Source organism: Ascidia mentula, chromosome 6 (genome assembly GCF_947561715.1).
Source record: "Ascidia mentula chromosome 6, kaAscMent1.1, whole genome shotgun sequence".
NCBI classification, from domain to species: domain Eukaryota; kingdom Metazoa; phylum Chordata; class Ascidiacea; order Phlebobranchia; family Ascidiidae; genus Ascidia; species Ascidia mentula.
The window spans coordinates 17,973,055-18,250,520 of record NC_138571.1 but is presented as its reverse complement, the minus strand read 5'-3'; the positions used below and the strand labels follow the sequence as shown (position 1 = coordinate 18,250,520).

At 39.7% G+C, this 277,466-nt stretch overlaps 31 protein-coding genes, 1 long non-coding RNA gene and 1 other non-coding gene across 35 annotated transcripts in view; 17 read left to right on the top strand and 16 right to left on the bottom strand.

Moving 5' to 3' along the window:
• LOC145906068 (uncharacterized) overlaps positions 1-902 on the bottom strand; it is a 4,086-nt gene extending 3,184 nt beyond the window's left edge. Inside the window, exon 1 of the mRNA XM_082993449.1 lies at positions 649-902. Coding sequence (XP_082849575.1) covers positions 649-894 — 246 coding nt within the window. The 5' untranslated portion in view covers positions 895-902. The remainder of the gene's footprint in view (positions 1-648) is intronic.
• Positions 903-2,880: 1,978 nt separating this feature from the next.
• Positions 2,881-10,255, bottom strand: LOC145906124 (uncharacterized). Its single transcript, XM_082993533.1, has 22 exons — positions 10,021-10,255; positions 9,603-9,735; positions 9,465-9,513; positions 9,136-9,388; positions 8,976-9,063; positions 8,770-8,910; positions 8,492-8,579; positions 8,214-8,362; positions 7,456-7,602; positions 7,255-7,282; positions 6,917-7,025; positions 6,485-6,546; positions 6,266-6,415; positions 6,147-6,204; positions 5,715-5,755; positions 5,479-5,531; positions 5,210-5,413; positions 4,493-4,707; positions 3,995-4,118; positions 3,704-3,793; positions 3,404-3,547; positions 2,881-3,014 (listed from the first exon to the last, which is right to left on the bottom strand). Exons 1-22 carry the CDS (start codon positions 10,218-10,220, stop codon positions 2,931-2,933), a joined length of 2,610 nt encoding a protein of 869 aa, XP_082849659.1. The 5' UTR covers positions 10,221-10,255; the 3' UTR covers positions 2,881-2,930.
• Positions 10,256-15,238: 4,983 nt separating this feature from the next.
• Positions 15,239-19,364, bottom strand: LOC145905693 (galactokinase-like). The gene is made up of 8 exons (XM_082992960.1): positions 18,918-19,364; positions 18,670-18,859; positions 18,335-18,454; positions 18,009-18,147; positions 17,455-17,636; positions 17,147-17,297; positions 16,239-16,401; positions 15,239-15,944 (listed from the first exon to the last, which is right to left on the bottom strand). Exons 1-8 carry the CDS (start codon positions 19,083-19,085, stop codon positions 15,879-15,881), a joined length of 1,179 nt encoding a protein of 392 aa, XP_082849086.1. The 5' UTR covers positions 19,086-19,364; the 3' UTR covers positions 15,239-15,878.
• A 568-nt stretch (positions 19,365-19,932) lies between these two features.
• LOC145905694 (uncharacterized) lies at positions 19,933-21,303 on the top strand. The gene is made up of 3 exons (XM_082992961.1): positions 19,933-20,091; positions 20,161-20,350; positions 20,581-21,303. The coding sequence occupies exons 1-3, from the start codon at positions 20,025-20,027 to the stop codon at positions 20,708-20,710; spliced, it is 387 nt and encodes a 128-aa protein (XP_082849087.1). The 5' UTR covers positions 19,933-20,024; the 3' UTR covers positions 20,711-21,303.
• Positions 21,304-26,477: 5,174 nt separating this feature from the next.
• LOC145905868 (growth/differentiation factor 8-like) lies at positions 26,478-30,175 on the top strand. Its single transcript, XM_082993178.1, has 3 exons — positions 26,478-27,203; positions 28,044-28,420; positions 28,657-30,175. Exons 1-3 carry the CDS (start codon positions 26,561-26,563, stop codon positions 29,038-29,040), a joined length of 1,404 nt encoding a protein of 467 aa, XP_082849304.1. The 5' UTR covers positions 26,478-26,560; the 3' UTR covers positions 29,041-30,175.
• Positions 30,176-30,484: 309 nt separating this feature from the next.
• On the top strand, positions 30,485-33,383 carry LOC145906651 (uncharacterized). Its single transcript, XR_014402846.1, has 2 exons — positions 30,485-31,009; positions 32,720-33,383. It is a non-coding gene; the product is annotated as an uncharacterized LOC145906651 (long non-coding RNA).
• Positions 33,384-36,028: 2,645 nt separating this feature from the next.
• LOC145907498 (autophagy-related protein 9A-like) lies at positions 36,029-62,627 on the top strand. Its single transcript, XM_082994911.1, has 19 exons — positions 36,029-36,171; positions 36,242-36,350; positions 36,450-36,608; positions 36,836-36,977; positions 37,040-37,155; positions 37,419-37,596; positions 38,286-38,497; positions 39,345-39,455; positions 40,608-40,758; positions 41,870-42,004; positions 43,661-43,840; positions 46,530-46,676; positions 49,512-49,610; positions 55,176-55,299; positions 58,435-58,557; positions 60,304-60,428; positions 60,787-61,188; positions 61,669-61,731; positions 61,830-62,627. Exons 1-19 carry the CDS (start codon positions 36,066-36,068, stop codon positions 61,833-61,835), a joined length of 2,688 nt encoding a protein of 895 aa, XP_082851037.1. The 5' UTR covers positions 36,029-36,065; the 3' UTR covers positions 61,836-62,627.
• Positions 62,628-63,338: 711 nt separating this feature from the next.
• LOC145907359 (uncharacterized) lies at positions 63,339-64,998 on the bottom strand. The gene is made up of 4 exons (XM_082994777.1): positions 64,940-64,998; positions 64,315-64,557; positions 63,863-64,081; positions 63,339-63,466 (listed from the first exon to the last, which is right to left on the bottom strand). Exons 3-4 carry the CDS (start codon positions 64,071-64,073, stop codon positions 63,339-63,341), a joined length of 339 nt encoding a protein of 112 aa, XP_082850903.1. The 5' UTR covers positions 64,074-64,081; positions 64,315-64,557; positions 64,940-64,998.
• Positions 64,999-67,441: 2,443 nt separating this feature from the next.
• On the top strand, positions 67,442-67,514 carry Trnav-aac (transfer RNA valine (anticodon AAC)). Its single transcript has one exon. It is a non-coding gene; the product is annotated as a tRNA-Val (tRNA).
• Positions 67,515-78,453: 10,939 nt separating this feature from the next.
• LOC145905559 (uncharacterized) lies at positions 78,454-83,967 on the top strand. Its single transcript, XM_082992795.1, has 12 exons — positions 78,454-78,917; positions 79,278-79,470; positions 79,677-79,825; positions 80,059-80,166; positions 80,306-80,477; positions 80,751-80,900; positions 81,117-81,178; positions 81,773-82,041; positions 82,364-82,524; positions 82,943-83,048; positions 83,117-83,221; positions 83,507-83,967. Exons 1-12 carry the CDS (start codon positions 78,454-78,456, stop codon positions 83,869-83,871), a joined length of 2,304 nt encoding a protein of 767 aa, XP_082848921.1. The 3' UTR covers positions 83,872-83,967.
• Positions 83,968-86,573: 2,606 nt separating this feature from the next.
• LOC145905560 (uncharacterized) lies at positions 86,574-95,352 on the top strand. The gene is made up of 10 exons (XM_082992796.1): positions 86,574-86,708; positions 88,320-88,811; positions 89,411-89,603; positions 90,043-90,319; positions 90,622-90,755; positions 91,150-91,300; positions 91,759-91,944; positions 92,297-92,532; positions 92,928-93,104; positions 93,414-95,352. The coding sequence occupies exons 1-10, from the start codon at positions 86,683-86,685 to the stop codon at positions 93,573-93,575; spliced, it is 2,034 nt and encodes a 677-aa protein (XP_082848922.1). The 5' UTR covers positions 86,574-86,682; the 3' UTR covers positions 93,576-95,352.
• Positions 95,353-99,011: 3,659 nt separating this feature from the next.
• LOC145906066 (E3 ubiquitin-protein ligase Midline-1-like) lies at positions 99,012-111,295 on the bottom strand. The gene is made up of 11 exons (XM_082993445.1): positions 110,823-111,295; positions 109,534-109,662; positions 108,858-108,956; positions 107,112-107,269; positions 104,607-104,728; positions 103,666-103,816; positions 103,033-103,169; positions 102,010-102,187; positions 101,188-101,326; positions 100,686-100,782; positions 99,012-100,022 (listed from the first exon to the last, which is right to left on the bottom strand). Exons 1-11 carry the CDS (start codon positions 111,153-111,155, stop codon positions 99,865-99,867), a joined length of 1,701 nt encoding a protein of 566 aa, XP_082849571.1. The 5' UTR covers positions 111,156-111,295; the 3' UTR covers positions 99,012-99,864.
• Positions 111,296-114,611: 3,316 nt separating this feature from the next.
• On the top strand, positions 114,612-131,144 carry LOC145905416 (ATP-dependent DNA helicase Q4-like). The gene is made up of 25 exons (XM_082992603.1): positions 114,612-114,765; positions 115,096-115,922; positions 116,059-116,177; positions 116,378-116,546; positions 116,890-116,937; positions 117,060-117,272; positions 117,609-117,745; positions 118,103-118,201; positions 118,563-118,733; positions 119,082-119,172; positions 119,631-119,722; positions 119,953-120,090; positions 120,771-120,846; positions 120,917-120,964; positions 121,637-121,775; positions 122,501-122,585; positions 122,971-123,077; positions 123,134-123,213; positions 128,518-128,676; positions 129,122-129,168; positions 129,402-129,483; positions 129,731-129,917; positions 130,307-130,433; positions 130,557-130,617; positions 130,963-131,144. Exons 1-25 carry the CDS (start codon positions 114,620-114,622, stop codon positions 131,142-131,144), a joined length of 3,630 nt encoding a protein of 1,209 aa, XP_082848729.1. The 5' UTR covers positions 114,612-114,619.
• On the bottom strand, positions 123,658-127,087 carry LOC145905417 (dynein light chain Tctex-type 5-like). Of its 2 annotated transcripts, none has more exons than XM_082992606.1 (7): positions 126,894-127,087; positions 126,721-126,782; positions 126,355-126,465; positions 125,771-125,905; positions 125,525-125,582; positions 124,828-124,948; positions 123,658-124,372 (listed from the first exon to the last, which is right to left on the bottom strand). In XM_082992606.1, exons 1-7 carry the CDS (start codon positions 126,943-126,945, stop codon positions 124,207-124,209), a joined length of 705 nt encoding a protein of 234 aa, XP_082848732.1. In that variant the 5' UTR covers positions 126,946-127,087; the 3' UTR covers positions 123,658-124,206. The 2 variants fall into 2 exon arrangements, with proteins under 2 accessions (XP_082848732.1, XP_082848733.1); XM_082992607.1 differs by having other exon boundaries at positions 126,355-126,462.
• Positions 131,145-131,417: 273 nt separating the features above from the next.
• LOC145905307 (hydroxyacylglutathione hydrolase, mitochondrial-like) lies at positions 131,418-132,731 on the top strand. Its single transcript, XM_082992468.1, has one exon. It carries the CDS (start codon positions 131,419-131,421, stop codon positions 132,265-132,267), a length of 849 nt encoding a protein of 282 aa, XP_082848594.1. The 5' UTR covers position 131,418; the 3' UTR covers positions 132,268-132,731.
• A 126-nt stretch (positions 132,732-132,857) lies between these two features.
• LOC145905306 (dipeptidase 1-like) lies at positions 132,858-137,844 on the bottom strand. Its single transcript, XM_082992467.1, has 10 exons — positions 137,729-137,844; positions 137,337-137,457; positions 136,815-136,956; positions 135,863-135,995; positions 135,517-135,667; positions 135,206-135,257; positions 134,748-134,924; positions 133,982-134,066; positions 133,541-133,616; positions 132,858-133,091 (listed from the first exon to the last, which is right to left on the bottom strand). Exons 1-10 carry the CDS (start codon positions 137,796-137,798, stop codon positions 132,860-132,862), a joined length of 1,239 nt encoding a protein of 412 aa, XP_082848593.1. The 5' UTR covers positions 137,799-137,844; the 3' UTR covers positions 132,858-132,859.
• Positions 137,845-139,026: 1,182 nt separating this feature from the next.
• LOC145907358 (rhodopsin, GQ-coupled-like) lies at positions 139,027-142,578 on the bottom strand. The gene is made up of 6 exons (XM_082994776.1): positions 142,349-142,578; positions 141,551-141,690; positions 140,599-140,761; positions 140,058-140,200; positions 139,496-139,725; positions 139,027-139,179 (listed from the first exon to the last, which is right to left on the bottom strand). The coding sequence occupies exons 1-6, from the start codon at positions 142,576-142,578 to the stop codon at positions 139,027-139,029; spliced, it is 1,059 nt and encodes a 352-aa protein (XP_082850902.1).
• Positions 142,579-143,620: 1,042 nt separating this feature from the next.
• Positions 143,621-146,170, bottom strand: LOC145906227 (large ribosomal subunit protein bL27m-like). The gene is made up of 4 exons (XM_082993652.1): positions 146,037-146,170; positions 145,475-145,603; positions 144,904-144,974; positions 143,621-144,002 (listed from the first exon to the last, which is right to left on the bottom strand). The coding sequence occupies exons 1-4, from the start codon at positions 146,101-146,103 to the stop codon at positions 143,799-143,801; spliced, it is 471 nt and encodes a 156-aa protein (XP_082849778.1). The 5' UTR covers positions 146,104-146,170; the 3' UTR covers positions 143,621-143,798.
• An 869-nt stretch (positions 146,171-147,039) lies between these two features.
• LOC145907357 (rhodopsin-like) lies at positions 147,040-151,671 on the top strand. Its single transcript, XM_082994775.1, has 7 exons — positions 147,040-147,254; positions 147,617-147,756; positions 148,230-148,386; positions 148,993-149,135; positions 150,043-150,266; positions 150,541-150,697; positions 151,586-151,671. Exons 1-7 carry the CDS (start codon positions 147,040-147,042, stop codon positions 151,669-151,671), a joined length of 1,122 nt encoding a protein of 373 aa, XP_082850901.1.
• A 1,595-nt stretch (positions 151,672-153,266) lies between these two features.
• On the top strand, positions 153,267-154,775 carry LOC145906515 (uncharacterized). The gene is made up of 2 exons (XM_082993947.1): positions 153,267-153,289; positions 153,586-154,775. The coding sequence occupies exon 2, from the start codon at positions 153,600-153,602 to the stop codon at positions 154,188-154,190; it is 591 nt and encodes a 196-aa protein (XP_082850073.1). The 5' UTR covers positions 153,267-153,289; positions 153,586-153,599; the 3' UTR covers positions 154,191-154,775.
• A 1,125-nt stretch (positions 154,776-155,900) lies between these two features.
• LOC145906137 (transport and Golgi organization protein 6 homolog) lies at positions 155,901-163,054 on the bottom strand. Its single transcript, XM_082993548.1, has 18 exons — positions 162,915-163,054; positions 162,184-162,562; positions 161,983-162,100; positions 161,243-161,465; positions 160,866-161,013; positions 160,559-160,719; positions 160,358-160,499; positions 159,781-159,996; positions 159,311-159,425; positions 158,921-159,121; positions 158,513-158,662; positions 158,188-158,313; positions 157,564-157,853; positions 157,191-157,382; positions 156,911-157,029; positions 156,555-156,706; positions 156,239-156,349; positions 155,901-156,152 (listed from the first exon to the last, which is right to left on the bottom strand). Exons 1-18 carry the CDS (start codon positions 162,988-162,990, stop codon positions 155,955-155,957), a joined length of 3,117 nt encoding a protein of 1,038 aa, XP_082849674.1. The 5' UTR covers positions 162,991-163,054; the 3' UTR covers positions 155,901-155,954.
• Positions 163,055-163,917: 863 nt separating this feature from the next.
• Positions 163,918-165,483, bottom strand: LOC145905827 (nuclear transport factor 2-like). The gene is made up of 4 exons (XM_082993123.1): positions 165,259-165,483; positions 165,072-165,143; positions 164,793-164,903; positions 163,918-164,554 (listed from the first exon to the last, which is right to left on the bottom strand). Exons 1-4 carry the CDS (start codon positions 165,352-165,354, stop codon positions 164,444-164,446), a joined length of 390 nt encoding a protein of 129 aa, XP_082849249.1. The 5' UTR covers positions 165,355-165,483; the 3' UTR covers positions 163,918-164,443.
• On the bottom strand, positions 165,399-166,424 carry LOC145905826 (CXXC motif containing zinc binding protein-like). The gene has a single exon (XM_082993122.1). The coding sequence runs from the start codon at positions 166,395-166,397 to the stop codon at positions 165,909-165,911; it is 489 nt and encodes a 162-aa protein (XP_082849248.1). The 5' UTR covers positions 166,398-166,424; the 3' UTR covers positions 165,399-165,908.
• Positions 166,425-169,537: 3,113 nt separating this feature from the next.
• Positions 169,538-176,133, bottom strand: LOC145906231 (uncharacterized). Its single transcript, XM_082993657.1, has 9 exons — positions 175,907-176,133; positions 175,362-175,463; positions 174,496-174,660; positions 173,684-173,827; positions 173,205-173,366; positions 172,497-172,652; positions 171,678-171,929; positions 170,793-171,001; positions 169,538-170,630 (listed from the first exon to the last, which is right to left on the bottom strand). Exons 1-9 carry the CDS (start codon positions 176,093-176,095, stop codon positions 170,357-170,359), a joined length of 1,653 nt encoding a protein of 550 aa, XP_082849783.1. The 5' UTR covers positions 176,096-176,133; the 3' UTR covers positions 169,538-170,356.
• Positions 176,134-180,956: 4,823 nt separating this feature from the next.
• Positions 180,957-190,784, top strand: LOC145905862 (uncharacterized). Its single transcript, XM_082993168.1, has 9 exons — positions 180,957-181,357; positions 181,861-181,962; positions 182,463-182,627; positions 182,843-182,986; positions 183,359-183,520; positions 183,771-183,932; positions 186,596-186,844; positions 187,723-187,931; positions 189,993-190,784. Exons 1-9 carry the CDS (start codon positions 181,169-181,171, stop codon positions 190,258-190,260), a joined length of 1,650 nt encoding a protein of 549 aa, XP_082849294.1. The 5' UTR covers positions 180,957-181,168; the 3' UTR covers positions 190,261-190,784.
• A 1,158-nt stretch (positions 190,785-191,942) lies between these two features.
• Positions 191,943-198,048, bottom strand: LOC145906700 (COP9 signalosome complex subunit 1-like). Its single transcript, XM_082994151.1, has 13 exons — positions 197,922-198,048; positions 197,744-197,839; positions 197,472-197,572; positions 197,301-197,381; positions 196,952-197,113; positions 196,325-196,460; positions 195,893-196,014; positions 195,686-195,782; positions 195,508-195,602; positions 194,654-194,840; positions 194,199-194,336; positions 193,683-193,817; positions 191,943-192,127 (listed from the first exon to the last, which is right to left on the bottom strand). Exons 1-13 carry the CDS (start codon positions 197,967-197,969, stop codon positions 192,083-192,085), a joined length of 1,443 nt encoding a protein of 480 aa, XP_082850277.1. The 5' UTR covers positions 197,970-198,048; the 3' UTR covers positions 191,943-192,082.
• Positions 198,049-199,061: 1,013 nt separating this feature from the next.
• LOC145906493 (E-selectin-like) lies at positions 199,062-205,601 on the top strand. The gene is made up of 15 exons (XM_082993921.1): positions 199,062-199,122; positions 199,232-199,317; positions 199,585-199,798; positions 200,073-200,157; positions 200,231-200,334; positions 200,651-200,836; positions 201,332-201,514; positions 201,743-201,922; positions 202,384-202,566; positions 202,795-202,995; positions 203,638-203,794; positions 204,218-204,321; positions 204,492-204,652; positions 205,055-205,221; positions 205,528-205,601. The coding sequence occupies exons 1-15, from the start codon at positions 199,062-199,064 to the stop codon at positions 205,562-205,564; spliced, it is 2,109 nt and encodes a 702-aa protein (XP_082850047.1). The 3' UTR covers positions 205,565-205,601.
• Positions 205,602-206,343: 742 nt separating this feature from the next.
• LOC145906762 (testis-expressed protein 2-like) lies at positions 206,344-220,167 on the top strand. Of its 2 annotated transcripts, XR_014402863.1 has the most exons (25): positions 206,344-206,733; positions 207,006-207,133; positions 210,612-210,766; positions 211,181-211,317; positions 211,670-211,828; positions 212,357-212,463; positions 212,666-212,803; positions 212,868-213,034; positions 213,387-213,538; positions 213,662-213,774; positions 214,278-214,368; positions 214,817-214,916; positions 215,127-215,235; positions 215,453-215,531; positions 215,591-215,657; positions 215,947-216,066; positions 216,472-216,506; positions 216,648-216,794; positions 217,025-217,123; positions 217,514-217,632; positions 217,811-217,921; positions 218,162-218,437; positions 218,896-219,016; positions 219,319-219,526; positions 219,692-219,711. XR_014402863.1 is itself a non-coding variant. In XM_082994212.1 (24 exons), the coding sequence occupies exons 1-24, from the start codon at positions 206,443-206,445 to the stop codon at positions 219,379-219,381; spliced, it is 3,084 nt and encodes a 1,027-aa protein (XP_082850338.1). In that variant the 5' UTR covers positions 206,344-206,442; the 3' UTR covers positions 219,382-220,167. The 2 variants fall into 2 exon arrangements, 1 of the variants encoding a protein (XP_082850338.1); XM_082994212.1 differs by having other exon boundaries at positions 219,319-220,167.
• A 128-nt stretch (positions 220,168-220,295) lies between these two features.
• On the bottom strand, positions 220,296-221,752 carry LOC145906763 (microtubule-associated protein 1 light chain 3 alpha-like). The gene is made up of 4 exons (XM_082994213.1): positions 221,606-221,752; positions 221,217-221,272; positions 221,026-221,132; positions 220,296-220,761 (listed from the first exon to the last, which is right to left on the bottom strand). The coding sequence occupies exons 1-4, from the start codon at positions 221,643-221,645 to the stop codon at positions 220,596-220,598; spliced, it is 369 nt and encodes a 122-aa protein (XP_082850339.1). The 5' UTR covers positions 221,646-221,752; the 3' UTR covers positions 220,296-220,595.
• A 3,869-nt stretch (positions 221,753-225,621) lies between these two features.
• Positions 225,622-227,142, top strand: LOC145906769 (putative gamma-glutamylcyclotransferase CG2811). Its single transcript, XM_082994220.1, has 3 exons — positions 225,622-225,810; positions 226,186-226,259; positions 226,326-227,142. Exons 1-3 carry the CDS (start codon positions 225,628-225,630, stop codon positions 226,528-226,530), a joined length of 462 nt encoding a protein of 153 aa, XP_082850346.1. The 5' UTR covers positions 225,622-225,627; the 3' UTR covers positions 226,531-227,142.
• LOC145906768 (prolyl endopeptidase-like) lies at positions 227,133-231,865 on the top strand. The gene is made up of 12 exons (XM_082994219.1): positions 227,133-227,273; positions 227,603-227,730; positions 227,948-228,043; positions 228,208-228,376; positions 228,437-228,538; positions 228,957-229,019; positions 229,076-229,155; positions 229,807-229,972; positions 230,375-230,470; positions 231,014-231,087; positions 231,660-231,733; positions 231,800-231,865. The coding sequence occupies exons 1-10, from the start codon at positions 227,208-227,210 to the stop codon at positions 231,071-231,073; spliced, it is 1,026 nt and encodes a 341-aa protein (XP_082850345.1). The 5' UTR covers positions 227,133-227,207; the 3' UTR covers positions 231,074-231,087; positions 231,660-231,733; positions 231,800-231,865.
• A 151-nt stretch (positions 231,866-232,016) lies between these two features.
• Positions 232,017-248,146, top strand: LOC145906767 (prolyl endopeptidase-like). Its single transcript, XM_082994218.1, has 18 exons — positions 232,017-232,747; positions 233,077-233,204; positions 233,422-233,517; positions 233,682-233,850; positions 233,911-234,012; positions 234,431-234,493; positions 234,551-234,630; positions 235,336-235,501; positions 235,900-235,995; positions 236,549-236,653; positions 236,976-237,161; positions 238,236-238,349; positions 238,621-238,769; positions 239,261-239,377; positions 241,370-241,465; positions 243,620-243,724; positions 247,033-247,261; positions 247,912-248,146. Exons 1-18 carry the CDS (start codon positions 232,682-232,684, stop codon positions 247,975-247,977), a joined length of 2,133 nt encoding a protein of 710 aa, XP_082850344.1. The 5' UTR covers positions 232,017-232,681; the 3' UTR covers positions 247,978-248,146.
• Positions 248,147-253,902: 5,756 nt separating this feature from the next.
• On the bottom strand, positions 253,903-258,550 carry LOC145905787 (uncharacterized). The gene is made up of 2 exons (XM_082993075.1): positions 258,458-258,550; positions 253,903-258,082 (listed from the first exon to the last, which is right to left on the bottom strand). The coding sequence occupies exon 2, from the start codon at positions 257,981-257,983 to the stop codon at positions 254,801-254,803; it is 3,183 nt and encodes a 1,060-aa protein (XP_082849201.1). The 5' UTR covers positions 257,984-258,082; positions 258,458-258,550; the 3' UTR covers positions 253,903-254,800.
• Positions 258,551-277,466: the final 18,916 nt, after the last annotated feature.

Below are 277,466 nucleotides of genomic sequence, written 5' to 3'. Positions count from 1 at the left end.
AAATATAGATTTTCGTACATCCTGCAAGTAAATTTTGTTCATGGGAAAGCAAATTGCAAACATCTCATGTAAGTTAACAGCCCATTTTCCTCAAGTACCAACATAAGCCTACGTCACAATATTCATAATTAGTTATACTCTGTAATTAGCAAAGCAATATTACATTAAACATAACCAATAAATAGATGTACTAATGTTTGTGGACAACCTCTCTCTGATGACACATTTTACAGCGATGCACAATTAAACAAGGTTTAACTTTACTAATATGGCAGACAGTGGTCATGGTTGAAGGCACAATGTGTTTGTATGTAATGCAGAGTTGGTAACTTATATAAGCATGGACAATTTTTTCGCACATCCCCACATACTTAATCGACGCTAGTTAAACAGAGATGTAAAACGTATGGCAACCATCACACCAATATTTAACATGGTGATATAACCTCTTGCAATAGGTTGGCTTTGGTCTGTGAGTTATATAGTCCGTTCTTTTCACAGAAGTTGTTTTCATGCAGACACCATCAAAAATTTTAGAACATATAAATTGACATGAAAACTAGGCAAAAATAATTTACAGATAACAATATCAGCTATTGTACTAAATATCAAGAGCTAAAGCCTTTACTGATGTCGAAACACACGAACCCGAAAGATTTCATGGTGTTCCTCCCAGTACGGATAAAACTTTTTGGTCCAAGGTATTTTAAACAGAGTCTGTTTCTCTCCATCCAGCCATTCCAAGTCAAGGTACTTTTCGCTGGATATCTGTTGTATTAACCAAGGACAGAACTGGAGGTGTAGAGGTTTAAAGTCAGGATGATCTTCTGGGTCACTTTCGTTAGGCTTTGCGCTTCCCACTTCAACTATGCAGGATATTTTTTCCATTGTCATGTTTAATGTTTTGCCTGGTTGTTACATAACAAATAATAGACATCAAAGGAGCAAAATCACTTGGAACATGACAAAGAAAACCATACATTATAAGATTAATTTAATCATTTTAAAAGTATATACTAACATGCAGTATATAATGCAAATGCTAACATGTAGTAATCTCTTTTGGCCTGTGAAATTTTATGAAAGCAAGAAGCTGTCGTTTCATCTACAATATGATGGTGGTTTTATGCTGAAGAAAGAACAAAGTTCGACTTGTGTGTTTTTGGGCATAGACATATCCTGTCTGTTTTCATTCCGTGTTTTTCTGTATATTGTATTTTGAGGCAACAAAAAGGACTTGAAAAGTAACATGAAAGATAAGCAAACACAACATCACTAAAATTTAATCAGGAACTGCTGTGGCAAATATTGAAAAAAATTATGATGTTGTGTGAGAAGAATTACGATATTGTTATCAATAGACCAATAGGTTAAGAAACGAAAAGACTTTAAATTGTAAATTTAGTTAAATCACTGTTGTTTATAGTTTATAAAGAATTATCATTACAACCCTAGTCCAACTGGCTCTAAACCCATGGTAGAGAGTGATGCCACAAGAAAAATATCACCTTTAAACGGGTGCCTGTCTCGATATCCTTATATATAATATGATCGTTAACCATGCCGTTTTAGTTCTTGTGTTTATTATTCATGTGCTTGGTAATTTGTCATTTCAAATACAAATGATTCAATTATATATTTACATTACCACATGGTGTATGTATTGTGCGAGGGCTTTCTTGCAAGAAATAGGTTTTACAAGAAAAATTAACAATCTTAATCTTGAAGATATAACAAGCCTATTATAAACTGGTTGGTGGACTTGTTTTAAATAACCGTTATCTATATGTAGCTAAATTGTACGTTACAGAGAAAGTTTTAGCAGTTGAAGTTGCCCTTTAATCGAACGGATTCAAGCCAAAACCTCAAACTATCTAAAACGCCATTGTTTAACGTTTTCGATTTCAAAAGAAAGAATTGCTTCAAAGCACTTGTAAGTTTTTTTAAAAAAAGAACTAAACGTCTCTGTGAAAATATTTAAGAACTTAATTACTAAAGCTAATTGCTAAACTTGCTCGCTCATGTTTAAAATTAAACAACCCAATTTTTCTTTTTTTTGACCGACACCGTTTCCAGATTGGGGCATTCCCTAATTGTAGTATCGGCTTCCTTCTCGCTGATTGGTTAAAAGGAACAACGTCGATGCGAAACAGAATTATTTGTGTGTTATTTTACAATTAATCTAAAGCAAATGATTTTTTGTTGGCATTGAGTTGAAATTTGATATAATTAATTGTACTACATTTGGGGGGACACTTAAATAAGAATAATAGAATATATCAGTTCAGATTTGTGTGCTTCGTTGATGAAATTATTTCATTTCAAAACAGCTAACAGCATTTCCGCGATGGTGAAATAAGCTGGGTTTTGAGAGATATTCATAGCTACAGTGTTTTCATGCCATTGCTAAGAATTGCCCTCATTTTTAAGGTCGCCATCTTTGAAAATACGAGCGGCCGTAATTTTCAACAAAAGCGTTGTTATTTTTAGATATAGATTTTGTTTTATTTGTGACCGGGCGTGCTTATTTCTGGGCATATTTTAAGCTGTTTAAGCCATGTGTGCTTTCAATGAGCGCCTATACCGTTTTTTTTTTCAAACAAATTTTGTGAAAAATTTTTATCCATGTTGTAACACGGAAAATGTGGCGCAATGAAAATCATTCCTCTTTCGTCGTACTTTCAGTTTTAGTTCGATTGCGGTCTTGGGTGCAAATAATCTCAGTAACACATGCTTTTCAGATGCCGTGGAAACATCGTTTGTGACAATTTCTGGGTGCACTATAGTTATAAAATTTAAATTTTCTGCTGCACCAACATATGTCCGATTTCTTAAAATCTGAGATTTGGAACTGAGATTTTTAAACAATTGTGTTTTCAACAATGATCAATTTTATTTGCACCAAAGCTGTTCAACGTCGCTTCTTTACTTCAGAAAAAATTCCAAGGTTCTTCCATAAGGTCGGGGGAATTCAAATGATGAGGTTCCACTTTGACGACCGTATTGCTGCTCTCCTGACAACAAGTTTTAATGCAATTTAAAAAATTTCTGCCAGTGTTACTATGAAATCTTAGTTACACGAAAGTACGGAATGATTTATTTACATACAAATTTCCTTGTTTGCTATTTCATTTATCACACAAAATAATCTAATTAATGTGACATTGGTGGTCGAGCTGCTTTAACAAAAGCGGTCGTGTCCACGGGAACTTTGGTTGTGGCCATGCGAAGACAGCCGTACAAAGTTGTGTTTTAAAGTCAGGTTAGTCGTGGGCCAATGTAAATCAGATTATACAAACTTGGTCACAATTCTACAACCCATGATTTCTTGCAGTATCTTTATGATAGGCGCACTTTGGCAAAGACTGCCTTGTTTAGTTTTGTACATCTTGAACATAATTACCTCCTGGCTTGCAGGCATGCATGTTTTAACGTGAATCATGTGCGCATCTTGGTCAAAAAATGCGGAGTTGCAGTTTTTGCAAAACAACCAGGTTTTGTCAGGGCTTTCAATGTCATTAGTTTCAGAATCTGACTCACTGCTGGTCTGCAAAAAAACGTTATAGCTGTACATAACTGCATTTGCCAACTGTTCATTGTTGGTAATACACAACGTTTGGAAAGTCACCTAAAAGGACTGGATTGTTACATAATAACAAGCCAGATTTTATGAAACAGAATTTCAATGTTTTGTAAGCTCAACCTTATCAATGCTATCTTCATGCTGATGACCTTCATAAAATCCTTGAAGAAAAACTCCATCCAGTGTTTGATGCAGATTTGCCATCACATCCTGAAACAAAGCAACACCTAAATATATGGAGCACACATTTTAAAAGAAAATTAAACTGTTATATATATCATTGTAGTTGTTTATTAATTTCTGTCACTCTTTCTTGAATCATATATAAATGAGTACAAAATTACATGTGTGTGAAAAAAAAGTGACCAATCAAGAACCGAAAAACACCTGCTCCAAAACTATTCACCAAACCTGCTTCTCAATCCTACTAAGAGGTTTTTCTCTCTGCATGAAGATGAAACGACTGTGGCCGCTGGAGTTTTGATGTTTGTACAATCGTGTCGGACACACAGATGCAAAGCCGCAGTCACAACACCTGTATGTAAAATTTCATCAGAGGTTACAAGCTAACCAGTAAATAAGACTGGACATAAAATAGAGGAAAGGCATTTGTTTTAGCAAACACAATACAATGTTCTGATAGTACATGGTGTAAAGTACATTGTGAAAGTGCATAGAGGCAATACCTGACATGTTGTTTAAGAGACCGGGTTACACACAGTGGTGGGATTCAGCTGGTTCGTGCAAAACAGTTTTGGGAATTTAAAGACCTACCCGAACTGGTTTTTAACAACCGTATGTGTAGGCCTATGTTTCACTTCGAGCACAGTATTTAGCGGTTACTATGGCAATGCTGGTAATAAGTGAACAGGATGCTAACATATTTAAAACCAACCACTGGTTACACACCTGTATGGAAAGTCACCAATGTGCTGCCTGGTGTGGTGAACCATGCTGTTAAAGCCTGAGACAAAGTTGCAGACCATACACCTGACCCGGTTGGACTTGCCATCGTTTTGTGTTGCAGTAAATGGTCGATAATGCTGTGGCACAATGCCTGTGTATTTGTCAGGGAGAATTTGCATTTCCCCCTCTTGGCGTTTTTCACCAGAGGTTTCCGTTACCTGTTGAAAAAGCAGTTACGCGACACTTCCAACTGTAATGAGTTAGTTATAACATTGTGACATTGGATTGATAGATTTTTATGTTTTTGACTCTTTTATGTTACTTTTTTGTCGTTTATGCCTAGATTTTAACTTTGTGAAGGCATGAATCTTTTCATCAGTTCCTCTAAAATCCATATTATTACCAATATTATATGTTACACTATTTATCATGTTATAAGCCTTATAACAACAATAATGCAAGAAACACAACTTACGGCTTTTGTAAAACTTCAAGACAATCAATATAGTCCAAATTACTACTCTGAAATTCATTGGCCAAGTTTCGTTTACTTTTTGCACTGACATGATTGATAATACAATCGAAACATTTGCTAATTAATTTCAGAGCGTTTATTTTGGCTGTAATGTTTGTCATAAAGCAATAGTGTTAGTATGTATTTCAAAGACAAAATGTTATGCAGTTTATTTTTAAGTAATAGCTGTTAAAAAAAACACCTACTGTTTCATTGACACACACTTCCATTATGACATGCTGGTACATATCAGAGGGTGTTTGGTATGGCAATTTGCAATTGGCACAAGTATAATCAAAATACTGGCAGTGGTTCCAACAGTGCTTCAACAGTTTTCTGTGTTGAACAAAGATCTTCATGCAAAAGTAGCATTTCCATGTGTGATTGCTCTCGTTTTGATTGATGTGTTTCTGTGACACATTTATATTGTTTTGCTGATTGTATATCAAGGGGACTTTTTACATGGAGTTCTTACTATTGTGAAGGATTTGTGCAGCAAGCTTACAAAGTCTGATGTTTTGCCGAGGACTAAACACAGAGGGAATGAGAGTTTAACTTAAATAACTTGCAATTAATTAAGTCTGAACTGATTATGGTATGCATGCTTACATAACTTTAACACTATATTTATGGTCATTTTTCCATTACTTATCCAGTGCAAAACCCAATATCTTAACAACAAGGAACAGAAGGAAATTTAAAACATCTTACAAACAAGATCGTCGTTGCGTTCTCCGGCATTAGGGGTTTCACTGAAAACAAATACAGGTCATTGTTATTCTAAATCACAAAATCCATCTGAATTATAAAAATTTGTGTATCACCAAAATATGAACCCATAAAATTTATTAGACAAACCAAAAATTTTTTATTTACATATATAACTCAGCGGAATTTACATCACACAACATAACATTATTGCTACATCCTTAATCATTATAGGAGTCTATTTTTTTAATTCCCAGGTTAGGTCAATCATTTGAATTATAAAAAGACAAAAAAAAAAAAGTTTGAAACCCTTTTTTGCGAAACATTGAAATATCAATAGAAACTTTTAAAACCAGAGTAGGCAGCCTAATCTGGATTTGTCGCATGCTAGGCAGGCCTTCTCTGGGATATAGAAATCAAAGCCTATTGCTATACCTTTGCATTCCCGTAGACCTTGTTTCTGGCTTGGCATTGTTCATCTCAGTAAGCAATGCTGGAAGTGCAAGTTACGCTCTTTGAGTCATATAGAACTTAAGACACTAATAACAACCAACCAGTGATATGTGATGAATTGTTTAACGAAGAAAACATTAGTTCCTCCAAAGCAGCTGCCCTAGAGGACAAATTTTGACTAGCCGCATATTCATCCAACTGTTTCAATTGATTTAATAGTTTGGTTTGTGTATCTTTGATCGTTGGAACTCCTGGAATATTTCATCAATAAAAACACTTGATGATTTTATAGCAAGGAGTTTGAGGTAATATTTGCTTACCCAGCAAAACACACTTTGTTTCAGTGTCAATGAATTTGTACTTGAAAAAAAGGGATGCGGATCTAAAAAAGTATTTTTTTGTAATATTTATGCCACAAGTATGCAAGACTTGTGTAAAATTATTACACTATTAAAAGACAATCAGTTGCATGAAGTTTACAGGGTACCCTTTTGCAAACAGTCCAGTATTACCTGGTATGCCATATGTTTGCAACATTAAACGCTTTTAAAACAAACTGAACAGTCAGTATGTGTTTGGCTTCATGAAAGAACTATTTTGGATGGTTAAGTAAAATTACAAATAAATTAACAAAAAAACGTTACACATGCTGCTTGATTGCAATGCAGGGATAAGGCATTAAAACAAGCAATTCCCGTCTAAAACAGGATGCATGGCAACTTCAGTTATTACAACTTTGCTATTTTACTTACAGGGCCAAAAGTTCAGAAATGCATTGAGACAGTGAACCCGAATTTGACACCATATCCAGAAATTTCTTGGCAACCTCCACAGGGGCGTAACCGAATTCAATGGGTTTTCCTACAAACATATGATAATTGTTACTTTCACTTATTAACACATAAACAATACACATAGCTGTGTCATCACATTTCACTGAAAAAATTATACCACATATATTTTTTTAAAGTAAAACACTTTTATCATCTAATGTGTTGCATGTTAACTCTGACAGAAGAGCTAGTGTTCTGTGTTTAATTTCTTCAAAATGCCTTAAAATGTAACATTTTTGCATGAAAATTTGCAATACCTTGTTTTTCTGCTTGTTTGTTGACAACCTGAAAATAAATTTATCATTTTGATTTCAATTTAAAAAAATATGGATTTTTTTCTGACAAGGAAATACTGTCTTCACAAATTTAACGATTTTATTTTTTAAAGTGGGTAGACAAGATAGGTTTGCAGGCCTTTGAACACTAACAGCTACATTCTGTATATGCTGAAAGTTAACCTCACTCCCCTTCTTCTGGGCAGGTAAAGTTTTCTGGTTACTTGTTGAAGGCACATATGCAACAATGTTCGCCGGTTGATTGTTCTGATAGAGCAGAATTTGTTTTGCTTGCATTCTTGGTTTCAGCATTCTGATATTTTCCAGGTACTGCAAAGTCAATACCAAAAAAAACAATAGTGGTTTTATTACCAAGGGCACAGAAGTTGACATCCAACGAAAAAACTTCATTGAATAGAAAAGTCGAAGCTGATATGCTAATCAATATAAGCAAACGTTTCCAACACTGCTGTGCTCATCATCAGCACTTTGTCCCAACTTAGTCAGTTGGTTCACAGCACTGATGATGAGCACAACAGTGTTCGAAACGTTTGCTTATAGTGATTACCGTATTAGATCTGGCGTTTTCTATTCAATGTTATTAAGTTTTTTTGCACCTGACAGTGAAACTTTAAATTCAAAACTGTGTAGCATTTAAGGCTATAGTAACTATAAAGACCTGTCTAATAATATAGACAGAAGTTTAAGTTGTAATTATGTGTCATATGCAGAGTTATTGAAACAAAGCGTATTTAAAAAACACTTCAACCTTTTCTCTCTAAACACTCAACTAAGCCAGTATGAGATATGTTGCATCTTTTTTAAACACCACTGTTACATTTTCTTTATTATGTACATCAATAAAACATTACGCTATACAACCTATAAATTATAACATGACAATGTCTATAACACATAGACCACATATAATGCTACATTACCTTTCGTTTCATGCCTTGCTTCAATGGTAGAGTTTCCACAACAGTTGGACTACAGTACTGAATTTTGTACAGACTAATTGTCTCAGCATTAAAGCTGTTCCCGCACAAATGACAAGGTTTCACACACAAACCACAGTTGGCTTGGTGATCTGCAACGAAACATTTTTTTCATTACAGGTAATCCTATTTGTCATGAAATTTCAAACTTTTCATTCGAATACTCTGCAAATTTACAGATGAGGTAACAAACAGCTCAAGAAGTAACAAACAGCTCTTACTTGGAAACTGCATCAACACATCCAGACATGCACATTTTCCTGATGGTGTAGTCGGTTTATGTTCATTCCGCTCACAAATATGACTCGACTAAATGCAAAAACATATAAAAATATCGTTCAAAAAACAATTATATAATTTTAGATTGTATTTTCTTCAACAAAAATTGATGCCAATTTAAACCAATTATTCCAATGTTGTTTCTCCAAGTAGTCTTAAAACAAGCTAATACTATTTTACTCATGACAATAACACCGGCTTTGATTTTAACAAGTCTTACAGATTTTAGCAAAGCTTTGTGCCTTTCACGGCTGGCGTCATTGTCTGTGAGTCCCCTTCTTATAGACCCTTGTTCCGTGATTGCTGTTGCTGGCACCAGAAGGCAGGCAGGGCATGGGTTCTTACAAACATCACAACTCTCCTACAAAATAACTCATTGTGTTTTTATTAAATTGTAATCTTCATCCAAACAGGGACACTACTTACAATGCATTCATGCGATTGAAATCTGTACAGTTGGCGGGTCAACACAAACTCTTCATCTTCTTCATAGAAATTTGCCTCTAATTGGCAACTGAATATCATGGAAAATTGATGTTGAAAGCTAACTAAAATCATGCCAAAGCAAATGTTCACATACTGATACCTTTTGCATACACACTTTGGGTGGACATTGGGTACATCATTTGTAGTGTCAATCCCAAAAGCTTGTGCAACTTTCGGCAGGTCGTCAAGTTCCGTTGCTAGTCTTCTACAACTAATGTCTTCATTAACAAAACCACAAATGCGACACATTTGGCTCAAAATGATTGCATGGTGATTGGTGTAAGCTGTTGCATTCTTTGTGTCACAATCAACAGATGCCTTTGCTCTGGCAGTAACTTGAACTTCATCCTTTTCTACATGCAGAAAAGCATTTTTAAATATTTAAAAACAAACGATGATGGTACATTTAACAATAGAAAACCTTCATACCTTGATCAGGAAAATCAGCCTTTTTCCTTTGCATTCTGTCCAAAATTACCTGCATCATATTCCAGACAAACATTTAGTATGTGGGGAATGCCCCACATTCCGTAATTGAACATAAATGAATGGTGCATGATTACCTACTTTAACATGTGGCTGATTGTGCATAATTTCATGCATTTTCTCAAAATACAACCAGTTGGATGTGTCAATGCCAGATGTAACTATTGTCATGTATTTTTGTTGCAAACTCTTGAACTTCCACTTTATTTGATCCCTGCGCACATGTGATCAAATCATGATTATTTTGCATGAAAAAAACAACTACTGAGATGAATAACATACAAAGAAATAAAATGGCATGGGCACTGATGAATCATAAAGGTTATCGAGTTAGGTGTCCATGTGAAGGTAATTTCTTTACATAAAATGCCGTGTTGGTGACATAAACAAAAAAAACTAAACAAGCCATAAGTTTCATAATGAAAGAAAAGGGTATGTTTTTTACATTTATGACAACAGAAAAAAATGCCGGCATAATTAAATTATTTTTGAAACTTACCAATCTTTGATCGAGCCTATCATGGTGAATTCATTTGCCAAGCTTCGGTAATATTGTTGATTGCGACTTCTTGGTTTGTCAAGTTTGGACGTAATGTCTCTGTCTTTAACCATTTCTATCAACTGGAAGGTTTCCGAGTTGCTCCACGCGGAATGGCGGCGCAGTCGAGGTCCTGGAATCTTCTCCGTATTGTTAAACATTGTGGTTTTCCTCAGTTCAGTTTGCAAAACTTCGCGTACTTTGCAAGCGTGCGTTTGTTTATAATGTGATCAATGAACCACATCCATGTTGGCAGGTGCATTGAACCATGACCTTTTCTCTAGCGCTGTTTCGCGCTAAAATTGTAGATCAGGAGTGCGCAAATTCCCTTTGACACGACCCACAAATATTCCTAATTGACATAAGAAGTGGAACATGTGCAAATGCAAGCAATTGTAGTGAGAAAGACACCCACTATACATTGAATCCTGTATAATTTTGAGCACAAAAAGACTTGTGTCGTTATTTTTACATATTTCACAACCCAAAATATATAGCCTGGCGACCCAAATTTGCTTCCCGACCCACTATTTGTTGACCGTGATGTAGATCACCAAACAACTTGTAATAGCAGCGCTTGTCACTGCGGTGGTTGAACGACCAAATCATTCTAAAACAACATTTGTGTTTGGCGTCAAACCTATTTGCGATTCTTACTCAGGATAACCTGGTCTCGAATCCCAGTATAGATAGCAAGAAAAAATATTAACGTTTGCCAGCAATACTATGTAGATTTTGCTGGTAATAATTGTATCTTGATCTCAATCTCGTGGTTGGTGAAATGTACATCAGTGAAGCAAAAAAGGCAGTATTGTGTATTTGGAGTGCTTCATATTTGCGGCAAATTCTTTGCATACAAAAACACACTAAGTCGAAAAAAAACATTATCCACACATCACAAGGTTGGCACTTTTTTAGGGGGTGGCGGAATTACAATGTCAAGTTCAGCGGACGAGACAGTCGCTAGACCTCCACCTGCCCCGGACACAGAGTTGTTGCTTGTGGATGGCGCTCCATAGGATGAACGGACACTGCCGTTAGTCCCCAGCGTCGCATTGACATTTGGATAGCTGATAGTGGATGATGCAGCAACCTTTTCAACCACGCTGCTGTCAAGTTTAGCCCGAGGTATCATGTGATGACGGGGAAGGAAACGGTCGTCGAACGAGTCGTTGAAATAGTCCTGACGAAGGTGACTGGGAGAGGGCAGAGCATAATGCCTGTGGTAATGCTTAGGGCAGTTGTTTTGCGAAGCCGAACGCCTAAGTTCCTTGCGCGTTCGTGGCTCACTGTTATAATACAGACTAGCGTTGCGCAGTAACTTTGATTTCTCCGAAGAATGCCTTTTCAGTGGCTTGCGGAGGTGCTTCTGACGTTTCGACTCCGCTTTTCTCAACGAGCGCAACCTCTTTTCGCACCTTCGACAACGCGTCGACGAATACACGAGATTGTAGTCGCTGTGACAAGGCTTGTAGTCTTTGCCAAGGGACGAGAAGTCGCCTGCGACTGGCGATGGGTTAGGCTTCAGGATCTGCGAGCTGTACAGTTTGTTACCAGTCAGTTGGCACTCGGAGTCGTTACCGAACGACGTCGTGGTGGCGGTAGAGAGGCAAGCCGTGCTGCCGTACGCGTGCTCGCAACTTCCGTTGGGCAAAGCCGAGCGATAAACTAGTCTCCTCTTCGGCCTTTTCTGCTCGCAACAAGCGCTCACAGCCCAGAGAACAAGCAATCCGATTAGAACGACACCCAGAGCGATGCAAACATACGTCACTGAAGCGGTTATAGGCGTCATTGCGGCGAATTGTTTTGGGTCGGTCAGGCCTCTCCAGAGGACGCCGCGCACCTCTGTAATCGCTTCTTGTTCTGTTCCCATTTGTTTGCTACAGTTGTCCTAAGTCTGTTCGCACGCTGGTAAAGTTTTCTTTCCTAGTGGAAGAAAAAACATGTTTTTTGCAATATTTCTATATTTGTAAACATGTACGTTGCTCTAACACTCATCCTACAAGGTAAACAATATACTTAATTACCGAAATATATATAAAATATTGCGATATAGTTGAAGGAAAGAGTAAAATGAATTGTACATTGTGGGCGTACATACAGCTGTAACTATTAACACAACCGAACCAACACTCGATAGGTTTTTAAACAGGTAAACAAAATAGATAAATTGAAATAAAAAGTCACGGGTTTACTTGCTTCTATTTTCCCCTAAAACTTGTTGTAGTCAAAGTCAAAATGCAAAAATATTAATTAACATTATGGATTTCCCTTTGTCGTTTCTAGCGCTAAACAAAGTGCTTGAGATTGGCATTTATGCGGTATTTTCTTACTTTCGCCTTTTTCCGGCACAAGAGAAAACGGATAGGGCCAAGAGCAATCCGCAGCTAATCCCACAAAATGCGATGACTGTTGTTTGCCAAATCTTCAAGGTTGCCCTGCAAAAGTTCAAACGTTTCACGAAACTATAGTTAGCTCGAAGGAATGAGCACTTGAGTTTTCAAACAGAACTTTTACACTATAGCTTTTTTTCATACACACGTCGCGTAGTTTTGCCGGGACTGTGTTCAAATAAGTTTATGTTTATGTCAAGATAAAAGTTGCAAACACTTTTTGAAAAAACGGAAGTATAAAATAAAAGAAATTCCAAACAGTCAATAATCTGTGTTTTTTACTATCCTCGGAGGTTAGATTTTGTGCTAAAAAGTCAAATTATACCGTCAAAATACACTAATACCGTCAAAATAAGCAGCACAATTTTACTGTAGCGTCATTATCAAGTTGAAATAGACAATATCACTTCTTGTGCCTTCTGTTCAACCATACACCATAACTCACCTATCGAGTGTTTGAATTTCCACGTTCTTGATGTTCCCAACGGCTTTTGCTTGCCTGGTTGTGGCAACGTATTTTCCAAGTAACTCCGTAACAGCAATCGTTACGATATTATCAGCTACACGACCTTCGCCTGTTCTCAGACCTCTGCTTTTGTTCTGTGCTCTCCCACTAATGTGACTGATCTTTTTGCCAGCTGAAACAGGCAACAATCAGTTCGGCAACGGTTAATTTAAGCAGGCGCAACTGTCGGTGTTGCACTAACCGGTTGTTGAGGTCAAAGTAGCCAGGTTCACCGCGGTCTCAGGCGTCTGCGTTGTCAATGACGGATGGGTAGGCACAGGTTTGCTTTTGAGCACAACTAAAACAAAGGATTTATTCTCCACTTTAGTCCGGGATTAGCGTTACGTCATATGTGGATAATCCCGGGCCAATGTCACCACCGACCACGATGCGACATCGTCGCGACTTTTAGGTAAACCACGGGTAACACAAATTCCTGTGCGGTTTCGTCCAAAATGCAAGAGACTTACTTCTGTAAGCCAGGCGAAATCCCGCGTCTTCGCCAGTACTATCGGTTGAAAGGCGAATTTGTACAGATCCTATTGTTGTCCAAACGATGTCGCTGTCTTCGCAAATCCGTTTTGCCGTTCCGTTGGTAAGAAACGTTATTTCAAGGTAGTCAAATCTGTACAAGAGCAAATTCGAGAACAAATCATTGCAAGTTAAAAGAAATATTTTGCAACTGCTCATTGAACCAATTTGTTTTTTGACAGATGTTCACTACCTCAAGCCAAAAACAAACTTGTTCCACGTACAGTTTTATTGTTTATAGTAAAAAAAATTTTGGGATTATGTGCATTTACAGTCTGCATGTAGGGCTATATCTTGAGATAGATACATTTTGTAATATCCACACGTTTACTTACACACAGCTGTTTGATTCCTCGAGTTGTATATCCACAAACGTCAACCTTATTTCATCATATGGCCTTCGTGCCTTTATGGTCCACACACAGTTCAAATTGCTGCGGTACCTCAACGGGTAGTTCGGTGACTCTATAATTCCTTCAAAACGAGGCAAACTGTGCGACTGGTCAGGTCTCAAACCACGCAAAAGTAAATATATTTATACGTAAAACACTTACCCCGCTCACGAGCTTCCACTACTCCCCCACACAAACTTGTACTTGAGCTTGTACTCGGCGCCGATTCGCGTTCAAGTGCTGGCTCTGTACAACAAATATCCCACTAATTGAAGCAGCCTCTTAATGCTTGGTGTAATTGCCACTGGCCCATCGCCTTAACGTTCGCCAATGTCAAGTGCTTGCAGTTCCGCCTGCCGTTTTAATTACAACTTACTGAGCAAGAAAACAACGTGCAAGGAAACGAGGCTCTGGCTGTATAATTTACCTGTCTTGCACACCGATAGGCAAGATATTGCCAAAAGGGCAAAGCACGTCGTTTTAGTCTCCATATTCCGCGTTGTGTTTTCGGCTTGTGTGAAATTAGAACGATTAAACTCTGTTCTATGAAAGCACACCTGGCCCAGCACTACACAATCGACGCATTCGAAAAAGTAAGACTTTCCTTATTGCGTCATAAAAGATATTAAGACGACATAAGCAACAGTAGCACTCACCCTTCAGGCGTGGGCTCACTCGAAGGAATCTTGTGAATCTTGAGTACCGTTTGGCAGATGACTTTTTACAAACTTTCCAAGCGCACAAAATAAACGTAGAAAGGCAGCTGGGCAACAAAGATAACAACGACTTTTGCCAACACTTTTGTGTACAGTATATAGGGTGCTTATGAACGCACGGCGAGCACAAGAGTCCATGGAATATGCTCGATTTCATAGGCTTATTATGGAGGACATAAGTGGTAATTATGCGCCTTCGCATCCGTGACGAAATGATGCCACTTACGAGAACTGCTTGATTACAACACACACAATACAGTTATCGGAAGTTTGGGTATGTGACTAACTGCCGTGTTTCGCTGTCAATGAATTTCCAAATAATTAGCTGTTATGGGACAACCATGAATTAGGCACGTGACTAAGTATGCTGTTAAATTTTCCCCCAATAATGAGGTTATAATTTATTTTTGGTAAAATTTGGCTACTAAAAATTTTGAACTAACGTTTCCTGTGTTCAAGTATTCATTAAACCCATAAACGGTTTTTCGTCGCTGCACTTTTTATGTTCAGCAAAAGAATTGGCTGAACTCAAACTTTTTTACCATAAAACGAATTGGAAACTCCTTTAGTGGAATATTCCCAGTCCCGTCACCTCGACACCCTGGCAACCAAAACAACGCACATAGTTTTGCTACTGGGTAATCGTTTTATTGCAGAGTACAAACTGATAATGAATAAAACCTCACCAAAATACTGCATAATTTCAAAGGATTGCAATTCGGAAATAATTCATGACATAACACGGTCAAACATAAATTGAAGTCTTTGTCTATTGAAGGAGGCAGATAGGTAGAAGGTAACTTTTTGGTACATATTTTTTTTTAAATGGGGATATTGAACTTCGGTGACTGTTACGTACATTTTTTACATGTGGAGTTATTGCAAAAAAGGAAAAAATCACACACAAAATTCTCACTAAGTTACTTGAAATAGTGCAATTACAATTCCTTTGTCCCATTAGACTTGTATATGTGCTTGTATATTGTCATGCATGCATGGTTAAAAGTAAAAAAAAACATTACCGGAAGGATTGAATTTACAGGAAAAAATTAAACCGTTGTGTTGTCGAATATTAGGTGAGATTCCTTGAATAAGTGAATAAATTTACTAAATTTGAGTTTCTCATGCGTTTAGGACACACCAGCAGCCGTTGGATTCTTACGACGACACAACAAATATTCTTCTACCGGAGGTAATCTAGCACCATTACAAGCGGAGGTATTGCAAAAAATTAAAAAATCGCATGCAAACAGGCACTATGGTGTCACTTGAAGTGGTTCAATTACAGTTCTTTTGCCCCAGCAGACGGCGAGGCGACATAGAACGTAGCAGTACCGGAGTACTTTTCCTGCAAACGAAAATTCCACAAATGAGTTCATTTTCGCCGAAACGGTGAAGTTTGAAAAAACGGAACAGAGTGTCATGTCAAATAGATCAGCTTAAGTCACTTTTACGAAAGAAAACATTGCAAAAGTGACCTTTCGGGACAAATTACTTTATGAGCAATATAAAGACAGGGCAACCGTTTCGCCAAAATAGGTATCACTAGTGCAGTAACGGTGAAACTTACAACGATCTTGTCGGCCAAAAACCCCGGCAAGAAGAAACTACTCCAATGTTATCCCAATAAACACAGGTTTACCTGCATATGGGCCACTACTCTATCCACTTCGCTTGCTTTGAGCATTGTCACCGTACAACCACCAAAACCGCCTCCAGTCATACGACTGCCGAACACCCCGTCACACTGCATCGCTAGCTCCACCAGGTGGTCGAGTTCCGGGCAACTAACTTCGTAATCGTCCCTTTTTGAAAATACACGTAATGTTAGCAACACTAAAATGAAATTGACCAATAAGTGGAACAAATGGATTTAAATTACAGCTGGATATTTAAAATTTTGCAATAAATCAAGTACACAAAAAAGTATAAAGTATAGACAGCAGTCCAAAAGACATAAAAATTTGGTAAATCATTCAATCGACCCATTTAATTTAACGTCAGTCGCACATAAACGGTCAGATGCAGTTGCACCAATTGCACAACCCTTTGTGCACGGGATCAACATTAGCAATGAAATTGCAATTGGTAAAACAATCTTTGCGCTGTAATTAATGACGATTTTACTGTAGCTCTCAAGATATTAATTGTTTGGTGGCAACTTCGGGTTTTTCAATATTTTGGATCGGTGTCAAATGTATCGCAGGAATTGCAATAGATTCGGTAACAATCCCTTGTGAATACTAAACTGTTCGTTCTTCCCGTGGAAAAAACAAATATAGCTTTATTTTAAAAAGATAGGCATTGGTTTCGCAATTGTGTTTGTTTTATTCTTAGAAGAAGCCTGGCCGTTCGTTTTGAACAAATGTTGCATATTTGTTGTTGTTGTTTTTTTCACCGCCAGAACGAAAAGTTTCGCATTCATCATGATAGCTGGTGGTAAAACCTATTTTCAACATTACCTGATAAAAAGTCTTACATGTTTCCCTTCCAACGATCTTTTGGTGATAGAATTGAGTGTTACGTCACAGTAAAAATCGTACGGCTCACCTGAGAGAGTTGTGACTCTCCACCATAAGTGTTCCGAAAGCTTTGTAGTCGCCTTTGTTCAACGCCTCGGCTGCTTTCACTGTACGATCGATTTCTGATATAACGTGTCTGGCTCGTTTGTAGACAACTTCATCAAGCTGGTCCTGGGATGCTGCATGTTAAGAATTCACAACAATTAAAATTACAAATATTATACAAAACACTTTCTTGGCTCAACACAACTCTACGAGCTAATAATTATTTGGAAACACAGGACAAACTCACATTTTCTGATTGGAAATGCTAAAATATCACATGCATAAACATACCCTTCAGGTTTTCTAAATTGGCTTCCCTAAGACTTTCAACATTCATCACAGATGCAGCCTCATAACATTGTTTTCTTCTTGTTGGATATTCTGTACCAGTAAGTTGATGCCTTATATTTGAGTTGGTTACAAGTACAGCAACATCTGGGTCGTCTGCAGCCACTAGAGTTGATTCCATTGATCTGTAATTATTCAAAAAAGGGCTTATCGTTGTCCAAGAAACAAGTTATCCTTTTGCAAGAAATTGAAAGTCATACTATTTTATTAAGCCATTACTTGTTTTAACAAGCAGTTCGCTAAATGTCTAATATTAATAAATTACTACTGATGCTGCCAGGCACGTTTTATTGCTGCAATACAGCTCTTCTGGCAATAATTTTATTGTATCATTGTTTTGTCCACCATGCAGCAGCATTTATCAGGATGCAAAATGCGAATAATAATACAACGTGGACAATGTTATGGGGCACAAACTGAGAAAAAAATGCTAGAGTTTAAAAAGAAGAAACTAATGGTATTTAGGTGTTCTTTAAAAAGTGTAGTTTTTTACAAACCTGCAGTCAATTAAAAGTGCATGACCTTCTTTTCCCATGACCGATATAAACTGGTCCATTATTCCACACGGCATTTCTGGAAACTTATGCTCAGCTTGTTGACACGCCAGAGCTTTAGTTTTGAGATCAGCTGCTTTTGCTGCAGTGCAATGTAAACCAATATGTCATTAACTGACAGGATGATAACTAGTTAGTGTTTGTGTAGTGTGACCATTGTTAATTTTACAATATATTGTTAAAAATCTTTTTTTTAAAGTTTTTTGTTGCACTTGCACCTAAGTTATTCTTAAAAACAAAGACAACAAAATTGGAATACATTTGCATACCACCAGTGATGGCTTCTAAAAACGTGTACATTGCTACTTCCATAGATGCTGAGCTGGACAAACCACCTCCAAGAGGTACACTGCTCACAACCACTGCTTTAAAACCTGGTATTGGTGAGTCTAAAGAGGTAGTTTGATTTGTGGCAGTATACATTACTGGTTAAAATGTGGTACATTTGTTTCATTTCACAATCATTTGCCCACATAAAACAGGCATATGGTTTTTCATCACATAAATCTAATTAACACCAAAGTGCTTAACCTTTGGATCACAATCATTTGTCACATAATTAATATAAACATATGCTTTTTGTCACAATTTACCCAGGACTTACCTTTAAACATTTGCACAACTCCTTTGGCATAGTTGGCCCATGCAGGTTTTCCTGGTAGAAGTGGATTGCTTGGAGTTGGGGCAGAAAATTTTACTGATTTGGGTTCATCAGCTGATTCTGCTGTAGTGACAATTTCAATTTTATTTGATTCCACTTTACATCCAACCACAACTGTTACCAATGGGAGTGCCTTCAACAGAGAAACAAATCAATAAAATACGGAAAAGTTTGTGTTTTTAAGTCATTACCATGGGCAACACAAAACCACTGTTGTAATCGGTATGCTCACCAATCAGGTTTACACGACCTGGGGCACAGACTCTTTTTGTTGGTTTCAAGTTGGGAAAATGGTTGGCAAACACAGCTTCAGCCTCTGCCAACAGCCCAGCACAGGAAGGAATATTGGTTACTGACATGGTAGAAGCCTAATTATATACTCTTGAAACACAAGAAATAAGTTATTTTATCAGATTGTGTGGGATTAGTTAAGTTGGTGCAGACGATAAGATTCTCTGATTGAGAAGTTGTATGTATTATTCCACAATCTTGCTCTTTGATTTAAGATTAATCATTAAATTTATTCCGTTTATACAGTAATTTGAAACTGTGTTAATTTCATTAAATTTCTAAACTGGGATAATTGTCGATGTCGTATAGATATAGATTTGCTGTGTGCATAATATTTGCCTCACAAATACGACATTGCTTCAGCGGTGTAATAACACAAAAGTATTATGACGTTCTAACTTAGGTAGCTACACCCTATACACGTGGTTTTTAGTTAAACCAAAACATAAACAAAAGCAAAACGTGTAATTTTACCTTTACCACCTCTTCATGCTTGAACGATCTCATATTTTATTAAAACAGTGTTTCCCAAAATATTTTGTTATACAGCAGTTAGTTACAAGTCCACACTTATGTTTTTTGTTGCAATGTTTGGGTCAGATCTTGGTAATGCTTATGTCAGATATATAAATAGTCCTGAGAGGCCCTATCTTTTTGATCACCGAATGTACAAAGGGTTCCGATATATTTTTTCGATCGCGACCGAAATATTTAGAGAAGCACTCTACTTTTGTCTGCGAAACTGGATCCAAATCGTTCGACTTGCAACTTTATTTGTGGTTTGTTGTTGGTTTGGTTGTCCCTGTTGCCTGAGTTCAAAAAGTCAGTATTCAGCAAGGGGTTTGCAAAAATACTTAACTATGGTATGAATCATTTCAGACCTCGTCTGTTTGCCGTTGTTCTGTTTATTGTTATAGCTGTAATTCATAACATATAAATTTCAAAATTTTTATTTCATATTAAGTTTCTGTGATCACATACACAGCAAATATGTTGCTTGAAACATAATGGCATTCACATTGTGGAAATTGTATTTCTTTGGAGCAGTGCTGCTTCATTTCTGTGCAACAAAAGGTAACAATTTTTTTTTAAAAATTTGAACCAGTTCAACTGTAACCTAGTGTTATTGAAATTTTTCATCAGAATGCATGGGAGAGATTTGTGAAAGCTACACTGTGGAAAATGAGTTACACAGAGCCTTTGCCTGTCCGCGTCTAACTGATACAGACAATGATGTTTTTTGTTGCAACAATTCCATACATTTTACTTGTTGTGACAATGAAACTCTTTCTGTTTACTCTCTAAACAAAGACGAACACCCAGCTTTACCAAGGTAACTAATAATAAACACATTATGATTATGTTCTAATATGCTTTTTGTCCTGTTATTTTAGTAATTAATTTAAAAACATTTTTTTGTCTCTTTGCTAGCCTAATAGTTTGTTGCCAAATTAGAAATGAAATTCAATCAACATTTTGGTGTTAAAAAAATATTTAAATACATAGCAAAATTGTTGTAGACAAAATATTTTCATAGAAAAACATTTCTTTTGTTTTTTGTAGGCAAGGTACAGTAGCACTGATTGTAGTATCAGCATATGGAGGATTATTGGTCATCTTATTTTTAGTAGACTTTGCATCGCACTATTTTGTTGTGAAAAATAATAAAAAAAAGCCTGAAAAATACACATAAACATCTCTTAGCACTAGCGGATCAATTTTAAATGTAGTCTGTTTATATTTGCACTAAATAGTGTGCAATTTCAAATTGTGTGATGGTGTCCTTGCCATTTGATGAATCACCAGCAGTATTGATTTTTGGAAACTCTGATGAGACACCTTTAATTTAGACCTATTTGAAACAATCCTAAAGATTTATTGATTTCTTTCATACTGAAATGAGACTGAAAGTTAGTTGTGTAATTTATGTGTTGGTTTGGTTCATGCAAAATTTCTTGATGTCTTCAAAAAACTGATGTTCTTTGATTTTCCGTTTTGCGGATGTACTTGGTCACCAAGAAAACATATTTTTTGTGCATTTCTGCTTTAAACTGCCCTATTTGCTCTTCATGTTAAACTTGGAATGTTTTATTGGCTGTGGCGTGTAATTTTGCACTATAAAATACTCTATTCTCGTTGTATATTTTGTCACGATCAAACAACTTGCACTGTACTCATTATAACCAATAACATACAAAATGACTTATGTGCCTTTAATTGTTGGTGCTTCAATTGGTAAAAGCGTCACTTATTTTATTTGCACATTAATAAATCTATTTGCCAGTGCTTTTAACAGTGCATTTCTAAGCTAGTTTTACTGTTATTTTTTCTAGTTTTGGGCCGCATTTATGTTTTGTACATTTGCTTGGCAAAGTCCATTAACCAAATGGCAAATTAGACACAGATATTGTTTATGTCACATAACTGCTTAATATTTTTGATTTTAGTTAACTCGCTTACGTTACAAACGCATGATAGCTACTGTTCTAGCTAGGTCATTTTGACTTCTGAAGTTAACTTTTACACATATTTTGGCGGATTCAAAACATTCATTTCGAAACAAATGTAAATGAGGCATTACTAATTTTACTCGGTATTGCCAAAACAATAGCAACGTGCAGTTACGAAGCTTGTTTGTGCCCCGCAAGTATCAAACAGGACAGTGTACACAGTACCGAACGATGTTCTTGAGCCATTCTCCTGGGGTTACTCCGTGTTCCCAAACGGGTTTAGCATGCCAGCTGAATGGCCACTGGGACTTGACTGTGAAGAAATATTAACCATACAAGTAACGTGTGCTGATCCATCGGTCCATCGTCACAGCTCAGCTCCCATGGTGTTAATTCATCGAAACAGTGAATACCTTAGACAAACAGCTGTCGGGAAGCATTTACAGTTAAATGTATTATTTCGTCTCTTTGGCTCTTAGTTGATTACAAAACCCTTTATTTATGTGCTAACATTAAATAAGTACGTACTAATCCCATGCTTACAAGTACACAATGAATACACACAATAATCTTCATATGTCTTGGAGTGAAAGGTGTTGATTTAATATTCACCCAAACAAAAAAAAACTACCTGTTTAAGCGAATTATTTATTCCTTGATTTTATTTTGCCATGCAATGGCGACTTAACAAACTGTTTTAACAAGTTATCTGCAAGAGTTAACAAAACGACAATTCCTAAAATTCAATCACGCGCTAGTCGGCGGTAAAGAGTTACTGGCAACAGTATTCGCTAACGGGGAAATTTTTGCATGTTTGTTCCAAGCACTTTATCGTAACCCCAAGGACAAGTTCCAGGAAATAGAAAAAATTGCCAATTTTGAAGTGCGGACGTTGTTGACGCAGATAGTACCTTATTTGTTAACGTTTATTACGTAATTTTCTATTGTGGATTTGTTTGATTCAAACGCCACACAAATTGTGTACATAAATCGTCCACTTAACCTTAATTTAATCGTTTTGCCCCTGGTTTCAGACGCATCGTCGCAAGATATGCAAAATTTGAATGGTTTTGCCCCTGATGGCCAAACTTAATGCTAAACCTTAGGAGAAAGCGATACCAGCTGTCCCTTTCAACTTTCGGATAAGTAAACTGTGGTGTGGATGCAAATGCTCACCAAAGCGCAGGTGTGGCGTTGGTGACTTCAATATATGTTATTATGCAAATCCAACACCTATATATTACAAAGGCCACGTGTAAAATTGCGAAGCAGTATCATATATATTTGATTTAGTGCAGATAGGGCGTTTAAATGAGTAAAGTCTGTTGTACTTATAAAGCAATTTCCGCGACAAATTTGCGTTTTATAAGCCAAAAGGATGGAACAGCCAGGTGGAATTTGCAAAACAGTTCAAAATATTGATCCTTCATAATCTGTCAATGATTGACAATGATTCTGTCCTCCAAGGCCTGCTATAAATGACGTCATACTGGAGTTGGTAAGGCATTTGTCCTTGTTTCATTGACTTTGTATTTGCACAATTGGTGGCTCGCACGTCAGTTGCGGGGGCAGTCGTGATCATTTTCTAGGCCTTGTATTTTATAGCGAATTCTTGGCAAGTTTGCACGCTGTTAAAAGATGCGCGATTTGGTGCATTTAGACATGAAGTTACATGCGGCGGTCATGACACGGAAAATTAGCTTATTGGGTGTTCTTCTTCACGGCACGCGCTCTTGTTGTCAATGTTGACACGGTTACAAAGTGTTACGACAGTCAGGCAGGCCACATTGCGATTTTGTACATAGCTGGCGTTATTACTCTACAAATTGGTCGCTGTAAGGCTCAGTCGCAGGGGAAGAGACCAATACAGGCCAACCTTATTAGGTCCAGGTGATTGAGAAGGCGCTTCGCATAGTTACATTGGAGAGCACTCACCTTGCGAAAATTTGTTTGCAAAACCTTAGCGGTTATTTACAGGCTTGAAGCTCGGTGAGGTCGACGTCGTTTCAGACGATAGACGAGTGAGGTATGCGCACTCTCCGCGGGCCCCCGGCACCCCCAGAGCAAGCCGGGGGCTTGGGTTGTTTGATTGGCGCGCGTGCCGCTTGTCAGGTGGGCTTTGACGCTGATGAACGCGAAAATTGAAGAGGGTCGACGCCGGGCAGGCGACATTACCGCGCGTGAAAGCTCGCTTGGATGGTCAGCGTCGCTTTTTGCTGCGGTTTCGAACAATTTGGGGTGAGAATGATTCAAACCAACGCACTTGAAACTGCGACTTTCTGACGGCAAAGCCTCGAAATTTGTGTGCAGTCCTCTTGTAGTTTGTTTGGAAATAAACGCTGCCCTAATAAAAGGTTTTGGGGGGACACGCAATCTCTGTGGCCCCAAACTAAAGGTTAAAAAAATATAAACGCATTTGTCGCGTTTTGATTTTGTCTTACTGCTTTTTAGAAGAACTAAGGTTAAACGGTAGTGTTCTACCCAATCTTACATTTATAGCATCTTGTTTCCACACTTACTTGCGTCAATAAATCTGAAGTAATTTTGATATATCTGGTTTTGCTACTGGTCCATTTAAGGATAACGGTTGCAGCAATCCCACAATTCCCTGCTCGGCAAATAAGATTTGCAACAGAGCTGTCAATCAACTTATTCCGGTGCCGTTACTCGGGTTGGGCCTGCACTAAATTTAGACTGAAGTGGAACAGTCACCAGCAAAATCCGACGGGACATGGCTCATTGATAAAAAACGACGAACGACGTTTTATTTAACAAAACCGCCGGCGTCAATAAACCGCCCCTAACAGCTTGGTCCAAAAAGGGTGGATGCCGTTGCGTAATATATTAAACATAGAAAACCTGTTTGTTGTCAGTGCCGACTTTTTAAAAGTAAGTACCATATTACGCCGCCTAATTATGAACGTGAGATTGTGTTCAAGGTTTGGCTTTCACTGTGAGTCAGGTTTATCAGGGAGTCCGGGACCTTCCTTGATTTTGTCATCCATAATCATAGCTGCAATGATAACGTCACCCAAGTCGTGGTTCCTAATACTTAAAATTCGGCAATGGAAAAGTTCGAATGACGTCGGGTCATCGTCGCAATAATCAGCTTCCAGAAGCGCGGGTGCCCTATGGGGGTCACACCTAATAAACGCTTGACATGCAATCTAAAACGTCAAACATGGCTGGGTGTGGTAGGACTCGATATCTGATATCTTGTCCCGAACGAACGCCAACTCACGACCGCACGCTCGCAAGTTTGCAAGCGTCAGTAAGACGCACTTCACGATTTTGTCTTACCATTGATGGCCGCATTGTTGCGAAGTGACGTAATGTTAGCTTTCTTTAGTAAGACAAGTTAGTTCGATCCCAGGAATTATTGACTCAGTTCCAACTTCGCAAACCCTCCGGTTTCGTCCGTCCGTTTATTCGCGTATAGGCATTGCCTAGATGCACCAACATGGTTACGGACAACGAATTCCGGCGCTTTCTTTGGGGAAATCATAGTCATTGGAAATTTCACCACGACTGTATATATGTTTAAGCACTGCTTCAATGGGCAAATGGTTGTGTATTGGCAAAGAGAAAAATGCAAACAAAGCTCGGCTCCAAAGGTGACAAGCAATTAAGCAACACGCGATTTGACGGGAGCAAACGATTCTGACTCCCCATTTAACAGAACGTATAGCCTGTAATACAGACTGACCGTGTGAATGTAATCGTTAGTATTGCAGCAAATGCGTTAAATCAGATTTAGCCCGCGAACGTGGATACGGCGGGTTTTTGGAAATGGATGTTGGACTTTGCTTGTTAACAGACATAGAGATGTTGAATTGGTTGAGCCACGACGTGGAAAAATTTCATTAGATAAAATTCCGAACCTGTGTCGATTGAGAAGAGGTTTGTGCATCACGAAAACGTGGTTTTGCGCTAAGGTGGATTGAGAATTGCGACACGCACAGTAAAATTCCCGAATAAGGAGTAAAACCGAACGGTGGCGACACCTCCGCGCAGCCCGGCCTATGTTGGCCGCGTATATATGGTGCATTAAGTCATATGAGGTGTGCTGTGTTGTGTTTATGCAAGTTTTGAGAAACAAAAAATCGCCGGTTTCACAGGCGCGAAGCAGCGAACCCACGTGTTAATACGATTTTTGTAGGCAAAAGGCGAAGTTCGCACATTCTCTGGTGCGTAAGACGCACCCGATTTTCGCGTCGCGTCGCGTCCTGTCGTAACGTCTTGTAGTGATCACAAGCCGTGAGCGAATAAGCCTTAATAGTAGGTTGCTGCGGTCCACATCCCACGGGCCGGGACCGGTTAGTTTAATGGCCACGCCTCGACCGCGAGAACGGTGTTCCATCGCCAACGGCTCCTAAACCCGCGCATAAAGGCAAGCACCGAAAAAAAACGGCAGTTACAAGCGGCCAGTCGTAGTTGGCAAGCGGTGTCAGAGAGCGGCGTACGCGCTTCAAGCGCCTCTATGCTTACAAGGTAATAACGTGCCTCTGAGTGGCAAAGTAATTGAAAATTGCGCTGCAAAACACTTACCAAGAGTGGTGGGTTATTGCAAATGCTCTATTACGTATGTGAATTGATAGTTACGTTTTTATTTCGCGGTTGATTTGATGATGCAGGTGAATTGAGACAAGGACGCAAATTCACGATAATGAAATCATAAAAGATGTTTTAACTAAAACGGAATTTCGAGTACAAGTGAAGCCTATTCACCAGCTTCTACGCGCCAATTGAACTGTGAGAGTTCTAAATTAATCGGATCGAATTCTGTTTGACCAACATAAGCGTGTACGTCAAACTGCTCGAATTTCAAAATAAAATCCACAGCGAAAAGCTCGTTTTGGGAGACAGATTTAAAACGAACGTGTCACATTTTTACACAATTTTTTACCGCACGCCTCTCGGCGAAGAGGAAAAAATGTCGTCGGCACAGAACGGGTTAGACTAAAAGTTTTCAGGACCAGAGGTTAAAACCGGTCGGTTGGCAAACCGAACCTAAAACGAGAATTGAGGATCATTTTTCACAGCATAAGATTTGATTTTACAGCGACGCTGACATTTAGGACACGTTGTTGAAAATGACTGGAATGTTGGAATTTACTTCGTTTTCGAAAATGAACTCCCGACGGTGGTGCGTGCTGTTGTTCCTGCTCATTACGATTATAACGAGGGTTAAAAGCAACAGAATCAGCATACTAGTAAGCACTCCGTCTAAAGTAGGAAGAGCGGAGAACAGTAACAATAACTCCAAGGGCGATTTAATTGATGATACTGTTCACACCATATCGGACGGCGAAGAAAGTATAGCCGGTCTGGACCGTGAATTCATCGACTCCGAGAGGCAAAAATCGCCGGCAAATGAGACCGATGAAGCCGCGCAAGGCGCACGAAGCGTCAACGACACGGTCGAAGTCACCATGACTATGCACAACGACATAGCGCCCGAGCAGAAATTGGACGCCGGTGATGCGTCACCTTGCGGACGCTACAAGGCCTGCACTATGGACGATTGGGCAGCAATACGCATAGAAAAGCTTAAGAGGACTATATTGAAGAAACTCAACCTGGACCACCCGCCGAATGTTACCGCAGTCCCACGAAACTCGCCTCCAGTTCTTGAGATGATGCGCCGGCATGGAATCCAGCGCCAACCCCCAGATACGGACGTATTTGACGACGAAGAGATAGTAACTAAAGATGTCGTCGCCGTCGCGAGGCCTCGTAAGTTATAGGTCAAATAACCCTTAGCATTTTCGTGCCAATTTGATTCATCTATGCGTCCGTGGGAATGACTGGCGGCGCGACCGCTTGTATATCTCCACGAGTATCTCCACCCTAGAGGCACTGTAGCCCTAGGGTACGAGTGTACAAATATTAGGCTATTTTTCGTTTGAAACCGCGGTGTCCCGACCTACATTCGAAAAGAGACCCCGACACGAGGAATTTTGCCGAGTGCCCAAATTGACTAATGAAGCAAAATTAGTTTCAAACCGCTGTGCTTGTAAAAAGAAAAGGTAAATTGGGAGAATTTCAGCTATTTGTCAATAATAAGGGAGCGCTTAACGTTTTTCAGACGAAGCCCCCCGAGGCATTTTGCGCATTCTTGTTTTCCGTGCGGTTTTTGGGAGGGCAGCAAGTTCACGTCACCAGCTAATTTCAAACTAACCAGGCCATGATGAACAACAACAGTTTTGATTTGCGCGGCTCGGTTTAGAGGCTTGGGATTTGACTGTAAAGGTTACTCCTGTCTGCATTTTCATGGGTGGACTTTGAGCCTCTGCTGGTTGTCCTGGAACGCGTAAACCTTCAACAAAGATGAGAATCAAAGAAATAAATGCGATATAAAGACGTGTTATGAAACTGCACTTACTCCACCAACGCCCAAACAGACTTCTTGTGCTTGTCTTATGGTTTAAATGCCCAATTTACAAGAAAGTGTACGATATTGCAGCGAAAACTCGTCAAAAAAGCGTGCCGTAAATGCAAAAACCCATTTTCGTTGTAACCCAAACAACCTGTCTAAATTTGCATTGAATTTAAACTATCTCATTCTCTTTATAGCGCCTATCAATCTCGACATCCAGGAGCCATGCTGCTATTTTCATATCGTTGATGACACAGCGGGTTTTGCTGTCCAGTCTGCGTTCTTGTGGATTTACGTTAACGGGTCTGTTGCCAGTGGTGACGAGGTGTTAGTGGAAATCAACCGATTCCACCCTTCTCCACATCCCGAAGTACCCGCGAGACTCACGATAGTGAAGATAGTGCAGTTGCGTTTCCTGTCTTCGAGCCTGAAAACCGGTTGGAAGAGGATTAACGTCACTGGCCTGGTCCAAGGTTGGGTGAAGCGACCGAATTCAAACTACGGCATAAAAGTGCACGCTTTGCGCTACCCAGGACTCGTCGTAATGCCCAATGGCCGCGACGGTAACGCCTATGTAAGTATTTAGCTTTCATGTTCATGTGTTGCAACTTTTTAAACAAAGTTAGTACATTTAAAAGGTAAAGGCCTTGAAGAAGTTAAACGACGGTATTTTTGTTTAAACTCGGCGCCACGATAATGTCGGTTTAGCTGGAACGTATACCATTATCGTGTTTCACATGTGGCAGCAGTTTTGCTTCAATTTAGCGTGGAAAGAACCAGTCCGGTAATGGCCAACCTTTGTGTTTGCAGCAACCGTTCGTTGACATGAAATTGACAATGTTACCTCATCGGCGAAAACGCAACTCAGTGCGGACGTGTGACTCGCGAGGCAACGCGGACCCTCGCTGCTGCTTATACAACCTGGAGGTAGACTTCGAGGCTATCGGGTGGGATTGGATTATTTACCCTTCAAAGTTCAACGCGCGGCTTTGCTCGGGGGAATGCACGATGATGCAGATGGAGAGCTTGCGCAGCAAAGTCCTTCACCACGCAGACCTGGCGCGAGGCAGAATTTCGAGCTGCTGCGTGCCAAAGAAAATGGCTTCTATAAGCATGTTGTACCACGACAATTCAGAGAATATCGTTTACAGCCGTGTTCCGGAAATGGCTATAACGAGTTGCGACTGTCTGTAGCAATGTGGCAAGTCGGGCGCGATCTATGTTAAGCAACGAATCAAGTACGACTTGTCTTTGACATACGTATGTTCCCGCTACCGCTAACCAGACACGACCAACGCGCGGCAGTAGCATTGCGGTGATGCGCAGCCGGTTCCCACGGGCTACATAAGAGCTGCTGCCCCGCTGCAACGACACACACTTGGACGCTGCAATGCACTCTAAAATATCGACCCAAGGTGTCGTTCCTTCCTTCAAATCGCCAGACGTATTTATTCTATTTTTTGTACCATTTGGATTTGTGTATATTTTTCGGAACTTTTTCATCATAAAATTCATGATGTAACACAAAAATGTGTCAAAAACTCATCGTAATTACGTTTGTTTTAACTGTGGGGCTCTTCTGGTTAAGTCCAAGTGCGTACCAGGTTCATAACATGCTATACTTGTCATTTCGACAATGTGCCAAACAGTGGCGCAATCTTCGTCGTAACTAAAAGGCATCTACGATAATAACAGTCCACCTTCACCATTGCAACAAGCAAAGCAATTCCTAACAAAAAGTTCTTTCAAATGCAACTCTTGCCTTTGCGACTGTTTTCAGTTAAAGTCTTTTCCCTTTATGTGATTCATTCATTTATTTCATCCATCTGGTTTGTACCAGATGCTATTATTCATGATCTATAACCTTTAACTTTATCATCAGCATAATTTCGAACAGAAGGCCCAAGCTCTTTGTAAGGGTGCTGTGAAAATCATTGCCAGAAATATGCTTTGCTGTATCTATGCAATTGATGTGGCAACAGAAAAATGAATTTCTAAATAACAAAACTCACAGAAATGAATGTGCTTCAAAACCACTCAGAATGGTTTTGCTTGCAGGGACGAAATTGTGCCAAAGTGTTGGTAATAGATTTAACTTATTTGTGCTGTTCATTGCAATAGATTCACCTTCAATGCTTCAAATTACTTGCAGTTTGTTAAGTTGCCTTGATTGTACGTTGAGCAGTGCGTGGTGTTGTGGCGTATACAATTTTCCCTTCGCATCATCTTGCTTATTGACCACTTTTATTGTCCTTTGCTTGTTCTTGCAAGTTTCGTCCTTAAAAGTTCATTTTGTTTGCAAATTTTAAACTTAATAAATGACATGCGAAACATACAATTTGTGTCTGTATCTACCACCCACACAGCTTTTCACCACATTTGGTTTAAAAACATCACCGCTCCCAGCCTCATAATTAAAATTTTTCCTTTATGCATTCGAGGAGAATTGCTGCTGGTTAACCGTAAATTTTTAATGTCACGGTGCTGTTAAAGCCACTCCCATTTCTTGGTTCAATAAAATCACACGAGCGGCTTTTCAGAATGTCCTTGAAGCAGAACAACTTACGCGACGATTTTGACATTTAAACAACTTTATAAGGTCACCTATGATGTAAGTATCTCCTGCGAAAGTGGCATATTTGAGCCTGCTTGTAATTCTACCAATATCTCGAAATGTAGAAAGTACCCTTTGTGACATCACACAACAGCCGGCTGTAACGTAGACAAAGGCAATGTTTAGCATTTGTGGAAAAATGGCGCTGCTGCCCCAGACAACCGCAAAGCTTACCGGTTCACAGCTCGCAGACGTTTTTGCAGTTTTCCGTGGATTGTAATATTTTGTAACAAATATCGGCTTGCCGCAGGCCGGTGTACAGCATCACAGACACCCAGGTAAGACCAAGAGCTACAAGTAAAGCAACGTTGGCAGTAGTTGGGAACACAACCCTGTGCTTTGTTGTGGTTGAGACGAAAAGAAATAGGTGTAAACATGCCGGACAGGAAAAGAAGGTCATACCGTCGGTCATGAGAAGGGTTATTTGATATGCATGATGCTTACAGTTGGACTTAATTCCATCCAGTGCATTACCAGCCGACTTTGCTATGAATGATGTCATGGGAGATCACGCAAATAAGCTGGAATTTGATCCGCTTCAATGTACAAGTAAGCATTTTTGTTTCCATTTTATCACAGTCATAAATTTCCTGACATTTATAGCCCATCCACAGACGTAGAGTACCCAGTAAAAGACTAGTTAAACTAGACTTATTTGCTTTGTGGGAGCAATATTTCGATCTAACTTCCGCCCGTTGAAAATTTTTATAAATCGGCGCCAATCCGCCTTTGTGAGTTTCACATAAAGGATTGGGTACTTTTACATCCAAATTTGTTTTAACATACATTCAAACCAAAGCCTGTAAAATAGGCCCATTCGAGCTGGTTTCGGCAGCAACTAATAACCTTTGACACATGCATACTGTTGGACTGGTATATATATGTTTTAAATTTGTCTATTTTGATTAAATGTTGAAGCAGCACGTTTTTAGGTACTGAGAATCAGGTTTACTTCGCTAAGAAGGCGGCCAGCAACTGTTGAAAAATCACCCCTAATATTTAACACTCACCAGTTGTATTAATGTGTTCATAAATTTTCTGGATTGTGTTTTTAACTAGGGTTGCCATTGTGTAAATGAAAATAAGGACGACTGAAAGAACGCGGTTCACCATGCTGATTTATACTAAATTCTCGGACAAGTTGATCTTATTTTTCAGTCGTGATCAGAACATACAACCTCAAATTTTGTTTGCAAAATAACGAAAAAGGGTTCCATGCACCTTTGTTTGTCATATTTTTTAAATGCACCGCTGTGGTTAAAACAGCTTCAAAATTCCTGAAAAAAAAGGACGCCTTGTCACAATTACAGACAAATCTCACAAATTAGAACGCTTATATATTTGCTAGGTCGTCAAACTTTAAAATTAAGTCTTAGAAATGAAGACGGTATGACAATGTTTTTATAACTGGAAAATGCAGAAAAAGTGCAGTTCAGTAAATGCTTTTGTTTTTACGGAACAGTTTTCTTGTACAGTTTTTGACAATTCGATGTTATGAAGGTTGCAATATTCCCGTGTATTCGTATAGTCGCTACAAGATTCCGCAAACCATATTAGGTGACAAAAACTGGCAAAAGCCGAAATAATAGCAAATTTTCCGCTTGAACGTTGACACATTATTTTTTATTCATTTTTTGTTACGACTGCAATGTGATAAAAACCGCATGTTTTCTTTTTTTTCAAACACATAGCAAGGAACACGAATTTATAATGCAGACAAGAAGCAATTTTAACAGGTTTGCAAATGAACTCACAAAATACTTTGCATCATCGGCAAAATTTGTGTTGCGACTGGAAATCAATTATTTCAAGCAACTGCAGAAACAATCATTGAAAACTATTAGATCAGATTATTATTTCTTACTTTTTGCCCACTGATTCACGATAATGTAGTCGTTCCTGATGCACAATATTCTATGCATCGAAACCCGATGCCGCCATTTTGATTTAGGAGACATAGAAAGTTTACTGAGACGCACACATTGGCTCCAAACTTAACTTTCGATATTCTGTCTGGATCATATGAAAAGCGCGGAGAAATGAAGATTTAACGTAGATGTTTTCAGAAACATAAAATATGTTTTTGATTTTTTCTATGATTTCGCAAATAGGCTCGGTCAAAGTTCACATGATCATTTGAAAATAAAGTTATTGCATGGAAAGTGTTCCTTAAAGCTTTACTAGAAATCGTAGCCACCTGTTATTTTCCGACTCTCAGGCTATTTTCCCACTTCAAACATGTATTTCTCGTATTTCCAGGTCAAAATTTGGTGTCAGGTGTGCATTTCCTGCAAGGAACCCTTTGTTCGCGGCCGAATGGTTACGATACTTTATACACCCGAGGTGTGGTGTCGCAATGCTTGCTTTCCTGTCGTGCCGAGATCTTCAGCGTTGGCCATCGAATCCAGGAGGGGGTGTTCCACGTCACCATGTGAAATTCGTAAAACCATCTGCTGTTTGGCCCCACTTGCCAGCGGGGTCGACAACTATGACCTATCAATGTTTACCTGACCCGTGGAGCACCTTCGCACACAATCCTGCACGAACATGGCAGTAACACTCAACAGGAGCAAGTCACCTGCCAAAAGCTTGCCGTGTCATCAATCGGTCAACTGGTTTCTGTTCCTTTCGTGACGCGACATTGCACGCTAACCGAATGCTTTGCGCGCAGAGAACGCTCGGAATGGAAAAGCGGATTAGCGTACTTTGCAACAATAACAATGTGAACGGCAAAAGAGCCGCGCATTCCTAAAGCACGGATATTGCCGAAATCGCCGAAGCGTTTAAGCGCGTTGTTGACGTTCAAGCGATGGGGGATTTTTCAGCTTATTTACTTCACACAACCGGGTGCTTAACTTTTCGTGGCCGCGTTAATCCAATTATCGCAATCGTGTGCGCGCAACAAGTTCGGGTTAATTTTTCAGTATTTAGGCCCCGATCGCCTCGTTACGTACACAGAAAACCTCAAGTCTTGAGCATTACGGTAATTAACCAGCAGGATTCGTCACGGATGACTGGGGTGCAGCGCTGTGCTCGAGGGTCAACAATCCTGGGGGCTGCAGAAGAACCTCCAGTCTTTTCCAGCTCGTTTTTGAATCTATTCGCTGAATCGGCGTTAATGAGCCGGTGGTTGGGTCAGGCCTTGTCCATCCGGGTTTGGGCGATGACCAGAGCTGTCAAACGGCGCGTGCACGCTTTGCCTCTGACCCGCAGGTAATTGGATGCTCTCTGTTGGCAAACAACCGGGCATTCCTTCTCCGCATACGTTACGGCTTGAGCCCCGAAAAAGGAGTGTTTGCCCAAAGGCAGGCTGAGGTTGCATGTTCAATTGTTTTAGGCCTGATGTTGCGCAATAAGGCCAAACTAGGCCATCTGATTGATTTAGGAGAAGTGCACGAAAATACCCATGATTTCGTACGGTAGGGACCCAGAAACGGGCTTAAATCGTGGGCCGGCTCAAACCAAGACTCCTCGGTAAATACAGGGAAAAGCACTGTGGGCCTACAGGCTACTTCGGTTCGAGTATGGACAGGATATTCAAAACACACCAGTGTGATACACAGAACAAGATTGTAGTCTCGTTTTTGTTTAGCAAGGGTAAACACTATTTTATAATTAAGTTTAGTTTTGCTGTGGTGACAAATTTAAGACATCTTACATACAAAGGTGCATTTGCACGCACGCCTTAAGAAAACACGGTTGAACGTGTCAAAAGCGGAATAGCACAAACGTAGCCTATATATTCAACGTGCGTATAGCGAAGTTTGGTTAAGTTCACGCGTCGGGCAAGTTACCGATCGCTTAACCAAGCCTGTCGCTCCCGCAAGAAACTTTCGTGTTGTCACGTGACATGTAAACGTGACTTTTTTGACCTCCAAAAATCGTGTCGACAGGTTGCCCTGATGGCCCAGATTATTTGCTGTGGCAAACTGTTTTTTTGCTGGTTTTTGGAATGACCGATAACTGACTGGCATTTCCTTTGAACAAATACAGTGATGGGCAATACAAGAAAACAAGTGTTCAACAAAAAAAATTAGCAAATGTTCAGAAATCTTTGGTTTGAAAAAGAAAAAAGATCGAATAGGTTAAAAAACAGTTAATTTGCTGATTTTCGCTGAGGAATATAGCAGTTAAATTTGTGTGTGGACATTTTCCCCTTTAAAGTGAATACAATTCAATCGAAAACCTTTGAAATACACAATTATTGCACACATGCCGACCTTGGTTTGACCACTAAAGAAGGTGATCAATTACAGCTTCGCTAATTGCTAATGTGGGAGGTCGGCGCGTGCCGCATTGGCAGACGAAATTATTTAAAAGATACACTTTTGTCGGGACTGACGCCATCTTAAAGTGTTTCTAAGAAAATTTTGCCACAATATTAAACATTGATTCCGCTCATACGTTAGCTGTCGTAATCACGTCTACAATCAAACAGGATTACCAGTAAACTGAAGTGTTCTTGAAACTCGTAATCCCACTGAAGAAGTCAACATCTGAAGCAGACGCGAAAAATGTTTATTAAGTTTGCTGAAACTTAACATATTTTACCAGATTAACAGGACCACATAGCAAGTTTGCCACACTTCATCAACCTGCCAAATAAGCACTCCTTGAGTTTTCAGCTTTTGGAATCCCTTCATAATATCTGGCCTAATTCAACACCACCATAAAATGTATTGATATATTTGACTGCGCAAAAATAGGGTTTGGCAGGATTAACTAGAAGGCAATTGTGGTTTCGACAATTCTGCAACTTGTTATAAAGCATGCATTTAACGTTGGGTTGGCACAAAGTAATCTAATCCAATAAACCTCTTATAACTGCTGATGACGCATGTTCGATATATATAAAGTTTGACAAAATAAATATAAACTAGTAATAGTCAGTGGACCAAAGGTTTTTTGTTAAGATTTAACGACTTTTTCAGCTTGAGCATTTTTCTTACTGTTCCCCAGTTGTTTTCAAAAAGTTACTGTTTATTTACGGTTGAGTACACAAATAATTTACAGCTGATCTTCACGGAACAATGAATGAATTGTTTTTGTTTTGTTTGTAAAACTGACGTTGTTAAAGTTAATAAAAAGTGGTTGAATGTGCTTGATGATTTCTAGACGAATCTCCAAACGTTTAATTTAAACGTAAACCTATTTCTCTGTATGCCTAGTTTACTGGTGTAAATACGTTTTCCTTGTGAGATGATTAGTTAAAATACAAAATTAGAATTAAATTTTCTGGTTGTAATTTTCCTGGCCTTACTTTACGATATTCTTTTATTATTGTAAATGTGAAACAGTTTTTAAGTATGTTGGCTTATGAACTATAGGACCATATGTTTACCTGTAGGCTGTATGTGTATATACTCCTCGACCCACCAAATGCCACTCCTGTCAAAAATTCGATTACAATTTAATGTTAGTTTTATATGAAATAGAAAAGCCAGATCTATTATGCCGATCATTCTGTAACTGTTTCACCTGAGTATGTTGGTTGTGCTATGGAGTCTTCACTTTGCATAAATCACGCAGTCTTGAGCAGTTGTACGTTAATTTTATACATTGTGTCAAAATCAGTTGATCATTAAGTTAGTATTAATGGAGAAGAATGACAGATTTCCATACAAGTTATTATAAGTTCGATTCACCGAGTGATGAAGACCAACCAGCAAATGAAGATGCTTACTTAATGCACGTTCCTGACCGCCGAAAAGGTTGGTACAGTATACACATTTAGTTATTGCTAAAACCCTTTTGTTTACAATATGCGCTTTCCATTTCTAGCACAATGGCATCACATAGAGGATTTAGATGGTTTCTTTGTTAGAGTGTACCAATACCACCAAAACCATGGATTCTATTGTATTTTGATTCAACAGTGTTTCGAACTGATGTAAGTAGATTTTTTCCTTACCCTTTTTTTTACATCGATGATTAACTTAGTTGTGTGTCCATGCCAAAATTGTTCCAACATATTAATTTTGAATTGCAGACAATTTGTGTTTGTTGTGGCATTTGCATCATTCTTGTTCGTTTGCGTTGATTATGACGTATTGTTTGCAAACAAAGCCCTTCCTGATTCAAACCACACCTTCACTGACAAAGTCACACTTGCAGATGCAGTCTATTCCTCTCAGCAGTGTTCTCTCAGGTGTGTCACAATTGTTACGTGACTCTAGCTAGTAAATTAAATTGCAAAACTTTTCCATGATAACTTGTGCCTTGTTCCAGCAAAGGCCAATAACTGATAACGAACTGGAAAGTAAATTTTTTTTTGACAATAAATGTTATGTGTGTAAAAACTGAATGTTTTGGGTTGCTCTTTAAACCTATGTTTTTTAACTTAAACTAAGTTTGTGTCTTCTAATTTTATTGCAGAATTTCCCAACATGGTGTTTTAATGTTTTTTATCGTGATTGCTGCACTATTTTGGACGTTAAGGGCAGTCAAAGTGTTTTACAGTTTCTTTCAGCTACTTGAAATCCGTAGCTTTTACAGGATCGCCCTGCATATCCAAGATGTAAGGAAATTTTTACTAAGTTCCCTGTGCAGACAGAAATATGTAATATATTTGCTTTGCAGAATGACATTGACAATGTAACTTGGCATGATGTGCAACAGCGATTGATGCTCGTGCAAGAAGATCAACAAATGTGCATTCATAAACAACAATTGACAGAGTTGGACATTTACAATAGGTAAGCAGTTTTTTGCCAAGACCATTTATAGGAGTTCTACTTGTTTAAAATATTTATTGAAAATCCTCTTTTCAATAAATAAATTATTTTAAATAAATGTGTACAAACAAATAAGCTTATACAAAAATGCAGCGAGCATATATTTTTACTTGTACCAACCACTTATGTAAGTTGGATAAACTTTGCAACCGAAACCTAATGTCAAGATTAGCTAAAAAATTACATAAATCTATTTCTACATGCTTGACTTCATACTTTGGCAGAATTCTTCGTTTCAAAAACTACATGGTTGCCATGGTAAACAAAGGCCTTCTACCCCCCAAATCCAATGTTCCCATATTGGGAAATGCACTCTTTATGACCCAGAGCTTGAAATACAACTTGGAATTAATCTTTTTCTGGGGCCCACGGGCCATTTTCGCCAACAGCTACCATATGAGGGTGGGTAAACGGGTTTGTTACTTTTGGCAAAAGCTTGCTGTTGTGGTTGGCTGATAAGCCCCACGTCCATAAACCCTTATTGTTGTTGGAGTCTGAGTCTCTGCCATAAATCATTTTGGCAGTGTTTGGGTTTTTTAGGCATATTGACTGCAGCAGTAAAATCGCAAGAATTTGTGGTCATCAAATTTGTAGGCACTGTTTCTGACTTAATACTAACGCAAATTAAAGTCAAAACAAGACAAACAGTCAATATTTAGGCTTCGATTTACTCAACCAGGTGTTCTTTTATGTATTAGTTAAGTATCTTTGCAACATTGCAAACACAAAATACAATGACAAAAATAACATGGGTTGTAAGGTATCATGCTCTGTAACAGATTATGAAAGAAAATTGGAAAGTGAATTTCTTTTTAAATCATCCAAGGTGAACAAAAGATCATAACATAATGATGTAAAATCACTACAAACAATTTCGAAACATTACAAAGTTAAAGCCATGCTACTTCAAAATATACAACGTAAAATAAAAATTTGAATATATCTCACTAAAATTAAACCCACCCTTCTATGGACATGATTACCCAAGTTATTGCAAAACGCAAACGATTGTGACACGGTAAAGGCCTTCTCTCCAGAGTTGTCCACCCGTGCAAAAACAACGTCGAATTCGTTAACTTTTTCTGTTGTAGGACGAATACAAGCAGAAGTCCCGGCGCGAAGAGCTCATCCAGCGCCTCTCGACCGACCTCATGTGGCTGGGAGTGCTCAACCTCGCGCTCTCTCCGATAATATTTCTATGGCAAATTCTGTATTCGTTTTTGAGCTACGCCGAGGTACTTAAACGCGAACCCGGCAGTTTCGGGGCGAGGAAGTGGTCGATCTATGCAAGACTTTACCTCAGGTAAATTAAGGATTTGTACTGTGACGTCACAAATCCATTTGTTGCCTATGTAAATATCTAAAACTTCACCTTGAACAAAACAGTTTAGCTGTAGTGCGTTTTAGAAACGGGCAGTATGAACGCCTCGATTGAAATATTCGAAAATTACTTCTTATCGGAAATGCTTATGTTTGGTAATATCACGGTTTGTCAGTCACGACTGACGTAAAATAACTGAACGTTTCGCGTGGAAAAATGTGTACACTGCAGCTATCATGCATCATGTTCAATCATGTTCCTTTAATCTCTTCAATTGTAGACTTGCACAAACGTGACGTTGTGGTGTACTTGTCCATTGCTTACAGATTAAGGCGCCTGGTTTTTCCTTGTTTAAATAAACAAAAGGAAGTCGGGTTTTAAGAAATGGTTTTTGTACGTTTATTCTCTCTCGCTAATGTACGTTATGGGCAATGTTTGGGTTTTATTGTCCGTCGAAGTAATAGCTGGAATATATTTTTGGTTTTTAAAGAATTATCGCGTTTCTTAAATTGACAGTGTGTTGCTCATTTCCCACTTTTAGACTTGACCCGGCATTGAACAATTCTCCCCACCTTCAACTTTCCGAATTTAATTTTGAAGAATTTTATTTTTGCACCAAGCACAAACAATTAACCACTGGAAAAAAACATCGTGGTATCAAAGGAATTTTCTTGTGCAAAGTTAAATCAAGATGTACCTACAGGGGATTGCCGATTTCAACCGATAATTAAAGCATTACATCCCGTTAACGTATTATGAGCATGGGGCGTTCCCAATATAGCAACGGCGGAAACTTTTTTTTAACAATTTGTCTCTTATTTCTATGCAGACATTTCAATGAGCTTCCTCACGAATTTCAAGCGAGGCTTAACAGAGGCTACAAGCCCGCATCCGGCTACATGGACACTTTTACGTCGCCGATACTGACCGTCTTTGCGAAGTAAGTCCGCCCGCAAAATTTTCAGCATGCTGAAAAAGGTTTTTCCTGTCTCGGTTGCGCAAGTTTTTTGCGTGCGTAACTTGTTGATGCTCTTGTTCATAATTGCAATTGTCGCTTCCCTGTAGGCCGTATAAAGAAACCACGAATTCGCGAATCTTTTTTGAAGTGCCGGGAACTGCGTGTGCGGCCAAAACAACGAGTTTAAATTTGGTCCCGATAATTTCCACCCGCCCACGCGCCACAGATTTGGTTTCAAACACTTTTAAAAGTTTAATTTGCTTTGCGGTATATATTGACAGTTGCGTTGAAAATTGCTTTTCCTTGAAACACCACTGGTATGCATTCGTCAACGACGACAAAACATTGCTCTTTTGCCTGACGTGCCCTTAACGAAAAAAGTATCAACATTTTCACAATTAAAATATGTTTTTGTATCGGTAAAGCTCTGGCAAAAGCGTTTTTGCTTGGCTAACCGGGTATGTGTCAGTTTATTAGCAGTCCTCCCTGTTCAAACCCAATGTGTGTAGCCGTATGTTAATTATTTCAGTCGCTGATTCACAATCAGATATGTGCTCACAAATCTGACAAATTAGATTTTAGTTGGTTTGCCACGACGCTTTTTGCATGCTCGTCTGTAGCAGTTTGTAACGATGAAACTATTTATTTTTTATTTTTTTTGCATAATCTGTCCTTCTGGCACAATTAAACCTAATTTTTATTGACCGAAGTTTCACCCGCTATTAATTAATGAGAAGCCTAGCTGAATAGCAGATGAAACGTCGGTCAATAAAAATTAGGTATAATTGTGACAGAAGTACAGATTATTAAAATACAATATGCCTGACAGCAACAGAAATATAATGTATATCTTTGTTTTTACTCTTGATCTTTTAGTCAGGAACTCGTGACAATCTTGTTTTTTTTGGGGCAAATTTTAATTCAGTAAGTTTTAGGCCGTTCTAAACACGTTGTTTCCGCTCGCGCGGTGTATAGTTAGAGAGGTAAAAATAATAGTCACGTTAAAACCCAATTGTTGTGGTGGTAATTTTCTGACGTATCGTTTCATGGACTTGTAGCCCTATATATAGACTCCGACACGTTCTCTTCCGTCCGACTGTCGGTTCATCAATAACTCTCGCGTGTTCAATTTAGGAACGTTGCCTTTTTCGTGGGATCTCTTCTAGCCGTCCTGTTATCCTTAACTGTATGGGATGAGGACGTATTGAAAGTGGAACATGTTCTCACCGCCATTACCCTGTTTACTATCGTGGTTACCATCTGCAAATCGTTTATACCTGATGAGGTACGTACGCATACACACTGTATGTATGAGATTCATTTGACGGAAATGCACCTGATATCTTGTACTATTTTCTCTGAGTATGACGTGTTTAAAATTAGAAATCGATTAATACCACATACTAATTGATGCACTGTTTTTTGGTTGACTTACGATACCATTCTATACACTTTAAAACTACATTTCAAAACAAATTTGTTATCTGTTACATAGCTTTAGATTCGAAAAACGATATGGTGTTTAAACAACAACATCAACAACTTGAAACAAATTGCAACGATCAATTTAAAACCATGCTCTCACGAATTTGGAGTTTGTCCTTTATGCAGAAAACACCGATTTGTGCGAAAATCATTAAGATTGCACGGAATGATAAGCCATATATGCCAATCATTATAAGAAAACGATTCAAACACTGATGTGTTCATCATCAGTGCTTTGTAGCAACTCAGTCAGTTAGTTCACAGCACTGATGATGAGCACAGCAGTGTTCGAAATGTTTTCTTATAATGATCTATATATTAGCTTTGGCTTTTCTATACATTAATAAACCCTTAGTTTTTTGCACCTAAACATTTAGTTTTCTTTGACCGTGAAACTCTACAGCGCCAAATGGCACAGCGGCATTGCAAGTTCTCGAGTTAGGTTGCAAAAACTTTTTCATGTTTTGACATCGGAGCCGAAAACACGCCGCTGGTCCAAAAATCTTCTGCATGCTTTCACCATTATGTATGTGACCCAATGCAAAGCCTCAACCACGTGGTTTTGGCTTGCCTTCCGCCCTGGGTTATTTTTACTTTGCCCTTTAAAAATGGGTTGGTTCCGGGTGATTTTGTTTCGCTCCTCCGATGTAACCTGGTTTATGGATCGGTGGACGGCGTTTTTTTTTTACTTATTTCGGACGATTTACGCTGTTGTTTAGGAAAGCGGTTTAACGCTGTACCTAAATAATTAAACGCACTGTACGCAGGTTACCTTTGACGACCTTTTGTAAACTTCTGGTGGTTTCAGGCTTTGCTACAAGCGCTTTTCAAATCCTTTTCACTGTTGCGAAAAACATATTACCTATTTACCGGCTCTGCCGGCTTTATTGACCTTGAATCTTTGTGTTAAGCACGCCGTATGCTGCCCTGAACAATTGATGAGACAGATCCTCGCACAAGTTCACTACGCACCTGATTCTTGGAGAGGACAAGCTCACACACAACAAGTCCGTGACGAGTTCGCACAACTGTTTCAATACAAATCGGTGAGCTGTAACGTCAGAATTTTGTTCATAAAATTTGCAACATATATATGCAAAAGAGCCATAATAATTATTGAGGCGGATCGACGTTGACCGAAAGGTACCACAAAGTGGATATTTATGTGCCTGCTAACTATAGTTAAAACGTAGTCCAGTGCCACAATCACAAGCTGCACTGATGAAACCTTACAGGTCGAAGCATGTGTACCACTGTACCAAAAAGTAAAAATGTCACCAAAATAAATCATTTACTCGAATAATTGTAATCAAAATTAACTGTAAAAACGAAACTCACGTCATGTAAATGTTCACGCCTAACAAGCTGTTACTTGGTCCAATTCTCTTGCGACGGAGATACGGGAGCTTAATGGTTAAATCGAGTATTTTGTAGTCGAGACACAACGGGTGCGCAATGCACAAATTTCATTAGCAGGAGGTTTTCACGAAGTTTCAGTCTCAATGAAAAAATGCTTGGTTTGTTGCAACACTAACATAAACCCTTGGATCCCGTTGGTGACCATTCAATGTTTCGCCTCAATCTTTCGCGACAAAGTACGCCATTGTTTTAGGCGGATTTGCATTTTAGCAAAACCAAAGGAACGCGCGGCAGTATCGAATTTTTGAAAACCGCGAAACCCTTTACCTTAAAAAGGTGCTGTTAATCGCTGTGGGTCGACCACAAGTTGACCTTTGACAAAACGATTGCCCCTTAACTGTGCACAAGCAGTCAACCCACTGGACTCGGATGCTTTTTGGTCTTTTTGCACACGACATGACGTTCCCATTGCTAGGCAACGTCTACGGATCGACAATTAAAAGCAGCTGTAGTGGTTTCAGCTTTAAAATATTCAACGCCTGCGTGTTTAAAACAGCCTTGCAAAAATGTTACGTGCAGCGGTGGTCGGTGTTTTGATGCCACCCGCAAATACCCGTCGAGTGCATTCGAGAGCTGTTGCACTCTTGGCTGTCATAAGCCAGGTGTTTGCGTTCATGCGTTGTGGAACGCAGCTTAACGTGGTTCGCGGCTTCTAATCCCCGTACTAAATTGAAGCTCTATGAAATTGCATCGGCCAAAACCTGTCGCGCAACTCTGCCCCCTTGTTTATAACCTGGGTTTGGTTTTATCGTTGGAACGATGAAGCTTGGCGTATAAGTGACGTATGTATAGATTTAGGTTCAAATGTTGTGTCAAGCGGCAATAATTTTTCGAAAAAGTTAGGATTTGAAAAATCTGGTTTCTTGGTAAAAGCGTCGTGGTAAAAGTTTTTTTTTTAATTTTTAAATCTAGAGGATTTATATTTAAAACTGAAAGGCAAATTTCCATGTAGACTTCGGTACAATTCAGTGTTCTACATCGTAATGCGGTTCATTCATGTAACCAACATATCGTGTATCCCCTATTGTCGTTTATAGACAGCATTGAATGTAAAAATAATTCTTACCGGAAAGTTTGAATTTACAGGAAAAAATTAAACCTTTGTGTTTTCGTATATTAGGGGAGATTTCTTAAAATAAGAAAAAAAATACTAAATTTAAATTCCTCTTAACTATTTGTGATACACCAGCCGTTAAATTCTTACCGAAACAGCGAACCAGACTGTTCCGACCTACTCCCAGCACTGTTTATACGACTTATTCATTGTCAATTTTTATCCTCAGTCGTTCGTGGTGGAGGAACTTCTCTCTCCCATCGTTACTCCCTTCATCCTCATCTTCTGGGTGCGGAGGAGGAGCGGGGAGATCGTCGACTTCTTCCGCAACTTCACGGTGGACATCGCAGGAGTCGGGGACGTTTGTTCGTTCGCCCAACTCGACATAACAAAGCATGGAGATCCCAAAGTAAAACATTTTTGCTAATGTCTGTGCTTGTATAATGCGTTTACAACTGACGGATTCGTCGCTTTTTTAATTTAAAAAAATTTAAGCCAATTACAATGGAAAGAACATAGAAATATTATCGTACTCATAATGATTGCGGACACTTCTTTCATCAACACAAGGCTTTGCAAACAATACTGTGCAAAAATATTAAAATGCGATTAAACATTATTTTAGTGGATTCAACTAAGTAACACGGGCTCCACGCAAAAAAATCAAACCTTTGAAGCTGCTTCTCATTGGTGCAAACATTAACCAATGACATGAGCGTAAACGCACTTTGCAAATGTCTAGCAAGCACGATTTTTTTTTCAAAAGCAGCACGTCAAAAGTGTATTTCTTCACGTTTTGGACCAATTTTATCCATTTTAGGAAGTTTGCGGGTGTTAAAGCCGTCGTTTTGTCAGTTTACCTGAAACCTGAAAAATTTTCCTGTACAACGTGCATATCTTCCTCTTCAAATAAACGCCTTACCGTAATCCGTCAGACGCTGGTCTTTCATCTATCGGCAATCTCTTGAAATCGTAAGAGCCCAATCCGCACGACTGGCACAGATTTTCCCGGAAGGCAATTACATCACGTTAAATTCCGATTTTTCCGACTTACCTGGCTCCTCAGAAAGAACTTGCCCACTTAACACATCACTGCCTGTATGTTTTATCAGTCTCCAATTAACCATGCCTCAAGTGGCACGACGCATGCCACCACCTTCTCTGTCACATGCCAAAGCCACACCAATCCCTCGTGCTCGCGTGTCAAGGTCTAATTAGTAGGTTGCCTGCACTTGGATTGCTGTGCGTTGCACGATTTTTAATAGGTTGGATTGCCGCAATCTCCTTTTCCCGTCTCTGAAGGTTTATTGGCTACGTGCACGGCGCGTTGATTTCAATGTCTGTCTTGCACGATCCGTCGTAAGGGTAAAGTTCGCTGATAAACTCCAGCTATGGAAAAGTAATTCTTACAACTTATCCTTTGGCCACCACGTGTCTTATCCTTTATGATAAAGATGTAATAATAAAGTTCTATGCGACCGACCCTAAAAATTCAGAATCCACGAAACCCTTTAGGAACAGATCCTGCACTCCTGGTTAAGATCTATGCTATCAAGCTGCTCATTGATGGCTAAGCAATTAGAGTTTGTTTCTATCCATGTACTGGTTATACTGCAAACTAATAATATAAAAAAAGTAAACTATTTTGATGTTAAATATTTCTCGGTAATTAAACATAGTTGTTCAGCATTGGTTGTTGTGTCACAATAAACGCATGGTTTATAAACCATAAAATTGGATCAAATTTCCGGAATAAAAATCGTACCAAAGTCTTCGTACTTTATATACAGTAGGATTTTTGTGTGGCCATCCAACTACAGCGCTTTTGTTTTTGTATTGTTTAATAATAACATTGTTGAGAAGGGCATTTTAATGCGTGATTAAAGAGTCGAATGCGGTCAATCAACGCCGTCGTGAACTTTCAATCCAGCTTTTATCGTTAAACGCGATCTCGGAGTCTTAAGCAACCACCAACAAGTCGAACCTATTATCTTTAATAATAACTCCATCGCAAAGCAAAACTTTTTGTTTTGGAAACACTTTTTCCTCCAGTCATTGTCACGCTAACTGCTAAATACGGTTTGTTTATTGCATGCTAAGCCTAAGCGATCGCAAGTAACTCGTAAGCGGGTATGGCTTTAGGTTCGATTACAGTACGAGCACAATGCCCGTTCACCGCAAATCCTGCATCAACGTCAAGGCTTATGCCGCTATTATTGTGCGAAGTTGTTTATTTTCCATGAAACGCGGCTGATGCTTCGAAAGCACGCTTGGACTTGCTGCAGAATAGCTGCAAAATCGTTTTAAGGTTAATGCGCTGTTCTTTAAAAGTGGGATTTCAGACGCATAAGCAGCACTGGAGAATTTCCCAATCCCGCAGATTTGTATACGCTGCCATTCGTTTGTCTTTTTCTATGTTGACGCGACCGTTCTTTTGTTTCCTGTCGTTGCTTGGAGCGAATTTGCGACTTAATCACACGTCTGATTTTTTATGAGCGGATTTTACCGGATTTTCGAGCGGCGAGAGAATGGACAGCGATTTAAACAGGTACAAAAATGCGTCGTTAAACTTGATTTCTCAAGATATTGAAACGTTTCTTAGTTCTTGCGTTATCCAAACTCCATCTAATTTCACTTTTTATCAGGTCGCCTACTCGAAACCATTCTGGGTTCGCAACTGGACGTTTGCGTCTATTTGTCGAATGTGTGTAATACGCTAATTTGCGCGATTGTGGCGGGGAAAAACACGAAGGAATGAGCACAGGTGGGGAATTGCGAGGGTTAAGGCCAAAGGTTTAAACGTAAATTTTCGCCGATCCCGATAATCCAAACAATCACGTGACCTATTACACACAATGAGGGGGGTTTCTGGTATGTTTAAACATGCAATTTGCGTGACTCCACTGGGTGGTTTCCTTAGCAGGCGAATGGCGGTTTTCTTTCAAGTCGCGTTCATCGGTTTAGCGCAATAACATTCGGAACGGCACTTGGTATTTGCGTGTTACGTACAGCGACGTCTCTGTAACAACATTCAGTGAATCACAGCTGTGTGCACTCGTATGACCTTTAACATTTCCGTTGTTTTCTATCCATCGCAGTGGCACGAGGAGGAAAAGCACCCGGAACCATCGTACTCACAACAGGCCGACGACGGCAAAACCGAACTCTCACTCATGCATTTCGCCATCACCAACCCCAAGTGGAGTGCGCCGCATAGTGGCGGACGGTTTCTGAATAGTTTGCGGGTAAGATTTCCTACTTCAGTTAGCACTGGTGATGCCTCGCACATGATTTTTGGCAGACTTATAGCCACGGTTTTTCTGTTAGGATATTTCCCACTTTGTTTTAGGCGTTTTTGTGATGTGTGGTAAACCGTATAATGTGGTTTTCCTTCTGTTTTGTGCATAAGTTTGTCTTGCGTTGCCCTTGGCAACTGCTTTGGCCTCCTGGAGCATTTTCGCTTCTGGTTTAACTGCGAAAAGTGCTTACTTTGATTGACAGCCTATGAGCGCTCGTGACCAAACTTTCCATTCCAACAAACGTCAATGATTTCCCGACCGCCAGGAGTTGACAGGTTGTGAAAAAATATTGCGCAATACCTTTTATTTTCACATCCTGGTATGTAGTTCGCAAATGACTTTGCCCCTCAAACAACTTGTCACATTAAACCTTTACGAGAGTGAGAGCGAAGGTCGGCGTAGGCGTTAACCCAGCGGTTAGTTTTACGTTCGGATGTTGGACGTTACAACCATTTTCGGAAGCCACAGGGCGTTTTAAGCGGACATTTACCCCCTGTGCGTACTGTTAAAATACCGCAGGCTCCAAGGTTTTCCAAGAGCGCGCATGAAAATATCATAAATTGAAGGTGAACAACCTTCGTGTTAACTGTTGGGCCACCCAGCTATTCAAATGTGTGTATCTTTCGTTTTCGCGTTTTAACGGCCGTTTATCAGAAAACGAGCACTGGCGTTTTTTGTCACAACAGCTTACCCAGTATTCAACTAACAGAACCGGGTTCAATTTCTTCGCAAGATCCTTTTGACCCGTACAACTGCATCGACGGAACTTTGCAATCACGCAATATTGTTGTGACGTCACTATGCAAAATAACACACGAGTGCGCGGGTTTTTGGAAAGGAGTTCGAACTTAAGTGACCTCACATTCCAAGACCAATTGCACTTGTTTGAACTTCCACATTTACATTTAATATCGAGCTCCAGAAATAACCGATTTATTCCTCGTCGTGTTGCAAATTAAACCCAAAGCGTGACCTGTTCGTTCTGACGCAACCTCATATACCACTGAATACGTGCGAAGGCTTCGACGCAAACGATGGAGGAGTGTTTTCAAGTCTTTGGCGTCCGCACCCGCGCCACCCCGTGACGCAATCGGCGGTCGACGTTCGTGATCTTCACATTTAGAAGCTTGTACTGTTCATAACTCATACCTTACGCGTCGCGTCGCACTGTTCGTTTACAGCTAATTTGCAAAAATATGCCGCATAATACGCAATGACACGTCGGGGGCTCCTTTGCGATTCTGTGCGCGATTGCTTTGACGTCACGGCCAAAATTAAATGGAAAAAAACACCCAGTTATCGCAGAAGTTACGAAAGGATGTGGGTCCTGTGTGACGTCACAACTACCACTATCAGTGGCGTTTATTTTAGTTTGGAAGGAGTTTTTGCCCAGGGGCTGCATGACTTTGTCGCAATAACAGGTGAATTTGTGTAACTTCAAAGTTTGCGCCTCGCGTTGTAACACATGTTCGTCAGACGTGACTCCTTTTTTATTTGTGTTAACCCTGTGTGCAAATAGCTCCACGGCGCCCTCTCTGGCGGTTATTTTGTCATGCCCCGAAATTTATCAAGTTAAATAAGGCACACGTTTGTTGAAAAAACAGTTAAGTGTATCAAAAAATACCCACCCATATCCAATCAAAACGTTTTGCTTACTTTACATACATTTTATTAACATGCGGCTTGTGATTGGTTAACGTGACTCACGTGATTCACAACTGCTATGGTCAGAAATTTTCAAATGTTTAAAGAAACTTCGGCGCCACTTGTGATTGGTCAAATGACATCACGTAATACGGGGCTGCTACAGGACGGAATTTTTTAATCGGGTTTGTTAAAGCACGAAAACCTGTAGGACATTCCATGTTTAAGTATTTTAGTTGTAATTTCCCCAAAAACGGGACCACAGATCCAACACCCACTCCCTAATGAACACGGTTGTGTCAATATTGAGGTTGGCTGATGGAAATTGGAAATTTTTGCGAACGTGCCGAATTCAGATTGTTGTTGCGCTTATCGCGGGTAAACGTGCAGTGATTTTCGGAATCTCGAAATCTGGTTGCGGCGCCTGGCTCTCTCGCTATCTAAACCCGGTCGTAACGTGTTTAAATTATGTCACCTTCGCAACCAGAAGCTCAAGTTCATTGGCAAACGGGTTTTAAATGTTGGAAAAGTGATCTTTCCAGGGTGTAAAAAGTATACGTATAAGGTATGTTGAGTAGATACTCTGTCATGTATGATTATAAATGTCAATTATTTGTCTACACGCCGTTATGGAGAACTGTGCGTTTGATTCAACCATACCAAGCCTCTTATGAGTTGAGTAAGCAAAGCGATTACTTGCGTAACAATTGCGCAATATTATAATTCCCTTTGTGACGTGATAATGCGGTGTTTGTTTACATTTTGTCTACAGTCCGCAGGGTATTCACGGGCCTGTTCGAATCGGCATTTAAACAAATCCTCTTTGCCTTGCCATATAAGGCGCACAGGTTCCACCTCGATTAAAACAGGTTTTTCCCTTTGAATTTTTGATTGCTGAGAACAAACGCAATTCTCGTTTCAGCTTGTAATAGTGTAATGACATGCTTTTACATAAAGTAGTAGTAGGTCGTCATGGCCGGCGACACCTTGCACCTACTTATGTCACAAGCAAAGCAGTTCAAACAAACTCCCATTCAAAAACGTTAATATTCCAGTTCAAACATTTTGTTAACAGTTCCTAAAGCGAAAGGTGTTATGATGGTCTTAGTTTATTCACCAATCGCCTTTGATTTGCAGACCAACGCCCAAAAGGACGTCGTTTTGATGCAGACTGGTCAGGTCGCCCAGAATCCACTTCTCGCCTCCCTGAATTCACTTGGATCTATGGACATGTTGGTAGGTACAAGAACGCGCCGTGACCAGAATAGTACGGGTTCGATCCCCGGCGAGAGAATCTAAGAACTACCTCGTGTCCCAATATTGCGCAACATCTCACTCGATGTCAATTGTTTGTGCTTCGAGTTAACTTATTGCGCAATGTTAGAATGGCTACCACGCATATGACGCCTTAAGTAAGGCATTTAATTGTCAGCTCCTTAACTCCTGTATTCGTGTGAATCTGATGTTAGATCATCACCTAAGTCTGCGCATTTATTGTTTGTGATCACATCACGTCTGTAGGTTGCAAGTCATAGGGCTCACTGTGGTGATAAGAAAAGCTTGACGAAAATTCCACCCGCTCTGCCTTATGTGTCGAACAACCGGCCACTTTGGCAAAGGTAAAATTCTGGAGGTGGTTTTGGGCGTCTCAGCCCACGCAGTTTCTGCTCGGTTAAAATGCCGCCCACCTTCGCCACAACGGATTAACTTCGGGGTTTTCTGACGAGAAAGCCGGGTGACCTTGGTATGCGCAATTTAAACTGCGATTGTGCAGTATTATATTTCTGTTGCTGTCAGGGATATTGTCTTTTCATAATCTGTTCTTCTGGAACAATTAAACCTAACTTTTATTCACCGACGTTTCGCCCGCTATTCAGCTGGGCTTCATCGGGGTGATTCCGCAATGCTTTTTATTTATAAAATTAACGACGACCGCTGGAGGCGGATAGGAGTGCAGGTCGTAATTACTGTAGATGCCACGATTAGGACAATAATCGGCTGAAATCTTTTTTCCGGTTGTTCACAAAACTGACTAATATAAACAAGTGGATGACACACGGCACACTGGCGGGACTTTTAACTGTCGGGGCGACTTTAGACAATCACAAACCACCCGGCACCCGCTTGTGGGAGTTCGCAGCCTTTCAAGAATCTCAAAATTCTATTCAGGCGATTATCTTTAGAATTCGCGCAATCATAATGATTCACTTCTCAATTCGAAGTCCGTTGACCGGTCGTCTCGTGACAAACTCTGAAGCCGCACAAGTGCGCTACTTATTGTACATTTGTGTATTATATAAACGCCCACAGCTGAGGCATGTGAGGCACTTCAACTTGATTGGCGAAGATTTTCGGATGGGAAAATTTCCCAAGCCTCAATTTCTAAATACCTTCATTAAGAGTTCATAAAGTTCCGTAAAAAATGTCGGGACTTTAACAATTAAGAACGGTTGGCCGTAAGCTAATGCTGTAATTAAAAAGCAATTTGTTTTCTTGATGAAAGCAGGTTCCCGTTTTGTAAACAGTTGCTCATACGGTTCTAAAATTCAAGCAAAGATAAGCTTTTCATTATAACTCGCTTGTGGTCGACGGGCAGTGATTAATCTTTCCAAGCAAAACAAATAACAACGTTTTCCGTCAGTTTTTCAGACCTAACCTTATCCAAAACCGAAAATGCCAAACCGAGACAACAGCATCAGTCAGAATTTTGCTGCAAAGTTTATCAGTAGCTATAAGTTTAAAGGTCGCTGGCAGTTAACCTATCCGCCGACGGATGAACTCTGCCTTATCGTTTAAAACGGTGATGTAATCTTTACGAAACCCCGCACCACCAGTTTCGACTCCAATTAGGGAAGTGAAAGCGTTTAATAGGACAACGGTTCCCATGTCTCGCTTCAGTTAATCACTTGTTGTAGCACCGATTATGAACCTCTCCCGTGTTAATGGCATGACATTGGCTTGTCGCCAGTTACAATGGAAACCCATGGGTCGTGAATAAGGTGTTTATGTTTGAGAAAGCGTGATTGTTGGGGTTGTAATTACTAAATTGTCCGCTACGGACGTCATGGAAGGCACCTGGTCGAAATAATTTGATTTGCTTTGAGGTCTCAATTATTGCGGCCAATAGCTGTTGTCTGTTAGCTATTCACCATTGTTAGCAATCTGAGATCCGCCTTTGTTCTGTTGAAGTGCAAACAAGTTATTTTGTTTTTTTCAATAACCGAATGTAGTGTAGTTGTGACACCGTTTCAATAACGGTATAATACCAAAGATGTTGCACCAGTCAATACATTTTTAACATCAATTAAGTTGGACTTACAGTGTCACGTACGCCCACACTATGACAAAGTGCAAAAAAACAACATTTTGTCCTTAAATAAACCAACAGTTCGTATATTAAAGGACAAACTGCGAAAATTGCCCGACTTTCATATAAGATTACAACACCGATAGGTAAAGATAAAGGTACAGAACGAATTTCAAAACACAACTTCAGGTAAATTGCGACCTTCACGCTAGACTAAACGCCCGCTTGCGGTTTGCGTTTTGTCTGTCTGTGTATTCGAAAGTGTCTGGCGGCCTTTTCGACACGAAACACGGTAGCTGTATGTGACAAAAGCTGTCCTTTTTGCACTTGAAAATAAAATCTTCGTGAGCAAACATATAAATTGGTTCATGCGTGCAATCCATAACGCTTTCTTTACCATATTGGCCACCTCAATGAATACATGCAATAGTCAAAAAAGTAGGCTACTGTGGCATTGCAGCCAATAAACCCGACGATCAAAGGCATTCCTGACAAATCGGAACAAGATACGAAAGATCACGCATTCGGTGTAACAAAATACACATAAAATAGCTGAGATCACCAAGGGAGCTCTTTGCAGTGGGGCGATACTGCCTAGGTGTTCTGCATTCAAAAGAATAATATACCTCTATACATTTATTGGTTATATATAAAGTTTGTGAAACACTGATGGCCACTATTTCGACTTGTAAGGTCTTAGAAACCACTAAGTCTTTGCCAGGTCGTATGGTCCGCAAGATCGTCCGTAGTCACACCAAGCTGCACTGATGAGACCTCACAGGTCGAAACTGTGGCAATCTTACAAAATTCGTATTATTGGCTTCACGCTTATTCATATATTTTGGAGGTTAACGCATCGAGCCTGATGTAGAGGTATAGTCCAGGAAATCTTGCGAAATGCAGGCGGCTCTTCGCGTTTAGCGCTTACCGGGATTACGAAATAATGGCCGCCTATCAATATGCTGTGAACCTTTACTTGGACATCCGCCGCATTTGAAGTGCAGAGCTCGGGAAGCCGCGGGAATCGGCCTTGAGCTGTTTTTCGCACGAATCGCGATATTTGGGTGATGGAAAATGTCGGATGTCACAGGTTTACGCGGTAGCTTACAGCTTTATCTACGCCTGTTTAACCGCGCGTTTTCAGCACGCAGATCGACAGACGAGATTCGCTCTCTTATCTTCACCTGTCAAATTGTGTGTTCCCGCCATGTTTTTGTCAAGACGCTTAAAATATATATTGCGTCTCTCCGGAATTAGGTTACAAGACAACCTGCCTGTTTTGATTGAAACAGGGAATCGCTCCGTTGGTATTCATGGCTTTCGTCGTGGTTGTGTACGTTACAATTATACAAATGCACCCTGCCGCAATCTCGAACAAGATAATGAGACGGCTACACAGCATTGTGAAGTGAATTACAGCCCATGCACAAACATTATAGCGTCTTCTTGCAACTCTGAATCGTTACGTAAATTTTACCGCCAGGCTGCGCCACACCAAACGATATGAACAGATAATGTCCAAGTAAGTCAGTTTCAACGCACCCGCGTTTTGAACACCATTTTATAAGGGCGTACTAAACACAATAGCGCGTCCACAAATATTACAACAGGGGGATAATTGGAGAGGGCAAATAGTGTACGAAAAAGGGGCGAGAGTAACGCAATATCGATACCAAAATACAATGGAATTGGGCGACTGTCATGGGCGCCAGGGCAGGTTAAAGTCGTGGCAGAACACAGGGGAGTGTTGAGAAACTCTGCACATCGCACGTTCCACCCCAGGTCTAGAAATAGCGACGCGATTCCGAGTCACCGTCGCCGCCCGTCATGTCGCGTGGGCTGTCGTCGCTTAATTTAGCAAAGGCGTTAACTCGCCGCGTATTTTGTGCTCATGCCACCGCCTTAAATTCGCCCTACTCCAAGACCAAGTTTGTAGTGATGTCATGCCCCGTAATGGTAGCTTAGTTTTCTTTAACATTTCTGTTGCCAAGACGCCCGAGGCCCTCGCAACAAACAGAAGTGCGCTACCGCCACCTTGTGATAGTTTACGTTACCGTTTGCGCGTTCACTCTGTAGATTTTATCTCTAACACGAAGTTTACAGTGCGAGGGTCACTTCTTGCCATTGGCGCACCCTCGTACAAATGTATGGTAACGTTATTCTCTATGGCGAGTGCGACAGGCACTTGTCACCCACCTACGCTACCAGGAACACTCGGCACCCACCCCGGTGTGTCAAGAGGCGACACATTCCACCAGCAGCGGGAAGCTAACGCGTTGTCGTAAGTGATAGGGATTCCTCTACAACCAGCAAGCGTGGGGACGAAACTACGGCAATTAAAATGCCGTTGAAATATCTGTGAAGAAAATATGAGAAGCACGCCTTTAGGTTAATTACGATGTCAACTCAGCACTTTACCAGTAATTACCACGGGTGGCCAACAACAACACTGTAAGTCGCGTGTGTGTAACCAGCAACCCGTCATTGCACAAAAACGACTTTATTCACGCTGTGACAGGATTCTGTGAATAAGGTCCGTGGACGTTTTTTTGTATAGCGGCGAAACAAAAAAAGATCTTCAAAATTTTCATAGAGTTTCCTAAATTGATCTGGTGTGGTTGAAAAACCCTTTACTATATATATAAGATATCTTGCCTTAAACAAACAAATGCTGTCTAAAGGTTATTATGAAAAAAGGGTTTGGATGCCCGTGCCGCGAATTCGACATCCTCTATTAATACCCAATAATCAAATAAGCCAGGATACCTGAAAGTGAAAAAAATGACAAATTATTGGTTTTGTGCAGTTTTAATGACACGCGATTTGCGAGTGTACGCGTGGCTGAAGAAGCGTGAGAATTTGCAAAACTTGCTCAATATGACACATCTATCTGCGGTCGGAGCAGCTACAACTCTGAACAAAACAGATTTCTTGGCATGTCGATTTGTAGCTTGTCGGCTGAAGTCGGCCTCGAACGTTTGCGGCGCCGTGTGTAACAATGTTTTGGCGCCAAACCTGAGAGGTTATTTTTAAATTCGCAAGCTTGGAAACTGCGCAAACTCATCGGGCTGTTGTTGTTTTTTGCTCGCGTGGTTACGTATTACGTTCCAAATGGCCTATTGTCCCGCTATGTTGAGCTCATGTGGCATTCGGGTGATTTCGACTGTGCAGAAAATATGCGCAATTATTTTGAAGTCCAAGTTTGAAGTAAGGTTACAATCAGCATGGCACAAACGTGGCAAAGGCATATTTTTCTTAAACCATGCACCCAAATGAAATTTTAACTGCGTAAATTTTCGTCCAAGAATGGTGCGTTTCATGTACCCAGAAACGTCGAAGAAAGCAAAAGGTGCTAATTTCAAGGACATTCCTGCGTCTTCTGGCCCAAACTAAACTCGTTTCTCCGAACGTCAAATTGCCACTGCCTCCTTGCGGTCAATCCTCGGCGAAATTTCAAGAAATTTAAAAAATCCGAAATATTTTTTCCTTTACAGCCGAGCATCCTGAATCGGCCGAACCCAAGCATTCTGATGAGCTGCTACGAAGGTGAGACCTCTATCGGCGGAAATGACGTGAATTTACAAAACCAATCATCGACACAGGAAAGGGAAAAGAAAGGTAAGTGAAAAGGCAGCTATAACCTTGTCGAAAATCTTTCAAAGAACTGTTGAATTGCTAAATCACTGAATAACCAACGTTAACGTATTTGAAACGGTATTGTGCAAATAGGTTTAACACGACAAACATTTCCAATAGCCACGATGTCCTGTATGCCTTAAAAAGCTAGCAACGAAAACGTTTCATTTACCATATGTCACAACAACAAAAAACATCAATTCTTCGCGGAATCTTCGCCTTTGACCTTGTCCTGTCCGCAGCAGGGCGGACGTCACAAACTTTGCGCCCGTCACGTCTGGCAAACCGGTACCTAGCGTCGTGTCGAACCGTCCTTGTTTATGTTTTGCGCCGTAATTCGCGTAATCTGTTTTGTGTCACCGATATTTAGTAAACGGTTGCACCCGCTGTTGCACGCTGCAGAATGCCGACAACCAAATAAGCGGACGACACGGCCGAATGTATATTGCACTGCCATTTAGCGAAATCCACTCAAAACAAACGGCAAGCATCATTTTTCGCTCACATACCATGCAATGAGATTTATTTTGCATATAAAATCAGGAAAATCTTTTTGAAGCAAATCTTCTGGTGATTTTGATTTTGCTTTGCTTCGAAAAAAGAAAATATTTTTCTAGTTTCATATGCAAAATGAATCTCATTACACGGTGCACGGGAACTGAAATTCCATATAGAACTATATATCAAGAGGATTTGCTTTGAAAATATTCTGATTATTTTAGTGTGATATGGAATTCAAACAACGGTTAAATGCTTTAATACACTAAAACAATTGACGCTAATCCCAAACATATAGCGTTCCTTTTAGGATCAAGTCATACGACTGGTGGAACCCCTTGTGTGAGTGTTGTTTTATTGACAGACGTGATCTGAAATGCACTCCGGTCAAACTGAGCGACACCTGAAATATGTAAAATGATTATTTTATCCAACAGCTGAGTGAATATGTCCTTAATTTTAAAACAAATTATGAAATGCAATGCCATATTAATCCTTTTGTGTACATAGAACCGCGTGCATTTAAAGTTAAAATGCAGTAAAAACGCTTGTCGTGGAACAATTTATTACCAATATACCACTTGCTCACGATAAATAGCACCATGGCAAAAATGCGTGATTCGCCGTATCGAAATTTAATTAACCATGGGTTTAGAGAAAATGCTTGCAACGGGTATTATCGATTGCCAGTGAAAAATGTTATCTAGGCACCCAATAACCAAATAAAAAATCGCTTAGGTGTTGTTGTCAGTAATAACCTTTCCAGCAAGCCGAAATGCCAGCACCCACCGCAAGTCAGAAGCTGTTTGCGTTGTTCGTCACGCAGGCCTACATGGCCTCCATTGTTTTCGTGCTGTCATGGAAATTTCGTAACGATCCAAAGCTGTAAATCATGTTCTGCTACTTATTGAGGTTTCTTTGTATATTTTTGGCCAAAACGCGGAAGGATCACTACGAACTTTAAAAAACAAGTCGAGGAAAACGTTTTGACAGCGGATAACGTAATTCAACACGAACCAGTTGCTTAAAAAGTGGACATGAACTGGCCCATAATACGATGTTTTGAACTTAAAGAGGTTTTGAAAGTAAAACATAGTGGTCATAAGTTGGCCTTGGTATCAGTAATTTTGGATCGGTAATGACACACACGTTTCATCCGCTATGTGCACTTTTCTTAGAATTTTTCAAAGTTTTTTAAACATGCTTACTGACATTTTATTATTTTATCTTGGATAAACATAAAAAATGGTTCATTCTTGTGACACCCTGTCAAAAATGGTACCCCGAACACTGGTGGCGCTATTAAGGGTAAGTAAAAGCCGCGTTATATAGCACGTGATACCTTTTATAATTTCCTACCAGTCCCTATACTTTATAGTCATCTATCTTGCCAATCAAACAGAGTACGGCGCTTTAAATTATTAGTGATTGCCGCCGTTTAGTCTGGTCGCAAGGGCGCTACCGTTTTAAAATAACCGCACAGTAGTAATCGCTCTAAACTCGACTACTTTAACCTTAATCTTCCTTAAGCGTCTTGGGTAGGGCCCAGTGTACACACAAAGGCTGCCAAGGTCACCGCGTCCTCTACGCCTGTTCGTAGCCAGTACTACAAGCACTGCCCGGCCTGTCATTAAAAGCGTAGGCGCTGATTCCACTTATTACGCCACTTTGGCGTGGGCACGCGACCCGGTAGCGATGTTTGATTGCAGCCCGGTAATAATCCTCCACACCCAAGCAGGAGTAATCAAAACATGCCGACACCGGGAGGAGGTTGGTGCGGGGCTCGAGAGATGCATGGTTAAGTTAGTGCTCCCACGCATGGTGGTGATGGTAGTTTTAGACGTGACAGAGGGAAGCTGCATTTAAACCTTTGTTCCGGGAATCAAACCGCAGGTGACGATGGCTCCAAATGCGGAAAAGGAAGAATATATTTTAAGAACAATGCTTTCCATACTTTTTTTAATTACCCGAAGACTGTTGTCATTTTGTAATGAGTAATTTGCGTCGGAAATGTCTTAAAATTCTATTGCGTGCAAACGGTCGAACGGCATCTTTATACAAGCATATACATAAGCAAGTGGAGCCAATATTATAATTTATGTGAGCTGCATTCAGATGGCCACTAACCTATAAGGCCTCATCAGTGCAGCTTGGTGGGACTCTTGTACGACTTTGCTGACCAAACGGCCAGGGATCTTCATACCCTTCAACTGCGTCCCTTCGAGACGACACCGATGTCATAATAATACAACTGCTTACAGCGTGATAAACGCCACGTAGTCCTGTTTGCGTGCCAATATGTCGTCGAACTCGTTGCACCCGCGCCTCTGTCAGCTTACGATCGTTTCCATTGTTTTCGACGCTGTTACCGCCTTCCTCCGGTGTTACGGCGGCTTTTCGGCGAAAAAAACATCCTCGGCGTTCATGTCGCGCTCGTTAGCGAATCACGCACTGCATAATCTGTCAAACCGCGGTGATGATGCCCGTTCTTAATCCGCTTTCAACGGCGCTGGCAAACTTTGTCCGTTCCAATTTGTGTCGCAGAATAGCTTTGTCCTCAGTCACTGTCCGAATGACCTCGAAGCTGTTGACGTCATAATTCGGTGATTTCCTTTTCAGGAATGTCGTCATCGACAACGGAGCGACGCCCCCCAGCGACTGTGCATCGAGGTGCGAAGTCCTGTGAAGGGCCGGCAGAGGGCGCTGAGGAGTACATGGTTTCGAGCGTCTTGTACCAAGCGGGTAAGTTCTGTTTGAAAATAAAAAAAGCGTCTGCTATGTGTTTAAACGCAGTTGCTATCCAGCAACTTTTTGTCGCGTGATTGTAAATTCCCCCGGTCATGACCTCCGCTGTTTCGTGACGTAACGCTTCCAAAGAATGAATCACACCATCGGTGCCAACTCCACTTTTCAGCGGGATCCGGTGACCCTTCAACCCGTCCCTTTTCTCCCTTTCTTCCGATCCGCATGCCGGGCATTATTATGAAACGAGCAATTTCGCTCACACATCCGTCCCCGAATTCACGAAATCGCGAAATCAATCACTTCTGGACTTGAGCGACATTGCATCACTCGCACGGAAATCTCGAGACCTTCCGGCGGTAAATTGAGGTTCGCGTCGTGCGGTTTTCCTTCGCTCAACACGATCTTCGGTCGGCCTAAGGACACGAACCCTGTTTCGTCGCCATGCAACCGGGCGCGCCCCACGTTCAGAGGCACGCGACCACTCGCGGTTACCCGCGCCTCAGCGTTAAGACGCCTGCTAATGATACCCCACCCCTTTAGCGCACTTCACAGCTAGGTTTTGGCACCGGGCACATCAAACGCTCGAGACCCTTTCCGTTGTCGCCACGCCGTCGATCACAAAGTCTGTATACAGGCGAGCATCAATTTGGGACCTGGCGTTTTGGCGGTGTCGCATATTTACCTCGGCAGCACTCGAGAATGGCGCGGATATGGCTGTGCCGGAAGATATAATTGCGCTGTTCAATTGTGCTCGCGATGTTTCATAAACGTTGCGGTTTTAGGAGAAACGTTTTGTGTGTTGAGCGGTAAGTGGCAGAGCGGTGCAGAAGGTGGCACCCCTGGTACTGTTGTAAATGATATGTTCAGTTTGTTGTACAAGCAAAACATATTCTGCGCAATTGGTTGCAATTTTTCCCTCAAATGTCATTACGGTATGCCAACATGTTTTCCGTCTGTGGCTAGAGGCGCCCGTATTACAAGCCACACATGCAAATACCCTTGGTTATTGGTTTCGTATCCAATCATTACAGACACCCGCCTTACGCGATGACCTCCGTTTCGACCGTTTATCCGCAATTACAGCCATCCACGACCCAATATTACGCCGTCCCACATTTTGCATGCTGTCTTTTAATTGGTTTTTGCTACTGACCAATCAGAGCTCCGCCTTCGGTCACGTGCCCGCCACGACAAAGCGATAGCTGCCAATGCAATAGGTAAAAATTTTCGCGTTGGTGGAATTATTCGGATGCGGCGCCGTATATTTTCCATCGCTGATTTAATCTGTACACACTTGCATCTGATAAAGAAGGGTACGGACTACCATGTATACGTCTTGTTTAAAAGCTCGATCAAATGTTGAAGATCATGTTTGGTGCAAGTTACGCGCCCCTGTTTTCGGTATTTAACGCCACAGCTGTCAAAGAAACGTCTTTGGGAAGATACAATCTTTTGGTTAACCATGGAGTTTAAATGTTTAGGCACGGCGCGATCATAACAGCATATGCCTGGTCTAATTCAGTCGCTGGGAATAAATTTGCCTCTAAATGAAACACAAATTTGGCAAGACGTGATACAGATATTACCTACTTCGTGTAGCATTTACGTGATGATGCAAAAACCGAAACGCGTTTCTTCCCGCGGTTTTGTTCGTAATTCGCGCTGCAAATGCATTGTTTGGGGCGCGTCGCGCACGCCAACAAGTGCGACTGTCGATAATGCAAAATCCATTTCTATTTTTAGGCCCGCAAATGCTGCAGGTTTCGTCTGACAAGTTCCCCAACCCATATGTCTATTCGTCCACATTCGAGAAGCAGCGAGATGCCTCGACCATGGAAATGAGCTTGAGCGCCCTCTATATGCACGAGGTTCTGTTTTAAATGATCTGTAACTGGGATTACAACGAGTCGGCATATTTTTCCCTTGGCAATTCTGTGAAACGGGCCCACGGAAGAATAGTCCGCTGTTTTTTTGTGTGTTTGCAAACAAAAATTGGTGAATTTACTTTGGTGCATCATGATAAGAACAGGCTAATGTTAAAAAAACAAGAACAACCTAAAATGCCAAGATTTACGAATACAACGAGGGTTCATTCACGAACTATGGTTACTGCTGTAACCTTAGACCGGCGCATTTGGTGCTAAAAGGTCCTATCTCGAACGAGATAATAAAACGCATCTGACGAAGTGCCAATTTGTTGACCCGACTACATTTTCCTTTGTAAAGTTGCATCATCAACGCATGAACCAACGCCATGCGCACATGCTGTGGGAGACTGTAGCCGACGATCCAGACGAAGGAGACATGGAAAAAAGCGCACGCGACGTGCTCTCTAGCGTCATCCAGCGACCAGACATGGCCCAGCAGCATCCGGGTTACGACGCCACTTCCACTCTAACGACCGCGGACCTTTTCGGCGGTGGCAGAGCCGGGTTTTCTCACCAGCAAAACGCCGAACTTCTTGTCCCCGAAACCAACCAGTATGAAGACGGCGGACGAGTGACTGTTGTTGCTGAGCCTTTTCTCACCACTCAACTTCCAACTGATAATGAGGGACCACCGAGGAGGTCTTCGTCAGATAGCGATGCCTCTCCACCCCAGTTCCATTTGATCGACCACCATGATGTGGTAAGCGACTAAAGGAATTCTATCCGTTCCTTGTGTCAATTCAAATTAAAAATGCCTCAAGACTTATCTAGAATTTTGTATTCGATCGCCGACAGTGGGATTTTTAATGAAAACAGACGAGCACGTGCAAATATTTAGTTTATGTTTTTTTTCGAGACTTAATAGAAATATTAAAAAATAGCTGAATTTCCGAACAGAAGATCTTCTAACTGACGTTGTTTCTCACGAAGCGAATAATTTACCGACGCTAGTGCAGTGTTTATCATAACTTTTTTTTTTGCGCGAAATGCGCGCGGTGTAGTTAAAGAGGACCACGTGGAGAAAAGTTTTTAGGAAACACGCATTTGTATTTTCTGAAACACTGCTCTTAAAAATACGCACAAATCAACCCTGCTTAATTGTGAGTGACCTTTGTCGCTGGCATATCTATAATAAAAAGCACAATACTGAATGATTTCCTAAAGCGCAAAGTATTTGCAGGAACCGGAGGACAATTTTGCATTACCTCATGACTCGACGCAAGATATGTACCGACCACCAGAGGTAAGCATACCGTATAGCAAACAGTAGCGAATCGCTGTGATGGGTTGAGCTTTGTCTGGTCCGTTATAACACGTCGCATGTTTTTTGTTGTATTGCAGGTATGACGTTCAGAAAACAGGAATAATTACTCGGAAATGTTTAGAATAATTTATGAATCGAATTGTATTTGTTGTCGTGGCAGCGGTAATATCCCCAAAAAAGTATTGTATTTTTTTTCAATAATAAAGTCAGAGCTAAGATGCTGGATATATTAAGCAGTTGTTGCAACACAACTGTGTTCATCATCAATGCTAATGTCGAAACAGTTGTGTTTGAAACGCCTTCTTCGCTTTGGCATTTTTATTCAAAGCAATCAGCCTCAAGTTTTTCTACCTAAAAGTACGTGATAAACTAGAAAACATATATAATTTGAGAAATGATATGACGTCAATCAAATGCACCCATACACTTGCCTTAACTTTTCGAAGCCATTGTCGTGCTTTCATCACTGCAATTCAATACAATTAAACACAACGTCGGACAATAGGCCTAAAGTGATGCAATGGTGTCGTTTTTTACACGTGTTTCACAGTACCCTGCTACCATAGCATGCAATACATTCATTTTGAGGCGGAAAAAGGCTTAACGCATGCTTGATGTTCAAACTTTACAAGTACTATCGTTTTTGTGGTGTGGCTTGTTATGGTTAAAATGTTAAAGTTCCGCTTTATGCGCAATAACTTGGTCGCTTGCCTTCTTCAATATCTCTATAACAGTCGACTGTGTCCATTATAACCGACATTATTGGCAGTTTCACAATATGAAAATATAACGTATGGTGTTAGTAACGACAGCGGCGGCCGCAACTCGTAAATCGTACTTGCGGAATGTTTTTGTCGTCAATAAACTTGATTCTTTACCTGTCTCGAAGTGTGGCCTTTATATCTGGCGGAATTTCGTTCTCTCGCTACCATGTTCGGTGTCAGATATAGGCAGGGCCTTTTGAGAAAAAACAATGCCGGTGCGAAGACCTTTCGTAATTTAGATCACATGACATTAGCGGTGGAACCCAGCCTTTTATACGATAGAAATCCTCCAATTCATGGGCCCTCTAAACCAGTGCGTCGCAGCCGGATGAAATGTTACAATGTTTTCTTACTTTTCAAAATATGTTGAGACATTTTGACGTTGGTGTAGAAGTGGCTGAGTTATGACTTTGTTTTTAGATTGGCAGTCGTAATTTTGTTGCTTGTGGCTGCGGAAATTTTGCAGCGACAAGCCTAAGTATTACACAGCAAACAAAGTGGATTTTGTTAAAGGCGACCGCAAAACATGAAAGCTATAATTCATCAAGCACATCTACTTAACACAAAGCCGGAAAACACCTTCGTTATTCGTATCAAACCAACATCTTCGAGAAGCAAGTTTCCAAAATACGGAGTAAGCCGTTGCTATAAGCACTCAGTACCAAGAAAAAATAGGTTACGGTGACCTTGACCTAGCTCCGTGACCTTTGTCGACTTAAACACACAAAATTGAACGTTTATTTTGTTCTAACCGCACGAACTGCACGCGCACAAAAAACGCTATATCGCAAATACAAACAGTTCATCTTATCACTGATGACGTCACCCTTCCTGATGGGTCACCAGCGGTGGAGCTGGCTGAAGACGCAAATTGCCGAACAAGGGTTGGTTGAAGTCGTAGTTATCCCAAGCAAGAGGTTCCTCTTCCGACTCTTCCGGCGAAACGACCTCTGAAAAATTATGAAACCGTTCAGAATTTGCAACTGGTTTTTGAAAAGACCCTTTTTTATATTTTACGGCCATTGGGTCGTTTTGTTTTAAACTGCAGAGGCAAACAAAGCAGTGTAGGGCGGTTGTCTGTGTAGCACTTTTGAATTAAGACCGCACTATTCCTGTTTGCATTGCAACGAAACCAACATTGAATTCAACAGCGCAGAAGTAATGCAATGCTTACGCATAGCAATGCAGGATGGCCCCACCGCGCAGGCCCTTTATATTTGGCGATCACAGCTCTAATATTCAACAGTATGGCATTATTTTCACATTTCTTATGACTAGCATTCACCTAAGGTAATCATGGCAAAATTGGGGTACAAAATACGTCCCATCACGACCATGCCAAGTACCTGTACTTTCCGTTGATGTGCTTTTCACATCTTCATGACAGGAAGTTGTGTCTGAAATTGATTCTTTTAACAAGACATCGGGTTGTTCTTCCAGCTGTGTGTCGCTCGTTTGTCGTTGGGCTTTCTCGATCACACGACCCAGGAGCTCGGTGACAAAGTGAGTTATAGCGACATCTTCCGTCAAGTCGGAGCCACACGATATCGTCGACATGCTTTCTTCTGAATTTTACAACAAAACGATTTAGCCAATGTATGCATTTTTTGGGAGCTTCGCGAAATTTCCACGGTCACTTTGTGACGGTTTTATTTTTTTTTGCAAATTTATGATAGTTTCGAAACCGCTGGTGCACAATAAGATAGATTAATTATACCACACTGAAACGTAATACTTGCTATGTCAACGGCAAAAGTGGATATCGTGCAAGTCCCAATAGAAGATTTTATACACACACCTGACAGAGTTCCGCTTGTAACGGAATCTTCCACATTAAATTCCACACCGAGGTTTTGAGAAAATATGACCAAAGCGTCACTAATAATTTCCTGGGCAAATTGCGCGGCAACAAGTTCTATGGCAGCTTCGAGTCTCGCCAAGTTGTGCGGAGAGATGTCTTTTGAGCAGTTGGTCGAGCAACTGGTGGACGTGAAGCTTGAATCGAGATCCGCACGACCATATATATCGTCAAATGTGAGAACTGCGTTTATAGCAAAGGTGTTACATGCTTTATCGCATGGCAAAGCTGGATCGCCCCACTGCCTTGGCTGGGATGCCAGTGAACCTTATTAACTGCATTAAACAACAAATTCAATACGTAATTTTCAACGTTTGTATAATCGGAATCTCCTGATATGACCAACATATAGACTTGTAACGGATTTTTCGGACAAATCCTGTATAAAATTCTAAGTCGTTTGTTATACAAGGTTTTTCCTCGATATGTTATTTCATCTATGCTTGTATCATCCGTATCACTTACAAAACAAGGAAAAATCTTGTCAAACAAACGACTTAGGATTTTATACAGGAGTAATTCTCCTGACAAACAGCATTGTTTGAAATAATTATTCACTTTCCACCTGTTTCTGCCGTTCCGTAGCGGTTTATTTCCAGTCCAGCGTTGGATTGCAGTGTTCCTCCATCCTAAAATGAACCAATGCATTTAATGTTGGCGTGTCCTAGTTAATGGCAATAAATCGCGTGACTCACCAATATATCGTAGCCCTCCTGGTTTACGAGACCTCTGTTTCTCTAAAAACAGTTAAAACTTCTATGACACATATACATGCAAAAATTGCTTAGGCAATTATTGAGAGCTGCTGACAGTTGTACACTGTTTCGACCTAAGGTCTCATGATTGCAGCTGGTGGTTGTGGCTTTGGGAATCGACATTGACCCAAAGCATGCTTTTAGTACTCAAGGGCGCGCTCTAGCGTTGGTTGTTGAAAATCGTCGTGGGACTAACTATAAACTTGTACAACAAAAATTGGGAATAAGTTTATAAGGTGACTAAAATTTGAGCACAAAAGCTTTTGGCAAATTAAAATTCCCAACAATTCGTCGAGTTAGACAATCAGAATTAGTTATGCAAATGCTCGTGAGTTCCTCATGTCGCAAAATCTTTGTTAGGATGCCGTATTTGTATGCAAAAAGATTGGGAACTAGTGGCTTATTACGCTTTAAGCAGTTATTTGTATATTTAGTAAATTGATAACAAACCTGAACATGTAAAGAAACATCAGTGGTCAACAAGAAACAATGTAAGGCTACTTTTAGCAGGAAAATGTCTATGATACTACAGGTAGCCTAAATGATTCTTCTTTGAAAGAGTTGGGTTTTATATCCGACTAACCTTTCTCCTTTTGCGAGATCGACACACGCACCACGGAAAGCACTTCGGCATCTTTCAAAACTAGGCAAATATAAAGCAACTCTGTCAACGGATAAAATGCTTTAACGTCCTAGGAAACAAAAATCTGTGGAAACAAAATCTGTTTCAAATAGTTATCTTTGCTACGTCATAAATTGCACATTGTGACGACACAGACCTGAGTAAACTTAAATTGTAAGAATGCTTCGAGATCAAGGGTGTGGAGTAACTTCGTTGGAATGTGTAAATGTGCCGCTACATTAAACTATATGGCCAGTCCAACGTATAACAGATATGGAGAGTTGCTCTCTGTCTTCAGTTTCGTCGTTTGGGCAAATCTTTAAAAGCACAGAAATCAACTGGAAAGGAAAAGATCGTCAATTTCACTGGTGAGCCAAGTGCATTGACTTTATTCTTTTGACAGTGTGGAATAGTATATCGTTTATGATATTTTCTTAGGCGATTGCCAAAAAATTCATTTTAAATGTTTTTTACTGAACACAACTGTTTTTAGTCGCAAAAACAGTGATGTACCTATGGAGTGTGGAAAATGTCATCACAGACTGACAAGAAACAAAGTTCAGGTGCAATTCTCCTATCTCAATTATTATATTTTTTTGAAACCTATATATGGTTCTTTTTGTAGAATTTGTTATCTTATGGTCAATATTCCTTGTTTAAAAGTTGGAGGGTTGCAGTTGAAGGCGATTTTATGCCCTTAAGTAAATTTGAAGGCACTAATGCTCAAAAGCTTGGAAGCAAAAGGTAACTAACAGGTACATTTCATTTCCTCTATACCATCCCTTTGAGAGCATTTTTCAGTGCATTTTTGCATTTTTTTTGATCAGGCAGAAGGTGTCAATTAAGGACATTCGCACTCTTGCCCTGACGAAAAACTGGTTGCTGATTTGCGAAATGAGTCGGCTTTATCGAGTTCGCAACGACGAAATTTTTCCGGTCGGCATTTGCTTGGAGCTTCGACGTTTGGTGCCGCTAAAGTTCATCAAGATTGACGTTTCAAATGCGACGCAATACGTTATAGGTAACTACGTGCATGTGAATTTTTTTATTTATTTAAATGAATTTTAGTTTATTTTTTTAGCTTAGTTTATTTAAATGAATGTGGTATAATTGGCGTATGCGCCAAATAATTTGTTTATCCCATCCGAAGGTAATAATAGCCAGGGTTTCCTAGCTGATTTGGCCACTTTATAAACTAGACCACAAGACCTTTTTGATTGGTAATGTACCATGACTCTTGACTCTTTTGACTAACAAAACAAAATATTGTAGCACTATCACCTGATATCGGTTTAAACAAAATGAATTTGATCGCTAGACAGATGGGCAGCGAAGGTATGTTGTTTACGGAAATATTGGGAAACCCTTCAGATAAAGCACCATGGACCTCCAGTTAAAAGCAGCTGCCATAGAAGCAGGGAATGGGTCTAATATTTTACTAACATTTTGTCTTAGTTAATTGTTGGATAATCTTTAAATGTGAACTGCTTTCAAAAGGACAGAAAACCAGAAAAATGACCGCATATTGCAGCTTGTCAAAATAAACAATTCAAATCGATCATTTGCAAGACTGTGGCCATCGAAACTAAATGTTCAGACTCTATTTACCAACGTTTCCAAACTGCATTTAAAACAACATGCCTAGTGGCTCCATGATATTAGAGGGCATTTGTTACGCTGAGAACTCGTGGTTTCCGTAGTGTAGTGGTTATCACGTTCGCCTAACACGCGAAAGGTCCCCGGTTCGAGCCCGGGCGGAAACATCTCTTTTATCAAACATTGGTCGTATTTTTCGTTTGTACCAATTTGTACTCTTTCTATCTTACTTTTTTTTGCAGAATTCAAAATAATTTACAGTTTTATGAAGCATGTTTTTCAGCGACGCAATTTAACACAAAGTATCCTTGCCATGCTATCTGTAACACCAGCGTGCCATTAACAAACACTTTTGTTCCGAATTTCAAAAATCTTTTCTTTTAAACTGTTGAAGATTTCCAAGGTCTTTAGCAACATGTGTTTTCCTCCATTCCTCACATATGCTTGGTTATGTCATTAAGCTTACGTCAAGGAAAATTCACGCTTACATTTCGTTTCGCAGCAATTCGAAATCAAAACGGTGACGTCAAGGAATACCAATTCATGGAGAGAATGGCGAACGAACAAGCCGTGCACCCGTTTGTGACGTGGCAGAAGGCCATTGGGTCGATAAGTCCGAGTCATGACGAAAACACGCTGTATCTGACCCTGCAAATGTTTGACACTTGGACAAAGAAGCATTCATGCAAGTGAGACATGATTTATGACCATAGAAGTTAAACGGAGTTCGCATGCAAGCTTACATGCGATAACCAGGACTGGTGCGTCTATTAGGCAAACAAGGAAACGGCCTAGGGCGCATAGCCTTTAGGGGCGCAACACCTCGCAAAAATGAGCCCGACCCATATACCGAAAATTACAAATCGAGATAACCTTTCCAATTTCTGGGACTCGTTATCAAGTACACCAGTTTCGATAATGTTCGATTCTTTGTATGGGATTTCAGCCCTTGATTTACCTAAATTCCAATTCAGACACACACGTATGGCTCAGCAAAAAAAGGCAAACGAAACTGATTTGATTTCATATTAAGGCAAATTTATATTCCCTCTAAATATTACGAAAACGTTGATTGTGAAGAACGGTACAAAAAGCAACACAAACAAATAAAAAGTTGTTTATGGATTGCTGTCAACCTTACGGCACAACTGCCCTCCTAGCGTGCACAAACAAATGGTGAATTGTCAATCTCGTGGTCGTCTTTGATCGCAGAACCGTTGCCCGGTTGGGAGACAACGGCAAACAACGTCCCTTGTTTGGAAACAGCATCTGTCCTATATACGCTATACAGTAGCCTGCCTTATTTATATTTCCTGAACGGAAAACAGTTACGAACCGGCAATCGTTCGACTGTGAACGCTTCAGTCGCCAAATTTCGAATTTATTGTGAATATGTAGTTATTTGAGGTCAAAAGAGAGCAGTTAAACTGCAAAAGCCCTGTGCTGAAAGCGCATTGTGCGTTTAGAGCGCTGCAGAAGATGATTGATGGCTAGATCACAGAGCTGGTATTTTGGTTTGGGGCAAGCGATCAGGTATTGAGGGTTATTTCAAGCACAAACGGTAATTTGCACTGCGCGCTTCGGACGAAGGTACTACGAGTCGAGACCTCGGCCTTGCTGTCGTTTGCATAATTGGTGAAATTATCTAAATAGCAATGACAGGGTATAGTTTAAACAATCTTGGCGTATAGGTATATATAAACGAAAAATGTCACTCATACTACAGGATTCAGCCTGTTTACTAGTTGGTGCTGACGGATCTGCCCTGTCTTGTTAAGTATAAAAAATAACTCAATGAGTGATGGACGATTAACGTTGGTGCGATCTTTTATATAAAATTAATATATATATTGTGTCATGTAGCCATTCAGCTCAGATGTGCGGGCCAGGCAGACTGACGCACAACTTGCAGATATTCTGTCATACGTGAAAGACTAGTGCGCAGGTAGTCGCCATGGCGACCATGACTCAGAGGCAGTCATTACCTAAAGTATAAATTTATCATGCTTCGTCGTGTTGAAGTCTTTCGCGGCGTTTTGGCAGGTGAGTTGTGGACGGCGAATGTGCCATGCATCAAGTAGTCTTTCGTGCGCGCGCGTCTTCCTCTTAAACGCCACGCTATTTGCCGGACGCTCGCGCAGGCCTCTATTCAAAGTTCATCTCCACATCCGCTAGGTATATAGAGTCGCTGTTACGTGCGCGCGCGTGTTTGTTTTGTTTTGTCGTTGGACGACAGGTAGTGCTTCCGTGAGTGGGTAGCAAGGGTTGTAAACAAGCAATCAAGCGCGGGTGACAAAAGTTTGATGTGAACGCTCGTCGCTTCAGCATGTAAGTGATCAAAAAAATATTATTTTTGTGGGACTGGAAGCTATTTCTGCAAGGTAGATATAATTCACATCAAACACTACAGTCTTGTTGTATTTTGCACACAACAAAAGATCAGACTTCAATAATATACAGCGGGCTTTTCGGTGAAAACACGATTTTTCGAGTCTCAACCATCTGAAACCTTTTAGGCTGCGAACACTTTGTTTGTAAGGCTGTTTGTAAATCCTGCCTATATAAATAGCGCTGCTGGTCGAACATAGGATGTCTTGCAATGACATGCAGTTTGATGTGCGTTCGTGCGTTGGCACCGAACCGATTAAAGCCCACTTTCCATCTGAAGACCTGGCACTCTTCCACCGAGCAATGAGTAGGCGCAAATCCCTTGCTGACGATGAAGAGGAAGTAGAACCCAAGGTCACGAAGGACGACGATATTCTTAAAAACAACAACAACTTGGCGCCAAAACTTTCGCGCCAACAGACCGACACTAGTGGGGGCTACATCACGCGTGTGACGTCAGCAAGGCGCCTTTCGTCGCGTTTGCGTCGAATTCGATCCGAGGAAAAAGCGATGGAACGGAAGAGTTTCTCGGAAACGGCGATTTTGGAGACGCACAACGAGGAAGAAAACGACGACACGGTTGAGTGCGTCGTGTCCATCAACCAACACGGAATAAGCAGGCCACAGTATCGGGTTGGTTCGCCATCGGCAAGTGAGTGGGCCGACAACGTGTTTGACGAGGAGCAGCGACACGACGGCAGGTTTGATTTGAAAAAAAAACTTTGCCACAGTTTCACGTCACGAAAGATGGTATTTTTTTGTTAAACCTCTAAGCGGTTGTTTCGTCGATCTGTCATGGTGATATTTAATTAAGCGCCTTGCAATATCACGCCTCCAAGAACCAACAGAATGCTGCTTGCAAGTGCTCGTTTTTGAATACTGGGTTTTCAAAGGCGATGTTTCAACGCTGCAAAGAAAAAAAAGGAATCAAGTTGTTATTAAACTTCACAACGCCCTTTTATACTTGAAATTCACATTACTAGTCATCCACTCTTGCTCTATCGTAAACGTTGATGCAAATTTGCACATAAACATCATAGAACGTATAACATGGGTGACTTATAGCACGCTACACACTAGCGGTTTTATATAATTACATTCAAGAAATGCAAAGGTCGATAAGTGCAATATAAGTGACCTACTTTTCGATGCTCATAACCGGTCGATCAAATCGCTGCCGAGTTCGTAATAGCTGTTCCTACGTCTGAGAGTTTCAATTTAATTCTCCATAGAATTTGCAATCAATCGCTATTAATGGGTCCACCGTTATATGAGAACTACGCGGCAGCGGTTCGGTATCAAAACTTGGTTTGCTACTGCTTGCAAAATACCAATTAACCTATTGGAACACATCTATGACAACACACTAAAAGGTGTTTTCGCTTGTCATGAAAAAAAATGGCCTGAAATACAACGCAGAAGTAATGCCATGCTTACGCATAGCAAGGCGGGATCGCCCTACTGCGCAGGCCCTTTATATTTGGCGAATACAATTTATTTGATTACAATTTTGATTTTTCTTGTGTCGTTAAAAATTATTACATTAGTTTATGAGTGTGAAAATTTTTCAAAATGTGCGATTTGTGCTTTGGTGAAAGATGATCTAGGTTAAAACTTACACCTGTAGGCCAGAAATTTCATAACGACCAATTAACTTGATCTGTAGCAACATTTACCGACCAGCAGTCACGACCACAGGACCCTCGTGGTAGATAAATTCAAAACAAAGTGACTAAACCTTGTCGCAATCACAAGGTATTATTATAATCCACCATGCACGGGCAGTGGAAAATTTTGGCCGAACTTATTACTTGGCCGACGCGATGGCAATCACATAAAATCCTCTGTAATCACATATTATATAAAAAACACATTGCCACAAAACCGAGGTTTCAAAACGTATTAGCGCCGGACAAAGAACATTTTTGGGTCACCGTTGATTGAGGCGACGGCGTGAACGGTTCAGCATATAGCTATATTCTTCTCAGATCAATATCGCACCCACTGATCGATAACGACTCTTCCAAATCAACAAGACGGACTCAACGCTCTAACGCAAAGATAAAGGCATCGATTCTTCAAACCCGCCATATTTAATGAATTTTTAGCCGCTAATAACATATTGTCCTGGCCACACGGAAGGGGGCACGTCAGTGTCGCAACCCCAAAACGTAATTTACTTGGTTAGTTTTGAGAAAACAACACCCCTTCCTTTTTTAATGCCTTTTTGTTGTAATTTGCAGGATAACTCTTGATCCCGTCGACGAGTCTCGAATCGGCCCAAGGTAAGTCTACTTTATTGTCCTATTGATTCTAGCGCTACTGTGTAATCGTCAGTTAGTTTCATATTTTTGTGTGTTCTGATTCATGTATAGGACTGCCATGGATATTGAACTTTGATCTTTATAAGTGAGAACGATTGAACAAAAACATGTGTTTTCCATAATGCTTGTGTTTTTTATGCTGCAGTGAACGAAGTTTGATAATTATTTATTTCGATATGGGCAATCCTTTTAAGGAGTGACTTACGAAACACGAATGTCACAAAAGTTAGAACGTTTGTTAGCAATAACCCAGCATTTAAGATAATAAGAGCTAAGGCAGCAAATAAACAAGGACATTTCTGAGAAGTAAGGATGCTCTTCATTACGCCGAAACCGCTGGCGTTGGAACAGAAGCCTCAGTTTTTGCAGCAGTAAATCATTGCCGCATCAAAACTGCTGCAACCAAATATGGTTTGCAACCAAATGTGGAACCCACCAGGTTCTGCAATCGTCTGTTATTTTTGGTTAAACGTAATTTTCGTCATTACAGCTAAGGTCTTGTGGCCTGCAGGTCAGAGGGCGGTCCCTACAAAAAACGCCGCACTGTTAATTTAATAAAATGCAACGCCCCACAGTAAGGGAATGAACGTTAGAATAAACGGGCACGTAATGTTTATTGTTTATGCGCTAGCAGTGCAGGACAGGCGTAAAGGGGCCTGTCGCCCCGCCAAATTCGATTCAACACAATGGGAAAAAGGCCGCTGGTGCACTGCGGCCAAGCACATCACTAAAGTCGATTTCGTTTCCCTCGCCAATGTGTTATATAGAGGGCAAGGTGCTGCGCCGCCGAGCTTGTGGTTTCTCTGTTCGCTGCGCTCATTGGTGTGCAGAGCGCCTCTTGGTCTATAGTACCCTGCGCTTAGACAAACACAGTCCAAAATAATTTATGCGGTTTTGTCAGCAACATCTGCCGCTCTTATTGCCTAGATAGAAGAACGTTATCCATTTATCTGCGTGGTTTATAAAGGTCTCAATGCTGTTTTAGTATGGCTAAAAACGCAAGAAAGCGACTGGTCGATGTCGTTTTGAGGTTTGTGATCTACGACTGATCTAAATATGGCTCATAATTGCTGTATTGGGCTTATTCGTTTCAAAAGAACAATTCTGCAGATAAAGCGCAGTTAAATGATTTGTACAGTAGTATTTACAACATTGTACAACAGTATATTACAACATAGCAGTTGGTAGACCACCCAACGTGTCTTTGTCTTTAGTCGTTTGACAGCAAAATTAATTACCTTTCGTCAACATGTCCAACTGTAACCTGTGATATAGAATGTGTTGCGCGGAAAGGCTTTTAGAGGAAAACATTTTTTCTTCCTGTTGACGTGGACTGCTGAAGAATGATGTTTGACGTTTTGGGTGCCACGAGCGCATTAAACTTTTATGGGACGACTTTCTTGCTTGTCATTTTCCAAAAATAGATGGAGGAGTCTATTGTTGTGGCACATCGGAAAAGGATGAAAATGGTCTAATACTGAACTGCCAGTTTGTAATCGTACATGTTGTTTAATAGTTTGTGCATTTGGTTCTTGGGAAAAAAGCAGTATTGGTATTGGTGGTGTAGAATGAAAAACTATTCCATTACGTTATTTTGAAAACATTTGTATTTTGTGCCATAAAAGGAAAAAAATGAAAGGTTGATGAATACAAGAAAAAAATTTGCCCGTTATGTTTACGTACGAAAGTTTGCTGACTTGTCAACTTGATAAACGCCTGTGTGACATCACAACAGTTAGCTTGCGCAACAACAGTAAGGATTGCGCAATTTTAGGTACAATGCAAATCTGAAAGTCAAGTGCATTTGTTTCAGTTTTTTTACTTTTATCGCTCTTATAAAGCATAGCATTTGTTTGGTAACAATAAGCATTGTGTGACAGCAAGGCGAATTATGACTATCGAAACGTTTAGATTGTTTTTCGATGGTCTTGTGCACAGATGGTAGCGTTTCCAATTTACCTCAATGGCATCAGTAGTATTTTAGCTTACTTTGCACGTTCGATTACATGTTAAGCCGTTGGCGTTCATCGATTGATGCCTAACAGACGCGAGACTATGCTTTCATCCTATATTTACATTTGGAATCTGGGCTGCACTGCGAGGCAATGTGTCGTACAGCAATCCGCCTTTAAGAGCCGGTGTATGTGATTTTAGGTTATTGTACACGGCCTATTGTGTGTCGATTAACGTAGAGGACGGCATTGATATAGAGAATCCTGTTTTGACTGTTTTATGCTAGGCAGAAGCCAGCCAAAAAAGAGAGCATCGTTGAAGAAGAAGTGATTGTACCATTGACCAAGAAATCCTTCTCAATAGCAGGTAAAACGCCAAGTAATACTTAAATCACTTTTTCATGCGAGCCGACTGACAAACAGTACAAGGTTATATCCGACTACTGAATAGCAAAGTTTGGAAACGTAAAAATTTTAACTAAAAAATGAGTTACCCTGCCTAAAAAATGTGCCTGCATATATAAGTGAATTTATTCTGCAGAAAGTGATTTCGACAATTACGTTCCTCTTCGACAAGCAAGCTTTGGTTCCAGCAGCCCAATGACACTGTCTCATAAATCAGGTACTTGCTCATTTGTCATTCATTACCTATTTAAATTAAACGTGTCATTTCACATTGAGCTATTAATGTTGTTCAGTGGCACCAGTTGGGTATTAATTTAATAACAACGGACTTGAATTGTATTCTTTTATTTCTGTTTCAGGGCAATTTTGTTAGTCAAGAAATAATCGATTTAATCCTTTTTGTCTGAAAAAAAAAGGGTATTTGCTCTTCTTAAATAGCCCGTACAGTTAAGCCCCAGCAATTTTTAGTCGGCATTTTTTTCCAATCGGAAAGATTCTATCATAATTTCCTTTAATTAAACATAAGCCCGCCTTTGTTTGCAATCCTTCCGTTTATCCGTCTGTTCATTAGCTCAGATGCATCTTCTCCGTTTAAAGCGGATATTAAAAAACGGTTGTGGACATCTTGACCATCGATTGGTTTTTCGTGATTTTCAGAAAGCGTTGAGGGTATCGACGCCGCGTTCGGCCCAAGCCGGCCCATGTCCCTGGACGATGAACGTCAGGACCAACACCAGGCCTTTGACAGCGGCCCAGGCACCTCTCTGACATTTGGTAAACGTCCTTTACCGACAGCTTTTCGAATGACTACGCTCTGAAACTCATTATTTGCTGCTCGTCCCTGAAGACGTTATTAAGATTAAGTCGTCGTAGGCATGTATTGCTTGGTGGTTTGGCCAGCTCTTCGCAATATATGGGAAATAATGTGTCGATGCCGCACGGTTAAAATTAGGTCATTGAGGAACACTAGTAACGGATCTAAATGATAGTGCCAAAGCTATCATGCTTCCGAATTAGCGCTAAAGATGAACGCAGTTGTGTTAGAGGCGTCTGCTCAATGATAAGCATAAGACCTTGGCATTTGTAGTCACACTAATTAGCTCCACGTTTTTTCGTACCTAACTATTAACGGATCCACGCATAATTCTGAGAATAAAGAGACAACTGTCACATATGGTTGAAATCATATTGAGACGATTTTTTATAACTGATAATGGCATAAGTTCGTGCCGAAACGCTTTGAGTAAATAAAACGTGTCAATGTTTTTAACAGTATATGTAACAGCAGTCCCTATGCTCTCAGAAATGGGTTATTGAGTTGATATGTTTACTGTTTTTCTTGGGCGATGCTGTCGGGTTAATTTAATTGGCGTGTTTTTGAAACTGGCTTTACTGCAGAATAAGCTGTTGACAGTCTGCTCACTTTTTTAACAATGATTCCGTTACCACTGTGCAGTAATTTACACATCACAATCATACTATGACGTCACAATATAACGTAACTTGGCGTGTAACCACGTAATTTGTGACAAACCATGTTGATTTCATTAGGTTGTAAAGCCAAACTGAATATTCCCACATACATTTAACCACAAGGACCAGCTTACACATAATATACTGCTTAAATTATTCGCAGAAAAGGCCGTTGCTTAGCTGGTAGCGCAGGATGTTATTGCGCCCGCATTCAAAAATGAGTTGTAAACAACAATTCACAATATGCAGAAACATGGATATCATATTTGAATAAGACAGAAACTGAAGATGCCAATAGAAGAAGTTGATATTTCTGTTAAAAAATAGAGATCATACACTAGCGCTGACCTTTACTGCTTATGGAGTCTCAGGAACATAATATACCGAAGCATTCGCATGCAGAAAACTGCGTATCCGGTGTGCTGTAGAGCGTTTTCCCCGTAAGGTCTGTCAACCGCGGGAGCGCTGGAAGCGTCGCAACCGCACGTGTGTCACTCCGTACAAAAGAGCGCGGTTTCCAAGGCGAATCCACCGACCTAACGCACTGAAATCCTACGTTTCAGATGGCAAAAAGAGAAAAAGAAGTGTGCGGGAGGTTTTTCGCATGGGTTTGTTCGTTTCAAGACGCAACAAAAAGCGCGCGTCGGGCAATCCTGTTCCAACAAGTGGAGGAGCTCCTCCCACCACCCCTACTGATGCAGGTATTTGCTATGAAGCTGAACCGCGCGCTCCGTTCTTCATATCATTCCGACCGCCGCCGCCATGCTTATAATGGTGTTTGCGAAATTGCGGTCGAGCGAGCGTTTGCTGTCATTTTGCTTTCAATTAACGCCCGAGAGTCGGTTTCAAAATTGAAAAGGCTGTAACCGCGACTGTATGGTGTCTGCTGGATTCTAAAGCCACAAGCATAATCGAAACGTGAAGCCCGTATTTGCCAAGGAAACTGACATAAAACACAATGTTTTCACGAAAGTTCATGGAGATCATATTGCTTGTTCACAGACCCCCCCAAGCCACGTTTAGTACAAAGGCGCGTTTCACGTCTTGAAATGAACGAGCCCATCGAGGATATCTTCAACGAAGTCGTTTTCGAAACGATGGATAAGAGCCTCAACCCTTCGGTGGCCTCTTGCGATGACAATGACGTCATAGAAGATCCTGACGTCGTCGTGATGACGTCAATGCTACAGAAAGAATTCAGCGTAGACGACGACACCAACGAGGTGGAAAGCAAAAGGGACGCTGATTTTTTGGCCTTCCACGGGGCCACACCGCCCCCCGCAGAAAACGGTGACGTGGGCGATGACGTCAATGACCTTACGTAACGCACGTGCGCGTATGTTGTAACACTGGCAAGTCGTTCACCCAAATAGACGCTTTCAAGTTTTTGACAGCTTGAAACATACACGGACCCGGCTTCACAATTGTTAATTATTTTTCTATTCCGTTACAAGCTTACATGGCTCGTTTCTTAACCCTAGTTACATCAATGCAACTGATAGGATGTTTTGCAACGCGACTAACTCTCAAATACCGTATTTATTGAGCTGTTGCCCCAATGCCACCCTCGTTTTTGTGCAGTATATACAGGTTTCTGTATTGTAAAAAATATGCTCAAAAATAGCGCTACATAAGCTACTTAATACAATACAGGAAGCGATTTGCAAAGCACTGTAACATAAACTGTTGTTGTATTAAACGCTTATCCCTGTTGGTCCACTATCTTATCTGCCCCGCACGCCTGTTTCTCGTTACGAGGTTTAGAAAGTCCAACAGCAAGTCATCTCACACCTTGCATGCAAACCGCAGATAGCTCGCCACCTGTTCTTCGGCGACGTGACGCCCAATCTTCTGGGCCAATTGAACTGTTTTTTGACGTCGTTTGCGAACGTTTACTCGCACGTTTTGTAAATCACCATTAATTTTTGCGTGTATTCTGCGATATATGTGTTTGTTGGGCAATACAATCTGTTTGTTATCTTCTAAGCCGAGCTTGTTGCTGCTCATGACTGTCTGGTCTGTGATGCGGTTCATATTTGAATTCCTACAAGCTGATTGCCAAACCATGCTTGTTTCTAAGATCTGTGCATATTTTTCGGTCCTTTTCAATGGGAATCCTGTGTATAGACCTAACACATAAAAATGGCAATATGGTATTCTATACTGTTACGCTCCGAACAACAGATATTCACTTCGTCAATCTTATCAAAACCCCATGTTGGTTTATTGCACTTTCATTGATAACACCAGCCCTGTAGATTTTCCAATCGGACCAAGTTGCAACCCAAACCGGACGCTACCCGCACATCAAGGCACGTGACCGTGACGTCACGATAAGCACCTGCTGGCTCGCGATCAGTGCGAGCGTCGCTATCTACGTAAAGTTGCCGGTGCTGTGTTCTTATCGTAGGACCCCAGTATAAAACCACACACTCGGGCAAGTTACTTTATTATTGTGTGCTCTGCTCTACTGATCGCGTTGCACTACCAGAAGCGCACTGAAAAGTATAAAGTTGAGTTAAGTTGGACAATTATTACTTTTGCTTTTTATAAGCCCGACTGTTATGGCTTATTCCGAAGTGCAATACCCTGCGCAGCATTGTGCTGTGCGACCGCAGCAGTATCAGTCCGAAATGCAATTCTACCAGGGAGTGCCGAACGTTTACAATGGCACGAATCAGGAGAAAACCGGCTGGTACGGAAGTGAAGACCACAACGCTAACAGCAATTACAGACATGAGAGCAATTATCAACGGCCTTCCCCTCAAGGCCAAACCGCCGCGGCTCCTGTTTGGAGCCAAATGAGCCAGCAGCAATTTTGTAATGCGAACATGTTTAACGGGAAAGGAATTGGACCCGTTGTTAACAGCAACGGATATGGAATGGGCGGTACTTACAGACAGCGGATCAATAGCGCCGCAAGTGACGGTTATGGTGCACCACCCACCAACCAGTGGATGACAGCACCGAGCCCAACCCTGTATTCGCCGACGAATCAGTTCACATTCCCCCGATCTCGCCAAGGAAGGTAAATAACAATTAGGTCTATATTTCAAAGAGCATGTTATAATTTATATTTAGTTTTTCCGTGAAATTCCTGCAAGTAATCGTAAGTCGTTGGGTTGAAACGAACAAACTCCACAAACGACTTAGATTTCTTGCAGCAATTGTCATGAAATCTGTTGCTGAGTCTTTGTTGGCCATAAAGTAAACAGGGAATTCAAAGCATACAAACCTTCATTAGTTTTTACCGTGTGTTTAGTTTTTGTGTCATTCTAGTCAATATTATACTATGTGGTAACAACCCCTGTTTATCTCCTATTTATGTGGTAACAACCCCTTTATCTCCTATTTATGTGGTAACAACCCCTGTTTATCTCCTATTCAGCATTACTGATCAAGGCCAACTCACGCCCGACAACTACTATCACACGCAGCAAAATTACAGCAACCAATGCATGCCAACCTACCCGCAATTTAGAACCACTTCAACCCCTGGAAGTTGTGGTACGAATTCCCCGACAAGCTTGGTGCCCATGCCACAACCACAGTTGAACGCACCAGTACCACAAACACAACAGGTAAGTTTTTTCAAAAAACTTTTTTTTTAATTTCTTCAAAAATCGTCGATGTTAATATGAGAAATGCCTTTTGAAGCAATAAACCCTTTATGTCTGCGGATGTATTTACAAATTTCGCTTCTGTTTAGATTAAGAAAAGATTATCAGTTTCTTATTTAAATACGATATACATGAGAAATTGTCAATATGATTTTTATGTTGGGAAGGTACCACCAGGGGAAGTTCCCATTCCGGGAAAAGGTGCAAGTGATTGGGAGTTGGAGTGCATGGGAGTGGGAATGAAGCTGGCTAATTCAAGTGTGTGGAAGAACTTCGAAAACGTCGTCACCGAAATGGTTATCAGCAAACACGGAAGGTTGTAAACATGGAAAAATACCGATATCCAACCATGAATTACAAATAAGACTGAAGGCAATATATATTCTAAGAATAAAGAGAATGATGGCCAATACTGTTAAAAATATTGAAATGCATTTTTCAACAGTATAGGTCAGTCTCTTAATTCTCATAATTATAAGTAAATTTGTTAATACTATTATATGCGTTATTATAGTTTAAATGAACGTTTGTGTTTATATGCTACCACAGGCGAATGTTTCCAGTATTGGAATACGAACTGAACGGACTGAATCCAAACAAGCTCTACAACGTCTTTCTGGACTTCGTTCTTGCCAACTGCTACGTTTGGAAATATGTGTAAGTGTTAATCTTTGTCTATTTTACAAGCCATTAAACTTTCTCTGCCAATTGGGTGCATTTTAATGGTTGAAACAAATAGACGAGGGATTTAAGTTTCTTAAAAAAGTTCCCGAAATAAACGAAATATTTCTTACAGTGACCAAGGCTGGCATCCGAACGGTTTGGCCTCAAACGAGGAACCTGATTTCCAGCCAGGTCAGAAAGTCTACCTTCACCCTGATTCTCCGGCTCCAGGAGATGTTTGGAACAAGAAAGGCGCCAGCTTCAACAAGATGAAACTAAGCAACCATTACCACGAAAAAGAAAAGGTTAGCGCATTGCTAAGTAAACTGGAACGGACCGAAAACTGATTTAGCAAATTTTTTCACTTATGTAAGAAATATCACTTAGTATAGAAAGCACAATAGGTATTTTATTCTGGTAAATTTTTTCAGGTAAGATTTTTTTTCACTTTCAATTCGATAAGAGCTAACAACGACGATGATACTTACAAAAAACTGTTCACTAGCAACAACTGCTACAATCACACACGTTGTCGTTTTAAAGCAAATCTGTAAATCAATATTCCCGTTTTGTTTCAGATTATCACTTTGCGAACCCTCCACAAATACCAACCCCGCCTACATATTGTCGAAGTCGACCACATGAACCCCAACGTGCAGAGTAACCTGCGGACATTCGTTCTTCCTAAAACTACCTTCATGACTGTTACGCTATACCACGATACAGACGTAAGTAGACTTCTATTTCTCCATATTATATAACTCACTACCTACACACTATTTGCATATACTCTGAAAACTTCATGTGTTTTATGTAACAAATGCCATTTTAAATACATTTCCTCAAACCGGTATCATAGTTTACAAAACCTATTTGTGTTTACATACAGTTTACAAAACCTGTTTGTATGCGTATTGCTTACGCCATCTGTGTTTTTTCTGCAGGTTGCTCAACTCAAAATCAACCTAAATCCGTTTGCCAGATCGTTCAGAGACAAATCCCTAACGTAAGGCTTAATAACATTTTGTTTCCCAAATAACTGCTCTGAAATTCATCAAGCAAATGTTTCGATTGTATTGTGCATTGATAATGATTGCGGATGCACTCGTTTGCTTATGAATTTGAGCAGTTATGTGGGCTATATTCAGTGGTGGGATTCAGCCGGTTCGCACCGGTTATGGCGAACCGGTTATCATTACTGGTAACTGTCAATGGATTATACGATTTTTTGCAACAAAACCGGCTGAAAAATATGACTTTTGTGATAGAACTTGACAAATTATTTGAATCTCGCCCCTGGCTATATTGTTTATCTTGAAGATTTATAAAGCCGGAAGTTATGTTCCTATTCAATAATTGAATTTCTCAGCAAGTCGGCTGGTTTTATTATAAACATTAAAAAATCGATTTTCGCACGGGTATCCCCAGTTTCTTATTCAAATAGCTATTTGATAGTAAGAACTATGCTCAGTAGAGGGATTGATGCTGGCAAAATAAGGGAACCAGTTTCTATTTTTATTTCGTTTTTCTAAGAATTGTTCTTGTAATATGGCCCTTTTCTAATACGTTTAATTTCATAACGACAACATTTCGTCTGCAGCAAAAAGCCTTGTGACGAGTCAAGCTCGTCAAATTCATCGGGGATGTCCCAGTCCCTTTCGCCAGTGACGTCACCAGAAAATGTGGAAACCACCGGACGTGACGTAACGGAGGAGGAGTTTGAAGCGGCCGATATCGTAAAGATAGAGAACCCGGTAAACCCTACGGACTTGGAGAAGGCAAAGCAGTTTCTGCATAAACAGCTCAATGTGATGTCACAGCTCGTTAGAACGAGCGAAGAGCTGGAAAGGAATTCAGGGATTATGAATGGTGAGTGTTTTAAGAGCATGGCTGTGTGGAGACTACCTAATATGACGTCTTATTTTGGACACTTTTTGATTTTTATGCGCGCCAAGATCGATGGTTTTTACTTTCCGGGAACTCCAAAAGTAGTAAAAGACTATATAATCGTATCATTCTAGTCAATATATAATAAGTATATAATATATACCCAGTATATAATATATATTGATTCGCAAAGACAGATCCGCGGGTCACCGACTTCCACAGGATGATTCCTGTAGTTATTTTTGACATTTTCTTTATTGGTTTTTGCTTTTACTCGATTTGAACGAAACTTTGATTCTTTTAGGTGGAGTCAAGCCAATAAAATCAAGGCAGCCGCCTCAAAACGCCGGGGAAACTTTGGAAGAGCTACTGAAGCCTCAAACGGTCCACCATTTCGCCCCAGCTACATCAGAACCACCCATTATAAAACAAGAAAAAAGCCAGTCAGATGGCACAGCGACTTTGGTAAGCCGAAAACCCTTGCAATTTGCCTAAAACTGTTGGTGATCAAAATTAAATCAAACCAGGACTTGCTTAATAGATGTGGAGGGATCTAGCCCTCGGTTAGGCATTGTTTATTTGTCTGCGACAGCAAATTACTTTAGTTGGTGTATATAATGAAGCAACAAACCTCTGATTTACGTCAGCAGATTTTATTTTTGAAAAATCGATTATCGCTTATGTAGGTTGCCATAACCATCGTCAGTTTCTTATTCAAAATCAAATCAAACCATGTTTATTTTGCGCAAAAAAAACGCGTAAAAACAATAAAACAAAGAAATAAAATGGCATGGGCACTGATAAGACCGTTTACGATTACCAAGTCAGGCGCTCATGTAAGGGTGGCTGCAACAGATCAACTGAAACTGATATTTGCTTCCAGGCAAACTACCAGCTGTTGAACATTGACCGCTGTTTTCCACCAAATGCTGTTGCAGCCTGCAGGGAAAAACTGCCTTTCGACCCAAGTCAACTCAAAACCGAAAACGGTAAGTTAAACTTTCGTGGCAAAATGCTATGTATTACCGCTTATCAATAAATGTGTTGCTTTTATCAGAATCGAAATCAACGTTGCCCGCTTTCTACGGGTGCAGCCTTTACAGGGAGCAGGCTGCGGCCGCCGCTGCTGCCATCAACGCTAACACAGTCCATAGCGAAAAAGGTAAACCCAACCCGACAAAATTTTGTACCACATTTTTGAAGTAAGATGTTTCGGATTGGAATCCCTAGAAAAATCGCAGACCAGAGGAAAATCGATTTCGCCTTCACATGTATCGGTTTCTGCAAAGAAAAAATACAGATATAATACATAATCACACAAAGCTACATTTTGTATTCATAAAAATAAGCAAATAAATAAATAAAAGGTTTCAACAAAATTGAAATCACAATGTCCCATACTATCTTTTGCATTTCTGCATTGTTTTAATCACTTTTTTCTTCATAGAAAACAACCCGACATCATCCAACCTTCCAGTAGTGTACGTTCCAACCCCTTCCGTGCTCAACAACAACAACCGTAACCAATCCGTAACGTCACCCCAGCCGCCGTCGAATACCGGTTTTACGTCACCTCGTTGCGACCAGCAACCTTCCTTTGGAATGGTCCTGCCAACTTTGTCCCCCAATTGCCTGCGGGACATTTTGCAAGAAGATGGGAATGGATCATTCCCTGTATCCCAAAAGCGCAAGCATTGCTTCGACGATGACATCATCGACGGTGACGTAGACGATGACGTATTCAGCGACTCGCCGCCGAATTTTGATTTCGTGCGCACCCAGGCGAAACGCAGCTGCTATGACGTCGTATAGTTGACCGAAACTTTCCAAAAGAGGATTTCCGCAGAAGTTCAAGGTTCTTTTACGTTTAAAATGACCGAGTAGTGTTTTTTTACGCCCTCGCAGCTTTGTTGTGTTGACCGGTTTTACGTGGCGTATATCTTTTTGTCGGCACGTGTCCTTTGTAATAAACTGCGCAGAATGACCCCGGCTTTGTTGTGATTTCGGAGCGCTCGTATTCGTGATGAAGCCACAGTCGACTTATCCACACCCACAGGAACGTTCGACCAATTGCTCGAACTATAATTGCGGTTTTGCGTCATCAATACTATGTTTCCATGTCGCGAGTTTTGCCCATGTATTTGGGCCATGTGACCAAATATGGAAGTGACGCAAATGACGCAGGCCGAGTACTTGGCCAAAACGGCTGAATTTTTGGGCCATCAAAATAGGTGGTCCTTAACTGACTTTGGCCAAGTAATTTTTCGGCCATGTAATGACTGCTGCAGGGTTTAGTAGCTTTTTGCGCAGTAAACAGCAGCTTTTTCGATTAATTTAACGCGCGTTTTGCACGGTGTTTAAATGAATGTCCTCAGTTACTTACAGCCTCCGTTAATCGCTTTTATTGTAAATATATTTCTTTTTTGATGGGTAGCAAGGGGCGTTTTATTACTTTGCAAGTGGATTATATGCCTTTCTCATCCTTTTATGCATGGATGTTATGTTGAACTGCAGTTTTAAATGTTAAATTTAACTTAGAAAGTGGACAAGAGTGCTGTGGATGCATTGATAACCATATGAAAGTTTTTGCATGTTCATGCATTATATGCTAGTACAAATTGGTGAACACAATAGCTTTTCCACATTCTAGATAACTGCACAGATTAGGTACTTAATAGCTTTGGAGATAAAACACATAGAATGATTTTTTTGTGTCATTTTCCCAGATCCACAGCTAGCACAATGACCAACTGTTGTTGAAATACATTTATTAATTAGTTATGCAAGAAAATGAACTAGAAAATAGTTCTGGAAGTCAAAGTTCATTTAAATTGTTGAACATGCTACATTTCCATTACCCTTGTGAAGATGCACAAACACTCTTAAAAAAGCACCAGGATTAGAAGTTGTGGCCTGACAAGCAAGGACTATGACAACATGTTCTGACCATTTTGTTTATTTTTTTTTTGCAATAAAGCTTTGCTCATTCAACAAATCAACAAGTAAAGGACAATGTAAAACATTCATAATTTTGTCCAGTTTTGCACTTGTATGGCAGTAATCATCTCTCTCCAGTGATTCTCAAATATCTGTAAGATTGACAGTGGTTTTTTTTTTATTATTAGTAATAAAAGTCAAGTTAAACATACCTCTTGTGTTGTTTGGAAGAACTTTGCCAATCTGTTTTCAAGGTTGAACCATGGTTATTGTACTATGCACACAATTGGAAAAAAACTAACTAAAAGTGCGGAAAGACACTAAAACAACTGCCACACAGTTCGAATCCAACTTTTTTGAGACACAAGCGTCCGATAGAGACGATTTGTCAGGTTTTCGCACTTTCAAAAACCCCGCGACACGATCAGTGAAGGGCGAAAAACTGTTACGCTTGAATGCGTATGCGACATGGAAACACGACCCGTTTTAGGACCAAAACGTAAAACATGGACCAAACATTTTGGGCTAAGCCAAATCGCGACATGGAAACATAGTACAAGTGAATCTCATCCGAATATCGGCCCCTGGGTGGGCAATTAAATCTCCCACCGTGACTAGAATTGTCGCGTGTCCTTTCAACGCGCGTGGCGATTGTGAATTGAATTCTGGGCGGGGAAGTTCTGATGTTTCTTCCACAAGTCGCGATCGAACGCTCGAGTTTGCTTTGAAAACATTTGCCGGCTTAAAGGGGATTTAAAGCGACAGAATTCATATCTCTAGTGTCGGCTGACAGAGGTCATTTGCCCTGTGTGTATACAAAATTAAGGAGCGTTTGGTTGAAAAAAGAGCTTGCGCTGCTTTGTGTGTGATGCTAACGCTATATAGGGATTATAGAGTGTCTAATTGATTTCAATATTTGCTTCAAACAGCCGAAAGTGACACAACTCTTCGTCAACGCATTTCAAGTTGAACTGTTGAAAGCGACTGCGAACTGACAGGTAAGCTTGATAAATTGATGCTGTAGCCTACATTGTGGTTTTTGTGTTGTGACAGCGCAAAACAGGCGTTTGTGTGACCACGATCAATGCCAATGTATGGGAAGAATAACAGTGCGCCCATTGACGGGCAAACGTGCGTTTGGACTTCTGTTATGCGCTGACATAAGAAGAGAACTTGTGCAAAAAATACGACATCGTAATTATTTTTCAGGAGTTATATTACTTTAAAAATATTAACTGGTTGGAAGCACTGAAAGTTTACAGTTACACGAATACATTCATTTGCGTGTTTCATTTCTATGCGTTAAATATGCATTTTTTATGATTTAAATTTACGCGGGACTTCTTAAAACTATTTGGTCTGACCATTCAACAGATTTCATATTGCATTTTCGTATCAGACAAAAATTGCAGAGAGGTAGCATTGCAATGCGTAGCGTACAGTTTTTGAATGGTTCTTGTCATGGTAAACTCTTTTTTACTCTTCTTACCGGCGTCGCGTATGGTTGTAGATAGTTTGCCGCATTGTGGGCGGTCCATTGTTGTCATACAATCATTAGCAGTGTTATCTCGCCAGCGTACGTTCGGTCTGCAGACAGAACGTCTTTTGGGTATTCCAGCGATTTGTAATCGATTACTCTGAACATACTGACAGGAGTTTTAAAGCTTGGTGAAGTCACACGACAAGATGTCCGTGGCTAAATTGGAATTGCGGTAAGAGATTAAAAACGTTGTTCACCGCAGACGAAGTCCATTGCTAGATAAAGAGGGACTTCGGCTTGTGATAACTGCTCGTTGTGTCTGCATGGAGTGACCGCAACCGCAAAACGTTATGAAACTTTTAAAAATAGTTCGCCGTTGCCAGAAGTTGATCTGTCTTTGCTAAAGTGTTTGCACGTATGATGCAAATGTTCGATAGTAGAATGTACAATTGACCGTTTCACCGTATTTTAGTGTCATTTATATTGATAAAGGAAGCATGCATTTTTTTCTGGCGATAAAAGTTTTGAAACGAATTCGCGAAATCGTTTTGCTTTTGCATGCAGTCATCATTTGCTTTTTCGTATAAAGCCGATATGAAACCAATGTTGGCTCAAAATCAAGAATAACTTCGTGGTAACTATACATGACGGTGCAAAGTGGAAGTCTTTGCCTGGCCGTACGGTCGGCAAGATCGTCCATAGTCACACCAAGCTGCACTGATGAGACCTTATTATAGGTCGAAACAGTGGCCATCTGTATACAGTTCACAGAATACTCTTAGAACTCATTAGCAGGAGCAAAATCGCAAAATAAACTACAAGGATAGGATGCAGTTTGGTGCCCAACGGATGACGGTGATTGTATAGTCACCACAACGTTGAAGACTTTGTCTGGCCGTTTGGTCGTCAAGATCGTTCATAGTCACAACAAGCTGCACTGATGAGACCTTATTATCGGTCGAAACGGTGGCCATCTGTATACAGTTCACAATCTGTATACAACATTGCCTCTATTTTGCTTATATTTGAAGTAGAAAGACGCTCACACGTGCGGGCGACGTCCTCGTAGCCAGAAAGTGTATATTGTCACAACATTACATCCTGTGACAATAGACTTAATCCGCCTCGGTATAAAACATGCTTGGGATGACAACAGGGGGGCGTTCGTCTGAAGTTGTATGTTGGGAAATCGTAATCCCCCACATAATAGAAGTTGAGCGTGTTTACGGCTGTAATGCGACACTGAACAGTTGTACGACGGGCTAGCGCTTTGTGAGCATGTGACGCTGAAACATGATTCCAAATGGCCATCCGTGCTACTGGCTGGAATGGCTATTAGGGAATGCGCTGGTCTTTGTCGCTGGCCGTTTTGCAGATATAAGGTGTCAAATTTTTAGTATTCAATGTTCGTAATGTGTAAAGGAACGTGTTGATACGGCAAATTCGTCCATAAGCATTTGATTAAAATTCATTTTTTTGCAATCTAATGTTCATTTTGTCTACAATGAATTTGTGAAATCGTTCAACACGGTTCCACCCTACTTAGACAAACTTTGCACAACTACAAAAGACTGCGAGATTTTACATCCAGCATGTTTTGAACATGGAAATATTGCAGCGAAGTAACATTAACACATATAAAGGGTACAAAGTATATCCATTTCCTTTTTGTAGTGAGCTACAGACAGAGCCACTGTTTCGACCCAATTGGTCGTGCTTAACTTATTTTACTGACAAGTTCGTTGCACTGATGAGACTTGTTACGTACAAACAGTGGCCCTATCTGCCACCCACTATGAAACCATTGTTAGTTGTATTGCTGATATATCCATTTCCATTACAGGATTGACCTTGGCCCCAGCGTTGTCGGTCAAACTGAGGAAGCAATCCGCAAAGCAAGCGAGCATTCGTCGGCAGTGAAACAACTAAGTCCCTACGCCCTCCAGCAAAAGAAAATCCGAGCCCACACGACTGGAGCCAACAAGCCGAGGGATCCTAGTTACGTAGAGATGCCCGGAAAGGAAGATGGAGAAGCGGTCGAAGGGGATCAAAGGCCCGCTGAAGAGGGGAAGAAGAAGCCGGAGAAGGAAAAGAAACCGAGGAGGAAGCGCGTTAAGGTGAAGAAGGAGAAGACTCCTGCTCCTCCTGCTGCTGAGATGGATGACTCTCCGAAACCGATTCTTCGTCAGAAGGACACTCCACCAACGGGCTCCCGTGTCGTGATTAAGGAAAACGGGTCAAAAACGCAGGCGAACGAAACGAACAGGGAGACTCCAGGAATGACGTTGCCAACTCCACTGCGCGGGGATGCAAACAGTCCATTGAAACCATACAAGTGAGTGAAGAAAATTCAACCTTGTGTCCACACATAGACTTATGCATGATTTTAACACAAAGTTTTGACTTTTCCAATTTAATACTTTCAAATTTTGGCCACAAGTCGAACAGAAATTGTGGTTTTGCAAGTATTATATTGTTGTTACTGCCAAACATATTGTATTTTCATAATCTGTCCTTCTGGCACAATTAATCGTAACCTTTATTGACCCACATTTCATCTGCTATTCAGCTAAGCTTTATCAGTTGGTCAACAAAAGTTTAATTTTGCCAGCAGGACAGATTATGAAAATATAGTACGCTTGGCAGCAACAACAAAAAAAGGATATTATGGTTTTGATTTAATCAACGAAATTCGAAAAATATCAGTCACCTTATATTACTATAGCTTAATCAGGGGGAAAAGTTTTGAAGTGCTGCAAAGTGTTCCGAAATTAAAGCGTTTGTTCGTAGACAACTGCAAAACGGAGTCAATCTAATAAAAGTAATCTAAACGCAAGTTGTTATTCATGTTCATTTATTGAATCACTTTCCGCCACCTTCTGATGGGCCGAGATTTCCACAAAATCACATAATTTATTTCATTTGCTGCCACAGGCTAAAAGGCGGCCGCCAGGGTCTGCGAAATACACTTTTACGACTCACAACCCCGGGTACAGCCCCAATTTCGACCAGAATGGAAGACAGGAAGGTGCAGCTCGACACACAGTCTGGCACGAAAGCGCTCAAGGAGTTGTTGGACGCGATTGCCATGGGAACGCGAATGCTCGAGTTTAAAGATATGCTACAGGTTACGCTTTGTCAATACTTGTTGCTTTGTTTCGACATGGGAACGAAAAAGCAGATTTGCGTCATTTCAAAATAGTAAATTGACAATTCAAAAAAATAGTTTCCTCTGTGGTATTGTGTGTGTGAATTTAAACCTCGGAATTACAGTTTTTGTGCTTTTTGCGTGCACAATGTCAATTCCAATGTTGTAATGTTATTACACAAAGCAGTAACTGACCGACAAACAAATGGTTCGTTAATCCACTGCAATTTCAAGTATTTGCTTTCCGCATGTTCCCTGATATAAACCACAGGTTCCCCTGTGTAAGGTTTCCTTGTTGTATAAGTACCAACTGTCCGCAGATTCCCTTGGTCTGTAAATTTACAAAACTGCGGTTTAGAAATCACACAAGCCTAAGTCATTTGTAAACAGTTGCTTGCACGATTAACTCTACACGCAGGTAAAGGTCAACGTCGGCATAGCGAACCACATCCCAAAAGCCGCGCTTGAGAGCTTAAGCACCTTCCGTCAGATAGTTGACGAGCTCTCGCTGATGTGGAAAATTAACCGCCTCGACGTGGAACTCCTTGAGTACTTGCTCAACAAAATCGGGATGTTGGACCGGTTTGTGGCCGATATCGAGAAGTACAAAAACGCTGTCGGTTACGCAGAATTACCGGCCTCTTCCGAACGCGAAGCCACAACTATTATCAGTTCCCTGCACAATATCCTGCAAGGTAAATTCGGCGGTACAGTGTGCGTTTATGTATAGCTTTGGTGGTAAACCCTGGCAATCTGGCGATATAATGGCCGAAACATTTAATCGCAACAATACAATTGCAGTGCGTTGTAAAACAATATATATTGCTCTTGGTTAACCGTCCATCGTACTGTAAGCCAACACAACCATATGGGTATATATAGCGCCTTTTATTTTGAAGCTTGCAACATCTGTAGCACCGGTTTGAAAGCCATTAATAGATATTTTATCAATATTAGAGGGGATTGCTTGGTAATTATCCCGATTTTCTGGTTACAGGTGCAGATGGTTCCGGGGGAAATTACACAACCATGTGCTTTCTTCACTACGGTGACGTGTACAGTTTCACGAGACCCCGACTTTCATGCCTCAAGAAAGATTTATCCAATCTGTTGTCCATCCATCACACACAGGTAAACATTCCTTGAAAATTTTGAAATATCACAGAAATATTAATTTCGCCGAAACGGCATCGCTCGTTTCTGAACTAAAAAGAATAAAAACAAACTAAGGAAAAGCTCAACGTTAACTCCCAAGTAACAGACTGGTTCATGTTGTCAAATGACATTTCTCTTACATTCGACTGAACACTAATTTTGCCTTGCTGAACGCTGACCACAGCAAGGTATATCAGATTTTATTAAGTTTTTTTGGCGCTTGTGTTCGGAAAACATTTAAGCTTGGGTAGATGTGAAAAGTGTTTCACTATTTATTTGTACAACAACTATCTTTCGAAAGATTTCATTGCGTTTAGAATAGTCCGATTGTTTTTGGGGCATTTTTACTTAACCTCCCATTCCTATTTAGATCACGTACATCGCCAAAGTGGCAGCGAATGGGAACGGCTACGTGACCGTGTTCCAGATGCCCTGTTCGGTCAGCCGGAAGCTGGTTATTTTTGCGAAGAAAAACAACGAAACACTGATGTCTCTCGGACTGAAGGGAGTCCAAATAACAGGCGAGTGACGAGCGCTGTATTATTCGGGGTTTTCCCTTTCCTGTAGACGTTAAAACGTACTGGCCTGAAAACTTTTAACACATTCGCGGCAGAAGTGTGTGGCATTTCATTACTGTTTGTAATAAAGGGCTTATTAATGAATAACCAACAGGCAAAACGTATTTGATTGGTTGCGCTGATCTATACCCATGGTTAAATTGTAGAGAATTTCAAACTCTCAAACGGGTACTCTAGATTTTGTGAAAACTACGTGTTTTTATAATCCCTGATTAGCATTTCGTCAAGCAAATAAAGCTAAAAGTAATTACTTGGACAGACCTACATTATTCTACAATCATCCAAAACATCTAATTGTGAGAATATATATTTCGCCCTTAGGGGAAGCATCAGTATTCTAAAAACAACAAACATAAAACAAGTGAAACTATTGAAAACTAAAATCAAACACATTATTGCAGGGTCAGACGGTTTGAGATACACCCAAAGTCTGGGGTACTTGCAAGAGAAGATTAGCGCTGGAACCCAGACGTCGGTGGACGACACGAGAACCACGAGTCGCCTCACGAGAACCGCTCCATCCGGCTCCACACTGCCACCTCTCGGTAGAAGACAAGGTTTCCAATTAATTCGTCCGGACCTGCGAGGTTTGTCGGTCAAGTCATGCCGTTGTGAATTTTGGTAAATTTAATCGGCTCGCACACAAGATGTTTTGGTTCATTTGTTTTTATTCTGCGAAAAATTTCGTTGCTATTTCGATAAACATTTGAAATGATATTATTAATTTAACAAAGATACATAAATTTGGGTGTTTTACACTAAACGCTATTTCAACATTATTGTAGCTATAATACCAAGCTATAATACCTTAATGATTTATTCAATGATAATGTCATTCGAAACAGTGGCCAACTGTATGCAGCTCACTGAACTTATAATATTGGCTCCATGCCTGTTTATATGATGTCTTCGCCTTGGACGATTCGTGACTATTTTCAGCTAAGAAATCCGCCGCGAGCAGCAGGCAATCTCGCACGCCACCAAGCGGAGGCTTCACAGGTGAAGAAATGCTCGTTGGCGCCACCCCGAGCCCGATTAAGGTGGATTTATCGCTGAACCCCCCGGCAGATCCATACGAGGCCAAATTTGAACGGAGAATTCGATTGGTGAAGTCAACTATCAATGAATTGTCGAAACCAGAAACGGACGATCTCGCCGCCGTTTTATTGGAACAGGTGCCGTTTTAAAACTGATACTTGTTCTCCGTAAAACACCTTGATGAATTTTGATCAATACAAACACATTGTATGGGCTAAACGTGTCACAAACTAAAATAATTGGATCGCAAGCTCACTTTTGTGGCACAGTATTGTCTTTATTTGTTTAAATTTATTTGTATTTTATTCTAATTGGTGTAGTTTAGTTAAAAGCGCATACTTTGTATAAATGGGTATACGCACTTGCTTGGCGGCACAAACAGTTGACCAAGATGAACACATGATGTTATCAATAGGTACAGGTACATTAAAGGAGCATTAGGCAATACCGGTTGAATTTTCTGCGAATGTGTTGGATTTGTAATAGTTTTTCTAGGTCTGTGGTAATCGTTTATTACTGGAAATTCTTTCAGATACGCGGTCTACACCTCAACATTTCATCCCTCAAGAAGGACTTACGCGAAAAATCGCGTGAGCTGAACACGAGCCAGGGGTTTGTGAAGCAAGCTCAGAAGGAGATGAAGCACATGGAGATGAGGCTGGAGACGAAGGCCCAGCAGATCAGTCAAACAAACGAGCAACTTATTAAGGTAACAAAATGACCCATAACCCCTTTTGTTTTTTCGGTGACAAAAGGAAATATACTTTTAGATGTTTATTACTGAATTAATTTAAGAACAATTTTGCCACAATTTTTGGTTGTTAGAGGAGTTGTTAAACGGCGCATGTCACTGGAAGCATAAAGTTCGTTACAGCGATTTTAGTTTCGAACTTTTTATTGGTGTGATTTGATTAAAAAAAGATAACCTTTATGGTTTTATAAGTGTCCATGCCATTGCATTTTTTTAGTTGCGTAGTTGCTTTTGCCCAAAATACTCATGATTTGATTTTGTGTGAAGAAAATTAAGACCCTGATGAACGAGAATGTCCGACTTTCCAACGCCCTGCACCGAATGGATGCAGAACTTGACGTCCATCGGCAACTGGAGAAGGAAAGCCGGTTTGGAAACATGATCCGGGCCGTCAGAGTCACAACGTCCGAACCTACAGCAGCTATTTAATGACATGTTGAAATACGCCGAAGGACGACCAGTAAATGATCTTTTTTTGTATGCACCTACTAAAAAATTGGGTCGTTCGCTTGCAGAAGAAAACCCATATTTTCGTTCCTTTGTGCAAACTAATGTCAGATACAAAGAAACCGACTTAATGCATGACTACGTAATGTTTCTGGCATTTACCCAAATTTAGGCGATGTGTTGAAACGGTTTAGCTATGTCCCTATCTCCTGAGTGTTGTAAATCAAACGAGTATTTTACGCTCAAAAATTGATTTACGTTTTTTGGGGGCAAAAAACTAATGTCTCATGAGCACTTTTTTTTCGAACGCCCGAGCAGGCATATATGCCTATTTGTATTTGTTTTAGTAGATCTTATGAACAAATGACTAACACTTCTAATCAACCGACCAATAACTGGGTCGTCAAATACAGTTGTGTCTGCAAATTTGCTGTCACTTGTTTGCTGGGTCATGAATCACCTTTGTGTTTGCACCAGGATGATTGGTGACGCATTTTGCACTGGTTCACCACCACTTTTCTCCACCATGTGATTTGTGCCGATTCTGTGAATTACCGCATGCGTTGTAACGACCGGAGTTATTTTAAGGTGCTGTTTTTGATTGGAGAACACTTGAAAAATATTTGCACACTATTTCGGAGACGTTGTGCAAGTTTTCAATCGACGGAGAACGTATTTTTTACTTCGGAAAAGCACCGCGAACAACACACTCACTGCGCTGTTGCCATTTCAGTGGCTCCCTGCAATTTTGGCCAAGGGCTAGAAGATATTTTTAGGCAAGGAAAACTCTTCCGTCGGCAAACAATTCGCTTCTATTTCGGGCCATGTTGGCCCGCGCATTAACGCACGTCGGCCACGCGCCGGCCCTAAGATTTCCAGAAAGTTTGCCGGCGCCTGCAGCCGGTTGCCCTTCTGCACGACCCTGATAACAGGCCCCTAAGTGTGGAATAGCGGTTTATGCGGGCAAAGCGACACGCGCATTCGATTGGTAAGCACTTAGCTAGACATGTTGGTACATAGGGCGCCGGCGCCCAATACAGGGGTACGTGTTTAACTTGGCAAACACAACGTGCTGTTTCAAGCACCCCTAATACCTCGTTGTTACTGCTTTTGGAGTGAAACTTTGGCAAAGCGGAGACAATTAGTGGGGCATCTAATCTATACCTGGAGCATCTGGCCAATGGATCGGTGCATTGGAGAACTACATAGAGCCATTGTTTCGAATGTTCGTGGTTGAGGACAGATAATCAAACTGGCCCATTTGCAAAGAGATATCGATGATAACGGATATGATAAAAAGTAATAACGAGTCACTTTAAGTCCTTCGGGGTCACCAAAATGTCATGCTTTGTTTAACTTAAGGCATTAGACGAAATATTAAGTTTCTGACAACAATTGGCATGTCAGTATTTCGTTGCATTTTAACACCGTTATAACAGTCTTAAAATTACTTTCCCAAAAAGCACAAAAAAATCCGAGCCAGCGGAAGCCACATTTTGACGTCACAATCGGGCGACAGCGGCTAATGTAATCGGTAGACAATTCTTTCCCAATCTGGCGCTATTGTGCAAACAATGGGGACAATCACGGCAGCTGGATGACTACCGGGCGTTGACCGCATCTGTAACCGAATTGGAAAACACGCGTCGCTCGCGCGCCGAAGACTTAAGATCAGGCTATTTTATTAATTCCTTCTGTTAATTCCATCATTTTGCAGGAAATATTGCAAATAATCGTGAGTCGTCTGTTTAACGTTTTTCTTCGATTTATATATTTATTATATTTGTTTTTCAACAACATATTTATTATGAGCACAAACACGCTAACATAGTGCATGACATGATTCACGAACAAGGGAAAGGGAGCATTCCACTTAAACGACAACGTTTTGTGTCACTGTCTAATTTTATGCACCCCAATGTGTTTTATTCTTCAGCATACAAGAGTACAAAGTGCCTCTTGTATGCTGATGCCCTAAATACAAAGGACTCAAACGCAAAAGCACGAAGAGAATCGAATGGAAAAGAAACACTGCAGTTATTTAGTGCCGCAGACACGAACAGCGAGCTTAATTGCCGGGAACAACATGAACAACCCGACAGACACGCGACCCGCTGTACAAACATGGAGACTTATCGTCGATAAGGCACACAGTTAAAAGTTTGCACATGCTATTCCAGAACCCGGGGACGCGTCGGGGCGCCGTTATGACGTCACAGTGCCACGCGTGGGCCACGTTCCAGTTGGACGGCACATGGATAAATTCACACGTCGACGTTGGATTGTTTATTATAGATCGCTTAATTAATAAGTAATCAACGGCGTAATGGAGCAACGGTTATAATAGACTGCCTTTGTTTCAAAAGGAAAAAGGGAAGAGTTTAACTTATGCGACCCTCGGCGACCGAGGTGACACTTTTTGCCACAGCCTCCAGCGCGAATCAGAATTATTGCTTACCTGATTTCCGTAAGACTAAACAAGTTGGCAGCAGGAAAGAGTGTTTGATTTTTCAAGCGACTGAAAATAGTTGATTGTAATATGATGAATGAAACTCCTGGAACACCAGGAATTTCTCCCAGAGGAGAGCAGCATTTCCATGATCCTCTTGCTCTGCCTCCGATGGAGCTTCCCGCGAACAACAACTTCTCAATGAGCACTTTCCTCCCTCCTGTCCTCTCCTGCGATTTCGTCACCGCTGCCGAGCAACTGCTTCCGTCATCCTACGACGTCATCGGGTTTCCTATGGGAACAGAGCATTTCATCATCGATCCGATGTCCCTGATCCCAGAGTACGGACTCTTTAATCACGAGGACGCAGGAAGAGGAGAGAGTGATGAAGATGGGAATAGAAAGATCACAAACTCGTGCGCGAGCTCCCCGACGGAGCACAAACCTCCTGCCATCCCCGTAGAGCAGGATTACTGCGGAGGAGATTGCCAAGGAGCAAGAGAGAGCATTTCTTCTTATTACAGCACGGAGGGGAGGACTTCGTTGGATTGCGAAGAGGGTTTACAGCAATTATCATATGAAGAAAATCTCGATTTTGGTTCCGACGATTTGTTCCGACTCGAGGAGGCGGCCATTTTTAGTGAGAGCGGTTTCGTCGATCCCGTGTTTATGGATCAACAATCAGGGGGAAGCCAAGGTAGGCGGGTTTTCTAACGGCTTATTTGCTAGACCTGGCCTTGTTGTTGAACATAGTCCGTTGCTGTATTGAAAACAAAAACCATTCATGCTTAAATTATCTTAGAAAACTTGTGGATTGCTTGATGATATCTCAATGACAGGATTCCAATATGTCAACTAGTTGTAATTGACTGGAACATCTTACAATAGAGTTATCGAGAGAATATGTGATTGTATAGGTTTTAAACGAATCATTAAAACTCTACCATTCAAGGTTTTTTTCATAAATTGGGGACAAAAAATAGTTTTTTCACAGAAGAAAAAATCCTAAAGAATTGCCAGCAGGTTCATTCTGAGAAGCACTTTTCATATTCTTTATCTAGATTATCAATATAACGTCATACCCACGTCAGACAACGTTCTCGCGCCTCCAGTTCCACAGTTCAGACAAAGACGTGCTGCAAACAAACGCGAACGGAGAAGAATGCAGATTATCAACGACGCTTTCGACAACTTAAGGAGGCACCTGCCCAGCATTCCATACGAGAAAAAACTTTCCAAGGTAATGGAACAAATACCACTTACATTTCTAGGTGTTTTTTTCACAAAACGACTGGTTATACAGGTCTAGTTGGAGTAACAGTGGTATTTAAACACGTTGTGAATAAAACTGTTTGATGCACACTTTCAGCATGAAAGTTAAAACACGAAATGCTGCGTTCAACTGCTCAGAACGGTGTTTGCTTTTACATACATACAGTTTTACGTACATACAATTTGTTTGTAAATGTTATGTCGTCGTTACCAAAGGTATTAATTTTTAACCGAATTGCACAAAATCAAAATCATAATTTCTTTGTCAGGTTGAAACTCTGCGATCAGCGATCGACCACATAAACTACATGGCGAGGATTCTCCAAACCGGTTATGTCGAGGCCGCCCCTGAAAGCCCCCCTCCACAAAAAATCGTGGTCTACCCCATGAGCTCAGGTAAGCACGAAAATAATTTGAAAGTTATATAAGAGAAAACCTAAGTCCTTCGTCTTTTAAGATATTTTTATTTAATTTTTTTTAACTCTGGCTTCAGGTGTGGACGACAATACTGATGTCGTTGAACTTGACGAGAACGCGATTGAAGAAACACCAACTGTGGCCCACTCACTTTCCTGGTCGTGGGAGGACCCGACGAAAGAAGAAGACGGATCCCCGGAGAGCATTTCCCGCCACACAGAAGCTGAGTGCTCCTTCTTCAGCAGGAGGAGGAGAAAGAAGAGGAGAGTGAGAGCTCCCATATGGCAGCCCCGTTTTCCGGGAGAAAAGCCATGCAACCTAAAACAGATAATTCACACGAGGGAACAATCAGTGGAGGCGTTGCTTTCTCTTCCGCCGGTAACATCGTTGATTTCGCCTTCTCCTTATCCAAAACCACACATTAACAGTTCCGCAGACTTGTATTTTAACGTACTGCCCAACAACAACCACGACCCAGAGGTCGACCGGGCTTACGGCTTTGGGGCCGAGCCCCTTATGCTAAACGATTGGGTGCACAGTCTCGCTACGACCCAGGCACAGAGCATTATGGACAGCACCCAGGGCAAAACTACTGTCTTTGCCGTTTGATCAAATGTAAATGATGCTTTGTACTGAATAGAAAAGTGAAAGCTAATATGCTGATCATTATAAGCAAACGTTTCAAACACTGCTGTGCTCATCATCAGTGCTGTGAACTGACGGACTGAGTTGCGACTGAGCGTCCACAAAAGCGTTCGTATAATAATTACCACATTTGCTTTGGCATTTCTGTATTGTGTAATCAAAGTTTTCAAACGATGGTTTTTATTGAGTTATTGGAAAACGCTATAACGCATTTGGTTTGTTATATTATCGTTGTGTCTTTTTCGGTTTTCGAGAAAACGTGAGACTGGAGTTGAGCCATGTTAGGCTTTTGTGGCAGCGCCTGTAACAACATAAAACTTATGATGTGTAACTTTCCCCTCCCAAAATACACTGACAGTGATCTGTATGTCAATGGTATCCAAGCAGACAAGGGATATTTGCCGAATATCCAAGCAGATAAGGGATATTTGCCGAATATCCAAGCAGACAAGGGATATTTGCCGAATATCCAAGCAGACAAGGTATATTTGCCGAATATCCAAGCAGACAAGGGATATTTGCCGAATATCCAAGCAGACAAGGTATATTTGCCGAATATCCAAGCAGACAAGGGATATTTGCCGACTGGCCGATGAGAAGTTTTATTGCAACCTTCGAGACAAATCGAAGGACATTTAGTAGCGATAGAAGGGTTGTGAATATACAAACACATATATGTATATACAAATAGGAACAAAGGACGGAACAGAATTCTGTAAGATCAGTGAGTCGATTAAAACCAAAGTTTTACATCGACTCGGAGAAAGGAACGTTTATTTTAGTGGATTTTTTAAACCGACAAGAATAAATAAATCACGGAACTTGGCACTGCAAAAAAACTACCAGTTTAAACACCACGAGAAAACGTACACAGCTATAAGCAGTCCCAACCTCTATTCATCTCCTAAAAAGACCCATTTGACAACACAAAATCTTGGCACGATTTTCAAGTAATAAGTGAAATGTCAAATTAACAGGTTAGGACTCGTGTTTGATGGTGAAAATTTTAAGCAATGGGGAAAAAGGGAAGGATAATAACGTCTAGCAGTCAGGGCATCTTAAATGAATTAATTACATGAAGAATGAGGTCCATATGATTGCGTACGGTATGTTTGGGAATTCGAAATGGCTTTTTTAAACAAGGAATGCAGCGTATTTGGGAAAAAGCACCAGCAAAAGAATGAACCAGCAGTCAACGCGAAATTTCTTAGATTAGAAAATATCGTAACCGTTTACAATACAGTTTATCGTGTTGCTTGTAGACTTCACAGATTTTAAAACATTCCGACACATGGACGATAAATAAAGTAAAAAAAAAAATACAAAGTAACTGAAATTATTTGTTCCGAACAACCGGTTTCGAATAAACTAAAACATCTCTTAAAGTAAAACCATGACGTTGTTAACCAGTACACAGGTCCTATATCTATTGCCGTTGTGCGTGTGCAGCTCTTAAAGCAGCGGCGAAACCGTGAAAAGTTCAACCCGCTAGAGAAGATATTTAGGAACATTGAGTCCAGATAACAGGGTGAGACCTCCGCCGTGATAGAAGGGATTCACGGCAGCGCACAGAGATTCGCTGAAACCATCGACTGTGTAAGTGTGGATGACCTCCTCATTCTTACAGTTGACGAATTTGATGATGCCTGAATGAAATGCGTGTTTTTTGGGTTGCACGGAATAGAAAAACCAGCAGAGCTAATATGCTAATCATTATAAAAAAACGTTTCGAACGCTGCTGTGCTCATTAACTAGCTAACTAAGTTGCAAGACAAATGTAGGTGCGAAAAACTTGGGAGTGATTTACGCGGCATACAAAAGCCAGAGCTAATATGCTAATCATTATAAGCAAACGTTTCGAACGCTGCTGTGGTCATTGTCAGTGCCGAGAACATGGGCGCCTAACTCGATTCATGGTTTCTCGGTGCCCATGCCATTTTATTTCTTTGTATATCGTTTACCCGCATATAGTTGCTTTTTCTTGCAAAAATAAACACGATTTGATTTGATTTGTACTAACTAAGCGTCCCAAAAAATGGATGCAGAGACAAGTATAACTATACAGGACTGCACTATCACTTGACACCAGCTAGCAGCTATTTGGAGGCCGTGTCCGCCTATTGGTTTAATATCACTGTTGATGACAAATTCGTAGGCGAAGGCACACTTATTATGAATGCACTCGGTCACAAATCTTGATGCTCTATATATGTGATGCAGCAACATTACGTTATTTTGGGTTAGAAATACCAGTGATGGAGCTTGATTTATACAAAACCATGTACACTAATGGTCTACGTCATGCGTACCTGCATCGTAATCCAGAAATATCCCGACCCGTCTCAGGTATTGTCGAGGGTCGCTTAACTTGGGTGTCACGACGCACGCTTCACCAGCGCTGCGCACCTATAAGTAGATTAGGTTGACGTTTCGCCAGCTATGAATATAAGATTAATTAAAACATAATACGTTAGGCAGCAACACAATCTTAGGTTGATAACATTTGCATTAATCTTTTTTTCTGGCACAAATAAACGTACATATTTATTCACCGACGTTTCGTTCGTAAAAGTTTAATTAAAATGCAAGAATTCTTGTACAATCATTACAGATTAGCTAAAAAACAATATGCTTGGCAGCAACAGCAACACATTATATTGGGTTGATAGTATTTTGCATTACAATAACTAATAACTAAGGAGCAAGGTCGTACAAAGCCACACCAAGATGGAAACAATGGCCATCTGCATGCAGCTCACAAAATTAAAACAAGATTTCAATTATTATTCAGTGAAGCCTATATGCATGTACCTTGTACTCAAACTTGGACGCATTGTAATGCAGTATCCATGACGACTCGTTGCTACCCAACCAACTGTTTCTGGGTATGTTCCGCGATGCAACTCCGACCGCCCATCCGTCACGGTTGACAGCCACCTCCCAGTAGTGTCTGTGGAACATGATTTGTGAACTCAAATATTAAAAAAATTGGGATCTTAACCGTAGACTGCAGATGCTGGCCTGGCGATCACTGTACGTTCCACAATGGTTATATGCACACAAAGCACTAGTTGTAAAAAGATGACCAGTCTGACTTTTTTGCAACTGGTAGGAGTTCTTTTTATCCTTAGTCCATTTACTTTGCTGATGTTCAGATGTTTTTAAAAATCATTTTATTCCAATGTTGTTTGCTATGAAAGGACCGATGCAAAATATACACCCCTTCCCCCCAAGAAAAGCCAGACTGGTCCTTCTTTAAAGCTAAATATATTTGATGTTTCAAAGTAACATAAGTATGAAGTCATTCAATCCGTATACTTTTACACAGTGGCATAACAAAGCGTCAAACATATTTTTTTTTCTGCAATCATGCTAAAATGATTCAGATATGAAGTGTTTTTTCTTAAAGAAAAACCTCTAAATTAACCATGTTGTATGCAACGCTAATTCCGGGCCGGCTTTCTTTACCAGGTGAATTTAACTGTTCTCTCGTCGCCGTCCACACTTGTATTTCACAATTTGTATTGAATATTTTGCTGATGCTGACGTAGCGAAAGTAAAACGAGTTGGATTAAATTACCCTACAGCGATAACTATATCGTTCAGCAGCTTCATACGATTCTAAAGTCCTACCTTCCCGAGTAAAAGGAGATGTTTCCAAGGACGTTCAGAGCAAAGGTGAAGCGGGAAGGTGACTTCGGACTCGACGTAGCGCACTGGTCTTCCCCAGGATAGAATACCGTGTTCGCATCGGAGGAAATCTTCAGTTTCGAGTGCGCAGTGCTCGCGTCAAAGGTAAACTTGGCAGGGGCTGTAAAAAGATTACGAAAATGATTTTTTTATGTAAATACCTTTATGTTTATTTATTTTTTATGCTGTTTTGTCACATGGAAAAACTCTAGTCATTAATAAGTTATTCTGGGAATCATTCTACCATAATCACGAAAACATTTAATCCCAAGTTAAAATCAGCTCGGTATTAAAGACAAATATATTCCACTTTAAAAAAGCATTCTTAGTGTCCACAAAGAATAATACTAGCAAAATAGATTTGTCTTAAATACCAAGCTGACTGATTTTAACCCATGAATAAATGTTTCTGTGATCATAGCAAACAGTAGGGGACTTGACAATAGGTGAGTGGTGTTGAATAAGCTTTATGTTTCAAAGGAAATTGAATATTTTCCAGATCAATTATCAATGCTTTTGTTTGTTTTAATTAAACGTCCGCAAATTTTGCTTGGATGTAACACCAGTATCTAGTCATACATAAAAACAAGGAAATGAACGCATGCAGATAGTGTAAGCTCGTACAGGCTTCTTATCCTGCTTTAGCTTTATCCATGCTGAATTAAACAAAACCTGCTTTAATGTGTTTGCAAATGAGCCATAATAATCATTGTGAGCGGCAGACAGCAGTGGTGGGATTCAAATTTTTTGTCAGCCGGTTCTATCACAAAAGTCATATTTCTCAGCTGGTTCTGTTACAAAAAGTTTTGACAGTAACCAGTGATGCTAACCGGTTCGCTGATCTCATAAAGTTTCGTGAGACGGTTCTACAGAACCGATACGAACCCGCTGAATTCCACCGCTGCCTATAAGGTTTCATTAGTGCTGTCCTAATGTATATTTTAAATTCCAAAACAGTTTCAATACCAGGGAGAGTTCGGAAACATGCCACCTCGCTCCAATTCTCTTTCGCGTCTTCACCAAACTTGACTTTTACCGATATTTTGCAGTTCCGTGGAAGATCGGTTAAAGTGTGTTGCTGCCCGACGATTCCATCTTTTGCGCTGAGAATGTAAAGGAAAAAGTGGTTACTATAGGACTGACCTAGATTATTGTGCAATCGTGCAAGACAACTAATTGCGAGAATATGTAAATTTTACTCCAAGGGCATTATCAGTATTCTGAATACAACAAACATAAAACAAGTAAAAGCAATCAAACACGCACATCTAGACAAGGTGAAGGAGGAATGTATGTTAACTATCTACCATATCGCTGTGACTGCAAAGTACAGTTTAAGCCGCAAAGTGACATGTTTGGTTTGAGATATACATCACGCATACAGAACTACCAGCTGAAGGATAAAATATGTATCTGTATTTTGACTGATACGATCCAACCCAATATACAAATGTGTTTTTGTACGAAGCATTATTTTGTATGATAAAAAAAAAACTGAATGGATAAATTCTATGCTTGCATATAGATGCCTATGGAATTTTTTTCCCCGGGCTTTCGTGTAATATCAATATTTTTGATTCCGCCTAAAAGTTTACGCACCATTGAACAATGTTTCCTTTCTTGGGATACCACCAACGCAGATCGTAGCTGCCTTGTGGATGTTTATAGTGCCACCTAACGACAACGCTGTTGCTGGAAGCCTCGTCGTCAGGGTGCGCTGCTAAGACGACGGGTGCTTCCATCGCCGAATCTGCAACACATGTTTCCATTAGCTAAATCGGAAAAAAATCACTAAACCACTCTTATAGGCAATAAAAGCTTGTTATCTAGTTTTCCGATAAGTTATAAGAGAAAAAACAACGTTATTCATTTGTCGCTATTTTAATTTTTTTTGTTTATGTCGCGCCTAAAAAAACGCATTGTCTTAGTGATACTGACGATGGTTGCAGGCGAAATATGTATATTAGGAAAATTACCTAACGACGAATGACTTATTGCTAAATATGCGATAATCCACCATCTTTAGTAACCGAAAACGGAAAGCATTTTTTACGCTGTTGCTATGAATCACCTTTAAGCAGTGGTTCTTAACCGGTGGGAATCATAGGGTTGTAGGTGGGTAATTACTCGGCACCGAAATATACATAAGTTGTTGCAAGGGGAATGTTATATTCTGTATCACTGTGTGTCGTACGCTTGTTGGAATTTGGTCACGCAATGCGGTAAAAATGCAATAATTGAATTCTTATTTTTGATTTAAATGGAAGTGGGAAATAAGGATTCCGTTTAAACTAAAAATGGGAATTAAGAACCACTGTCGTAAAGGCGCGCGAGGCAGCACAACAGTGAGGGAAAATCCCTTTCTCCTAACCTAATCACTCGATATAACGCTGCCTCAATCAACAGAAATGCGATCAATATCAATAATACGCTCGGTCCAAATTAATTGGGCTCCCGACGCTTCGGCAGCTGGAGAAACACCGACACTTTTCATTTTCGCGCGCCGCGATCAATGCAGGATATTCAGTAGGAAATCTCACCTGCGTTGGGCGAAAAATCGATCTTTCTCATGAATCTTTCCAATGACTCAACGTGGATCCGAGCTTCCTTCGCACCCGGCTCTGGTGTTTCCGGGGTGGTAAGATCACAGGCGATGGTCAACCTAGTTCAAAAGACCGCACGGTGTCTGCATTAAAATCACTATCTATGCCACGATAACTATATGGATTATAAGCAGTGCTAAGAGTAAGCCGGAACGTTCTTACGCCTATAGAATTCTTCTTTTTACGCAGTTCCAGTACGAATTCAACGACTGGTGTGTCCCAAATAGTTTAGAGAAATTTAAATTTAGTAAATATGTTCAATTATCTAAGAAATCTCACCCATGCAAACACACAATGGTTTGTTTATTCCTTCAAACTGGCACGAATATCCTACACCCAGCTAACTTTCTTCATGGGACATACAGTACTAAAAAATGTCTTTTTTACCTGTGTTAAATGAAGTTGGAGGTGAAAAGCTTACAGCATGTGGTTAACGCTTAACGAGTGATACTTTCAAACTCACAAAATTGGCTCTACGACCATTCTGTTTTTCGTTTGCAAAGGAAAGATGTTTGTTGGAGTTCATAAGCAAATGCAATTAATAATTTCAATCATTTTTCTCTTCCGAAAGCGCGCAACTTTAATCAATAAAATTGCTGCATTATATTACGGGACGAGAAACAATGCACAGTGAACCCTATACATAATACATGAAATGAAAAGTTAACAACGGTTGTGAGCCGGCGACCTTTGGCATAAAGGCAAGTATCGAACGTTCAAGTACCGCTCGTTAAACGTTAACCACATGCTGTAGGTTTTTCACCTTTAAAACTTCATTTAACACTGACAAACAAGCTTGCTGGGTATTGGATATTCGTATAGTGACCGTATTGAAACCGTATAGTGGCACTTGCCTATGATTGAGTATATAGTCAGCCAGCACGTGCAGAACCCACCCTTAAAAATATGGTGTCCCAATAGGATGGTGTGTACACTGCGTGAATTGTCTTTCATGCGTGGCAGATGTATAATGTATTTTTATACGGTTGTATATTTAAACAAATACTATGTCCTTGATCAACTTTCAAACCACAATACAGTGTGAACATCTCCATATGTTACTTTAACATGCAATTGCTGCCAGATTGAGATAACTTTTACATGACTAGTCGGCTTTTATTCAGTTTGGCTGCGATGTAGTGTGACCGATAATATTAAGAGATATTCCAGCTATTATCGCATTGCATTACCAATGTAATGGGAAAATGGTTTCAAATCTTGGTATATGAAAGTAATTAGACGTTTCTTTATGCATTTGCAGAACGTTGGACGGTTTTCAGCAAGACAACGTAACGCGTTTACAATTAACTTTTGGGAACAGACGACAGCACCTCGTTAGGAATCGCTTGGGAATCGTGACGCATGGTTGAAACCAAGTCGATGACCCTAATTAACTTCAAGGTCAAGTTAATTGGTTTGTGAGTTAACCGACCCAGCGGATACAATCTCTTTAGTTCGTAACGAGAGTTGATGCAGTCTTGCACGTAGATTCGTATGGAGTTTCGTAATCAGATGTATTACCTTTTTTCATTTATGTTAAAACCAAAAACATAACAAACAAGAAAAATGTGCATGACTAGGAAACTTGTCATTAGGGGGAAATTTAAAAAAACCTTTCAACTGCGTCACATTTTCTATTGCTGATGTACTCCATGTGTATCGTGATGATTTTCGGATCGTCAACAACACAAGCGCACATTAAATATTCATTTTGTCCTCATTGGGATTTATGAACTCCTGCACATTTTATCCGTTGCGGTCAAATTTCGCGTTGAAGTATTGCTGCCGTAAAGTTGAAAATAGAACAGTCCACAGTGGTTCGTCTCTGTTGTTCGGTACTCAGTATAGGGTACAAAATGGATCGACGTTGACCGAACGGTACCACAAAGTGGAAATTAGTGTGCCTGCTAGTGTAAAAGCTAGCACAGTGCCACTGTAAACAGCTGCACTGATGAGACCTTACAGGTCGAAATATGGCTTTTTTGCACATATATATATTTCATATATGAACAGTGCCAAGTTTTCATATTTTCTTTCGTAATGTTAAACGATAAAACACAGTCAAATTACGCATCAAAAATAGACTTGAATTGACGACGCACATCCACATAAGGGAACAACGTACAAAAATCCCCTGCAGTCCTAACAATTTAAGCTTCTATAGATTAGAGGCGAGATTTCTATAAGAGGCTTTTTTATTCAATATGTTACAAGTTACATTTACTTTGTTAAAAGTAATTAACCCTCCTAATTGGGAAAAACATACCAGACGGGTAACCAATACATCGACATTGACCGAAAGGTACCACAAAGAGGAAATATATGTGCGTGCTAGTGTAAAATCTCTAGCGCAGTGCCACGATGAACACTTCTATCTGTAATTGGCCGTTTGTACTTGTAGTACGTTTGTACCATCGCAAATATATTTGCAAATACACCCACCTTTGTTTCAGTTCTCTGACCGCGTTTTCCCGCATGCTCTCCTCAGATTCGTTCCGAAGTCGCTTGGCAAAGTTGAGCACTCCAGTTATGAGTTTCACGTTGCGCCGACACATATCCATTTTCTCCTTGTATTCTTCAACTGTGTCTGCGTTGCGTTTCTGCACAAAAAGTTTAACTTACTTGCTGCAGGTTTGCAGGCTTGGCAGCACAGGCATGCGCAGTGGGGCGATCCTTCTAATCATACCATTACATGAAATTACTGCGTTATTTGCTGCAGAGTTGAAATAAAAGGAAAATATTACCGAAACGATTGAATTTGCAGGAAAGAATTAACCATTGTGTTTTCGTTTATTAGGTTAAATAAACTAAATTTTAGTTTCTCTAAACTATTGGAGACATGCGAGGCGTTGAATTTTTACCGGAACGGCGTAATGACAAAATTTTCTTTCAGCGTTCCGAATTTCCTAAAGCATTTACTTGCTAGTAAGCATTGATTCGGCCTTTGAACACTTTGCAGTCAATAGTGTTGCCTTACGAGGTATGGAACGTATCTATCTACAGCAGTGGTTCCCAATCTTTTTTGTAACAAGGATCGCCCTTTATGTGAAATCTTTAGATCTGGGAAGCCCGACATAAAATTACCCGCAGCTCTTGGGTCGAACCAAGTTGCACGTCTCGTTAAATAAACAAATTGATGTGACGCAAAAGGTGAATTTAATCTGAAAGTTGTTTTTGCGTATTCACAAAACATTTTCTTCAAAGCAAACCGGACAGTTTTTCACGATTTTCATTTACCTAAAATTTGATTGTTCGGAAAATTAATGAAGCAAGATTTGACGCAGCAAGTCCGTCCATAGTCACACCAGGCTGCTCTGATGAGACCTTACAGGTCGAAAAAGGGCCCATCTGTCTGCAGCCCAAAAAATTTAATGTAAAACCAAATTGAAATCGTGGTGATTTCCTCCTCGAGTCGTTAGCGTTCCACAATTATCTCTTATGCTTGCGTAACCGCCGAAGGTGCGTCGCGCTATAGCGGCGAATGCGAAGGGGAAGAATGTCAAACAAAACGGTGTGGCGTGCGTCTAACGGACCTGTCCCATTGGCGAGGTATTTTTGGAAGGCGAATAAATAATTCATCGAGTTTTGCCATACCGCATGCCCACCGATTTGCAGGGTTACAGATTTCCCTTGTATTCGCGGGGCAATGATTCGCTGATGGGTTGTAAGTAACGCGGCCGTTGCCAAGGGCAGCGCACGGTAGAACAAGGCAATTTTACGCCGCTGTTCACCGGATAACATTCTCGATCAGGTAATAATTCCACCAAGCATTTTTGAAAATCAGGGATTTGACGCGAAATGCCCACGTTTAGCTAATCTCAGTGAGTTGTATACAGATGGCCACTGTTTCGACCTGTATAACAAGGTCTCATCATTGCAGCTTGGTGTGACTATGGACTTGCTTGCCAAACGGCCAGGCAAAGACTTAAACTTTGTGGTTACTATACATTCACCGTTGGGCACCAACCTAGGTGCATTTTTTCGGAGAAAACAAGGTGTTTAGTTAATCCTCCAAAATTAATGCACACGGACTATGAGCGTATATGTGTGCAATAAAACAATCTTTTGCCAAAGAACAAAAGTCCAAGCCAAGTTACGTAAAAATTAAAAAAATTGCGTTTTGTGAAACTCCCGACCAACATTCAATCGTGGAAGTGTTTTAGGGAAAACCACGTCAGAAGATCTTACTTTGAGTTTGTCACTCAGATCGACCTGACGCCGATGCAGAATAGAAATCAAATGCCCGATGTCCCGCTTAAGCTGTGTCTCCTGAACACTCGCTTCATTCTGAAAACAAAATTAGGTCGATGTAGGACAAATCGATTAAAGAAACAGGACTGAAAGGACCTCTTTGCAAAGCAGACGCGCAAATAAAACAAATAATGAAATGGTAAACATAAAAAACCTCTAGCTTGCGGCAAAATCAAAGCGTCTTATGGGTTGTGATTTGGGATCTCGTTTTGTTAAATTTTTGTGATTGACATGTGCATGGATGCCGCTGTACAAAATCAAATGCAGTCCCATGCATCAAAAAAACTTTGTAAATTCTATCGTTTGTGATGGGCCAAAACTTGATGCTCGAATAATTTTGTCCTGGGTGTTTTGGTTATGGGGATTTATAATTTACACATCAAGTAATATTTACCTGATGCAATGAATGATAAAAATGCAGTGCATTTAAGGGAATTGCGAACGTCAGAGATACTGGGCTTGCAACAAAGAAAAAGACCGTGCAACATGCGGTTACGGTAGACTAACATCACTGTTATTTTGAACTTATTCACCTCAAACCACCCCAGTATGTAATTCATCACATTGCTAATTAGATCTAGCCACAAAATTATACATTATGTACGAAGCTTACCTCTGCAGCCTTGAGCCCTTGCTGTAACGTTTCCAACTGGATTTGATTTTCTTTCATTTTAGATTCCAGTGCATTGATTTGATCTGTTGTGTATTCCCGAAAGACGCCGACCACTTGCAAGAAAAAGTCCTGCGATATATAAACAAGCCAATAATAATCTTGTCTCTGACGGCCAAGTGCCCGAAAAAATGACGGTAAATAATATTATTTCGGGATTCCAATACTCAAATCCAAGGATTTAGTTTACCAGCAATGGAAAATGAACATCTTGAACTTAGTGTTTCGTAAACGGTTTTCAAATTATATAATCTCCTTTTTAAGTCCTTTCTTAATTAGAATGGTAAAACGGTTTGCGTTCACGACTGCTCTAAGGGTTCATGTTCCGACTCCGAGTTCAAAATTATCGATCGATGGACGATTGTTCAAATCAAATTGCCTACGTTTTTACGCATGGGATGACATTACCAGGCCTTTAACGCTCGGACAGAAACGCCTGCTTCCATATGTGTATGTCAATGCATTATTTATTTGCAGGGATTCAATGTTGATGGACGCGACGCAGCCAATTCAGCACAGTCTGGGTAGTTCACGCAAAACGTCATTCACCGCTCTAATTAACATTGATGTCAGCACGTGTTGCTGAGTGCATCGGTTAGGGTACGTATTCCTCTGTACCTTGGACGCGGAACCCCTTGACTACAAAACGTGAGGCTATACAACCCACATCCAAAGCGGTTTACGATGATAATTTGCTCAAAAATCTGTTATGTCACAGCTGGACGTTTAATACTTTTTGTAGATTGCTTCCACGTGCTGCAACTAATATCAAGGCCTTAGGCTGCATTAAACTGACGGTAAGCCGTCGGGAGAACTTGACTTGATGAAAATAAATCCGTGTTTGTTGGAGGGCTTGGTGCATAGTTCTGTGATTTACGCTCGCGTTCGGATTAAACCCGCAGGTTGAGGTCGTACGAAGAAACCTCATAGTTCGTCATTCGTTTTCAACGAATTCAGTGGGAACGGGCGCATATCTTATCAACTTGTGACGGCCTTTGTGTTTACGGTAATATAAATTCCTTTCTATGATGTATCGGGGGTGGTATAAGCGCAGAAATAACCATAAAACGCGTCTTTCAAGTGAATAATAAGGAGAAATTAAAGATAACAAAAAATGAATCACATGGAAAATTATGGGAAAATTTAACTATATCGTCACAAAACTAGGCTACTTACGATATCGTGAAACGACTGGGTTACTCACGATATCGTGACAAAACTGGGTTACTCACAATATCGTCAGTGTTCGACGAAGTGCTCGGCTTCCTGGAATGTTCGAACCCTCCCTGGGTATCGCCTCCCGGGGTAGTCGAGTATCCCGAGTCATAACTCGAGTAAGCAGACTCGCTGGAACTCGCCGAGTCCCGGGGAAACGCGAACTCGGTGTAGTTGTAACTAGGATCCAGCATCTTTATGGACCGCGGCGAGAGCGGCGGGAGTTTCTTGAAGTAGGGACTGGAACAGGGGGAGGTTTTCGCCATGGTTGGCCTGGGCACGTCGAGGCCGTTTTGCGTGGATTCCGCGCTAACGGCGATGCTCAAACTCGTCCCAGCCTTGTTTTCCATTCTTGCCAAAAGAGATTTTTTCCTATGTGTGTTTCCAGAAACTGTACTTGTTTACCCTGCGTGTTGTTCTGTGAATACGCAAAAGTGTTACAGGCTATCGCATAGCAAGGCAGGATCGCCCACTGCGCAGTCCTTCCATACTTGGCCATATCACCTCTCGTATTTTGATCATAAGGTTTACTGGCATCGCAACCCAGGCATTGTAGCCAACTAAACATTACCCAGAAGTGTTGCAGGCTTTGCACAGCAAGGCAGGATCGCCCACTGCGCAGGCCTTTTATACTTGGCCATATCACCTCTCGTATTCCGTTTACAGACTGCAATGCCCGGGCGAAGCTTGTGCATCTTCTGTAAATCCACAAACTCACACTGCGGCTGACGTTTGATGCCTGTGGCGCTGCATCTACGGCGGCGTTGACAACAGAAATCACCTAAACTACGCCACTTACTAACTGTAAGCAGTACCCTCCGTAGGTGACGTAGCGTCCGACGCGCTAACAAAACTGAGTTTCTTTACTAAAAATCGGAATTAAAAAATGTATTTTCGGGTTCGATGGTACGCGTTTCCCCTTCAGCAAATAGAGTGCCAAGCAAGAAGCTTCTCGGTGCGCCTCATCGCCTGTTAGTCGACACAATGACGCTTTGTGTAAGTTTATTTATGTAACGCCAGTGCTTTTCACCCTCGAAGTAAATTGTTAAACGCTTTTCAACCTTTACATAAACTGTGAAGAAATTTTTCGCACTGCTAACTACACCTGCTGGAAAATAGCCGACAGTTTGTGCTTCGCCTATTCAAGTAACCCAGTTTCTTCCATACAAGTACTGCAATTTAACTCATAACTTGTCCATCAATCTGAAGAATCCAAGTATTTGTTTGCACCTGTGTTAGCGAAGATTTATAAAATTAGGTTTTTGTAAACGAGTATCTGCCGTATCATCGAATTCATCTGGATTTATGGGTAGACATGCGAACAACAAATAATCCATGATTCTCACACTACGATTTTTTCCGCCATCTCATTGGTCGAGAAGCTTTGCAAAAGGATTTTTCGTTTGTATGCACAGAAATCGCACTCCTTCGCAAATTTATTGTTTCGTGCTCGAATTTTCAAAAGACCGGCACTTTCAAATATATTCCCTCGCAATAACTGCTGATACACGTTCATTTTAACACTAGTGTAGTCTTTTTTCACTAGTGTTAAAAATATAACTGCTGATACACACTAGTGTGGTCTATTTTATAAATATGCTTTTGAAAGTTAAGCGTAATTGCACCATATAACAAAGCATTGTCTGGCAATTGTTTTCTATTCAAATGAAAAGAACATATCATTATCATTGCATGCTCCTCTCATAGCTTTTTTTACAAGGCAGGTATTTAGGATGCAAATATTTGCTAAAACATTTCGAATCCCTGACGACAGCACAATCTTACGACATCCGTCTGTACTACACCATTGACTCTTAGCATTACAACCCATATAGCGATGACAGGAGCAACCACAACAATTGAACAATTCTACAATTCATCCTATTGTCATAAAGCTATGACGCAAATTGGTATTCAAATAAAGCGGCTTGGTTACAACGCGCTGCCTCACTTTACCACCTAGACAGTGATTCGCGATTTCGTTTTGATAGCTCTCTAGTTAGTGTTTTTAATTGTTTCCAGTTTTAAGCCCTTTTCCTCTTGCTGTGCTACCGGCATCAATTGCAAAGCGTTCTCTTAAATAATGCAGCAACCGAAAAACAATAAGCTATTCACGGTGCGGTTTTATACGCACATGCTGACAAAACGGCAACTGCGCAGTTGCATGGTTTAACTTGAAAAACTGTATAGCTCAACAAAACCACACGGCCCTCTTGGCCAACTACTGTCTGTCATAACATAAGGGGACCAACTTTGGATTTGATGCTTTGATTGAATTCTTAAACCCTCGCATTATCGCTTGCCAATATTGCAAAAATCGATAAGAAGAATGTGCAGCGCTTCCCGCCGACGCGATGCCCTTCCTTTTCCTTTCCCCACAAGTCGAACAAGTGTGATCCACTGTAAACTTCATCAGTAGTTACAAACGTACATCTAGGTGTGTGCACTAATCAGGGCTAGCTAAACGACACAACCCATCGCATAATGGAATCTATTTTCGTTTGAGACTTATTGACAAAAGGCACTCGCAGTCTCTCGATGCGGTCGCTGAGTAACGACGTGTCCACATCACGTATTGCTCACTTGTGTGTGTGGTCCTGTGTTTGGACGGGTCTTCACGCTATTTCCCAGACGTTTGTGAAACATTATTGCTTTCTGTCAGTCGTCCGTGCCCCCAGACGAAGGTAGAAGTTGTGACTGCGCTTCGCTGTAACCACGGCTATAAACTTAGGTCAGGTACACTTAGCTCCAAGCCCGAGCCACAACGCTGGCGCGTTTGTGTTTACAGCGCAAATCACAACCGCCCAAATTAAATAGCAACCACTGCCTGAAACCTTAAAAGTGCCGCCTTCGGTTCGTATGTGACGAAACAAAGCAGCAACAGTTTTTTTCCTTCAAATGCGCCCGATGTTATCAACATCTCGAAGCACAGTTTGACCCCCGTTGCCGAAAAGTTCTGCGAGCAGTGCTTTGTTTAACTACCGAACGACACAGTGTAAACTATGTGTATTTGCGTTTCGTGCTTTGACAAACACGACACAACAATATTGTGGCCTGGATCTTATTCAGTACACAGTCCTACATTGCGGTACCCTGTTTGGCTCAATTCATTGTGGCCACCTGTTTTCGTTGCCCAGCGGCTAATCTGCGGTGCTGATGCTGAAATTCCTGTGGTTTCCTTTAACGCCTGTAGATTGTCCTTGGATATTTGCGACAATAGCAACACATATACCCTAGACATCTTGAAACCAAGCACACACTATGGTATATTGCTTGCAAACTGTTTCATACATAACGTTTTAGACCACAAAATGTAACCTTTCCAAATGTTTATAGTTTTACCTATAGGTCTAAACTTTTACTGCCGTGTGCCAACTAACTTAGTTGTTATAAGGAGTTTTACACTAAAGTCTGAGCAGTATTTGATCTCGACGATTCCTGAAAAGGCAATTTCAATTTACTAAATGGTTCCTCTTACAAAACATACTTGCTTTGAAGACCGATCGATTTGCCGTCGGATCGATTACTGCGACTGTAATCTTGCAAGCGTGCTGCAGTCAATTTCCTTCGCTTATGAACGGAATGTAAAAAGCGAGCGGCAAAACTTTATTAAAACGGGGGACGTAATTTCTTTCTTGTCATAGTCAGTCCATTGTTATTCCTAAATGATCACACAGCATTTTATATTTCATGGATTTTTTTCCTCTAGTGGTCTTTTAATTATGGGTAATTCCCCTTGTAGAAGATCACGCATAAATTGGCGCCAAACGCAGTTTTAATTTCATTGTAAAAAATGTTGAAAAACTTGAACAATATGAGCGATGAAATGAAATTGTTGGAAATTAAGGTAAAGATTAAAAAGTGGGAATTGGATTTTGCAAAAAAATGTGGATTCGCACCTAAAAAAGAGGATATTGACAAAAACGTTGAAGCCAAAAAGTTGTACATCCAATATGCAAGGTCAGTGGCTGTGGCACTAGTCTTCATATGAGAGTGTACAAATAACATTTTGGTTTGAATTGAAGTAGCCACACTTACCACAAAACTATGGTCCATCTAAAAACCCATTGTAGGCATGGAGTCTAGGCATTGTAGGCATTGAGTTTATGCATGGTGGCATTGTTTTGTAGGCATTGATTCTAAGCATCATAGGCTGTTCATGCCTAGATTCAATGCCTACTATTCTTACAATGTCTAGACTCAATGCCTACAATGGCATTTTAGAGGCACCCACAAAACGAAATATTCCAGTTGCCTCCAATTAAATTAATGTTGTACAACTTTTTTAAGATTAAAGAATTCCAAGGGAAAAAGACAGGAAGAAAGCAACAATCAAAATGGAGTCACAAACACTGGGATATGGGGTGAAAAATTGCTAAAATGCAACTCACCTTCTGTCCCAAAATCTGAGAAAGCGGTCAAGAAAACACAAGTAGAAGATGACGAGAATATGTCAAAGCTTGTAACTTACAGTAGATGCAGGGAAAACCTTCGCAAAAATTTGTCATCCCAGTCGTTGTCACCACTTCCAACATCGATAAACCACAGGCAAAGGACAACCATCAAAAATACATTGCAATCACAACCAGTGTACAGAGAAAGTGATTTGGCTGCTGAAGAAATGCCAGCCATATTACCTGAAGTTAAAAAAGTAGCCACCCCTGTAGTCCACACAAGAAAAACACCCTGCAGAAAGCCTCTTGGCCTGAAACAAGATATAGAAAGCAAAAAAATAAGGACGAAATGCATTGACATATCATGGCTCGATGACAATACGGAGGACTTATCTAACTTGCTGCAAATTCAAAACAAGAATTTTAAGCTCGAAAATGATATGCCGGATATTGAATATAATGATGATAAGCCATCTGATGTGACTCAAAATCAACCAACACACGACAGTCAGCATTCATCCAAACATGAAAATAAAGACGATGTTGTCTGTGGTGATTTTAATGAGGCCAATTTATTGTCAAATACTAATGACAAAATGGATTCTACTAATGATAAAATAATTCCTGAGTCCACTGATAGTAAACCAGTGACCAAAATGGTGTCAAAAGACAATAAAAATGAAACTGACATCCCAAGCCAAGTTAAATGCAATTTTTCAGCAGGTATGTTTACATAAAAGTCCATGGAATTGTTTTCTAAGATGTACGGAGTTTGAAATTGTATTGTTTTATTTCACCACAATTCAAAAGCATTTGGCAGTCACTGCATGTACTAAATCAAATAATTTCCTTCCTATAGGTGGCACTAGTAACAGCGGCAGCAGCAACAAGCGTTCTTCAAACACAAATTTTATTCGACTTAACATGAAGCAGAAGTGCTTCTCAAAGCGTGGCAAAGGAAGATTTTTAAGAAAACAGGTTTAGTATTAATTGGCAAAATTTAATATGTGCAGCACCCTTGTATGTAAACTACTCACTTAATTCCAATAAATATTTTACAAATGCATCTAATAACAATAGATTTGTTTGTAGACATAATATTGGTTTTGTAGTATATATATATGGTTTTGTACTATTGTAATAACCGGTGTGTTTTCAATGTCATGTGTTGTACACAGGTTTATAGAGAGAAGCTGCAAAAGAAAGGATATTCATTTCGAAGTGGATGGAAAGGTCGAAGTGGTGGGGCAAAGAGTGAATTCCGTGACCGCAGCGAGGATAAGTGTTTTAAATGTGGGGAACATGGTCACTGGGCGAGCAAGTGCAAAAACCAACCCAATTTCAAAGGTATATGTTCTGCACAATTTCCCTGTGATAATTAGTTGAAACAGAGAGAAAAATTATTGAAATAATCATATCCATTGGCGAGCTGTTCTATATTGTTAACAAATAGAGTAAATATCATGTTTATAAATAACTCTTCTTAAAGTAGGCAAGGAATCTAGCAAAAGAGTCGAACCTTTGCATTGATCCATATAATTTGTGTAATAGGCAATGGATTTGTTACTACAGCTTATAGCGAATAATGATGTGTTAATTTGATACCAATTTATTGATTAACTGTTTTTAATCTTCATGTAATCAGCCCCGGATGGCTTGTAAATTTTCATCAAATTGTTTTTTTGTTCAGGTTCATCAAAGAAGTCCGAAGTTAATCTAAATGATGAAGAACCGACAGGTAATTTCCATTTTTCACTTTCTTCTTGAAACTGGTAATCAAAAAACGGTGCAGTAGACAAAAAAAACTTACTAAGTAAATGATGCAAGTAAAACTATCATATATTTGTGTCGTTTGTGCAGAATTTCTGATGGATGTGATTGAAAAGAGTCAAATGATGGATGGCACAGTTGTCTATGACAATTCTCTGAGCCAAAGAGTCAAGCTGGAATGTGCAAGTCCAGTATACAACAGTGCAAATTACGACAGAACTGAAGTTAAGGATGCATTGAAAAAGTTTGGTTTTACTGACTTTCGAAAAGGACAAGAAGAGGCAATCAAGAGAATATTATGCGGTACTGTGATTAACCTATACTATACCAATATTTTTACAAAATTGGGCTTTTTTAAATTGTCCTCCACTAATATGCTGTACATGTTTTAAAAATCTTACCTGTCTTTTCCATGTTTTCGCTAAAAAAATGACAATAAACATAGAACACACACAACGTTTTTTTTCCAATAATTTTAAAATTGTGTGTAATTTTTAAAATGTTTAATCATCATATTAGCTCACAAATGCTCTACCTTCTATACACAATAAATAAATGTAAGCCAAACATCGTGTAAAATGTAAACAAATCAAATATAAACTAAACACAGTGGATTTTATGTTAAATGATTTGTAACAGGACAACCAACATTGCTTGTGCTTTCAACTGGTTCTGGCAAATCTCTATGCTACCAACTTCCAGCACATTTGTATTCATCTAAACAACAAAGCATCACTCTTGTCGTCTCACCTTTAGTTTCACTTATGGATGACCAGGTAGGCTTACAACGTGAAGATAATCCCTTTTTAAATTTAATTTTTTTGGGTTTTGTGTTTTAAAATGACTTAGAAACAATGATTTTATTCTGTTAGGGCAGTGTGACTCAAAAACGCCACTTTAAATCAGTAAAATATATATTAAAAGGGCAAGTTTATAGGATTTTACAACTTCAAGATCCTGGAATGAATTTTCTTACTGAATCTCACTCATAAATACCATATAGCAATAGGTTTTGAAAATGTTAATTTTACAGAAACAAATTTTTAACCAATGGAAATTTTTGAAGGGTTGTTTGATGCCATTAAACTGTAAGTTTTAAGAAATACTTAATTCTTTTTGTGGGTGTACCACAGGTTCATGGATTGCCCAAGTTTCTGAAAGCGACGAGACTACATTCAGGAATGACGAAAGATCAACGAGAAAAAGTGATGAAAGAAATTGAAGCCCGAAATGTTGGTCTAATTTTTTTTTTTCTTCTAAACTATGAAAAGCTGGGCTTAGGTTATCCTTTCATGTCTAGGGTATTTTTCGAAATTACAAGAATATACCCTGTTTCATTTAGTGTGTAAATGGAAAAGTCATAGAGATCTATGCAAATGTTAATGGTCAGGTGTAAACAGAGCCTGTTATTTTTGGTAATAAATTAAAATTAAAATACTACTTTGATTCATAATCTAACATATGCACATATTTCTATGTCACATAGACTTGTATACGTGAACCGCATATGTCCACATAGTCTGGTGACTTTCTTTTGCATCTACCATGATGCCTACTCAAGTTCAGAGATTAAGATATTTGTATTTTTTTAAGGTGGACATTCTGCTGGTGTCGCCAGAAGCCCTCATGAAATGGGCGGGGATGCCTCCACGATACAGCCCGCTATCGCAACTACCCCCTATATCGTTCGTGTGTATCGATGAATGTCACTGCTTGGCGGAGTGGTCCCACAGTTTCCGGCCCTCCTATCTCCGTGTTTGCGAGGTAAGATAAAGAAATGCGTTGTTTTTCTCTAGGAAACGTTGAGGCAAATGCCCTTTTTTCACAAGTTCACAAAAAATTTCAATCATTTTATCAAAAAACTTAATCAATTTTTGGCCCCTTATGTTACAAAGTTACGTTGTAGTGCCAAAAAATTTAATAGTGTCGCATGATGCTGTTGGTCAAAATTAATATTTCTGAATTTCAAATTCATGCTGACCCTAATCCTCTGCCACTACGAGTTTTTCTTCATGCTAATACACAACAGACACATCACAAGCTGATTCGTGCTGTCTTCTATGACAATTCAACTTACGTACAGTTAAGTAGTTTGGGATTTTGTGATTTCAGATACTGAAAGAACAGCTCGGTGTTAAATGCCTGGTAGGTTTGACCGCTACGGCCACCATGACCTCTTGTCACTCTGTTGCTAAGCAACTGGGTGAGTGGATAACTTTGATTCTTAAGCTGATTGGATCGTCCGCTTATCGCAAACCATGCGTATTAGCAGTTTCCTAAGTTGTAATTATGTAAACCAAATTGCTTTGAACAAGTCCTGTTCTAGGACAAACGACTTGTGAAATAAGCAAAAATTGGCGCCTTAATAGACTATTTTATGATCAAGTTGCACATTTTAAAAACTTTTATGCAGTTCAGACGTGGTTAACCTTATTCTTTTTGGCTATTTTCAGCTTTTGAAGTCGGGAACATCTTGCGACACAATTTTTCAATTTGCATTTTTTTGTGGGGAGTTACGCTTTAAGCTGTTTTTGCGCTTGTTCTACTAAACTTATATTACTTATATGCTAGGAGGCTTAAATGTTAAACATGCTTAATCACGTTTTGTATTGGCTTGGACAAGTACTGAAAATAATGGTAAACTTGTTGTCGCTTGTTCAGGTATTCAGGATAAAGAAAGTGGGATGATCATAAAGATGGACTTGCCACCGAACTTAAATTTGTCCATATCTCGAGACAAATATAAAGACGAGGTAAAAGGGTGTTACGTGTTCTATATTGTGATTTTTAAAAAATTTGTTCGTTTAGCAACGAAACGAAACACACAACTTTTTTAGTCTTTACTTTGCGTCGTTCGACTGATTTCCCAAATTTCTGGGTTCTAAGTCAGTGATTTTTCGTTGCCCGTGTTTACCAAATAGTCTTGGCTCCCCTCCAAATATTTGGGTGTGGTTTTGAATGCACATTTTTTGACTCTTTTCAGTCCCTGGAGCAATTGCTGATGGGAAAGAGGTTCGGAAACTTGGATTCCATCATTATTTATTGCACGAGGCGTGACGACGTTTCCAGGGTTTCCTCCTTCCTACGAACGAAACTGCAAACCCGGCCGTCGCCTGTCCCTGTAAGTGTAACGCTTGCTTGCGCTTAAAACGGTCAAGTTTTCAGCACCATTACAGCATTTAAAATTCCCAACAAAGGTACTCTGAATAACGACTAAAACCACATCCAGTGTCGCAACCAGACCAGTTTTGTTTGGGGGAAAATGCGGAAAGCTCTTTGGCCTTTCGGAGCGCTTGGAACGGACACCAACCGTCCAACACTGTTTGTCATTTTATAGCTGCTGATGAACGTCTGACAAATCATGACTGAAAATTCGACGCGAACATAGCGACAGAAAAGCTAGAACCAGTGTCTCAGCCCCATTTTTTAGAGTGTCTGTTTTTCTATTTTTGGAGTTTAAGCGATTATTTTCTTGGTATGTCGCCTCACGAAGCAGAAAACGATTAAGCGTGCCTAATGGCATGTTGTTTTTACAAAAGTTTAGGCACAAAATTCTTTGAAAAATAGATATTTCTGTTACTTGGACACTTTTGTCCATGCCAATGGTCGAAACCACTGACTAATACTTTGCGTATATTGTTTGTGTTGTAGATTCCTGGTAACTGATATATGTGCTTTACTCTTTTCTACGTTGTTTTTACAGACACTGAAGATGCTTTAGAGCGAAATATTTTTTTCTCAAATGAAAGCCAATAGATTTTAACCTAGAAAACATATTTTTCCATTTTGTTTCTGTGATAGGTTGAATGCACAGCCAACGACACAAAACCCGAAGAACAAAATACAAGAAAGCGTAAAAGGGGCGGTTCCTCTAAAGGTAGGTGGTCTTTTTGCGCATACATGTTCACATACATTGTTCCATGCTGAGCGATAACTTTGGGTTACAGGAGCCAAAAGAAAAGCCATCGCCTATGAAGCGGATTGCTATCATGCAGGTACAATAAGTTAGTTTATTTTCAGTGGATCTTAACCTTTTTGTCCCGGCAAACCCGGTTTGATGACGTCAAGAGTAGTCTCGGACCCTTTAGATTTTCCTAAATATTTTGGTTCTGCTGAGATTTACGTCTAAAGGTTCATTTCACAATGCCTATTTGTCTGCGATATTACAAAGCTGGAACAAGCTTCTGCATGCAAATTTTGGCTTATATTGCAAAATGCGTAAACATATTTCGGAAATATACTTTATCAGTCATTTATGGCGTGAGTACTTAGAGGTTACTGGGGACACCTTGACAATGCTCTATAGGCCCCCGGTCGAGAACCACTGGTTTATTTATTATGCGGTTGTTGTGACGTAAGAGTTTTTCTGTGTCAATCTACTGTACGCAATCGATTTCTAAAGTGGGTTTCGCGGAATTCCCAAGTGTTAATAACAAAATTGTGAAGGGTTTCGTGAGTTAACTAATTTCAGACAAAAACGTCTGAATATGTCGGTCAAGTCTTTGGGCAACAGGCACACAAAAGTTTTTTGTTTTGAAGGAAAAAACAACAACGATGTTTCTTTTGTAGTCGATAGTCGACTTAAATACCTGTGCCAGGTTCCGCTGGAAAAAAAGTTTGGTAAACACTGCTGTGCACTGATTAATATTTCTCTCAAAACTACGCAGGAATGTCAGCAGCCGAAAGAAGACGTGTTCAAAACCGTTTCATGAGCGGTCAACTTCGTATTGTGGTAGCTACCGTCGCTTTTGGTATGGGAATCGACAAGCATGACGTCAGAGGTGTGATCCACTACAACATGCCGAGGTGGATTAATTTTTGATTCGTCGGCAACCTGGTTTATGGTTTATGAATTATCGCTGGCTACGTCTGCTTTCGTGTGGTTTGAAGGGCTGATTTAATGCGATATCACTTCCCGATTTCGGAATGATTGTTTTTACCTGAAAGCATAGGCGTCGATTTTTTAACGTTTTGTAAAATATTAAGGGTGACTTTTCCAGGTTTTAGAAATACGCAAAAAACACTTCGTCAGTCGTATCGCCCTAAACATCGGTAAAAGACCTTAATTTCATTTCGTGTCACCGAAACAATCCACGAGACACTTGTGTTTGTCATGATTGTGACGGTGATAATACAGGTCGTTTGAAAATAGCTAATGCTAAGTATAAAGTATGTGTTTTTTCTGACAAGAATTTTTAATTTAAACGAAATCCAGGGGTGACAATGCATGCGTTGTCACCCCTGTTTGTTTGTGAGGGGTGACATGTCACCCGAGTCACCCCTAAATCGACGCCTATGCCTGAAAGCAATTATAATTAATGTGACTTTAAAAATATAATTATTGATTAAATTTATAACCAGGCATATGCACGTTTTGACAATAGGTACTTTTTTCATCATGTTGAAAAAAAAAAAAACGCGTTTCGTATATTTTGCTTTTATTTAAATATTTTTCAGGCCACCATTATAAATCCTATCACAAAATGAAAAATAACCCCTTTCACGAGTAAATGTTATTTCGCACTTCTCAGATCATTTGAACGTTACGTGCAAGAAGTAGGAAGAGCTGGAAGGGATGGATTACCGGCTCACTGTCATTTGTTTCTGGATGCTGACGTATGTTGCTCAATATATTTGTCATACTTCAATTAATCTGTTTTTCTGGCACAATTAAACGTATACTTGTGTTCACCGAAGTTTCGCCTTCGTGGTAACGGTATTGTAAAGGGTAACGTATACTGGATTATTAATATAATAATTAGCCAGGTTTCACGTTTATCTGTCCTTCTGGCACGATTAAACGTGAATTAATTTTTTCAAAAAAATATTATTCTTTGCATTTAAAAATTTGCAAATGCGAAAAATAGTTGATAAATGCAAAAAAACGTTTAAAATGGAATCGTTTTTTTGAACTTTGGTGGGCTCAGCGCAAAATCACTTTATGGCATTTCTTATACTTCGATTAAACCTGAAGTGTGATTAATCCTTAATTTGTTAACAGGGAGGAGATTTGTTTGAGCTTGGCAGACACACCTACGGCAAGACGGTCGACCGTTACACTGTGAAACAACTTGTCAGGAGCCTGTTTCGAGCTTGCCATTGCCAGAAGTAAATATTTGTTTTCTGTCGTCATTTGTCAAATTGTTGAGCTGTTTTTCTCGCAGATTGAATCAAGAATGCGAGGGACATTTTGCAGCTATTCCAATCGACGAATCGGTGGAGAAATTGGACGTTTCCAAGGAAGGTTAGAGACTGGGACTTGTATAAATTTAATGAGAAATTTGCTCTTTAATATAAAATTGAATTACATATGAAAAAATTAAAGATGAACCCAAAACCCTTTCCCCAAATCTCGCAAATGCTTTTTTTGTATTCTATCACATCTGGGTGCTGCGACGAAATTATAATAACCAAGTTAAATAAGTGCAATAAAGTTAAATTGCTACGTCATTATTACAAACGCAACCGTTAGTTGTGCAATACATTTAATGCATGTGTGCGTTAAGCCAATCCCGTTTTTCCATCATGTGAACTGTGCCAGTCTGTTGACTATGGACGGTTTTGCCGACCTAACAACCTGGCAAAGACTTCCACTTTGTGGTGACTATACAATCACCGTCATCCATTAGGCACCAAACTATGCGCATCTTTACGGAGAAACTGAAAGTTTTAGCAGACGATTTGGGGTGTGCAGTTGTATTACAAAAATAGATCTCTGACGAAATGTTGAAATGAGCAAAAATCACGCAAACACTGTTAAGTGGCAACAGAACTTTTTGATACAAAAAATGTCGGCCATGTTGGCTCAAAAACTTGCAGCAGGACGATTCCAAAACCAAATGGACACAGAAACTACTTTGTGACAATGGATGGTTTAAATATTGCTTTGATTCAGTGCTTGTTTGGGTGAAAATGTTGGTTGTTGACCATTAGTTGTGGAAACAAATCGTCGGCAGAGTTTATTTCAAAATCAATACCTATGCCAGTATCGCTGACAGCTGAAACGTGCCACGCATTGTGTGGAATAGCCACCTTACCCATGTACACAATATGTTTAACTTACAAACTGTGTTTCCAATTGCAGCAAATGAATAACCGAACAAATTAGCACAGACGTGTCCAGTGACAGTAAAAAATATATGCTGTTTCTGCGCAATTATGCATAAGGAACAGCATCATGGCTTTTTAAACAATGCAAATGCGCGGCGATCAACTACTTTGACAAAGAAACACGGACTTATTCGAAATACAAGGCGTGCACGACCACCACCGCGTAATACTTGGACGTCTGCCTTTGTACGGTTACGTGGCCATCGGTGTCGTTGTTCATGAGGCTTTTGCTGGCAATTAACATCCGCTGGCCGGCGCTGTCGCCCACGAATGCGTTCACAACGAACTTGTACCTGCGGAAGAGGTGCATGTTTAAGTATTGGCACATGTATGGGTTTCTTAGATTGGGGTTTCCAGGTCATCTTGTTATATGCTTACAATCTGTTGTTGCTTAAAATTGCAAGGCGCGGAAGACATGCATGTTTATGCAATGGCACATTCGGTTCCTTATATTGGAGTTTTTAGTGTCGTCTTGTTACGCTTACAATCTGTTGTTTGCTTAAAATCGCAAGGTCAATACTAAATAAGTGTTCTGATCAGATCTATAGACCTCTCGTAAAAATGTGCTGTTTTCGTAAAGTTATGGTGAAAAAGTTGGAAGCCCAAAGATTAAAACACAAGACCCGTTGGAAAAGAAATAAAAACTCTGGTTTATTTTACAGCACATAATTTTGTGTAGTGTGAGGGACAATGTCTGTCGGCGCTAGATATGTGCTGTATCATGCAAAAGAACGAATAAAATATTCACCTTTTCATGTCGAGCGTCTTCATTTTGTCTTTCACTTCTGTCACAAGAAGCTTCGCGAGTTTTCCGCCCACACTAACATTCGCATCTGCCTTGTTCGTGTACCAGTTGCCCATCATCCTTCCTGTATTAGTTAAAACAGACTGCTGTCGTCACTTGCTATTGGGTCACTTGAGAGTAAAATAGGTTCCGGCGACCTTTTTTGAGGCAATGCATTAGACTGCTGGGAGCTTAAAGCCTTTACGGGGAAAAAACATTGGTTTTAGAGCAAGCATTCATATTTATGCCCTCCATTGACTCATAAGGACCCTAATTCCTTAGGTTCCAAACCCACATTTGTATTGTTCAATTCGCCTTTAGCTGTTGTTGAAGCAAAAAAGCTTCTTATTATTCGGTTTATCAATTCTGTTTACACAGTTCCTGACTTGATTGCTCATATTTGTGGTAAACAGGTCTGTTAAGTGTTTAGCCTCGTGCTGTTAATTTTGTAATTGTCACGGGTATTATCACGTGTAACTTTAATGCCAAGAAATCACGTTCACACGGTAGCCACTTAAAAATAGAATGAATTGCACTCAATGAAAGTCGAATGCTGTAACAAGTGAATCTATTACGTCACAAGCTCAACTACTGTTTATGCGTCAACAACACGTGCAAGTGCGTACAAGATATATTGCGACAATGTATACCATGTTCTTACTTGCTTCTATTTGTGACTTGAAGTAGTCGTCGATGCTTGGGAGCATGTCATCTATGACCTGCAACATACTCCGTTAAAGTCTATACCGTTTTGACGCTAGAACAGAACAAAGATACGTTTCAGTGATGCAATCACCAGCTGTGTACATCTGTTAGTAGCTCTCAAACTCAATGAATATCATGATTTTTTGCACATATAGATTTTGTGTTGTTGCTGAGAATTTAGTAAAACCTTTGTCCAACTTGCCTCGTTCACCGCTTTGGTTACGACATGTGCTCGAAACTGTGTTCCATCGTCTGGTTCCAACTTGTAAGTGTTTTCGAATTTCTCTTGCGTCTCTTGCAACGGAAGCCCGCTGAACGTCGTGGGGACGTAAATATACTGAGAACACAAAAATGGAAATATGTACGGTTTTTATTGTTTTACAAGCTCAAGTTGAACGTGACTTGTACTATTCTGAGAATCTGTTTTGTGGATTGAATATTGTTTGTATGGTTGTTTCAACTTTTCTGCCTTTCTATTGGTTAAGTCAAGGCAATTTTAATAAAACTATATAAGGACCACCATTAAAAACTTAAAATAAGGGATATAGTTTGTCCGTCAAGTTTTATAGAACTGTCCAATCATTTTTTTAGGACAGTTATAACATTTCTGTTAATTACATGGATTTATTTTGCTGCATAATACATTCAAAATGCATAAGTTGGCATACTGTCGACAACTAAAAAATTTTGGTTTAAAAAAAACTACTTCCACTCTATATATGAGTTATATGTACCGTTATGCACTCAATTGTAAGCCACCCTGCTGGGGTGTGTAAGAATACTTACCCCCGTTGCCGTGGCAATGGCGCTCATTCGTCTCCCGCCAAATATTGAGGATCTTCTTGATGGGTCAATGGAAGATCTGCGATACTGCGGCGCCATTGAATATCTGCGCTGCTGTAAACATCAAAGAGTTTGTATCCAAATATAGAGGCTTTGTCGTTGGATCCGAAAGTGTTTTCAACAAAAGGTTTCCGACCTTTTTTTAACTCAAAGGTAATAGATTTTGGTTCCCACTCTTGAATACTCCCTTGGTTTTCTATCAGGTATTGCAGAAACAGACAATGCGTGGCAAGCTATGTACTAAGAGCCCACGAAGCTGGCTTTGACATCACAACTCACAAACCATTTATCGCATACATTAGGTCGTACCTTTGTGTTCGACTTCTTAGGCAGATCGTTGGTAAAGCGATCTTGCTGCTGCGTTTTCGCATCTGACAGAAAAACAACATAGCGATAACATTAACTGCGCCTTCCAGTAACCGAAATTTGGTTTCCATGTGGACCATGTTTACTTTAAACCCTCAAGCTGTCAATGGACTTACTTGCCAGTGCTATGGCATCAATGCTGTATCTCCTTCTTGGCATACCCTCCATGCCTGTCAAGCAGTTTGATTTTTTGTCAAATCCTCAATTTTCCAGTTTGACAATCCTCAATTTTCTAGTAGATATGCACTGAGCTCACTGCGATGTACTGTAAGTCACCTGCGAACGAATAAAGTGTCTAAGAAGGTTTACAAGTTGGCAAAGGTTTCTTTTGTTCAGTTAATGGTTAACATGGATTTTATTGGTGTGCGATGAGATTTACTATCTGTTTGTCTTGTCTTGCCAATGCGAATTGTCGCCTGGCCAAACATTTTGAAGTGCTTCAAGCCGCCAAACAATCAAAATAGGATTTATTATGGTAAGTAATAGTTTTTTTTTGGTCCGCCCACGACTTATTTCAACCTCGCCACGTCATCAACTTGCAACAAAAATTCTCTTTTCTTGTCGACGCGTAGTTAACTGATATGAAGCTGTGAGGAAAACGCCTGCTAAACTTAGTTCAACATTATAATGAAAAACGGGCCAAACTGTCCCAAAAATAAGCTATTTCGATGTTTCGGTTAAACTAGACCCATTTTTAAGTGATGAAAATCGAAAGGGGTAATGTTGAATATAAGGTTCTTTAAGACCGGTAAAAGCGTCACCTTGTCTTCTAACACTTTTACATTCGTGTGTTAAGATTTCAGGTTTAGTAAACATATTCAGGCATTCGATTTTTGTTGATAAACGCTGCCACCATGTCTAACTAAGATTCGTGTGTACTGCCTCAACTTATGTAAAATCCTTGCAAGACTTACGTTTACTGTATATATTGTCATTAACAACCTCCACTTCCTTATGGACTGTTCCAAATAGCCTTTCTTTAAAGCGCTAACAGTGAGGAATTGTCGCTGTTCCGCCCAAAACCACTGGAATTACTTTAGGAAGAATATATCATTGTGACGTCACAACCACTCACCTATGAATTAGAATTGTTCGACTGTGCAAATAATTTTTGGGGGAACACGCACAAAAGTGGCCCGCTGTGTCTACCACAATCGCCTCCATGCCGCCCAACTAATCCTACAATTCTCGAACACGTCCATTGTCAAAGACAATGCAAATGCGACGGTTATAAATTGATGTCTATAAGGCTGGTGGAAGTCTGTGTTTATTGGACTGGGCCTGTATTGTCAGGTGGCATGGGATTTACGTGCTTTACTTGCTGCGCACCATTGTGATTTTATACTCAAGTGCATTAACGTCTCTTACCAATGTCGAGTCTTCGTGAGTAGCCAAATATGTACCAAAAACCTAATACTGAACTTTAAGCCATTCGATGGAATCGCCATTTTTTATTTCCTTATTAGTTTCTTCTTGGATTGGATTCATTAAACAGGGAAACTAGTATGGTGCATACATGACAGAAACTATTTGAGAATTGTTGCGCGATATTGTTCAACGTGTCGGTGCAGATGTCGTTTGTTCACAAAACTAGTAATTGAGACACTTTTTTGGCAATAAAACTGGCATGAAAAGTGCGAAAGTACAGACATGAACCGCTTTTCTGCTGAAAAAATTGAAAGAAAACAAATCATACCATATTATCGCAAACTTGAACTAAAAACTTGTTCACTTGTTCAGGAATTGAAACCCTAATGTGCTACCTCGAGTTGGACGGCCACATCAACGTGTACTTGCCGACAGAAACTACCTGCTCCATTCGTTGCTACGGAGGACCTTCACAAATGGTTCAAGTTGCTAAAAAGTGTCCAGCTGTGGCCCGGGCCATTTCAACCATGGGTAATTATGTGGTAGTTTTTTAATGATGTTTTACATAACAATACATTTTTTTTACAATTAACTTGCATGATGTTTTAGTTGACAATCCCATGGTGGTCCTGCCTGCAGCTCTTTATATAAAGCACTATTTTCTCTGTTGCTTATAGTTGACAACTTGTGTAGTTCTTGAGAGGTCGTCGCTGGCGGCAAGCTTTTTGAGTTTGACGTTGATTGAAATAAAAAGAAATTATGTGGTTTTCTGATAACTTCCCGACCCTTTTTACACAAAGTAATAAAATTCTTAAACGTGCAAAATACAAATTTCACAGTTCTGAACTATATGTCCACAAACCTTCGGCTACGGCGTGGCGTGGCATATTCGTTTATATCAAAAAAGGAATATCCCATGCTGAGAAATATTAATTTTCACTTGTTTCCAAAAACCTCACATTATTTTTTCCGGCAGATAAAGTTGACGCATCATGTTCCAACATCACTTTTTCACTGGTTCAGGTATGTCGCGGTGATAAACCCTCTTTCATATCAGCGTTTTAAACGTGACAAAATCATTGACAATTTAGTACTGGAGCTTGTGTATTGGTGACGTGGTAAATCAAGTGAATTTGAACCCAATTGTAAACCGTGTACCCTGATGCGTAATCTAAAAAAACAAACATTTAAGTGTTGATTGTCGTAAATTTTTTATCAGTTGTTTTTGCATATATTGCTATACGTCATACATGCAGGTTGCCGATTTGTTGAAATGCGACTTATCGTCTCTGAAGAAAAATCTAAGGCAGCTCGTTTGGGATTCAAGTCTGTCAACAGGTGAAAGGTTTATTAAAAAATCCCACCATAAAATGTAGTTTCCAAAGTGTAGTTCCGAGTATACCGTCTTAGTCAATATAGCAGTACAATTTTCTTTTTGCACACGTCATATGTCGTTCAGTTTAGCGAGTGTTTTTATAATAATACAATTCTTATTAGTGCTATATTTCCTTTTGTCAAATCGCCATAACTTTTAAACTGCTGCGCCGATTCAATAAACCTGACATTTAGATGTTTTTTCTTATAGGCGGTAGCGCCATCGGCAAAAGTGGCGTTGACGTTGAATTTAAAGACGTCTCCTTTCTGGTAAAAACAAAACGAGCCGGAAGTGACGATCTGATCGACTCTCTCACCGCCTCCCTCCACCAACGGGTCGTACGCCAGGAGCTAAAAGAACTATTCCAACTCAGAACAGCTTTTAACACAATGCAGAGGTATGTGATTCCTGGGTTGCTGTGTAATAGTATTATATTTGTATAAATTAATATTAATGCTGCCAGGCATGTTTTTATTGCTGCAATACGGCTCTTCTGGTAATAAGTTTATTGAATCAACGTTTTCGAATTGTATTTGTAATTTGTAAAGTGAAAAAAAGGCGCATTGTTTGAGTTGGACAAAACCAGGACAACAACAGTGCATAGAGGGTTTGATTATTGTCTGTGGAAGAGAGAATCCGAGATTTTTCGAGATTTTGCGCTGCTTTTAAAAGGCGAAGTGTGAAACCCATATGATTGCCATAGTTTAACAATGCCCCTGTTTCTTTTTCGAAGTGTTCCATATCATATTTTACTTGGCCAGCTACAATGCCCTGAACTTTTTAAAGGTACTCCCATCCCAACATTGGTTACTGTATGGACGAAGCAGATATGGAGAAAAGCGAGAACTTGAAACAAGAAATCAACACCTACTTTAAAGCTGATGACCAAATTCCTGAAGTCCAGCCGGCTGAAGTAAACGTTATTGTGTTTTTTTTTCATTCTTTTTGCAATGTATGCTTCTGTGGTCTCCGTTAAATTGCAACCGTATCGTACCCTGGTTGATTCTGCTTTACAACTTTCGGTTTTTGCTTAAAGTTGGATGAAGCGGTCGAAGCTGATGTTCGCGCCATTGTCCGACAGTTCCTTACAGTACATAGTAAGTATTTTTCTCATTTGAACATTGGTTGCAAAATACTAGGTCCATCCTACTGCTATACAAAGCATTACATTCTGTAGCCTTGTGGTTTTGGGGGAATACTACAAAAGTTTGTGCGAATGTTAAAGGTATAATTTAGCATTTTAAATTCCATCTATAGCTAAAATTAACAGGTGGTTGCTTTGTTGACACCTAACCGTTAACATTCGCACAGATTTCTATGTTATATAGACTTTTATGTGGATCGCAAATATGGCGACTTGGCTGTGATGTGGTGTTTCAGCATTTTTCGTGGTGGTTTTGGCCAAGTTTTTGTTTTTCTAAGAAAATTCGCTTGTCACGTAGGTGCTGACTTCGAGGGAAGCATTACAGGTCGGGCCGTTGCGCGCATTTTGCATGGAATTGACAGCCCCCGTTATCCGGCTCGAACCTGGGGCCCAGCAAGAAGATTCTGGAGATCCAAGATGAACGTCGATTTTAATGCATTACTTAAACTCGCAACGGCAGAAATTTTAAAATTCAGATGATAAATATTGCGTTATTTTTTGCTTTTCTATTGTATTCGCTAATAAATTAAAAATTGTGCGCGGTTTGAAGGCATGTTTGTCTTTTTGACTGATAATAAATTAAATTTTATTGTTCCGTTGTCAATATTTGATAAAGTGTATCTGGGTACGTGGAGGTTGGCACCAACTAATTTACTTGGATTAAAAAACAGCCTGGAAACAGTGCGCTGATCGGATCTAAGTGCCCGCGTAAAGCAAGGTAAACAACTTTCCGCATGACTGCACTTCAGCGACAATGGGAATATTGTCGGCACGATTACTCAGCAAAAGTCTGCATTGGCATTCAAAGGAACTAATCTCTTATTTCTCGAACATGAAAGTCCGAATTATTCCGGCGTTAGATGACAACTACATGTACCTTTTGGTTGACGATACGACCAAGCAAGCGGCTGCAGTGGACCCAGTTGAGCCTGACAAGATTATTTCGGCTGCAAAAGAAGAAAATGTGAAATTGACGACCGTTTTTACAACACACCATCATTGGGATCATGCTGGTGGTAACAAGGACTTGGTTTCAAAGGTCAAAGGCTTGAAGGTTTATGCTGGCGATGACAGAATCGAAGGGATCACTCAAAAAGTTGTTCATGGCACAAATTTTCAGTTTGGCTCCTTGTCTGTGAAATGCTTGTTCACACCATGTCACACAACTGGCCACATTTGTTATTTTGTCGAAGGTGGTGAGAGTCCTATTGTATTTACAGGGGACACACTTTTTCTCTCTGGCTGTGGCAAGTTTTTCGAAGGCACCCCCGAGCAAATGTATACAGCACTGGTCGATGTATTAGGTATTCTTCCTGCTGATACCAAGGTATATTGCGGCCACGAGTACAGTCTTGGAAATTTAAGATATGCAGCTTTTGTGGACCCTGACAATCAGACACTACAGAACAAGCTGCAGTGGGCTAAGAAACAAAGAGAAAATGGTTTTCCCACAATACCATCTACAATTGGGGAAGAACTACTATACAACCCTTTCATGAGAGTAAATGATTTGTCAGTACAGAAAAGATGTTGTACCAAGTCTGGAATTGAAACCATGGGGTTCCTTAGAAATGAAAAGAATTCTTTCAGGCCCAAAGTTTAATTTGCTTGTTCTGCCTGTTTTCTTGTTGTATATGCATGAAAAAAATCTGTTCCCCAGTTTAGTTCTATCTTTATTAATTATCACATTAATTACTGAATATGAGAGTACAAAGATCTTGAAAAAATTTACATAGCTGTTTATTTTTCTCCCACCAAAAAATGGTTTAATAGTATCTGTGCATATTTTATGATGTCATAGCAGACAGGTAAAGAACACTTTGTTTTGCTGCACTGTTCTTAAAATTTTTGAGAAAAACTGGTAAACACCTTTATAAGTTTACTTTTTAAATAGTCTTTAGTCCATGAGGTCTTGTAATTATTTGCTTTATTACATCCAAAGGCAATAATACCCTTGTTTTAAATACCACATGTTAATAAGGTGCTAAAACCACTCGCCATGTAACGCCTTACTATACATAACATGTACATTCAAAATGCAAATAAAGTGCTGTGTTTGTATTCACATTGTATTGTTGAATTGACAGATAAGATATGACTTGATTACCCACATTTCCAAAAAATACGCTTTGCTTGATTCATATCAGAGGAAAGTACTACATGCTACTTTGTACAAAGACACAAATATCTTGTCTCTAATTGTCAGATCTGCACTGGTTAGAGCTTGGAATTTCAGAGTTGGAAATCCAGGTTTCGTCAGCCTTATTATTTATTTGTAGATCTTTAGCTTTCGCTTCGTTGGCAGCCATAACCCGCATGATGTTTTGTCCAGATATTTTCTTTAGTTCTTCATCGGACCATCCTCTGTCAATCAACTCTGCTATGATGTTCGGGTATTTGGAGACGTCTTCTAATCCTGTAGGCACTCTGCACAACATAATCAAAGATTAAGCAAAAATATAACATAAAATGAACAAGTCCTACATGCAAAACAGATTGGAAAGTTTGTAAAAAAAGAAAGTTTTGCAGCGATTACGAAGACTAGTAAACGCTTTTGAAGGTTTTTCGGGCGAATTATCGGTAAATTTTCGCGTTTTTCGAATGTGGTATTTCATCAATCAGTCAATGGTTAATTGCAAAGTCCAACTGTAAGAAAGTTTCTCGTAAGTAAGGCTAAAGCAGAATAACAGGTGTCGGGTGTTGTTTGAAAAGCAGACCTTTATCCTACTTGACAACAAGATAATCGTATTCGCTAGAGAGCAGCAGAGAGTTACTTTGATTTGAAGAATTCAAAAAAATTTCAACCAAAACAAATTACTATTGGATTATTTTAAGTTCAAATGTTAAAGTTATTGCTTTTCAAAATTTGTTTTTACTTTGTGACTCCGTCGTAATCAGCGCCCATTGCAATGTAGTCTACCCCGGTTATGTTTTTGATGTAGTCGAAATGATCTGAAAGGCACAAAGAATTTAACATCAAAAAAATCTTTGCTGTCAAAATAACCAGCATTTTCCAACAATCTGTTTGAATATTATACATTAATTTTTCATTTAGGTCAGTGAAGTTCAACACGCATTGTTTGGATTCTATTTTTAAATGGAATGAGCAGGAAAGTTGGAAACATTCTGATCGCTGACAAAAAGAAACAAAATCACAGCGTGTTGTCGCATTCGAGTTAAACCCATAGTTCAAAATTTCACGGTTTCTAAACTAAGGCAAAACCAAAGCGTTTTTGTAATTTAACGTCAAAATTACAAGTTGAAATGTAGAAATAACTACTCCCGGAGTAGAAAATTTAGTAAATTCACAGACTTACTTGCCACGTCCTTTGTCGTTGCGTCATCGCGGCATGTAACGTAAGTGTTGTAAAAGTTCACCATAATCACTCCCTTGTTTGTGGGCTGAAATCGGCAAACATTTGTTGCAAAACGACCGTGGTTCACGACATAATGAGGGCTTTTACGAGCACATTTTTACGTTGCAACTAGCAGAATGCCAAAAGTTCAACAAAAGCAAATCCACATAACCCTGGCACAAAGTGCTGTGTAATGATGGGTTGAGGTCTTACGAGCGTTTATGTCAACACAGTATTTAAGGTGGTGATTTTTATTGAGGGAACGCGCGGCTTCGAATCGATCAATTCCTGACTTCAAAAAAGGATATGGAGCTTTTGGAATTTTTTTGGTAATATATACGTTGCGTATTGTTACTTTGTTCCTCAAATATAGTTTCTTTCATTCTTTTCAGACACGTTGAATTGACAGGTCTGATATTTTCAGATGTACCGGAAAAGAATGAAAAAAAATAATTTTGAGAAACAGAGTAACAAAACGCAAGCATATGTTGCCAAAAAGATTCCAGAACTAGGCTACCATACAAAACCTTTTGTGAAGGTAGGCGTTGATCGATTCCGGCGTTCCCTCAATAAAAATCTCCACCTCAAATGCTGTGTTTGCATAAACGCTCGTAAGACTGTAGCACACCATTACACAGCACTTTCAAAAGCTGCAAGACCACCCAGCGTTTTATGTCCTTACTGAACAAATCCGTCCACCTACACGAAACCCGTATCAAACTCTTACCAGCCTTTCCAGCACCGAGTCGGGCACGTTCCGGGAATGATTGCAGAGAGCCCTGGCGGAACTGTGACTGAAAATAATAGGGGAAACACTTTCGTCGAGCACATCGTTCATGGTCTTGTCATTCACGTGTGAAATATCGATGAGCATCCCAAGTCGGTTCATTTCACCGACCACGCGCTGAAATAAAGTTAGAGCAAATGATGCTGGGCGTTTCACATTTCAAAAGTGTCGGCAATTTCGTGCGAATTTGGGAGCGGTCGAACTTTCCGTATGTGAAATGTTTACGGTTGTTGGTGTTAAAAGTTTCTAAAACCTTATTCACGTTTCTTAATAATAAGTTGACTGCTTTGTTTCGGTAGAAATCCATCTTATACAGTAAAACTCGGTTAATCCGGATGCGATTTGTCTGACGAATTCGTTTAGATCAAACGAATCAGGATTAATATAGAGTGTTGTACCTTTCCAAAGTCAGTCAATCCATTAGTCGTGGATAAATCGGCATCTTCAGCCCTGTAAATATTTTTTGAGTTTGATTGGTGTTTAAACATCGTAAAACGGGTAACACAAAGGAACCTAAGGAATTTAAGGAAATTCACACTAATTTAGGGAGCTAAGGAACGGAAATAGTTTAAGGAAAATGCCAAATTCATCTAAGAAAAAGTAGATAGAGCTTAAGGAATTGGCCGAAGGCCATTGAAGGGCTATTTAAGGTATATGCATATACAGTACACAGCATTTTACGACAGGAAGTCATGAGTCATATAATCACCATGGAGTAGGACAACTATGTGTAAGAGTCATGTATCTTGCTCCGAGTTTGAACAACATTCTCAAGGCAGCCAGCGAGCTGTCGATCATGTGACCGCCCTCTACACCAATCATAGAAGCAATCTTGCCCTCTGCGTTTGCCGCTTTTATCTCTTGAATAAAAAATATCGAAACACATAATATTTTTGGCCATACCGGGGTTTGAACCCAAGATATCCTGGCCACGAATACTGATTCTTGGTATATGGTTGGAAACACATAATTGTGTAGTTTGGTTTCATTTGCTGCTTTCAATTCGCACAGCCACAATAAATTTTTTTTAACTCCTGTATGTATAACTTACTTACCATCTACTGTGGTTGCGAACGCGAAAGTGTCAGGATAATCGTCGGTGAACCTCCTGATCATGTCGATTTGTTCGAGGCCCTGACGCACCGCGTCTTTGTATTGAGATGCGCAGAGAACGAAACACGCCCAGAACTGCAAACACAGCGAAATGGTTTAAAGTTGGGTCGAATCAATTGGCACAGTTGGGGGCGCTTTGATGCCGTGTTTGCAAACCATTGTTCGCCGAAAAAGCATTAGGTGCAAGTCTTTGGGACTGCAGGGGATTGTGTTTGGTTAAGGCTTCAGGTCGTTGACTTGAATGGGATCAAACAAACAACATAGCATGGTTGTGCCAATACTGGATAATCAGGGGCACGGATGGAAATTTTTTTATGATACGTCGATGGATTCTGGCTAAATGGGCAATCATTGACACATTCGGTAGAATGATGTAACACGAAAATAGGTTTAAGGCAACATAAACCAAGTGTACGCAGCGTTAAATGTGCCGGAACGATTGAATTTACAGGAAAAAGTAAGTTATTGTCTTTTTATACAGTTGGGGAGATTTCTTGAATAAGTTCAAAAACATGCTAAACTTCCCATAATTAATTGGGACACACCAGCCATTGAATTCCTACCGTTTCGACTTACTATCAGCACTAAGTATACACACGAGTGCGGACAAGTCAATCATTTCTACGAAATTTACTTCGTAAAAATTCCAACTAACAATCGCATGGCCGTGCTTTTCGCCAATGTCAACAGCTGTGGATTGACGGGGTCGCTTCACATTTTACATGTTGTCTTACTTGTTTTACATGTTGTCTCACTTACGGTATTAGCATTTTACAGCAACCTTTTATTGCAAAGCAACCCACCGCAGCAGCCTATTTGATGATAAACAACCCATTTGCTGATAGACATCGTAAGTGTCACATAAACAGAAAATGATGCAAAAGTTGAACTAACCTGAGCACCAACTTTCCCTTCTCGAAGTCGAGGTATGTCAGTGTGCGAATCGTTGTAAAGCTTTGTGAGGTCATCGTGCAAGCTGATGCCGTCGATGGAATTTTTTAGATTTTTCCGGAATTGCCAAGCCCAGTCGTTGTGTCTGAGCAGATTAAAATATTATTGGAAACACTGCAGTGCAGTTGAAACAAAATTGTTTACGATGACGACTTTGATCTAGTTGTCTAATCATAGTCATAAATTAGAAAAATAGTTCCTAAAGTACGTAATAACCTAAATGGAGACCAGGCAATTTTGACAGAAGTTCAACAATTGGTCTTCGGTCCACGACGAAGGATTGTCTCAAAATTGATTTGCGATAATTATCGCTCTATAGTACAGAGTGCTTAAGTCTGACGTATGACCATGTCCTCGTCAAGCGCCCAAAATCGACATTGATGCGTCACGATGACGTCTTACAGCTCCCATAGAGCATTATTCTGGATTTCCCCCTGCTTTTGTCCTGAATCAAACCGAACTTACCCATCAATAATTGGTACTTCATCGAGAATTTTTTTAGCCTTCTCTAACGAGGTGCTCCTGCTGTTTATGGTGAGGGGTACGGCGATAGCGACTGCCACGGCCGCTACCAGACAGAGGACTCCTGGATTACAAAATAGTATTTGAGGGACATTTGCCTGGTGTGTTGCTTCTACGAAACAATATCAAGACGTACAAACACAAAGGGTTGGTCCCACATTTTTTACAGGGTTTGTTAATACATTGCTTCACATGATAATATAAACAAGACGACATTTACTGTTGCCGCATTATTTGACGACTTATTTTGTCGGTCAAACATAAAAGGATTTTTCGAAATTGTTTTTTTTGACACGTGATATGGCAGAACTCATCCATGCGCTCGAGGCACTCACCCACAAAAATGATTAAACGCTTGTTGGACTTTATGGTTTGAATGCTCATCGTGTCGTAACTTTTCGTCATAGTTCTTGTTGTTGTTTAGTGATAATAACTACACGCGCAAAAACTTTAACAAAAAATAAAGCATTGTCTTTGCTTGTGGTTGTGGTTGTTGTTGTCGAGCTCGCAAACTATCGCAGTGAAACGGCAAAACTTGGTGTATACGATCTGAGCTTGCTCATGAAATATATCTGACACTGCATTTCTGCGCAAGAAGCAGAAGTCTGTCTTTTTCTATACAAGCGATTTGTATTTTCTACACGGATATAGCCTATGTCTGTGTTGGTGAGTTACTGCAATTTAAAGTTGTTTTGTAACCTTTTAAAATTTGCCTGTCCATCTCTTTCAATCACGTGCGCTAAATTGTCTGTTGGATGCAAAGTGGTCCTTTTATAACAAGTGGCTCTGTCGGTATTTATACCTCAAACCATGCCACAATAAAATTAATCCTTTGTTTGTGAATAAATGATTATTTCATGTTTCTTCAACGCTGTCTTGTAGCTATTAAGTTTGCCGTTTACGTGATTGATAATATCCCATAGCCTACCACACTGCAGCAAAATAAAAGTAATTAAACCATGCTGTGTAACATGACTCGTCGAAATTTCAGTCCGTTCTAAACATGCAGGCGGAATAAACGACGCTGTGGAGCTTCGTTCACATGCGCAGATCGGCGCTGCTTCTGTTTGCATGGCAAAGAAGGCAACTGCAGAAGTTCCCAAACTTTCAAAATGTTATCTTTATGCGAGTTTACAAATAATACCTCTACACCCTTTGGATGCTTCAAGGTGGAGGTTTTCAACCATGTATTCTTATAAATTGGTGCGTATATAGCAAATCGTAAGGGTTGTCTACATAAATACTTTAAAATATCTACTAAACACCAGCTTTCAAATCGAAATTAAATTTTATTGGAAAAACTTGGCAAATTTACCAAATGAGAGTCCACAGCCAGAATACTGTCAGGTACCAGGTTACAAAATTCAGAAATGATTTGCGAAACAGTTGTATTTACTACTAGGTCAACTTAATCGTTTAAGTAAGTATGTATTTCAACAGTACTTTCTGTCTGTCCACTGTATAGATCCTACATGAGTTGAGTGCACCTATAGGCCCTTGTTCGTCTTGCCAATTGTTAGCTTTAAAACTAAAGGATTTCAATCGTAAAAGCTGGGTTCCACATACAATGTCATCTGATCTCCTTTAAAAAGGTCCTCGCACCGGTAATTTTATTTCTCTGGACGGCTCTGGTTTACAGACCTTTGCCCTTTATTTTTTGAGTGCCAAAAAGAATTTCCAATTTCCTGTAAAATACAGGGATATCTCCAACATAGACGAGGACATTGAGTGCTGTTGAACATTTGGCGACGACGGAAGCCATGGATGGGAGAGCGGGATGAACGTGCTGTGAAAACAATGCGTTTTTGTTTGTTCACAATGAGAGAGGTTTTAAACTTGCTACAAGTGTGTGTTTTTAACACTGACTGTGCTGAAAGTTAGTTGTGGTGAATCTCAGTTTGAATTTCCTGTTTGTACAGTTCATAATTTCATGATAAACGATCCAATAATAAGACGTTATAGGTCGAAACAGTGGCCAACTGCATGCAGCTAAAATATTATGATAAATGTTATTAACTGCGGCCTTCAGGTTTTCAGTCTTTACACCCTTAATAGAAATGGCGAAACGAGTTACAAAAGTCTTATATTGGACCTACACCTACCCGCCCCGTGACCAAACAAAACGTCGATATCACTGCGTAAGGCGTCCAAGCGGTCAGAAAACAGACAACGCATTTGGCCGCACAGCGGGTGATGACAATCTCCTGTTTCCGTGACGACATTCTTCTTTCGTCGTTTGACCTTCCTTTTGGTGTCGGGGAACTCTCGAAGAAGTGCTTCCTGGTCTTGCGTATGATTCGCGCGAAGCAGAAGGAAATCCAAAGTAAAGGGCCTGCACGACACGAACGCAACGCGTGGATTACATTGCGAACTTTGCAAAAATGTTGCAGAATGACGGGATTTGTTACTTTCTATTCCGTTAAACAAGGAATTGCGCTTTCATTGCCTGCCAGTGCTAAAGTAAGTCGGAACGGTCCGAAACGCTGTTACGGTGAGAATTCACAGAATTCAAAAGTAAATATCTGGGAGGCACTGCCGGAATCAGAACCTGTTGTGAAATTAAGACTGGGAAAACTGTGTATTTGTAGGATTGTACCGCATGTACGTTTTGTCATAACGCACGAATAATTAATGTTAAAACAATTTCTTTTTTTCTACGTTTACCTATGAAACCAAACGCCATCATGAACACCATATGTGCCACGTTGCCTGGAGCCTGTTCCACGTAATTGAAAGAGCAACTCAACATGATTCCGTCCATTACATAACCACCTATGCCAAGAAACGGCATCCCGGCCAGCATACCCCTGAAAATACGATCACATGTAATTGACATAAAATCCATATTGTCATCAATTCCTATTGATTTGGCGTGAAATGAGGTTGATTTATTCACTCGAAAGCAACTTTTCGAAATCGTTTTAGTTATGTAAGAAAGTTACGTAAGAAAAAAACGCAGGTCATTTGTCGTAATGTTTTTCTGATATTTCTATCTCGCCTGCAACAAGACCTCGTCAGTATCACTTATTATCTTCACCAAAACGCTTATTGATGGCATGGGGCATTTTAAACCGGCTTACATAAAAGAAGATGTCACAAGGAACATGGCGATTAATTTCACGACTTGCGCAAACTAACAGCCAATTATATTTTTTAGATTCCAGAGAAAACCATGTATCTAAAATCAATAAAATGTCGCACTTACGCAAGCAGCCAGACAAAAGACATAGACATGACTTGAGTCTTTAGAGCCGGGTTATAAATTTCCGTAGACGAAAAGGACTGGCCTCGTTGGGCAGCCATCAAACACAAACTTCCTATTTGGCCGAATGCGAACAATCCACCGAAAAACGCCTGCCAGCGACACACTGCATGCAACAACATACAATTGTGTACAAAATATTAAAAAACATAAGAAACTACTGTTGAAGCCTCGCTGATTGGCAGACGGAACGTCGTAACAATAAAGAACGTTAATTTTGTGCAAGAAGAGCAGCAGGTATATTTTAAATATTTAAATACATGGAGTTAAGTAATTTGAACAAGAAAGCCATAGCATAGTATTCTAGGAATTACAGTTAGTACTGATGATGAACATAGCGTTGTTCAAAACGTCTGCTCTATATGTCTATCATACTATACCTTGGGCTTATTAAATACTTAAAAATATTAAAAAAAATCATTGAAATTTTCAATTCAACGACAACGGAAAAGTTCCGGAACGCATTTCATCAAAAATAATTCTCGCCAGTAAGAATCCAATTGAAGGTGAATTTTATTAAACGTAACAGCTTTCTAGGAAATTTCGCCCTTCATTCGAAAGTTAACCGTTCTGGTCAGGAAAAATCCTGCATTAACTTCTGTCATCGGGCACACATGGCACGTGCTTCCAGCACATACACCAGTGGTTTTTAACCTTTTTTCGCACATACAAATGCCAATAAATGTGCGACACAAAGTGATACAGAATATAATATTTCTCTTGCAACTAATTTTGTATATTTTGGTGCCGACAATTCACCCACCTACAACTTTATAAATTCCCACCGGTTAAGAACCACTGACTTAGAACATCATCGCAATCATTCTGGGCCACATTAGGAAAGAGGTTTAAAACACTGGAATTAGACCTAATTTTATGGTGTGGGTTAACCTACCTTCGACACTGAAAGGCCATCCAGAGTTGAAACAAGACCACACTGCCAGTGGTATGTTGCTGCCGCACATCCCAATGTTAGAAGCGCTCAAGGAAAGTAATGGCAGATTCCTAATACGCTTGGATCGGGTTCTGTAGACCCTGCAATCGCGTACACTTAGTTTAGTCCAAAAACCATTCAAATTAAATTTTTTCCTCGCCGCAAATAAGATGGTTTTCTATATCCGTAGGCTTAACAAAGTACACTACTTGGCGGTTTGGTCAGCAAAGTCGTCCATAGTTACACCAGCTGCACTTATGAGACCTTCGAGACAAAGTCGAAGCAAGGGCCATCACAATTCATATTATTTGCTCCACTTTGCTTATCAAAGTACGCTACACTTGGTCGTTTTAACGGACTTTAAGCTGCTTGGACATTCGCCGTAACAGTAGTAGAACCCTGCTCGTTTTATAGGATGTCAAACAGCAGATACAACTGGAGTAAATGATAAGAAAACGAAATGCTTTCGCAGAACAGTTTTTGCGATCCGAGATCAAGATTAAACAATTTAACAGCACTTGAAGTTTTCATCGCCAAACGTAAAAAAATTCATTTAAGTTAATTTTAATCAGGCACATTAATAACTGATTTACTCTAAATGGTGTGGTCCATAGTGCTGAAAACAATGATCTGTTAACTGATGATGGTAAGTATTTGCCGAAACGTTTTTAATAAATAAAACGTGTTCACGTTTTTAGCCAGTTGGCTCTTTATTCTCACAATTTTAATCAAATTAGTGACATATAAAAGAGTACTGACCTGTAGTATGCAAGCAGGATTAGGAGGTTGGTGGTGGAGCTAATGATGCCAACAATACACGTAACCATGCCAAATATACTGAACCAGTGCAGAGAGACGTTCCTGGCTTTCAAAAGAACTTGTTCCCCGACATAGGGCGAGTTGTACATGGAAGCAAACTCACAAAACTTGTCCTTCCGAGTGCAATTGTATTCAGAACGACTGAGGACGGCAATTTCAGATAAAGCCATATGTTATCAGTCTTTTTAGTACAACTGTGTCTTTGGATATAAAGTTAAACAGAGGATTGTTGACTAAATGCAAATAGTAAAATGCAAACGCAGAGACACAAAAAATCGCTAAATAAACTTTTCGTCAATTTGCGTTGAAGTTAAAAACGCAAACATTTGATGTTTTTTTAAAGCGATTCAAGAATAACAATCAGCAGTAGCAAACCCGGTCTCTGAGATATCCATGTGATCAAAATACGACGCAATCACTTTCTTGTGCAACACCGTAATGAAAAACTTCGAACTTGCAATATTACGCTTCACTTTGTGGCTCCAATTGTACTCTCGGCACTGACCGGCACAGGACATTTGGACATGTCACCTATGTCAAAACGCAATCAATATTCGTTAGTTTCGTTTCGATGGAGAATTTATTTGCTGCATTGAATTGCTGTACCGCCAATTGGCGAACTAGCAGGTGACAAGAGGTATTAACTAGGTGTAAAGTACACCATGATTTGAGGCATTTCCATGCACCTGCTGTGTGTGAACAATAGTGGAGACCCGGTGAACCTCATTATGTCCATAGCTTGCAGTGCAAAGCGCCCAGAAAATGGTCTCTATATTTGAAGGTTGCCTGCCAACTTTAACCTAATCAATTCATCGAGTTTAAATATACCGTTTACGTTTAAAATGATATTTTTCAAACCAATGCAAGTGATTGATTAAAGCTTTGCTGTAAGTTTAGACCTTGCCGCAAGCAGAATGGACGATTTGAGTTTAAACTCGCAGTTAAAATTCGGAAAATGTATTTAATTTCCTCAGGTATTTAATCTTACCTCAGTCTATTTATTAATTTTATTTTTCACAATTTTCGTCCCCGCAGACGTCTTGAGAGCCAGGCTTGATATTCCTTTGCAAAAATAGCTGAATATCCACCAGCTCATAGCTGATAAAATATTGGCCCAGAATGAACAATGTGTGGCGTCAGTGGTTCCCAACTTTTTTCAACGTAACAGCAAAGAATTGGTCTCATTTATCATGAGTAGACGGTGTGCCGCAGTATATTCTGTTCTATTTACGGCACGATTTATCCCAAATACCGTACACTTATTCGAAAAAAACGGAGCACGAATAGTTTAGGCGACAATTGTGACATCGAAAAAAGAAAATCCGCTATAACCGCGTGCGTCCACTCGGAAATTTCGAATCAGTCAAAAAATGCAACAAAAATGTTGCGGTCAAATTCGTTCGACCAATCTAAATCGGCCAACTTCCTTGTCCGGTATCACACTGATAAATGTCTTGTACAGCAGAGCGCCACGGGGTAGGGAGATTGCCTTCTGCGCTTCTCTGGAATTGGGTCTGGGAATGTAAATCTCCTTTGTAAAGCGTATAGTACCAGTGCATGTGGCTGAGAGGGACCTGTTCCTGCCAGCAACCACCTAAAGGAAGTTTACGCAACGTATTTTAATGAGGTGGTTACGAAATTTTGCCACTGAATCAGGTGGCGAAATCGTGTTACATCACGGTGTTGTGTAAGTTTTCGTTCAGAGCAAAAATACAGTAGGTTTAGACGTAATTGGTCAGGATTACTGTCTGTTCATCTGAAAAAAACGGTACTTTCCACATGGCACATGTCGTCCTTATTGCTTGGCCATCCATCATTTTTAACACAACAATGCCCACATTTGATTGCTGCACTTTTGAACGAATATTTATAAAATCTATACGAATTCGATTTTTCCGCCAGATGGGGCATTGTACTACCACGTGTTGTTTTCTTTTGATTTTCATCTGTCACCCAGGTCTTCAATATTTCAAACTGATCCTTAGTGAATCCAAGCACAATGCTTACTTGTATATGTTCGATCATTAGGTTTAAAGGCTTCACAACCCAGGCTAATGAACCAGAGGGATGTTATTTGCCAAAAAAAAATCGCCAGTTGACAAAAGTTTAAACGCGGGTTACCCGGCCACCTTACACGGTAGCGGCTTACTTTTTTCACACAAAAATAGATCACAGGCTGAACTTTTATGGTATGACATAGCATACATATCATATTCAAATATTAATGTAATTTTTTTTGAATTTTTCTATCGAAAGTTGAAAATTTTATTTTTTCAAGGTAACATTCCGAACGTAACTGATTTCCAAACAAAAAATTTGTTTTACATTTCGCTACGTTAGCCAATTAATCTCCATAAAAACTCCAGGGATCAGTTTACTCCTTAAAAGTCTACTTCAACATTTTTTGCCATATTTTTATTTTCCTAAATGTGCTTAAATGTATTTTCTCAAATTACTACAAAATGCTAAAAAGTTAATGTATTTTCGCTACTTACATTAGCTCCAGGTAACCATCTGTAATGGTGAATTTGCTTTGCTAGGAGATATCCACTGTGTACCCGGTCACCTGAGCATAAATCAGTGAGGGTGCCGATGCAAGTATAAACATGTGCAGTTAGCCTTTAATTGCTGGAGTGTACGCAGACTATACGAACTGAAATCCCATTACTATTTACAAGTTCATTTTCAGACACATGCAAATTGCATTTAAAAAAATTGTTACATCACCTACTTTTTATTACAAATTAGCATTGTGTTTCAAAATAAATTTTAACATTTTTTGCAACATGGCATAGAATGATTGAAACCTGAAAGACTTTTACATATATGTAAATTTGTGACCCAAAATCTATTACATATATGTATACAGTGCACCAGTTTTAAAAACATGAAGTAACAATATAAATTATCCTACATGGCATTCAAAATACTCTCTGCAATTTCCATTTTGTATGCCCACATGTCATTTAAAAATTAGTATAAATGAAAAATTATAAAATTACAATGTTTTGAACAACAATGACAATTTAATAGCAACTCCACAACTACAGCCTTGAAGTCACTTACCATCATTCACTTTCCAACCCCTGGATCGATTTTTCTTAGGACGACTGACATTTTGTGTATTACCTTTGGTACCAGTACCCGCACAACGTGTTGGAATAACTGTTGCAGTCGCGACTCTTAGGTTGATACCTGTATTATGCAAAAGCTATGTTAAATGTGTAGCGAAAGCAAGATAATAGTGCTGTCAGCTTTTCCAAGCTGCCCTGTAGACAAGAGGTGTCCCAACAAAATGCTGTGTTGGATCAAAATTTTCATTGCTCTTTCAATTAAAGCTGCATAAATAAATGCGTTTGACGAAAAAGGTTTGCTGTATTTCCAGGTTTCAAAATTGCAATTGGGATAATTACGCTTGATCGGTGTTTATGCCTTTTGAACTACATTAAGTGTATTATGTCGTTACAAACACGTTTACTATCAATATTACACATCAGATAGCCAATTTTATTTCTGTAAGTTTTATTAATGATAACGCAACTTTTTTTTTCTCTTTTGGAATGACATTATTGTAACATTTGTGCAACTATAAGAAGGGCCGCAGAGTAACTCAAAACTCTGCAGGTACCTGATGTCTCAATATGCAGCTTTGCGAATTGCTTCCACTTCGACCAAACGTGTTCACTTATATTCATTCTGCAACTGGAATTGAAATCTCGGTGTCAACATTCAATCAGAACTTTACTTGCTTGAACTCTGAACACAAACGTAGTTACTATATACTGTCGCGCATGATTGGACACTGTGTGAATTGTGAGTTTGGTGCACGTTTTTTGGCCGTGGACTCACACGCTTTTGTATACCTATTTTTTTTACTACAAATCCAATTTACAGCCGTTTTCGAATCGAAACGTCAGCTTAACAATAGTCAGCATATTAGCTTTGATTAACTTGTTCAAGGTAAACACTTGTCATACAGATTTAGACTTCAAAAAAATTATCCGGTTTAGGTTCGATTCGAAGGTCGTACAATGTATTCCTGGCGGGGTTCAGATTTAGATCCGCTTCAGGAAAATTGGATGCTCAGAGCGGTCCAAAGGTTCATTTAGTTTCCACTGTACAAATTATCAGCACAACAACTGAAAAGTCTTTTTTAGCAAATGCATACGTCCTTATTTGGAAACAGGTCATGCATTTGAATTAGCGGAACATTTTCGGAAAACATATAAAAGCGATAAAAATACATTGCAATTTGCAACATATCTTTCATGTTTAACCATAGCATTCTATTATACTGTGGACGCCAACTATTTGGTGGAAATTTGGTGTAAAATGAATAGTGGTTCAAATTTAGTTCCGATGCTGTTTGGCCGAACTAGTCAACAAACAATTATGTGACGAATTTAACATTCTGCCTTGAAACTTGTAATGTAAATTGAAGAACTTTATAATTTTTAAACAACTTGGTATACTAATAAAACTTAAACAAGTGCCTTTACAAGCAAAGAACTACAATCGTAAGTGACGCGCTGTCTGTATCGATCTTCTTGAATCTTATCATCGGCAACGTACCTATCAGCATTTTCCAGTATAAGCCGGAAGGTGTGGATGTTGTTGCAGACCAGGAGACAATGGCACAGCTTGTATTGCAAAATTCGACGAATTGTCAACTTGCATGCGGCTGCGATTTGGTGCATATGTTTCGCTCTGAAAATAGGGGATTGGAATTTTTGAAAAAAGTAAACCTCATCAACAAGACTTGGTATACTGCATTCGGCACTTTTCTTGTTCTCATCGGCCTGATTTGCATTCTGATGCATTTGGTAATTGTGAAGCATTACCTGAGGTAAGTTAAAAGGCAGTTATTATATTGTATATCTAAACACAACTCAAAAATTAATCACTAAAACTGCAGGTACGCTTGATTTGGCAGTTGCAGTTTGTTTCGAAATTTAAGTTTTTTTATTTGTTGTAAATGCAGAAAGTTTTTCCAATTAAAAAATATCACACGCTTTAATAACATCCAGGAAATTCGACTAAGTGTTTTTGATTGCATTGGGTGATAATCTTTTACACGTTAGCAGCTCGATACATTTTACGACCATCTTTACGTCATCACGTTCCACTTACATAAGCTTGAAATTTCTTGAAACATGCTTGAAGGAAGAGCCTTTCTTATTGTCGCACTGGCAGTCTGTTTATTTTTAGACGTTACAAAAGCAGGAATAGCAACGGATTCAACATCAACATATTTTCCTTGATGTTGTCCGGCCTCGGAATGTTCATAAGTAACTTCCCGACGATGCTACATGCTTGTTTGGCTGGATGTTGGAGTGCCGGATCCTCAGGTAACTTGGAAACAAAAACATATCTTTATTCTCTGCCTGTCTAATTAAAATGTTGGTTTCGCCAAACAATTTCTCTTTACGCAGCTAGCCTACGTTTATTTAAAAAATGACGTATGTAAGGGCATCGCAGTTGCTTGACTCGATAACCCTTATGATTTTATCGGTACCCATGTCATTTTGTGCTTTGCGTTTGCTCATGTGCGTTTAGTAAAACTAATGGGCTAATGTGCGTAGTAAAATGTGCCAATTCACGTAGTAAAGCTAATGTGCGCAGAAACTAACTTCGCGTGCAAAATTAAAGGAATTCGATTTGATTTGATGCGAACCACGTTTACTTATAATGCCTGTTGAGGTAACGGCATCTCAATTTTGAATGTGATGCTTTCCAACAATGAGTAATTGACTCCTCAAAATGCAATTTTGCACTCGAAATGGAAATAAATTTTGAAACGACTTTTGTTCTGTACACGTAGCTTGCGAAATAACCGCCTTTCTTGGAGGCCTGTTCGCATTTGCTCAAATTGGCAGCTTGGTTGCTGTCGTGAACCAAAGGTACGACGCCATCGTCCTGATGAGAAGCAAGTCGCTTCGACAACAGCGAGCGTCCATTCTCCTAATCTGGATAATTTCGTGAGTGTTGCGTAACTATTATGTTTCTGTATGCATATTGTATTTTAATTAAGCTGTTCTTATGGCATAATTAAACATAACCTTTTTTACCGACGATTTACCTGCTATCCAGGTAGGCTTTCTCGGGTAATGGTGCAGCACACATGTTGCGTAACTCTATTGAAAAGTTCTCTTCAATTGATTCTGGGAGTCATTTTTAAGCATTCCCGCAAAATGGGTTTAAAATTAAAAAGTTGTCACTGATACATTGCCCCTCCCCCTGGATGCCCGTGCATACTGTGTACCACAAGCAGCATGGAAACGTTTACTTCCGCTGGCCTTCAGTTGTTTACAGGACGTTCTACAGGCAGTAGTGACATTTTTCACAATTTCAAACCCTTTTGGTGTTGAGTTAGAAAACTAACTGATTTTAGCTTGCAGAAATAAACGTTTTCGTGCTGTTTGTGGCTATTTAAAAGCGTTACAAATATTTGATCCATACCACAAACGTAAAAAGCAAAACTTGCAAGACTACCGTGGCTATGTATGTCAAAGAATTGTGTGTTGGAGGAAAAAAATCTTTGGATAAATTTTGCCGTTCCAGCTGTGTTTATTATTGTGTTGAAGGTTTTCTTTGGCTGTTTTGCCAACCATTGGACTGGGTAGATTTGCCCCAGACGGAATTTTGATCAGCTGCTCGTTCAACTACATTGAAAATCAACGAACCGAAGTGGCTCTTATTTTATTCATGACAAGCCTTGGTTACATAGGTGAGCGTTGCTTGTAATTACAGAGTAGCAAGTCGGGGTATTTGCGACGGGGTTTTTAATATACTGTCTTTCTAATAAATTTGCTTTACAACTGACACACCGGCGAATACAACGGTGCACAACATCTCTGAAACAGTATCGATTTTGTGTTTGTCTTACCTGTTACGAAATTGTACATGCTCGCCAAAAGGCCAATTAATTTGTGTTCATGCGCCCGCAAAAGGGATTAAATGCTTCTGTGGATTATCCGATTGAATCGTACAGTTAAATTGACAGTAAATCGCATGAACGCTAGCACCTCATTTCATTTTATCGACTGGATGATAGACACACAAGTTTACCTGTATTGAAGCATGAGGGTTGAAATGGGTTCATATGGCACAGTAGGCTGAGCATATATTGAGTTTATCATAACGATTCATGTCAGTCAACTTGAGCATGAACAATTTTTGAGACCCAATCATTGGAACGTTTCGGAAATGTTTTGTTGACCTTGGCGTCAAAATTATAAAATATTACATTAATTCAATAGTCATTATTGGGTAAAATATGTTGTTTTTTTTTCAAAATTCCCGACATTTAATACTTATCCGCCGACTGTCGCAGATTTGAAGAGTAAAATTCAGAATATGTTGGCAAAAATCCTTCCGTATGCCAAACATATTATCGTACACCATAACGCAGGGCCCTTGGTGGAAATTAAGTAGGTGCAAGACCCTTTTTGGGGATCATATGAAATTATAAGTTTACAATAGGAATCCAATGGTGTTCGTGTGATGGGCCACCTCTTGCTATTGATAGACCACCTGCACTGGTATGGAATCTCCAATAAGGCCTGTCCTAACGCCTACATAACCACACAAGTGCTTTTCAGCTTTGATTTATGGAACTCACTCGTTTTTTACAGCCCCGATTATCAGGATTTGCTACTGCTATGGTTACATCTTAAAAGCGGTAGCGAGAAGCGGGAAGGAGATCCGCAGTTTGTCTGGCACGACAAGCAGGAATTTGCGAAACCAAATCGACAAGAGGGAGAAAATATTGGCTGTGGCTGCTTTCAAGTCCATCCTGTGCTTCTGCGTTTCCTGGACTCCTTTCACAGCGGTCATTTTCGTCTCGATGATATATCAGGTTTTTTTGCTTTGTGACAAATTCTTTGACATCGTATCTCACGCTTAGACGTGTAGTTTTGATTGTTTTTACTTGAAACTTCACTGAAGATGCAACTTTTACGACATACGAACCGGTATGGGTGCAAAAATTAAATTATAAATTTAATTAAGTAAAAACCACATGCCGCAGAAATAGCGGGGAATTTCCTATGTCATATAGCTCTTTTCTGCAACGCTGTTTCAAAACCCTGTTTCACAAACGTTTTCGTAAAACACTAGACATTTTTTTTCAGTCGCAGTCGCCAATCGCGTCTACGTTTGCGTTCATCCTGGCCAAGTCATCGACGATTCTCAACGCCGTGGTGTACATCATGAGTCAACCCGACTTCAAACATGAATTTTCTGCGTGTTTTGGTTTCTTCAGCCTCCAGCAAACCGATAACAACTTGCGTGAGTTTTCAAGTTCTTGGAAAAATAATTTTGTAGTCAGGGAAAGGAAACGTCGATTTTGGTTTGTGATAAACTACACTTGTATGTATGTGAACAACCTTGCACGGCCAAATTGGAATGTGGTTGAAGAGGACATGTCCAGTAGAAATATTTCGTGGATAATGGCAAAAGCTACTTAAAAGTCCCGAAATTTGAAAATCGAACCCATGATAGCCAATCAACGCCCGATATGGTGACAAAACCTTGTGCTTGCACTTCTCATTAAACCACACGCAACAATTTGTTGGGCGTGATCGCGTTACAAGCACCAGACTACATAGTGACAATGGGTCATATCGTTGAGTCAATTTAGTATTGGAGCTGCTAGGCGTCCGGCAAAAACTCATTAGCGATAATATGAACAAAAATAGTTCTTCGCCGAGAAATGTGAGTGACAGGAGTCTTTCCGGCAGTGCACTGCCTCAAAAGATTACAGCAAAACATGCACCATTTCACTCCACAATCGTTTGTATTCGATGTGAGATTATGAGGTTGTGAGACGTGCTAAAATCTATTCACAATTAATTGATTCTCGGCTGTCAAAAAACCTTTCGCGAGAATATTCTTTCCTGTGTGCATTTGCTTTTGCACTAAACCTAACTGTATAATTAAGGGCTGATTAAATCGTCCAACTTATGACGCTCAAGAGAAATATATTCAAAAGAGTCATAGTAAGTAATTATTGAGATCTGCAAGCAGTATAGTGTACACTGTTGTGACCTACAAGGTCTTATTAGTCCAGCTGCACTGATAGGACCTTATAGGTGTGCATACCTGTCAGCAGCTCTCAAGTGGATGATTGCAAAAATGTTAATCCCATGTTCCTAATCCCATTCGCTTTTTGCTCAGATTCCTCTCACGATGGATACACGAGATCAACGAGGATGCAAGCTATCAGTATCGTCATGTCGGAAATACGAAAAACTGATGACTGATAGATGCGCCCGATTTGAGCCAATCCAACTTGTTTCGTTTGTACAAAATGCGTTGATGACTTGTGCACGTAATCGTTTGTGCAAAAGGGCTGCTTTAAATCAATTACACATTTATACAAATATGCTGTTGACATCGCATCACCAATCACAACACAAGAAGACGGCAAATCAATATATTTAAACACTAAGCAGGCCACAGTTTGGAGATTTGGAACAACATAATTCTTAACCGTTTTTTGAACCTAGGATATCCTGGCCACAAATCTCGAAATATTAATTTTTTTTTACCACAACAGGATTTGAACCCTGGGTGTCCTGGGCACGAATCCTGAAGTTACCAATTTGGGAGGGGGCCATGGGACCTTTGCTCTCTCCGTGGCTACCCTAATGCGTCTGACCTCACCGCCATACGGGGCCAGTTGCAAGAAATGAAATTGTTGTTCGGAATCAGATACAATTGCAACTTGAACCTTGTTAAGAGTAAAATATGTTTGTATCCAGAGGCACAGCAGCGCCATGACCTCGAGTTTCAAAAATCACTGCCTATGAGTTTGCGACCTTGTGCTGCGCACTCCAGGTGTTTTTGTGTCCTGAATTTGCTTTGTTTATGTAGCACTTCACGAAATAGGTGCCGGGTAGGGGAAACGTTTAATTACTCTTGCTGTTTTTGGCCCAACATGTGGTTACTATGCGTTTAAACCTTTGACTTTTGCTTTGCTTCCATGCGTGGTTTTTCGACAAACAAGGATAGTTTGTACAAATGTGTTTGCAAATTTTTGATAAATTTTGACCCGCGAGAGGAAAACTCAACTTTTTCCATTGTGCCTCTATGACGTCATAAAAATTTATTGTTTAAGAGATACATTTTAGCTGGGGTTGCCATAGAAACGGCCAATTTCATATATTTAGCCGTAACGCGAAAATTTGGGCGAATTTAGGCCGTTATTAAAACTTTCTTCCATACCGCAGAAAATGCTTAAGCTAGCCTATTTTTTGAGCTAAGTGTTAGCAAGTACTACGTCCTATTTTAAGCTAAATGTTAAGGCGTACTACGCCCAAATTTAGGCTAAATGGTTTAAAAACATATACGCCCAAGTTGTAACGTTAGCGTTCATTTTTGCACTTCGTTTTCGACTACTTGATGGCTTTACGTAGAAAAACTTTATCTTGGTTTTGCCGTTGCCCTAAGCCAATGAATATTGCGAAACGCTACCCGTACCTGCTGCACAGTAAGCCCGATCGCGTGTCTGCAAAGTATACAGGGAACACGCAGTCTGCCAACAGTGCTACATTTAAGATAACATACTTCCGCTCAAACCTTCCAAGGCGCCTTCGACACTTATTTGCAAATAGGACACATCAGCTTTAGACTTATGGTGAGTGCTATTGGAAATTGAAAAACTTTTGAGATGTCTTTGTGACACTTTGGGCATGTAATAACTTTTCAAAGCACGCAGACAACTTGAAACAAAGTAGATATCTACTGTATTGACATTTTAAAACCTTATCAAGCTTAGATCGTGTTTCACAAGTACCCACTGTGCGTGGACAAATGAGCATTGTTACTTAGCCATTGTTACGCGCTGCGTTGTGGAATGGAATGATTTCGACATCGAAGGTAAGTACAATCGTAAGCCTCTAGCTTGCTTCACGGATATAATACTGCGAAGGCCATCAAAAAGGTGAAAAAAGCGTGCGTGATCTGCTGCCAGTGGCAGTCCAAGTTAAAGGCAAGAATTATGAGCATTTTGACAGTTACTTTTTTAATTTATTGTAAGATACAGGAAAATCGTTTAATTTAAGTACTAACAGTGCATAAAGGCATCGCTGTGTTTTAAAGAGCAAATGAGCAATCGAGAAAATGTATAAAGTTATAGCTATTTTCCCCAGTATGAAGTTATGTGTTTGTTTTAGTTTGTAGGATAGCCATGGCAGAGTCAACTACAACCCAAATAACAACAAACACGACCCTCGCAGCAGCAACCAATGTCACTTCGTACAACACGATCGAAGACACGACTGCACCGCAAATCCTGCTGTTTTTTAGTATGGCACTGGTAGTTGCCATAGTAGCCAAGATCATAGCAAATTGCACGAGATTTTTAATTGAGCGTTCCGCTGCAAAAAAAGGTAAAAACACGGACGAAGTGGAGGAAAAAATAGAACCCGAGTTCAAATTGCCGTATTTCAAAAAAATGGACAAAGCTAGCGGCGGGGCATTTGAAACATTCGCAACAATATCAATGGCGGCCTCGCCAGCATCGCCGGTAATGGCAAAGAAAATGTGGGAAAGTGCGCTTTCAATAGAAAACCATCACACAGATCAATCGCCGTCTGAGAGTTTACAGGAATTGCCAGGAACAAGTTCAACGCCAGACGATGGAGGTCGAATCATTCTCGTCCAGCCACAAGCAACGTCAAGCACGACGTTTGAGAACGTGGAAGCAGTGAGGTCAAATATCACAGGCGAAAAGATAAGGCTCGTCCAACCGGCAAAAAAGAGTTTCAAAGTGAACTAAAAAAGACCTTCAAGGTGAACTAGTGAAGTTTCGGGTTATATTTTACTTTCTTTTCGTCTTCCCCGTATTTCAAATCAAATGCGCACACAAATTGAAGTAGTAAATTTTAACGTATTGTGTTATTTGTAATGCTAAAAAATCCTATCATCTAAAGTCTAATTTTGTAGTTGCTCGCAAGTAGTATTGCATTATGGCCGCGACATCATTTGAGCGTAAAGTTGCTTCAACCACATGTTCTATTGTTACAACGTTAAGAAACTGTTACAAGATATATACCACGTGGAGATGCCTAAGCAATGTATAATTTATTGCTTCCCAAAAGCGCCAGCGGCCCAAGTCGGCCTGGGCCCTGGCCTTTGCTGCAATCGTTTTGATAACTTTCCGCACGTGCGAACAGAAGGCTGCAAAAAGCCACGCGTTTAATAATTCACCAACTTTAAATAAAACAGATTGTGGGCGCTTGATTCGGCTCGGTTTGTTGCCAAAGGTATCGGTCAAAAACACCTTTCGCATCGATTGCATCTTGCCGTTTAACGTTGCATGAGGGAGGTAACATAGGCGTTTCAGAAACGAGTGACAACCCTTGACAGCTTCCACATTCCTGCATGAAATTTACATGGCTTCGTGCGATGTAACGGTTTTTGAACGCCATACTTTGTAATTACAAGACTGCACAATCACTACCGCTGTTGTTCCCATATAGATTGTTTTCAAGATAAAGGAAAAGCAATGTTAATAGTTTTTACAATCACACTGCAACAATGGGTATAGAATTGCGCATGGGGCCATATGATATGAATTTTGTGAGCTGCATACACATGGCCATTGTTTCGACCTATAAGGTCTAATCAGTGCAGTTTAGCCGGCAAAATCGTCCATAGTGACACCAAGCTGCACTGATGAGACGTTACAGCATAGGTCGAAACAATGGCCATCTGTATGCAATTCACAAAATCTGCTTGTAGAAAAGAGCGTAGCCTACGAACCATTAATATTAAAGTTAAAAAATAAATGATAATCCAGACAAAATGCTAATTTGCGAGGTTAAACAACGTTACGAAGATAGAAGGGAACGATAGTGTCAGTGAAAAAGTACTACATCCTGCTCCTAAATTGCAGGGTTTGACTTTGCTCCGCGGCTTGGGAAAGGTCGCCAACCCTATCTGAAAACCTCGGTAACGATCCGGATTAACGTATGGGTGAACACCACGTGCTGAATTTTGCCAAAATAATTACATTTTCGCAAGGGATTTTTGTTCCTTGTTAAGCTTTTGCTTGATGTTTCACGCCTGTACCGTTATGCTTGTACAATCCCTGTCGTTTTGGCTGAAAGTTCACACTCCCGTATCACAGTTTCGGGTTTTAAACCATGTCAAACTTCTTCCCAAAGAGTAGTACAAATGGAAAGAGATACTCGGGACTGCTGACTGCGCATACGCCGGGTATAATCGGGCGGAAGTCCCGAGTAGGTAGCATTTCACCCGAGAGTCGGCCCAACGTTAATTGAATGGGCTTCTGACACTAAAGGCTAAAAAATTAAAAATGTTCGCGCGTAACGCAATGACCGAAATTTGTTGGTCTCGCCCTATCTAGCCCCGAGACAGATTTGAATTTTGTGACGTCATATAATTTGGCATACCCGAATAATTCCAAACGGCGTCCATGCTCATAACCACAATCTGCCTATGAAACGAGCTTTCTCTGGCAGTTTAATAAGACTTTGTCGCATGATAGCTGCATGTAAGTTTAAAAAATGGGCTCATTTCAAGGCGCAACGACAACAATCTTTTTTGAGTTCGTCTTTCCAGCTTTGCCTGCAGGGTTGACGAACACTTCACCCTTCATAACAGTGTCAAGGTGTTCTAACGCAAGTTGGGCTTGCAGTCTTGCGGCCCCGTCTTCGTCACTGGAGTAAACGTGTTTGAGCAAAAGGTAGAAGGCTTTCATGGAATCAGGAAATACCTAAAAACGGTCGGTGTTCATTGTACAAGTTTTAAGCGTGGAATTAAAGTGGAAGTTTACTTGGAAACTAAATGGTTATCGTTTACCTGAAGAATTTCGCCACCCAGAATCTCAATCATGCGTCGAATGACGTAGACAGCCGCCCTGCGCGGTTCCGCTTCGTCGGTTTTTGCGATTGACGTCAAACACAACGTCAGCTAAAATATGTTAGAAGAGCACTTTATAAACGGATCGAACAAACTTGGAAGATAATTCCTTGTATCAAAGTTTTTATTGTAAATACAATACATATGCCAGGTTTAACACGTTATGTATTTTGTCAAAAATCAGATAAAATTGACAAATTTGTAACACACGTTACAATCTCGTACGCTACAAACACGGATGACGTTGACAACGCACCTCCTGTTCAAACGCTGACATATTGTGACGTAACAATGGGCACAGCTCTGCCATGTTGGACAGAGAACTGGATCGAATCAGATTGCTTGGATTTCGACAGCCAACAAACAACAAGGGAATGAGTCGTTGGCCATAATAGGGTGCCATGTCACCTAGAAAACATATTTTGGTATGGTTGGTAGAAAAGAAATATAACACTTGATCGAGATTCTTGCACAGAATAGGTTCTCAACATTTTTAGATAGGAATTATTTTCAGTTACGCTTGCACAGCAAAACGTACCCATGAAAAACCGTAACTTGAGTGGGGATTTGTTTGTTGGAAATTTACACCTACTTCGGGTTAAGCTTCCTTACCAAGCTGGTTTATAAATCGAACGAGAACTTCTCCGATCTTGATTAGGTTTACTTCGTCCGAGTTATTTTCGCTTGAAAGGCAGAGCTGGTAATCCACAAACAACTTTTCAACCAAAAAACTACAAGAAAAAACGAACAAAATTTCATGCATGATTGCACATGACTCTCGAAGACGTTTTATGCGTATCAGTATTTCAGAATCTGCAACATTTCTTTAGCACAAAGAAAGGTTCTGCCAATATACACCCTTTTTAAAATTTACACAATGTCAAAAGCATACTTCTCGTTTTTGTTGTTAAAAATGCCTTTGTTGACCCCTTCCACAATTCCCTGCAGCAGTGATAAATAAACAAAAGAGTCATTCTCTTTTTTAAGTTGTTCAACAAAAAGTTGGTAAAGTCGATGTTGTTGTTTTAATATGGCCTTATCACCCTTTTTAATGAGATTAGTCAAGAACCTGACTGCAGCACCTCTGTGAACAAAAGTGGGTGTTATATTGTGCACAAAATTCCAACTATGTTTGCTATTAAAATAAGGCAGCAAAAGTTAGTCATATAAATGTGATTTGATTAAATGAATGTAAAGTTGTGATAGTTTAATACATATATAAATATCACACAAGTTTGCATTCTCCAAAGTAAAAACAACAAAACCTTTCTGGAGGACTTGGGTCAAACACAGCATCGATTGCTTCTTCAACAGATTTCAATTGCATCGCCTCAAATGCACTTTCAATATTACTGGGAATTTCACCACCATTTAGTTCGTTAGACTTTGCTGACGTTGATTTAAGATGGGTTGCGAAATTGTTTGAACCCAATTTAGGTGTTGTAACATTATTAATGTTATGAGCACCAGGAGGTTCTGTGCTGCTTGTTTCGACATCCATATTTCTTGTGGAATCGCCCTTGCCTAATGCTTCTGTCAGGTTTGCCACTCCAGCCTAAACAACATGTGTACATTTAAACAGCATTCTTCACATTTTATGAGTTATGATAGGTCCGACAATATTTTTATAGGTTTCTCTTCATGATAATAATGTTGTCAGAGGCCAATGTTGCTACACAGGACGTCAACCACAAGCTTTTACCAATACTCAACACAAATAATTCCTACCCAAGACCGTATGTCAAAATAATTACATGGTAAAGCACAAAACCACAGATAATATATGCAGTATTTACCTAACTACTACTACTTGCACGCATTCACTTATCTTTGCAATTACTGACAACATAGCCACAGAATGTTTCGTAAAAATTTAGCAATATGTATACCTGCAACGAATTTGAAAACATAGAAATATCCAATTCCCTGCCCTTTCCTTGAGTTGCTATGGCAATAGCAATGTCTGTGGCAGTATCTTTGTCAGTCTGATCCAGCCAAGAAAGCTGACATAGATTCTGCAAGCGAACAAATAAATTTACCAGAATCCAAAAAAGGCTAAAGTCAAACCTATTGTATCGTTATTTTATTCCTTTAAAAAAACTATGACCAGTAATAACATATTTTGTAAAACTAGGAAGAAATTAAAATTTTAACATGCTGAAACTGACAAAAAATAGTTCAAAAGATGAAGGTTTGACATATTGGGCATGTAACCTGTAAAAGTGGAACAATTTCCTGCAATTCTTGTTGCTTTCTTGGATCTGCCCCACACATCAGACACAAGCCAAGGATGGCAAAAGTAAGTTTTAAATTCTCAAGTGAAGTATCGATATCTTCTGCTTCCATAATTCTACCCAACATAACCTGGCAAAAACATCACAGTTTACGCATATTTTTGTCACACCCAGTGTTAACTAACTAACACTTAATGTCAATTTATTGACATTTTTCTTGACACCTTTTCTCTTTTTTTAAGTGTTACCACCAACGACAAAGCTTAACTTAAATTATTCTGTATAATCTCACATTGTAATTGTTTATGGGTTTTCACAGTGCTTATGGATACCAAAAAACAACATTTCAAACACAGTCTCATTAATTAAGTAAATTTGTGCCAAACACCTTTACAAATTCTGAAATTTGTGGCACATCTGACAAAAGCAATGCAGGGTCACAGTTTTCCAGAAATGCCATTATCAGGGCATAAATTATCAGCTGACTTTCTCCAGCAATCAAGTGTTGAATTGCACGATCTTCAGGTGTTTGTAACAAACTTGCCCTCGCCGGGTCATCCACGTCCATGCTTTGCAAATCACTAAGTTGCTGCAAAAGGTTGGGATTACAAACAATGCTGATCTTCTATAATTTAAATCTTTAAATGCAAAATACTCGATTAAACAGACTATGCAGAATTTACTTGTCTTAGGAATTGTTCAATTCTTTTTCTAATAACCTAAATCTAAAAAAACGAAAAATATCAATTGCTGACGTCCGAAAACAACTATCACCAACCTCAAGCATTGTTATAAAGAATCTTGAGGCTATTTCATCATTTTTACTTGATTGAACCATGTCGATTATGGATTGTACTAACTTGTCTTGTTCCATCACAATATTCTCAGGTGATCTGTTTATTCGAGGTGGGTTTATTAACACTGATTGAATCATTTCATTGTTAATAAATCATCCAACATCATGTGTTTTAATTAATGCAATAACTAAACAAATTAATGTGAAAAATAACTTGTTTATTACTGAAAAAAACTACAAATTATGTTACAAGTGATGTTGCCTGTTTGCACCAAAATAAAAAGAAGTATGACAAATGTCTCAGAGATGCCAGTGAACCTAATAATTAAAATGCAATAGCTTAGATCACCAGTTATGCATTGTTATGGGATAGCATGAAACATTTCTGTGCCACAATTTTAAAAGTGTTGAAAAAGGTAACAAATAAAAATACAATAGTTTAGTATGCTTACTGATCATTTTCCTGATCGCAAATTGTAAGATTTCCATCTTCGTTGAGAGAAAAGGAAACTTCGTTACGCATTTCGAGAATATTCAGTCCCTGGTTCATGGGCACGGAAATATTACAGAGAGCAAGTAGAATGCCAACAGCATCCTCCACTCGGCAAGTATTCAAAACTGCACCAATTATTTCCCGCAAAATATTTTGCAGTGAACACACTGTAGACCTGAACACAGTTGGTTAATTGTAAAAAACCTACAGGGTTGTAAACAACCATAAACTTAATGACTAAGAACAGTGGTTTTCAATCTTTCCTTTTAACCCATATATAAAGTTAAAAACCACCACCAGAAAGTTAGTTTGTAAACAGCATGTTCAAAAATCAATCTATTAAGTGGCGAAACTAAGTTTTCACAGTTGAGCAAGGTTACAAACTGTAATATAAAAAAATTACAATTTGACAAGATTCTCCATGCAAATAAAAAATCCCCTATGGGGTAATTCCCCTCCAGCAGAACCTTTTTTTGATTGAAAAAACTATGATGCCCATTTTTATGGAATACTTCAAGATAGAAATCTTAACCCACCTTGACCATTTAAAAATACAAAAGAAGATTTCCATTAAAGGTACAAGCTCTTTGATAACAGCATCGTCTCTGTTTCCCACTCGCAAGTATGTGAAAACCACATGAATGTGTTCGAGGCAACGACTTACATCTGGTAGACAACCTTAGAATATTTTGGAGCAACATTACCTATTTAAAATATGTGCTCTTAGGTGTACAAACCTTCAACCATGCACTCTTCAGCAACTTCTACATCTTCTGCAGTTAAAGCATACAGGGTACCAAACAGTTTACTGAAGTAGTTTTGTTTGACATAACCAGCGTACTTTTCGTAAAGAGCAAAGAGACTCTCAAGCATTACCTGGTGAATAAGCTGCAGGTCTCTAAAAGAAACAATTTGTTTGAATGCAGTTCAACCAGTTGCTAACAAACTCTTGCATAAAAAAAATTAGTTACATAAAAATCAGCATTGAAACTGGTAAAGTTATGATTGGTATTTTTAAGGAGATAAAGACAGAGATTTAAGTACTTTCGTTCAGCTTTCCACGCTTCAAAGTGTTGAAAAATTTGACTGCAAATTATTTTGATGTATTCTTCAGTACTCGGTCCTGCTTTTGGAGGTGTGCACAATATTCTCGATACAATCTCAGCCTTTTTTGAATCACTTGTTGTATCATCTGTGTTTTAGTTAACATAACATTAACTTTTAGTTACATAACATTAACATATTAGTGTCATGTCACATAAGTTGGTAATGTTTTTTTTATAAGCACATAAAGGGAGTAATATAAGAAAGGTTTCCACAAAGATCATAATTTTTACAATTACTTGCATGGACACTGATAAAACTGTAAGGTTTATCGAGTCAGGAGCATTTACGATAAAACAGTTGCCCGGAAAACTTACCAAGGCTTGCTGTGACTCCACTGATCATGGCAAACACACCATTTGGAAGGAGCAAGACTTTCGATAAAAGCATTCCGCAAGCTTGCTTCAGCCATGGCGGAGATGTCGAGGAGGAACTTCCTTGAAGTGCGAGCAAGCATTTGACAACTTCGACAAGTTTCGCCCACTTAGTGACCACATATGTGAGGAGAGAAAGACTTGATTTGCGCTGGGCACTGCTGAGCTAATAGAAAAGAATTTAAACAGTTTGTTGTTAAACAACACATGTAAATTCTAAAAGTACAGCATTACATCTTTAGAAGCAACAAGTCCTTATTTTATTCCAGCAGATATATACTCAGAAAAATAAATTTTGCCTATGTATTATGAGCATCATCAGTTTTTTATTCAAATAGACTTTTTACCCTATTCAATAATTTAACATCGTATCCCGTTGTATTTCTGGGAATTAGTTGCAATAGCCCCAGTTAAATGATTTTAACATAGAAATAAACATTTCCATGATTGTGGTACAACACTACCACTGATTATTTAAACTGCAAGTTTCAGGTCAAAATTGGTGTGTTGGTTTGAAAAACATGGAAAACCCTCCAAAAATTAGATGACCTAAAATTCCAACAAAAACTAAAATATTATGCTTCTGTGTAGTAGTGATATAAATTTTAAACAGAAATATATGTATATATACCAAAACATGACCAAATATACTTTTTTGCACCATTCTAATATTAGCATCTTACCAATTGGCGACATGGGGGACTGTAGGCCAGCTGCAAAGCTCCAGCAAGTATATCCAATAGGTATTTGTTACACAGTGTGGTTTGGACATATGCATGATCACAGGATTCCAGCAAATCTCTTAAGAAATGTAACAAAATGTAAGGTGACATTATAAGCAGTTGATCTTTGTTATCTTTCACACAAACTATTCAAATACTCACCTGATAGTTTTAAGCAAAGCAGTGCAAGCACAGGGCGTGGGTTCAGGTAGTTCATCAAAATTAAGTGACAGTGTTGTAATATGAAAAAACATGTGTCGACTGATTCCAATTTTAACGATAAAAAACAAGAAATAGTCAAATTGTTTTCTGTCCTGTACAGACAATAAAAGTTCAAAGCTTTGGTTTGTGCTTTTCTGGCTTGACTTGTAAATAGCACAGGCATTTTTCAGTATCAGAACACATTTGGAAACAAAGTCAGATGTTTGGCAAAATGCCAACTGTCCACAGGTTTCACAATAATATGGTACGGGAGTAATCCTCAGTGCTTCTAACATGGAAATTAATTCAGCATAATTTTCTGGGACTGTTTGTGAGTGCCCTAAAAAAGAATGTTTATTCCAAAGTTGACGTTTTCATAAAACACTTATTTGCTACAATTTTCGCTGCAAACATACTGACGTTATTTAGTGTAGATATCTTACAAATGATGTTGACATTATGAAAAAAAGTTAATGTAAAAGTTAATTAAGGTATGAAAATGCTTTAAGAATCATCTTAAATAGAAAAAAAAGCTGGAATCTAATCCACACAGAAAATTATTCAATACAGAAACACACAAAAAATGTTTGCTGGTCAACACAATCAGTGGTGCCAAAAACAAATTCCAAAGTTTTAATCTGGATTACCTGTATTCATCACAGAACTTTATCAAAACATTAAAACTGTCTTACATTTTTCAACAATCAGAGTGTGCAGTTGGGACATCACTTGCTGGTGACCTTTGAATTCCACAAGGTTGTCTTCCATGCCTAAATATTAATCGGATCCCACCCAATCAGGTTCTTTTATTTGGAACACCAGTCAAATTTAAATGTCTGAATATATGATTATAAGACATTCATTAAACCAACAAGTAACTACACACGACAATCGATTCAATTTTATTCCTCACAAAATGGAAAACAGATCTTGAACACGCATGAACAATAACTATAAAAAACTAAAATAGCACGGGCGGCGATAAAACCGAAATGCGAAAAGGGTTTCAAGTTAGCCGCCCATGATCACAGAAATGCGAGAAATTAGTTGTGGAATTGCCTAAAAACCTGAACGACTCAACGTTTGTATTCAACGTTGGTTTCACTGCAGTTCTGCGTTTCGAGTTCTTTTCTTGGGTATTTACCGAAATTGCAACCTATTTTAATAGAAATACAATGCTTAATGCATATTATTTACCAACACACGAAATAAATTGTACATTAATTGTATGAGGAATATACAGTGCTGTGGTTGTGCTTTAAAGTTACTGTAACGCGAAACAGAAAACATTTCGTTTGTTAATGTATGGATTATGTGTGAAGTTCTTTTCTGGCGCGTCCAGGAAGTTTACGCACTTAGTTCTGTATCCATGCATAGCTATTCAAAGCAATGCTTTGCGGTAGCAATGTAGTACTTTGTGCATTGCGTCTATTTTTCTGTAAATATCAACTCTAAAGTCTCCGGGCATTTAGGTACTTTTTAATGAAATCGTATGATCAATTGTGCAAAAAACTTGAGAGTTAACTTGTTCCAATAGGAAAGCCAAAGCTAATACGCCGAAGCAGACGGTATAAACACCACTTTGTTCACCACCAGTGCTACGTAAGACATAAATTTTGCTGTTGCCCTCCATACCAACCATTCAAGTAGACGTGTATGTTTTGATTGGCCATAATTTAAAATACATGCAGACGATTATTTTTAATATCGGTTACTAGTTTGTTGTATTGAAGTACAGTACACTGAAAAAATTTAGGAACTAAAGTATTTACACAGGCATATATTTGGCGCAACCTGATTGCAGTCTATCGCATTCACACGCATACATCACAGTTTGCATACGAAGGCCAATTCACTCTTACTGACAAGAGGCTGTAACAATACAACAATTTTTGCAAGTGTCCCTACGTTTGCAAACACACCAACAATTGTAATTAAACGAGCAATTTTGTAAGGTACGATGTTAATTGTTCATGACAAAAATGCAATTGAAAGTTTCATGCTCATGGAAAATGATCATAACTCCTTATAACACACACATTCAGTCACATTTGCATTTCAGCTCATTCACTCGCCATACAAAAAGGTTTTTATTTTGTCAAATAAGATCTGCACGTTATCTCCAGAGCATTTGGAGATAACTAGAGAAAATTATGTCCTGTAACGTATTTGAATCTAGGGTACTGGGGCCATCGGCTAAGCATACACCCATGATGTAGAGTTATCCATTGTGCAGCACCATCCTAAATTCATCGTTTGCAATCACGTAACCTCCTGGGGTTTTCCGGAGGATGAAAGATTGGACAAAGCTATGGGGAGGATCATCGTCAGTCTATTTAGAAGAAGTTTACTTTAGGTTTTTTGAACAAAATAATATAGTTTTACTGTGCTACTTGCTGGGCCAGTGCAGGCAAAATGATGTTGCTTATGAGTATGTATTATACGCTGCAAAAATTTTTAAACAATTTTACTGTCAATGAACAGCACTACAGTAAGTTTTCTACATTAACTGCTATTAAGCGAAATTTAACATAAACAAATTTTAGGTTATAAAATTTTAAGTGACCAACCTTTAATTGTCCCATAACAAGGATAAAAACAGCTTCTCCACCATCAACGCCAACAATAGGCTGGGTGTCGTGGGAGGTGACGATATGTTTTATCGTCTTGAATGGCAATTCCTACAAGTATAAAAATTCTTTTAAATGACTATGTAACACCTTCTATGTTTTGCAAATGGCAATATGCTCGCACTTATATTTCTCTCCGTGGCTAAATATGTCAGCTGATGATTTAGTATCCATTCTTTATGATGTAGGTTAAATTGATTACAAGTAGAAACGACTTACCGTTATCTTTTTCATTATCGCTTCCTGTCCACAACATTGTTGCCCCTCAAATGTGAGCATAGATTCATTGACCTAAAAACAAATAAAATTGCCATTGAAAATGCATGTATCAATTTCAAAATTTACTGGAGTAAATAGCAGCCTTACATTGTATTGTTACAGTCGCATCTGCACGATATATACTTACATACAAGTTCACCAGTGCAGGTTTGTTGAAATCAAAGCAATTATAGTAATGTTCCACAAATCCTTGACCAACTGCTAGGTAGTTAAAGGCAGCCATCTTACGGCAAACTAATTACTTCACAGAAGCTATGTTCCTGTTCCTGTAGGAAGCGTATTGCGTATTGCATTAAAAGCAAAAAAGATGAAAAATGTACAAACTAAGATTTTTTACTAAAATTTGGGTGAAAAATCTTGCAATATTTGAGCGCACAAACAATTACATTTTGGGAAAGTGAGTTTACAGCGATTTCTCTTGTTTCTACTCTGTGATAGTACCAGCACTGCAAAAAGCACATGGATGTCTATGTATATATGAAAAAATTATGAAACAGCAGTATCATTTGTTGGAATGAGCCAAAATTTTGCAATAATTTTACACTTAATAGCGCTACTTTACAACACACCATGGAGCTCTGTTTCAGACTGGAAAGAGAGTATTTTTTTAGGAAAATTTAGTGTGCGGACACTGTGCACACTAGTCAAAGTTTTATGCATCTGTAATGCAGTAATTACGTTTTCTGCAGATTTCCAATAAATTTCTTTAATCTGAGATATATGTATAAAATAAATCAGCACGGTAAGTAATAAATAGAGGATATCCAATTCATCCAATTATTTTTTCAGTTTTGTAAATCTATATTGAACTTCTGTTATGGAAACCGATTCGTTTGCTTTGCCATCATAGTCATACCACTCCTTTTCTGCCAAATCCACATCCTCAAACACAGTGTTTGAATGAGAGCAAGCAACAGTCCAACCATTTCGAAAGTCAAATTCAACTGGCTCGAATCCTCTGCAATCAAGCACTAAAACGCTGGCAAACTGGCCATCATTTTCAGCCATATACGGTTGGATACGATCCTCCAGGATGTTGATATGGTTTTCCCTGGAGCACATTTTACATTTTTGCACCATGCTTGCCATACCGCGTCCACCTTTAGTCTCTGTGCTTTCTGCAAGGCTTAAATATTGCCAGGTTTGGGATGTTTCACCACAACTGTTGCAGCGCAATTTCAAGAACCACCGAAAGTCTTCACCACAAGTCTTGATCTCAGAAACATTTTCCAAAACAGCTGAGATTTCGAGTGAAATTTTTACCATCTTACATTTATTTGCCTGAAGTAGCAGTTCACTGAAAGATGGTTGGGAAACTGGTTAGCCTGTATAGTATTATTTGATCGCAAAGATTAATTCAATAACTACACTTCACTGCAAATATTGGTTGCAACAGTATAAGAAAATAGCTAATAAGCAAGGCATCTCATAGTGCCCATATTTGTAAGATTCCTATTTTGAAAGTAAACATGGAAAATAGTATAGTTCTAATTTCTATAACATCCACTTTTGACTGGACAACCCTATTTTTGAGCTGTTTTAACTAAGACATGTTCAATTGCATGCATTTTGTGTATGACTAGGTTGTGTCAGGAAGATATCAGTTCTTCTGTTTAAGATTTCGTTTTTCAAGTTCAAATTTCTGTAATTTGATGTTAGTCTGCTGCCTAACGTTCTTTCTTTTTCCAGGCCTCCTTGTATTAGGTTCACGATCAATTGCAATAATGACTGTTGACTATAGCTTTTAAGCAATATTTTTGGAGTGCAATAACATTAATATTGAGCAACAATCTATCAAATAATATTGCCGTGCAAAAACAAAAAAAATACATTTAAAAATTCGGTTTTCTGAGTGGGTTTTAAATTTTGAGGCAAGTCCCGATAAACATTTGCAAAAGGAATTTTTTACAAATAAGATAGTAGCGAGATTCTGTCCTCACAAATTTTTATCCTAAATCTTGAAGATCCAACATCTCAACCACAAATCCCGCGCTAACAATACCCCAAAAACAATGCGGCAAGGCTCAGCCTTTTTCCTGGACAGTGTTTAGCCGCGAATTTATTCACAATCGCAAAATCGGCATTTTGGTTCAAATATCAATGTAGGGCCATTGAAACTGCACCTAATGTACATATAATTGTCCCATATGCTTTATTTTTGCTTTTGAAAAACAACGGTACAAACTATTGTTGATTGGTAAAAATCTAAATTTGATTTTGAAAACACTTTTAATTTAACCGCTCCACAGCACCCCCTAGAGACGGTACGGAACTTTCTAGTTTCAATATATTTTTATTTACACGGTTTGTAAGAAATGCATTCATTGTCAAATTAATCAGTTTTTCAGCGCGTAATAAAATAGTGTAGCCTACATTTTCAGAAGTCCATTTAAAGTTATCAAGGAGTAATGTTCTTCCGCTAATTATAGTTTTGTATATTTGTAAAATAACCGGCTGAAAACAGTAGAATTGTAGTGTGTCACAATCCTTTCGTTACATAGAACATTGAATTTCTTTAGTTCTACTTTCCAAATGATAATAATGACATCCCTATTTGCAACTGATATTTTTATTTGTTAATGTTCTTTTTGCTAAAAGAAAAACTTAATCAAAACACTATTACAGGTCGAAACAGTGCGTGTACACACCCTGTCTGCAGCTTTGCAAAACACTATTGTTCTGCACTGCAAACAACAGATTTCGAAACCATTGTTGTCACCATGCAACCCAAGAGCGAAGCGTTTTATGAGTGGTATACAGGCTCTTTCGTAGTATAACGTTTGAATATCTGGCATTCGACTCCAACATAAATACGTGCATCATTTTATTTGCAACGAAACAGGTCAAAACTATTCGCAAACAACACAATATAAACACAATGTGAAGCCATGTAAATGCATCTGGTATATTTGTCACAAAAGCGGAAAAATGAGTAAGCGATTATAGTGTGTGAAGCCCATGACACAACCAAATGAAAAGGAAAATGACGCATAAAAGTCCACAAGCAGGCGATTTCTGTTGTACTCCGCGACACCTTTTTGTTTGTAAAAAGCACGCACCGCAATCGTTATAGTACAGCAAGGTACTTCATCTCAAAGTATTTTTGCAGCAGATCATGCTTGTCCCAAAAGAGAATAGTAGTTCGACCTCAGTTTTCACCAGCGAAGCCTAATCTATTTTTAAATTGTATACAACATAATCGCCACTAATCATTTTAACGTTTGTCTTATCTGTGAAGTAAAAAATTACAGCGTTCTGTATCATCGCCGTCGCCATAACAACGCGCTTAGATCGGGACAAGTGCAATACATTCGACCTGTTATTGCAATGCACAGATCCAGACCTCAGCGCATTTGCAAACAATTTTAAGCGTTCTGCAATCTACACATACGCGCCATCCACTGCTCATATTGTATGTTTATAATAACATGAAGTTGATTTCCATCTGGGAAAGGCGTGTCCAATATTCTGGCTTGTTTCTAGTCAGAAGTTGACAGCGGGCGATTCATTAGACCGGGACTAGTGCAATATCTCCTTCCAACGTGATAATGCATCCAATACCAGTCTCAATGAAACGCCCTTGGACTCACTGCATTTGCTGATTGACAGACCAATTTTTCAAACTATTCCGATGACCACAGTCGACAGAGCAGCGCACGATATTAGTTCTGGAATACACGACCCTTTTTCCAGCCGCATTTCAAACCTGTTTGAACGGAAAGAAAGAATCCAGCCTCCCCCAATCAGCGGCAACCAGTGAACAGTTTTTTTTCTTCTTCGCATTCTAACTGATTTCATTGCTTCGTTCATCCGTTGACAGTGCGAACAGCCGGTATCGAATTACCCTCGCGTTGCTAGCGAAAGTTTGCCGCGCGCGATTCGCACCCCCATTCCTTTGAAAAAAGCGCATCATCCCAGCCGGGGGCATTCATGACGAAACAAAAGCGGCGGCGAAGAAACAATTGTACTGCTAGGATGTGGTCGGGTTGCAAGAGGACGCGGAGACGGAGATGGTTGCCAGTACCTGATTTGTCGCGTCAACGTACATATAACTGTAGTTTCAAATTACCGTGCCTGGAATGAATGAAAAGACTGGAACACAAGCGCCCTGGTCACAGGAATTCACCATAATTAAGAATTGAGTGTTATCAATTGAAAGTAACCTCCTGTCTACGAATATAAAACTATAGCAATTTTGCGAATATAAGCAAAAAATGATGTTTGGGAATTTAGGATCGTTTACATACACCTTACCTTTTTTGAATAAAAGTTTTTTGCTTGTGTAAACCGATATGATATTTATAACAAACCGAAAAGTATCGTTTCAGGGACTAATGTTAACAAACCAACAACAACAACAACACTAGCAATCTTGTTTATTTTCCATCATGCGATTTTGTGTTTTATGGATATACAATCTACAGAAACACTACAGTTTTTTCTAACAGGCACAAATTCGAACAACATATGCGTACACGTGCGAATTACAACACACATGTACGAGGCGTTACACTTCCGGGAGGTTATGTAAGTATGAAAAAGTTGTGAGTCCAAACCCTTTGTCACTGAGCTTCAACGTTGACGGTTTGGAATGGCAGCTCAACGAAAACAAAGACTTCGTTTCTATGTATGCTTGGCCAGCTTGTGTGTGAACCAAACTGATATCACTGGGCAATTTTAGCCGGCAAAATGGTGTTGAACATTTTCCATGCAAGCTATAACTGCTGTATGGTAATTGTTGCATACGCCAACAACCTCAATCATGATGACGTGTAACATTGTCACGTAAGGAAGCACGTGATACAGGGAAAATGAACCACACTTCGAAGTTGAAATAAACGACACATATTACCAGAACGGACAAAATGGCTATTTTTTTAATAGAAAATTGTCAATGACAGAGCCCTCAATTATTGCAATTCGGCAAATTTTAATGAAATTCTTGAGATATGAGATATTTCAATGAGGGAAGTTGTTTTCAATATGCATTCGTTTTGCTGTGCGTGCGCTGTCTGCATCAAAAGTTTGTTTACTGCAACTGGTAAGTAACGAATGCGACAGTAATTTCCAGTGCTACTTTTTACAATGCACAGCTCCCCTGAAAGCGGCCTCAAATCGCTTCAAACAACGAAACAAGCGGCACAGAAACCGCATTAAACAGTAAAAACGTTCCTGATTATAAAACAAATGCATCAATTCACGACTCTCCCTTCAAGCATTGTTACCTAAAAACACACAGAGGCGATGAACTCCTCGACCGGTACAAGTTGTTTCGTAGTGGGAATAATATCCTTGTCCTTCAGGTTGCGTTCGACGACCGGAGAGCCACTGTCGTGAGCCTGGAGGTCTTTATCCACCTCGCGAAGATTCTCGAAGAATCTGTGTGCAGCCTCTAGAGCTCCACCCTCTTTTTTCGGGTCAAAGTTGTATTTGACTTTGAGCAAGGTCAAATTTTGCACGGGACTCTGGATGTACTCGACAAAACAGTTGAAGAAGCACCTATATATGGGGGGTGTATTCAGGTTAAGTTCATTTTTCAAAATGATATCAAGCTGAGTATAAGCATGTTGGCCACTACGACGGCATGACCATAATTTACGAGAAAACTAATAATTTATGAGAAAAATACAACAAAAAAGCGAAAAAAAAGTAGGGCCCTACTTTGTACGCATGACGTCACTTCCACGCAGCAGCAACTCCGGGTTGAGTTTCACTTTCTTGGCGGTGAGATGGGGTTCGTTATCCAGGATATCGTCCCAGTGCTGGACGCTGCTGAACGGTTCGTAAGGGAACCGGATAGCCATGCAACCGTGACGACGGGCGAAAAGTCGAAGGTAACTTTCGTGGTCGCAGAAATGGACAACAGCAACCTGTGTTCATGCGGGTTGGTTAAGTTTTTAGTTTTTTCTTATGTAACTGCGCTTGTTATCAAGAATGGAAGAAGTTTTTCAACAGCTATTTGAGGAAAACGCGTGTGGTCCAATACGAGCCTCTTATAGTATAGTCATGGGATGGAATAATAATGATGTGAAAACAATAAAATACAATAATGCGGAATTATACTACAAAAAATGGGGTGGATATATAATACAACGCAGCAACTCTTGACTAATTCCACAAAGCGAGTAAAGAGTTTGTAGTATAACTCCGCACTATTATGTTTTACTGTTTTCCCAAAGAAATAAAATCTGCAGTAGTTCCAAACGTATATTTTTTTTGTCGTAAAACGGAATCGAAAAAAACGCCACAATTGCTTCACTTACTTTTCGTATAGTTTTTAGTTGACGTAGAACCGAAATACTGAATTTATGTTTATTGTGGTTGTACATTTAGCTTTACGCAAAGTTGCCATGACCGTGCAGCGCTCACTTTACCGCATTTTAACGAAGCGGATTTAATTGCCTTTTTCGCCGCGTTTTCTCTTTTGCTGCTGTTGCGTAGACTCGTGGAGTCAGTCTTAACTTTACAACTCAATAAAGCTGTACAACGCTTTAACCGTGTCATACGCAATTTAAAACCCCCAAAACAATGCTTACTCGGCATTACCTGGTGAATAAACGTAGCGATCACTTCCACCTTATCAACGGTTTCGATTCCGGGGACGTGTTTGGCCATCGCATTTGACATTTCTTCCCAGTCCTGATCGTCAATAAGATGAGCCACAGACTGCACGAATTTCCGCACAGGAACGTAGTAAGCGGCCAGAAAGTCGAGATACGCGAGATCGCGGTAAGATTCATGCTGGACGTACTCGGGTGGAAAGTGGGGGTGATTATATTGGGGAGATCCGTCGGTTTTCTGGACGTAAGGTATCGTGATTATATGCTTGAAAGGTTAAGTGTAGCTTGCCGCTCATCACATAAGTGTTGCATGTTTGACCACAATATACCCCATGCAAAACCGCTGAGCTCCTGTACCTCAGTTGGTAGAGCGTTGGGCCTGGTTAGCCCAGGGTCGAGAGTTCAAACCTCGCCGGGAGCTTGAATTTTCAGACCTCGTTCTGACTTGACGGGAAAATCGACTGCTGCAATTTGGGCTGCGATGCCAGTGTACCCCGTGGTCATTTATAGACGCAGGAAGGCATGGGCATTTGTACATCACGGAAATCGGAAACATATCATATACCTATCAGCAATACGGCTCTTTTGGCAACAATTTTATTATACTAACGTTTCTTATCAACCTGAGCCTGGAAATCGTAGCAAGCAAGGGTTTTTGGTTCATTCCGCTTGAAAGAGCGAGTAAAAATACCACGGATTTTAAGTCACAGTCGCCTTTCTACAAAACTTCGTGCAATCTTAAGCACAATTTCGAGTAAATTAAGTTTTGAGAGTAAAATAACAATTTTGTCAAAGTAGCGAATACCTTGTTTTCCCTCTTGTACTTGTGGTAGTAGACGTGGCACTTGTGAGAAATACCGGCGACGAACTGCTCGAGATTAATAGGGATGGATTTCCACAGGAAATAATATCGATCTAGTAAGGTGTGCTTGTTGTCCGTGGACCTGTTTAGCTGGAGAGCCTGCATATGGGAAATATCACGTGTTTCCGAAAGTTTTTTTTGTTGATTTTCGAATTAAAAAGTTTATAAAGCAAAACGAGTATAAGTATACACGAAAGCGGAGGTTTGTCTTTAAAAACATGACGCTCGAACTTAAACTTTACCAACGGATGGCTAATGACCAGCTGACCTTAAACAACACGTAAAGCCGTCCGAAAAAAAAAGTGTAGTAACACATATAATTAATGAAAATAGCAAACAAATGTGGTCCTTTCCTAGAGTATGTTATGACAGTAAAAAAAACGCTACAGTGACACTAAAATTGATTTTCCTTGTTCACTTCGTGCTTTTTCCTGCGCATATAAGGTCATTTACCCGTGTAGCGCCCAAATTCGCCATTCATGCGTCACAACGAGTTTCGCTTAGAAAAGTCACCCACTCCCCTACAGAAAATATGTGAATCTGCCCCTGTTTTAATCGAAAACGTTGGTCGACTACACTGGTGACAATACAAGAATGCCCCAATATTCATTCCCAATAGATTTTCCCAATAAGTGTACTTGAAACTCGTACTTGGAAGTTGATCCTCTCGGTAAAGCGGAAATGCGGTTCCAACAACCTCAGCAAGAAGCTGTTTGGGGGAAGCACCTGTTTAGCAACCACGGTCATTGTGGAGGGAAAGACGAAGTGAACGTGGTTGTGACTCAGACCCGGTGCAAAGAAAGTCAGGCAAACCTTGAACAACAAAGAAGGTCGCAAGGGTGGTTTTACAGGAAAGAACGTTACACTTCACTGAACAACGATGATAATTAAAAATCCTTACGTGCGAAAAACTTGGAGTTTACACGGAAAAGAAAACCAAAGCTAATATGCTTTGTTAGCAAACGTTTTGAATACTGCTGTGCTTATCATTAGTGCTTTGTAGCAACTCAGTCGGTTAGTTCACAGCACTGATGATGAGCACAGTGTGTCGGAAACGTTTGCTTATAATGATTAACATATAGTTTTGACTTTTCTATTCCGTGTAGTTAGATACCCCTGCAACAACATACCTGGACGTGTAGTTTTGCCAAGTTCCAATCGGGCAGTTCGTCCTCGGAACACGGCCAATGCGCCTCTCTATCTTCAGACATCATGATGACGATTTTGGTTCGATCCTTGCTAAATCGAACTTCTCTGCAGTCCCAGAAATAGTTCTGTACAAATTATGTCGATATTATTGTTTACGAAAGCAAGTTTGTCCAGCGAAGATTTTCAAGCATACAATTGTCTCCTGATGTATTTTTCGGAGAATACCTTGTTGTAACTCTTTGAATATCTATCAGCATCACCAAACAGGCAACAAAGACTCCGTATCTGATTCTTTCGACAAATTATGTAAGGTTTTTTCTTACATAACTGGTCGATTCCGATATAATTTCGAGTTTTTCTGTCCCATGGTTACCCTACCCGATAAACACAAACCATGGTCGATTAATCAACTTTTGAGACCCAATTATATAACCATTATATCCATATAAGATGTTACTACAACATATAAGTTAATTATCATTTACATTCTGGCAACCCTTTTTACTGTTATGCAATCTGCTGATGAATCCGTCGTTTGCAGCATTTTAGTCATTAATCAAAAGCACTGGATTATCAAAGTGTCACATAATGAACACCTAAGGCTCTATATAATCTATTTTCTATTGCAGTTGGTTAGAAAGATCATTTTCAATCTCTGCAATGGCATTTATGTTTTCTTTGAACTTGTATCGTGGTGGGTATACATATATTTAACCAAAAAATCTTGCTTTAAAATGATTAGACCATTTCAAAATCACGGCCAAACTTCAGTGAAAGAAAAAAATCAACCAACTCTGTAAAGACTGTAGGTTTCCAACTCTCCAAAGCTCAAGGTGTGCATATGAAGTTCCTCGTTCCATACCACGGAATGGGCGAACACTGTGTTTGTCAGGGCCGAAATCAACTCGGCGTCAGTGACCAACGATGGTGTATGATGGCCCAGGAAGTAGCGAGCAGCCTGCGAAAATAACATCGTGAATACTGCGAATTATTGTATGTTAACAACACAAGGTTTACTGGTATTGCAACGTACGTCGCAACAGGTAACGCTTTAGGGTAGGCGTAGCGTTCCTAAGTGAAACTCACTTTAGAGTTTATTGTCTGTTCTAAGGCAAATATGCCTCATGTCAACAGGCTTCCTGTTACTTTCTTCAATAATATCATATTCTCAGTCGTTTCATCCGATTAAATTATGTTAATTCTTTTAAACCTTAGGAATCCAAACAATATACGTTACAGCAAAGGCTGGGATTAAGAGAGCTGAGGCCATCTAATATAAAGGGCGTAAGCAGTCCTGCTTTGCAAGGCGTTTGCATGTAACATTTCTGCGAATATTTACAACGCGTGATGAAACCTTATGTAAGGTTTTCCGGTGGCATTAGGTGAAGTCTATGGTCAAATGAGTCGTTAAGCTCGTTCGTTAGAAAATTTGGAACCTAACAGCAATTTGCAAGGGAATATAGTCTTATTAATGGGGAAAATCTGATCGCGCTTAGCTTTGTGGCGTATAGGGCTTGCTGATACACTTTGCGGTATAAGGCCAAAAAGTGACGTTTTTCTTGAGTTTCTAATGTTCCAACATGACAAAAATAATAAAAATCCACGCCCTGCATATCACGTTGTTATGACAAGGTGTTGAGAGCAGCAAAACGTTCTTACCTCCCAAGGTGTTCCTATCGCCATTCGCAGCACATACAAGGGGCTGCGCCACTTGACAAAATCGTATTCCTCCGACGTAGATACCTTGGTGACGTCTGAAATCTACAAAATATCTTTATTGAGCTTATATCAAGTATGCCCAGTTGAAAAGAAACAAAATCAGTCGAATACGTTAGCTTTATTCGGCAATTTTTTCTCGGTCTTTTTTTCATACACACGGTTATGCCATCGATATTAGGCAAAAAATAAGCTGTCTGCTTTTGGATGTCGAATTCGATTAAAATTGTAATTATTTTAGTCACTTTTTCCAATTTCTGGGAGGCGTTATTAATTACTATAAGCTCACATATCTAAAAGGGAAACATTTGTATTTTCCACATCACTTCTCTTGAAAATTCGCACAAAATCTTAGAAATAAGCACGGTCTGTCAACCCTGCATGTCTGGTTAACCCTGGCTATACACAATACACGTTGCGACTCCCTGGCATTATCGTTACGTACGCATTCCTTTCTTCCACTACTTTTTCTAATACAACGTACTTACCGGGTTTTTGTAGCATATCTTTCCAACTGTGCCCGTCACTTGGCAACCAATCCCAGTTAGGAGACGGAGCTTTAAAACAATCAGCTTTGCCGCCAGCAGGACAAGTCCAAGCACAAGCAGAGGCAGGTAGGGAATAAAAATAACCAACGTTAAAAGCAACTGGGCCAACGCCTTTTTAAGTGCCAACATTTTGCCGGTTCGACGACAATACAGGGACACGACTTAGAAATACCTTGAAACAAATGCTTGCCGGTTTATATGTCCATGTACCGGAATAAAAACAAAGCACGGGCAGCCGCGCGCACATGCAGATTAACACTCAACGCAAATGCAACTTCAATGACTTAAAAGGGCTAAGACCTGCATCAATGACGTTGCAGCAGAAGCACCTGATGTTTTAACGCAGCACTGTCTGATGCGCCTTGGGTAGTTTTGCGTTTAAAGCTTTAAAGGTACCACGCTGATACCATCACCGCGTAAGCAGTGAATAACGTTGCGGCGTCTATCGCTATTTCAATCGAAATCGTGTACAAGCCACTTTTTGACGTGTGTATGTGTTTTTATCAGCCTGGAACCACATCGAATATAATTGCAATCGCCCTCTTTGCCTAAGTCGATGTATTTAGCGAACGTGATTGATGGTTTTCTCAGGGCACCGAATCTAAAATAACTTGCATCACTTAAACACACATTAGCTATGGGGGAGGGGGGGGTGTCTGCCCGCCCAATTACGTGACTGATGACTTATGTCGCAGGGCTTATCACGTAGTGCCTGTTTTTTTCACTTTTTTTTAAGTTTTACTTGTCGTATGATCGCCTTTTCAGCATTTTCAAATTTTGCAACTGGAAAAAACTGCCTTTCAGTCAAAATTTCAACTAAAACAACACGAAAGCGTTAAGATTCACCGTGCGAACAATTAGGCCCCAGTAGAGGGGATCGGTGCACCAGGGCTTATACCATTCGAGATACCCCATGCATTCCAAAGGGGGCCACAATAGGGCAGCGGTCGACCTGTGGTTTCATATGGTCTCCAAATTTGGGTCCTGCCACCGTTACATTTATTTTTTTTCATAGGCCTGCGAACGGTCAACATCTCATTTCACATAAATCTGCGACTTCTCCTGCACGTTACACAATCTCAACTAACCGAAAACCACGGGCCTATTACAATATTGTTGATCCGGTCCTGTCGTTTCTGGCGGTACCACTTCCATGTAGGCGGGACGTGTGTTTGGCGGGCTGCAGTTCATATTCGTGCGCTCCGGTATGAGCAACAATGTAACCTGCTACTTATCTGGAAATTTTACACCGCGGTTTCATCCGTCTGCATTACACAGGTTCAAACAGGAAACGCATCACAGTCGGATAATCCAAATATGCCTTGTGAGTTATCCCGCCTATATTACTATCAGTTAGGTTTCAGACATATTGCTTGAGAAAAACCCCCACATGTCTAACTTCGAATTCAAGGCAAAAATGAACATCGGCACTGTTGGTTTTAGTATTTTCCTTGGCCACAGGGCTTCCACCTTGGTTGGTTTCTGGCAGGTGAAACCTAGTTTGATATCTAATGGTTAGCAACTGTATGGTCACCACAAAGTGGAAGCCTTCTCGGCTATATAGCTGTTAAGATCGTTGTAAGTCTCACCATAGCTGCACTGATGGGCACATAGGTAAAAACGTTGGCCCTGACCTTACTTAATTACGTACAACTCCCAAAAGTGGCTCTGTAATTAATCTTGTAAGTAAATGCCAACATGAGAGTTTCGCACGGGTGTAACATGTTTTCCTGCATCTCAATCCACACTCTGCTCACGCTTGACTGCAAACACTGAATTGGCCTCGGGCAAAAAAACCTACGTAAGACTTGAGACATTATCCACACATTTTAATTATTCGCCTTTGTGTTTTGTCTCGCCACAAAAATTTTGAAGGAATTCTCAAGCCAAGAAAAATATACCTCACGGCAAAGTGTTCGACGTCCAAAAAAAATTGCTGTTCAATATCATACCTTAAAGCGGTTGTTTGGTCAAAACCAATTTTTGCGTGACGACTTGATTGGATTTTTTTGTGTTATGCCGCAAAAGCCATAACTTCGTGACCGTTGTAATGATATATGCTGGGCATAACTCCCGTGTACTCATTGAAATATATGTCTTTCAAGCACATGAAAACACGATTGCTAATTGGCCAAAAGCTGTATGCCGCAAGGTGTCGCCCTGACTACACTTCAAAACGGAAAAAACTACTACACCGGGTCGCAAAGTTTTCCAAATTTGTGAGAATTGTAATGGTTAGGTGTGAACAAAGGAACCGCCCGTTATTTTTGTATATTTGAATTGAAGTACTGCACTAAATTATAGCGTTATTATTCGCACAGATTTCTATGTTACGTGGACCAGGTTTGCAAACTGACTGTGTTATAGTGTATTATCAGTTTCCGTGTTAAACAACACTACCTTCCAGAAATTACAGAAGAGAGTTTGAGGACTGGTTGGTGCTTTTAAAACGGGTGCCCACAAGGGAGAAAGGACATGTTTCACATGACTGCAACACACGCAATTGCGTTGAGGGAAGTTATACGAGCAGTTGATGATGTGAAGAACAGTGGAAGGTGATATTACTTTGGGTCACAAAGTTTTCACCAAACTTGATCCACATATAAATCTATGTCACATAAAAATCAGTGTGGATTTAACGCTACAATTTAATGCAGTATTTCAATTGAAATTTATAACCAAAAATAACAGGTGCTTGCTTTGTTTACGCCTAACCGTTAACATTCACACGTATTTAAATTTTATGCAAACTTATATGTGGATCAAAGATTAAGTATTTTCCAAGAACAAGGGTTATTAATTTACAAGTCTCGTTCAAGCATCACGAGAAGTCGCATACAAGTCTGGGAAATCGCTTATAAATGGAAGCTGCGTGCCATTGTGACGTGACAAACAGAAAAATGCGTCGCTATTCAGAAGAACGTAATTGCGCAATGTAAATTGGGAAAAAGAAAAGACTTTAAATAAGTGTTTGCCGTTAGCGTAAGGCGATGTTCTGGCAATCCTCTGAAACCCATCATCAGAATTGATTGATGTCATCATTCAAACGACTTCCTTAGTTAAACACAAGTGCTGAAATGTATGCGAATGATGTCGTGCGTTACACTGCGCTCGCATTTAGACGTAGCCTTGAGGTCGTACGTGGCCATATATAAATACACAGTTAAACAATTAATCACTGTTAAATCGTCATAGGAAATGTGCATGATTTTGCGAAAATAACCTAACAAAAATAATACGTACTCACCGAAACGTTCCCATGGTCATGATAGGTCGGATCTTGTGTGCTGAACGTCACTCATGAGCTGTCACGCGCCTTCAGTGCGCTGCAAAGCGACGTGTGTGATTTGCATGCATAAGTGGCGTCAGAAACTCGAAAAAAAATACAACAACGACATTGTATGCAAATTATTCACATAATCGTCTGAAAATATTTCATTTAAACTTCAGCAAATAATTCACACGAACGAAACGTTTTTGTGCCAATATAATTAAAAAGAGCTATATACAGTCACCCACGAACTGTGCATATGTCACCGCGGCTATTTCCAAAACAACCGTAGGTTTATTTTTGGAAAACAAGTCGTCGTTGATATTTACAATTTCGGCGCGTTTTGTTTGTGACGTAACAGCAGGCTTGCACACGCAATCTACCATACAGGTGTCGACACGTAATGTTACACCTTGTTGCTGGGTATACAAAACAAAACCAAGTATCGAAAGAGAAAAATAACACGGGTGTGTTCCGAATAATACGTTTTCCGTATTCCCAAAGTATCAGTTCAACTTACCATTGCCGTACGAGGGGCAATTTACGTCACGCATTGACGTCGCACAAATGCCAAACGCGGACGCTGAGGAGATAAAAAACCTTGTAAATAGGGTCAACACGTGGTCGTTGTAGTAAGCACAAAATGTTATTTTTTTAAGGCAAATTCCACGTTCCGGTGTACGGGTAATACGGGGGCAAACTGTAAGTTCTAGAAAACGGGCGAAATCATGGCAAACTTCACATTCCAATATAAGTCTGAACAACTTCTGAAACGTCAGCGAAACCGACGCTGAAAATCCGCGCTCGTGTGAAAAACTGGGCCTCACGTCACGTCACGCGATTGCTTTAAAAGGCCCGCCTTCGCCGACAGATATCCATTTTTGTGTCAGCGATACTCACTGAGCTCGGCGTGCAGATGGATGCAATATCCTCTGTCCCCGAAGGTGGTATTGGAAAACATACGATAGGACGTTTGCGCTCCTTAGGTAAAGATCAAGTAAATGATTCAAGAACAGACAGTTAAAAAAAGTTAACTTCCCGAGTAAACTATGCGTGGTATAGATATAGCATACAACTTCATTCTTTAGGCACGGTTTGCAGAAAATTATTCTGGCCTAAACAAGACGATTGGTTGAATAGGGTAATGTAACACCAAGTGCATTTCGCACACCTTTATTGTACTTTCAAGAAAATGGGAGCTGTCAGGGACCCAAGGTCCATTAGCTTTTCTTGACATTCACAACAACCTCGCAGTTTGTGTTCAAACAAGTCACATGTCGTCATCACTTGTGTTTGCATTGAGTCGTTGGCATAGGGATGGATTGCGAAGCGCGCAAATTTTTTCCTTTGCCGCTGATTTTAACGCGGTAACGGAGAGAGGCAGGATTTTTACGCAACACTTCAATTTTGGAACACTGCAATTGGGAAAAACGAATGGGGATCGCTGAAAGGACGTGCATTGGCCAATAACACGATAGCGAAAAACATCCGGCACTTCCACCTGTCGTTGTTTGTTCGATAGGCGTGAATTGGTAAACTTGCCAAAAGCTGTGTTTAAAACGTGATGCACGAATGCATTTAAACGGAGGGCGGGGTGTAAGGATTCAGACCAGTGGAAACAAGAGTCAGGATTCTGAGAGGCGAGCAAGATATGTTTGTTAGACTTGCCAGCACTGTCTGCGATGCGTTTCAATGGGAGTCCTTATAGGGCTTGTCCAGGCTGTTGGTTTGAATAATCTGGATTTTGTTTTCTTACGTGGCAAGCGGAGGTTTAAATTTTATAATAGCAGTTCGCACTGTAATAAAGATTGAGTGTTGTTTTCCAAAAACTAAGTTTGCGATACAAGAAAAGCAACAGAAATAAGTCATTGTTGTTATTTCGCAGACGAATAGTTACAACAAGTGTTGGCACTATAATAAATCCAAAAACGATGAGGAACCTTTGCAGGAACTTGGCCGTTTTCCTTCTGAGCGTTGTCTGTTTCATTCCCTATCTACCCTTGCTGTTGTTCGGCCTCACCGTCATCGTGCTAAAATGTTTGTTCCTGAAAGCAAAGCTGTTGACAGGAATGGCTTGTCGACGCACAGGACGCGTCGGCGTTGTTAACTACAAATATCCGGTAAGTTGCCTGGATGGTGGGGTCGCAAAAAGCGACATCACTTCTTTTCATTACTAGGAGCATCCGCAACAATTACCGACCCGCGCGGTTGAGGTAATGACAGCTGCTAAACGGGCTACTGCATACTTAGGTCAAATGAGCAAAACGGTCCGTTGCACATCTTCAAATTCGGTCCATGTGACGAGCCAAACCATTCTGGCGATTGAAACGCAACGCAATACAAAAAAATTGTTGACAAAAAATGGAGGAAAATTGCCTCTGTTTTGTGGTCGGTTAAATCCGGCGTCAAGGACCTAATAAACAAATTTTGCCTGTATTTAAATCACTTGTTTTTTCCACTGAGCTGTCGCCCGCAGCGTAAAGCGGCTTTAATACTAAATCACATTTTTGGCGAATTTCCTCGTTCGAGTTACCTTATCTTGTAAAATTATGCACATTGATTTTATCAAGATCGTGAGAACATGCCCAACAACACTCACGTCTTACGTTATAATCTGTTCCAGGTATCGGATATAACCCAAGTGGCCGATGACGATGAGCTCCAATTTTTGAAATTTCGGTCGCCGCTTTACCTTTACCGTATGACGGTTTGGTGCGCAAGAGAGGTACGTTTGCACATATACAGCGTGTTCCAATCTTTGTGCCGCTTAATCCTTGTAAAATGGATCTAAGTGTCCTATTCAGATGTTACTAGTTCGAGAATAACAGAAGTTGTATAGTACTATGTACAAGGATCGACGTATAAGCTAATATAAAATGTTACAATTCGTATTTGTAGGCCTACGCACAACAGCATGCATGCTATATCTCTACTACTTTACCCAAAAGCTTTCCGATCTCTGTTTCAAATACCAGTCAAATAGCACGCATAGAATTTAACGGTCTGGACTGCAAAGTTTACACAAGCGATCAACACCGCACGACTAAAGGGGACTTTTGAATGAACTTGCTGAAATGACGCCCCCAAAGCAAACAAATCCGAGTGTTTTTTCGCGGCATCATTTCAGCGGCAAAAATTCCGTCATGGAGATTCACGGTTGTTTAGGTTCAATAAGCGTAAAAAGGTGATTTGTATGTCATAAGATGAAACATCAATCTGTTCCAGATCGCGAGGTATCTTCTCGGATATCAAAAGTTCTGGGTAATTTCAGAGGAAACACTCATCTTCATGCTCACGCACACCCTGTATGCCCACTCGGTGCGCTACGACGAAGAGATGCAAATGTACAGGATGGTATTTGAGGGAATGGAGAATTTTAACCTCTACAAGGTATATACGTACGACAAGCTTTTTTTCTTTGTTTATGTGCCACAACATTGTCCACATTGCTTAATACGCATTTCATACCTCCTGCGATGAAGGCTGCTGCAAAACAGCCGAAACGTCGAGAAACGTCGAAAAATAAAGTTTGCTATAGAAGAGCATGCAGTATTCAGCACGCTACGATGTAATGTTATAAAATGTAAGGTCCAGTAAACATGCAGAACTTCCATTGGGACGTCCGGGAAATCCGGTTTAACAAAGAGCACACCAAAATATCGATAATACTGAAGGAGGACAAAGTGGTTCATTGGCCTTGTTCAGACGATAAGTTGGCGGACTGGAAACTCGCCAAACTGCACGCTCAGGTATTCCATGCAAGACCACCAATTTTATAGCTTTGTTGGCGATTATTTAGCCACGTTTATACACAAAGTATAGCTAAATTTTGTTGGGAAACGATACGTTACATGATTTAAATGCTGGCTACCAGAAAGTTTACCCGTTTTTTTTGTGAAATATGAACAGCATTTTTCAATGGTGAGACAACAGTTGTATAAATATTGTGTTGTCGGTACCTCGTTGGGAGTAACAAGAGAGGCATGAAAAATTGCGTAACGTCACGTAACGTTTCCCAGCAGCCGCTATTCCTCATTGCTTACGCAATTTCTTTCACCCCGTGACAAAAAATACATGACCTTTGCATGTAAGTGGTGGGTAATCGTAAGGCCCTCTTTTAGGTGGGGTTGACATTCAGCGCACCCGGATTGAGTCACACACACGTTCATTTCGTGTTTCCGTCGACAACAGCTGTGATCACAAAGACTGTTTTACCCGCAAACAGCTTCCTGCGCCGACTACTGGAACCTCACATACGATACACGGAGAGAATAAATTATCAGGTAGGCGATGAGTTCTGACAAATCCCCTCTTTGCTGAAAAATGGCTGTATTCAGTACACTATCATTTCTGAAACGATAAACCCCTCATCACATTTGTCAAGTTTATTTTGTTGTTGTTCCTTTAAAGGTTACAAGTTTACACTGGTAAACTTTACACTGGTAACCTGGCAACGTCTTGTTTTGTGTTATATCGAGTGGTAAAAAGTGTATATAGTTTCCTGCCAAAACCCAGTATTTTCGTTTTTTACAGGCATTGAATATCAACGTATCAACCGACAACTCCCAAACCTTTCTAGACAAATACTATTACATGTGGAAGGTTATTCCAGTCAACAAGGAGCAGTTTATCGAAGGTGTGATCAAGAAATGCCACACCCATTATCATCTGGAAGGCAAGAAAAAGGCACACAAGGTATTGTTGTTGTTTTTTACATCTTGAGTTCCCGGCGACACCACAAGAGCAAATTTTCAAAAATAAACACATTTTCCGCTACACGCTACGATGCAGGGAGAATGTTCAAACACACGCGCATTCAGATTACAAATTACGCAAAAACCTCAAGAATGTTGAGGGATATCGAGCTGTCGGCAGATTGACACGTGATGAAAACCATCCGTATCAAAACCCACACGATTGTATGCAGGATAGGACAAGAGAGCAGTCATGTTGAACCACCAATGTAACGTGATAATCCGAACTTTAACGTCATTCTATGTAAAGTTACAGCTGACTGCCAAAATAAGGAAATAACATTTTTACGAATGGACCTGGCAGGAGTATTGTCAGCACAACAAACGTAATTTTGCATAGTTTTGTGCTCGTTTCTTCAAGGAATTTAAGCCTGCGCTATTTCACAACCTGTTTCGTAGCACCGGCCTTTATTGCTGGGCAATCGTTTCGGCACTGGCATTATAAATGATTTTCTGAAATGTAATACAAATAGAACTTCCCGCCCCAACAAAAGAAGGCAAACATTGGGACTCCGCGCGACGATTTTAACAGTGAACTAAAAGCACGAAGAACGAACCGTTTCTGAATTTCAATGCAAATATTTTTACCTCACGAAATCAACCTAACCAGCAACACCTCTTTTTTGCGTGACACAAGTTAAACTTTAATGTCAATTTCAAGGTATTACAAACCTTTTGCCAAAACGTCAAATCTCGCTTGTTAACTCTTTCCACTCCGAGCGTCTATATATAGACGATTTCGCGCATGCCGTAGAATCCAAGCGTCTATATATAGACGGTAAATAAAATCGTCATTGCGTCGCAATCGTAAGCCTTGGCCGCGCAAAAATACATTCGTTTGAATGTACTAGGATGGAAAAACAGTTCCTCGCGTCAACAAAAGTCTACAATAATGTTTTGATGAATTTTGGTCAACATATATAACGCTAATTTTTTTGCAAATTTTGGGTGTATTTTTGCACTGTTTTCACATATTTTGGTTGCAATACGACCAGCAACGCGCTGTAACAGTGAAAATAGGATCGGTACTGTAACTACAGAGATCGCTTGAACCTTCGGCATAAAAATTACGAGCGTGTTGAATGTCCACTGTGACGTCATAAAGCCTGCGAAGCAAATGCAAGATTATGGTTCTTGTGGTAGAAAAGGAATGAGTCGGCTAGATATTATTGTCCTGTAATTAATCAGCTTGTACATGAATCAAGAAAAACCTTGTACTGTGCAAAAACAGAAAGCAGTTTTGGCAAAACAGGTCCAAAATTCATTTGGAGGCAAAGTATGGCAAGTGGGGGGCATTTCTGAGACCAAACGACAAGAAAATGTTGTTACATGAATTGGTCCCAGTTGTAGTATCAGACCCAAATACCTTTTTTTGCATTACAATAAACATGGATATCACAAAGAAACCTTCATAACCACAACACATTTGAAAATGCAATCCAATTTCTCCACTCAAAGAAAGGTTTCGACAAGGTCAGTCGAGCAACTTCAGACTACAGCCAGAGCAGTTCAAAAGCAATTTATACAGTTGTCAAACATTCAGTGTGACATTATGTGTAAACAATTGCATGCAAAGTTTCACAACATGGTTGAATATTGTGTATAGTCTTTTTTTACTCTGTTTCTCTTCTTTCATTTCTTCATGGTTGTTTTTTGAAAAATACTAAAAAATGCATGATTTGCAAGGGTCTTTGTGGAAAAACTACACATGCTATCAGTGAAGTCAAAATTTTCCATAAAAGCACACTTGTAGTACTCCATTTGGTACAAATTTGAACTATTTTGAATAAAAAACAAGCTTGTGAGTATTTCAAATGTATAGATGGTGAAAAGAACACATGCGAATAGTATAACAAGACATTTTTGAAAATTTGAGGAATTTTTGAACAGGTTTTGACTTATTTTTGTAAATAGATGTTTGCATAATGCATACTACAGCACTACAAAGCCTGTGTACAAAAAAACCTCACAAGTAAGTTAGATATATACAAAGTTCAGAAAAATATTTTTTTGATTTTTCACCATATTTGAGAAAAAATGTGAAAATTCGATGGGCTGTTACATAAAAACAACTATCACTGGACAAGAATTGTAATTTTTCCCTGACCCTACATTACATTGGTGTGTTACACACCAAAAATCTAACTATTACACCTTACAATTGGGCCGTGAGTATTTCATTTGCAACCATACCCCAAAACAAGCAATTTTCACCAGTTTGGAAAAAGTTGAAAAAGGTCCTATTGGTGAAAGCCATAAAATTATCGAACTACTGTTCGCAGCAAGCTGAAACTTGCCTAGATACAGCACGGGGGTTTACCCTTTCTTTTGCGATACTGGTAACCGCTTTAATTTATATATTCACGAAATGGGAAGTGTTTGAAAATTGTCATTTTTGCTCAAAAATCTCGGATTCTAGAGCCAGTTCAGCGAAAATGGTCCGGAGTGGAAAGAGTTAAAGATGCTTATTAAAAGCGAAACATGTTTTCTAAAAATAAACGCGTCTTTTACAAAAAGTTTTATAATATTTTAACGTTTTTGAACTTGTAAGGGCGCGGTTGAATATCTAACATTTCATAAGATTTTACAAATTTTCTGTTTCAGAACTCGGACTCCCAAGAAAGCCAACACCCCCATTTTCCACCGCCGTACGTTCAACACAAAAAGTATCAGGAGCTTCCGTACCTTCGCTTCCTCGCCTCCTACTACGGACCGGTAAAGCGGTTCGTGCAGTCAGTGGAGCATTTGATCGACAAACGCGAATGGGAAAATATGTCACGGGCAATGGCGAGGCACGTGCCAGGCATCGAAGACGTGGACATGGTGGACGTGCTAGCTACGTTCATCCACAACGTGAGCAGAACGAGTTATTTTTTTTGTTCTTTATTCAAACACAAGTTTTGAGTTTTGGCATCGTATGTTGGTGGTTAAAGCGGCAGGAATAAAATAGCTATCAAATTATTGACGTGTCTGAACGCCGTATTCGATTCAATGCGACCCCGACGATGCGCAATTTTGTTACATAACCGTGTGCGATAAAAAACGCAATAAATGTGTCGGGTGTTGCGAGGTATAACTACTAACATCATATTCCTGAGACTCCAAAAGCAGTAAAGGGCGACCTGCGACAGTGTATGATCTCTATTTTTTAACGGAAATAATAATTTTGCCTGTTGGCATCCTCAGTTTCTGTCTTATTCGAATATAATCTATTTTCCATCAAGAGAAACAATAAACGTGTCAGGTCTTGCGATACCAATGTATAATTTTTGTGGCCCTGCTACTTACTTTATAGGGTTTCCATCTACTTTTCTATTAAGCAATAAAATATGCTTTAAGGTTATCAATGTTTGTAAAATCACATGCAACGGCTCTGTGTCGATCATGGCAACGCCAAACACGTTTTTGACATTTTCGAAGAAATGTCATGTGACAAAAGCATTTTCAGCATTTGAATTCGTAAATTGTTGTTATGTAATTTCAGCGATTTGTACTGTTTTTGTTCGGCCAGTTTTATCGTTTTATCATTTAACTGTGTCTTTTCTGTTTATTCTGTTTGTGCAGAACTGATGATGCTTAATAAAGCGAAACGTATTCTAAAACTAGTAGCGTTGACACATAGTTGTAATAGTAATATTTAAAATTGTTACATAACATGTGATTTATTAGCTGTATAGCTGCAATACCCTTACATAAGCATAGTATGTCGCTGACACGATTTGCTTTTGCAGGCAGCAATCGTGCATTACTGCGACCACATAGGTTTTGCACTGACGTACGGATTCAAATACGCTTGCATGGAAATTCGCTACCCCTTTGAAAGCTTCGACAACGTGGAAGTTTGGGACGAGCTTCTTGCTGGCGATCCAAACCTCAGTTACGAGAAAGTGAGGAGAAACCCAGAATTGCTGATGAAACTCAAACACGTTACCAGAACAAGGTAAAGCTTTAATTGTGAAAAGCTGCAGACAGATGGCCACTGTTTCGACCTAAAAGGTCTCATCAGTGCAGCTGGTGTGACTATAAGACGACTTTGCTGATCAAACGGCCAAGCAAAGACTTCCACTTTGTGGTGACTATACAATCACCGTCATCCGTTGGGCACCAAACTAGGTGCAACCTTACGGAGAAAACAATTCATATTATTGGCTCCACATTGCCCATCATAAAGCTTTAATCATTAAGATTTCAAGTTTTGCTTTTAAATACCCAAAGCCTACAATCCAAGTCGCAGTAAAACCATGCACGATACAGTTACATAAAGATATTGTTTATGCTGGGGGGGTATTTTTGTACTGCGATGTGTATTCATCTTTCGAAGCTAAAAGCGTCGTTGCCGGAAAACCTTTGAGCGATGATCTAATATATCGAGGTATATAAGGCAAGCCATGTATAGAGCACATCATTACTCATCGTTTATAGTTCATCACCAACGACTTCTTTTCAGCCACCGGCGTTGAACTCTATACTAAAAGCACGATCGTGACTCGCGTTGATTGACGCATCGGCTACACAACATCAAAAAACGCTTTGAACCGAAACTTGTTGCATTTTGTAGTAATCAGTTTTGTACGATTGACAAAAAAAATAGTTTGAATGTATTAAAACCCCGGTATGGGAGACAGGACATTCGCGTGTCCTCATTGATAATGACGACAAATTTTGTTTGGCCTCGGCCCGACCTCCAAGTAGTTGCTTGCACGCAACGGAATTCACCGAAACTTAAGTCTCTTCGCAATGAAATAGTTCATAAGGAAGTTCTATCGGGGTCAATAAACATACGGGTATATTACCAGGAAGCTATGACCAAAAGTAAAAACTAAAACTGTGGAAATGCCCCGTTACGTAATGCAACTGCGACACGGTGCTACCGAAAGATACTATGCAGTGGTTTTTAAACTTTTTCGTGTGCGACCAAACTCCCAAGGTGCAAATCATCAATCTTTCGAAATACTTTTTCCTGTGTTTAAAATTTTCGATAGTACAAAGGTAATTCATCCTGGTATTTGCATCCACTTTGAGTTTAAACATTTACGCGACGCCATTAAAAATCAAAACTTTTTCGACAAAGGCAAAAAAAAAAAAAAAAAATTACACTGTAAGCAGCCAGCCAAAAACGGTATTGTAGCGTAATTGATTATGTCACTCTGACTAATTCAAAATAACTATTCCACATCGGCAAAATAGCTGCAACCCTTCCTTTTTTTGGAAATTAATTAATTGTGCACACGTACGCAAGCACGCACGCACGGTAGTGGATATCAGATGCTGTTAACAACGTGAATCATTACCAAAATCTTTTCACGCACAGTCCGAGTTTAACTGGTAAACGACACGTTTTCGACGTCGTTACCTCGCCATAATCCCCAGTCGTGTTAAACCTTTTACCCTTGGTGTATTTTCGGCCACTGTACTACGGAATAAAATTACGTTATTCACCTTGTGTGCACCAAGCAAACGAACTGCAGGTATTTGAGTCATTGCACGTGCTTCAAAGGTCGCTTACTGTGATGGTTTAGCCAGCCATAATTGTCCGCACAACAAAATGAGCCCAGCCATCCATGAACCGAAAAATTGCCGAAACTGTGGAAGCTGACCCCTTAATAACCCTCCTGATTTCGTTTATCTTGTTATGAGCTTAACTCGTTCACTGGAAACGACAACGCGGTGCACGCTAACCACGATTGACTTTGCGGTCATAAAAGTGTTAAGGCACCTACCTTTTTTGTGGCCCCGAATTCTATTACAGTCAGCACTGTTTTATCTATATGCTAGTCTAAGTCTTGTTTGTTGTTATAATCATTTTGCACTATTTTTTTCAGTCCTAAATTAGTGCTGTGACTGTACAATCTGCTACTTGTGCTTATTTGTGTGTGAATTCTTTTTTACAGTCGTTACATTGCAAAACTTGGCCGCGCATTATTAGAGACAAACCAACTATTCGTTTACAAACTTAAAACCAGTTCAATTTACAATTCAACAATCCTAAATTTTTGTCCAGAATCTTTGCAAACATTTTCGTCGATTACATCCCCGATGTGGTACATGACCTTAGCCTCCTAGCTGTCAAATACAATTTCGATGGCAAGTCGGAGAGGTTGGCTGTGGATGCCGCAAGTCAGTTCATGCAGGAGCTAAAGGAGGTGGACAAGGCCTTGCAGAAGGAAGAAACGGAAACCTTAATACCGGGGAGGCCCAGGGACCTGAATCTCCCGCAGACGATGCAGCTTTTGCCTCTGGAAAGTTTTGTTTCAACGATTTGTTTTTGAACGGAGAATATACTCGAGGGTGGTTATATACAGTAGATTTTTTTATTTTACTCAATCAGGTTCTTAATTTTCTTTCGGCGCGACTTTTCGGTACAGAGTCAATTGGGATTTTGGAAACCGATGAGAGTCTCTCGTTTAAGTCTTTGTTCGTTGTAAACCAGACAATGCTGTAAATCGTTTTAATTACTGTTCCCTGCTCATTCGTTTAGTTCAATTCCTTTTGTCAATTGTTACAAAACCGATCATTTGATGCAATTATCTTCAAAACATGTGACCAAACGCAAGAACCCATTCCAAAAAGATCAAAATATGTTACTTTTATCTATATGACAGAATGAGTGTTTGTGTCGCCATTGCTGTGCTGTCAGCGCTCTGTTATTGTGCACATGACTTATCGCCCGTATCAACCGTCAATAACCTTTGACACTTTCACGAAGATTTTGTGTTTTCATGTAACATGTCGGTGTGCGATTTGCCGATACATTGCGTTTTGACGCCGGTTTGCCTATTGTCGTGTATGTAAAATAAACAGACAGTAAACAGAAGTTACACGGGAGGTGTTCCGGCATTTATGGTCGGTTGTATTGATTGTGTGCAGAGTGGAAGCGTTTAACGAACTTGCACTTTACTGGAAACAGATAGGAAAAGCTGTAGGTCGGCTGTTCATTTCGTTTTGGCGCATCAGTCAAAACAGGACACAGCTGTGTTGATTGTGGGGTGGATATACGTAGGTTGTGCGCAATTCACGACCAGAAACGCGCAAATTTTCGAAAAACATTATATGTTGTCGGTGATGTAATATACCGAGTTTGTGGTCACCGCAAAGTTGATTGGGCGTTTCCGATATCTACAAACTTTTTTATAGAGCAAAAACCCATGTTTTGCTGTTTGGGTAAAGTAACGACCGACTTAGCCAACTCACAATGAACGTAACGGCAGTCGTAAGATTTTAGTGTAGTTGATCATTTGGCTGATTTTCCAAATCCAAGGGACATCATAGGGAAGACGTTGCTTAAACTCATTATTTATTTGAGAAAATGCTCTTTAGCTCCATCTGGCGTCTGGTGTTATACTCTGCTTGCAAAAAAAACGCTCCATGGTCCCTGTTGTCAAATGCTTGTGTGATTGTTTGGAAAACGGCTCACGGAGTTTAAGATTAACAGCATTTAAGGCAACATTGTTTTACTAGCCACCAAATCAACCCAGTCTGTTGAAGGGAGTGTGTAAGCTGTTAGGGACTGCTTGTTAACCTGCGGTACGGGATCTCCTTTCGAATCGTATATGTTACATGTGAGAAAACGTACAAAATTGTTTGTAACGAACCAATTCGAATTTTCTGCACATTGGAACATGCGCATAAAAATCCTCACCTGGTTTTAGCATTAATTTTTGTATCACGGTGTTTGTTGCCTGTGTTATAATGTATCATTATGTTTTAAACTTCGCCTGGTAACCAGATAGGTGGTACACAATAACACTAAAAAAACAGTAGGTGGTACGCGATAACAACAGCGTTGAGAACCACTGACAGGCGAGTGATTGCATACAGCAGTGTTCAAACTTACAGGACTTAAACCTGACTACCTCGAAATTAACTGTCCCCTTATTTACTCAATAAAATCTCGCGCCTTATTGTAAGTCAATGCCAGATTAACCACACGTAACCTTCACACACACACGTGTCGATGGTAATGAGTTTAATGGAAAGCGGTGAAAAAATAACAAGTATGAGTGTGAATTTTCTTTGAGAAAAGCGTTTAAGAATTCATCCGGAACACAGCTGAGAAGAAGAATGCAGAATACGTTTTCAAGGGAAATGACATCATCTGTTGCTGCTGCTCGCTTCGCTGTCCTTACTGGTGGGGTTCTACAAGAAACAATGTCACTTTTTACGTCGTCAGATTTGTTTACGTCAACAGGTCCCGACGTAATCAGCTGTTATTTCTCCAGTATTCAAACTCACAATGCCCGTCGTACACAACAGTGTAAATTAAACTTAATTTCAGTATATTTCCAATACGGCAAGCTTGAAAGCTCCCGTTGAGATACGGTAGCAGGCAACATTTGACATAAAAATTAGACCACTGACATTTCCGTGCATTCTTATGATTTGATATCGATTAAGAAAGACTTCGGAATGTTTGCGGTTCCCCTTTAATCGTTTCAAGAAGCCCCGAGGAACCGCGGTCCCCCATAAAACCACTGGTCCACAGCAGACTAAATGTTCAACACATCAAAACATCAACTTTACCGAATAAATGTGAACACCAGAAAACAACAAAACAGCAGACTAGGGGTTGCTGTTATTCAAGGCTTTACGGGCATACTTTGTTGCAAACAAGCTTTGCTGGAACCCACTGGTTCTCAAAGTCTTTTACGCATTTGTAAAAGAGTCATTGCAATTGCGACGCACCAAGAATAAATGTACCAGGGCAATTTATTCAAGTATTTACAATATTTAGTCGCAAAAGGCTGCGACTCGATTTGTCATTTGCAATTTTACAATTTTTTTATTTTGTTTTTCTTGTTGAAGTTGTTACGCGAAGCCCTTGGATATTTATAACGACGCACCAGGGCAGCACGACGTGCAGTCCGAGAACCTCGGCTGTAACCAGTTGAACCAACTTTCCAGTTGGCCTAAAACGTGCCTATAGCCGCATGCAAGGACACATATACCAACACGGGGTGGACGACGTCACAGCTGTATGCGATACTTACCTTCGGGCAAATATCCGTTACCAGTTACCGTTGGATGGACCAGCAGAAACAAAAAACTACATTATAGTAAGAATCGAGAAAAGCGCTGGTTTTAAATTGTTTGACTAAAAGAGGAATTTACTTTTCACGCTGTTAAATGCCAGTCTGGGTTTGTTTACTGACTAAAAAAATTCTGACAATGCCAGAAAACCCTTCCAACAGTATTCAAATTATAACGAACAGCTTTGATTTTCTGAAACACACAGGCTCTTTCGTTGGGAAACCTGTTAGGTATCAAAACCTATAGTTACCAAGCAAGCAGAAGTTTAATGTAAGAGGCCTGGAAACTTAACTGATAATTTAACCAACCTTACATAAAAGGTCAAGATATGGGTGAACAAGCGAAAGCCGAAATCATGGCATTAAGTTCCAAGTAATTCAAAGTAGACATTATACGTTAGCAGTGATTCCCAATCTTTTTGTGGTTGCGTACCACTTGGAGGTAAAACAATTTCGACGCGTACCACCTAGTTAAGTGTTACAAAGTCATCTAGGGGATGAAATAACAAACATTTTGATATCACTTACGATTTTTTAAATTCGAACTATATCCGAAAATTAGGGAAAGGTGCTCGCGTACCACCTGGAATACCGTCGCGTACCACTAGTTGGGAAACACTACAGTAGACACACAGTAGCTCAACACACAAGGTCAGTAGTGTCACCTGTACTGATAAGTTGTTCCGGATGACTGCGTTTCGGAGTATTAGAGCTTTGGTGCGGTGCAAATACTCCTTACCAACATGGAGGGTTTTGGCAAAGGTGAGACTTCTGTGGTCGGTTTCTCGTGCGTGCAGGATCTGGCAACATCAACAAAATTGTTAGAGAGTGACTGAGGTTAACCACAATCAAGTAGTAACAACGGGAGCAAATTGCGTATTTAACTTTCATGTTGTGAAGCGCCCAACTCTATAACCTTAATGGTATATCTTTCTTTTACTGTTGTATATTGTTCATCTGCATAGTTGTTTTTTCAAGCAAACTACATAAAAAAAAAAATTTTTAATTTCATTTTGACCACATTGCGTGACCAAATGCCAATAAGTGTACGGCACACAGTGAAAACAGAATATAACATTTTCTTACTATTGTATATTTCGGTGCCGACTAATTAGTCACCTACAAACCTATATATTTTCCCACTAGTGGACTAGACTGTGATACATAAAGTTTGACGTAACCTTATTTTGTGAATCGATGCGAGCTTGAATTTGTCCATCCAGTATCAGGGGCATGAGTTCGTCCTCAAGCTTGGCTACAGTGCAGTTGAAGGCACTCGCCATTCGATGCATGTCCGCCAGTTTGTAAGGGCTGAAGTACTGCGAGTAAATGGTAAATGTGTTATTCTGGCGAAATACTACTGCAGCAATGGCCAAATGTATTGTTCAAGCTGTAATTAGCTGACTTTCTTGGGCAATTTTATTGAGGGAACAAAGCAACCATCCGTTATTTTTGTCAATATTTTAATTGAAATACTCCACGAAATCATAGCGTTGTATTAATATTCGCATAGATTTCTATGTTACACAGACTTATATACATGGATCAAGTCCGGCGAAACTCTGTGTCCCGGTGTATTAGTATTTTCCATACAAGCGCTATAATCCCACACAAAAAATTTAAACATTCATCTCACTTGCACAAGGGCTCGGCAGCGAATTTGTGTATAGAGTTTGTCGACATGTGGGGACAAGTAAAGATCCAAGAGCATTCCGTCCCTACCGTCTTGGAGCAGAGCGAGACATTTTCCGTACTGGGATTTGTAGAAGGCGAAGACGATCTCACGAACGGTCGGCTCCAACTCCAACAGTAATTTAAACGAACTGAAAGTGAGACGGGTCGTGTAAAAAGGACCAACGTGGATAGACGATGGAAGACAGCAGTAACTTTAGTATCTATGATGCACCTTCATAATTTCGTAAATAAACTTTCATAGGGTAAAAAAACAAAACATGCTAAAAAATCCATAAAAATTATTAAGAGCTGCAGATATTAGCGCACATTTTTGGGTATATACATTAGGTTTGCAGGCTTGGCAGCCCAGGCATTGCAGCCTAGCTGGATCAGCCACTTTTTCCTGACAAGTCGGAGCAAGATTTGAAAAATCATGATCGCGATACGATAGCTGTGATCGCCAAGCAAGGACCTGCGCAGTGGGGCGATCCTGCAAATCATGCCATTGCATGAAATATTACAGCATTTTTGGGTACCCAACGGATCGACCAAAAGGTACCACAAATTAGAAATCTCTGAGCCTGCTAGTTTAAAAGCTAGTCCAGTGCCACAATCACCAGCAGCACAGAAGAGACCTTACAGCTCAAAACATGCTGTGTACACCTGTCTGCACCTCTTAATAAAAATATTTTTCTTAGAAGCAGGTTACATGTTTGATTTGAACTATGAGCAGCAATACATAACCAACAAATTAAATGAAGCATTAAAAACTACCTATAAAGTAATGGTAATGGGTATAAAGTAACAAAAACCTACCTGCTTGTTATAACTTGTGACTGTAGTTCCTGTCTATTGAAGGTTGCCAGCGCACAAAGGCTGCCATACACTGCCACATTGTTAGGTGACAAAAGCTGCACAAGACAAAGCAAGACCCAGTAAAACATTTTTACCACAGATTAAACAGCAACAACTGTTTTGCACTAAAAAATCAGACCTCTGGAAAATCACAATGATCCACTGAAGCCTGTAGAAAACTCTTTGCTGCCGACTTGTACTTGCCCATGGCCAGATGAGCTAATCCTGCAGCACACCTGCACAAAAACAAAAGTGCCTACAATTGTACACCTCGGATGAAAGGCTTAAGCTTACTTGCACCTTTTTTACAATGATATAATGGTAATCGACATGTTTGCATCTTTACCTCAGTTTAGTGAAAACAATGTGGCTTTGGTTGTCTCGATCTTTCTCTGCAAAATCGCCAGTTGCTTCAGCTTTGTTGACATACGTAAGAACATGTGACCAGTTACCAAGATAGACGCACACCTGCATGACATGAAAAAGTGTCTGTTAGTTTTTCCAAGTGTAAATGAAGCTATTTTCTTTGAAAAAAACACATGTAAAAACCTTTTCAAACACAGCAATACAAAGCACTAGTTTTTCAAAAACTTTAACCATTTAACACAGTTTTCCAAACTGAGATGACAACGCTATTTGTAACTTTTAAGGGTACGTTGGTTAATCTCCATGTACTTACCATAAAAATTTGTGTTAAATCTATGGTAATTGTATTTTGTGTGATGACAAAATTTAAAAAATGTTGGAAAGCATGGTGGACAACAAAATAAAAGTTTACCTTAATGACATTTAAACACATGTTCACAATGTGTTTCGGTGATGTGCAGTATTCCCTGGCACGGCTGTAGTTCTTCAGCGCATTGTTAAGATCACCCATGCTCAAATAATGGTTGCCAAGTTCATCATGACCCCTCCTGCAATAACAACAGATATGTCACAAGACAAAAAAAAACCTATGGGTGCCTTTTATAGAACATCCTAAATGTTAAAAACCAACATACAAACCTATTTAATATGGTCTTATATATCTTTGGTACACAAAAAAGGACCATCGGTGATATTTTTTCATTCAAATTGTATGTCCAAATAACTTTATCAGATTATATGCGCAAAAGAGCCATAATAATCAATGAGAGCTGCAGACAGGGTGTATACACGTCGACCCAACATATCGACGATTGACCGAAAGGTACCACAAAGTGGAAATCTGTGAGCCTGCTAGTCTACCAGCTAGCACAGTGCCACATCAACAGCTGCACTGATGAGACCTTACAGGTCGAAACTGTTTGTGTATACACCCTGTCTGCAGCTCTCAACTTTATCAGATATGTGGTTAATAATTTTGAAGCATAGCAGACTTTTGTAATTTAACTAACTATTTGCAATTGATATTGTTGGCATTTACCTCACACTTTCTTTAATGGAGTTGCTTTTGCAGTTTTTGAGGTCAATATCAAGTTTTTCCAGGATGGTGCCTGCATGTTTTGTGGTGTGTTCAATCCATTGTGCATCCAAAGATGGGGCTTGGATCAAACCAGCAACTGCATCAGGAAGTATTGATGAAGTCCTAAGACAATGAAGACCACAATGAACAGCTTCTCTTTTGCAAGCTTGTATTTAATATTTTTCAAATCATGAATACTTTGTACAAAAAAACAAATGAACAGTACACAAAAGAAATAGAACATCATCGACATCGATAAAACCATGAAGGTTATCGAGTCAGACGCATGTTTACTGATGAATAGCCTTACCTGATTGCCTCTGTTAGCTTTTCATGTATTTCCTCATAAAGTGCAACATTCAGAGAATTCCGCACAAACTGCAATGCCATCCTGTATTAACAGGAATTAATTTTGGGATGGTTATCAAATAAGTACAACTATATCACTATTTTTCCATCAAATTAATCTATTTATGCTGACCTGAGTGCTTCCACCTTTAGAGAAGGTGCATGTGCAGCAACAAACAGCAAGCGTTCAATTTTCATAAAACCCTTGTAACCACTAGCATAGGCATCCAGGTCCTGCAAAAATTAAATGTTCTATTGCAAAATAAAACCAATCCCAAAATACGGTTTAATCTTATATGCTCAAAAGAGCCATAGTAGTCAATGAAGCTGCATGCAGCTCTAACGGTTTAATCTGTTTTCAAAGACATTTAGAAAAAACATTCAGAATGAGGGTTAATCGTTTACCAAAGTAGAATTCTCCACGAAAAAATTTGGTTCCCGCATTTGTTGATCGGAAACTTCATTTTCCGGATCTGGGTCAACCTGCATGGGCTCCACACTCTATTGCAAAAAAACAACAATATTCATGCCAAATATAAGGGATACGTCATACGATAATGTTCAACATAAAAGCATTACTCACAGCTGCCATGGACGACGCATTGAACAGCCCTAAAGCATGTAGTGGCATGGTGAAGCAGTTTCTCTTTTAATATTCAGGATCGAGATAAAAACAAATACAGAACCAACACACGATACTTCAAAGCACTGTGTTCCTCTAAATGTGACGTATATTTTCATGTGGTTGTAATTTCTATAGTTGACGTGTTTTTATTGGAGCAAATTTGATGGGAAATATCCTCCTATTGTTTGGGAATAATTACACAGTTTGCAGTGATGCTTAACTTCTTTTATCACTAAAAGGATTTTCACCACATAAAAAAACAGCTTTTACTCCAAACGCTTTGCTTTAGACTCGTATAGACTCGTGACCATAGCGTTACAAAACAAGTGGGCAGAATTTGACTGTGACTGGGGCTTGTCATGAATAAATACGACGAAGATGGGTTGAGATCCACTGAAAAACATTCTTGTCACAAATCATGTTTAAATTAACTGCTAGATCTTGCTTAATTTAGAAACATAAGTTACGGCTTCGTAAATCTTCAACACAAACTAAACAGCCCAGAAACTGCTCTGAAACCAATCAGCAAACATTTCGATTGTATCCACAATTATTGCATTTCGCATTAACAATGATGTAGACACAATTCGCCAATGAATTTCAAAGCAGTTGTTTGGGTTCAATAAATTTGTTGACAAGTTTCTCATAGCATGTTGTTTGTTGATTTTGGTTAACTTCGACTTGTCATGCATTATAAAGTACAACTTTTGTTTAGTTATTATACCACGTGTACGAAAACGAACTTCAATGACAAGTTACAGCAAAAACAAACATCTTTGTCCATTGTTACGTAAACAGTTGTGCTTTTCTCACAAAGAATAATAGAACAATGATGTTTGGGACCAGCAGAAGCAGTCGCCGATCAGGATGCAATAAATCGTTACTATTGTCTGGGGAACAATTAAACACGGTCCCAACTTTTTGTGACTTCCATAACAAGGTGTTTTGTCGGTAGTAAACCAACATCAAAGTGTACAGTCTACATATCATCACAACGTAGAAACAATTAGAAGTAAGAAATGAATATGTGGTATAGGTGTATATAAGGAGGAAACCGCTAATATTGTTCATAGCATTTGAAAACAGTAGGCTTGCACAATGGCAAAAACTATCGTACTGCTTTGTTTTGGACTGTCACTCATATTGCCGTTTTGTAAAGGTAAGAAATATTTTTTGCTGTTGTATTGTTTTTTTTAATTTACGTCACATAAAAATGTGAAACAGCAAATTGTGTAGAAGCGTAATTTTGGTTGATATTTTTCTTGCAGGTCTGACGTGCTTCACGTGTATCAACGCCCATTCAAACGAGGAATGCAACGAAAATGGCAAACTTGTCGAATGCGCAGATAATGAGGTAACAATACCATAAGAGCAGTAGGGTTTTTTGCGTATCGGTAGTGTAATAAGTTTTTTTTTGTAACTTTTGGTAGTTGCTGGTTTGCTGGTGCACATGATAAAGCGAAATCTCGTGCGAATAATGTTTTTTAACAGTCATTCTGTCCAAAACAGTGCACCAGCAACGGTTGAAAGTTATTGAACTGAGACTGACACGCCGTATTGCAAAAAATGTTCTTTATAGTAACATATGCATCATACAATTGCGTCCGCTATGTTTTTCTAGCTTTCCTGTCAAAACGAAGTACGCCTGAGCGAAAACATAGGGTACAGAATCACCAAAAGATGCAAGCAGTCAGAAGCATGCCAGAACAATCAGGACCAAAACAACAAAGCTGCATGGGATCCTGTACAATGCAATCCACTGTTCACCAACAACAGCGTTTGCAGATGTTGCTGCGACGAAGATATGTGCAACGAAAGGGCTCTGCCTTGTGACGGTGACATTTTTCATTATTCATTTAAATAATTATGTTTTGTCAAATTGCTTTAAGTGAGTGCGACATTAGGTTCGAGTTTGGACAGAAAACAGCAGCTTTCACAAATAAGTTATTAGACTGGCTAGGTTACTTTGCGTTTATTTCTAACATCCAGTTGCGTGCGTTTATTTTTCTTTGGTTGTGATATATGGTTACAGACACTGTTTAAGCGACGGAAACGAATGTTTTTATGTGTACTTTGACTTCATCATAAACAATTAACTTTTCCCTGCAGAAAATCCTACATGCCCACCTACACCTCCACCAGCGTTCGGTTCAGTTGATTGCAGCAACATGAATTTCGCCAACAGCACTTGCAGGTGGGATAGCTTTTGCATGAAGATACACTTGGTTATAATTTATTTACAAATCTTGTTTGCGATTCGATTTTAGATACGAATGCAATGCTGGATATGACTTGGTCGGTTCTGACACCATTTCGTGCGTGGAATCTCCTAGCGGCTTGCTATGGAATGTTGCTGCACCTCAATGCAAACGTAAGTACATTAATTGTATACGTCAATGGATTAGTTGAATAAAGAACTGACGATGCCAGTAGGGCGAAATAGGCTGAACCTGTTTTCAAAGCAAGCACTTTTGTTGTGTGTATCCTTACGGAAAGACCAATAATCATAAGACCATCTCTTGCAGTTTATGCTTTAGATCCTATATTAAACGCAAGAACACTATTTTGTGTTTAAATTGTACAGAACGTATTAAAAAACTTGAGTTTTGCAGATAAAATTTGATACGCATACGTTCTTGGCTTCTGTTTGCGTTTTTCTCCATTTCAGCAAACATCTTCTTTTGCAGGTGCCGAATGCAGTGCTTCTGGAGCCCCGGCGCCCCAAAATGGCCGCAAAAGTTGCAGCGAGGACAACAAAGTAGGCTCCGCGTGCATTTACACTTGTGACGAGGGCTACAAGCTTAGGGGAATCCCCCAAGTGAATTGCAACCTGGACGAACAGTGGAGCAGCAGCGCCCCGAACTGCATCAGAGGTGGGCATGAAAAACAGAAGTAAATATAACTGTAGCCAACGAGGTATAATGATACACAGGGTTGAATTGTCAGGGCCGATTGCAACAGCATAACGGGATGATTCCCAGAATTCTTTTATAATTATTTACGACAATGCTGGAGGCGGCTCCTATGATCCTATTGCCCTGAAACATACACTGATAAAACTCATTTTTCCTAAAAGCAAAACATATTTGTCTTATACACTGACTGACTTTATTACTGCAATACGGCTCTTTTGGCACTAATTTTATTGCATCGACATTTCGACCACCATGGAGCAGCCTTCATCAAGATGTAAAAATGCGAATAATAATACAACGTGGACAATGTTAAGGCGCACAAACTGAGAAAAAAACGCTAGAATCGAAAACTGACTGACTGATTTTAGCTTTGAAAACTAACGTTTCCGTGATTGTGGTACAAGAATAACAGTGCATGTTATGAACTCCCGTAACGGCGAAATTTTTTCTCAGTGACTTGCGATCCTGCTGTAACCTCCGACATCGTCAACGGCCAGACAGTTTGTGAAGAGAGCAACTTTTTCGCTTCAGTGTGCGCTTTTTCGTGCAACACCGGGTACTTTCTGGAGGGCGTGGAGACTGCGACCTGTCAGCAGGACGGTAGATGGTCATCTCGTTCAGCACAATGCAATCGAGGTATTTTACCCTTAAACAAGTGATGCCGTGTTTGGAAATGGTGTTTTTAGCTGCCAACCATATTCCTTTAGTGGTTTTAATTCCAGTTATAAATTCCCACATTTCTTGCCGGCGTAAGGAGATTTACTTTCATGGAAGTACCGCTTGGTTTACAACTATTGCTTCATTTTTTGTTTCTATGTATGGATATCGTAAAGTTTAAACTAACATGTACCACGCTACACGCAGTGACCTGCCAGCAAGAAGACGTTGAAATCACCAACGGACTGTCAACTTGCTCTGAAAGCAACTTCTACGGTTCGACATGTTCGTTTATGTGCAGAGATGGCTTCAACTTGATTGGTGAAAATCAAGTCACGTGCCAGGATAACTTTTTGTGGTCTTTCCCTCCGGCGTTTTGTCAGCAGGGTAAGTCGGTTTCTTGACGGACAGCGCGCTAAAAACCCTGGTGGTGTGTGTTTTAGTACAAGCAAGGCGGTTTGGGTAGAATATAGGGAAAGGTCAAAGCTACAATTTGATTTCACGTGCTAAACATGGAAGTGATAAATGTGTGAGCAACAATGTCAGAAGAAAACCTCAAGATAAAAGTTAATACGTTGTTGCACTTCAATAAGACGCAATTTTATCGTTGCTTGTGCGTGAAGTTAACAAAGGCACCAAGAGTTAAAGTTATTCAAAATTTAAAAAATAAATTAGCATGATCGCAATGTTTTTAAGGTGTGTTAGGATTGTCAACTTTACATCTCTTGTAAATATAATTTTTCACAAAATAAAATTTGCAAAAATAAAAAATTAACCTCAATAATTAATAGTATTCATTTAACCATCTAATCTATAGGGATGATATTCTAAAAACCCTTTTTTGCCAGTCGTATGCGAAAAAACTATTATCTCCGACTTTGTGAACGGGAAGTCAGAATGCACGGACTCAACTCTGTACGGCTCAACCTGCATCTTCGAATGTGACGTTGGTTATTCCATGCTCGGACTCGACACGGTTCAGTGCGTAGGGACTGGAGTCTGGTCCAACCCGCCCCCTTTCTGTGAAAGACGTAAGATATTCGAAATTGTCTGTAAAAATGAAAGGTTATTTACAAGCAGATCCATGACAAGCATTAAGCTTTTCAGCTAGTTCATTGCCACAGTCACCAGCTGCATTGTTGAGATCTTACAGGTCGAGGCAGTGCGCAGTACTGGCTTAATAAACGTTGTCGTTGTCAAGGATATAATTAACTGCAAAAAAACGCAACCGCAAAAACGACACACTCTCGTTGTCATAGAAACGTGCGGACCGGTTGACATGTCACCGTTGAATGGAGAAGCTCTGTGCGACCAGGACAACCTGTCCTTCTCGAAGTGCGAGTTCAAGTGTGGAGGGCTCAGCCAAGATTGGGACATGCTCGGGGCCAACGAGACGACTTGCCAAATGGATCCCTTCACCGGTACATTCGAATGGTCCCACGACCCCCCGTGTTGTGCAAGTAAGAGATCTGAATAAATCATTAGGGAGCCACTGATGTGGATTTGTGAGCTTCATACAGATGGTCACTGTTTCTACCTTTGGTCACGTTTATCTATTCCTATGACACATTGTGGCACGGAGTCAGACTGCACTATTGGTTTAGCTTTTGCTTGGCCATAGTGTTTCCACCTAGTTTTCTCTGGATGGTGGCACCTAGTTTGGTGCCCAACGGATAACGGTGATTGAATGGTCACCACAAAGTGTTTGCCAGGCCGTTTGGCCGACAAGATCGTCTCTAGTCACACCAAACTGTACTGATGAGACCTCATAGGTCGAAACAGTGGCTACCCGTATGCAGCTCACACGAAAGAGATCATTATGTTTGCATTCTTTCTTAATACAGTGAGATGACTCATGGGAGAGTTTCCAATCGGGCCACGGAGCTCTGTAGAAAAATACAACACAAAAAGCATAGTCAAGAAAATATTTTATTGTCATGAAAAAGGATGAAAAGTAAATTAAAAACCTGAAAAAACAATTGATTAAACGTGAGAAACGGAGGTCCCGGGGTAATCCCCCAATACCTTTCCCCGAAAGGCAATTTGTAATATTTTTATGTTTCGAATTTGAACTAACCTGTGTATGAATATTTTGTCAACAGAGCGCTGCCCCCCGTTTGCTCAAGTCGACCTTTTCCTCGTCCTGGACTCCAGCAGCTCGGTGGGAAAAGACAACTGGAATAAAACAGTTTACTTCGTGAAAAGCGTCATAGACAACTTCGTCGTATCACCCGACGACATGCTCGTTGCTGCCATCAGGTGACTGGCTCGATTCTTGCGAGATTGCAGCTGATCGCTTGTACTAAACTTACAGAACAGTAGAATCGCTGATTTAATGTTGCCGTTCATTTATCATCCGATATTGAGCAAAGTTTTGACTTAACGACATCGTAAACCAGGCGTTTGCTATATATCATAAGGTAGTAAGTCCGATGGCCTTTACTTGACAATCTTAACTATTATATACCGATCATATATCGATAAAGTTTACTGACATCGCTGCACAGGTATTGCAGCATACGATATTTTTTAATGCTATCAAATCGAAGTTTTAAATATTATTTTGCCGATAGTTTGTGGCTAGCGTGTAGTTCGTTCTTCACATTTCTCCATTAGATTAATGGCAAAATGCGCGTCCAAATGTTAAATGCTATCACTCTTATTGAATTTTCTGCTATACAGATACAACAAAAAGGTTGACAGCGTAAGTGAAATTAAGATCGGTCAATTTCAAGACCTCAAATCAACGACGGACGCCGTCATCAACCTTCCCTACGATGGCTCAGGTAATAGCTTTGCTCAGTCATTTGATTACAACACCAGATTGACTATAGTTCAGCCCCGCTGTGTTTGTGCAGTGACCGCCGAGTTAATGCTTATACAACATTCGTAAATCCAATCGATCCAGGGGTAAAAATTTGCTTTCACTTTCAACCAGCATGCTCATACCTCACAGGTACCTTGACTGGACAAGCTCTCACGTACGTTCGTGAGAAAATGTTGACTCATCCAGGAAACCGCCCGGGCATCCAAGATTTGGTGTTGGTCGTCACTGACGGCATTTCAAAGGACGACATCGCCGCTCCAGCTCTGGCTTTAAGATCAGCCAAAGCCAATGTAGGTGTAAAGCTCAAAAGCATTTTTCAGTCTCATTAGCAACCCAAAGCGTCGCCTCTTTATCATGAAAAAACGTATAAACGTGTAGATCGATGAGTAATGGTTAAATCTTCAACAGTTGCGAATTTAAGTTTACGCTTGGCATGACCATTTTGGTGCACATTTAATAACGTCTATGCCAAAAGTGTGGATTATGTTGGGCAACCATCTACAAAAAAGTGTAAAACAACTTCATACAATTTTTTTTTGTTATTGTCAACACCTATACGGGGTCTACGACTTACAAACCAATGGATTTCCCCTATTCCGTTAGATATTAATTCTGTGCAGAGTGGCTTAAAATAAGGATATTTAATACTCACACTCGCTACAGTACAAAACATTAGTACAATTGCTTTACAGGTGGTTGCGCTGGGTGTGGTTAATTCCAAGGGCAGTTTGAAGAAAGACGATATCGTTGATATTGCCGGTGACCCTGAGAAAACCGTTCTTCTGGAATCTGGTTTCGAAGGACTCACAGATGACCTTGTTCAAGTGATCTTGACCCAAATCTGTGGCGACCCGTGCGAGTAAGCAAACTTACATGGCCTCAAAATAAAGAAATAATTATTTTTGATAAAACATCCAATATTTTTTAATTGCTGTTCAGCTACTTCAAACTATTATTAACGCATGTATGCTTATCACCCAAAAAGACAGTTCTCCTATATTTCCTTTATTATTTTTTTTCGTAAATATCCTTATTTCTTGATACATAACGTGTGTTTAGATTATACAATTATACATTTTCTACTTAGAGGCACATACCATTGCAAAATTAATATTATGATGCCAGATAGCCTTAATGAACAACATGTTATGTTTTTTTTTTGCAGTCGCAAAAACCAGTACGCTGAATTCATCTCAACTTAAGGACTCAAAATCGAACTTCGGAATGATTTCAAACGAACAACTTTCTGTACATTGTATTTATTTGTTATACTAGTTATTGTGTTTCTAACAGTTGTAATTGCAACACTACATTTGTCGCAATTTAGTGACCTTTCTTAATAAAATCAGGTTACTGCAAGAATTTTGTTTCACAGCTGAACAGAAAGAAAATAGCGAAATAACTTTAAAGTTTAACGAAATAAGGAAATAAGGAAACTTTCCCAAAATAAGCAATTGTTTTATTGACAATGTGAAGCACAATCTTGAAAGTTCCCCAATACGAAAAAATACAAACAAATAAATGTTTATTACGCATGATTGCACACGTCAATCACCAAAACAATTCAGCAAGAAAGAAAAAAGGTACAGCAAACTGTGTAAAATAAACGAATGTGCGAACTTTTGGAGGCATTTTTATTTTTAATGGGGTTCTGCAGCAATAGCTTTTGTAACACGTGATTCTCTGTGTTGGTTCTTTGTCGTTTTCCCAGGTAAACCCGTGACATTGTGTGTATAGTAAATAGAAAAATGGCGAGAGTGACATTTAACATGAACCACGACCACGTTACAAACAAAACAAAAATCAGGCAATGCGGTCAGATAGTTTCTGTGCTCTATACTTTGGGACATCTTTGGAGGCTTAGCATGTATTGTTTTTTAGCTAGTTAAAATGTTGCAAAATCTATAGTAAATAGGGTTCCACAGGTTAAACCATTGATATTTCTGTACATGTACTTTGGTAGACTACACTTTAAAATTATAAAGTTTTGCAACTATTGTATAGGATGTGCTGGTGTTGTAAGTGTCTGTGAATACAAGTGTTAACCCTTGAGCATGGGAGAGTTACAAATGTAAGCAACATGTCAAGAGAACTAAAAACCCTGTCAATGCGTAATTTGGAGGAATCATTTTTGGATGATGATCTTCTTACGGAGCAGGTGGACAGTGACTCACAAAAAACTTTGAGTGAAGCAAACGCACCCATTGGAAATATTACTGATGCCACAATTAAGAAACTTGACCCTTCAGGGTCACTAAAAGAAACAAATGATAATGTCACTGCAACTGATGCGACTGAAAAAAAGGCAGAAGGTCAAGTGGATTTCAACAAAACTGGATCTTTATCATTGGACAAAAGTGTCTCACAACAAGTATGGTATTTTAGAGTATTATGTATTAAGTTACTTACACTATGCTTGTTTGCAATATTTTTATGCTAAGCATGTTATGCCTATTTCGAAACCCACAAATACCACAGATTGTGTGTTTTTCTAATTTGATTTGAGCCTTGTCTGTGTATCTATAAAGTATTATTTCAACCAAAACAAGAAGTGGAAATAGGCCATTTTGAAGGCCAGAACATTTATTTATTTAACCTAAAATGCCTTTCTGAAGGATTGGTCGTTTATTTTGTTTTGTGCAGGCAACGAAAAGTGAAGCTGTCCAAGATCATCCTCTTGCTCGGAGGTCGTCAAACTCTTCTAGTTCTTCAACGGAAGGAGATTATCCATATGAACACCATTCGTTTGAACAAACTCCCAAAAACATAAGGTATTAATGAAAGTATGTAGAGCCCCTGTTTTTGTATCATTGAAATATTGCATTTTATGCAGTTTTATTTTATACTTTCTATGAAGGGCTTGTCTTTTTGTGTGCAGCATCCATATTTGGTGTAAATCATTTGTGATTGATAGGCTTTAGCCACAACACTAGTTTTTTCAACCATTTACAAATGCAATAATTATTTAGTGTGTATCTTAACCTGGGTTTGTTCGAACTCCTGGGGTTCAAAGGCCACACTTTAGGGAGTTCCACAAAGGTCTGTGTTTCTGCGATATTTTTCTTCCCATTAATTGCAGAAACAAAATATTTAGTTTCATTGGCATGGTGAGGTTGGATTGTAACCATTGAATGGTTTCACTATTTGAACTCGCATGAGTTGCACCTAAAATTTAAAAATCGTTTGTAGTCATGACCTGACGTAATCAATCCGCACATCCATCAAAAAGTTTCAGAGAAGGGCGTTTCGAAACGATTTTGTGGTGCAATCAAAAAAGAATCTGTCCAAATACGGTGATCACCCCTAACGTCGTCGTAACTACGGCGAATTTAAAGACGCGGACAGCATTGTCATTTTCGCATTCAAGTATGTTCTTTCGCTTTGGCGAAGATAGAATGCAATGGTCAGATATGCGTGGGGAAAAATGACAAAAATAACTTTCCTTGGACTCAACCCAAATTCATTAAAACTGTGGTAGATTGATTTCAGTTCGTATATCGTTTCAAGCCTGTTTATTCCAATTATTGCTATTTTTGCTTAACTTATTCTTTATTATTATCGGCGTTCGACGAATGCTTATAAAAGATTCAAGGTGTTCAATGGGTTAAAAAGGTTGAGAACCACTAAGTGTTTTGTTAATCCAAGGTCACCAGCAAACAATTTATTTTATCCTTTTCCAGGGCTTTTAGTAATTATCCTGTCGCTGTGTTTAAGCCGTTGTTCAGGCGTTCCGTGTCCTCTGTGCAGGGAATTACTTAATCCAAACGATCATGTCCTAATTCCACTTAGGTCGCAGTCCTAAAGGTGGATTTCGTTCGGGAGCTCGCTGTTTGTTTTTTAAATCACTGCTCGCCTCGCAAAGTTCTCCTAGTAAAATTCGTTAATACTGCGCACAACTCTGCTGGTTGTTCCTATTTTTAATGGCATTTTTGTGGGTTTTAGTTAGTCTGGTGAAAAATTAACTAACTGCTCACCACATACTTGGTCTTCTGTTGATACGGAAATAATGTGATGTTTTAGTATTCTTTAAACTCATCATTTCCGTGGTCTAACATGCCCCTGTCTAGTAGTAGCCATTAACTCGTTTCCGCCTTGTATGCTTTCGTGTCGGACTAGCGTAATGAAACGTCATCAAATATGCCAACACTGTTGTTGTTTGTTACACTATTGTTATTGGAATAACACCCAGATTATCTGACACAATTAAGCTTTTTTTGCAGCAACATACTTAAAACTGTTTCCGTTTTTGTTACCGCGTGCTTTTGAAAACAATCGCTTCTTGCAAAGACGTTTTGCAGCGTATGCTGATTCATGGCAATGTTCTCAGTGAAAAAAATCTTGCCTAATCAACAAAACACAAGTCCCTTGCAGACTGCCTGCAAACCGACTGAAGTGGAAGTTTTAGTTTTCAATCGAAACTCTAGAAAACTGGCATGATTTGTTGAAAAAAGATTAAGGTCAACATAGAAAACTAATTCCACATCAAAATTTAAAAAAGGATCTAGTTTCTTTTATATTACTGCTGTTCGCTTGAAGTAGTTATTTGAATGGTTCAACATGCCGCTACATACTTTATACAAAAAATCGTTTCCGCCAGCGTGACAGCGTATTGGAACTTCATCATACGAAACTGAGCTGTTTCGTTATCAGTCTAGCACTGGTTGCTGTTCCATGAAAAGAAATGACTGCATGCTGTGTTGCACCACAATCCCATATCGTCAAGTTCAATGCCGCGATTTTTTCGGCTAAGTATTTGTAGTATTAATTCCTTAAATCGATTTTTAAGCAGTATTGATCAACAATTCGGCTTTGGCGATGCCTAATGTATTCCAGGTGTTATGCGGGGTAGGCCACGTATATTATTGATTTCGCACATTGAATATCTCAACAATTCAAGTATTTTGGACCTGAATGAATTCACCACAGAAACCTCAGTGTTCGTAATGGCGCGTCAACAACGTGCCGCATTTTTTAGCTGATTCGGTATTGGGAGAAATTGTTCATCAGTAATTGCCAGCAGGGCGCAGTTGCCAATTCCAATTTTGCTTCCTAAGGTTAGATACTATTATTTCGACGCTAGTTTGCAAGAAATTTGTTGCTGCTTGATGATGAAAAATTAAATAAAATCTTTTTTGGACCTTTAGGTCAATCTGAATGGCAGGGTATGTTGTTTTCCAGTTAGTATGTACTGATGTACTATACATTCGCTTACGTTTAATCGCTGTAGATCAGTTTAAGCCGAAAAGTAACTTGACGCGACAAGCTTCCTTCCCAAAGCAGCTGAGAGAGCGGGTTTTTGAAATAGGGACATTTTTAAGAACTGTTCATCACGTGCGCAGCGTGACGTTTTCGCGCGTTTGCCATTTTCACAATAGCACACTTTTGTGAACCCAAGATTATTTATTCGGTAAGTTTGTGAAGCAACGGTTTCAAAGCCTCTCTGTTCCCCATTTTAAATGATAAATGTTTTAACGACTTGTGACGCACAATATTGAACGACTATGACGTCATAAATGCGTAGGTGTGCAGTTGGTTGCACCCTTTTTTCTCTCGGCTGCTGCAGGGTCCGGTGATCTTGTAAACGTAACAACTCAGATCCGACAACTGACTTGAATGTCACTTATTTTAGCTTGTCGTTTTTTTTGAATTGCTCGCGACAGCAACATCCTGGTAAATTAATGTAGAACCACATACACGCTCTATTAACAGGTAAATCGTACCTGGTATCAGCATAAAATGCTGAATAGTGGGCATTGTTACATACCACCCTTACATGCAAATTTCGCACTGTATTCTTGTTTCACTAAACAGTATAATGTGACAGTGCGTAAAAAAACAATAGAATAAACACAATAGCACTTGCTTTAGAAACAAGATCAGCCTGGTTTGCTAAACGGGCATCGTCAGTTCCTGTGTAATAATAAATTTATATTAGAGTATAAAAAAATGTTGTGCTTTTTGTTATGTATCCGTACGGAAAAGGCAGTAATCGCCAGGCATTTGTTCGCAGTTTTAAGATCCTTCATATTAAATGCAAACAGTAGATTATTTACTTAATTAATCAGAATTGCTCTTCTGGCATTTAAGTTTCTAAAGTGTTTATTTGAAACCGACGTTTCGTCTGCCATCCGGCGAGACTTCCTCAGGGTTAAAATAGCAGTATAGATTATTTACGTTTGCAGAAACAATTTTTCTTGAGCGCGTTTCTTATTTTCATGACATTTGTTTTTTCCTTCTGAATATTCACAGAGGTGAACGTTTGCGTGGTTCCTCCTTTGGTCGCCTGCGTGGTTTCATTGGAATGCCTGACGAGACGGAGGGAATGGATGGGGCAGGTTACTACAACTCAGCCTCTGCCCTTTGGCAAAACCGCAGCAAAATTTTCACGAATTTGAAAAAGCATGGTGGGTACAAGGAAACGCACCCTATTATGTTGCATTGTGGCAGCAAATTTGGACCTGTTCATACGTTTCGTGGTTGGCGTTCGTCTGTATAATCGCATTTATGACGTAACATACATAGACATTTAACAGTTGTGTCTGGCTTCAATAACCGTATTGACTTTATCGGTACCTATGTTATTTTATTTCTTGTGTTTTTTTGTTTATTAACATATGAGTTTTTTGTACAGAACATGAATGATTTGTATAAGTAAGCAACCAATAATATGAATTATGTGAGCTGCATACAGATAGGTCAAAACAGTGACTATCTGATACAAGTGATTTGGTTAGGGTTGAGATCTTTGTAAATAAAAACAGTGCACTGTGTTCATCATCTTGATTTTCATTAACATGTTTTATACATTGTTATTACAGCCAGTGACGGAGTGAGAAGGAACCTTCCTGGTCTCAGTAACTCGTCAAGTTTTGAAGTTTCAATTCCAGACCCAGTGAATACAGAGTCAACTCCCATTGTGACGCAACAAAGTTCAAACCAAGTTGGTCTGTTTAAGGTTTGAAATTGTTTGTTTCTGTAAAGTATTCGCCTTCAGACCTTTCGGACAAAGTGTCTGCTTATAAACAGATCGATACGCTTTGGTGAACACACATGGTGAGAACAAACACAATTACACACATGAACAAACGCAAATAAGTTTCTGTACATATTAATTGCACATTGCATAGATCCAGTACAGTTTCTACTATCCATTTAATCTATGAATTGGACATTGGCAAAATATGTCAAAAAGTCTGAGATTGGTAACAAGCAAATCCTGGGGATGCAACAAAGCAGGAAATATTCAGATTCAGTCTAATTTTAAACTGCATATGTCCAAATGTTACAGAGTTTTATTTTATCTTCAGGTTGAAACGGATAAAATTGTCGAGAGCAAAGAAGACACAGAGGTGGCGTCGTTTCTTCATGGTCTTAAAGGAAAGGTGGTCGACCCCCTGCAGCTTTTATACTACAAGAAAAAAGAAGAAGATGAAAGAAAGAAGGAAATGGAGGACTTTTCACAGCCTGTAAAATTCCCAATTACCATGTTATTTTATATTTCAAATGCTTGCATTAGTTCTTTAGCTGATAGCATTACTTCTATTGTTGTTAATAATATCTTTGCTAAGTATTATATATAGCAATCATATGTGCTTCAGGAAATTGCAGTTTGCGTATGAGTGGTCAGAAACCTATGACTCTCAGATAAATCTAAGTTGGCATTTCTTAGTACGATTCCTACGAATACAACTTTTTCTGTAATTTTCTATAACGTTAACAATCGTGCCAAGAAACGCCAGGCGTTATTTCGGTCACTTGAGTTTAATCAATAAGTGTTAAATATTTTATGGCTCTCATGTAAATACAATTAAAAATATTTAGCTTTCTTGGCTCCTTGGCCATAAAGGTTCCCGACCCCTGTTCTATACTATAGTAGTCAAGAATTTGCATCAGTTCTTTAGCTGATAACAATACTTTTAAGGTATTTTGTTGTTAATAATGAAGTACCTCTGAGTCCATTAAAAGACTTTCTTTGTGTTTTGCTTGCACACTAGGTGAAAAGAAATGTGACACCCCAAGTAAGAAATGAAAGTGAAGATATATTCAATAAAAAGTCTGAGCCGGATAGACCTGTCCAACCCAAAGTCAGTACCACACCAAGGTAAATGTCACAAAATAAAGTGCTTCACAAATAGAAATGTCAGTCGTTTCAAGCTGAATCAATTTACACTGAAATCTCATTCGTTCATGATAGTTTCAAAAAAAAAAAATGCTTTGCAGAGTGCTGAAGTAGTACAAAAATTTTTTGTCAGTGTGTACATAAAACTGAAATGTTTCTTCTTGATTTTTGGGAAATGATAAAGTTCACTGTCGATGAGCTTGTCAGCGTTGCTTGGTGGGGCAGCTCTTGATCAGGAAGAGGAAAAGGTGGAGAGAGAACTTGAAATTCTTGATACAGTTGTGAATAATGAAGACGAAACACTAAACACTGATGCAATCAAGTATGTCGCAATGCAATGTATCGACACAACATTAATGACACAACATAATCTTTGATGTTTTCAGCAACAATGACTTAAAGGTTGTGGAATGCAGTAAAACCAAACCTGAGCCTTCCGAAGCTGATGTTGCCATTGAGTCCCCTTCATTTCCATTTGTGTTGTCTATGGTGTTTCTTGTCTATACATATCTTGTGTATCCTGTACCGTTTCCTGTACAACTCATTGTGACAAGTATGTATTCTTTCAACGGACAAAATATTCTCCTAAACTGTTTTACTTGTTGCCTGTAGTAAAAAAGGGTTATCTGATCTAAAAGAAAGCATGATGTTACCATTGCATTTATCTTATGACCACAGTTTTTGCAATCTCCATGTGGGTTAATCCTTTTGGGACGGTGATTCTTATCATTTTCCTTGTCTATATCCCTTCAAAATCACCAGTTCTGTAACCCCCCCAAGTTGATCAATACTTTTTTCACTATGTTTAGTAATAATATACAATCAACCTATAATAACAAGACTACAAATTTATATTGCTTGTATAATTTGGCATAACACATAAAAAGGTCTGTATGTTATTGCAGGTTTTGTGTTTGGAACTTTGTTCACAAGTGTGTTTTTGTGCATCGTCGCACCACAATCTACGAGGCCCCGACCAATACTGAACAGCGTGATAAACAGAACTGTTCCAAATGAAGTTCCGAAATCCATTTTTAATCCAGACCAACCAATCAAGGTCAAACAGTTGTTACCATGTTGTTATTTACACAAACATATCTCCATGGCAACAGCTGTGCAATAACTGCAAAAAATAAGTGTGGTTGATTATTTGGGAAAATAAACAATTTTTTTCAAACAGGGTTGGATGAATGAGAGTCCATCATATGATCCCGAGTTGTATCATGTGAGCAACACCCACAGTGTGTTCGTGACTTTGGATGGCAGCACTCTGAGACTTCAGAGACCAAACAAGTAATTTTCATTTCTTTAATTTCACTTGTAAAAAAAACTGTGTTTTGACACGAAGTTATTTTTTATTGTAATTTTAAATGTGAAGTTTCCACTCGTGTCACGCACAAGTGGCATTGGAAAAAGGTGGATTTCAGGAAAAAAAATATTGTTCAATTCGATTCTATTAACTTAAGTGTAGGGTTTTGTGTGTGTATTATTGGTTTAATATTTGATATTTGCATAAACTGATGATGCTTATAGTACGTAAGCAAAATCAATTTTTCTGATAACAAATCTGCTGACATATATTAGAGGCTTGTTGCTTCACAGTATATACCAATCACAGTAATTTGCTGTTGCCGAGAAAAAGACAATGCCTTGCAGAGGAACAGATTCTTGTACAGTTATATAGCAAGTCTTGTTAATTCCACTTGTGCATAATTTTGTTTGTGATTACTGTGTATTTACTTGTGGAATACTAGTGTATTTACGATGTAGTGAAACGTCAACTAATGATTTTGCAGGAGCATAACGCGAAGGAGCATCTACAACGAGGGCAACATTCCAGTTTCTAATGTCATTTTTCAAAGGTTGTACGACATCACCCATGCTAAGGTATGTACAGCTTTTATATATGTAAATTCTGCATTTACCTGTACAAGATTTGTAGCATATTACACAACTATTTTCACATTTGAATTTCATCAATGAGTTGTATCAAAATCGTTGGTTAATTGACTGTATTGCACTTTTTTGTTGACTAATTGCTGCAGACAGAAAATGTTTGATTGAAAAGTCTAAGTATGTGCGACCTCCGAATAAATAATTAATGAGTCTTTTCATGTGGTTTACTGTTAAACCTATTGTAATTGTAATTTCATGCTTTGCTGTAAAGTCATTTCCCCTATCTGTGTAACAGTATATAGTTTTAATTAATCTGTTCTTCTGGCACAAATAAATGTATACTTTAATTTGCCAACGTTTCACCTGCTTTGTACCAAAATCATTGCTTTGTGGGCAAGATTGTTTTTTTCTTAAACTCAACTGTGAATTATTTTTGCAGGTTTACTTGAAACCGGATGGATTGGTCAAGAAACGTGTTTGGAGCAAAAAATATCCAATCTGTGTTGAAATTCCTGTGAAACATAAAACAGACCAAGAAGGTAAAACAGCCAAAAATATTGTGACTTTAACAAAACATATTAACATTATTTAGGCAATAAAGCCAATAATGTTTGTTTTTGGAGCTTACTGAATAAAAATAATATCAACAATGTTTCAAAACACTGTATTTTCATAATCTAATCACATTTGTAAATGTTTCCCGTTCTATATTTGTTGTGAAGGTTTTAACATCACATTGTGTTGCACAGTTAACAAAGAACCCACAGACAAACAGGAGGGAAATGCAGAAGGAGAAGAAAACATCATAATTTACTTATTTGGAAGGACTGATAGACAAAAGGAAGAATGGTTCTACAGGTATTTTTTCAATGTAATCGCTTTTCTTTTACCTCTTTCACATCGCTTCCCTACTTTTATGAGTATTTTTGTTGTCGGTTTTTGGCCCTTTTTCCCCTTGTAACTGTGTTTACTATTTGTGGTTGTTCATTTTAGCTCAAAACGAATAAAAAAAATACTAAATGCATAAAAAATTACTAAAAGTAAATATAAACACGCCATTTGACATATTTTGCAGGATACAGCGCTCCATTAATCTATCTTTAAGAAAGCAAAAACTCGCTGAAAAAGAAAAGGCACGGTCCAAAGATAATGTGGTATGCTCATGATGGAATAAAGTAACAAATTCTCTGTATTTCATATTCTTTTTATGTAGGATGACAGTTCCGTTACTCCAATTATAGAAGATGAGTGGGGTGTGATTGAAAACCATTATGAAGAAGGTATGTATTTACTTTGGGGACATGCAATATTATTCCAGCAAAGTTATTCTGCCCAAGAACAATATTTTCAGGAATTTTTTTCTAAAACTTTTCTTTGTCGCCAAAACAGCACTTTAACTACAAACAATTGTCTATTGCATGACACACAATGTCGACACTTGGACCTACCTTGTCCTATCTGTGCAGCTGGTGACTGACACTAACTTGCTAACCAAGCAGTCGTCGATAACCAACTGTATCACTTTTACTGAATACACACCTTAAGTTTAAACTTGTCACATTTTTAAAGAAACATTTGTTGCATCTACACTGTGTAAAGTGGAAACGGTCAAAGTTGATCCAGTCAGAGCGTACCGCGACTATTTCGTTCATGTCTCTCGACTTTTTCCAGAGCCCCTTCCACCGACATGTGAGTTACTATAATTGGTATTGATGGCGAACCACATTATTGCACTAACACTGGTTCAAGTGGTGTTTGTAGCTGATCCAATAAAGTAAACCTTGTTATTAAACCTGATGAAGTCTTGCTGTATGGCGGACGAAACGTCGGAAGAATAATGTACAGTAATTTACACCAGAAGAGCAGTCCTGTTTAAACTGTTGTATGTATAGCAGCTAAAGTAGCGCAAAACCTAATTATTATTTGGGATTATGCTAATGTGCATATCTGCATTGTATTAAACTTGCTTAGGATAGTAAATGCATTTATTTAATTTAAGCAGCTTATTGATCACCTACAAGTGCTTTAGTAAACTGTGTGTTAATTGGATGAAAGAAAAATTATTTAGTTTGATACCTTTTTTATAAATTGCAGATTCTGATGAAAAGAGAACAAAGGAAAAAACTGAGGTTTGGCAAACATTTAAACCAGTTACAATTAAACCATATATCTCTTCGATACTGTAAATTTATAAAAAGTTTGATTGCTGAAAATGATGTAATACAAAAATCAGAATCAACACGGTAATTTCAGCAAAGTTTTGCTTACAGAGCAATGCATCTGAGACATCTGAGCCTGGTTTGGAAGTTGCCTGGTTGAACGTTTTCGTTGGACGTGTGATGTTTGACTTTTTGAGACAGGAGGGGTGGGCCAAGTGGCTTTCTGTGAAAATTCAAAAGAAGCTGGACAAAATTAAAGTATGAAAATATGACGATGACATTTTAAAATACAGTTTTATTTTATTCTTTTTGTTAACTCCATATTTCACAAGGATCTGGTGTTTTGGATGACACCAAAAATACCAACATTTATACAATGAAATATACATTTAGTATATTCTTGTTTACTTTACATAGAGTCTTGGGCTGTTTGATAAAATATGTGCCATTAATGCCTGCAAATGTTGATAAATACATGATATTTCCAGCTCCCATACTTTATGGAAGAACTGAAGTTGACGGAAATGAACTTGGGCAGTACAGTTCCTTTAATTCACCAAATCTCACTTCCTAAACTGGATGCCAGGGTAAGCGAACGCCTGTCAGAAATGTCCTGGCTGTTTTGCGTGTCTCAATGTTATCATGGAGTTTTTGATTTTGAGGCCTATCCAGTATTGTACAATGTTCATACACATGCATAGTCAACAGCAGTGGGTTTCAAAGTTGTTTTTGTGTGTGATGCACTTGGATTGAATCACTGCATTTGTGTGGGCTCAATTATAAATCTATCAGAACGATTTTTGTTATGTTGACAATTATCAGTAGCAGAAGATTGACTTCACTTTTATTTGTCTCCATATAACTGCAAACTATTTTTTGGTAAAATTTTTACACAAGGCCTTTTGAAACCCAAACCTTTGCATCACAACACACACTTTAACAACATCTGAAGCATTCAATGGTTTTTGTGGCAATAGGGTATCTGGATGGAGATGGAAATCACATACAGCGGTAGCTTACAAATGACCCTGAAAACTAAAATGGTTTTGACCAAACTCGGAAAACAGGAACTGCAAGAGGATGCAGCAAAACAGAGGTTGGCATAACAGCTGGTAAAAGTAACCACTTTGATTCACTTAAAAAACATGTTACATAACATATCTGATTTAAAGCAATGCTTTTGAGAAATTGTCATTTTTTTCAATTAAACATTTTTGTGTGGTGTTTTATGAGATCGAATGTACTGTTGTTTTACATTTGTTTCTGTTGTGCAGTTGGAAAAAGACCTCAGCAATCACTGACAGTGATGCGGAAGATAGTGCTGAGTCATCGGATGATGATGAATCGACAGTTTCTCGTCTTGTGGACCAAGTCCACACAGCTGTGTAAGTTCCTTCATGTTTTAATGTCATAAAATTGCCTGATTGCGCTGTGAGCAACATAGGTATTGCTATTGAATTAAAAATGCAAACCTATAGCGTAAATTCTGTACTGCAATAGGAAGAATATTATATAATTTTAGACTTATAGCTGGCAATTTTTTTCCCTAATCACACTTTCTTAAAAAAAGCAGCACTTCTTGATGACAATTAAAAATAGCACCACATAAAAATCTTACACTTTAGACCCCAAATTGTCAAAGACGCTGTGAAATATGTTGGCACGGAAACAGGAAGTCCCCCTAACAACCCTCCTGCAAACCCTAATGCCCCGAAAAAGTGGGTACGGATTGTAGACAGCATCGCCAAGTCCAAGTACTTCAAGAAAGCAACCGAAAGTGAATACATTCGCAAAAAGCTGGAAACAGTTTCAAACACCCCCATGCTTTTGTCGGTGGAGTTACTCGAGTTGAAAGGGACTGTGGCTGTCAATATTCCCCCGCCTCCAACTGACAGATTGTGGTGAGCGGTACTGAAGTTTTTCTCTAAAAGTTGCATGGTTGGTTGGTTTTGATAACATTAGGAATCATCATAAAAAAAATTTACGCCATGTGACTAACAAAAATACTAAAACACGGTAATAAAAAAGTATGTGGTTGAGTCAGAAGAAATAGACAGGGCAAAACTTAAGTACAAAAGTATTTCTTGTAATGAATTGCCAGGGTTGCCATACCGTTCTTATTTCTAAGGTTTGTGCTTGTTTTCCCAGAGCAGTTAGTCCATGTAGATGGTATCCCTGTGTATTAAACCAATCACTAATGTAGGTGTCAGCGAAACGAATTGCCACATGATTTTTTTGTATTTACGCCCACTTGCCTCTACACTGAGGTATCTGAAAGCATTACGTGGGATGTTGGCTTTTGAGTTGTACACTAAACATTCACTCTACATTTTCACATTGTCAAATATGCCCTCCACAGGTACGGGTTTCGGGAACCACCGCACATTGTCCTCAAAGCTCATCCGAAAGTTGGTGAAAGAGTTGTCAAAACATCACACATCACAGATTGGATTGAGAACAAGTTACAACAAGAATTTGTGGTTAGTTGCTGTCTGTGCTGTTATAATTGAATAACAAGTTAAAATGTGCAGGAATTAGAAGTGTAATGTGCAAACTGAATTGTTTGGTCACTCTGTGAAACAGCACTTAAAAGAAATGTATGCAGACAAAAATTGTGTAAAGCTTATTCCAAATATGCAAAAGATTTCCACTTCTAACAAATGAACCATATAAACTAATTAGCATGCAAATACATTTAATTACCTACATGTGATTTAAAATCATAAAATAAATTGCCTTCTAAATACCTGAGGTAGATTTAGATTCTAAATTTTGTGTGCAGAAAGTGTTGGTAATGCCCAATATGGACGATATCCCAATTCCGATAATGTTCAACAACAGGTGACTACGAACTCCAACATCTTCTTTCACGTTCTTCAATGTTTATTGCAATTCCACTTGTTACTTAAATGTGACTGTTTGTAGTAATGATATGCTGTGGCAAAAAAGACCAATACAGCGACCTTGCACTATTAGTATTTCCCTCCATTGTCAATACATTTCGTGTAAAATGTACATATTTGTTGCAGTGCCTGAAGTTTGTTGTGTAGTCGTGAAATTTTTACTTTGATGGTAAAACACAATTGAAACAGTGATACAAAATCTTTCGTTTCCTGCCCATATATTGTATTAGACACTATGTATTACACATCCAGTGCAATATTTCGTAGCATAATTTAGTGACTATTTCACTTTCCAAGCCAAGAAAGCATTTATCCTGGCATGTTGTAAGCTATGTACAGGTTGGATATTTTCCCTTATGCAAATATGGATAATGGTGCTTGCAAACCCAGAGTATGTCCTATGTACGCAAATCCCTTCTGGAAGAACCTGTGTCACTTGTTTTGTTATATACTGTTTGTTTAAACTGAATATTCCAGTATTTCGACTTCCAAATGCAGTTTTTTTTTGTCAATATAACACACCCCACTGTGTTCACACAATATAGTGTTTACTCTGTGTAATAATGTTCAAGTTGTACTAAATTGTGTAGCTTCTCCAAGCTTATGCAAACTGGTAACATTTAAAAAAAAAACTTGTGATGATACTGGTGTGGTAAATATGTGCGTTGCTTAGTCATTTATTGAGCCTTGCCTTTGTTGAATAAACTCATGTGCAATTTGTTACTGTTCATACGACACTCACATCATATCGTAAACAAAGCCTACAGAACGGTGATGCAGTATTTGTTTACATTATGCACACCCATATTTAAAAGCCATTTGTACATTTATTACAGTTGTAAGACAGTAAAACGTAATCACGAAGTGCTAAAAAGAAACAATTGACTGACCTTGCAGCTCACACAAAACATGAAGGCAATGGTGAAAATGTTTTACAAATTATCCCCTTTCAAGTTAGGTAATTATGGAAAATAACAAATCATGCACAAACAGCTTAACAACAAAACACTTTGACTTACCACCAAGCAAAAAAGCAACAACACTTACGAACACGGACAGTTTGATTCTGCATCAACTTGGGTGATTTATCCAAATACACATTTTTAGTGATGATTTTTGTAGTTCTACACGATTTGAATGGTGAGCAGGAGCCAAATCAGTCTGTTCCGAAAACTTCTTGGGATGCATAAGTCATGTACAAAAATCCATCTTCGTCGCGTTCCTCTGCGTAGACCTCAGCAATAGATGCGGACACACTGACCATGCTTCGCTGGTTCACGAGTAGGAAAAATGCTTGACTTGGACTCAATTGAAGTCTTCTCCTAATTAAAAAAACAACTATTTTGTCAACATGAAACTGCAATGAAAAGGTAATTCAACATTAAACACAATAGAACAAAAAAAGACAAATTACTACCCAAAATGCAAAACTTTGTATTTTTTTCCAAAGATGTTTGTCCCCAGTATATATCAATGCATAGCACTAAACTATGTACTTGCATATATGTTTTCATAAGTGCACAGTTCACAAACCACATACAATGTCATTACTAAGAGTTGTGCACGGATTTGACACTGTTGCGTACCTGATAATTCTGACAAGGTCACACATTGAAACATGATCAGGGACTAAAAACTTAGTTTTGTCCAGTATTGGCAGTTGCTTCTCTCCTTGGTATCGTTCAATAATTACCTACAACGCAAACACAACAACTTACAAGCATTTGTCTTCAGTTTCCTGTTTAGTCATTGGAAATTAAAGTAAATAATATAGTACCGGTATTTTGTTGGGGTGTTCTTGTCTGATTTCTGTTACATCTTTCACTCTATCCTCTGCAAAAAAAAAATTATTTTTCTTACTCCGTAATAAGCTATAGGCATGACTAATGACAAGATAAATCTGCTTGTAGAACATCCTAAACTATAAGTATTGTGACTAATTAATACTGTAACTAAATGCATCTTTAATAAGCACATAATAACTTTTATTTTTTAGATATCCTTTAATCCAATGATTCCAAAACCCCAGGTTTGCAAGATAACGTATAATGCACAAAACTTGCTTGGTTACTCTCCAGAAGACTTATGTGTACCATTAGTGGTATATGTAGCAAAGTTTGGGAACCCCCAAAAAAAATCACTTGCAATAATATGCAATAACCTCACCAAAGCTCCGCCTCTGTTTGAATGTCCTGTCTCCGGTCATGATTTCTTTTAAATTGCAGTAAATACTTTTTGCTACTTTGTTTTATAGGACGAGACAGACAAAAAGTTTCTTTTTTTTTCAAGCAGCACAAAAACTACAAACATACGCTAAATCAACAAAAGTAAACATATTAGAAATCAGTGAATCTTTGGCACCTAGAAATTGTCAGGCACTTAACCTTGTAATTAATTTAATGCCCTTATTTTTGTATGATTGTTGTTATTGCATATCTTAAAGAACAATGTGAATCCGAACAAGAAATTAATTAATTTTGTATGTCCAAGTTTCTTTATTGATGTGTATAAATTTTGTTAAAAATTAAAAAAAAACACAGCCGAAAAAATAGATGTAGTTTCACACAATGCTGTCTACCATTTACATGAAAAACTAATGTCTGTTTATGAAATTGCATCATCTGTCAAGAATTTACCTGTCCATAATAATGCCTACCAAAATGTAACAGAACTAAGTAGCGAAACTACTTTAGGTGAAATTTCATTGATATTAATGGAAGGACTGCAAACTGTTTGCCCAAAAAAACCTAAAAAAATATTTTAATCCACTCGATTTGAGTTCATTTTGAAGCATTTTTTACGATACTCTAATGACATTTATTCGCACAAAACACTCATTCACGTCCCATATAATACAAATTTGAATTTTTTCGACTTTAGCTATAGAGGAACAACCTGCTGCTATTTTTTCTAACACAAAGACTACGTCCAGTTCCTTTTGTTGACAAACATCAGCTGACCTCATCACGTGACTTCGTTTCTTGTCCATGACGCAACACAAGAACATAGAAATATATTTATTACCGTACACCGCCCAAGTCAAGAATGATGTTTTTGTAGTTTATAAACACAAGTTTTTTAGTTGCAAAAACTTTTTATCTTTCAAATTACTGTTTTCTATCAAAAAGATTTACTGTGTAAATTCTGTGTCAAAAACCGACCGAAATTATTTTGAAAATGGTTTGCACAAAGCAATATATGTCTCAATAGCGAGCATCATACATATGCACTACACTTCGTTTTGTTACAGTACACGCATTATTTCCATTCAACATGTTTTAATGACCATGGCCCCGTAAGTATATGGAAGTAGCACTGGCGGTGTGCTTGTTGTAATACACCGCCGTATTGGCCATACCACCAGACTCAGGCGTGCTTGATTGCACAATTTCCACTCTAACGATCAATGTCCTGATCGAAAGTTGAAAGTGACATCTGGTTTAAATGTCCCCTATGTAATTGTTTCCTGTAGGCAAACAAAAATACAGCTCAATGGTAATTAAATATATTAACAGCTACAAAAAAACTCCGTATAGCCTTTTGGGATAAAACTTTTAATTTATTTGTTATGAATTGCTGCCTAAACAAGGCACTGCAACAATGTTACATCAAACAGTACAAAGCGTTTACAAATAAATTGTCTACAAAGACGGTTGTGAACTCCTTGGTGTGAATTTATCTTTTGCTGCTAACATTAGGTACTGTATAGGCCTATTAATTCCTTTTAAATGCTTGATCAAGAAAAACAAAAAAGGAGCAGGGTGTTTGCATGTCCGTGTGTAATTGGACTGTGGTATATTATAATATACATATACTTTATATTGTGCTGTAGCATCACATGCATATTTCCCAACTTAAATCTTTACACATTTGAAACACAGACGGACCAAAAGCTGCAGGGGAGTAAGGCTTTCCTACAGAACTCGCACAGTCTTCTGGCATCCGCCTCGACGACAGACCTTTTTTTCGTTGTAACTTGTTCAATACCCGTTCGCACTTTATTCTTTGCATTCTCTCTGCCACCCAACAAGTGTCTGACATTTAACTAACCATCTGACGCGCGGTAAAAGTTACTTGCTCAGTCACTAACGCGCTTGGAACAATTTAAAGTTACACCACCAAATATTGCAACGTGTCTTTCAATTGCTAAATATGCCTGCTCACGGAGTCCAAATTCAGTAGTCTATATAGCAAAAGCACGCACAGCAGACTTAATTTCAGTCATAGCAACATCAACCAAAACAATCAAAAGTTGCAGTGCAATATTGCTGTTAGAGTATTTAATATCCTATTCTCACAAGACCTGGCGACATACTTTCCATACCGATTTTTCTTCCGATGCTCAAGCGATATCTTTTCCTCGTCCAATCTAATGATGAACTCACTACAAAGATAAGCAAATCAAACACGGTTCAATCAACTGAAATTGATAAATTTCTCTGTTTGCAGTAATCTGTATTTGGTGTTAAAATACTCCAAGTTGATTCGAAGTTCATGATTACTTCATGTCGCAATCCTGTGCAAAAGCTTCAACCCTTTAAACGGAACAACGATTACCCGTCCACTCCTACTAGGTCACTACAATTATTGTAGCCTTGGTATATTAAAAGCAGTATTGCATAGTGGATTTCAAACATCAACAAAGGGAACCAGCCAGTCGGTTCCCTTTGTTGACAAGTCGCAATAACCGTTGTATTTAATATGTGCAACGAAGGAGTAAACTACAGGTTTTATGATGTTCCTGCTCAGTGCGTCTCTGCAGCTCTTGAGATTTACTGACTGCATAGGATTGCTGTTTTCCGTAGCAGCACCACATATCTGAATTATCCAATCATATCAAATCATGTTTATTTTTGCGCAAAAAGGGCAACTATGCAGATAAACAATTCACAAAGAAATGAAATGGGATGGGCACCGAAAATCCCACAAAGGTTATCGAGTTAGACGCCCATGCAAAGGTGATTTCCTCACGATGAATCACCGTCTGCCGTAGGATCGCAGCCATAGTCGCACTGGGGGGTGATGGGTTGCGACAGGTTGCATGTGACGGAAGGTGGCCACCCAGTCGTGATGACCAAAACAAAACTCACCGAAACGTAAACGTCTACTCGGTTCTCAGAACTATTCCTTGGATCCACATCGACAGACCTTAAACGTCCTGTGGACAGTCCAATCGTGGTGGTTTTAACTGGAGATGGTCGGGATCGTCTGGTTGTTGCGCTTGTTGAATCATCGTATCGGTCTTCGCACGTTGTGATGTAGGTGTGCAGCGCTCCAAGGGCAAATCATAAACTTCCAAGCAATGAAGACACTGTCAATAGTGTCTTCAATGAAGACACTGTCTAATGTGTGGCGAAGGGTCTACATCAGTTCTTTGATTGCCAGCAACAAGCTTGTCCACTTTTTCCTCAAGTTGTGCGAATGCCACTTTCCGTCCCCCTCCTGGGTATGAAACTATGGCTCGATTTCTCAGACGAAACAGTGGGTTTCGAAACTCCGTGGTTTACGCCGCAATTGATGCTGACCTGAGTAAATCCATATTGTGTGTGGATGCAAATAGAGTGTCATAAACGCTGACATCACGATTTCTGCTAATAGATCGAAAAAATTACAACAACAAAAAAAAACAAAAAATAACGACCTATTGAAACAAAACTTTCAGCGGTTTTTGTGCCTTTCATGACTAAACTGAAACCGGTGAAGGTTTCGTAAACTCGAACGAATTGACGTAGGGCAGTCACGAAAGTTTAAAGACTGTCCAGGAACACAGTTCTGCTGATTATCAGAAAGTTCTGAAACACCGAGCCAATTTGTGGAACGTTTCTGGAGGGCCAGGAACACAACTCGTTATGATGTGTTGTGTTATTGACTTGTTGTCTTTTGAGAGGAACTATTTTGTACAAAGTTCAAAACACACAAGACAAAAAATAAATTATTATTATGTGTTAACGAACGGCATTCAACTATTGCGTGTTTTGATATTCCGTACATACAAAATTTGCTGTTTGCTAAATTGCAAAAATAAGTAGCTGCTATACACTAAAAAAATAACACTTAATCATAACAGAAAGAAAATTTACGGACTTTTAAATATTAACAGAGCCATGACAAAGCATTTTCTGTCGCGTTGCGCTTCACGCTTCACTGCATCTCATGGTGATTGAGCAACTGAAGGTAATATTTTCAAGATGCTAAAGGTTTTTGTATACGGAACTTTAAAACGAGGCTTTCCAAATCATTACCTTCTCGAAGACAAAGCGTCTGGATCATGTGTGTTTTTATGTAAGGCCAGGACTGCCAAGAAATATCCCCTGGTCGTGGCAACTCCTTATAACATTCCGTTTATGCTTAGCGAGGAAGGAAAGGGAAACGTACGTTGTAACAATGCCTAAAAAGCAAAAACTCTGGTCCGAAATTAATATTTACATACGACGAAGCTTAATTACGCCCAAGTTTTTCCGTGTATAATTGCAAAAGATCTTTGTCGTATCAGCCTGTTCCACAGGATAGTTTCTGGATTGGAAAATTTGTGAATATAAAAGAATATTTATAAACTGTGCAAGCACTTTGTAAATTTTTTGTCAGTAATCTTTGCAACAAAAAAAAAAATTACGAATACATTTTAATAATTATAACATTTTCTAGTCTGGGGTGTTTGAGATAGTTTTATTTCATGTCGGCCAGATAGACTTTAATCTCAATTTTGTTGTTACGGTTTTGAATACATATATGCGTGTTCTTTGTAGATCATTGAAGGAGAAGTGTATAATGTAGATGATGAAATGCTCAAAAACCTTGACCGTCTGGAAGATCATCCCAGGCATGTCATAGGCTTGGAAATAATGTGTATTAACTGGTGGGTTTGTATAACTTGATTGATTTGCAGATTGTACCAAAGAACCCCAATTGAAGTTGTGGCCACAGAGAATGGAAACAGTGTTATGCAATGTGAAACTTACTTAATATTTAATTGCAATCCAGAATTATTGTCCTTTACTTTTTTGTCCTCCTATCAAAATGAATCGAAATACCTTCCACCACATCAAAGACGACAAGATCAAGTAATCAAGTATATTAGACCTGTGGATTAGGTTGCAACATACTAATAAGGCTGCTTTTTTTTTCAAATTGTTTGTTGATATTATGTTGACAACCCTGTGTAATTACCAACCAGTTCATGCATCCCCTTTTGTTGTATATGTAATGAAGTGCTTAGCCATCTATTCAACCTCAGGAACAGATCTTAGGACCCCATGCTCCAAGCTGTTGTTGTAATTATGTTGTTTAGGTACAGGTTTACAGATAGTTTTATTAACCTGTTTCTTAAAATGTCTGTTTTCTGAATGTACCAGTACTTCTGTGCTGTGCTGTGCTGCAATGTGTGTTGTAAATTCTTCATCTTTCTGATGTACAGTAGTTGTATTTATATAATATGAACCATATTTTTTTGTGCTGTATTAGTGAAGTTGTTATCCTTGAATGTGAGAATTTTAAATTTACATCTTGAAACTTTTTCAAAAATTTCTATTTGAATAAGTGATACTCAACATTCTGAATTGTAGGCAAAATTTGGAACAACGTACAGAGAAATGATTTTTTTTCTCTTATATAACTTGGTAAAAAAACGATACCAAGTCTTCGCTGCCCATAAGTCTGTTAGGAGACTCCTATACTTATTTTAAGGGTTCTATCTGAAACTGTTTCAGGTTGATATTAGGTAACTTTTACTAATATTTTTTACAAACATCTTGTTTGCTTGCAAAACCAAATGGGTTACGAATATCCTCAAGCAAGAAAAGATGACAAGTGTGTCGATGATTTCCATGGAACCAAGGTAAAAGGCTCAGGTTGTGTTTGAAGTAGTTCTACTCTCAATGACTTAATTGCCTACATTTTTGATTTTGTGCATTATGACCTTCTGTAAGACAAACCTTCTGGTTTGGCTCTTTACTGATTTTGTTGTGGAAGGATTTGGAAATATAAACATATTTTCCTACGACATAACTGTATTTGAAACAGGCCAATACAGTCAGACCTAGTTGTCAACAGCCAAAAAAGTTTTCCAGATAAACAAGTTCCGACTGTACGCAGCTTTGGTCAGATATCAAATCACCTTTAATTTTACCTCTCGAACAATTTTAAACTTCTACATTTTTTTCGAAGGTGTGTGATTATTACACTTGGATGGAGGACCCTGATGCTGAAGAAACAAAAAGTTTTGTGGACAAGCAAAATGAAATATCAATGCCCTACTTAAAAAGCTGTCCAGCTAGGGATGCTTTCAATGCCAGGTATATTGCCCATTATTTTTGACATGCATTTTATTGTGTAAACGGTGGAAGTCTTTGTTTGGCGGTTTGGTCGGCAAAGTTGCCTGATAGTCACTCCACCTTCACTGATGAGACCTTATAGGCCGAAACAGTGGCCATCTGTATACAGCTTACGCAATGCATATTATTGGCTCCGCTTTGCTTATGCATTTTATTGACTGTTTGTGTACAATGACAGGATGACAGATCTTTACAACTACCCAAAATATTCCTGTCCCAGAAAGCGTGGAACCAAATACTATTTCTTTCTGAACACTGGTTTGCAAAATCAAAGGTATGATTTCTATTTGATAGTAATGTTGGACGCACTAGAAAACTTTTCAATAAAAATCAATAAAAAGGGCTTATTAGACAATGCTTTAATTGTTTTACAACAAACTAAACCATTACCTCCACCAAAAAAAAATGGTTCTTAAAACAAACAATTCTTTTTTGTAGCGTCATGTATGTCCAAGATAGCGTGAAAGGTGAGGCGACAACGTTTCTGGACCCAAACACCTTCTCTGAAGATGGAACTGTTTCACTACGTGGCTACTCTTTTTCTGAGGATGGAAAAGTTTTGGCTTATGGGTTGAGCAGCAGTGGGTCAGATTGGGTTACTATTAAGGTGACAACCATATGTTATTGTAGCCGGAATGTAAAATAACGAAATTGTTGCTTTGTGCAGTTTAAAAATGCAGAAACCAAAGAAGACTTGCCGGATGTTTTGGAACGAGTCAAGTTCACTTGCATGTCATGGACTCACGACCAAAAGGGGATGTTTTATAATGTAAGTGTATGCCAATGTCATCATGCGTACATAATACTAAAATTTTGACTTTTGGGAAACATGATTGTAACTGATTTATGCATGTTTTTGTTGGGAAAAAACAAAACACGCACACACAAAAGAATATGTTTTTTGTGCTTTTCACTTGTCTGTGTTAGCAAAATGTCAGAAAAATATCTTGCTTTCTGAAAAGGTGTATGTTTCATAGTTTTCACCTCAAGAATGAATAAAATCAGTGTTTTTAGATATAATACTTGGTTGGTAACAGTACAATAAATATCCAATATTCCAAGTTAACCTGTTAGAAAAAAATATTCCTTCCATTTATTTAATACAGTAAAGCATATTGTTTGAAGTTAAAATTTAAGGTTTTAAGAAAAAAAACATTCTAAAACTATATGTGTAAATGTATTTACAGTGCTACCTCGAACAAGAAGGTAAAACCGATGGGACAGAAACCACTTCGAACGTTAATCAAAAGGTAATATCTGAAACATTATCAAAAATCACCATTAATGATTTAAAAATTCATTTTAGTTGTTTTATCACCGACTGGGAACCAAACAATGTGAGGATGTCCTGTTTGCTGAATTTCCAGATAGCCCCACATGGATGAGGTTGCTGTTCTTTTTGCTTTTTTCTTGTTTTTTTTTGTTGACATTAAGTTAAGTAATATTGCACACTGTAATAAGGAAAATAGTTTCTTTCACGAAATCAACCTTTTCCTGCAACACTTCTTTCGCTTGACACAAGTGTAAACTTTAAAAGTCATTTTCAAAATATCATAAATCCTTGTGTATATTTATGGATTGATTTAAATAAGAATTGAAGATGCTTATTAGAGCGAAACATACTTCCCAAAAATAACTGGTTTGACACAAGGTTTTATAATATTATGATATTGCAATTTGGAATATATTCCATTTAGTGATATTGCCAAACACCGTGTACATACATATTGAAACGTATATTCATCTCAAATTAGCGATTTTTTGTTCGAGCAAATCAACCCTTCTGAAACACGTCCTGTTATAAAGGAAAAATCTTGTCAAACAAAGGGGATACAAAGCTATCAGGAAATTTTGAAAACGTAAACTTTTGTACCTTCAAAAAAATACAACGCAGTAATATTTCATGCAATCGTATGATTGGCAGGATCGCCCCACTGCGCAGGTCCTTACTTAGCGATCACAGCTATCGTATCGAGTTCGTTAGCTTGGCTGCAATGCCCTGGGTTTCCAAAACCAAGGATATATTTTTTCCACCAGCGGAGTTTCGGTCACCCACGATGGTCATTACGCCCTGCTGGAAATCAGCAAGGGTTGCGACCCCGTCAACAGACTGTGGTACGTTGACCTGCGTTCCCTGCCGGACCACAACAGGGGAATCCCCGAATGGGTGAAGCTGATCGACAACTTCGACGCCGAATACGACGTGAGCAGCTTTGTGCATGGATGTGCTAACTCTGTTTGTAATCGTTGTCAGCATTAGTGCGCTAAACTCGCTAGTTCTGCTTTGTACACACCCAATTCGTGCACAGAAATTATGTCAAACACATTCTATTTGAATAAGCTATAACGGTGATGTCTGTAAATACAGGAGAAATATACATATCTAGACAAATTCGAACAAACGGATTACTTGCAGGAATCGTTGAGTTAAACACATTGGAAAAAATATAAATCCGTATTCGGTTTCGGCCGAATGTTGAAACATACCTATACTATTCCACCGAATCATAATATTCGTATTCTGCATGATATACGGTGTTTTAAATCCTATGCCTGGTATAATTCCGATCGATCACGGTTTAAGTTAAAACAGTGTCGTGTTTAGTACATCACGAACGAAGGGCCAGTGTTCACGTTCAAGACGAATCTGAATGCCCCGCGCTACAAACTCATCACCATCGACATCACCCGTCCACAGCAAGTAGGTGTTTGTGTTTAGAGCGCTTAAATGCTCGTGTTCGCCCTGTGGTAAAGTTTCAACGTTATACAAGTTATGATATTGTAGCGGACTTGTATTGCAGAATTGTTAAACTAATCTGGATCTGTTGAAACCAAGGTACCCTGGCGTATCATGTATTTTTGTGTTATTTCGAGACTATTCTGTTTGAATAAGTTGCAGAAACTTATGATGACTTGTCAGGCGAATCATATTTTTCTGAATTAAATATCAGTTGACCTGTCTGCATGATCGTTGTTAGAAATGCATATTGTATCAGACTTATGACAAAAAATCAACCACATTTATTCTGTGGCTGCAGCATTAAAAAAAACGGTTAAATTTTTTGTTTTTATGACAAATGAAATTGGCATTTCATTCTACAAATGGTTCCACTTCAGTAACGGATACTGGCGATGCCGTTTGTCAGCCGAATTGATGCCGAAAAAATAAGTAGCTGCTATACACTAAAAAAATAACACTTAATCATAACAGAAAGAAAATTTACGGACTTTTAAATATTAACAGAGCCATGACAAAGCATTTTCTGTCGCGTTGCGCTTCACGCTTCACTGCATCTCATGGTGATTGAGCAACTGAAGGTAATATTTTCAAGATGCTAAAGGTTTTTGTATACGGAACTTTAAAACGAGGCTTTCCAAATCATTACCTTCTCGAAGACAAAGCGTCTGGATCATGTGTGTTTTTATGTAAGGCCAGGACTGCCAAGAAATATCCCCTGGTCGTGGCAACTCCTTATAACATTCCGTTTATGCTTAGCGAGGAAGGAAAGGGAAACGTACGTTGTAACAATGCCTAAAAAGCAAAAACTCTGGTCCGAAATTAATATTTACATACGACGAAGCTTAATTACGCCCAAGTTTTTCCGTGTATAATTGCAAAAGATCTTTGTCGTATCAGCCTGTTCCACAGGATAGTTTCTGGATTGGAAAATTTGTGAATATAAAAGAATATTTATAAACTGTGCAAGCACTTTGTAAATTTTTTGTCAGTAATCTTTGCAACAAAAAAAAAAATTACGAATACATTTTAATAATTATAACATTTTCTAGTCTGGGGTGTTTGAGATAGTTTTATTTCATGTCGGCCAGATAGACTTTAATCTCAATTTTGTTGTTACGGTTTTGAATACATATATGCGTGTTCTTTGTAGATCATTGAAGGAGAAGTGTATAATGTAGATGATGAAATGCTCAAAAACCTTGACCGTCTGGAAGATCATCCCAGGCATGTCATAGGCTTGGAAATAATGTGTATTAACTGGTGGGTTTGTATAACTTGATTGATTTGCAGATTGTACCAAAGAACCCCAATTGAAGTTGTGGCCACAGAGAATGGAAACAGTGTTATGCAATGTGAAACTTACTTAATATTTAATTGCAATCCAGAATTATTGTCCTTTACTTTTTTGTCCTCCTATCAAAATGAATCGAAATACCTTCCACCACATCAAAGACGACAAGATCAAGTAATCAAGTATATTAGACCTGTGGATTAGGTTGCAACATACTAATAAGGCTGCTTTTTTTTTCAAATTGTTTGTTGATATTATGTTGACAACCCTGTGTAATTACCAACCAGTTCATGCATCCCCTTTTGTTGTATATGTAATGAAGTGCTTAGCCATCTATTCAACCTCAGGAACAGATCTTAGGACCCCATGCTCCAAGCTGTTGTTGTAATTATGTTGTTTAGGTACAGGTTTACAGATAGTTTTATTAACCTGTTTCTTAAAATGTCTGTTTTCTGAATGTACCAGTACTTCTGTGCTGTGCTGTGCTGCAATGTGTGTTGTAAATTCTTCATCTTTCTGATGTACAGTAGTTGTATTTATATAATATGAACCATATTTTTTTGTGCTGTATTAGTGAAGTTGTTATCCTTGAATGTGAGAATTTTAAATTTACATCTTGAAACTTTTTCAAAAATTTCTATTTGAATAAGTGATACTCAACATTCTGAATTGTAGGCAAAATTTGGAACAACGTACAGAGAAATGATTTTTTTTCTCTTATATAACTTGGTAAAAAAACGATACCAAGTCTTCGCTGCCCATAAGTCTGTTAGGAGACTCCTATACTTATTTTAAGGGTTCTATCTGAAACTGTTTCAGGTTGATATTAGGTAACTTTTACTAATATTTTTTACAAACATCTTGTTTGCTTGCAAAACCAAATGGGTTACGAATATCCTCAAGCAAGAAAAGATGACAAGTGTGTCGATGATTTCCATGGAACCAAGGTAAAAGGCTCAGGTTGTGTTTGAAGTAGTTCTACTCTCAATGACTTAATTGCCTACATTTTTGATTTTGTGCATTATGACCTTCTGTAAGACAAACCTTCTGGTTTGGCTCTTTACTGATTTTGTTGTGGAAGGATTTGGAAATATAAACATATTTTCCTACGACATAACTGTATTTGAAACAGGCCAATACAGTCAGACCTAGTTGTCAACAGCCAAAAAAGTTTTCCAGATAAACAAGTTCCGACTGTACGCAGCTTTGGTCAGATATCAAATCACCTTTAATTTTACCTCTCGAACAATTTTAAACTTCTACATTTTTTTCGAAGGTGTGTGATTATTACACTTGGATGGAGGACCCTGATGCTGAAGAAACAAAAAGTTTTGTGGACAAGCAAAATGAAATATCAATGCCCTACTTAAAAAGCTGTCCAGCTAGGGATGCTTTCAATGCCAGGTATATTGCCCATTATTTTTGACATGCATTTTATTGTGTAAACGGTGGAAGTCTTTGTTTGGCGGTTTGGTCGGCAAAGTTGCCTGATAGTCACTCCACCTTCACTGATGAGACCTTATAGGCCGAAACAGTGGCCATCTGTATACAGCTTACGCAATGCATATTATTGGCTCCGCTTTGCTTATGCATTTTATTGACTGTTTGTGTACAATGACAGGATGACAGATCTTTACAACTACCCAAAATATTCCTGTCCCAGAAAGCGTGGAACCAAATACTATTTCTTTCTGAACACTGGTTTGCAAAATCAAAGGTATGATTTCTATTTGATAGTAATGTTGGACGCACTAGAAAACTTTTCAATAAAAATCAATAAAAAGGGCTTATTAGACAATGCTTTAATTGTTTTACAACAAACTAAACCATTACCTCCACCAAAAAAAAATGGTTCTTAAAACAAACAATTCTTTTTTGTAGCGTCATGTATGTCCAAGATAGCGTGAAAGGTGAGGCGACAACGTTTCTGGACCCAAACACCTTCTCTGAAGATGGAACTGTTTCACTACGTGGCTACTCTTTTTCTGAGGATGGAAAAGTTTTGGCTTATGGGTTGAGCAGCAGTGGGTCAGATTGGGTTACTATTAAGGTGACAACCATATGTTATTGTAGCCGGAATGTAAAATAACGAAATTGTTGCTTTGTGCAGTTTAAAAATGCAGAAACCAAAGAAGACTTGCCGGATGTTTTGGAACGAGTCAAGTTCACTTGCATGTCATGGACTCACGACCAAAAGGGGATGTTTTATAATGTAAGTGTATGCCAATGTCATCATGCGTACATAATACTAAAATTTTGACTTTTGGGAAACATGATTGTAACTGATTTATGCATGTTTTTGTTGGGAAAAAACAAAACACGCACACACAAAAGAATATGTTTTTTGTGCTTTTCACTTGTCTGTGTTAGCAAAATGTCAGAAAAATATCTTGCTTTCTGAAAAGGTGTATGTTTCATAGTTTTCACCTCAAGAATGAATAAAATCAGTGTTTTTAGATATAATACTTGGTTGGTAACAGTACAATAAATATCCAATATTCCAAGTTAACCTGTTAGAAAAAAATATTCCTTCCATTTATTTAATACAGTAAAGCATATTGTTTGAAGTTAAAATTTAAGGTTTTAAGAAAAAAAACATTCTAAAACTATATGTGTAAATGTATTTACAGTGCTACCTCGAACAAGAAGGTAAAACCGATGGGACAGAAACCACTTCGAACGTTAATCAAAAGGTAACATCTGAAACATATATCTAAAAACACCATTAATGATTCAAAAATTCATTTTAGTTGTTTTATCACCGACTGGGAACCAAACAATGTGAGGATGTCCTGTTTGCTGAATTTCCAGATAACCCCACATGGATGAGGTTGCTGTTCTTTTTGCTTTTTTCTTGTTTTTTTGTTGTTGACATTAAGTTAAGTAATATTGCACACTGTAATAAGGAAAATAGTTTCTTTCACGAAATCAACCTTTTCCTGCAACACTTCTTTCGCTTGACACAAGTGTAAACTTTAAAAGTCATTTTCAAAATATCATAAATCCTTGTGTATATTTATGGATCGATTTAAATAAGAATTGAAGATGCTTATTAGAGCGAAACATACTTCCCAAAAATAACTGGTTTGACACAAGGTTTTATAATATTATGATATTGCACACTGGAATATATTTTATTTAGTGATATTGCCAAACACTGTGTACATACATACTTAAACGTATATTCATCTAAAATTAGCGAATTTTTGTTCGAGAAAATCAACCCTTCTGAAACATGTCCTGTTATCAAGGAAAAATCTTGTCAAACAAACGACATTCTGTGCAGAAGTTGTTCAAAAAATCTGTTACTATGTTGGATGTAAAGTTATCAGGAAAATTTGACAACATAAAATTCTGGAAAAAATACAACGCAGTAATGTTTCATGCAATTGCATGATTGGCAGGATCGCCTCACTGCGCAGGTCCCTAATAAGCGATCACAGCTATCGTATCGAGTACCTAAGCTGCAATGCCTGGGCTTCGAAGCCTGCAAACCTAATGTTTCCAAAACCAAGGATATATTTTTTTCGGATAGCGGAGTTTCGGTCACCCACGATGGTAATTACGCCCTGCTCGAAATCAGCAAGGGTTGCGACCCCGTCAACAGACTGTGGTACGTTGACCTGCGTTCCCTGCCGGACCACAACAGGGGAATCCCCGAATGGGTGAAGCTGATCGACAACTTCGACGCCGAATACGACGTGAGCAGATTTGTGCATGGGTGTGCTAACTCTGTTTGTAATCGTTGTCAGCATTAGTGCGCTAAACTCGCTAGTTCTGCTTTGTACACACCCAATTCGTGCACAGAAATTATGTCAAACACATTCTATTTGAATAAGCGATATCGGTGATGCCTGTAAATACAGGAGAAATATACATATCTAGACAAATTCAAACAAACGGATTACTTGCAGGAATTGTTGAGTTAAACACATTGGAAAAAATATAAATCCGTATTCGGTTTCGGCCGAATGTTGAAACATACCTATACTATTCCACCGAATCATAATATTCGTATTCTGATATACGGTGTTTTAAATCCCATGCCTGGTATAATTCCGATCGATCACGGTTGAAGTTAAAGCAGATTCGTGTTTAGTACATCACGAACGAAGGGTCAGTGTTCACGTTCAAGACGAATCTGAATGCCCCGCGCTACAAACTCATCACCATCGACATCACCCGTCCACAGCAAGTAGGTGTTTAGAGCGCTTAAATGCTCGTGTTCGCCCTGTGGTAAAGTTTAAACGTTATACAAGTTATTGTATTATGTAAGGACTTGTATTGCAGAATTGTTAAACTAATCTGGATCTGTTGGAACCAAGGTACCCTGACCTATCATGTATTTTTATGTTATTTCGAGACTATTCTGTTTCAATAAGTTGCAGAAACTTATGATGTCTTGTCAGGCGAAACATATTTTTCTGAACTAAACATCAGTTAACCTGTCTGCATGATCGTTGTCAGAAATGCAAATTATATCGGAGTTATAAGCGGTTTATTTTTGTTTTTATGGCATTGAAATTGTCATGTCCACAAAATTCCACAAATTGTTCCACTTCAATAACGGATACTGGCGATGCTGTTTGTCAGCCGAATTGATGCCGATTGCGTTACGATGTTTATTTTGTAATATTTCGCGTTGTGTACTTGCTTGAGATATTTTTTGCACGTCGTTGCTCACTAAAGCGGCCTTTTTTAAACACGTCCTACTTAAAGTAGTAACGTTTTTTGCTTCTTTATTTCAGAGTGAGTGGAAGGATTTGATCGCTGAAAGCGAGAAGGACGTATTAGAGTGGGCATCTTGTGTGAATGCCAACAAACTAATAGTTGCTTATCTCCGCGATGTTAAGGTAAGTTCCACAGTGCGTCATATGTATCACAATATGTTTGCTAGATGCTAAAAAACAACTTGATATTCGGGTTTACAGGTATTTTTTCTGTGGCATGTTATGTTTGTCATTATTCGTACGAAATTGCAGATACAAAAATTTAAGAATATCAGGCTGGCATTATGTGTATCAGTTTGGTTTGCTTTAGGCTGAGAGCGTCAAATGCAAATTTGAATCAACATTGGTGGGATTCATTTGGTCAAATGTTCCATAAACTTGTGATTTTTCACCACGAATATCTTAAAAAGCTAATCTTTACCAAATCGATTTGAAAATGTCACAGAACGTCCTGGAGGTGCGCCGTCTCGAGGACGGAACGTTAATAAAGAATTTACCGCTGGATGTCGGTACAGTGGTAGGTTTCTCGGGCAAGAAGAAGCTCTCCGAAATTTTCTTCATGTTCACGTCATTCCTCACACCCGGGATTATTTACCGGTACGACTTTGACGACGAGAACGAAACCCCCAGTGTAAGTTGTTGCTTGTTGTACGTTTTAAAGCAGGGATGAGCAAGCTTTATGTGCCAGTAATATTTATAAATTGTGTAAATTTGTTCCATGCATTAATATTACATGCAATGCCATGATTGGCAGGATCGCCCCACCGTTTGTTCCATGCATGTACAATGTTGGAGTGTTTTCACGCTGTCTGATGTACTAAACTATTTGTTTGCCTTATTTGACGTTGAACCGTTGCAACCGAAAAGCAAAAAAAAACTTGCACAAAAATTTTCAATTGACACTAATTTATATCCACATTTGGGAGGCAGATAAAAAACGCAAGGGGTCAGACTTGACCTGCGGACTGGAGTTTAGCTGCTTCAAAGTATTTAGAAAACAACGGACAAACGCTCGTATTTTATGAAGCCGTCCTTCCAAATTAGGCGAACCAAAACGCAAACTGACGAGTTCAATATTTAACGCACCGCAAATGTTACGCCACTAATAATTACGTCACAATGGTTTCACGTGACCAAATACCAGTTAACCTGAGGTCACTCTGGGTCAATGATTTATCCAAGAGGTTTCATAATAGGTCGTCGCGGCGTTACTCCAGGTTGTTATCACGTTGTTAATGCAGTTTGCTTCCACGGCATTTGGAGTATATTCTCCAATTTTCTATACAAGGAGCTTCACGAATGTTATTTCCGTTTGTTAGATCATATACCCTTCTCTTTACTTGCAACACGAACCATCTTTGTAAAACATTTCACGGAGGACAGGTCTCCCCCCTTTTGTTAAATGCTTCAGTCTGTTTTGATAACCTAATAAACGCAACTGTATTTTTGTCCAAATCCCCGTGAAAACCAGACACCTTCTTTAACGTCGAATACCGCGAATACTTGGTGTTTGCGTCATTATGACATTCTATGACGAATGAGTGCGTCGCCGTTTTATGAAAGTTGGAAACCGCTGGTTCAACAAGTTCGAACAGTGCTGCTTCTGTTTGTCTGTAGAAACATACATGTATCTCAAAACTTGAAATACGTAGATTTCGATTTACAACCGTCAAAACCTGTTTTTTATATATGGTTTTCCGTGCAGGTATTTCGCAACATCGAGGTAAAGGGTTTCGACGCCTCGCTTTTCGAAACCAAGCAAGTGTTTTACGCGAGCAAGGACGGGACTCGCATACCCATGTTCATCATACACAGGAAGGTACTTCCCCAAAACTAAAATTTTGTATTGTTATAACTGTACACGTTACCTTACTCGTACAATCTTGGGCGTACGTCCAATGTAGTGCGCCATTCCGATAAACATTCAACGACTGGTTTGTCCCCAAATAGTTAAAAGTAATTTGAATTTAGTCAATTTATTCATTTATCTCACCCACAAAAGCACAATGGGTAATTTTTTCCGTACATTCAATCGTTCCATTTATAATTTGTTTTTACTTTTGCCTGGATCTCCGATTTTTATTTTGCAGGGTATAGATTTGGATGGCACCCATCCCACGCTGCTGTACGGTTACGGTGGTTTTAACATTTCGATAACACCCGGCTACAGTGTGACGCGCGTAATATTCATGCAAAACCTTGGTGGAATAGTCGCTATAGCGAATATCCGCGGTGGCGGGTGAGTAATGCTTGGAGCAGCATTCTAGTTCTGGCCTTTTTTCAGCTTTGTGAGATGCCTACAGATGGCCACTGTTTCGACCTAATAGGTCTCATCATTGCAGCTATGGTGTGACTTACAATGATCTTGTCAGCTTAATAGCCGGCAAGACTTCCACTTTGTAGTGAATATTTGGTGGAAACAGTGGCCCTGTCAGCAGCTCAATTAAAAAAACAGTATTGGTTACATTGCTTGTACAAAATTACCTGTTTGGCATGTACCCGCTTTGTATTTTGTTTAATAAAATATAACAATGTATACATATATATAAATTATATGTTAAATTCCACAAAGCGATCTGTGGACAGCTTAGATGGATGTTTTAATGAGAAAATATATTTCGCCTAAAAAGCATCATCAGTTTCTCCAACTTATATATATATATATATATAAAAACACCACAAAGGCGCATTGAATCGTACCTAGTGACAATTTGTGTTGCCAACGTGCAGGGAATACGGAGAAAACTGGCATAAAGGTGGCATGTTGGCTAACAAGCAGAACTGCTTCGACGATTTCCAGTGGGCCGCCAAGTACCTGGTAGACAAGAAGTACACGAGCCCGAAAAAGTAAGATGCACAAATATTTACTTGAATTTTAATCAGTTGACTGAAGTTGTTTTTGTGTATGCGGTGGTGTGTGTTCAGGTGCGAAATGTTTTGGAGTATAGAAAAGCCAAAGTTAATTTGCTAATCATTATAAGAAAACGAACACTACTGTGCTCATCATCAGTGCTGTGAACCAACTGACTGAGTTGCGATTATATTAGTTTGGGTTTTTCTATTCCGTGTTGTGTGTGTTAATTAGTTACGAATATATGGAGAAGTTAGTCAAGTTGTTTATTTCTTCCCTTTCTCTTTACGTGCAACGCGAACTATCGTTGTAAAACATTTCACGGAGGACCGGATTCTCCCCTTTTGTGAAATGCTTTGGTCTGTTTTGATAACTAAATAAACGCAACTGTAATTTTCTGTCCAAATCCCCGTGAAAACCAGACACCTTCTTTAACGTACATCTAAAAAACGCATCGCGCTTTAAACCAAACTATTGTTTCCAAACACGGAGCATTGTTACAAAACGCGTGGCGTTTTCAACCTTGCGCTTTAACGCCTCAGATGATACGCCTCAGATATAGACTATACCTTATGTATATTCTCCAATGGTCGGACTCAACTATTTCACGTAATTTAACCGAAACAAAACACAGGTACTCTTAGCTTCGCCGGCAGACACTACGCATGACCCATAAAACCACCTGTCCCCCAGTCTATTTTTGTCTCCTTATCAACCAATTTTCAGTATTTAGAACGCCATTGTTACGCCACAAAGGCGTGACACGTCGCGGGGAGAGAGATTGCGGATGAATTTGTTTTTTTTGTGTTACTGCGACTGATGGAAATAAGTAGATAAGCGTCACTAGCGTCGGTGACAGCGACTTTTGCAACTGCTAGGCGATTATTTTTGTGTGGAATATTTCAAACACGTTGTTACCGGCATTTAATTTCAAGTGTAGAAATACAAGAATTGTGGCGGAAAGCCCAGATGCGTCTTAGTTGTACGTCTTTTGCAATTTTGATAAATTTGGGATCAAAAATTTTTAGTGTGCCCTCTGCTGTAGATCAATTAAACGTTTGTTTTGGGTCTCGTTCAAGCTTGGAGCAGCCATCTTGTTCACAACGTTTACTTAAACGCTGCAAGCCGCCAATAATGCCCTACGTCGACCTCAATTTCAACCAGCAATAACAAGTAGCTGAGAAAACACCACCGCTCACGTGACCGTATTACCCAATGAAAAGCGCCCAATTCGTCTTGTTTGCTTCGAGGCCAACGCTTCCGCCGTCGCTATTTAGGACGCGGTCGAGCGTACACAACACGCCCTTTGTGACGTCACAGTCTGACGAATACGGCCGCGAGGTGTGTAGTAATGTTTAACCGGAGCGCGGTTTGATAAAGCGTCCCGCGTCAGCGAGACAAATCCGAGCACTCTTTACTGCTCGCGTGGACAATTGTTGATTTTCAATTTACGAAGCAGGGGAATCCCCTCGCTGATTTCGGCCAGGGTCCCCCCTTTTACCCTGCAGCGATATTGATTTTCGCGCGTGTTTTCTAAATTGCGGGCCGCGGTTTAAACGTCGATCTCGCGACATTCAACGGCAGTCACATGGCACTGTATCATGTCATCGAATTAATGTCGAAAAGACGAAAGGGCTGGTTCCGGTCGAAAATTTTCGGCAAACAATATTGTAATTTTGGCTGTCGCGAAAACGCTGTTTCTGACTGTAGAAAAAGAGGGAAAGACCCCAACAAGCGTATTTTCGCGGCTTAGAATCGCATCACGCGTCACGTCCGTTTTAATTCGGTTGTGGTTCGTTCCTTGTCTTTGTTCCAAAAGCAACAGCCTCTTTGTTTTTTTTCTATTTCACAAAAACACAAGTAAATTTGGGCACTGACCAAGGTTTTACTGTTGTCTTAAACAAAAACGCACTTGCTTCACCACTTACTGATACGTTGGCGTCAACACCGAAGTACCGAGAACTAAAACCTGTCCTCCTTTTTGACAGACTGGCCATACTTGGTGGATCAAATGGTGGACTACTGGTGGCAGCTTGCATTAACCAGCGACCAGACCTGTTCGGATGCGCCGTTTCACAAGTTGGGTAAGTGGACCCTTATTCTTTTCTAAATATAGGATAATAAAATTATTAGCACAATTTTTTATCTTTTAACTTATTCCAATGCCAGCGTTTGGTAAATATGTTTAATTAATTCAAGTTTTCAAAAACAATAGAACAACAATTAACTGTGTAGCAAAACTGACCTTTTTTGCATTTGTGGATTTTTTCAAGACTTGGGGTGGCAATTTTGAATACGTTTTGTGTTTAGTTTTTGTCATACGAATTTTCGCAAGAGCGCGCGTGGCATTTTCGAATACCCTTTGTGCCACATTTGGTATGCGTGCCGCGTGTCAGGAACAACTGGCCCAAACTGATTTTCCGCACTATACACCTGACAGCACTACCCACACTATTTGGGGCGATAATGTACGTCATTGTGGACTTGAGACCAATTATGTTACCGAGTTTCTGCCTATCTCTCGTTCGCGTTGCGTCATTGGGTTCGCAAAGTGTCATTTACGCGACTCGACTCCATCATAATTTGCATCTGATCAAGTTGTAGATGTGGGACAAGACGACATTTTAAATTTTAATGCACGGTTCCTGGAACCCAAGTTGCAAGTATTTGAATCTTTAAGACAAACAATACAGCTCACGTAATCCATTTTCAATGCGATATTGTCAACTTGTAGACACAATCGAAACGTTTACTGATGAATTTCGGAACAGTTACATGGTCTGTATTGTTTGTTTTGAAGATATACAAAGCGGTAACTATAATGTTCTTTGGTATTTGAAGCGTAGTAGTGGAAGTGCATTTATACGTGTACACATCAAAACGATTGGCCTGTCGATTTAAAATTGCTACGTTTATAGAACTAAATGACAACAAGGTGTTTACCTACAGCACGGTAACCCAACATGTTTGGGTCCGTGGGCCACCTGGCAAATATAGCAAACTATGGGATGGCCCCTAACACCGATGAACATATTGGTGATGCCCCTGTATAAAATAAAATTCATGATACGGTGCGCGATAGACGGCCTACCAGGGTACCTTGCTTCGTACTGATCCAAATTATTTTAGTATTCTGCAAACACAAATTATCGTTAAAAATTTTATTGTTTGAGAATGTTGAAAGTTCTGTGGAACACTTCAGTATGTTACTGTGTACCCATGGTTGATAAACTGTGAACTATTTAGTTCTATCAGAGAGATCATCGCTTCAATTTGCTTTATAACAGTTCATCCCATGCAAGTTCATACCATAGTATTGCTAGTTTTATAAAAACACTAATACACCAGGGCCCAGAGAATTTTGTGTAAGATAGAAATTTGTGCGTATATTAGCACTATTGGTGTATCATTTTAATTCAAATATAACCAAAAATAACGGGTGGTTGCTTTGTTTAAAACTAAACGTTGACGTTCGCACAGATTTCTATGTTACACAGACTTATATGTGGATAAAGTTTGGCAAAAACTCGGTGTCCCGGTGTAGTAGCATTTCCCCAATACCCTATATCCGTGTACGAGCTTTTCGGGGCGAATGCAAAGGTAGCATCTTGTACCACTCCCTAATGCTTAGTCGTTGTTTTGCGATGCTCAATTACATCTCGTTGTAACAACTACCTCGTATAACGAGTGGTATTATGTCAGCCAAGATCGTTCATCACCCAGTTGCACTCTCCCCCGTCAAAGTAACTCATTGTTGTACTTGTCAAAAAATCATATTCGTTGCTTTGGACAAGGTTGTGGACCTACTTTGTAAATATTAAGCTTACGTAGAATTAACAAGCTTTTGTCTCATGTAAACATCGAAAGAAATAATGATTACTTTTGTTGGTAAGTGACAACATTATTAAACATTTTTTTTTTTTTGTAACAATTGCGTATTTTGTTGCTCTGGCAACGTTGTTTAGTTTAGTGAAGACATGAACTCATGTCTTCACAAAAACACGTTGAGGTCTTATTGAAATACCACCAGTCCAAAACCACATACGAAAACCTTTCCATAACTGACAACCACTCAATACCGGTCTCTCATTAGTTAAAAGTATGCACGTAGGTTAGGCTCGAATGGTTGGTAAAGCACGCGTTGAACTCCAAAAACACACAGCGTGCCCTTTATGATCAGCTGAATGCGTTGTTTTTGTGCCGGCGTACATTTTTTAACTGTAAACTTGCTTTTAAAGAGTGATGGATATGCTCAAGTTCCATAAGTACACAATCGGGCACGCGTGGAAGACAGACTTTGGCTGTGCCGACGAAGACGAAACACAGTTTCAGTACTTGTACAGGTACGTTAGTGTGAAAAATATTTTCTGCGTGTGTAAGTTGCTACAACCCAAAGTTCTCTGTTAAAAGTAGGTTTTTTAGATTGATGGGGTGGTTGTGTATCAATCTTCACATGGAAGGGACATGTGTAGCAACACGCATGTTTCCCTACTGTTGTTATATTTACTGTAAGGTAGATTACAAAAAACTTTGCCAGGGGGTTAATTTTTTTACAATATTATTAATTACACGTGGATCTTTGAATGTGTTTTCTTTGAACTAAAAACACAAGTGCAAGTTATTCTGGACAAAAAATAACCAAGTATGATTCGTTACTGTGAGCTGCCTACAGATGGCCACTGTTTCTACTTATAATTTTTGTCAGTGCAGCTTGGTCGTCAAAGTCGTCCACGAGTCACACCAAGCTGCACTGATGAGACCTTATAGGTCAGTGGCCGTCTGTATGCAGCTCACAGAACTTTGTAAATTAGTTGGTTTCGCTACACATATCCGTTAACTACATACACAGTGCACAAATTTGAAATTAATCGGTTGGAATACAGGTGTGATGATGCAAATGTCTAACCGCCAACTTATAAGCATTTTGATATACATTGTACATACTTGCATGTGTTGTTGATGCATAAACAGTAATTGAGCTTGTGACGTAATAGAGTCACTTGTAACAACATTCGACTTTCATTGTATACAATTCATTCTATTTGTTAGTGGCTACTGTGTGGTGGACGTGGTTTGCTTGGCATTGAAAGTTACACGTTAAAATACCCGCGGCAAGGTTAAAACACGTAACATATTTTCCTTAAACTACTGTAACTGAATAGGCGGCAGGCATTTACAAGGCTCTTCCAGGGGGAAACATCTGCCAATTTATGCCCTGCCCATGCTGTAATTTCGTGCTTGGATTGGTCCAGAACGCGATTTGTAACGCACAGTGAATTCCCTTTTTGGCGCGACGTCGGCGTAATTTTCACAGTCGAGATGGCTGTAATGTTCCAACCATGCGACGCTGATCAATTTTTTTCTCATGTGCAAAGCTTCTGTTCTGCTGTTGCATAAACTTTACAGCAAAATGCCTTAAATTTACGACTCGTCATAAAACAAGTATTTACGACTTGTGTTGGCACCAACTAGTGCGAAATCATTTACTTTTATTTCTTATTTGATTATATGTTGTTTGTTTCGTTTCGCTTTGCGACATAAGGCAACTAACTAGCTTGTGTCATGTATATTATACACCCACATTGGCAGCCCTTTGTTAAACACAAACAAAAAGTCCAAAACAAGCTGTGTGAAAGGAAAACTACGGTGAAGTAAAGGCAACCGAGCTGTAATGTTCGCGAAGATAAGCCGTCCATTTTCGGCCTTGTGCGCTATGTAAATGCAATAAGCCGTGTGTAATCTGATTTAGCTTACGCTGGAAGGTAATTAGATGGAACTTGGCTGGTGCGACATTAAAACGCCGCAGAACGATAGCGCAGAAACGAACATATCCCTGTCCGGCCCATCGCCCTTAACTTGACGTACGATGTTCTGTGGTGTTTTGGGTCGTCACTGCCAGCCACGGTTTTTGACAGATATTGTGTTGAAGTTATGTTTGTTTGTTGCCCAAATAGCATGGCAAGCAGTCAATCTTCGACCACCAGTTTTGGATGTAAACATATTCCCTAAAGCAGGTATCGGTGTGATACGTACAATTCTAGTGGAATTATGAAATTAAAAATTTGGGTACAATTTTTGGGTTAAATTTGTAACTGTAATAAGTTATAACACAGTTAACGATATAGCCGAGCACACAACTGCAATAAAATCTTTTATGATAGTGAAAATGTTCGTGCGAAGATTGTTTTTACACAAAAATTCGATAAGGTACAGTATGAGCTGATGAGGGAACTTCAGTGTATAATTTGAGAGAAAAAACGTCACAAAATTAGAAAAATGGAATGCCGCCTTCTGAAAAAAACTATATTTTTTTAAATAAACCGAACTGGACCATATAGTGCTGAAAAAAATGGGCCAATCTGTCTCTTCTCAGAATTATGAGTCAAACCGTTATAAGTGTTCCTATATTCATTTTATTTTTAACACTGTATGTCAAAAAGGTCCGTGTTGTCATTGAAAGGTATATTTGCCGCGCCGGCAAAGGTCATGCCCGGTGTGACAGTTTGTACCAGAGAATACCCGTTCAACGTGTTACGGACTCAGTCGCACGTTCCCAATACCAAACGTTAACGTACACCACCCGGCGATTACACGCAAAATACACGCGCTCCTCGACAATTAAAGTGTCGCGAGTTCATTACAGGAATTCGAAAACCACTTGCTTCTCGACGTAGCGATGGTTTATGATTTCTATCGCCGGCCGCCAAAATTGCTGTTGAAAAATCGCGGAAACGTGTTTGTGGCGGACCTTGGTTTGACCGTGAACTTACAAAGGACATGTTTTAGTGTTATCTTTTTAATCGTACACACTTTTTTGTTTGCGTGACGGTTTTCGAATCTGTTCCGGTTCGAACCGCACGCTTTCGATTCCGAATCTGCACATATGTTTTCTTGATTCTAATTATTCCTTATAATGTTGAAGTAGAACTTGCTCATTAACTGTATAAGAATCTGGCCCTCGTTTAGTTCTTTTACTGCAATTTATTTGTACATTCAGAAGACTTGTTTTTGATGTAACAATTGCACTGCAACGTCATTGTTAACACAATAAAAGCGATACCATGGTTTTGTTTCTGATATATGTTAAACCATTCTGTCGGCTTTTGTGTATTGTATTCTTAAAAAGGATTCTGAATTCTAGATTCTATAGTTGTTTTGTTGAATTACTTTAAATGATATGATTAATGCGTATGTCCAGATATAGCACGGGCCTGATGTCACTATCCATAACAGTACATATTTTTGTCGTTTTAAAGAATTTGTAGATTTGCTGTTAACACAAAAGTACTAAAACGATGAAGACCTTTACCTGACATATATGTTCATAATTTTTATTACCTTAATTTTAATAGATAAATGCGCCTGTTGGTGTCAGAACTGTTATTTATTATTACAGCATAAAGCAAACGGGGTAAATGCACCTGTTGGTGTCAGAACCGAAAGAGCGTTGGATTTTTTTTCATGTTTAATACTTCATAGTGCAGTGGACCTCTAACGATCAATATTAAGCTGCAGTCAAAATGTCGTATTCTACCGTTGAACTGAAAGCCGCCTTCATAACGATTTTGTATCACTTAACCAATGATTGAAAATCAAATTTGCCGACGCCGGTAGTATGACGTATTAACACCTCCCATTGACTGCCTGACAGGTACTCGCCCATTCACAACGTTCAAGTTCCTACCGATCCGAACATTCAGTACCCGTCACTGTTACTTATGACCGGGGATCACGATGACCGCGTAGTCCCACACCACTCACTTAAGTACATCGCGCGTGTTCAAGACATTGTCGGGTCCGACGCCAAGCAGAAAAACCCGCTTCTTATTCGCGTGGACACCAAATCGGGCCACGGTGCTGGGAAACCCACCGCAAAAGTGGTAAGTGCTTATTTTACGTTAGAAAGTTTGTAATTCGAGTAAAACCACTAAGAAAAATTTTCCGCGGCGTAAACGTTTGGTTTTTGACGTGAATTTAGTGGAGGCTCGCGTATCTTGGTGCAAATACACTTTGAATTAAAAAAAAAATTAATGTTTTTACTGTTTGTTACTTTCAAAAAGAAACCTTTTGGGTAAAATTTTGGTTTTGTTTTGGTTATTTGTGAATTTAGCGCTTAAGTTGTTTTGATTTTCGAACATTTTATGCTCGAATCAGTTATTTGTTTATTCACGTATTTACATACCGAAATCAATTAGGTGGCCATCGCTAATGCTACAAAATCAAGTCGATTTGCCAAAAAAGTCAATGCCAAAATATGGCCGAATGCTTTGTTGTAAGATGTTGAAAAGCCAAAGCTAATTTTCTAATCATTATAAGCAAACGTTTCGAACACTGCTGCGTGCTCATCATCAGTGCTGTGAACCAACTGACTGAGTTGCTACAAAGCACTGATGATGAGCACAGCAGTGTCGGAAACGTTTGCTTATAATGATTGGAAAATTAGCTTTGGCTTTTCTATTCCGTGTAATTAACGCCAAGTTTTTTGCATCTGAGCTCCGTTGTAATCTGGTGCCTATATTTCTGTGTTCAGATCGAAGAAAATTCTGACATGTACGCATTCATCGGAAGGAGTTTGGGTGCAGAATGGACAACGTAACTGATAACATCGGTTATTGTTGTTGTTGTGCAGCTTATCTTTCGTGATGTTTTGAAGCGCTCCATCGACCTTGCTATTACATTAGTTCCATTTGCGTTCGCCGCTTCATCGTTTTACAGCATTTCGGTGTGCCATACACATATGTATTAGTAAAATATAGGAACGAGGATATGTTTATGAAAACGAACTCTTTGTTTATGGCCGAATATGACCCAGGATTCGGCGTTGTCTTCATACCAGCGACATGAATTGATTAAACAGTTTAATTTATGTCTATCTAAAACGTCTTGAAATTACGCTATGTTTGGCAGCTACAGCAGCACTAATTTTTGTACCTGTAATCATAAAATTTCGAGTGTAGGCATCGGCACGAGTTGTGTATGTTTATGTAAAACTTGAACAAATATTGACAACATTGTAATGTGGACAGTACGTCGCGCTTCTAATCCATATTTCTACTGTTCTGGGTAATTAACAAAGCTCCAACATTATGCGCTTCGGCTTTGCTTGGCCCGTATCAAAACATGGGCCCCACAGAAATATGAAGCACGTCCTCTCTGTCCAACATTTCTATTTTCGGTCGTACAGAAAATACGTTCCACAAAGCACACTTTGTCATTTTAAGCCGTTAAAACGTTTCGTCGCTAAAACTACACAGTAAATGCAAAGGGGACAAGACCATGCCGTGTACGAGCAAGGAGTGCAGCTCCTACAGCACGCGCGTTAATGGCAACGCGGCCAGCATTCTGCGCCTTTTCGTGATTGATGTTGTTTACCTTTTCTACGCGTCCAAGCGTTGCAGAGAGCGAGCAATGAAAGAAACAAGCTTGGAGAGAGGTCCGTGCTTTCTTGCACGTGTGTCATACTCCGTGCTGCTTTGAGAGACGCCCGCTTACTTTGCGCAACCTTCCCTTCTGGTACTGGATCGGAAGCCGTAACCCCATTAGTTTCTTGGACAGCTTGTGATTTCTTGTTGTTCCAGCTCACATATTTTGCATTGCACTGGGTACATTTAGTAGCTTTTGCTGAAAAAAGGCGCTCATTAATACATAATATTCTAAAACTAATTTGGTGATCTTTTAACGCGATAGTCATCTGAATAAAAATACATTCTGCTTGCCAGAACATGTCACAAGCTCCGCAAAACCTTACCCAAAATGTCACACATAGTCTTTTGACAACCTGTTGACTTTCCATACCTCAATAAATAATGCACCAGGTTGTATTTTCACACACAAGTAGTATGGAACTGTTCAAAAGCATTCAGTTCGACCTTCCTGCGGTTTGCTGAAAGTTGGTAAGTTGTGTCCAATGATTAATGTCTTACAGACGTAAATTTTTTTTGTAAATGGCTACTGGCTCTAAATCAAAATGGCGGAAGCTGTTACTTTTGTCTGAAACTTTTGAAATGTGTGACGAATTAACTCCATCCTTGCTGCAAATAATTAATTTTTCATTAGTTCTATCTGTGGCACTTTCCATTAAATGTTCTGCCACATTGTTGTCAATTTACATTGCTTTGTAAATTGTGAAGGTAATCACTACTGCACAATCTCGTGGTATTACAAAGAATTGTCTTGAATTATGAGACTTGTTTTCAATGTAATAACCCAAGACATAGTGGTGTACACTTTTCCTACAGTATCAACAAAGCAGATTAACAGAACACTTAAATCTCCATACACCACACGTAATCGTGTCGAGAGGCCGCCATTTTGTTTTTTTATTCGCTTCAGTGAACATCGTTGACGAAGAGGAAATGTCCGTTCTCTCGGCGCATATCAGCCCAAAATAGACGCAATGGATTGATGTTTCCAGTCACGCCTATGCATCACTAAAAGCATTTAAACATATGATCTACCAGCGTGACCCCGGCCTTAAAATATCTATGGAAACTGGGTTGTTTCTTGTGCAGGTGATGTCGGTCAAGCAGTTGCATTGAAATATCACGTGGTTCAAATTTTCGGCACGTTGCAGTCCTGCAGTCGACGACTCAGCTGTGTTCTCACTTATCTGTGCGTTGCAGGGGGTTACATGCAGCCATTAGCACAATGAAAAATACACAATATGCCCGAGCAGGCCCTGACGTCATTCGGTAAATTGATCTGCGAGCAATCAAAATCGGATTACTCACGGTCGAACGACCGCGCGGGGCCGACGCCAATGCGATGGTCGCGACTGAGGACTGCGACCGCTTTTTGCATTAGAGTTGCCGCGTAATCATGTTCTTTCAAATCGCACAGCGACATTGCATGCTGTGATAGAAGCCGCGGTTCGGGAGTTGTTTATAAGTCGCGTAAATATTGATCCCACCTTCATTGTTTTTGACGCTTACACGTGTGGTAAGTCCAGATGGCAGAGCGGTCCTCGCCTGCCATTAATTTATGTTCCTAACTGATCGAAAAGGTTTCGAACAAATCAATCCCGAGGCTCTGACCCATTTGTTCGACTGTTCAACCCATATTCTTACTACTTGCATCACAATGCAAGTTTACATGAGTTGTGGTAAGATATCTGCAACCGCACGGCATTATTAAAAGTGGCGTATGTTAATGCCTAACATGGTGCAAAATTGCAAATTTACGCACTTGCAATGATAAATTGTACTCGCGCAAACTACGGCTATGTACGATAAATTTTTGCAGTCGGCTCACAAACCAAACTTAATGTTATACCGGGAGCAAGCATTAATGAATGAGGAATAATGAACGAGAATATAAATATTATTGTGGGAAAACTGTTGCAAATCAGAGAAAAACGTGGGTTTGAAACACGTTGCGGCAAAGTTCCGTGGTCCACTTTTTCGCGGCTCCCGGCTTCGGTGAACGAGGCAAATTTTACTCGTAGTTTGTTCTACGGCATCTGAAGCAAGTTCTGGTATAAATTTACTTTGTCGGGTGCGACGTAAATGACGAGATGGCACAGAAATGGACGAATTACAGCATTACGGTGAATAATGGTAAAATTCCCTTTGAATTACTAATGCTGTCGTTAAGAATCCCGCTGCTGAAATAATCGGTTATTTCCAAGCAGCGTTGCATTAAAACCACGCGGTAAAAATGGTTGACGGGGATGCGATATGATTTGGCGTGGGGGGAGGAACCGTTCGGCTTGGGTAACCTGATCAGGCGGCACCACAGTGCTGCAGGGCAAACGTTCACACGCCAAATCCTGCTATTCTTGCAATGCGATTTTATCTGCTTCCCATTGAGCAGCTGAACCTGGCGGGCGAAATGCGTATGCCTTGGAACCATGGAACGCCTCTGCGTCTTGGGTTATCTGGTACCATTTCTTGTCGCTTTTTTTCTCTCTCTTGAAAGTCGCGCGCTCGTGCACGCGTATGTGCTCGCTCTCCTCGGCGCCATATTATCGTAAATTTCGCGTACTCCGTGCATGTGCCGGCGCGCTTTGGCAGAATGATGAATGGCCCGATGACTGAGAGCGTTATTAACGTTGGCGACAAGTTCTTTGTGCCTTGGTGAGAGCGCGTTTCTGCCGAACTCCCGCAGAGCTGCGAGCCGCTGTCGCCAGATTGGCGGCGAGTTTTGTGGCGGAAAAACGGGCCGCGAAACGGGCAGTGAGTCTTACTACGAAATCTCATTGCGACGAAATGCAATAATTTCGTCATGTACTTGCTAAAAAATTAGAAGCATTTGCTATCAACGCGGCCCCGTTTCTTTTTAACTTGGTAAATGTGCTACATCTTTGAGAAACACATTTATATGCGACAGCTGGCCAACAGGGACACGAAAAAGTTATAAATGCTTTGACAAATACCTTGGCATGGTTCATAAATGGCTCCATCGTGCTTGTTCACAAGCATATGAAAAATGCACAATGCTACAGTATCTACTATGCGTATTTGAGATGTGTTCGGCGAGCCAATGGAAGTAAAAAAGCAAACCAATTGCGACAAAACGATGGCTTGATTACATGAGCTTGTTGCTTAAACTTCGTCTTTTTTGTTGGAGTTTGTTTAACCCAGAAGTTTGTCGAGATTAAATGGCACCGGGGCACAAGAATTCTTGTTTGTTTATTGTTGTTGGTGAATTACAACGCCAACACGAAAAGCCGTTGCCCATTTAATGCTCTGCTACACGAGACTTAAAAACTCATCTAATATACATGGAGTAATCGCTCTTGAGGTCTCAACAGTCACTAAGCATCGTCGGAGAATATATTAACATGCATTTAAGAGCGTGTAGGCAGAGTTGTTCATTTGCATATCGCAAAAGCATGCCATCTCCCTGCGTACACGACAACGGGCCTGAATTTGTAATGAGCTGCATTTCGAACGTAAACACTTGTTCATGCGTTGTCGACAAGCCGTCGGCTGACGCATAAGGGCGTTTGTTTATTTGAATTTCGGCAAATACGGACCTTGACGAGATGCTATCGCTCTCGCACAGGCGAACGCTAAACAATATCGCATTGCTATGGCCATTTGCTGATACGGACCATTACGAACCATACCATGGATCCGTTTTACGGGTTGCACACAATGCATTGCTTACATAAATGTCGCTTTAATTTGGGCCATGAAGGCAAGTCCGCGCGCTCAGCCTGTTGTACAATCACGATTTTTCGTGTATGAGCGCCATTTTGTGAAAGGCGTTAGTTTCTCCCAGAAGTTGAACTTAAAAGTAGCGCAGATAAATCAATGCAGGGCGCCGCTGGCCGCGCATTCGAGCGTCAATGAAATCGATTGATCCAATTTGGATTTGAAAATTTTTCCATCGCCTCCGATCTGTGTTGTTTGCAGCACGTTACATTGGTTGGAAAGCATTCGCGCTACAAAGTGAACAGGATTGCGTAATTCGTGTTGTCTCGGGCTCGCAGTGGTTCCGCCGTATGTGGTTCAATGTTTTTACGCTACGTGTACTACTTTTTTGTTTGTTTCGTGTTTTGGACATTGTTCAATGAACACATTGTTTGCTGATAATGAGACCTTTTTCTGTTTTCGTTATGTTTGAAAACGTTATTTGGTTACGTGAGGAAACCAAGTTCAATGTTTCGCACAATCCACGAAGTTATCCATGTAGGTAATTTCTTTACTCATGTAAGTTATACCTACCGAACCTCTTCCAGAAATTATACATTACGCGCTGTTTTTCTGCAGTAAATCAGTCATTTCTACAGAAGATCTAACATTTGCATGATGATAAATTGCTGTTGAACAAATTGTTACGACTGGCTTACAGTTGGAACAAACGGTTATTTTATACATGCTGCAATGGATTTTAAGAAAATTCTTGGAAAATTCATAATGTCGTCTGTACATTGTCTGCCCTAAATTACAACTAAGCCTGGGAACGGTTACAGCTTAATCTGCCCAAATACATTTAACCTATATTCTGATATTTTCTCGGAATGTTTGTTACCGATTCATAACTTGTTAGATTTCTAAAATCCCAGGGTAGTTTTGTAAACGTTACTATAACGTATCATCTGACAATTTAGCATAAAAATCCCCTTTTTCTTGTGCGATCACAATGGTCATTGTTGATGAGAACACCGTAATTATTCTTCACCAGCACACATAATGCAAGTGTGCACTCAGATTTACTACTTGGGCGATTTGCTGTTATTATTGTAACTTTTTGGAATCAGCATTTTTTTTCTCCATGTTCATTAGTTTGTTTGCGGTTGTGACCATGGGCGAATTAACGAATGAAACCCAACTTATTTTGATCCCAATTTTAAAATCAATGACACAAGTTGTTCTTTTGTTTGTTCATATATGGTACCTATTTTCAAATGCGAATTTCGATGTCAACTGTGTTTATCGAAGCGTGACCTTTTTGCGTGATTGCGACTCATTTTGTCAGATTAAGTCGGTCACACCTTAGTTTCGCAAGTTTTTTTATTACTTGGACGTCCGACAAACTCGCAGAAGAGAACAAAAGCAAAACAAGAACTGCACACACACAAGATTGCATTTTGTAAAGAGCAATTTGAACTAAAAGCAAGAATACAAGGACGCAAATACATACGCAAAACTGCCGAAGCGAAAGTTGTTCAAGCGGGTACTATAATGTCCAAAAATAACCGCTCAAAACTTGCATTGTCTGCGTGGCAGACGAAATGCAACAAAACGGTTGTAAACTTTTTGCACCGAGATTTTAAATATGCTTTGGATTTAACACCCAGATATAAGAGATTTTGGATAAGCTCAGGACATACCGACAAACATTTTTGCGGTTGGGAACAAAAAGTTACAATAAATTCGGGTGTGTCAGTAATTACAATCAAACAGCATGGGAGAAACACATATGTATTATAAAGTCGTTTAGTCCAGATTACCATTAAGCAATGCGGTATCAGTATACATATGTTCGATGCATACAAAAAATGTTACAGGAAATGCCCACGTATAAACTGCTAACGTCGGACGCTCATGAGCAGTATTAGGAAGAAGTAAATACGCCCATAAGCTGCAATGTTTGTTCAAACGGCGTGGAATACTATCGCTGCGAGCATATGACAATGGCAGTGCCTTTGAAGCCGCTATATTTGCCCATTTTTATGAAGGTTCAGAAATGCAATCACCTTATGCTTATTTTGGTTTGGGACTTCCAACAGGGAAGATTTTGGTGATACATTTGGCACACTCCAAATGTTCATACACATATCATGCATTGATAAATTATTCCCACTGTCCACTTATCACTGCACACTATATAGCACCACATATTAGCCCACGTAATGATCGGGTCTGGCAGGTTAAGTAACAGGACACCGCACTCAGAGTTGACAGTCCCGCACTCCCATTAAACTGATAAACCGTGGAACTGTACGTACGACTTATGCCCTTGATTGGGAATCATCGCGAACCCGCGCCCATGCAGAACATGTCCAACGTGAGATGACGCCATCGTTCGCGCTGTCGTTTCTGCTTCATTTCACGCACGTCCAGACCTTTTGACCAGCGAAAGGGCGCGAGGCGTGGGGGTATCCTTACCACACTTGACCCAGGGCAAGGAATCAATTCACCACGCGCAGGACCTGCGGTTAGTGATGCAGGGACGGGAAAACACGACAACAGACGAAACTCGTTGACGGCTTTGGCATTACTGCTCGAAACATCTTCGGTGCATGTTTTGTCGGAAACAGTTGCCTCGATAGGGTACGTTTCATGCTTATCCGCCGGCTGCGTGCGTACGGAACATTCCCGCGCGCCGGATCGCTTGCGTTTATTGCGCAGAGCGAGACGTTTCAAGTTCCGAGAAGAGCTGCGATGCGACTTGGTCCCTCGCGCGAGTATTCTTCCGTTTTCTACAAGGGGCGGCTCGTCCCCGGCTAATGACGAAGTTCGTGACGAGGAAGTTACCGAGGCGCTGCTGCAGGTTTCCAACGAAGACGAACGACCGGACGCGCTGGACGCAACTTCGTCTACCGTCCCGGATGTGGTTTTCCAGCAACCGGTATCACCTGACGATGTACTGGAGTAATCGTGACTACTGCCGCAGTGCAGGCGACTTAATGTTTTGTTTCCTACTTGTTCACTTGCATACGAATCGACCGAGTTGCCTTTGCTGACGTTTGTTCTTGATGCTTTTTGGGAAGACGCAAAATTCAACGCCTTAGAGACGGACTTCCGCTTTCGTCCCGGTTTCAGCTTTTCAAGCTGTTTTGCTTCTAGTGCCGGCGATCTCGCTGTTGGTTGGGGCAGACGGCGCTTGTCGTATTGCAGAGCTGAATGTGATTTGGACTTGGAAGCCGACGTGGCGTTCTGGAACGTATCGCCAGAAGTTTCCGTGGACAGAAGTTCAAATGAGACCCCGCCCTTGTAAGTTCCGAACACCGGTGCCGTTTTGGAGTCGTTTGACTTCTCCAAACGTGCTGCCTGTGTCCCCTTTGCAGAAAACAGTTTTCTTTTCAGCGCAAACCCAGACTTCGTCATCAAACCGGGGCTCAATTCGTTGTTCGTGGTGTGATTAGCACCTTGAGACTGGTCGTCTTTGGAACCAGTTTGCGTCGTGTTTGCCGAGCTGTGGAACTTAAAGGTGGCTTTTTTGATGTGGCTACTCTGCTTGCTCAAGGGCGAAATCCGTTTGCAAGAGCTTTTTGCTTGCGTAGATGGAAGGTCGGCTGGGGAAAAGGAAACGTCAGTGCCCACTCGCGGCATAAACGTACTGTTGATGTTTGCAAACGAAAGCGTGGATGAAGACGCCTGCTGTGCGTGCTGCGTCGTTTTGTTGTGGTCAACACGGGCCGGAAGTGAAAATTTAGGCTTGCTAAGCACGAACCGGCTCTTGTTATTAGAGTCTTGTGACGTAGGTGATGACGCATAGCTCTCCTGTGCGGGTTTGGCGGGAGATTCGTCTTCGCTATGTTGCGAGTCGTCGCCGTCGCTTTCGCTTGTGTATAAACTGCTCGATTCAGAGTCGGACGCCACGTCTGCATTGTCTTCTTCAGATGCAGAGAGAGACTCCGACGACGACCCAAGAGTGGTCGTAATTCGGTACAAATTTGATTTGTTGGACGATCGTTCGGGTTTTTTGCCTTCAGTCGCAGCTGTCGGGATCTTACGCAGGATGCTTGGTTTTGACTGCGATACGTTCGCTATATCGCCTTGGCCGCGATGGGTCCCAGAAACGCTAGTTTGATGGTGTGGAGCTTGACAGGCGCTTTCCGCAGTGTTTAATTCAACATTAGCGCGCGTCCCGTCTGCAAACACAGTCTCCCACCTGTTGCCGCTTTCCTTTTGATCCGCGTTGCCCCCGGCGCCATTTTCACCGTCTGATTGAACGCAACTGTGCGGGTCGCCGTCGTTTGTTTTATTTGCTTCCGTACTTGCTTGCAAGGAACCCTGGTCTTTCAGCTCGGCAAACTTGCGGCAAATAGCTTTCTTGAAATGAAGTCCAGAGCGTTGGTTCACTCCTGCCGTGTCGCCATGGTCTTGAACGCATGGCTCGCCACTTCTTTCTGTGGCCTCCACGTCCTGCATTGACTTGGCATTATAATCATCAAAACTTTGACACTTTCTTAGTCCCGGTGTGGTTTGAAATTCAGTACGGTCATGGTAGGGGAGATCCCCTTTTTGGTGGGATGTACTCGCCATGTCCATTTGCGGTCTCAAGTCTTGAGTGCTTTGTGGGGGGATTGCGGTGCACAAGTTCAAAAGAGCTTCGGCAGCATCACATTCTCCGAAGTTATCTGATGGACTAGTTCCTTTGGCGTTAGTGATTTGCTGATGTTCCTGCGAAAACTCTGATGTGGTTGCGCTGTGTTCTGGACTGACCGATTTCTGTGCACTGAAAGTAGGACGGACGCCATTTTTCTTTTTTCCCGCGTATTGTTCAGCTTCGGCTTCGGGCAGCTTGTGAGTGGCATAAAAGTTGTTGTTTTGTGCAGATTTCCGACGTTGTACCCTTTGTGCTTCAACAACCGAAAGTGGTTTAACCTCCAAGTCATTTGGTTGGGCAATACGACGGCCGGCGCCATTTTGTTCAAATAAGGGAACATTCTCGTTCGCTTTGCGGGGAACGCGGTCCTGAATCGCGGCGTCCGTGACAACTTGCGTTAGTGAAAGATGTCTTCTCGGAGTCACCATCGGTTCGACTCCATCTGCTCGCATTGAAAGCGTGTCGCTTTCTTTGATGGATCTGGTACGTCGTGTTGGGGCGCCGACGAGGTCTACGTCACTTCTGGATGGTTGGTAGATACCAAAAGCGTTGTGCGTCGAACCGACAATGCCGTGAGCCAAGAAACTTTCCACTCCAATCGGAATGTTTGAAAGCAGTCCGGGTGGCGGAAAAGGAACCCTTGGCACAGAGCCCGACACCGATAGGCACCCGTTGTACTTGGTAGGCTGCCCATAACTGTCAAAGCAGGCTTCCGGTGAACTGGAAGACGCTCTCTGTTGCAATTCACCGCCGCTCGCTATTGAAATATTTTCACCGGTATCTCCACCCCCGGCGAACGCGGTACAAGCCGCCGCAAGGCTCCACAGGCCGCTATCGTCTCTTGCCGGCTCGAAGCGTATCGCCATTTTATTAGTCATTTGCTCATAGCGCACAACAGGGGTTGATCGGCTGTAATCCAAACGTCCAGCGACTTGCACTGGATTGCAATTCCTACGAATTCCTCAAGGAGACGACATCTGCAAATATAATTTTAGGAGCCATTTATTCAAATGCCAACTGTTCTCTGTATTATTTTTCATCAAATACCAAAGCATTTTTTAAACGCACACATTCAAAGCACCAGTATAAGTTAAAAAAGTACTTGTGATAGGTGTTGTTCACACATTACACAAACGAACTGCGGTGACATTTTATATTACTTGATAGCAAGCAAAACACCTTAAAAGTTTCAATCAAAATGGCCACAAGGCGACGGAACCAGCGAAGCTTGGGAAGGTTTTATTGTGGCAAGGTGTTTTGTAACGCTGGAGAAAATCTCTTTTATACAAACAGCCGAAAAGAGATCTCGAACAACAATATGGCAGTCGGCCATCTTTAAAAAATGTACTTACCAATTAATTGCTAGCGGACTGTGCATTAATATCTTCGCTTTCATGTCCTACACAATTGTTCGACATCGACTATTCGCTTATGACCAAATCACTGAAACAACAACAAGAAAAGTGTTTTTACCCACGAAACCAGTCCCTACGTCTTCTTTTGGCGATTATCTATCCTTAAAATCAACGTTTCTGCTCACAAACATTTCCGCGTGTACTGAAACCTCATAAGATCACAACCCGAAGTTTTGCGGCTGATTTAAGCGGTTTTAAACCTCCCCAACAAAAGTTACACACTGTGTTCCGGCTTTCACTTATCCAACTGTTCGATACGAACGTCTTGAAGAAATTACAGCGGCATATCGGCGAAGCGAAATACACAGTCGGAAACCCAGATACCATTTAAGTCGACGCGCAGTTGCCTCACCAGGCGCTTGGGTGTGTGTACGTGCCGCGGAATTGCGTGTGCTCGCGCGCGCCGTGCGTTTATTTAGAGAGAAAGAAAGAGACGCGATAAAATGAATTACGAGCAGTCCGTCGTTCGCGTGGTAAACGAAGAGGCTCGGCTCCTCCCACATTCGCTCGAAGATAAACAAAATCGGCGAATCAATCGTAGGAGCAGGAGCTCCTAGCGATCACGTGAGCTGGTAATTTGCAGCCATTTGGGAGGGCCCTGGCTTGGTGACGGCGAAAACCGCTTGGGCCCGGCCGAGACCGGATGGGGGTGCTGCAATTCGCCTTATTTCACGCCTCTACAGCAGATTACTCAACGAAGAGCGGTACAGCGCATGCGACTTACCCGCTCTCTCACTCGTAAACCGCCATCAAACAATATGGCTGCCCACTGTTCTCTTTTTAGAACCGCGTGGACCGATGGGCTTTTCGTGCGTAGTCATGCCCAAGCCCGGTTGTTGGGCCCGCTTTGCGCAAAGCCCGACGCTTGATGTTTGAATAGCAGGAGTCGGATTTTGCACGAGGCCGACGGCAGAAGTACACCTGTGTCTCAAACCGCCCGAGCATCAATTAGACACGAAATTGGCGGTGTTGGTGGTCAGGGATAGGTTGCCACACACTGCGTTTCAAAACCCGCCTCCGATTGTCACCAAGGTGTTTCAAAAAACAGCCAGCCATGGTCTACATGCATTCTGTTCTTGGTGACGCCATTGTTTGTCGATTTTCAAAATTTAGGCTGGTTGGATTTTAGGAAAAATTGGACCCCAACCGACGTTTTCAAAAACTTCGTTAGGACTTCCCTTTATAGATACGAAGCTGACAAGCGAGCCAAACGGTGAATTAGCTTTGCCACGCAGTTTCTGCGAACGCAGTTGGCGTCCGCGTGCCGAGAACTGGGTACGCAACCAGTCGATGCAAAATGCATTGCAAGAGATTTTCCGACCAATTTGATTGGCAATTTGACGCCTCCGGTTTACAAGGTAAAGGAAGCGTCTCCACGCTAACAATAACTGCATTCGCGGCACGACGAAAAAAGTATTTTTGCTTGATCCTTGACCCCAAATCACTTCCTTTTTTACTTTTAAGTGTATTACGCGCCCCGAAGCTTTTCAATTCCCGCAAATTGCCTCGCCTTAAGTGATTTTCCGCGCACCTAATTTTTTCGCAAATTCAATTTTGTTCGGTGTCCAATGGGAGCAGTCATTATCAGGCAAAGCTAGCCAAAGGCAACTTTCCAAAAACTGTGTAATGGGAGAGGCCTTTTTGAGAGGCTTGGAACAGCCCTGTCTATAATTCCACGCAACCGTTCGGCCATTTTTTAATCACGTATTGGTAGAAGCTCAGTTCCTTTGCTTTGTTTGTACTAAACGGTGATTCAGGAACAATTTAAAAGTTACAAAACCAATTATTTACTACGTGGCAAGGTTGTTGAACACGTTACAGAACGTTAGGTTTTGTGATAACGCACGAAACACTTCAATCCCTTCGTGTGACTTTTGCGTAGAAAAATCATACGCTTTGAACGCTACTGTGTAAAAGCGAATTGCTTGGGCATCGAACGCCTGCTTCGAAAAAAGCTCTTGAATCACTTATGATGGCGCTTTCGGAAGGGAACACGTTGTTTAGACTGCAAGCAGGTGCACACACAAGCACACCCCGTACCGCCGCCTTGACTGATGGCTACTTCGTTACTGGAACCCAGCCTAAGCTTTGCAAGGTACGCTTTCTACTGCACGTCCAGTTGAACATTTCGAAGCGCCTTTGTTGCTTAGTTCGCATTTTCCGTTGTTAAACATTTAAGATGATGAGATTGTTTTCTATCGTGGTACCATTACGGCTCGCGTAACGCCTTTGTGTGACGATATTAAACGTGTTGCGGCAAAATTAATAATGTGTTCTGTGGTGGCATGTAATGAAAAACACTAATCTGATACCCAAAAGATTTGCCAAGTCTCGAAGGGAGCGCGCGTCTCCAGGGTATGATTGGACTACTTTAAAAGCTGTCCGAACATATATACAAATGCTTGGGTGCGTTTTAAGGCCGTTTAAACACATGTTCAACATGAACTTAATTGTTTTGTTGTACATGCCACCCATATAGCGAACAAATGTCAAAATTAATGGTTTATACCTTTCATATGTTTTACTCCATCTACAAACCTGTAGATATCAGCAGTGACACAATGCAATAGATGTAACAGATGACCAAACTTTTAATGCACATTGCCACTGCTTTCTTGTTGGTCAAATTTACAGTAAAATCGTAGGCGGAACGCCAAACGACCAGTACCAAAGTTGTGTGTGTCGGTCTTCCAGGCAATAAGGTAGTGCACGTTTTTTATTCGGCCCTAACTATTTTACTGGAGAAAATTGCGAAAAAACGAACGCTGCGGACGACACATTAATTATGCACAGGCTACAAGCAGATCGATATTTGCCAGTAAAAAAGACGACTAGCAGGCTTGTCTCGAACATTCGCTATCTCGTTGCCACCTATCACAAATAGCAAATCAATTTCGCAATCTTGGCAAACTCGGAATGATTGAGAACGTGCTGCATTACACGTTGGGACGAAACAAAATTGGCATCGCTTTTACATCTGGTCTCGTCCCCTCTGTAATTCGAGGTCGCAGACAACAATTGCACTTGCGCCATTTATGAGAGATCCGCTGAGTTGAATCGACACACTCGTGTTCACCGTTGTTTACTGCCGTTTCTCAGCGTTCACGTTGAACCGAGCAACTGGTTGTACAAATTCAGGTCCATTTTGAGCGCACTGCTAGATAAGACACATTCCATACGCCACAATATATTTAGAATTTTGACAAGACCGCTTTAAAAAGAATCATGCTGACGTCATTTATAAGGAGTACGATGGCACAAGCGCATACATTTTGCAAACACGCAACAGTTTCCTTGTGCGTGGTCAACGCTATTGCTCAAATACAACTTATTGACCTAGTAATAAATGATTAAAAAACCTTGTTAAAATTGACTACAACAAAGTGACGTCAGGTAAAATTACATCATGAAATTTAGCGCCAACACAATTCAGATTCCTTTATTACTAAAAATATGTAATGCCACGTTCGCACTGTTACTTGCACAATCCAGGTGAAGTTTAACGAGCCTGGCATGCACCTTTAGGCTCGAGAAGAGCTCTCAACGTAGCATTAGTCGACCTTAAACAACGCGTCCCCGACGAGATTACACCATTACTCACGCGAATGAGACATCGCCAGGCTTTGAGGTGCCTGTTAAGCACGACAGCACTGCGCCTGTAACGCCGAAACGGCGCTACATTAAGTACACACTGAGGCTTATGAATCCAAAGAAGTCTTCGTGCAACTAAACTAAGGAATTAAATATTACCAGTCACAAATTATACAAGTGCGCTTTGTCAAACAATAAGAATATCTGTTCCTTTGCAACGCATAATGTTTATCAAATCAACTTGAACAACACCCAAAGCTGCAAAAGCTAAAACCGGTTATAATCTCATTCTGTTAAAATGTGCTATGGAACAACTACATAACAATAACACAACTAAGATGCTGTGGACAGCAAAGTTGCAATACCCAGCAAGGCAGTCTGCGAACGGCTGTGCGTCTGGTGTTCGCCATTTTACAACCTTTTTTCCGAGAGTTCTCTTGTTGTTGCAGCAGCGGCGACCGAAAAGCCCAGCTGAGCTTTGGCTGTCGCAGTCTTTCGACAAGAAGGCCCTTGTTGCATTGGGCGAGAAGCGGATGCCTGTTTTAATGACCTGGCATGAGAAAACTGTTTGCACATGCCTGATATACAATGTACTCCTCTTTAAGGCAATTATGTTTTTACACTGCGCGCCTTGGATGCAAAGCCCCGCTCTGTAGTTCTTACTGGGTGTCAACGGTTGCACACCATATAATAAGTTGGAACGCAAAACGCAAAACGGCACCCACTCGTACAGGATAACGTATATTCGTCGGCACTTTACTAATATTGAGAAAAAACTCGAATGTACATGCGGCTGTATCCGTATTTCTGTTTAGAAATGAATGAGCTCTGCAATCATGTAGTTGCAACTCAGTGCGAATAATATTTAGGTTGTGGTTGGTACAACTTTGTAAAAACCAAATGTTAAAGCTATAGAGTGGCGCAAATATTCAAACATTTAAACCAACTGATATTGGTTTTAACATACAACGGATCGTTACAGTTTATTGATGATTGCTTTACAATATCAGTTAAAGTGCTTTAACGTCGTGGCTACAGTACCTGCTTTATTTTCGGAAGTGTTTTAGGTTTAGGAATTATTTGTGCACCTTTTCTGCCAGTTTACGTTCTATTTTTTTTATGGACAAAAGTAGCCACAGCACAGCTGATGAAACAAGGTACCGGCAATTTGCGTGCAGAGAAATTTTACAGGCCTGGTGGCACAACAACGCCCTACCACTACTCCGTGTCCGGCAGTTTTAAGCATTCCAACTTTGAGATTAGCACTTGCTTTAGCTGTTGTCATATTCGCTTGAGGCGCTTAAAATAGCCCCTGATGCCTCAATGCCCTCTGTCCAAACAACACGCAGCGTGTAGATTCGTTTGGCGCAGGCGCAATTTCAAGATCGCGCCGCTTTAACTTCATCGTAATCCCCAGAATGTATAAGCAACAATAAACGATAGTTTATCTCACAAACAATAGCATGGAAGTTGTTTGGTAACACAACAATTCAGGGGAAAAGTAATGTTGTAGAAGAACCGTCTTGTATTCAAAAATTACTAACAAAACAACACAGCTCCAAGATTGTTTTTTAATGCCCAGTAGGCGCACCTGCCAACAGTTTCCTTTGGTTTAAGTTTAATTAAGGCCACAAAGACAGGCGTTAAGTTGATGATGTGGTGTCCATTATCTTTTCTGCACGATCTTTCCGATCAAAATACGAGCGATTCACACGTTTCAAATATCCACAAGCGATTCATCGTACGTAAATGGTGGGTCTTTGGATATAGTTGTATTTTTTTTAATAATAACGCAGTGCTTGTATTTCAGTGAACTTTTAATGCACAAAAACGTGTTACGTTAGAATATCAGAGGAGTCCCTTATGTTGTTTTAAATTGTGTTTAGGTATTTTCGTACCGTATATTGTTTTCATGGCGAAACCTACGAATTGTAGTCGCCATTATCGTATTGACAAAGTACAACCAACTTCTGTTTACATCGTGGAATTTGTGTACTGATTAGAGCTAGACGATAATTCCAGAACACGGTTACAACCACAGCATATCTCAATTCACTTGGGTCTGTGAAAAACTGGCCACTTGTAAACTCTGTGGGCCCCCATAATCGACGAAAATGTTGAAGACCTTTTCCGTGGGCCTCCTCGATATGTAACTTTGGGCTTTATTGACCCTGTACAAGAACTAGTAACTAAAGTTTTCTGATTTCGCTTTTTAACCCTAACAATTGTGAGGAATGTCGAACACCTCTCAACCGTTTTACCGTCGAATTTGCATTTTGCTTTCGCTGTACGTTTACGTAAAAATAAAAACTCAACAACTTTGGGTAAGCAAACACAATAACTTAACGCCTAAATTTTTCCCAGGACGTAACGTGGGCAGGGACAAAAGCTTTCTTTGAAGTCAAGGCGAACGCTTTAGACGTAAGAAACAGATCTAATTCCATGTTCAAAATATAACCATAGCGCGTTTTTCCTGGTATACAGACATATATAATTCTCCTCCCGTTAAATGTGTTGTGTACTCATGTTTGTTTTAACTTATCGTTCTATCTTTATTAACGCAAAGCAAGGGTGCCTAAACATGTATGCATTTTGCGTGCAATTTAACATACGACAATGGTTTGATGTCTAAAAAAGTGTGTATTTTGCGTGTAATTTAACATACGACAATGGTTTAATGCCTAAAAAAGTGTGTATTTTGCGTGTAATTTAACATACGACAATGGTTTGATGCCTAAAAAAGTGTGTATTTTGCGTTTAATTTATCTTACGGCTGTGGCTTATTGCCTAAAAAATGATATACTTTTAGGAGAAAGTAAAAAGTATGTCTAGATTCATATTCGTCAACTTATATAGTTGCATAATAATGCAGAGATGCGCTGCTATTTGCCAGATAAATCTTGTCCTTTAACCCACAAGCCGGGGTTGATACTCAGCGCTACGACGAATATAGTAAAGTCAGACAAGTACAATATTACGGAGAATTCATTCACTAATAGTTACATGCGACGGGAACGGATCCCAAAATTGGGATTGTAAGTCTGTAATAATATATGCTGAGTATAGAAGATTATAATTTGGGAAATTTGCATTGTTATGTAAGAAGCCACGGGGGTCTAATTCCAAGACAAACATAATAAGCAATCGAAAATGGTTTGCGTTGGACCTAACTAATTAAACGATTAAACTCAAGTTGTTGTGATGCTGTTCTGAATACTGCAGTCGGTGAAGAAGAGATCACAAAATAAAAAAGCGATGAAGCCTTGAGTTATTATTTGGTTTCTGTGTGATTTGAACGCACAAAGGTTTGGTGCTAACGGGCAGCTTTAGCGACCTCGAACCGAGTAGCCAAACAACTGTTTGAAAGCCCGGCGAGACGTAATTCTGCCATTCAGGTTTCTTTGTGTTTAGCAAAAGGAGCGCGAAGGGCGCTCGTCAAAAAGAGGCCACGAATTGAATGGAAGAAAGGAGAGCGCCTGGCGTGCGCACCGGCGCGTGACGGAATGTTGTTCACTGCCCAAGAGCTCAGCTTGTTCAGAGATTAGCTGCCATCTGTTCGCGTTGTAATCAGTTGCACACTGACAGTCTGTAACAACCACGCCATGATGACTGTGGCGGTTGATTTGTGGTGGAAGAAAGACAAATATGCAAACTCAGTCGACAGATAGATTAGATCGAATAAGTTTATTTCTGACGATATTATTCTCTGGCATTTGTTTAAGTCAAGCACTAAACATGCATGAACAGCGCGTTATAAAATTGACCGTAGGAGGTGAAAACCATCACTGCAAATTGACTCGTTTGCTTAAAATGCACTTTATATGCCAAGGCAGTTGATCGCACCGTGCAACGTGTGGCCTCGAGTGCGCGGTTTTTCCTTTTCGCTTGCGGTTTTCTCAAGCATTTCCAGCACACTCGCGGCACAATTAGCCTTGTTTGTCTTGTAACCGTACACCTTTTCCAGCAAGCGTGTTGACTGGAACATTCGCGTTACAGATTGGCCAAGATTTTGTAAAGGATATGCGGCATACGCAACAGAGGGTCAGTACCAGCTTCATCTGCAAGTAGCAAAGAAGGTGTGATTCAGTTTTATCGTTCGTTGCCCTTGTCCAACCCGAGGCTGTGGGTCGGCGATCACTTTGTTCCTCGCAGCGGGCGTAATCTCGTTATGATATAGATTTTTACACAACAAAGAACAGAGGCATGCGACGCCAAGACGTCAGGCTTGTGAAGTTGCGTGGGTGGTCGCCTTTTGAAGTAAAAATGTCATTTTTTTGTTATTTTGAAACGATCAAGTCTGTGGATAAAGTAGTACTGTGAATGTGAATCATACCTTAGGCCGTTGCTGGCTCGTAAGTAACCTGTATTGTGGTGAAATTTGCTATGGCGCCCAACTAACCAATACTGGTTCGTTTTTATTCATACCGGGAATAAACTACGCAGTGTTTTTGAGTATCGTCTGGTTCGGTGGTATCAGAGTATCGACAAAAGCACATTCTGTCAAATGTTACTGTCAAAGGATAAAAAAATTAACAAAACGAGGATCGGTGGTTTTCTTCCAAAAATATTTTGCTAACGTGCAGCGCGTATTTTTCAAATGACCCAGCTTGTCAAAATGCGTGCCAACAGTACAATTTTGCCTACCAACAAACGACTAAAATAAAAGTTTTCTTTACTGTTAAAGCCTAAATTCGTGATTTGGGCTTTTCATTTTACTTCACACAGACCTGACGGCAAATCTTGTCGTCATAATTTTAAGCCGAAATTTAATTATTTCACTTACTTTTCCGACATTCAAGGTTATTACTACACAGCTCATATTGACATGACTGTTTTTGAAAGGCGTGCGACGATAATTTGTTTTTTAGCCACTCTGGTGCGTCTACGAACATTGGCCATACTGCGCCATATACGTTTAGATAATAAAACTGAGCGAGGGAATCGAACAAAGCTCGATTTTTCAGAAAGCACATTTGTGTTGCAACTAAGCATAATTCTCTGGAGCAAGCTTGATATGGTAAACCGGCTTATATTGTACTAGTTTAATAAACGATTTCACATATGCCACAAAGCCTTTAAAACGCATTTGTATAACGTTTGTCGATGTATGTTTAACGTAAGTTAAAAGACTGCTGGACGATACGTTATCTTGCGTTAAACCCCTAAAGTTTATCCTGATGCAGATTTTACAAAACTATAAATGACGCTTTGTCAAAGAGGGAGCTGTTAATTGCCAAATACATCGAAACGTCCGACGCTGACACTGAATTGTTTGCGCGCTGAAATATTTTTGTGGATTTATCCGCTCCTGTTCGCCTTTGACATGTTTATTTCTCCACATGGAATCGCTAAAACCAAATAGTAAAACAGTAAACGTCTCGATAGACTGAATACATTTCTTGAAAATATATTTTGTTATGTGTGAGAGTAGATCATATTCGTTCACCTAGACGTTCCCCGCCACAATTTCGCTCGTTCGGCAGTTTGTCATCGTAAAAACTACAAAGAACCGATACAAAATACAAGTGACCTTTTGGAGTTAAATGATGACCAGTTTGTGGCATCAAGAACACGTACTTACAATTGGCAAACTCCCCTTTTTTGCATTTAGTGTACTGGTATACAATATACACGTGTACACTGCATCCCTTAGGTATGCATGGGTCCGTGTAACGGATAAAATAACCGTGTTGCATACATCACTCATAACTAACGCAGCCTACAGCAATATGAATGAAATGTAGATGTTTTATTGTAGTTCGCGTTCAGGTTTGTGTAATCAATTAGTAGCAAGGGGGCTTCCGGCAAATACGAACTCAGTTTATCTATTTCAGTTCTTTGTATTTCACGTTTGTCGAACATGGAATTCGTTCGGTTCAAAAAATAATGTTACATATAAAATACCCGAACAGCTGTTCACTCTGTTGGCCTTGCGGGAGAACTCCCTTTAATTTGAGTACGAGTGAATCAAGCCCGATTGAACTTCCTGGTAAATTTTGGTTCAGCCGATTTAGTCAAATACTTGGTACCATGGTGAGTGTTCAGCATAAATGATGTCACTTTCCAACATGGACATTTTGTAACGTTTGTATTTGAGACTCTGAAAAGCGTTCTTATGTTACAAAGCTAACGCTGCATTTTTTCCCGCCATTTTGCCTGTTGCGCGATTTTGTAAAACAAACGCTATTATCACCTAACAAACAAAGATGACCTGGACATTTGTTACAAAACACTAAAATAAAATTGTAAAGCACAGGTCTACCACTGACAAATACGTTTAGTCTTGGGAATGTTGCACTAACAAAGTGATTACTAGAACTGACCTACATAATTGTACAATCGTCCAAGACATCTAATTGTGAGAATATATATTTCGCCCTTAGGGCATTATCAGCATTCTAAAAACAACAAACATAAAACAAGTGAAACCATTGAAAATTAAAATCAAACATGCACATCTAGGCAGTTCTAACAGGTTAACATCCTAAGAGAAATAACAACAAAAGAGAAAGAAAAAACGTTGTTGTGTCTGCAGTTTGCTCTGAGGTGAAATTAGCAGGCACCACACCAGCGACCAGAATGATGAAAAACGTTTTGCAGACACAAACACGTTCTGGTCATCTTACTCTGGGCAATGCCACATAATGTTGATCTTTGCGTTTGTAAATACCTTGCCATTTGCTTCACATTCATCCAGTGTTCTGTTGTAGGGGTGTTAGATATAGATTACAGTATAGCATTTATCTATGCTAGGTTTTTGCTTGACACTTTTTTATGCTTGATAATCCTTGTTGTCATGAACCTGCATGAGTTTTTATCTCACAGGTGACAAAACACCTACGCTTTGCTATGTATGTGTGTGTAGCTATTGACTTTGTTTTCTCCTATACTGGGTCAGGCTGTGGCGATGCGTTAATTTTGTTGGAGGTGGCGGTAGAATGTATGATCATTCAGTATGATGCATTGTACCATAATAATTGTGTTTAATCCCGCACAGCGCGAGACGTTTCAGCAAAAATCTTGTCAAAGGGATGTTTTTTTGTATTTTTTAGGTGTTTTCAAACTTGTGCCATGAGCAGTTTAAAATGAAAATATGTAAATGTGCATGTGAAGCTAGCGAGATAACAACATGACCAACGATGACTTGAACTCCTTGCAGCGAAGTTTGCTTTACCGCCGTGCCCCTGGCTGGTGTTTTGATGGGCACAAAGGCACACTTCTTCGTATTGATGACTTCCAGCTGTTAACCGATGACCTTTCCATCGACGACAGTTGGGCGCCGTCGTACGAACGGCCTGTGGTCGGTCATTCAATACTCCATCGCCTAAAGCAGGCCTTTACGCTTGAGTGGACAAGTCCTCGACCGAAGTGAGTGCGCTGGATTAGCAACTGCCCTGGCAAAGGTTCTTGGCTAACCAAAGGTTGGTAAGTGTTGATGTGGTGGTCAATTTTGCTGTGCAATTTAACAGGCAACTGTGTCAAATTTTGACGGGTATTATAAATGTCGCCATACAATAAAACGATTAAAATCACAAATCCATCGTAAACATGCAGAATGTCACAAATACCGTACATGGACTGGCCAATCGTAGATCTCGCCTAAAACTATTGCTTGGTCAAATTGTAGGGCCTGTGTTGCGATTTTTCCTGTGGAGAGCGTTTTGGTTGTGTTGGTCACGTGCCAGTTTCTGTACTTATCGGCGGTTTTAGTTTCCTGGTTTGTGGCACGGGCAATCTTTGCGCGTTATTCGCATTTTTTCTGGCAACTCCATTGAAATGTAAACATTGATCCAAAGCAATAGGCATTGATCCAAACTTGCCGATTTGTTTCAGTTCCACTATACGTGTTAGTTAGGGTGTTAAAATTGTTGAAAAGGCGTTTTGTCTTTGCGAAGAAATGAAACTAAACCAGTCGAGAACACCACAAACTCAAACCTTAAAAAACGATCTTTGGAAAATGCTCGTCAACGCAACAAGTGCCCAAAATACAATGTTGCGAATGATGTACACTTGTTATTGTTGAGTGGTCAAAAAGAATGTGACCTAATCTCATATTTAGCCCGGGGACAAATTCTTGACGTGGTTGGGCTTCGTACCAAATGCGTTGGATTGTGCGCTCTACTGTCCCGTATTACTTCGAAATTACATCATTCCGCGCGTTTTTTAAACGCCTTTAACTCGTCCTAAACGTTCATGCTGTTTTGCCGCTTGGTTCGATGGTAATCGGGTAATCCGCCATCTTGAACCAGCGCGGCCGAATCGGGCGGCAATTCCCTTATCAGATAAACATTTGACCCAATCGCCCCGTGTATTTAAATGATTAAATCATCGCGTTACAAGAGGGATAACTCCTTCGGCAGATTTGTGCACAAAGCGTTGGACTCCTTTGCCAAACAGTTTCCGCCAAATATTGACATTTTTTTCCGTCGTCTTGCGTCCGCACTTTGTCCGGCTAGTTGGTTGGTTCTTAAAAACATAGCTTTATAGTTGAGGGTCGTGGCGTTCGGTGTCGCACGGACTGCAGACAAATACTACAATGAGGGAATAATAATATTGAAATCATTTAGTTGTGGGATGTTCTTCACCATTAGCATACTTTTTGAAATCACTTCTGTTAATAGAAATAATGCCAAGGATAACAGGTCCCCAGAAAAAACACTTTCTTGGCAATATGACCTAGTGAACAACAACTGTGGTTGTTGTCAAGTTAAATGCTTACAGAATGGGGCAATAAAACAGTTCAACAGTGACGCACTTTGTGAACAAAAAACTATCTCGTCCCGACGGCTTTTTTCGTGCTGAAGTTTTTCCAAATATTAAGGAGGTTACAGAAAGTTCGCTAACTCCTGCCCGTTGAACAAGAGCCCTTGTACCAACCTAGTAAGTCTGAAACCGCTCCCAATACGTTATAAAGTGTGCGAGCGGATTGGTGGCGGTCTGCGCGTGCGTACCTCATGACTCAAGGCCTGAACGCATAAGCGGTATTTTTGCCGAGCAAGCCTACTTTTTAAGAAGGGAAACCGTAGGCCGACCCTTTGGCTACACTGGCTATTTGCACCGACGGCCGTTCAACCCTAGGGAATCCGTTTCACGCTGGAGTGACTGCCCTCCGATTGAGGTTGTTGTATTCGCTGGTCGGGCGCTTGTGCGAATCGCGCACACAAATCGCGAAGTGGTATTAGCAAAATGGCGCCAATCAACACAAAAACTCGCGCATTTCAACTGACGTTCTAGAGCTGTCGTAAATCATTTTTACGGATTTTCAATTTGAAGGGTGACTTTTGTGTGGGTTCAAGTGTAAGATTGTAATTATTTGTGCGTTGTATGTTATAATATAGTTTCACTGTTTGTTGACCATCTCGTAGGTATGCCGACGGCTGTAAACACTTCATGCCATTTTATATTTTAAACAGGACAAAATCCACTGCGTTGCGTGCAACACCCAGCTTATTCAGTGTGTAAAGGGGCATTTGAAATGACTAAATTGGATGTCCGAAATTAGTCCTGTGCACATTTGTGACAAATAAAATAAACAAAAAGCGAAACGTCGTATTGTCACCACGTTCAAGGTTTCACAGTGACGTTGCTTGTTGTATGTTTACAACGCATTTATCGCCGAAATTACTTAAACACATTTTCTTACAACATTTTCATTATGCAGCCGGCACCAAAACCAAAATACTCGGCAAGATTGGGAGTAACCCATCTGTTTACACGGCACTTCCGTTGGTGTGACTTCTTTGCGGTTCGTTTTCTTGGGCCTAAACAATTTCCGCGGTGAAACGTTTTGGGTTCTTGTTCCACATCCGATAATGTATACGTAGTGTTCAACATGGTCAAAGCACCGGTGTGTAATTATATTAAATTGGTAATTTAGTGGTAAATTCTGCACGAAACAGTTTGATTGCTAAAATTTCCCTCAAAACAAACCGCAAACAACAGCGCATATTTTCCTAACGGTTGTTTCTCTGATTAAACGTTGTTGCGTAGAATACCATGAGGTTTTGGCTTAAGTCAAGGCCAGGTTTTACACCTATTCAAAAGCTAACACCCTGATACGTGTTAAACCTTTGTATATGGGATGAGCGAAACATTGCACTGAAGGAAATGTTGGTACGTTAATTTGGTAGGTTGTTTGAAATACAACCTTAAACTATTGTCATTGTTCATGCACAAACCTAAAAAACCTGTCTAAGATATTTGGATATAAACGATCAAAAGGTCTCGATTCACTATGAATTGTTCTGGTTCCCAGAGTGGTATCAGGTTTTGAAAGCTACAACTATGTCCTTAAGGTTCATGGTATCGATAACAATAGTATCTATATCGGAATCGCGTCCATCAAATATTGATTTCGATTCTATCCGATTTGAATCTGGATAAATATGTTATTTCAGATTGATGGAATTTTGATGGCAGTTTGTTGTGGATCAAGCCTACCCCGAACAAAGGAATATTTTGAACTTTATGCAATGCTATAGGCGGATCAAACTGTATATGTCCACATATATATTCTCTCCGCAATGATGCGCCTAGTTTGGTGCCCAACGGACGACGGTGATTGCTTAGTCACCACGAAGTGGAAGTCTTTGCTTGGCCGTTTAGTCAGCAAAGTCGTCTGATAGTCACACCAAGCTGCACCGATGAGACCTTTTAGGTCGAAAAAATAAAGTGTTAACGAGTAAGTTTGATGAAAACTATTAAAATCATATTGGTATAAGCATGTCCATTTAATCAACATTAAACATATACAAATTTGTAAACCATTTTATCATGAATTAGGCTTAAGTGTTAAAAATCATAATGCTTTCTGCATACCGGTAGTAAAGTATTTTAATTAGTCCTGCCCAGAGAAAAATTTCAAATCTCCGGTGGAGTTACCAATTGCTTCGATACCATTTAGGCCCCTGTGCCTCTCCCCAATCTGTTAAGTTGGTGATTTGAAAGTTGAGGTTTGGTAAATGTCCAAGTTGTGCCTCGTGGTATTAGTCCGCCAATATTTTTTCCTCGATGTTTCAAACCAAAGACTACTTGTTTAAACCCATAAAATAATTGGCCCCCATCAAAATATCGGACTGCCTGCATCACAGTTGTAAACAAAATCGATTTACGTTGGTTTATCGGGTGGATTTAAGCGTAGCGAGATTGAACGTATTTTGTTTGTTTATTTTCTGAATGTGAATCCCGTCAACATTTTGCAAAGAACGTGGGCCTTCTTTGCTTTTTGTTATTTGTTCTAGTCCTTTCGTTTTTGGCCACCAGCATAGAGTTATATTCACTTTATGAACAATATAATAAATAGTGTTTCAACAACCGACAGTCGGCCAGTGAAACTGTTTACGTCACGTACGTCCTCTTTCATGAGCAAGGCCCCAGTCCTGCAAGTGTTGTGGTCACTATTGGACTTTACCAACCGTTATAACACGAGAGACGGAAATTTGTATTATAAAGAGCCAAAATTCGAGTTAACGTTCTTGCTTCGGGGTAAACGATTTCTTGTAATTCACGTTTGTTACTTACCGACTTTTTGTGTATTTCTAACAAGGCTGTTACTCATTACAATTTCCTAAATACCACTTTAAATCCAGTCGGCTGTACGAAAAGCATTTTGGGTTCTTGGCTGGATCTTGTTTCGTCTATACCGTAATCTATGCGCCCAAGTTGTGCAAGAGGAAACCTAAGTCGTTTGTCGTTGTGTTGTTTCTGATATATATCTTTTACCTACAATTCGGTGGCGATGTCGAACTGTACGCTCAATACCTGTGTATCAGAAACAACACGACGACAAATGATCTTGGTTTTCCCTAAAATAACTTGTTGAAATATCAGATTCCAAGTTTTCGTTGCCCATGAGATAGTTGGAAAATTCCTATTCTTGGTTTGAGAATTCTGTATGCGTCCAAGTATCAATTTTACCGACTATTTACAGTAAAGAAATAAATGAATGTTTTCGTTTTTACGAACTTAAAAAGGATAGTCCCTAAAAAGGATAGTACGTTTCAACTATAGTATACAAAGCGGGAGGCGTGAATTTGTGAGTTCGGCCGGTCACTGTTCGTTTCGACGAAGATTCGTCGCCATCCGTTGCAAAACAACTCGGCCGTCACTGAAACGTTTTTAACTGCTGGTTATCAAACCTCTAATCCACTTACGAAGGCAACAATCACCGTTAACAGCTTCATTAAGCCTTAAAGGTGACTTTGCTATGGGCGGAACGCGGTTTGTCTGTAAGCATTCGCACCATGCCCTTGGGCACTGATTTCGTCGAAACTGGTTCTCCAATAATTCTACAAAATGAAACAATTTCGCGAGGTTGTCTGTCCGCTTTGACCTTGTTATATTTTGGTTTTGTTTTACAGGTCGCCGTGGATGCGGTAAAATCAAAGTCATACTCGAAAAACCTTGTTTTCTTTAACTTCAACGGCCGTGTCGCCACAGAATAGCCTCATCTGGACAACGTGTGTGAAAATGTCGTTCTCTGGCGCTACCTACTGGTTGGATTTTGGTTGGAAGCCCGCGCTGGAGGAACTTTTTTCTTATTCGCCATGGTTCGATTGCATGCCACATGCAATTTTTTTTCGCTTGTTATGGCAATGCAAATAAATTTTTGTTTTAAATGCAGTTTGCAGAAAAGTTCATGTTTAACCGGAAAGCGCCCATCATGTACGAACGTTTCGTTTTTAAATTAAAATTTTTCGTATTTTTTTTACGTCGTATATTGACAACTTAATTCCCCATTTTGCACATGAACGTTGCTGAGGCGACGTTGACGTAGGGGAAAGACGGACCCACACAAAACTACAGTTGACCGCAATCACGGTTCCGTTTCCTGCAAATACAGCCCGATTTTGTGATGCTTTTTGGCCTAATTTTCAACAATATTCAGCACTATGTACCCAACCCGATTCAAAGCGCCCGACAAGTCTTAAAATTAAATCCCATTCACCACATGGAAGCATCTTTTTTTACGCGCACCGAAGTATCATGACACGGGAGTACGAAGTGGACATTTTCCTTTAAACACCAAAACCCTTCGCAAACGTTACATCTTGGTAATCATGCCGTAATACAAAATTTGCTGGTCCTGGCATCGGATCTTTGTTGCTTTCTCCACGATGCTATTTGACGGGAAAGGGTATAAACTATTAACAACCCATTGCTGGTTTTAATCCAGTATAACGCAGCTATAGACCAAAGGAAGGCTTCCCTATGCAGATTACTGGGGATGCTGGACATATGCAAGCAAAACAGTGACATTGCCGAAACGATTTTAAAACAGCTAAAAGTATGTAAATTTTATCCCTAATAAACTTTTAAGACCGCATATCAGTAATTATATTAAAATAGTTTTGCCCGCGGGGAATGCCCGTCTTGTACTCCTGCGTCATAGATAGTCTCAGTTCCGTCACAAGGCAACCGGTGATGCGTTGGGGTCAATTTTCTGGTTGAATGAGCAAGAAGTCACGTGGTGTAGCCAGGGCGATTTTCAGCGTGTTTAGTGCAGTTTTAGTGCATTTTTTGCTCTTCTCAGTCAGTCAGACGTTTGGTGCAGGGTGCTGTGAAAAGTTTAGTTGAAAAACCACCAAAATGTTCAAGGGGATGTAGCTCAAAATTGAATCACAGAAGTATACCTTAATTTGTGATTTTATGTTAGGCCCGCCTCTTGGCTACGCAGTAAGGTGAAAATTAGTTGCAAGATAGTTGCTTAAAGCACCACCTAGGGGTCTTTTAGGCCCCCGATTAGTCATTATTTTAGCTAAATTGGCTGCAAAAAAATGTAAGATGGTTTTGCGAAAAAATGAATCACAAAAACCTCATCCAATTTGCAATTTAATGTTGGCCCTAACCCTTTTCTACGCAATGGCAAAAAAAATTGTCACAGGAAAGTTGCTTTGGTTGCCCCCTGGGACTGTTTTTGCTATCCTATAGGACAAAAGATCCTCCTGGAGGCTCCTCAGATCCTTGCTGTGTTTTGGCGGATGCAGCTGCAATCAATTTTTTTTGTCTATGAATAGTACCAGTAGATCTTCATGGGTCACTGACCACAGGAATTGTTGTTGGCAAAAAAGCAAATCACTCAGTATGGGTATTAATGGTGATAGCCTTCAAAACTAGATTTTTGGGATTTAATACTGATATGCGGCCTTAAGGGAAATTAGCCATTTTGTAAACTGCGCAATGTGTGTCAAATTTAAGCTTAAATTTGTAAGTTTATGTATTTCGAGGAACATGGAATGGTTTTCAAGCATCTCCAGTCACTTATTGCCACCTAGTGACAAAAAAACATTTTTCCAGTGCTTTATGTGCATGAATATGTGTGGCCAGTTCTTCAATCACAGGCATTTAAATGGCCCAAAAAATTGGTTTAAGAGCATGAATTCTATGCATGAACGGTCCACAACACATTCCGGGTTGATTTTACCACAGAGCTTTGATGATTTTTCTTCATTTATCATGGCATTTTTGCATAAGCTGTCTTTTTCCCAATATCAATTTGGCTTAATAATAACGCTTGCAATTGCTCAAATCAAATGTTACTACACTTTACGTTGTCATAATTAATTAACTAAATTACTTATTTAACTCTGAGCTATATTTATTACCCCAGAGAGAAGTGGTCCATCACCATATGAATGGTGCTTCATCCGAACAGATTCACTGCTCACGCCATTGAAACCGAAGCAATTTTCAACATATTCTGGGTATGTGCTACTATTTTACCGATAAAGTAGCTCCTAGTTTGGTTTATCAATTGATTTTAAGCAAATAAATGCATTGCATGGTCTTGTATGCAAGTTAATAACACAATTCTCATGTAATTTTCATGGTGTTGAAATGTTCATAATTTCCTGCCACAATGCATGCCCCCTAATTGGCCTTTGGATGTTGATTAATTAACACCTGTGTCATGTAATTAAGTATTGGACATGCAGATAATTGTTGCATGACTGCCTCGTGATATTTGGTTCCATTCTATGTGACCGGTTTGGGGCTTGAAGCATCATCCTCTGCCTAACAGTAGTCTTGGCGGTAACTCTGTTGACAAGGCCATTTTCTGTTGTCTAGTGATATTAGTAAAACAGCTACAACTCTGGATCCGATGATCAAACAGGTGTGAAACTTCACAATGTAATAGTTGAATGGCTCATGTATTGGACTTCACAGAACAATTGCGATTCTGGGCGGGTGCGCCACTATTTAAGACCGCATATCAGTAATTATATTAAAATAGTTTTGCCCGCGGGGAATGCCCGTCTTGTACTCCTGCGTCATAGATAGTCTCAGTTCCGTCACAAGGCAACCGGTGATGCGTTGGGGTCAATTTTCTGGTTGAATGAGCAAGAAGTCACGTGGT

What these genes read in the sequence shown, in the direction of transcription:
- LOC145906124 (XM_082993533.1), bottom strand. Translation starts at nt 10,220, where the DNA reads ATGTTTAACAATACGGAGAAGATTCCAGGACCTCGACTGCGCCGCCAT. An exon ending in TTCAATCGCATGAATGCATT is followed by an intron (nt 8,911 to 8,975) that starts GTAAGTAGTGTC and finishes GTTATTTTGTAG; the next exon opens with GAGAGTTGTGATGTTTGTAA. An exon ending in TTAGTAGGATTGAGAAGCAG is followed by an intron (nt 3,794 to 3,994) that starts GTTTGGTGAATA and finishes GCTTTGTTTCAG; the next exon opens with GATGTGATGGCAAATCTGCA.
- LOC145905693 (XM_082992960.1), bottom strand. Translation starts at nt 19,085, where the DNA reads ATGTCAGTAACCAATATTCCTTCCTGTGCTGGGCTGTTGGCAGAGGCT. An exon ending in AGTTGTGCAAATGTTTAAAG is followed by an intron (nt 18,455 to 18,669) that starts GTAAGTCCTGGG and finishes CTACCTCTTTAG; the next exon opens with ACTCACCAATACCAGGTTTT. An exon ending in CAATTTAGAAAACCTGAAGG is followed by an intron (nt 17,298 to 17,454) that starts GTATGTTTATGC and finishes CTTAACATGCAG; the next exon opens with CATCCCAGGACCAGCTTGAT.
- LOC145905694 (XM_082992961.1), top strand. Translation starts at nt 20,025, where the DNA reads ATGGCATTCACATTGTGGAAATTGTATTTCTTTGGAGCAGTGCTGCTT. An exon ending in TCATTTCTGTGCAACAAAAG is followed by an intron (nt 20,092 to 20,160) that starts GTAACAATTTTT and finishes ATTTTTCATCAG; the next exon opens with AATGCATGGGAGAGATTTGT. An exon ending in GAACACCCAGCTTTACCAAG is followed by an intron (nt 20,351 to 20,580) that starts GTAACTAATAAT and finishes TGTTTTTTGTAG; the next exon opens with GCAAGGTACAGTAGCACTGA.
- LOC145905868 (XM_082993178.1), top strand. Translation starts at nt 26,561, where the DNA reads ATGACTGGAATGTTGGAATTTACTTCGTTTTCGAAAATGAACTCCCGA. An exon ending in CGTCGCCGTCGCGAGGCCTC is followed by an intron (nt 27,204 to 28,043) that starts GTAAGTTATAGG and finishes TTCTCTTTATAG; the next exon opens with CGCCTATCAATCTCGACATC. An exon ending in GCCGCGACGGTAACGCCTAT is followed by an intron (nt 28,421 to 28,656) that starts GTAAGTATTTAG and finishes TTGTGTTTGCAG; the next exon opens with CAACCGTTCGTTGACATGAA.
- LOC145907498 (XM_082994911.1), top strand. Translation starts at nt 36,066, where the DNA reads ATGACAGATTTCCATACAAGTTATTATAAGTTCGATTCACCGAGTGAT. An exon ending in TCGCCCTGCATATCCAAGAT is followed by an intron (nt 36,978 to 37,039) that starts GTAAGGAAATTT and finishes TTTGCTTTGCAG; the next exon opens with AATGACATTGACAATGTAAC. An exon ending in TTGGATCTATGGACATGTTG is followed by an intron (nt 49,611 to 55,175) that starts GTAGGTACAAGA and finishes TTTCCTTTACAG; the next exon opens with CCGAGCATCCTGAATCGGCC.
- LOC145907359 (XM_082994777.1), bottom strand. Translation starts at nt 64,073, where the DNA reads ATGTCGACGATATCGTGTGGCTCCGACTTGACGGAAGATGTCGCTATA. An exon ending in CACATCAACGGAAAGTACAG is followed by an intron (nt 63,467 to 63,862) that starts GTACTTGGCATG and finishes ATAATTTTTCAG; the next exon opens with AGGTCGTTTCGCCGGAAGAG.
- LOC145905559 (XM_082992795.1), top strand. Translation starts at nt 78,454, where the DNA reads ATGGCTTATTCCGAAGTGCAATACCCTGCGCAGCATTGTGCTGTGCGA. An exon ending in CCCCGATCTCGCCAAGGAAG is followed by an intron (nt 78,918 to 79,277) that starts GTAAATAACAAT and finishes TCTCCTATTCAG; the next exon opens with CATTACTGATCAAGGCCAAC. An exon ending in CAGTACCACAAACACAACAG is followed by an intron (nt 79,471 to 79,676) that starts GTAAGTTTTTTC and finishes TATGTTGGGAAG; the next exon opens with GTACCACCAGGGGAAGTTCC.
- LOC145905560 (XM_082992796.1), top strand. Translation starts at nt 86,683, where the DNA reads ATGTCCGTGGCTAAATTGGAATTGCG. An exon ending in AGTCCATTGAAACCATACAA is followed by an intron (nt 88,812 to 89,410) that starts GTGAGTGAAGAA and finishes TTGCTGCCACAG; the next exon opens with GCTAAAAGGCGGCCGCCAGG. An exon ending in CCGCCGTTTTATTGGAACAG is followed by an intron (nt 92,533 to 92,927) that starts GTGCCGTTTTAA and finishes AAATTCTTTCAG; the next exon opens with ATACGCGGTCTACACCTCAA.
- LOC145906066 (XM_082993445.1), bottom strand. Translation starts at nt 111,155, where the DNA reads ATGGAAAACAAGGCTGGGACGAGTTTGAGCATCGCCGTTAGCGCGGAA. An exon ending in GTCAGAGAACTGAAACAAAG is followed by an intron (nt 104,729 to 107,111) that starts GTGGGTGTATTT and finishes CTTTTGAACTAG; the next exon opens with GTTGACCATCGCCTGTGATC. An exon ending in ATGTTTCCGAACTCTCCCTG is followed by an intron (nt 102,188 to 103,032) that starts GTATTGAAACTG and finishes ATCTTTTTACAG; the next exon opens with CCCCTGCCAAGTTTACCTTT.
- LOC145905416 (XM_082992603.1), top strand. Translation starts at nt 114,620, where the DNA reads ATGAGCGATGAAATGAAATTGTTGGAAATTAAGGTAAAGATTAAAAAG. An exon ending in AAGAAATTGAAGCCCGAAAT is followed by an intron (nt 118,202 to 118,562) that starts GTTGGTCTAATT and finishes TATTTTTTTAAG; the next exon opens with GTGGACATTCTGCTGGTGTC. An exon ending in ATTGGACGTTTCCAAGGAAG is followed by an intron (nt 123,214 to 128,517) that starts GTTAGAGACTGG and finishes TCACTTGTTCAG; the next exon opens with GAATTGAAACCCTAATGTGC.
- LOC145905417 (XM_082992606.1), bottom strand. Translation starts at nt 126,945, where the DNA reads ATGGAGGGTATGCCAAGAAGGAGATACAGCATTGATGCCATAGCACTG. An exon ending in CTAAGAAGTCGAACACAAAG is followed by an intron (nt 126,466 to 126,720) that starts GTACGACCTAAT and finishes TGATGTTTACAG; the next exon opens with CAGCGCAGATATTCAATGGC. An exon ending in AAGACGCTCGACATGAAAAG is followed by an intron (nt 124,373 to 124,827) that starts GTGAATATTTTA and finishes CCTCTTCCGCAG; the next exon opens with GTACAAGTTCGTTGTGAACG.
- LOC145905307 (XM_082992468.1), top strand. Translation starts at nt 131,419, where the DNA reads ATGGGAATATTGTCGGCACGATTACTCAGCAAAAGTCTGCATTGGCAT.
- LOC145905306 (XM_082992467.1), bottom strand. Translation starts at nt 137,798, where the DNA reads ATGACGAAAAGTTACGACACGATGAGCATTCAAACCATAAAGTCCAAC. An exon ending in GTTCGCAACCACAGTAGATG is followed by an intron (nt 135,668 to 135,862) that starts GTAAGTAAGTTA and finishes TTTTTATTCAAG; the next exon opens with AGATAAAAGCGGCAAACGCA. An exon ending in ACTCGGTGCTGGAAAGGCTG is followed by an intron (nt 134,067 to 134,747) that starts GTAAGAGTTTGA and finishes TGCCGATTTCAG; the next exon opens with CCCACAAACAAGGGAGTGAT.
- LOC145907358 (XM_082994776.1), bottom strand. Translation starts at nt 142,578, where the DNA reads ATGGCTTTATCTGAAATTGCCGTCCTCAGTCGTTCTGAATACAATTGC. An exon ending in ATCCTGCTTGCATACTACAG is followed by an intron (nt 141,691 to 142,348) that starts GTCAGTACTCTT and finishes ACGCGATTGCAG; the next exon opens with GGTCTACAGAACCCGATCCA. An exon ending in TTTGTTTGGTCACGGGGCGG is followed by an intron (nt 139,180 to 139,495) that starts GTAGGTGTAGGT and finishes TTGTTTTCACAG; the next exon opens with CACGTTCATCCCGCTCTCCC.
- LOC145906227 (XM_082993652.1), bottom strand. Translation starts at nt 146,103, where the DNA reads ATGAATATAAGTGAACACGTTTGGTCGAAGTGGAAGCAATTCGCAAAG. An exon ending in GCTGCATATTGAGACATCAG is followed by an intron (nt 145,604 to 146,036) that starts GTACCTGCAGAG and finishes TGCATAATACAG; the next exon opens with GTATCAACCTAAGAGTCGCG. An exon ending in GGGTTGGAAAGTGAATGATG is followed by an intron (nt 144,975 to 145,474) that starts GTAAGTGACTTC and finishes ATTTATGCTCAG; the next exon opens with GTGACCGGGTACACAGTGGA.
- LOC145907357 (XM_082994775.1), top strand. Translation starts at nt 147,040, where the DNA reads ATGGCACAGCTTGTATTGCAAAATTCGACGAATTGTCAACTTGCATGC. An exon ending in GACAAGCCTTGGTTACATAG is followed by an intron (nt 149,136 to 150,042) that starts GTGAGCGTTGCT and finishes CGTTTTTTACAG; the next exon opens with CCCCGATTATCAGGATTTGC. An exon ending in TCGTCTCGATGATATATCAG is followed by an intron (nt 150,267 to 150,540) that starts GTTTTTTTGCTT and finishes ATTTTTTTTCAG; the next exon opens with TCGCAGTCGCCAATCGCGTC.
- LOC145906515 (XM_082993947.1), top strand. Translation starts at nt 153,600, where the DNA reads ATGGCAGAGTCAACTACAACCCAAATAACAACAAACACGACCCTCGCA.
- LOC145906137 (XM_082993548.1), bottom strand. Translation starts at nt 162,990, where the DNA reads ATGGAAGACAACCTTGTGGAATTCAAAGGTCACCAGCAAGTGATGTCC. An exon ending in TTTAACAACAAAAACGAGAA is followed by an intron (nt 157,030 to 157,190) that starts GTATGCTTTTGA and finishes TTTTTCTTGTAG; the next exon opens with TTTTTTGGTTGAAAAGTTGT. An exon ending in TCGATTTATAAACCAGCTTG is followed by an intron (nt 156,707 to 156,910) that starts GTAAGGAAGCTT and finishes TATGTTTTCTAG; the next exon opens with GTGACATGGCACCCTATTAT.
- LOC145905827 (XM_082993123.1), bottom strand. Translation starts at nt 165,354, where the DNA reads ATGGCTGCCTTTAACTACCTAGCAGTTGGTCAAGGATTTGTGGAACAT. An exon ending in CGATAATGAAAAAGATAACG is followed by an intron (nt 164,904 to 165,071) that starts GTAAGTCGTTTC and finishes TTATACTTGTAG; the next exon opens with GAATTGCCATTCAAGACGAT. An exon ending in TTGTTATGGGACAATTAAAG is followed by an intron (nt 164,555 to 164,792) that starts GTTGGTCACTTA and finishes TCTTCTAAATAG; the next exon opens with ACTGACGATGATCCTCCCCA.
- LOC145905826 (XM_082993122.1), bottom strand. Translation starts at nt 166,397, where the DNA reads ATGGTAAAAATTTCACTCGAAATCTCAGCTGTTTTGGAAAATGTTTCT.
- LOC145906231 (XM_082993657.1), bottom strand. Translation starts at nt 176,095, where the DNA reads ATGTTGGCACTTAAAAAGGCGTTGGCCCAGTTGCTTTTAACGTTGGTT. An exon ending in CGATAGGAACACCTTGGGAG is followed by an intron (nt 174,661 to 175,361) that starts GTAAGAACGTTT and finishes TTATTTTCGCAG; the next exon opens with GCTGCTCGCTACTTCCTGGG. An exon ending in AGTACAAGAGGGAAAACAAG is followed by an intron (nt 171,930 to 172,496) that starts GTATTCGCTACT and finishes CCTTACGTCCAG; the next exon opens with AAAACCGACGGATCTCCCCA.
- LOC145905862 (XM_082993168.1), top strand. Translation starts at nt 181,169, where the DNA reads ATGAGGAACCTTTGCAGGAACTTGGCCGTTTTCCTTCTGAGCGTTGTC. An exon ending in TAGCTACGTTCATCCACAAC is followed by an intron (nt 186,845 to 187,722) that starts GTGAGCAGAACG and finishes TTGCTTTTGCAG; the next exon opens with GCAGCAATCGTGCATTACTG. An exon ending in AAACACGTTACCAGAACAAG is followed by an intron (nt 187,932 to 189,992) that starts GTAAAGCTTTAA and finishes ATTTTTGTCCAG; the next exon opens with AATCTTTGCAAACATTTTCG.
- LOC145906700 (XM_082994151.1), bottom strand. Translation starts at nt 197,969, where the DNA reads ATGCCACTACATGCTTTAGGGCTGTTCAATGCGTCGTCCATGGCAGCT. An exon ending in ATGCGTCGTCCATGGCAGCT is followed by an intron (nt 197,840 to 197,921) that starts GTGAGTAATGCT and finishes TTTTTGCAATAG; the next exon opens with AGTGTGGAGCCCATGCAGGT. An exon ending in AAGCTAACAGAGGCAATCAG is followed by an intron (nt 197,114 to 197,300) that starts GTAAGGCTATTC and finishes TCATTGTCTTAG; the next exon opens with GACTTCATCAATACTTCCTG.
- LOC145906493 (XM_082993921.1), top strand. Translation starts at nt 199,062, where the DNA reads ATGGCAAAAACTATCGTACTGCTTTGTTTTGGACTGTCACTCATATTG. An exon ending in CGCCCCGAACTGCATCAGAG is followed by an intron (nt 200,837 to 201,331) that starts GTGGGCATGAAA and finishes ATTTTTTCTCAG; the next exon opens with TGACTTGCGATCCTGCTGTA. An exon ending in TAAGATCAGCCAAAGCCAAT is followed by an intron (nt 204,653 to 205,054) that starts GTAGGTGTAAAG and finishes ATTGCTTTACAG; the next exon opens with GTGGTTGCGCTGGGTGTGGT.
- LOC145906762 (XM_082994212.1), top strand. Translation starts at nt 206,443, where the DNA reads ATGTCAAGAGAACTAAAAACCCTGTCAATGCGTAATTTGGAGGAATCA. An exon ending in TGTACAACTCATTGTGACAA is followed by an intron (nt 213,035 to 213,386) that starts GTATGTATTCTT and finishes ATGTTATTGCAG; the next exon opens with GTTTTGTGTTTGGAACTTTG. An exon ending in GAGGATGCAGCAAAACAGAG is followed by an intron (nt 217,633 to 217,810) that starts GTTGGCATAACA and finishes TCTGTTGTGCAG; the next exon opens with TTGGAAAAAGACCTCAGCAA.
- LOC145906763 (XM_082994213.1), bottom strand. Translation starts at nt 221,645, where the DNA reads ATGACCGGAGACAGGACATTCAAACAGAGGCGGAGCTTTG. An exon ending in AACACCCCAACAAAATACCG is followed by an intron (nt 221,133 to 221,216) that starts GTACTATATTAT and finishes TTTGCGTTGTAG; the next exon opens with GTAATTATTGAACGATACCA. An exon ending in GACCTTGTCAGAATTATCAG is followed by an intron (nt 220,762 to 221,025) that starts GTACGCAACAGT and finishes TTTTTTAATTAG; the next exon opens with GAGAAGACTTCAATTGAGTC.
- LOC145906769 (XM_082994220.1), top strand. Translation starts at nt 225,628, where the DNA reads ATGCTAAAGGTTTTTGTATACGGAACTTTAAAACGAGGCTTTCCAAAT. An exon ending in GCGAGGAAGGAAAGGGAAAC is followed by an intron (nt 225,811 to 226,185) that starts GTACGTTGTAAC and finishes TGTTCTTTGTAG; the next exon opens with ATCATTGAAGGAGAAGTGTA. An exon ending in CGTCTGGAAGATCATCCCAG is followed by an intron (nt 226,260 to 226,325) that starts GCATGTCATAGG and finishes ATTGATTTGCAG; the next exon opens with ATTGTACCAAAGAACCCCAA.
- LOC145906768 (XM_082994219.1), top strand. Translation starts at nt 227,208, where the DNA reads ATGGGTTACGAATATCCTCAAGCAAGAAAAGATGACAAGTGTGTCGAT. An exon ending in GATAGCCCCACATGGATGAG is followed by an intron (nt 229,156 to 229,806) that starts GTTGCTGTTCTT and finishes TTTTTCCACCAG; the next exon opens with CGGAGTTTCGGTCACCCACG. An exon ending in ACTTCGACGCCGAATACGAC is followed by an intron (nt 229,973 to 230,374) that starts GTGAGCAGCTTT and finishes TGTCGTGTTTAG; the next exon opens with TACATCACGAACGAAGGGCC.
- LOC145906767 (XM_082994218.1), top strand. Translation starts at nt 232,682, where the DNA reads ATGGGTTACGAATATCCTCAAGCAAGAAAAGATGACAAGTGTGTCGAT. An exon ending in ACTGGTTTGCAAAATCAAAG is followed by an intron (nt 233,518 to 233,681) that starts GTATGATTTCTA and finishes TCTTTTTTGTAG; the next exon opens with CGTCATGTATGTCCAAGATA. An exon ending in CAGTTTCAGTACTTGTACAG is followed by an intron (nt 243,725 to 247,032) that starts GTACGTTAGTGT and finishes ACTGCCTGACAG; the next exon opens with GTACTCGCCCATTCACAACG.
- LOC145905787 (XM_082993075.1), bottom strand. Translation starts at nt 257,983, where the DNA reads ATGACTAATAAAATGGCGATACGCTTCGAGCCGGCAAGAGACGATAGC.